Here is a 288,358-nt window from a genome sequence, read left to right on the forward strand (position 1 = left end):
TATTCAGTCCTCCTTCGGAAGTTGAACAAATGTGTGGGAAAATGATTATGAAGAGGCTACTTCAAAAAGAACCTGTTTCCTCTCAGCATTTATCTTGGGCTTCCTGTGACCCAGTCTTCAAGTTACTTTTATCAACGTTATCAGAACATCACTTTGTCTTACCCAAACACGTTTATGGCTCTGACTAAAGAATATGACAGATCAGACATTCTTCTACACCTGCTCCCCTCCCCTACCCCTTTTGAGAGGGCTGGGGAAATTTTAGTTTTTAATCAAAGACTTTATTTCTCCAGTTTTACAAAGGAATTTAACTGGGACTTTACAACTGAATAAAATATTTCTCAGAGTTGATACCAATCTTCACAAGAGGATATTGCCTAACCCAACCTACCAGAGTCATTACAGAAATATTATGTTTGCCTTGATTTCTACTCCGTCATGAGTTATGGCACTCAGTCACCAGGTGCCTTCTGTATTTACTGTGGACCCATGCTGTGCTGAGTAGAAGGTCCTTGCAAAGCTCATGACCATGTAAGTGGAGAATGACAGTGCAGCATGTTGAGGGCTGTAGTGAAGGAGAGTGGATGGTGAGCTACCAGGCACAGCATTCCTCCCTAGCAGCTGACACGGTGTTAGAGACCGAACGCTGAACTAGGAAGAAGTTGACATGAAGGATGGATTAGAAGAGAAACACTAGAGAGCTGAGGAGAGGACGTCTGAGTGCTCGGGGCAAAGACAGCTAACTAGGAGGTTTTAGTACTCCACCTGGGAATGAGCTCCAATTGAACTGATGACTTGAAACAGGAAATCGGCTCCGAGACTAGAGAAAGTGCTTGCCTTGCCCTCATTGGAAAGTGGTAGGAACTGCGAGGCTCACCTTGTATGCTGGGAGGCCAGGCCATGAGAAAGCTGTACCTTGCACTCTGCCCTGAAATTCCCCGTTCTCAGATGATTTGGGAGAAGCCGATCAAGATGATGTGCAGAGGAGGGTGGGAAACCTGGACAGGGCACTGGCTAATAGCAACAAGAGAGCCCCTGGGGCATTTTTATCAGAGACCAGCATTTCTAACTTGCCCAAGAATGTTTCAATGAAAGACATTCAGCCACAGATTTGAGCAAAATGTTTTTTTCTTTCATTTGTTTATTCAATAAGTATTTATTACCTACAAATACCAGTTAGAGATAGAATATATTCATAGGTAAAAGGTGGAAGTAGCTGATAGCAGGGAGGGAGGGGATCAGCCTTTGCTCTCAGTGTCACACATTCCATGCACAGATAAAAGGCACGTCGTCCTATGAAGCAGGTATGGGCTGTAACTAAGTTTCCTAAGTGAATGTGCTTAAGCGACAAGCATCTCAACTTTCACTTAATCCTGAAGTTTCTTCGCTCATTCTTCTTATGTATGTCCTCCTTGATTCATGTTCTCTCACTCCCTTGGTAAACTCCAGGGCTTACTGTTGGGTATTTCTGTCCGTGGCAGACCTGCCTGGAGCCTGCATATGTCCCTTCTGTGGCCTGTTCTAAATCTTTCTTCCGATTGCCTTTCCTTTTACCATTCTGGCCTCATACACAAACTATAACCCACAAGTCATATCCTGTGGCAGACTACAGCTCACATTAGCCATTGAATGCAAATGAGTCTCAATCAAAGAAGAAAGGAAATTAAAATTTTCATTGTGGCCTTAGAAGGCTCCATGACTCTTAGTTACTTGTTGCCCTTGGCATGCTGGTATTTTATGTGGGCAGGGTGAAACTGGCTGTGGTCAGGGTGAGACTTTAAGCTTTTGATTTGTTCCCTTATTTTGAAAGGGTTAAAAAGATGTTGCATGTTTTGGTATAATTTTAGTACTAGTATTAATTTTTGTCATATGTGTGTGAGCAAGAATGAAAAGAGAATGCTCATTCACTGTTACTAGATCCATATTCTTGCAGAGAACGTGTCTTTAAAAGGCAAATTTCAATGACTTGACACTTGTTTTTCTCCTTTAATTTTTTAAAATAACAGCTTTACTGAGATATGTCACATACTATAAAATTCATCCTTTTAAGTATATAATTCAGTGGTTTTTAGTATTTTCACAGAGTTGTACAACCATTATTGACTATCTCATATCAAAACATTTTCCTTGCTCCCAAAAGAAACCCTATGTCTATTAGCAGTCACTCCCTCTTCCTTCATCCCCGCAGCCCCTAGCAACCAATATTCTACGTTTTGCCTCTATGGATTTGCCTCTTCTGGGCATTTCATATAAATAGAGTCATACCGTATGTGACCTTTGTGTCTGGCTTCCTTGATTTAGCATAGTGTTCCCAAGGTTCATCCATACTGTAGCATGTGTCAGTACTTTTCTTATTATTGCCAAATAATATTTCATTGTATGGCTATAGCACGTTTTGTTTATCCATTCACCAGTTGATTGACATCTGGGTTGTCTCTACTTTTTTGCTATAAGTGAATAATGCTGCTATGAACATTTGTGTAGAGGTTTTTGTGCGGACATATGTTTTCAGTTCTCTTGGTGTAGATACCTAGGATTAGAATTACTGAATCATATAGTAACTATGTTTAATCTTTTGAGGAACTACCCCACTGTTTTCCAAAGTGGCTACCATTTTCCAATCATACCAGCAATGTATGACAGTTCTAGTTTTTCCACATCTTCACCAACGTTTGTTATTGTCTGTCTTTTTAATTTTAGTACTTTAACTTTTAAAAACATTTTATCACTTATGCACATGGTCACACTCACAGACTTTAAATAGAAAGCCAAAAATCTCCTGCCCTGCTTTCACTGTTTCTTATTCCAAGTCCCATTCCCAACAGTCCACCCTCCCTATTTTGTTTTTAGTTTTTCTGGTGGTTACCATTATAATTCCAAAGATTTCTTGATTTACTTACTATTGGTTTTACTTTATTGTTTTTTTCACTTTTTATTATAAAAACTTTCAAACACGTGTAAAAGCAGAGTAGTGTAATCAACCGTCATGTACCCATCCCCAACTACAACATTCATCAGTTCATGACCACCTTGCCAACTATTTTTTTAATCAACTTTAGGTATTTTGTATTGATTTCCTCATTGAAAAGTGAGAGTTTACCTTATTTATACTGCCCCTTCCAAATTTTTTATAGTAAGTTATTTTTAGATCTTCTGTTACGTTTCCAAGTTTGAATAAATACTTAAGTCTCTTGTTCCATCAACCTTAGACAGTGTTGGTGCCCCACCTCTCTATCTTTCCTTTTGCTTTCACCTCTCAGTCATTTTGAACTATTCCTTTTCTGTTGTCAGTTTGATAGCATTTAGTCTGTTCTGTAACCATAATTAAGTCTTCCATGCTTTGTCTATTGGTTGGTTCGAAGCTTGAGAATCAAAAGAATTTACATTATTAGGACATTAAATATTGTTCACTGCAGTGCCAGGTAGTGTGCTAGAATTATTTCCCCACCGTGGACTCAATATAGCAACCCTTGTGCCAATGGGAAAAGAATGTTCTAAGCATCCAGTTGACACTTTTTAAATTCAGAATTACTTGATAGTCAGTGGGACTTATAGACCCACTCTGCAAGCTCTTTTAATTATCATTTACATCTTGTGTGGCCTTGTATTCTTTAATCATTTCATGCATTATGTCCCCAATGAGAGAGGGAACTCCTTGAGAGGGAAGTGGTCTCTCCTTTTTAATTCCCACACCAGTTTTAGTCTCTCAGTAAATTAAATTGGTTTCCCCAAAAGTTGGCAAGTAAATATAGTCTATGCCATTAAAATGACATCATGCTGTCAGATTCTGCATATACTTTATTTTATGATGAGTTATAAATAGATAAATATTTTTAAAATAAGTCTATTAAAAACTCATAAATTAAAATATTCAGCTTCAACACTTTGAGTATTTCTCCTTCATAATCGTCTTTAGCGTTTCCAAGAAGTCTTTCAACGTACTCTTCTTGGCTTCATTCACAGAACAGGTCTACAAAAGAAAAATTTCATTAGTTTTCATTGCTAAGTATTTGAGTCTTGCTCATGCCTGTCTACCTGGGTCAAGCCTATGCTGCCACTTGCCACCTGAGCAATGATCAAACCAGGGCCTCCAGTCTGGCTTGACTCTGCCACTAGGCCAACAGGGTTTGCCTGTTTTTGGTGCATGCTACTTAAACTCCTAGAAATGGCCACTGTACCATCACTAACTGTCTGCCTTCAGGGTGTGGCCATCCCTGGAGAGGTGTGTCACAGCTAGGTTCTGCTCAGGGACATAACATGAAGGTGGAGGCTCAGACCTGCCTGCTGCCATCTTGAGCCCGTGCCATCTGGACTGCTGAGAGAGAGATTCAGTCCCCCCGCCCATTAACCAGAAACATCATAGTTTGGCAGCCCTTCAGGTGGAAAGGATTCCTGGTACCTACCACCAGGCCACTGCTTCAGTTTGAATCTCAGCTCTACCAAATTATTAATTGCATTGCTTAGGACAAACTACTTCGTTTATAAAAGCTTCAGTTTCCTCCTTTGTAAAAGGGGAACAATAGCGCCTACTTCCTAAGATAATTAAGAGGCTCAAAAGAGACAATGAGGGCTTCCCTGGTGGTGCAGTGGTTGAGAGTCCGCCTGCCGATGCAGGGGACACGGGTTCGTGCCCCGGTCCAGGAAGATCCCACGTGCCGCGGAGCGGCCGGGCCCGTGAGCCATGGCCGCTTAGCCTGCGCGTCCGGAGCCTGTGCTCCGCAACAGGAGAGGCCACAGCAGTGAGAGGCCCGCGTACCGCAAAAAAAAAAAAAAAAAAAAAAGACAATAAGTGTAGTGTCATCTCCCTGTTTTATTACCTTGTAAATGAGGCAGCAGGGAGGGGATGAATGTCTCTAATTCCTCTACTTGGCATTAGATAACATCCACTCTTGGCTCTGCCTCTTTCCTACCATCAGTTCTCCCCTCTTACTGGGTCATTCCCACTGGTATACTGACATGCTCCATATAGACCTCACCTTAAAAGAACTTCCTTCATGCCATACCTGCCCTTCAGCTATTGTTCTATTTCTCTGCGACGTTATAGAAAAGCACCTCGAAGGAGTTTTTATACTCAGTGCCCCTTTCTTTTCACTCCTCCCCAGCCCCATTCTCTATGGAATCCACTCTAGTCAGGCTTTCATTCCCGAATCTCCATTTATATCAGCATCACCGGTAACCTCCCTCATGACAAATCCAGTGGCCATTCTCAGTGTTCATCGTTCTTGACCTGTTAGTACATTTGACACAGTTGATCACTCCCTTCTTCTTAAAAGAGTTTCTTCACTTGCATTCTGGGGTGTCACACATTCTTTGACTTCTCCTACTTCACTGGCTACTTCTCAGTCTCTTTTGCTGGACCCACCTCTTCCTGACCTCTATATGTTAGAGTGCCTCTGGGCTCAGTCCTTGGATTTTGTTCTTTCTTTATGTGCCTTTTTTTATTGGCCCTGCTTTTTTTTTTTTTTTTTTTTTGGCTGCGTTGGGGCTATGTTGGTTCTTCATTGCTACACGTGGGCTTTCTCTAGTTGCGGTGAGCAGGGGCTACTCTTCCTCGCGGTGCGCGGGCTTCTCGTTGCCATGTCTTCTCTCATTGCGGAGCACGGGCTCTAGACGTGTAGGTTTTAGTAGTTGTGGCTCGCGGGCTCTAGGCGTGTGGGTTTTAGTAGTTGTGGCTCACGGGCTCTAGAGTGCAGGCTCAGTAGTTGTGGCACACAGGCTTAGTTGCTCCGTGGCATGTGGGATCTTCCCAGACCAGAGGGCTCAAACCCATGTCCCTTGCATTGGCAGGCAGATTCCCAACCACTGCGCCACCAGAGAAGTCCAGGCCTGTGGCTTTAAACAACATCTTTCTAAGAACTCTTCACTTAATATCACAAGTTCTGACATCTCCCTTAAGCTTCAGACTTTTTCAACAGTCTTATCAACATCTTCACTTGACTATTAAGTAGGTACCTCAGACTTACTATGTATAAAATTCAACTCCTGACCTTAAGCTCAGCCTCCAGCCCTGATCACCCCCAGTCTTCCATATCTGATAACAACACCAACCATTCCCCAAGGGGCCCAGGCTAGGAATCAGGAGGCCACGTTTTACTCTTTCCCTCACCCCCACAATAGATGTGTCAGCAAGTCCTTCTGGCTCTATTTTTGGTTAATATCCCAAATCTAACAATGTCTGCCGCTTCCACCCTGTCACACCCGCCATCATCTGCAGGCTGGAATACTGTGGTAGCCTCTCAACAGGCCATCTTGCTTCTATGCTTACCCCTACTCAGTCTATTTACTGCACAGTAGCCAGAATGATCATTTTAAAAATTACATAAATCAGATCGTGGTCTCTGCCTTGCTTAAAACCCTGTGGGAGTTTCCCACCATGCTTGGGGCAGAATCCATAGGCCCTGTGTGATCTCCTATTAGAATCCTCCTCCCTCACTCTGATCCCGGCCCTCCTATTAATCTTTGAACACATGAAGCTCATTTCTACCTTAGGGCCTTTGCACAGCTGTTCCCTCTGCCTGGAATGTTCCTTCCAAATCTGTAACATGGCCGGCTCTGTCACTTAATTCAAATATCTGCTCAGATGATGTCACCAACTACTAAGTCAGCCCTCTCCCTCATGGCCTCTGTATGTTCTTTATTCCTGTATTTTTCTTCATGGCACTTATCACTACTGGAATCATATTATATGTTTGTTTGCTTTTCTCACTCACCCATTACAACATTCTGTAAGAGCAAGAACTGTATCCCCAGTGCCTAGAACAGTACCTGTAAGCAACACTCACAGAGCCTCAACAAATATTTGTCGAATGAATGAATGGGTTGATTAACCAAGGGTACTACTATTCATAAGGAGAAATATCTTAGAAGTAAGGCTGCCATCCATTGGAAGGCAAGCTGTTGGCATAATGCAGCTTACCATGTTTGCCATGCTGCTGAGGTTCCTGTGAAGTCCACTCAGGGGTTTGTTGAAGCACTTGTGGTATCTGTAGATATGCCGAAGCACAGTCCCGGCCCTGCAGAAAGTTTCCTTCTCAGTTGTGTTCTAGAAAGAGAAATTCCACAGATAGCCACTGCTAGCTTGATTTTGAACATTGGAGAGAGATGTTTCCTTCTGATTTCTTCTTTCCAGAAGGACAAGTGGAGAAGGTGAATTTGCTCAACGGTGGATCAGGTATTCAAGTATTCCTGCCATGTGAATAGAGGCTGCTCGTCACAGTAAACAACCTCTTCCAGTTACTTGCAAATGCAGCAGCCTTTTCCTGAAACCTCCCAATTCTTTTCCCTTGGAGGGTTTTGCTGAAGGGGTACCTGAATCAAGTCACTCAACTAAGTAAATGGGAGAGTGGGGATTTGCATGCGGGGCCATCTGTCTACAACCCATGTCTGTTTCTTTATCCCATGCAAGCTCTTCTTTCTGTGGATGCAGTTGTATGTACATCAGCTTGTAATCAGAGTCTGCTCTGTCTTATTCCTGTAATTTATAGTTTTTGAATTCAGGTTCCCTGGAAATCCCACATGTTTGTTGAGTAAATGAATGCCCACCCTTTGACCTGGACAGTGCCACTTTGGCCAGCACTCTCCATTTAACTCTCCCCATGGGAAGTAGCAGTGTGAGGAGATAAGACATGTCCCCACACAGCTAGAGGTGAGTGCCAGGATCAGAGCTAGGTGTCCCAGGAGTGTGGCCTGGGGAGATGAGGGGAAGCTTCTGAGAAAGGGTGCTGGGCCTTGGACAGAGTTTCTGTTAGGGGCTTCTAGCCTTGAATGTGCAGGGTCAGAACCTCCTTGGAATGCTGGCAGCCCTGGTGAGTCTGGCCACATGGCTCTTCCTGGGGACCTTTGAGCCTCAGAAGAGGGCTTGTACAAGTGCGGAACCAGCTCTTTTTGAGAACCTGGGAGAGGGAATGTGTCTCGGCCTGGTCAGGCCTGGTGTGTCCTCTCTCTCTCCACTGAAGAACAAAGGCCCGGAGCCTGGAGGGTGTCTTAGCTTGAGCCCAATCCAGCTCAGATAAACCTGTCTCCAGCCTCTGCCAGGACCTGCTCTTGTTCCTTGCCACTCAAAATGTGGCCCATGAAGCAGCAGCGTGGGCGTCACCTGGGAACTTGTTAGAAATGCAGAATCTCAGACCTCCCTCTGGACCCACTGAGTCACAATGTGCATTAACAGGATCTCCAGGGGATTTATGTGAAAAGCACTGTCCAAGCAGCTTTTTAGGTTCTTCCGTATTTTTTCTGATTACCAAACTTTTTACTATAAAAGTAATATACAGGGGGCTTCCCTGGTGGCGCAGTGGTTGACAGTCCGCTTGCCGATGCAGGGAGACACGGGTTCGAGCCTGTTCAAGCCTGTGCTCCGCAACGGGAGAGGCCACAACAGTGAGAGGCCCGTGTACCGCAAAAAAAAAAAAAAAAAAAAGTAATATACATTCAACAAAAGTGAATTCACTCATTATCCCATTAGCCAGAGAGAACTACTGTTAAGATTTTGCTAACTATCTCTCCAGATTTTTTTAATACTTTTTTTTTTGCAATAGGGACCAACTATTGATACTCTTTTATAACCTTTTTACACTTAACATATAGCACTAGCAATTTCTTAAATCATTCAGTAATATTTAAGAACATGTGATTGAGAGCTGTGTAGGAACCTAGGGCATATTTGTGCCATAGTTGATCAATCCCCTATCACTGCAGTTTTTTGCTTCTGTAAATAAAGTGGCAGCAAGTCATCTGTATAAATCTTTGTGTTCATCTCTTATTTCTTTAGGCTAACTTCTAGGAGTGCAGTTCATATTTTAGGGTTTTTCCAGGAAGATCTTGACCCAGACTGAAGCGCCAGAATCCTAGACTACGAAAGCTTCCCCTTTCTGCTGTGGAGCTTGATGGCCCATGGGCAGGGCCTTTGGAAGGACATGTATGTACTTAATGAAGTACATGTCCTTCCAAAGGGCATATACTCTGGCTGGAAATTTAAGAGCAGCACCAGTATCTCTGGGCTCTGGGAGTCAAGAAACCTCCCATAAATCACCATACCTCTGGGGGCTTTGTGGGTGAGCAGAGGTAGCGAGGCCAAGGAGAAGGCAGACACTAGCTGAGTATGCAGATGGAGGCAGACGCCTATGTTGCTGGAGAGAGAACAATGAGGTTCAAGAATGCCAAAAAGAGAAGAGATCCTTTGCTTATTTTTCCATCAAAATCTGATGAGCCTTTTCTAAAACGTTGGCTAGGAGCTTAGAAATTATACTGTCTCAGTTTTGAGTATGTAGCCATTTAAGGTAGGAAAGCACCCTCTAAAGATATTTTTCAGGGACTTCCCTGGTGGTCCAGTGGTTAAGACTTCGCCTTCCTGTGCAGGGGGTGCGGGTTCGATCCGTGGTTGGGGAGCTAAGATCCCACATGCCTTGCAGCCAAAGAACCAAAACATAAAACAGAAGCCATATTGTAACAAATTCAATAAAGACTTTAAAAATGGTCCACATGAAAAAATCTTTAAAAATAACTAAATAAAGATATTTTTCAAAAGACTTTCTAAAGGTGATTAGGATAAGTATAGAAAAGAGTTTGAATCAAATGGAAAACTTTTAAAAGAAGGAATTCTAAAGGTCTTTAACTAGTTTTAGTTAAAGACCTTAATGTTTTAGTTCCACTGGCATTGCGGCAACAGGATGACACTCTGACCGCCCACTTTTTCGACTGCTTGTCCAGCTTTCGCTGCCTGAGTGTGTCTTGCTTAGGGCACACTTTGAGGAGCCATGCGGACCCTGTAGTTCAGAACTGCTCAGGAAGGAGGCTCAAAAGGGAGGCCTGGTCTCCTGCCAGAAAGAAGCGCACCCCTCATAGGAATACAGAAGTGGTGGCACACCATTTGGGAGACTTCGGTGCAGGGATTCTGCTAGAGTTCTGATGGGTCTTGACTAGCTTCATTTAAGGACATACAGATCCATCCTATACGTATTGTATTCATTATCTCCACTTATTCCCAAATTTAGTCAGCGAATGTGATGTATGAAAAAAATCCTCTACTTTCACTTTTAAAAAAAGATTTGAGGGTTGGCATAGAGCTCTCTGAAAAATTATGGACTTTTGCTCCCTTTGGTAGTAGGAAATAGCTCCAACTAATGGTCCACCCAAGAAGTCCTTCCTAGGCCAGCCAGCTTGCTTGCTTTCCACCTTTCTCTTCCTCAGACCACCTAACTTCAGAGACACTCGGGAGGCATTGCATGTGGAACCCAGGATTTAGATCAGCACATTCTTCCAGCATTTGCCAAGAGCAGGATGCCACCCAATTTGGGCAAAATGGAACTCTTGATCCCCAAAAGCACTAAAATGAATGTGCTGGATTTTGGAAAGATGATGTTCTTGAGAACACAAAGAAGTAACTTTTCCTCCCACATAGCATCTTTGTGGGTTTTGAAAATAACAACCTTTCTTTGTTCTGAAGTATCTTAATAGATAAGTAAGCAGTGCTGAGTCTTTGAGGAAAAGAGAAGAATGGAAAAATGAGCTTGTTAATCCAGGAGGAATAGAAGCAGTTCGGGAAAAGGCATGAGATAGGTAAGAGTGAAGGAAGGCAGCGGGGACTGGCCTGTACCTTGGCGGGGGTGAGGACTGGCTGGGTCTTCTAGAGCAGCCCAGAGTGGGGTCGCACTGGGCTCGCAGCCATGGAGGGTTTGATCATTTCCTAACGCTGGCCTCTTTCTTAGAATGGTTGCTTCTCTACAACCAGTTTTTACCTTTAATCAAGAGTTATATCATACAGTAACATTTTCCACTAACTCAAGAGTTGGATTCCAGCCAACTTTCAAAATTGCTTTCAAATCTTCACATGTAGAAACTGAGGCACAAAGAGGTGTGGAGACTTACCAAAGGCCACATAGTTAGTTAATGGCAGAACTGGGGCTAAAGCCACAGACTGTCTCGCTTCCAAACCCTCGGCACTTCTGCTGGGGCCCTGCCCTTGGCTTTGTCAGCACCCTCCCAGCAGTGCAGCCAACCTCTGGAGAGCCCAGAGCACAGCTCAGTGGACTCTTGGCTATTTTATTTCTATATATATACAATATTAATATATGAGATATATAAAGTATTAATACATTATATATATACATAATATATAAATTTATATATATATATATAAAATCTCCAAGTTCTTCCAACCTGCTGATGGACAGATACAGTCTGATATGGGATGAGATTCTGAAGGATAAAATTATATAATATGTATTATATAATATTATGTATTATACGTTTATATTATATACTATTATATAATTACATTACAGTATTATATATCATTGTATATCAGACTCCTGGAATAATCTTTAATGAAGTGAGATAGTCCAGATAAAGGCCCGAAGACCAGCTTTGCTCACGAGCAGGACAGGCCTGCCCTGTGGCCTGGGTGCTGGGATGTGGCCCTACCCAACCCATAGGGCTTCACTCCTGGCCAAGTCTAGTACGTGTGGAAAGCAGGTGGTTAGGAGACCACTGGTAAATTGAAGCTTTGGGTTTTTCATTCTCAGTCGTGTGTTTCCATGAAAACAGGAACTGATGTGCAGAAAGCTATTGATATGGCTGTAGTCATGTGTTTGTCAGAGAAAAATGCACTATCAGCTGTCAAATCTATCTCCTCCCACTGCAGATCGGGGGTGTGGGGGTGAGATGCAGCAGGAGGAGGAAAGGTGAGATGCTCTGGTAGGAGCAGCCGGAGGCAGGGATATGTCGGCCCCTGTCCAGCAGGATGGTTCTGGACAGGCCAGAGGGGAGTTGGCAGGACAGAGCAAGATGAGGGTCTCTGGACAGCCATGCCCGGAGCCGGTGGGCTGTTAGATGACCAGGCTGCGGAAGAGGAGGGGCTCTGGCGATACCTTTTCTGTTGCCATAGGAAGTCTCTTAGACAAAATGAAAGCTCTCTCAACGTGTAATCTCAATATCTGTTTTTGTGAGAGTATTTGGCTTTTCAGAAATATATAGGCCAGAAAAATTCTCTCCTTCAACAGCATTTATTGAGTGCCTCCTATATTCCAGGTACTCGACCTGGGTTGGGTAAAATCCTAACGAGCTTTTCCTGGACTGGGATCTGAATTATGACTACAAAACCCAAGCTTTCTATTAAACATCTTCTAAATCAAGTGAAACCAGAAACACCAAAATGTATTTGAGAGTAAAGGTCAGAATTCTCAGTCTTTGAAAACGTTTCACCCATTATAGTTAATTTGGGCCTGTTCCCTTTATGTTAAAAAAAATTTCTCGTTCGAACACTTGTGGATGGCTCTCCTCACCAAGTCACCCATCTGCCAAAGCAGACCCGGGACAGCTCTTACCTTTGTGGTGGCAAAGACGTCTTCTACAGGCAGCTCCATGCACAAGTTCTTGGCCCAGGCAGGAACGAGAGAGCAAGAGACAGAGTTACCTCCAACTGCACAGGGTAAGCCTTGCTGAGCAGCTCTGACTCCCTCAAACTGAGAAAACTTCCTGTGGTCCCTCAGGTGAAAAAAGTGCCAGGAGAAAAGTCTCTACACTGCTCCCCATCCTATCACCAACCACCAACTACCAACTCTCTAGAAGCTGTTATGTTCTTTTCACAGTCTAAGAAATATGCACAGCATCACCAGAACATCTGGAGAGATGGTACCAGATAGCTTACCTTTCTTGCTGTGAGGATGTTCAGCGTTTTGATGATCTCTTGTAAGGTAATATCACACTTGTGTCCATGGATGAAGTTGCTGGTACATGCCAGTAAGCAGACTAGCATTGGGATCAGTTGGGAGGTGAGACCCATTAATAGATCTCTGTTTGCACTGACAATGTGAGACAATCAGTTTACCGGGAGAAGCTAACAATGCAGTTCTGACAAAGATATCTCTATATATAGATTTAAAATTGCTGAAACTGAGGGAAAATAAGTTTACATTGGAAATTTTCATTACACCAGGTTGTCAGTCATGTGGGACCAATCAGCGCCTCTCTTCCAGGAGAAAAAATGCCCCACAAAAACAGGTAAAATGTTCCTGTGAAATCAGACCAGTAGGAAAATGAAACCTTTTTTTAAAAATTGACTACAAAGTATCAGCATAGGAAATTACACCATAATTTGCTCTTTAGGTTAGTCTTATCAGCTTGGGGTTGCTGCTGGCTTTTTGCTCTGCATAGAAGGAGGAGGCCACAGGTGTCCGAATTTGTTTCAGTGCAGCCCTCCTGGGGAAAGATAGAGTAATATCAAGAAAGTTTGACTTGATTAGTATTTCAACCTGGCTTCTTCCAAGTATGGGTGGCATCTGGGAAACTCTCCTTTTGTGGAAAAGCTGATCTGGGGTTCTTTCTCTGGGTAGAAGGAAAGTAATAGGCACAGATTCTCTCCTGTCCTAGCACTCAGGCATGCTGTTCTTCCAAATTTAGGATTTTGGCCAAGGACTTGTAATATGAGGTGGGGCTTAGTTAGGGTCACATCAGGTCCATAGGTCTTTAACAATAAGGAGGCTCTAGGCAAAGTATGCCTATCCTGAGTTTTCAGGAATGACCACTTTGAGGGACTTCCCCTGGCGGTCCAGTGGTTAAGACTCAGCACTTCCACTGCAGGGGGCAAGGGTTCGATCCCTGGTCAGGGAACTATGATCCCACGTGCTGTGTGGCAAAATAAATAAATAAAAGATAAAAGTAATTTAAAAAAAAAGGAATGACCACTTTGAAAATGGAATTTAAATACAACCTCAGCTAATTAGGGAAAAAGAGCCGTAATTTCACAGATTTACCAATCAGTTGTCCTGATCAAGGTGCCACCACTTGCCCTTGTGCTTCAGTCTAATCTCTATGGACCTGGTGACGCGCTGCACGCCCCCATTGTTCACTCAGATGCCTGCGCCCCAGAACGCGACTGCTTATTCCTCCCTGAGCCTCTCCTTCTCTTTCCTCTCCACTTCCCTTCTCTTGGTTTCTGACCTTCCTCTCCCTACTGATTTCCTCTGGAAGGTCACACAGAAAAGATGACTGCTAAGGTCGTTCCTGCGTTTTGGCTCTTATTGCAGTGATTTGTACTCCGTGAAAGAAAGGATCTGGATAGTTGTATCAAAAAGGTCCTTGGGGGCTTCCCTGGTGGCGCAGTGGTTGAGAGTCCGCTACAGTCACCATGCTGTATGTTACATCCCCTGTTCTTATTTACAACTGGAAGTTTGTACCTTTTGACTGCCTTCATCCAGTTCCCCCTCCTTCCACCCCCCACCTTTGGTAACTGCAAATCTGATCCCTTTTTCTATGAGTTTTGTTTTTTTAGATTCATATGTGAGATTATACAGTATTTGTCTATCTGAGTTTTCACTTCAGGTTCTACGTTGTCACAAATGGCAGGATTTCCTTTTTTATGGCTGAATAATATTCCATTGCACATATACCACAAGTTTTTTATCCATTTATCCATGATGGACACTTAGGATGTTTCCATGTCTTGGCTATGTAAATAATGCTGCTATGAACATGGGAGTGCAGATATCTCTTTGAGTTAGTGGTTTTGTTTCCTTTGGGTATATTCCTGGAAGTGAAATTGCTGGTTTGTATGGTAGTTCTATCTTTTAATTTTTTGAGGAAGCTCCATAACTGTTTTCCACAGTGGCTGCACCAATTTACATTCCCACCAACAGTGCATGAGGGTTCCCTTTTCTCCACATCCTTGCCAACATTCTTGTCTTTTTGATGATAGTTATTCTAACAGGTGTGCGGTGATATCTCATTGTGGTTTTGATTTCCATTTCCCTGATGATTAGTGATGTTGAGTACTTTTTCACGAATTTGTTGGCCATTTGTATATCGTCTTTGGAAAAATGTCTATACAAGTTCTTTGCCCATTTTAAAATTGGATTATTTGTGGTTTTTGCTAGGGTAAGTTTTTTCTTTGCTATGCAAATGGGGGGGAATTAATAAGAAAGGGCAGCCTTCCTTCCAGGATAACTAGAGACTTCAAATCCCTATTAACTATTACTTGGAGTAAAATGGTGCATAGTCCTTTTTTAAGGAAATGTTCAAGTTAAAACGGGAGTAGCCTTGCAAGTGCAGGCACATGGGACAAGAGTCTGGAGTGCAGAGCACACCTCTCAAAGCCTTGAGGTTTGAGGTGGAGCTGGAGAGGAGGAGAGGTCAGCAGAATCCCAGCATGCGTGGGAGGCAGTAGAAAAGCTATCTACGTGTTGAACAGTTGTTTTTTGAGCCTTTGCTGAGGGCCAAAGCCTGGGCTTGGGGTTCTGGGGCAAAGATGTGAGTCAGAAAAGGAATATAATTTGGGATCCATAGCTCAGAAGCAGAATACAACTTCTTTTTTGCTTTGTTTCAATGGTTGGATGAGGCCAGGGAAAAAAGGATAAACTCTCCAGACTGTCAGGAGTGACCAGAAGGTCCCCACCCTTCCTGCAGGGCAACATCATGGCAGCTGTGCATGTGGCTGGGTGTTCAGAGGCCAGGAAGGTGGGGGCCTGCGTGTCAGGGACGGCAGCCAGCACCCAGCCACATGAGGACAGAGGTGAAGGAGCTTCTCCCAGCCTGCGGGAGTCACGGGCTAGGATGGCGAAGCAGGTGGGGCGGCACTAAAGCGCAGAGGGAAGTTGAAGACTGCTGGGCCCTGGCTGGGTCAGTCAGAGACTCCCTGAGCCCTGCTTCTCTTCTGTCAGCTGAGCCAGACAACACCCAGCAGAGCCCTTTCCGACTCCTCGGCTTCTTCATGAAAAAAGTAATACTCCTCCAAGGGAGTGATACTTAGCAGAGATTGGAATAGGTCGGGGACTGGCAGCGGGGGGGGTCAGTGCTAGGGCAGGGGGGCAGCAGTGGGAGGCCTAAAGGGGGGAGCTCCCCGAGGAACCAAAGAAAGCCAGTGGGCCTGGGAAGGGAACCAGTTAGAACACTGCGGCCGTCCTGTGAAGGAGGGAGCTGGTGTGGAAGGTAAGGCGGTCAGTGCTGTGGGTCTAATGTTACTTAGCAGCAGTAGAGGGACCTGGAGTCAGTGGGACCTGGCGGTTCTGAATCCCAGCTCTGCCACTTACTTTCTTGGTGACTGGGAAAAGGGTGACCCTGTCCAGGCTTCTGTGTCAAATTAGGCTAATAATAGGGGTTGGGAAGATGATCGGAGGTAATACATATAAAGTGTTTGGTGTGCCTGCCATGTAGGAAGCCCATAAATGCCAACTGTCATTATCACCATTATCATTGTTATCATCATCATCATTATTATTAATAGCACTTAGAATTGGCTGAATATGGGGGTGAGGAAGAGGACCCCAGGTTTGTGGCTTGGGGAACCGCCGCCATTCACAGAGATGGCTTTTAAGGAGGGAAGGAGGTTGGTGGGGGTGGAGCATGAACTGAGGCGCCTGCAGCTCTGAGCTGAGGAGGGTCTGTGTTGTAGACAGAGGACGAGGGGAAGCCAAGGGAACAGTGTGGTCCTGGATGGGAGGGCGAGGGAAGAGAGGGAACAGGAAATGACTGCGGCACCGGAAACACAGAAGGAAGGAGAGGAGGCAGGCAGCCAGGAGCCTGAGAGGGAGCCCAGGCGTGAGCCTCCGAGGACAAGTGAGTGGTCAGCAGCGTCACATGTTCCTCGGGGTTCGGCGAGGTAGGGGCAGAAGGGCTTCTGCTGGATTTAGTGATGGGAGAAAGTCGGCGACATCACTGAGGTGGCTTCTGGTGCGCAGCAGGCTCACGAAATGGGAACAGTGGTGTAGATGCATTTCGGAAGGCCAGCTATGTTGGGGTGCTAGTTGCGAGCGGTGGGGGACCACACACGATCAATAGTTATTTTTTAAATGGGACGTTCTTGAGCACAGGCTTCCTCAGCTCTGTAAATGGCAGCTCCATCCTTCAGGGTGCTCACACCATGGTGCAAACCTCCCGTGCCCCACAGCCTATCTGCCGCCAGAGCCTCTGCCTTCAGACTGCAGCCCTGCTCGGAAGCAGGGCAGATGGGGCAGAGATGAGTTGCTAACTGTTGAAGTTGGGCAATGGATACCTGGGAGTTACTAAGACTTATATGGGTAGAAAAATTAAATATATGTTTAGTATTTATATTTATGTATTATATAACATACATATATTTACAATGATTATATATCATATATAATGTTGATGTATACAAATAAGTGTATATTATGTAGATGACCCAGATATCTCCTGAATCTGACCACATCCCACCCTCCACTGCCACATCCACTGTCATTTCCCACCTGGGTTTCCACAGGAGCCTCCTGACTAGTCATTCCGCCCCATCCTTTTGTCCACAGTCTGCTCTTCACACAGCAGCCAGTGTCGCTCCATCACACCTAGAGCTGGAGCAAAGCCCAGTCCTGCCCGTCCTCTGCTCAGCCACACGAGTGCTTGCTATTGCTAAGACTTTGACACTCGCTGTCCCCTCTTCCTGGACGTTTCCCTCTGTTGTGTGAACAGCTTTCTCCCTGCTCCTCCCATTTCATCCAGGTCTTGGTTCTATCCTGTCTCACCAGGGGGGCTTCTCTGACCTCCTGTCACAACATGGCAGCAGCCTCTACCTGCCCCCGACTGCTCCGTTGCCCTCTGCAGCGCTCACCGCCCCCTGCACACCCTGCGTTCTCTTGTTTGTGCATCCTGTCCCCCCACTAGAAGTAATCTTGTTTTTTTCACCATGTGTCCCCAACACCTAGAACAGTGTCTGGCACCTAATAAAGGCCTCAGGAGATCCTTGTTGTATGAATGCATGGAGCTCCATTTCACAGAGGGGCAGCTGAGACTCTGCCTGAGTCACAACAGGGGAAGTCAAGGGGACAGCTGGGACTTGAAGCCAGGGTGGTTTGGACCCTGAAGTCCTTGCCCCAAGCCCCTGTAGAAGGCAGGGAGAATAGGATTCTGGGCATAGATGCAGGGAGGACCGCCGACACGGAGACGAGGGGACAAGGGAAGGAGGGAGCTGAGAAAGGCACGGCTGTGGACTCAGGCTTTGCCAAGCAGATGGTAAAGTAGCTTCTTATCCTGGAAGAGAGGGAAGCCGGCTGAGGAGTCTGCAGGAGCTGGACTATCTATCCATAGATGGACAGCTGTCCATCTATCCGCAGGGCATCCATGTCTCTTCAGCTTCAGAGCTGGGCTGGCGGCCCACCCTCTCCCATCTCCTCCCGCTCTGATCCCCCTGTCCCCACCTCCAGGCAGGTCAGGCAAGGTGAAGACCCCCAAGAATGGAACGTCTTCTTCTCTCTTCAGAAACACAGGATCTGATTGGCCCAAGGAGGTCCAACCCATGAGAGGAATAGTACAGGACCTCCTGTGTCCCAGGCCCCTACAAAGGCCCACCTCCTCTCCTGAGACAGCTGATCCCAGGGAGCAGTTAGACCTGAGATGAGGGGTCCTGGGCTTGTGCCTCCCAGGTGCGCTGCTGGCCCTTCCCAACCCCAGTCTTGATCAGCTCCCTCCTGCCTCACGGACCAGGCGTCAATTCCATGTTCTGTTGCTTTATTTTTTTAAATTAAATTTGTCTTTGTCCCCCAGTGGGAAATGAATGTATGCTCATTATTAGAAAATGTGGGAAGACAGTGATTAGAAGAAAGAGAAGACAATGAATGAGAAACTGCTTTTCTAGTGAGATGACTCCTTCTGGCCTTGGCCCCTCTGGTCCACCAGAGGCCATCAGCTTGGGTCTATAGAGGTTGCCACAGCCAGCTCGGGCCTTCCCACCTTTGTGGGTTTCAGGAAGAGCCTTGGGCCCCACGCTTGTCCAAGTGATGCAGAGAGCGGAGCTGACGAGAGTTGCTATATTTAATTATGGCGTCTGCGTCACTTGCGACCACACAGCAGCATCTGCCCAGGCAGCACGTGGGCTGGGGGTGTTTCTGAACGATGCTTTGAGAGAATCACTTTCCACAAGAGAAGGCACTCAGGAGGGGAAGGGAGAGAGTGCAACAGAAAGTGAGGTCGTAAGTAGAAAACCGCTTCTGGGATTTCAAATGGCTTCGTCATGGGGCCCTCCCTTGCTGCTGAGAAATCAGTTGATCTGGGAAAGTTTGTTGCAAACCCTGTGCTCTGTTGCTTTTGGGTGGAGCCGAGAAATGAGTGAAGATAATGAGGCTTTGTGACTTTTATTTTTCAGAGTAGGAGTGGGCAACATGTGTGGGAGGGGTGATACAGCTACCAGTTCTGACACCGGCTTGGACCTCTGGAAAGGCTGGGTGCCTGGCCTGTGTGTCCCAGGCCAGGCTGCCCCGTCTGGACATGGTCAGCTTAGACTCGTCTGGGTCTTCTAAGACTCCCTTAGAGGGGAGTCAGCTCAAGGGAGGAGCAGGATTTGAGTTTGTTCAAACTGACCAGCTAAATTAAGATCATAAGCAGAAGGCACTGCCCCATTGATCGTAACGAAAAAGCGATAAGCTGATGCATTCGATAAACCCCAGCCTTCAAGCTGCTCGGTCACAAGGAAACAAGATGCAGGCCCTTGTCCTCCTGGGTCCTGAGCAGTTCAGACGACCAGCCTCAGAGAAACCCCTGAGGTGACCTGGAGTGTTTTCTGACACCTCATCTGAGCGGCAAACAGAGGTGTTTGGCGCCAAGTTCACTGGAAACCTGAGTGTGTGTCTCACTTCTCACTTGAGCCCCAGCCCCTCTTTCGGTGAAACCTCCTAGGCCTGGGGTTCCCGGTGTGCCAAGGGGCTCCCCACCCTGGGCCCCATGACCAGCATCTCCCTCCCACTCACCAAGCCTTCTGTTTCTTCCTGACGCCCCTTCTCCCTGGGCCCTGTTTGGGGTTTGCCTTGTGCATGAAAGAAGCGAGACCACATGGCTAGAGAAAACTTCCAGCATATACCCGGAGGGTCAGTCCCCAGGTGGTGATGTTCCCAGCCACAAGAGCTGACACATACCTTTTTTTTCCTCTCTCTTCCTTATCATTCCTGACTGGCCCCCTTTCCCAATGCCGGCAACAGCGGCTTGGTTCTGTGGCTCTGTGAGGTCTGTCATCCCTGGAAGGCCCCCAGCCCCCTCCGGCTCACTGCACACGCCCTCGTGACCACAGGCTCCTCTCTGGGGACAGTCTCGGGTGAGGCGGAGGTGCAGGCAAGGAGCTGCGGGTGGCTGAGGATGTGGTGCGCTGCAGACCCCTAGTGGTGGGGTCCAGGTGGCACTGTCGGCACTGTGCCCCTAGCAGCAGGGCCCTCCTGACTATGGCTTGGGAAATCCTAAGGGGTCCTCGCCCACGCCAACCTCAATTCCAGTCTTTGCTCTTGAGAGATTCACAGGGAATTTCACTGGAAGCCTTTCCATCTTCCTTTTGGACAGACAGGCCAATGCCCTGCTTGGGCAGAGAGAACATGGGTCAAAGGTGATGTTACCAGAGAAGGGATAGCTAAGTTTTGTGTTAAAGAAGAAGAAAAATCAATCTTCCATAAATATTCTTCTGACCTTAAAATCCTCGAATCTCTGGATGGAGGAGGATAGCGGAGATCTCACTCCTACCCTCACCCCTGACATTTGAGCTACCCACCCTCCCAGGGTAGAGCACCCTTTTCCAGACCCCACTGTTTAAAGACTTCTTTCTGCTGCTAAACTTTGAGTGCATGTGGTGTCTTGGTCACCACTAGCCCAGGCAGCTGGTGCACTGCAGGCCTCAGGCAGTCCTCAGCAAATGTAGTGGGACTTCACAGGTTCTGAGACCGTCACTTCCCACGCTGGACAGCGCATGGGACACTCAGTTCCTGTGCCTCCTCCCAGGTCTTCCCTCCCTGGGCTGAGCATCCCCAGATCCCTGCACATTTGACTGTGGCTTCTTCCCTCACATCTGCCTGGGTGGAAATGAGGGGTTCACTCCATTTGAGAGTGGTCCCTGGAGCAGTCTGCTGCAGTCATCTGCACCCTGGACAGGTCCTGCCATGGCCTCTGCTGCCTGAATCACACACGGCATGAGCTCTCACTGCTCCTGAGTGGCTGCCTCCACTGACTTGTGAGCATTACTATAGATGTTCCCACAGGGCTCTGGGCTCCCCCAGGGAGGGTGCCTGCCTCCCACTCAGCATTTGAGGCTGGTCTCTGATGACCCGCCACCCATTGCAGGAGGCATCCTGTCCTTCCGAATATTCACAGTGTAAACCGTGGCTGATGGGTGTGCCCATTAGCTGCGGCTTGCTGAGGCACGTGCTGGCCTTGACTGAAGGAGAAGCAAAAACACCTGCTTGGAAAGGAGCAGTCTGATCAGGGCCCTGTGACCTTGGCTCTCTACCCCAGTCACTCCACGGTCCAGGGGCCACAAGTCATTGGTGCGTCTTTGTTCACAGAGGTGGTGAGTGTGCACTCTCTTGTGATGAGAGGTGTCCAGACATTGAATGGGCTGTACCTAGAGAGCGAGTAGTGAGCTCCCCGTCAGGGGAGGTGCCCACACAGGCTGGTGACAGTATTACAAAGGTCGTGCATTCAGGCCAGATAGCATTTGGACAGAGGGAGGCAAGGTAGTTAAGTGTGTGAGCTTTGGAGTTGGAGTGAGTTTGGGGTTCAAATCCTGGCTTTGCTCCATACCAGCTGTGGGACCTTGGGCAAGCCACCTTCTCTTCCCTGAGCTTCATATGGGCGACACCAGCAGGTGTGTGGGTGGTGCCAGACACAGGCTGGCCACTCATCCAGGGCTGTGGTCATGAGACCACTTCTGAGGTCTCTACCTGCTCCAGACACCTCCCTTGAACCCCGACACCCTGGCCCATGCTTCTTCCACCTCCCTGCAGGTGGTGGTGGGGAACTCCTCCTGGCCAGGTACCCTCTCCCCAGGCACTGGCTTGCTTTTTTTCAGCCCAGGTCTTGTACTTCACTCCCCCTCCGCTCCATCCTAGGCCCCCCTCCGACTGCTCTGCCTCCCAAACACTCCTCAGAGTCTTCGGAACACAGGCCCGCGCCCAAAGGCCAACATAAAAGGCAAACACCATCAGGTCTCTTGTCACCATCTTTATTTCTGGCTTCCAGCTTGACAAAGTCAATGAAACAACTTATCCAATGACCCCTCCCCACAATCCACACCATATGCAGTGTTCTAGGCTGCTTTCCTATATATTATTAACTCTTTGATAACATATTTTAATACTTAACTTTAAATACAAGGAAAAACAATAAATTACTCGGCTGAGGGCTGACTGCTGGCCGTCAGACAAGAGTGGCTACTCTGGCCCTCTGACCTATACCCTGCCTCGGCCCCGGGACCCCAGTGAGGTAGCAGAAGTTTGCATACAGTACTTATTGCCAGGGATTCCTAATGCTCGCTGCTTTAGTGCTGGAGCCCCAAGTCTCCAGGCCCTTGGCTCCAAGTTCTGGCAGTAACAGTCCCTCCCTATCCCCAGTACAGAGAAAAACACTTGTTTAAATAACACACAATAATAAATAAGGCCAAGAAGAAATGTGCCTGGGCTGCTCTCTGCCTCAGTTGCCCCGGTGTAAAGCAGGTAGCTCTTCCACTGGCTGTCTGACGAGGGTGGCACCCATTGTAACGCTAGTTTGTTCTGAGGAGGGGGAGATCAAGTGGGGCAATGTCCATCCTTGTCCACCCAGCTCGGAGCCCCAGATGGAGGAGGCCCACCAGCCTGAGCCCTGGGCACCAAGGCACAGGGCAGGTGGGATTGGCTGGGCTCAAGGCAGGCAGCACAGGCTCAGGTCTAAGCTAAGGAAACCTTACCCCCCTCCCTAACCCTCCTCCAGTCTCCCCAAGAAATTTCTGACATCTGAAAGAAAAATAAATCTGCAACTTAGATGGTCAGGGTCTGCCTCTGCAAATAATAATGCTAGCTCTTCATGCTTCAGCTGAATTTTCCGTAGTGAAAAATGATCCTTGAATGTTTGAGCAGGTCTTTTAAGAAGTGGGCCACTTCAATTTTGGTGTCTCGGATGTGCTCGCTGGAAACCTGCTGCAGGGCAAAGAGGCCAGCATGTTAGTGGAACGCCAGAACCAGGACGATCAGCATCTACCAGGGGCTTTCCAGGGACCGGCTGGTTCAATCCCCACAAAAGCCCCCATGAGGTGAGTACTGTTATTACCCACATTTTACAGATGTGGAACTGAAGCTCAGGTAGGAGTCAGGAGCCCTCAGGCCACGACTTGGAAATCCCAAAGGCACGTCCCTGCTTCCACAGTGGGCCCACCCCTTTGTGGACACATGCCTCAGATGCTCAGCCAGCTTCCCCTGAAGCTCCCAGGGTGAGCCCAGGCCTGGCAGAAGTGGGTGCAGGGTCGGGGTGGGCAGGGGGGCCTTACCCCAGCTGAGGGCTTGTGAAGACAGAGTGCGCTCAGCATCCTCTGGGTCCTTTGGATGGCACTGCAGTTGGAGACGTTGATCAGGGCTTCCAGGGCTGAACAGTACTGTGGGGACGAAAACGCCGGGGGGTCAGGCAGCACATTCAGTGAGTTTGCAGGAGGGAGGGGGCTGGGAGGCCTGGTGGAGGTGGGTCTGGGTGGTGGGGAGCCCAGATGATGAGGGGTGGAGATTGGCTCTTGAAGCCTGCCTGGAACCGCCAGCCGTGTGAGCAAGGTTCAGAAAAGACAGGCAGAGGGCTGCAGCCTCAGCCACCTCCCCCCAGTGCCCAGGGGTCCTCACCATGTTGGCTGTCAGGTTGACACTCCACACCATGCTGCCATTGCACAGGGGTGCCTGAGGGAGCGGAGAACAGTGAGCTGAGTGCTGGCAGGGTCCCAGACCTGCCCAGCCAGCCCAGGCCAAGTCCCCACAGGCATCCCCATATAGCAGGGGCAGGCCTGGGACCTTCAGTGTTCCTGAGCTTCAGTTCCTGCTCTGCACAGCAGGGGAGACCCATTGTACAGGGTCTTGGAGCTGAGAGAGAAAAACTGAGTAACACAGCCAGTAAGGGACAAGCCTTGTGCAAAGCTTGCCATAGCCAGGGCAGGAGGACAGATGACACAGGCCAGTCAGTCAGGGGCCTGCAGGGAAGGTCCAGGGCAGTGTCGGGTGAGGGAGGGGGTGACCAGGCCAATCAGATGGGAGGCCGTGTGGGTCTAGTGTGTAAACAGCCCACCTTCTGAATTGGGGATACCGCAGTTCGGAGCATGGGCCCTCTGGTGTCGTCCAATACTGGTTTAATCTGACTTTCGTCAGTTAACCTCACTGACATTTAGTAAAATGGGGTATCGTACCTGTCTCTTAAGGTGGTTGGCAGCGATGAAATGAGATGTAAAGCCCCGGCAGTGGGCCTGGTACATTATTAGTGCTCAGAAAGTGTGGGCCGTCACCACTGGGGAGAGGAGCTGCCTCTACTGATGGATTCTTCCATAAGGATGGGCTTAACTAAGATGCTGTGAATAACGGCCCCATTATCACATTCAGAGCCAATGGGCAAATGCCAAATAGTTCTAGGAGGGTGCCAGCCCTTCTCTGGTCTCCTCTGTTCAGAAACGGCTGAGTAGGAGCTGGCTATGGCAGGCAGGGCCAGGCCAGGGGGGCAGGTCATCTCTGGGGGCTCTGCCACATTCCTTCTTGGGTCCGCCCATATTACTGCATCCCACACCCCAACCTGGCTCCCCTCCCCCATGGCCAGGCTCATCTCCTAGTCCTTGGGGCTTCTTCCTGACCTACAGGCATCTTAGGACCAGGCCCAGGCTTCATGGCCCAGTCCATGACCAGTACCCTTCCTGAGAGTCCCCCACCCCTGCACCCCCCAGAGCTGGGACCTTGGCCAGCAGGCACTCACCTTCTGGTTCTGGGTGATATTGACCAGCTCTTCAATGAGCTCCTTGAGGGCTGTAGAGGGAGGCACAGGGCCCAGGGAGGCGAGGCCACCAAAGCAGGTGAGAGCAATGACCACAGTCAACCAGAGTGCCATGGAGCCTAGAGCCACAGGAAGCGTGAGAAGCAGACGCATAGGCTGGCCTAAGCTGAGTATCTTGTGGCCTTGGCCTCTTGTGGCAGCTTTTATAGGCCCAAGTGGTGATGCCTCACACCCTGGTCTCCGCTTTGTTGGACACTATCTACAAACCACATCTTTACTCATCTTGATTTTACTTTGTGGAAAATCCAGCGTCACATAAAGGAAAGAATTTGATTTCTTGTAGACTTATTACTGAGAGGGTTCTGGGGCAGTTTCCAAGATCTGGATGAGCTTACTGGTGGGGTAGGTGAGAGGGCCCTGAGGGCAGCCTGGTGTCAACCGTGCCAGCTGGAAATCCAGCACTTTTGCCCATTGTCCACCCTAGGTGCCCACCCAGCTCCTGTCCTCAGATCCCTTTAGGTCACCAGAAATGCTGGGCAGACAGTGCTGTGACCACAGTCTATCAGATGTGGGAATCTGGGGGTTTTATTTTTTTCAGTGAACTGGTCTGTTACATTACCAAAACAATACTTGCTCTGGGTACAAAATTCAAACAGGATAAAAGGAGAAGAGTGAAGTTCACTTCTTTTGGCCCACCTGATTCCCTGTTGGCCCCGCTGTGGGAAGGATCATGGAAGTGCAGATTCCCAGGTCTCTATTGAAAGATCCAGTCAGACTCAGGGATCCTCCTGGGATCTTTCCTTTGAGAAGTTGTCTCAGCATGCGCAGCCTGGACACTGGGTGCCCCACCCAGCCTTCAGTGTGGGTCCGTCCTGCTGGGAGACCCTCAGTGGGTGGGGCCGGCAAGAGGTGGACCCAGCCTTAGCCCTGGAGACTAACTGTTCCCACTGCCACTTGAGACCTGGGGCGACCACCTCTGCCCTCCGAGGCCTCAAGTTTCCCTTGCAGATTGAAGGCTGTGGAGTGTGACTCCTGGGCCTGCCCCCACTCCAGGGTCCCCTGTGGGCAGCCCACCCCCTGCAGGGACACTGGCATGTAGCCATTTCCCAGCTTTTCCAGAAGTCCTCCAGAAACCCATGCAACTGAGGCCACAGTATTTGCCTCTTGGGTGCTGATGTCAAGTCTCCCTCACCCACTTCCTCCCCTAAGCCAGTGCCTCCCCCTCTCGGCCCTCTCTGTCTGCTCAGGCTACCTCTCTGTCCAATGACAATGGGGCTCAGCCTCCTCACAAGGGTCCTCCAAGGGACGCTGGGGCTGTCGCCCCTGCTTAGAGGCCTCCCGGCCTTGCCCACCCTCTCCTCTCACTGGTAACGTGATTCCCACCCTCTCTTCTCTCCCAGCCCCAAGTTTCCCAGCACAATTGCAGGCCCTAACGCTTGGAAGCTGGGCCCTGCCCCTCGTGGCTCCCCAGTGCCTGGAGCGCTGCCGCCTGCTTCTGTGACCTCAGTTTCCTTATCTGCAGAGTAGGGTCAGTAGCATCTCCCGTGGGGGTCCCTGTGTTGGTGGAAGGAGTGGGGAACCACCGTGGGCTGCGTCAAGATGAGTGGAACGCCCCCCTCCCCCTCTAGGACCAGCAAAACCAAGCGGGGAGCGGTGGGCAGGTGCGCCCCCGCGCGTGGGAGAAGGCCCAAGGTTGTGGCGATGCCCTGGAGATAGGCGCCGCCTTATGTAATGGGAGATGAGGCTGATAAACGGGATCCGCGCAGGCCAGGCTCACTCCGTGGCCGAAGGCTTCGGCCGGGGAGGAAGGAAGGAAGGGAGGGAGGCAGGGAGGGAGGGAGGGAGGGGTAGGAGGGGTAGGAGTGCAGACCCGCTTCTCGGAGAAGCGCCCACGCCCGCCCCCGGCCTGGGTCTGTGTGGGTCAGAGGCCGGGCGAGGGAGCTGCAAGGGCGGGAGCGAGCGGTCCGAGCGCCCGGCAGGGCCAGGGCGCCTGTGCGCACAAGCGAGGGGATGTCGCGTTCATCCCCCGGGCCCGGGGATCCTGCGGCGACACGGCAGAGCTGCCCACCCCTCTTCCTGCGCTGTGCTCTGGACACCCGCTCTGGCCCTCAGCCCCGAACGAGCCCCCGCTGGCTAGTCAGCTGGACCATGATGCTTTTTTTTTTTTTTTTTTCATCGAGGCTTGGTTCACATCCCGGATCATTGCAATCAACACAACTACAAAAGTGCTGCTCCGGGCACTTGACACACGTGGCTTGCATCTCTCCACCAGCCACGGCGTTGGGCCGCCCCATCCAGGTCTTGCAGGTGCAGAACCGGGCGCTCGGGGCGTATAGGAGCCTGCCCCGATGCGAGGCCAGGGAAGGGCGGGCTCGCGGGCCTCACCGCCTGGGTCTCAGCACAGATTGGACAGCTGGGGTTGGGACCGCCCTTCATTGGGGCCAGCCCGCCCTGAGCGAAGTTTTGGAAAACTTCCTTTTCCAATACTTTTCCGACTTTGGCTCTCCGTTGGAAAGAAGAGATACTCAATCAGTAGGAGTGTCAGGCGAGTTGTTTTAATAATGTAAAATTCCTAAGTAAATTTTCATTTTTATGAAAGTTATACGTGCATGTAATTTTTAAAAAATCAAATAATTCGAGGAGGTTTATTAAGAAAAACATCACTTTTGAGAATTCCTCCATCGGTCTTCACATCTCGTGAGTGAGGCACTGACTGCCCTACTTCGTTCCCTACAGTCTTTTTCGACATGTTTGCATAGCAAGCAGCCTTGGAAGAGACAGCATCTTCCTCTGAAGAAAAAAGGCAGGCAGACTTACTGTCCATTATTAGCAATTCAGGCTGTCTCAGCTCAGGCTTCTTCTCCTGTACTTACACTGTGTGTACAGGTACCATCTGGCTCTCTTGGCACCACTCTGTGAGAACTGGGGTTCAGGGAACCAAATAAAAGATACTACTACTAGTGCTGTGTCTAACAATCTGTTCTTTGTCTCTGGTGCAGGAGTCTTGTGTCTTCTGCCAGCCTCCATGAAACTGTGGCAAGCTGACTGGTTAGCATGCAAGTGGGATAAAATCTCAGAGCCTTCAGTTGTTGACAAGCAGCTCCCCACCTCTACCCCCTTGGCCTCTTCTCCAGAGGAACCACGACCTTAACTGCTTCTTTTGGTATTTACCTCTTCCATGTTTCTGGATTTCTCGATTTTCAAATGTAGGCAGTATCTGTGGTTTACGATGAATATTTAATTCTTCTCCTCCTTGCTGTCCTTCTTCCACTGCATCTTTCCTTTTTTCTCATTCTACCAATATGCGTAGATCATAATTTGGGTTGGCCAAAAGCTTTGTTTACTGTTTACATAATTATGCTAATATATTCTCAGCTGAAACATATAGTTAACTAAGATTAATTTTCCCTCAAAACTTTTTTTCCTAATAATTGTCTTATTTTTTCCATTTGCTTAATTTTTCTATGTTCCTCTGTGATTTAATCCTAAATTCTCAGCCACTTACATAAATCTCCTTTTAACAGATTTGGGTAAATCAGTTATTTTCACAATTTCATCTTCCCAAGAAAATCTCCCCTGGAGCCTGTTGACCTGCTCGGACATGGACAGCTGCCATCTGACAACTTCTGTACAGCTGTCGTGCTGAGGACTCCTGTCATCCGGCCATGGGAATTCCCTTCTCCTCTTTCCTATGTGGCTCTCCTATTCCTTGCATCCCAGGTCTTCCTCTTTCTTGTGGGGAACACATCCAAATAAACACAGAATTTCAGGCAGGAAATAATTTTCCTTCAGAATTTTGAATACCTGTGCTATTGCCTCCTATCTTCCAGTATCTCCTATCTTCAGAAGTCCAAAGGCATTTTGTATCCAGATCTTTTCTAACTCTCTGGAAAACTGTAGGAAAATTTCTTGGTTCCCATGCCCCAAATTTTACAGTGATGTTTCTTGGTGTAGCTTTGTTTTCATCTATGATGCCAGACACAGTGGGCTCTTTCAAACAAACATGTCACTAAGTTCTGGGAAATTTTCTTTCTTTAAAAAAATTTTTTATTGAAATATAGCTGATTTACCACATTGTGTTAGTTTCAGATGTACAGCAAAGTGATTTGGTTGTATATGTAATCTTAAAAAAAATTCTTTTCCATTATAAGTTATTTAAAGATATTGAATATAGTTCCCTGTGCTCTACAGTAAATCCTTGTTGTTTATCTAATTTATATATGGTAGTGTGTATCTGTTAATTCCATACTCCTAATTTATCCCTCTCCCTCCTTTCCCTTTGGTAACCATAAGTTTGTTTTCTATGTGAGTCTGTTCCTGTTTTGTAAATAAGTTAATTTGTACTGTTTTTTAGATTCCACATTTAAGTGATGTCATAATATTTGTCTTTCTCTGACTTACTTCACTTAGTATGATAATCTCTAGGTCCATCCATGTTCTGCAAATGGCATTATTTCATCCTTTTTTATGGCTGAGTAGTATTCCATTGTATATATACACCACATCTTCTTTATCCATTCATCTGTCCATGGACATTTCAGTTGCTTCCATGTCTTAGCTATTGTAAATGGTGCTGCTATGAACATTGGGGTGCATGTATCTTTTCAAATTAGCTTTCGTCTTTTCTGGATATATGCCGAGGATTGGGATTGCTGGATCATATGATAACTCTATTTTTAGTTTTCCATAGTGGCTGTGCCAGTTTACATTCCCATCAGCAGTGTAGGAGGGTTCCCTTTTCTCCACACCCTCCCCAGCATTTATTTTATTTATTTATTTATTTATTTATTTTTTCCCAGCATTTATTATTTGTAGACTTTGATGATGGCCATTCTGATTAAAAAAAAATTTAAACCTCTGTTATTATTTTATTTAAAAAATTATTGTAAAGCCATTCCTTTTTTAAAAAAATAGATTTATTTTTAGAGTCATAGCAAAATTGAGTAGAAAGTACAGAGAGTTTCCATATACTCCCTAACGCCACATATACATAATCAACCTCCCCCAACAGAGTGGTGCAATTGATGAGCCTACAGGAACACATCAGTATCACCCAGAGTCCATAGTTTACCTTAGGATTCATTCTTTGTGTTGTACATTCTATGGTTTTTAACAAATGTGTAATGTCATATATCCATTGCCATATATATATATATATATGTGTGTGTGTATATGTGTATATATATATATATATATATATATATATATATATATATAGAGAGAGAGAGAGAGAGAGAGAGAGAGAGAGAGAGTAGTTCCATTGCAGTAAAAAATCCTCTGTGCTCCACCTATTATTCACCCTATCTTCACTCCTAACCTGTGGCTACCACTGATCTTTCTACTTTTTCAATAGTTGTGCCTTTTCCAGAATCATATAGTTGGAATCATACATTATGTAACCTTTTCAGATTGGCTTTTTTCACTTAGTAATATGCATTTATGTTTCTTCCATGTCTTTTCATGGCTTGACAGCTCATTTCTTTTTAGCATGGAATAATATCCTGTTGTCTGGGTGTACCAAGTTTATTTATCCACTTATCTACAGAAGGATATCTTGGTTGCATCAAGTTTTGGCAGTTATGAGTAAAACTGCTATAGACATCCATGTGCAAATTTTTGTGTGGACGTAAGTTTTCAATTTGCATAAGTACCAAAGGATGCAAACACTGGATCATATGGTAAGAGTATGTTTAATTTTGTAGGAAACTGTCAAAGTGTCTTCCAAAGTGACTGTACCATTTTGCATTCCCACCGGCAGTGAATGAGAGTTCCTGTTGCTTCACATCTTCGTGAGAATTTGGTGTTTTCAGTGTTTTGGATTTTGACCAAATGGGTATGTAATGATATCTCACTGTTGTTTTAATTTACATTTTCCTGATGATATGGTGTGGAGTAGCTTTTCATATGCTTACTTGCCGTCTGTGTATTTTCTTGGGTGAGGTGTCTGTTAAGGTCATTGACCTCTTTTTAAAATTGGGCTGTTCAGGCTTCCCTGGTGGCGCAGTGGTTGAGAGTCCGCCTGCCGATGCAGGGGACATGGGTTCGTGCCCCGGTCTGGGAAGATCCCACATGCCGCGGAGCGGCTGGGCCCGTGAGCCATGGCCGCTGAGCCTGCGCATCCGGAGCCTGTGCTCCACAACGGGAGAGGCCACAACAGTGAGAGGCCTGCGTATCGCAAAAAAAAAAAAATTGGGCTGTTCATTTGCTTATTGTTGAGTTTTAAGTATATATTGGATGACAGTCCTTTATCTGATGTCTTTTACAGATATTTTCTCCCAGTCTCTGGCTTGTCTTCATTCTCTTGAGAGTATTTTTTGCAAAGAAGAAATTTTTTATTTTAATGAAATCCAGTTTATCAATTATTTGTTTCATGGATCATGCCTCTGCATGCCTCTGGTGTTGCATGTAAAAAGTCATCACCAAACCCAAAGTCATCGACATTTTCTCCTATTCTATCTTCTAGAAGTTTTATAGGTTTGTGTTTTACATTCAGGTCTGTGATTCATATATATATATATATAAAATTTTATTTTTTATTTATTTTTTAAAATTTTATTTATTTTTGGTTGCGTTGGATCTTCGTTGCTGTGCGGGCTTTCTCTAGTTGCGGAGAGCGGGGGCTACTCTTGTTGTGGAGCACGGGCCCTAGGCGCATGGGCTTCAGTAGTTGTGGCACGTGGGCTCAGTAGTTGTGGCTCATGGGCTCTAGAGCACAGGCTCAGTAGTTGTGGTGCACAGGCTTAGTTGCTCCGCCGTGGCATGTGGGATCTTCCCAGACCAGGGATTGAACCCATGTCCCCTGCGTTGGCAGGCAGATTCTTAACCACTGTGCCACCAGGGAAGCCCTATTTATTTATTTTTTGCCAGCGGGTGTCCAGTTCCTGCGTTTTTTGTTGAAAAGATTATCTTTGTTCCGTTGTATTCCCTTTGCTCCTCTGCCAAAGATCAGTTGACTATATTTATATGGGTCTATTTATGGGCTCTGTGTTCTATTCCATTGATCTATTTGTCTATTCTTTTACTAATACCACACTGTCCTGATTATTGTAGCCTTATAATAAGTCCTGATGTTGGGTAGTGTCAGTCCACCAACTTTGTTCTTCTCCTTCAATATTTTGGATCTTTTGCCTCTCCATATAAACTTTATAATCTTGTTAATATCTTCAAAATAACTTGTTGGAATATTGATTGGGATTGCTTGAATCCATAGACCAAGTTGGGAAGAACTGACATGTTGACAGTATTGATTCTTCCTATCCATGAACGTGGATTATCTCTCCGTTTACTTAGTTCTTTGATTTCTCTCATCAGAATTTTGTAGTTTTCCTCATATAGATCTCATATGTATTTTGTTAGATTTATACCTAAGTATTTCATTTTGGGGGTACTACTGTAAACAGTATTTCAAATTCCACTTGTTCATTGCTGGTATATAGGAAAGTGATCAACTTTTGTGTATGAAACTTATATCCTGCAACCCTGGTATAATCACTTATTAGTTTCAGGAGTTTCTGTTGATCCTTTTGGATTTTATACTTAGGCTCTCATGTCATCAACAAGGTTTTCTTTCTTTCTTCCTAATCTGTATTCTTTTTATTTCCTTTTCTTTTCTTGTTGCATTAGCTAGGACTTCTAGTATGACATTGAAAAGCAGTGGTGATTGGAGATATCCTTGCCTTGTTTCTGATCTTCGTGGGAAAGCTTCAAGTTTCTCACCATGATGTATGATGTTAACTATAGGTTTTTGTAGATATTCTTTATCAAACTGAGGAAGTTTCCCTCTATTCTTAGTTTACTGAGAGGTTTTATCATGAATGGGTGATGGATTTTATAAAATGCTTTTTGTGTATCTATTAATATGATCATGTGATTCTTCTTCTTTAGCCTGTTGATGTGATGGATTATATTAATTGATTTTTGAATATGAAGCAGCCTGGCATATCTGGGATAAATCCCACTAGGTGGTGCTGTATAATTCTTTGGCTACATTTTTGCGTTCAGTTTGCTAATATTTTGTTGAGGATTTTTGCATTTTATCACAGATATTGATCGGTACTTTTTTTTCTTGTAATATCTTTGTCTGTTTTGTTATTAGGGTAATGCTGGCCTCATAGGATGAGTTAGGAAGTATTTTCTCTAGTTCCATGTTCTGGAAGATATTGTAGAGAATTTATTTAATTTCTTTCTTAAACATTTTGTCGAATTCCCCATGAATTCTGGGCCTGGTGCTTTCTATTTTGGAAGGTTATTAAGTATTATTCAATTTCTTTGATAGATATAGGCCTATTCAGATTGCCTGTTTCTTCTTGTGTGAGTTTTGGCAGATTGTATCTTTCAAGGAATTGGTCCATTTTCATCTAGGTTATCAAATGTGTGGCCATAGGGTTGTTCGGATTTTAGTATATGTGCTGCGAAAGCGAGCACTGTAGGGTTGTTCATATTGTTCCTTTATTATCCTTTTAATGTCCATAGGATCTATAGTGATGTCGCTCTTTCATTTATGTTATTAGTAATTTGAGTCCTCTCTTTTTCCTTAGTTCACCTGGCTAGAGGCTTATTGATTTTATTGATCTTTTCAAAGAACCAGCTTTTGATTTTGTTGATTTTCTCTATTGATTTCCTGTTTTCAATTTCATAGATTTCTGTTCTAATTCTTATTATTTCTTTTCTTCTGCTTACTTTGGATTTAATTTGCTCTTCTTTTTCTATTTTCCTAAGGTAGAAGCTTAGATGATTGATTTTAGATCTTTCTTCTTTTCTACTGTATGTTTTTATTGCTATAAATATTCTTCTAAGCACTGCTTTCACTACATCCCACAAAATTTGATGTTATGTTTTCATATCCATTTAGTTCAAAATATTGTTCAATTTCTCCTGAGATTTCTTCTTTAACCCATAAGTTATTTAGACATATTTTGTTTAATCTCCATATAGTTGGGGGGGGCGTGTTCCAGCTTTCTTTCTGTTATTGATTTCTAGTTTAATTTCCTTGTGGTATGACAGCAGGCATTGGTGTCTTGGTGTTCTTGGTGAACTTTTTGTGCGAGCTTGAGAAGAATATACATTCTGCTGTTGTTGGATGAAGTAGTCTATAGATATTTATTATATCCAGTTGATTGATGGTACTGTTGAATTCAACTATGTCCTTACTGAAGTTCTGCTTGCTGAATCTTTCCATTTCTGATAGAGGGGTGTTGAAGTCTCCTAGCTATAATACTGGATTCATCTATTTCTTTGTGCAGTTCTATCAGTTTTTGCCCCATGCATTTTGATCCTCTGTTGTAAGAGGCAAACGCATTAAGGATGGATATGTCTTCTTGGAGAATTGACTCTTTTATCATTATGTAATGCCTCTTTTTATCCCTGATAACTTTCCCTGGTCTGAAGTCTGCTCTGTCTGAAATTAACACATTATTAGTATTAATATCGCTACTCCTGCTTTCTTTTGGTTACTGTTATCATAGTATATCTTTCTCCATCGATTTTCTTTTATTCTATATGTCTTTATATTTAAAGTAGATTAATACTTAGGTTTGTTTCTTGACCTACTCTGAAATAATCGGTGCATTTAGGCCATTGATGTTCAAAAGCATTATTGATATAGTTGAATTAATGTCTACCATAATTGTTACTGTTTTCTATGTGTTCCTTGTTCTTTGTTGCTATTTTTGCCTTTCACTTTTTTTCTGCCTTTTGTGGTTTTAATTATTTTACATGCTTCAGTTGTCTCTCCTTTATTAATACATTAGTTATACTTTTTAACTTTTTTTAGTGATTGCCCTAGAGTTGGCAGTATGTATTTACAATTAATCCAAGTTCATTTTCAAATAACACTATACCACTTCATGGGTAGTGTGAGAACCTTATGATAACAAAATAATCCTGATTCCTCTCTTCCGTCTCATTTCATTGTTGTCATTCATTTCACTTATACATAAGCATATATGTTTATATATGTGTGCAGTCATCCCTCAGTATCCACAGGGGATTGGTTCTAGGACCCTCTGCAGATACAAAAATTCACAGATGCTGAAGTCCCTTACAGTCGGCCCTCTGTATCCATGGGTGCAAAACTCGTGGATATGGAGGACCAACTGTGTGTGTGTGTGTGTGTGTGTGTGTGTGTATTGATATTTATTTATTTATATAAAAGCATATATAATCAAATACATTGTTGCCATTATTATTTTGAACAAATTATTATGAGATCAATTATGAATAAGAAAAAATAAATGTTTTTTATTTTACCTTCACTTATTCCTTCTTTCTTTATGCAGGTCTGAGTTTTATCATTTTTCTTCTCCCTAAAGATTTCTTTTGTCATTTCTTACAAGTTCAGTCTACTAGCAATAGATTCCCTTAATTTTTACTTGAGTAAGTCTTCATTTCTCCTTCAGTTCTGAAGGATAATTTTGCAGGGTACAGAATTTTAGGTTGGTGGTGTGTTGTTTTTTTTTTCTCTTAGCATTTAAAATATTTCACTCCACTCTTTGCTTGCATGATTTCTGAAGAGAAACAAGTGTAATTGTTACCTTTATTCTTCTATAGGTAAGGCATCCCTCCCCCACCCCCACCCCTAGCTTCTTTTAGAGTTTTTTAAAATTGAAATATAGTTGATTTACAATGTTGTGTTAATTACTGCTGTACAGCAAAGTGACTCAGTTATACATATACATATTCTTTTCCATTATGGTTTATCACAGGATACTTTAGATTCTACATATAAGTGATATCATATGGTATTTGTCTTTCTCTTTCTGACTTACTTCACTTACTATGATCATCTCTAGTTGTATCCATGTTGCTGAAAATGGCATTATTTCATTCTTTTTTATGGCTTAGTAGTATTCCATTGTATATATGTACCACATCTTCTTTATCCTTTCATCTGTGAATGGACATTTAGGTTGTTTCCATGTCTTGGTTTCTATGAATAAATAGAGTTTTTTATCTTTGACTTTCTGTAGTTTGAAAATGATATGCCTACGTGTATTTGGAGAGAGGGGTTGGGGGTGGGGCATTTATCCTGCTCAGTGTACTCTGAGCTTCCTGGATCTGTGGTTTGGTGTCTGACGTTAATATGGGGGATTTTTCCATCATTATTGTTTCAAATATTTCTTCTTTTCCTTCTCTTTTTCTTCTTCTGGAATTCTGATTATACTTATGTTACTCCTTTAGTAGTTGTCCCATAGTTATTGGATATTTTGTTCTTTTTTTCTCGCTCTCTTTTACTCTCTTTGCTTTTTTCAATTTTGGTGGTTTCTAATGAGATATCCTCAAGTTCAGAGATTCTTTTCTCAGCTGCGTCCAGTCTACTAATAAGCAAAACAAAGACATTTTCCTCATTGTTTTTGATCTCTAGCATTTTTTTTTTTGGTTCATTCTTATAATTTCCTTTTCTCTGCTTACATTGCCCATCCATTCTTGCATCTTGTCTGTTTTATCCATTAAAGCCTTTAGCATCTTACAGTTGTTTAAATTCCTGGTCTGATAATCCCAACGTCCCTGCCATGTCTGAGTCTGGTTCTCTTGCTTGCTCTGTCTCTTCCAACTGTGCTTTTTGCCTTTTAGTATGTCATAATTTTTTCTTGATAGTCAGATATAATGTATTGGGTAAAAAGAACTGCTGTAAATATGCCTTTATTAATGTGATGGTAAATTGTGTATGTTGGGGGCATAGTTTTCTGTAGTCCTATGAGTAGTAGGTCTTAGTCTTTTAGTGAGCCTGTCCCTCTGGACTATGAACTTCACACATGCCTCTAAGTCCCCTCACCCTTCAGTGGGACAGAATGGCTAGAGCCAGCTGGAGCTGGGTGTTTCTCTTCTCTTAGGCCAGTCAGGCTCTGACAAAACTCCAGCAGATTAGGCTTTAGTTAAATAGTTTCTCCTGGGCTTCCCTGGTGGTGCAGTGGTTAAGAATCCGCCTGCCGATGCAGGAGACACGGGTTCGAGCCCTGGCCCGGGAAGATCCCACATGCCGCGGAGCAACTAAGCCCGTGCACCACAGTTACTGAGGCCATGTGCCACAACTACTGAAGCCCACGCGCCTAGAGCCCAGTGCTCTGCACCAGGACAAGCCACCACAATGAGAAGTCTGCGCACCGCAATGAAGAGTAGCCCCTGCTCGCCACAACTAGAGAAAGCCCATGCACAGCAACAAAGACCCAACGCAGACAAAAATAAAAAAATAAATAAATAAAATAGTTTCTCCTGAGGGCAGACTTGTTAAGCAGAATAGAATGCTCTGGCATGTTTCAAAATATTTCATTTCCCTTCCCCCTGCCTGAAGCATGAGGTGACTTTTCTCTGACATTCACTGTGAGGATCTGGTGAGATCCTGGAGGCAAAACTCACAAAAGTGTGCCCCCCATGACTGGGTCCCCTGGAGTTTTTATCTCTCAGACTTGATCATGCTGAGCCTCCAGCAACGCATCAGTTGCAGTTCAAGTTTCCCTACCACAACACTGGTTCCTGCAGAGTAATTTTATTTTTACTTCCAATTTTGAATAGGTATTCCATTCACGTGGCTCAAAAATCAAAATGAAATATATGAAAAAAATTCAGTGAAATGCCTCAACACCCTCCCCCCAAATAACTATTTTTTATTAATTTTTTGGTTTATCCTGAGTTTATATAAATATAAGCAACTGTGAATATATGGTCTTATTTTTATCTTGTTTCTACACATGAGGTAGCATCCTATATACATTTTGCACCTTGCTTTTTCTCACTTTTTATAAGAAGATATTTCTATATTCACACTTAGATTGGGATATTTTTTTAATGTTTTATGACTTTTTCCTCTATTCTATCTCTTCCCTCTTATTGGAACTACCATTTTTTGGATTATATACCTCATAGACTAGTGCTCTAATTTTATCTTTTTCTCTTATTTTTTATTCAAAAATTTTCTCTTCTCTGGGATATTTCCATAACATTAGCTTCCATCCCAAGGGTGTTACACTTTTCTCTGAATACGCATGTGTCTAATTGCATCAAGTTCTTATTTCATTGTTGGATATCTTTTCTTAGCAATCTGAAATTTTTACTGATATTTGGTATTTTTTAAAAGTTTCCTTCTCCATACATAGTCTCTATTTCCTCCATGTTTTTTCTTTTAAATTTATTTTGATCTTTTTCTTTCATGTTATGGACTTTCCTTGGATATCATGTGATCCGGGATTCCCTGATCATATTTTAAGAGTGGAAGACTAACAGTAGATTGAAAGCCTTGAGTGTGAGTGTGTGTGTGTGTGTGTGTGTGTGTGTGTGTGGTGTTCACTAGAGGGCCGTTGGCTTGTTGTTTCATTGGGGGACTTCCCATACGAGCTTCTTTAGGTCATTTTGTGGCAGGTGGAGCAACTTCCCCAGAATAGAATCGCCATGTCTCCAGCCTGGCTAACAGCATTTTGGCAGCCAAGGGTGCATAGAGGGCTGGGCATGGGGGTCCCAGCATTTGTTAATTATTCACTTAGTGCCCTGAGTTTAGCACAGCTAGGCCCCTCTCAACTGTGCCTAGTGTTTCTTGGTCTAGATACCCTCTCCAGAGAAAAAAATACTTCCATCTTCTGCTGGAGTGGGGTCACTCATCTTTGAGGAGTGGAAATGGGGATTTAACTGCTCCTTAAACCAAGTTCCAACTTATTTTAACCACTCCCCATCCAGAGGTACCTGGTCTTCTGCCTGTTCCTGAGCATTTGAGGAATCTATACATCAGAATAGGTCTCACCTTCTCTATGGCTGGCTTAGGATTCAGTTTTGGGGGGTCATCCAAGTAGTCTGTCTGCTGTCAGCCTGCTTTCTACCCTTCAAACTGCTGTTGCTATTGTTCCTTTCTCCCATTTTGGTGAGTTTAAACCTTTTAAAGATTCAGTTACTCTCATATTACCAGGTTATCAGGTGGGAGTTTGTGTGTTCATTCCCTTGTTTTTACTTGGAATATGTGTTTTTAATGTAGAGAATTTATTAAAGAGACAAGCAGTGAGAAGGAAACACTAACCTTGCACCTCTTTGACCTGACACCGATAACACCTCAGTATCTATTAACAGTCCTTTTTTTATGTATGTTACAAAAATGGGATTATATTCTACACAACTTTTACCATCTTTTTTTTTCACTCAACATATATGAAGAGCATTCTCCAATATCAATATTTTGCGTTTTAAAAAATACACAAAAATGTTGTGTAAAATGCAGATGTGCAAAGAAAAACCCCCATAATCTCAGCATCCAGATAATACTCATTGTAATATCTTAGTATCTGGCACTCTAGTAGGTGTATGTATATATGATAAGTACTTCATTCCTAAACTAAAAATGAAATCTTTGCCTTTGTAAATATTCAACCTACTGTGAAAGACATGTTTCATGCAAATAATTCACACAACAATCTGTGTGTGTGTATATCATATTGTATACAATAACCATAGTGCAATTATAAAAATCAGAAAAATTAAATGGGTTTACTAGTATCAGGTAAACTACAGACCTTATTCTATTTTTATTAATTAATTAATTAATTTTATTCTTGGATGTGTTGGGTCTTAGTTGCAGTGCGTGGGCTCTTCATTGCAGTGCGTGGGCTTCTCTCTAATTGTGGCTTGCAGGTTTTCTCTCTCTAGTTGTGGCATGCGGGCTCCAGACTGTGTGGCCTCTCTGGTTGAGGCACATGGGCTCAGTAGTTGTGGCATGTGGGCTTAGTTGCCCTGCAGCATGTGGGATCTTAGTTCCCTGACCAGGGATCAAACCCACATCCCCTGCATTGGAAGGTGGACTCTTTAGAGTCCCCAGATCTTATTCTGATTTCAACAGTGTTTCCACTAATGTCCTTTTCCTGTTCCAAGATCTAACTCAGGAATCCACATTGCATTTAGTTATTAGTTCTCCTTAGTCTTCTGCAGTCTGTAACAGTTCTTTAGTTTTTCTTGTCCTTCATAACCTATGACACTTTTCAGTATTGATCAGTTATGCTGTCAAATGTTCCTCAATTCCAATCTTGATGTTTTCTCATAACTGAAATGAAGTTAAAAATTTTTTGGCAAGAATATCACAGAAATGAAATTGTGTCCTCAGTGCATATCACAGGATTCATGATACCAGTATATCTTATTTTGGTGATGTTGACCTTTGTCACTTGGTTAAACTGGTTTCTGCAAAGTTTCTCCACTATAAAGTTACTTTCTCTTTTTAGTTAATAAATATATTGATAGTTTGAGACTATATAAATTCTGTTCCTTTTCAAATTTGTGCCCACTAATATTAGCACCCATCAGTGGATCTTGTCTGAAATAATTTTTACTGTGGTATTTGCCTAATGGTGATTTTTCTATTTGCCTCTTCTACATTTGTCATTTGTAATTCTACTATAAAGAAGAGCTCTTCCTTATCCCTCTTTCATTTATCTAATTAAGTACTTGTTTATATCAGTATGACCTCATGACTTCAGTTCTTTTGGATATGGACCCTGAAATGGAATTGCTGGATCACATGGTAATTCTATTTTTAATTTTTGGGGAACTGTCATAGTGGCTACACCATTTTACACTTCCACAAACAGTGCCCAAGTGTTTCAGTTTCTCCACATCTTCATCAACACATTTTCTATTTTTTTGATAGCCATCCTAACATATGTGAAGTGATACCTAATCATGGCTTTGCTTAGCATTTGGACATCTTTTTATGTGCTTATTGGCCATTTTTATATTCTCTGGGCTGTTATAGCACATATTACTCTTGGTACTTATTTCTGTCTTAACTGATTTGGGCTGCTGTTAAAAAATATACCATAGACGGGTATTTTTAATACTAAAGGGTGACTTAAACAAGAAGAACTTATTTCTCAAAGTTCTGGAGGCTGGGAAGTCCAAGATCAAGGCACTGGCAGATTTAGTGTATGGTGAGGGCCAGCTTTCTGGTTCAGAGATGGCCATCCTTTTGCTGTATCCCCACACGGTAGAAGGGGCAAGGGAAGCACTCTGGGGTCTTTTTTATAAGGGCGCTAATCCCATTCACTAGGGCTCCACCCTAATGACCTAATAATCTTCCAAAGGCACCACCTCCAAATACCATCATATTGGTGATTAAGTTTCAAATATGAATTTGGGGGGATACAAATATTCATTCTGTAGTAGGAAGGTTAGGTTATTGATTTGAGATCAGTTTTCTTTTTTAAATGGAGGCATTTACAGCTGTAAACCTCCCTCCAAGCACTATTTTCATTGCATCCCATAAGTTTTGGGTGTTGCGTTTTCATTTTTATTTATCTCAAAATCTTTTGTCTTTTCCCTTGCAATTTCTTCTTTGACCTATTAGTTATTTAATAGTGTATCTTTTAATTTCCACATATTTGTGACTTTCCCAAATGCTTTATGTTACTGATTTCTAATCTCACTCCATTGTGGTAGGAGAACATATTTTTTACAATTCCAATCTTTTCAAATTTTTTGAGACTTGTTTTATGGCATAACATATGGTCTGTTCTGGGGAATGTTCCATGTCACTTGAGAAGAATGTGTATCTTGCTTTTGTACATGAAGTGTACTACAGGTGTCTGTTAGGTTTAGTTGGTTTATAGTTTTGTTCAAGTCTTCTACTTCCTTGTTGATCTTCTATGTATTCTGTCCATTATTGAAAGTGGGGTGATGAAGTCTCCAACTATTACTGTTGAAATGGTCTACTTCTTCCTTTAATTCTGTCAGTTTTTCTTCATATATTTTGCATTCGGATATCTATTGTTAGGTGCACATATGTTTATAATTGTTATATCTTCCTGATGGATTGACTTTTCATCATTATAGAATGCCCTTCTCTGTCTTTAGTAACAGTTTTTGTCTTAAAATCTATTTTGCCTGATATAGTACAGCCACTCCAGCACTTTTGAGTACTGTTTGTGTGGAATTTCTTTTTCTGTCCTTTTATTTTCCACCTATTTGTGTCTTTGTATCTAAAGCATGTCTTTTATAGACAACATACAGTTGGACGTTTTTTTGGAAAAACTCATTCTCCTAACCTTTGCTTTCTGATTGGCATCTTTAGTCCATTTACATTTAGTGTAATGACTGATAATATAGGATTTATGTCTGCCATTTTGCTGTTTTTTTAAATTGCTATTTGTTTTCTGTCTGTCTCATGCCTTTATTGTTTTTCTTAGTCTTCCTTTACTCCTTTCTTTTGTGTTAGGTAGATAATTTTGAGTATACCATTTAAGTTTCTTTGTTTCTTCTACTATAGGTTTTTTGAATTATTTCCTTTGTGGTTGCCCTGGAGATTACAAGTTAGCATTTTAGCTTAGATGAATATCAACTTAATTTCTGTTTCAAAAGCTTCTATGTAGCCCAGTCTCCCCCTCCCCCATACTATTATTGTCATATAAATTATATCTTTATTCATTATAAGCCCATCAACAGTGTTTAAATTAATTCTTAATGCAGTTATCTTTTAAATCAGATAGGAAAACTGAATTATAAACCAAAATACATTTATACTTTTATATTACCTGTGTATTTACCTTTACTGGAGCTGTTTTACATGTGGATTTAAGTCTAGTTTTATTTCATTTCAGCCTGAAGGATTCTTTTAGCATTGTAGGGCAAGTCTGATGGAGACAAATTATCTTAGTTTTTATTTATCTGAAAATATCTTATTTTCTTTTGTTTTTGAAGGATAGTTTTACTGGATATAGAATTCTTGGTTACAGTCAGCCCTTTTAGTATGTCATCCCAGTATGACTTCTGGTTTCCACTGTTTCTAAGGAGAAGTCAACTGTTAATTTTATTGAGGCTTTTTCACTGCTTTGTCTTGCTCCTTCCAAAATTCTTTTGTTTTTTGACAGTTTGGCTAGGATGCATCTAAGTGCCAATCTCTTGAGGGTTTTTTTTTTTTTTTTGAGGTATAACTGGCGTATAACATTATTATTAGTTTCAGGTGTAAAACGTAATTCAAAAACTGTATATATTGCAAAATGATTACCACAATAAGTCTAGTTACATCACCATACATAGTTACAATTTTTTTTCTTGTGATGAGAACTTTTTAAGATCTAGTCTCTTAACAACTTTCAAATATGCAAGTATAGTGGCTATGCTGTACCTTATATCCTCATGACTTATTTATTTTACAACTGGAATTTATTTTTTCATTTTAACATCTTTATTGGAGTATAATTGCTTTACAATGGTATGTTAGTTTCAGCTTCACAACAAAATGAATCAGTTATATATATACATATGTTCCCATATCTCTTCCCGCTTGCGTCTCCCTCCCTCCCACCCTCCCTATCCCACCCCTCCAGGTGGTCACAAAGCACCGAGCTGATCTCCCTGTGCTATGCGGCTGCTTCCCACTAGCTATCTACCTTACGTTTGGTAGTGTATATATGTCCATGCCTCTCTCTCGCTTTGTCACAGTTTACCCTTCCCCCTCCCCATATCCTCAAGTCCATTCTCTAGTAAGTCTGTGTCCTTATTCCTGTTTCACCCCTAGGTTCTTCATGACATTTTTTTTCTTAAATTCCATATATATGTGTTAGCATACGGTATTTGTCTCTCTCTTTCTGACTTCACTCTGTATGACAGACTCTAAGTCTATCCACCTCATTACAAATAGCTCAATTTCGTTTCTTTTTATGGCTGAGTAATATTCCATTGTATATATGTGCCACATCTTCTTTATCCATTCATCCGATGATGGACACTTAGGTTGTTTCCATCTCCGGGCTATTGTAAATAGAGCTGCAATGAACATTTTGGTACTTGATTCTTTTTGAATTATGGTTTTCTCAGGGTATATGCCTAGTAGTGGGATTGCTGGGTCATATGGTAGTTCTATTTGTAGTTTTTTAAGGAACCTCCATACTGTTCTCCACAGTGGCTGTATCAATTTACATTCCCACCAACAGTGTAAGAGGGTTCCCTTTTCTCCACACCCTCTCCAACATTTATTGTTTCTAGATTTTTTGATGATGTCCATTCTGACTTGTGTGAGATGATATCTCATTGTAGTTTTTTACAACTGGAATTTTTAATCTTAGGATCTCCTTCACCCATTTCACACACACACACACACACACACCCCATCCTCCACCTCTACCAACCTGAAATCAGTTCTCTTCATCTATGAGCTGTTTTTTTGTTTGTATTTTAGGTTCCACATGTAAGTGAGATCATACAGTATTTGTCTTTCTCTGTTTATTTCACTTAGCATAATGCCCTCAAGGTCCATCCATGTCATTGCAGTGGCAAGATTTCCTTCCTTTATGGCTGAATTATACACGTGTGCACACAGCGACCCCCCCCCCCGCATTTTCTTTATTCACCTATCTGTTGATGAAGATTTAGGTGGTTTCCCTGTCCTGGCTATTATAAATGATGCTGCGGTGAACAATGGGGTACATATATCTTTTCAAGTTAGTGTTTTTGTTTTCTCCACATGAATACCCAGGAGTGGAATTGCTGGATCATATGGTAATCCTTTTTTTAATTTTTAAAGGAACCTCCATACTGTTTTCCATAGTGGCTGTACCAATTTACATTCCCACCAACAGTACACAAGCGTTCCCTTTTCTCTATATCCTTGCCAACACTTGTTATTTCTTGTCTTTTTGATAACACTCATTCTAACAGGTATGAAGTGATATTTCATTGTGGTTTTGATTTGCATGTCCCTGATGACTAGTGATGCTGGGCACTTTTTCATGTACCTGTTGGCCATCTAAATGTCTTCTTTGGAACAATGTCTTTTCAGATTACCTGTCCATTTTTAAAATCAGATTGTTGTTTTTTTGCTATTGAGTTGTATGAGTTCTTTATATATTTTGGATATTAACTCCTGATCAGATATATGATTTGCAAATATTTTCTCCCATTTGGTAGGTTTCCTTTTCTTTGTGTTAATGGTTTCCTTTGCTGTGCAGAAGCTTTTTTGATGTGGCCCCAGTTGTTGAGTTTTGCTTTTGTTGCCTTCATTTTTGGTGTCAAATCCAAAACCTCGTTGCCAAGACTGATGTCAAGGAATTAACCACCTATGTTTTCTTCTAGGACTTTTTTGGCTTCAGGTCTTATGTTCAAGTCTTTCATCCATTTTGAGTTAATTTTTGTGTACGGTGTAAGATAGTGGTCCAGTTTCAGTTTTCTGAATGTGGCTGTACAGTTTTCCCAACACCATTTATTGAAGAGACTGTCCTTTCCCCATTGTATATTCTTGGCTCCTTTGTCATAAAATTGACCATATATGTGTGGGTTTATTTCTTGGCTCTCTATTCTGTTCCATTGATTAATGTATCTGTTATTTTTTTGTTTGTTTTTTGGCTTTTTTTTGGAGGGGGGGCCACACCACATGGCATGTGAGAGCCTAGCTCCCGACCAGGGATCAAACCCACATCCCCTGTATTGGAAGTGCAGAGTCTTAACCACTGGACCACCAGGGAAGTCCCATGATGTGTCTGTTTTCTTGTCAATACCATACTGCTGTTTTGATTACTATAGCTTTGTAATACAGTTTGAGATTAGGGACCATGATGCTTCCATGATGCTTTGTGGTTCCATACAGATTTTAGGATTGTTAGTTCTATTGCTATGAAAAATGCCATTGGAATTTTGATAGGGATTGCATTGAATCTGTAGGTTGCTTTGGGAAGTATTATTATTATTATTTATTTATTTTTGGCTGTGTTGGGTCTTCATTGCTGCATGTGGGCTTTCTCTAGGTGTGCAGGCTTCAGTAGTTGTGGTTCGCAGGCTCCAGAGTGCAGGCTTAATAGTTGTGATACATGGGCTTAGTTGCTCCACGGCATGCGGGATCCTCCCGGACCAGGGCTCGAACCCGTGTCCCCTGCATTGGCAGGTGGATTCTTAACCACTGCGCCACCAGGGAAGTATTTTAACAATATTAATTCTTCCAATCCATGAACATGGAATATTGTTCCATTTACTTGTGTCATCTTCAATTTTCTTTCATCAATGTCTTGTAGTTTTCAGATTAAAGGTCTTTCATCTCCTTGGTTAAATTTATTCCTAGGTATTTTATGCTTTCTTATTGCAATTGTAAATTAGATTGTTTTCTTAATTCCTCTTTCTGATAGTTCATTATTAGTATATAAAAATGGAACAGATTTTTATATATTGCTTTTGTATTCTGCAACTTTACTGATTTATTAGTTCTAACAGGTTTTTTTTTTAATGATGTTTAGGGTGTTCTATTATTATAATATCATGTTATCTTCAAATAATGACAGTTTTACTTCTTCCTATTTGGACTTCCAATACTATGTTGAATAAAAGTGGCAAGAATGGTCACCCTTGTTTTGTGCCTGATCTTAGGGGGAAAGCTTTCAGCTTTTCACTGATGAGTATGACGTTAGCTGTTGGGTCTTTGAGTTTATTCTGTTGGGTAGGCCGAAAGGTTCATTTGGGTTTTTCAGTTTGTTCAGTTTCTTGGATATGACAATTAACATTTATCATAAAATTTCAGAACTTTTTGGCCACTAGTTCTTCAAATGTTCTTTCTGCCCCTTTCTCTTTGCTCCTTCTGGGATTCCTGTTAAGTTTGGTGGGCTTGGTATGTTAGTATGCTTGACAGTGTCTCAGGTCTCTGACTTTCTGTTCATTTTTCTTTATTCTTTTTCTTTCTGTTCCTCAGACTGGATAATCTTAATTGAGCGGTTTTCAAGTTCACTGATTCTTCTGTCATTTTAAATCTGCCGTTTAGCTCCTCTAGTGAATTTTTATTTCAGTTATTGTATTTTTGAACTCTATATTTCTATTTGGTTCTTTTAAAAATAATTTCTACTTCCTTAATGGTAGTCTCCATTTGGTGAGATGTCATTCTCATACTTTAATTCTTTAGACATGATTTTCTTTAGTTCCTTGAACATATTTATAAAAGCTGATTTAAAGTCTTTATCTGGGCTTCCTCAGGGACAGTTTCTGTTGACTGCTTTTTTTTTTTTTTCTGTTTATGGGCCATATATTCCTGTTTCTTTGCATGCCTTATAATTTCTTGTTGGAAATTGGACATTTAAAGTAATATGTGTTGGGCTTCCCTGGTGGCACAGTGGTTGAGAGTCCACCTGCCGATGCAGGGGACACGGGTTCGTGCCCTGGTCTGGGAAGATCCCACATGCCGCGGAGCGGCTGGGTCTGTGAGCCATGGCCGCTGAGCCTGCGCGTCCGGAGCCTGTGCTCTGCAACGGGAGAGGCCACAACAGTGAGAGGCCCGCATACTGCAAAAAAAAAAAAGGTAATATGTGTAAACTCTGAAAATCAGATTACCCTCTCCCCAGGGTTTGTAATTGTTGCTTTGTTTAGTGACTTTCCTGGGCCAATTTTGTAAAGCTGTATTCTTTCTCATATGTGGTCACTGAAGTCTCAGCTTAGTGGTATATTGATGATTGGACAGAGATTTCTTTTAATGCCTTGAACTAATAAATTTCCAAGCTTTTGTTGAAGAGCTTTGTCTGTGTGAGAGACAGTTTGTTCAGTCATGTTAATGCTGCAGAAAGCAATTTACAACTGGGCCTTTGCCTTTACTTCTTGCATAAGTAGTTTCAAGGTCAGCCAGAGGTCAGTGCTTAGGGCCTTCTCAGGTCTTCCCTGAGTATGCACAAAGCTCTGACACACACACAAACTTCTGGACTCCTAGGAACATGTTCAAGCTTGTCAAAGCTGCCATGGACATCTGCTTCCCCTATGTTTCTCTTTAAGTTTCTTGGTTACTCTCTTGTTGGCCTCAGTTAGTAATGCTGCCTTGGGCAGCTGCAATATTAACTAATCATCACTGATTGCCTACAACAGGTAGGGCTGTTTGCACAGTGAGCTGGAGTCAGGTTGAATACAGACCAGCCATGAGGATGGAGATTTTCAGCGAGCTGCCAGCCAGGTCAAACAGTGGCAGTTCTGTGGCGCTGAAGATTTTGGGGAACTCCACATCCATTCTGCTCTCTCCGGTGGTTGCTGCTTTCACAGGTACTGTAGTTATGGTGCTTTTGGTCTTCAAAGCTACAACAAAGACAGGGCGAGGGGAATGGGTTTAGGGGAGGTTAAAATGCAATTGGCTTTTCTTCCCGAGATTCAGCTGTTTTTTTTGAACAAGCAATCCTTGGCTTGTTGCAAGCCTTTAGTTAATTTCCTAAGTTCTGCAAAAGTGTATTTTGACAGTTTTTGCCATTGTTTTCATTGGTTTTATGGAGATTTTTGGTGGACCTTACTCTTCCCTTATTCCCTATCTTCTTCCCACTTTTTCCCTTCCCTTACATCCGTAAAGGAAGTAGAACACCTTTACATACTAAAACCATAAATTTACACTGATATTTGGATTCAGTCCAACACTACAGGGTTCTTTTTATAGCCTTTCCCCTTTCTTGATATACAAACATCTTTCTCTAACAGTGAGAAACTCAGTTATTATCTACAATATATGTATGGATTTGATTTTACTATGTAAAGTGGTTTCAGAACTACTAACCCAAACCCCTGTGAGAAACACATTTGATTTACTTTTAAAAAGATGACTGACTGCTGGGTTGAGAACAAATTGTGAGGGGCAGGACCAAATTAGTGAGAGCAGTTAGGTGGTTACTCAGATTATTTATGTTAGAGATGATGATGGCTTGGACCAAAGCAGTGGTGGTTTAGATGGTGAGGCATGGTCAGATTCTGGATATAATATTAAAGTTAAATCCATAGTATTAAGCTGATGGCTTGAATGTGGGATATGAGATAAACAGAAAAATGAAGGAGATGTCAAGACTTTTTCCTGAGCAATTGGAAGAATGGAGTTATCATTCTTCCAAAGCTATGGGAGGTGCAGGTTCTGGGCCAAAGTTTCTGGGTCATTTTAAGTATCAGATGTCTATTAGATATTCAAGTGCAACTAGATATCCAGTAAGGCAGCTGAATATGAGTTTAAATGAGTTTGGACTGGAGACACATTTGAGGAGTCAGCACCTACAAGACTGTTAAAGGAGCTGTCAGTGCTCTCCCTCTGTCCCAAAGCTGCTGCTGTTATCTATACCTCTGTCAAAAGGCTTTTTCTTACCCTTTTCTTTTCTTGTTTTAAAAACTGTGGAAGGCAGCTCTGTGGAAGATGCACACAGAAAGCCAGTAGCTAACATGCCCTGGAATAGCCCTCAGTTAGTGACTCTTGGGACTTGGTATATATTGATAAATACCCCAGCTCTCTTGCTTCTCGGGTGGGATAATTTTGAGGCATACGTTTTGCCAAATTTCCCACGTTCCCTGTGGGATTAAACTCCGAATTGCCTACTACAGTAGCTGGTTTAAGAACACACTATTCATTGGCTGCTTTCTCTTCATTATAATTCCCCATTTCCTACTGTTTACTTTTGCTTGAATCACTGTTTCAGGTTTTGATTCTGGGAGAACTCAAACTAAGGTAATAATTTTTTTGTACTCTTATTATTTTTTAATAGATTTATTTATTTATTTATATTTTTTGGCTGCGTTGGGTCTTCGTTACTGCACGCAGGCTTTCTCTAGTTGTGGCAAGCAGGGGCTACTCTTCGTTGCAGTGCACGGGCTTCTCATTGCACTGGCTTCTCTTGTTGTGGAGCACAGGCTTTAGGTGCGTGGGCTTCAGTAATTGTGGCTTGTGGGCTCTAGAGCACAGGCTCAGTAGTTGTGACATATGGGCTTAGTTGCTCCCTGGCATGTGGGATATTCCTGGACCAGGGCTCGAACCCGTGTCCCCTGCACTAGCAGGTATATCCTTCACCACTGTGCCACCAGGGGAGTCCCAAGATAATTTAAAGTTGTGAGACTGGATGAGGTCACCAAGTAAGTAAGTGTGAGAAGAAAACAGTACAGATGCAGACTGGGCACTAAAGCAGGGCAACAACAAAAGGTCAGGGAAATATGGAACCAGCAAAGGAAACTGCATGTGCAGGGAGAAGGCAGAGTCCTATTTAGCCAGGGTTGGAGACTGTGAGAAAAGTTTGAGGACAGAAGAGGGACAAGACAGTTGAGGGTCTATGCAAGACAGTGATATAAGGATGGACCATGGAATTTAAGCTGTAAAAGGAGAGAAGTACAGGCATGAGGGAAGTGAAGAACTGAAAAAGTGGTAGAATCAATGGATTGACATTCTGGAGGGCTCAAAGAATTGCTGGAGCTGGAGACCCCAGGAGTGAACTGTAAAGATACGAGAGGTTGTTGGAGTGAGATACTTAAAATGGAGATATGGAGGGTTGCAGTTATTGTTGTTAAAGAACTGGAATCTAGAGTAAGACTATGGAGCGTCTCCTCGCTGGAGGAAAGAGCAAGGATCTGAGAGGCCAGGAGGGTTGTATTAGATCATCATTTGGATTCTGAAATCACCGATGATTATGAAATTAGTATTAGGAGAATAATTCTCAACTGGGAGCTAAAATTGTCAATGAATAAGCAGGAGTGACCAGGCTGGGGGCTAAAGATAATTGCAACAAGAAAGAGTAAACTGATGATATGAGGCTTTTCTTGAATATACACATAGCACATTTATGTGCCAGGCAGTTTTAAAAGTCACTTAATAAACTCAAAATGGAATAAAGACCTAAATGTAAGGCCAGACACTGTAAAACTCTTAGAGGAAAACATAGGCAGAACACTCTATGACATAAATCACAGCAAGATCCTTTTTGTGACCCACCTCCTAGAGAAATGGAAATAAAAACAAAAATAAATGGGACCTAATGAAATTTCAAAGCTTTTGCACAGCAAAGGAAACCATAAACCAGATGAAAAGACAACCCTCAGAATGGGAGAAAAGGTCTGCAAACGAAGCAACTGACAAAGGATTAATCTCTAAAATTTACAAGCAGCTCATGCAGCTCAATATCAAAAAAAAAAAACCCAATCCAAAAATGGGCAGAAGATCTAAACAGACATTTCTCCAAAGAAGATATACAGATTGTCAACAAACACATGAAAGGATGCTCAACATCACGAATCATTAGAGAAATGCAAATCAAAACTACAATGAGGTATCACCTCACACTAGTCAGAATGGCCATCATCAAAAAATCTACAAACATTAAATGCTGGAGAGGGTGTGGAGAAAGGGAACCCTCTTGCACTGTTGGTGGGAATGTAAACTGATACAGCCACTATGGAGAACTAAAAATAGAACTACCATATGACCCAGCAATCCCTCTACTGGGCATATAACCTAGAAAACCATAATCCAAAAAGTCATGTACCACAATGTTCATTACAGCACTATTCACAATGGCCAGGACATGGAAGCAACCTAATTGTCCATCAACAGATGAATGGATAAAGAAGATGTGGCACATATATACAATGGAATATTACTCAGCCATAAAAAGGAACGAAATTGAGTTTACAATGTAGTGAGGTGGGTGGACCTAGAGTCTGTCATACAGAGTGAAGTAAGTCAGAAAGAGAAAAATACCGTATGCTAACACATACATATGGAATCTAAAAAAAACCCAAAAATGGTTCTGAGGAACCTAGGGACAGGACAAGAATAAAGACACAGACGTAGAGAATGGACCTGAGGACATGGGGAGGGGTAAGGGTAAGGGTAAGCTGAGACCAAGTGAGAGAGTGGCACTGACATATATACACTACCAAACGTAAAATAGCTAGCTAGTGGGAATCAGCCGCATAGCACAGGGAGATCATCTCCATGCTTTGTGACTACCTAGAGGGGTGTTATAGGGAGGGTGGGAGGGAGCCGCAAGAGGGAGGGGATATGGGGATATATGTATATGTATAGCCGATTCACTTTGTTATACAGCAGCAACTAACACAACAATGTAAAGCGATTATACTCAAATAAAGATGTAAAAAAAAAAAGTCATTTAATCCTCATAACAATGCTACAAGATAGGCGCCGTTTTAGATGCTTTTACAGATAGGGAAACAGGAGCAAGAGGATAAATGACTTGCCCAAGGTCCCAAAGCTAGTAAATGGTGGTGCTAGAATTTAAGTGGAAATAGTGGTGCTAGAATTTAAGTCTGTGAGTCTGGCTCATATTCTTTACCTCCATACTGTGATGCCTATTCATCTCAAGTGTATGTGTGGGGTTAATGGAGGATGATGTAGAAGCAGCAATGAAAAGCTTAAAAATGGCACTAACACCACCTCCAAGCCCACTGATACAAGGGAAATGGGAGAGAAAGCCACTCTCAAAAGGGCTGTGAGGGAAGTCACATCGTCAGGGGAAACCAGACTTGAAATTGGGAAGTCTGTTTTAATTTGTAAATAACTTTGTTTCATTTGCCTATATTTATCTTGTATTGCCTTGTCATTTCTTGTTGCAATGGCTAGAGCTTTCAAAAGTATGTTGATAGAAGCTACCTGTTTTCTTTATTTAATGGAAAATATTTCATCTTTTGCTATTAAGATGACTGTTAATTTTTAATTCATGACAACACTAAAAATATTTTTATTCTTTGCAAAAGTATGAGTTTACTAAAGCTAGGAGATGTTGAATTTTATCAAATAATGGTCAGTGTTAAGTGTCTATCAGAATTTTTCCCCTTTGGCTTTATTATGGTGATGATTTGTAAACAGTTATCTTCTGAAATATTCTTGCATTCCTGGGATAAAGACACCTTGGTTATTATGTATGTTTAATAGATGAGTGGAATTGATTTGTTCTTAATTTATGAATTCCTGGATGTGTCCTCTGAGTGAGATTGGTCTGCTGTTTTTTTCTCATGGTACCTTTGTTGATATCATGCTAGTTTGGCTAATAATGGTGATTTTAGTTTTTCAAAGCTAATTAGGATGACTGAACATTGTCAGTCAGTGGACAAGAAGCAGATGGCTGGAGTGGTGGCTCTGCTGCTTGGCCCTTTCATCCATGGATTGGGTAAGGGTCTGGATCAGACTTTCTCAACCAGCATTCTTTCTGTGAACCACAGAACATAAAAAATGATAAGTAACCTTTTTTCAATTGTCTCAAGGATAGTAGTAACTCGTATATTACATACACAGAAATTGATTATATATACAGTGGATAGTGTGTTAGTTTTCTATTGCTGCTGTAAAAAATAAGCACAAACTCAGCAGCTTAAAACAAGTATTATTCTCTTATGTAATTCTGAAGGCTAAAAGTCTGAAAATCAGTATACTGGGCTAAAAGTCAAGGTGTCAGCAGGGCTGGTTCCTTTTGGAGGCTCTGCGGGACGAGTCTGTTGCTTCGCCTTTTTCAGCTTCTAGTGGTCGCCACGTGGTTCTTGGCTCCTAGTGATTGTGCCACATGACCGACTGACTGACTCTAAAAGTCTAATTCGAAAGTGCATCACTTGGTAGCATTCTATGTGGAATGCTTGTGAAAGGCTTCAAGTTGTCAGCTGGCAATTCCAGGGAAAGGGTATGATTAGGCTCTTATTAGAAACAACATCTGGAATGAAAATGAGGCCTGCTTTTCCAGGCCTGCTTGGACCCCACGGGGAGCCAGTTTTGACTTTGAGCGAGCTCTGCTTTCCTTCCACACCAGCGTTGCATACTTGGAGAGCAATCGGGATTCATGGTAAGGCCAAACTGATAAATAGCATAGACATATGGGAAAGTTACAGACTCCTTCATGAATGCAGGTCAGGCCCCAAGTGAAGAGAGGCCTTGCTCTTGGGCAGAGCTTTCCAAACGTGGATGTGCACAGTGGGGAACTTGCTCCCTCTAGAAAGAGCCCAGGTTTGGATGACTACCTAGTAGGGATATGTGGGGAGGGAAGACAGTGGGTATTGGGTTAGATAATTAAGGTTCTTTTCAAACCCTGAAGCCCCCATTCGACTACTTCAAATTTTAGTTGGGGAAACTGAGGCCCTGAGAGGGAGAGGTCACTTACCCAGATTTATAAAGTTAAGAGCAGAGCCAAATATTAATATTCGGTCATTTCTGTCATCTTCAGATATTAATACTGATAACACAGTTTTTTAAACCATATCCAAAGAAATAAATTTACAGGTAACACTTAATGCTGACTTTTTAAATGCCCAAGCCATAAAGTATCCAGGCAGAGAACTGCTTCTCACTAATGCTTTGAGAAGTGAAAGGCGAGTAAGAAGCTTCAGGTCCCATAGACTCCTTCATCAGTGCTAGGAAGGGAAGCAGGGAAGCTGAGTCCAACTGTGCTGCTGTTGAGCCCCACAGGCCTGTCAGAGGCTGCCTGGAGGGGGATGAAGTTCAGGGAATCAGTCCAAATTCCATGTGAAAAAATTTTAATGATTTTTGAACCTCTCAGACAGACATTAAAAACCCTAGACACAAGGCTTATTTGAAAGAACGTATTTTCATATTGACTCAATACCAGAAATAAGCAGTTGGCTGAGGACCCATGTTTCTAAGGCATATAAATCTTGAATGTTTTTAATGAACATTAGATCCTAGGGAACTAATACTGCATTTCACGATCTCTGAGCACTGATCAATGTTCTTCTTGATCCTGTAGAATTTCTCCACATATTCAGAACGCCCTAAGAGCTCCACAAAATCTTCATCATGAGTGATCACCAGAAGCTGGAAGTTACGCTGCTGTGAGCGACTTTTTATTATCCTGAAACAATATATTTATAACATTTTATTACTAAAGAACATACATGACCCTTCCTTTTATTTGAAAAAAGCACTGAGAACCTTGTCAGACACATAAATGTATGCTGTGTGTGATGACCAGGTTTTTCCTGTGCTGTGTGAGTATCAGGGAGGGCCTCTGACAGCCCTGCAGGAAGTGGCGGGGGGAAAGGGGGTGTGGATCCAGGCCTTCAGCCCAGCCAGGTAGCAGTCCCATCTCCTCTCCAGACAGTGGGGATGCATGACTCTTCACTCAGGTCTGGCTTAGAGACTGGTGAGAATACATGATCTAGTTTATTCTTAAAGCAGGTGGAAATGTTTAATTGAGTTTTCCTTAGTATCTGTGCTGCTCAACTTTTGGGGTCTGATTATTCCTTTGCCTGGGGTTTTCTTGACCTGATACTAGTTTTCTCTGGAAGAAAATTACATTAAAAAAAAAAAAAAGACAAAGACTACAGGCAAGGGGAATAACACTGTGAGCCCCACTGCCTTCTTAGGAGCTGGGTCTACTTAGAATTCTGCCACCACCAGTCACTGGATGCATCACTGGTATGACACACAGGGGGCCTGAGTGGGTGTACTGAGAACATTTTTGCTCGTTATCTATGTGCTGAGGTAATTAGTTACGCATCTGAGACTTGAAAGACTTTTTCTTTTACCTAACCACTTATTTATCCCTTGCCTGGAGCTGGATGCACTTAGGTTTCAAAAGCACCAGCCCTTACTTGTTGGTCACACGGGACTACTGAGAGATGGCTGGAGAAAGGTGGCTCTGTGGCTGCTCAAGTCTCCTTCTGGTTCCATCCCTGCTATCACACAGGAAATGTTTTCTCTGCTAGAAGGAGTCTGTCTGGAGCAAGAAGTACCCCAAATAGCTTCTCTACCTCACAGAAAGTGCCTTTCCTCTGCCAGCACAGCCCATAAGCAAGGGCTGCCTATCCCTAGAGCGTGCACCCACCACAGGTGAACTATGGTAAAAAGTGTATGCAGTTTTACCCCCTGGATTCTACTTCACCACTAATACACTTTTTGAGTAAGCACTGTCATTCCTCATAGATGCTGACACACGTGAGAAGCTGGGGAAATAGTCTAAAACCCACTGTCACTACTGTTACCACCTAGAAAGGCTTTAGCAGGGAATGCTAACTCCTGTACAGGACATGTGGGCCCCTCTGGTGGGTTTACAGGAAAACCAAACCAAGCCAGGAGACCCTCACCATGGGTTTCCCTATGAACACTCTTGGGGAGATGCAGGATGTGTCTGGGGTGGCTGTTCACCATGTAGTTCTTTTTTTAAGCATCTGAAGAATTACGATCCAGGTAAAGCCTAAGGTCTGGCAAAACCAGTTTCCTCAAGGAAGACACATCTGCAGAGGATTTGCATCATAGAATTCTCTTAACCTTACTTTAAAAACTATCATAACTTGGCCCCAAATTTGAGGTACTTACTCAACCAGAGCATGTGCAAGAGATTCAATGTTTTCTCGGTCAAGATTTGTCGTTGGCTCATCCAAAGCAAGGATGCCACAGTTTAAGCAGAATGTTTCAGCCAGGGCTAGGCGAATGATGAGTGAGGCTAATACCTGGAACAAAAGCACCAGAGCTTAGCTGCACTGCACATTTTTCTCATTCACCTTAGAAAAGCAGGCAGACCTGGCATAATGTCTTTAGAAGGGAAAGGTGGGGCAATGTCACAGGATCACTGACCTTAGGTAAATCACTGCTCTTTTGTTTGGGAGAGCCTGGCACTGTGACCAAGGTGAACTATCTTTGCATTATCTCATCCTATCATTTGCAATGAAATACAATGCTAAAAGCAGTGCTGACCCTGCACAAACACCTCACATCAGCTACAACAAAACTTCAAATTACAGACTTGAATCAGAAATGCATTAACATTTATCTGTAACTAGTAATTTTAATAATGCTATAAGATTAACAACCTTAAAAATTCATGACCTGGCTATTTTCCTGATAATGAGATTTGTTAGAAAACTTAGACATAATACATTTTCCAGAGCCTCACAGACACCTTTTCTCTCAGAGACATCTTTAAATCTCTATGTTCTGTGAGATCTATGGCTCCCAAAGAGGCACCACTGCTCTAACCCACACTTAAATGTTCATGTGTATGATTCTGAGGGGGAGCGGGAAAGGAAGGGAGGGGGAAAAGTACCAGGAGTACAGAAGTATGGTTTTATTTAAGCTTGACTGTAGGAAATCCAAGCAACCCAAACTATGAGGCACTTTTGTGGTTAACAGAAGCCTAATACTAAACTAGGCCACTGCTGAAGCCATCTGAGGGTACAAGGGACAAAGAATTAAGAGTGAAGAACTAGTTTAGGAAGTATTCACTACTTTCTGTGTGAGATGTAATGCCCCCTCCACCACCCACCCCAATTTGTGAGTGAAGGAGCATCAGTGAGTGAGTTAGTGATTTTAGAGCACTTTATAGCTTTGCTCTGACGCTGGCCCTTTGGGGATGGGCACTTCTGCTGCCACCTGCACCACCACCCACTCAGAGTGGGATATGACTGGAGCTCCTGGCCCACCTCTACCAAACCATTTGTCTATTCTGTCACCCAAAACCAGGGAAGCAATTACTGCTAATTAATTTTTATAATTTGGAGTAGCTATAGGAAATCTGCTTTTGTTCAGAAAGTATTTTTAATCCAAACGGACATGTTTCAAACCATTTTCTCATTCATAATTACCACAAAAAATCATCAATGCAAGCAGGGGATACTGCCTGTAGATCACAAATTTGTCATTTTTGCAGACTATGATTAAGATAATAATCTGCAGATGCCTTATAAGTTGGTATCAGCTGTCCGGGTTGATGACAAAATGCATACATGCATAGAGTGTCTTTAAGCAAAAATTGCAAACCTTTTATGAAAGTAACTCTGATAATGTGAGCATCCGTTTCTGGAACTATAAAATTTTGTTAAGAATGTCAGGGGTCCAGAGATGTTATCAAGTATAATGTTCTGCTTCTAATCTGAAAGGAGGAAGCTCAAAAACCTTTAACATCTTTTTACAAACCAGTGCACAGTGAAAGAACCCAGCCTTGTACCCTAAGGATGCAGGTCCCACTTTCCCAACTCTTTGAAGCTTTATTCCTCTGTGCTCTACATATCCAACACCCAGGCTATCCTCCCAGAGCTTCCTGTAGAGCTAGATGGTCTGGCCCAGCACTGAGTCCCTGTGTATGTGGTGGTGGGGACAGAGGCACCTGTGGGTATTAAAGCCTTTGACCCTGGCAGACCCTTCTTTTAGATGGTCCTCAGGCCCAAAGGCTAGGCTGGGAGTGGTGGTGAGGACTCAGTCCTATGATGAGGCTACCTTCTCAACTAGACTCTCACTTATTGTAATGCCTCCTCTGGCTCAATCTAGGATCTGGTTTGCTAATACTGTATGTCACTGATTCTAAAACATACCCTTCCCCCACGCTTTGACTTCTCTGAAATGAGGATGCATCTTACAATTACAATTGAATTTTTTCTTTCTTGGTGTCACATAAAATAGTGGTGTGTCTATAACTGATAACCCAGTAAGCTTATTCTCATAAGGAGTGCTGTGGAACAATGAATGGTTTTCAACTTCTTGGTTTACATTTAGGCTATCCTGTGAGACTGTTTCAGGCCCCTCTTCTATAAACCTACTTTACATAATGTTGCAGGAAATGCTGGTTAGAATTGAGAGAGTGTAATGAGAGTGACCGAGGTGATTCACTTTACATGGCAGCAAGGAGTGCTGTAAGGAGCTTCCTACCATTCAAGGGCAACTTTGGGTGCTTCCACTGCACTGACAATGATTCCTCTTTTTCAATTCTCTGTGTACAGGTGGTTCCCTAGGCTCTTGAGATACCTGCCTTTTGTCCGGCACTGCATCGTCCTCGCATATCCAAGGGCGTGTCTCCCTTTAGCATCACCACTCGGTAGTTGTAATTCCGCCTTTTATCAGAAGCTGATACATTTTCATCGGCATCAGATCGAATTTCTATGTATTCAATATCTGACACAGAAAGAAGAAGATTTTAGGGGAACCTACACTCTGCAGCCTTTTGTCACTTGCAAACCTTATCAAAGTAAGTTACAAGCAACATGCGAGGCTGACATTACCAGAGGAAAACACTGGCTGGTTTGGAAACTTTTTCTCTGGTGATGAAGATTCCTGGCCAGAAGCAACCAGATGCCCCAACCCTCAGTCTCAGAGGTGACTTTTTCTTAGTTCCCCTATTAAGAGTTTCCTCCTGATGGTTTTCTTCTTATCACATTTTGGCTTATCCCTATCTGCACTTCGACAGAACCTATTACGTCATTAACTAAATATAATGTGCACCATGGCCAAATCTGTAAGTCCTGTCAGGCTTTGGAATAGAAAACTTTGCATTTTTTTTCTTGCTAAGAATTCTAAGATAAGAATTCTTAGAAAATCGGAAAGAGATGTTCAGAGAGGGGCCCAGAGGTAATACTGGCATGATGAGCAGTCTTATGAGGCAAGAGCTGGATATAGGGCTTTAGAAAGAGCATTCATGATACACCATGTTAATTACCTTGTCCACGATAGGTACTTCGCCAAAGGTCACGAATAATTTTGTTGATTTCTTCCATTTTCATACTGTGAAATTTCATTATTGCTCTGGAAAAAGCCATTGATACTTTAAAGATAACATATTATAACAATAAATTTAACAGTATATATTAAAAATATGCAATGTATAATAATGTATATAATAAGTAATATCATGAGATAAATTCCCCAATATTCTCAATGATAAAAGTGGAATATAGTAAGAGCTGGAAAAAATAAACAGAACCAAAACCTTGCTATTGGCTAGTATGGCAAACTCTCAGGCATATATAATTCCAGCACTCTGGAGTCCTTATCCTTCTCCATTTTCACTCTCTATGATATGACAAACACTCCCTTAAATGCTCAAATACTGTGAAAACTTCTGAAACAATTTTTTAGGAGACATTTCTTAGGCTTAATGGAAGGACTGTTTCCACTGATACCAACTGGTTATAGGAAGCTCTGCTGAACAGATGACAGTGAGTTAAAGAGGGGACAGGAGGTGTACAGGGTCCCTTAGTCTATGGGAAAATAGGTGAATCTCTCTCTGGAATTGCTGCCCTTTTTCTCTTCTATTATTATTAAGGTTGACCAAAGTCAACCTCTTAAGCTGCTTTTATTTCTCAGATCTGTGAGCTTTTTACCAACCAGAAGTGTTGGTTCGGAGAGGGTGATAAAGAGGCTTAAGCTGAGCTGAGCCTCAAAACTTTTATTTTCCCTTCCTAGTTGAAGATTCAGAAACCCTAACTCCAAATATGTGCATTAACTTTCTTTGACCGTGGCACCCCTCTACCCCCAAAACACTCTTAAAATACTAGTAGTTTCGAAACACTAAAAAGAAGAAAAGAAATGTCTGTAAAAACAAAAGTAGCCTGTCAAAATCTAACACTGTTCTTACTAGAGTCACCTTTAGTCAAAAAGCCCTTAGGTTATTTGGAAGTGGGTTTATGAATTAATAAATGTTGCACCAGTCACAAAAAGGCAAACATCACTGCTATTACCATACAAAGGATGTGAGGCGGACATACTTCCATTTACAAGTCTCTTATCTGATATATACAAAAAAAGAAACTGAACGTAATGCTACTGCCTCTGCAGAATCATTTCATGATCTTCCGGTTTACCAGCAAGAGAAAGAAATGACTCAACATAAATACATTTTAAATATCAGATGAAAGGACTGTGAAGTAATAAAAACCAGAAAAAACCATATTCCGCTTGCTGATGAGAATGCAACAAGTCTCCATTTTCTATTTTATACATCTATCTCAGTCTCAGATTTTATACTTCTGTCAAAAAGACAGAGACACAACTTCTAAGTATTTGTTTAAAAAAGAAAAAAAACCTCAGAGAATGTTCTTGAGACCAATCACGTAATGCTTAGGTTTATACATTATGATCTTGATTTTTCAAATGACTTTTCAAAAATGTCATCTTTCCATTCAAGTTAAAAATCTTCCATAATCAACATAAATAAGCACTCCCAATGTGGAGAACAAGCTCCAGGTGGGGCACAGATGTCCCAGGTGCACACACATAGCCTACACCACAGCTCCCTGGTACAACAGAGGTGGTGCATCCTCGCCCATGGGTAGGTCTGCTGAGAGACAACAATGCAGGAAAAAGCTCTAGTCCTTAGAGGGATCCAGACTCACCAACAATCATGGGAGACACAGTGGATGCCCACTACTGTTGGCTGGACCATTCACTTATCTTTGTATCTTATCTCTCTGCTAATATGGAGCTTACAACCCCACTGTGCAATGATTACAGTAACTACATTAATCTACTTGAAGGAATAACAATGTAAGTGGCTACTAGTGATGAGCATTTACCTTATGTAAGGTACAATTATGCTAAATAATCATATTTTATCTCATTTAATCCTTACTACAATACTGAGAGTTAGATTTGGTTATCTCCATTTTACCATTAAGAAAATTGAGATTCTCTAACAATGAATTTTCTAAAAAAGAAATAAATCAATCCCGTTTAAAACAGCATCAAAAACAATAAAGTACTTAGGAATAAATTTAAGGAGGTGAAAGATGTCTACTATGAAAACTACAAGACCCTGATTAAAGAAATGAAGGCAGAAATAAATGGAAAGGCAGGAATTCCCTGGCACTCCAGTGGTTAGGACTCTCTGCTTTCACTGCTGAGGGCATGGGTTTGATCCCTGGCCAGGGAACTAAGATCCTACAAGACACGCAGCAGGACCAAAAAATAAAAAAATTTAAAAAAGGAAAGGTATCTCATGTTCATGGATTGGAAGAATTAATATTGTTAAAATGTCAAAACTACCCAAAGCCATCTATAGATACAATGCAATCCATATCAAGATTCCAATGGCATTTCTTACAGAAATAGAAAAAAACACTCCTAAAACTCATATGGAACCATGAAAGACCCCAAATAGCCAAACAAACACTGAGAAAGAACAACAAAGCAGGAGGTAGCACACTTCCTGATTCCAAGCTATACTATAAAGCTATAGTAATTAAAATAGTATGGTACTCCCACACACCTATGGACAATTAATCTATGACAAAGGAGGCAAGAACATACAATGGAGAAAAGACAGTCTCTTCAATAAGTGGTGCTGGGAAAACTGGACAGCTACATGTAAAAGAATGAAATTAGAACATTCTCTAACACCATATACAAAAATAAGCTCAAAATGGATTAAAGGCCTAAATGTAAGACCAGATACTATAAAACTTCTAGAGGAAAAACACAGGCAGAACACTCTCTGAAATAAATCACAGGGTTTCCCTGGTGGCGCAGGGGTTAAGAATCTGCCTGCCAGTGCAGGGGATATGGGTTCAATCCCTGGTCCGGGAAGATCCCACATGCCGTGGAGCAACTAAGCCCATGCACCACAACTACTGAGCCTGCGCTCTAGAGCCTGCTAGCCACAACTACTGAGCCCAAGTGCCACGACTACTGAAGCCCATGTGCCTACAGCCCATGCTCTGCAACGAGAGAAGCCACCGCAATGAGAAGCCCGTGCACTGCAATGAAGAGTAGCCCCCGCTCCCCGCAACTAGAGAAAGCGTGCGCACAGCAACAAAGACCCAACACAGCCAAAAATAAATAATAAATAAAAACTAAAAAAAAAAAAAATCACAGCAATACCTTTTTGGATTCATCTCTTAGAGTAATGAAAATAAAAATAAACAAATGGCACCTAATTAAACTTACGAGCTTTTGCACGCAAAAGAAACAATAAAACAAAAAGACAACCCACAGAATGGGAGAAAATACTTACAAATGAAGCGACCAACAAGGGATTAATCTCCAAAATATACACACAGCTCATACAGTTCTGTATCAGAAAAACAAACAACCCAATCAAAAAATGGGTGGAAGATCTAAATAGACATTTCTCCAAAGAAGACATATAGATGACCAAAACGCAACAGCCAAGATGCTCAAGGTCATTAATTATTAGAGAAATGCAAATCAATACTATGATGTATCACACCTCACACTGGTCAGAATGGCTATCATCAAAGTCTACAAATAATAAATGCAGGAGAGGGTGTGGAGAAAAGGGAACCCTCCTACACTGTTGGTGGGAATGTAAATTGGTACAACCATTATGGAGAACAGTATGGAAGTTCCTTAAAAAACTAAAAACAGAACTACCATATGATCCAGCAATCCCACTCCTGAGCATATATCTGGAGAAAAACATAATTTGAAAAGATACATGCACCCCAATGTTTGCTGCAGCACTATTTATTGACAAAGGAATGGATAAAGATGATGTGGTACATATATACAATGGAACATTATTCAGCCATAAAAAAGAATGAAATAATGCCATTTGCAGCAACACAGACCTAGAGATTTTCATACCAAGTGAAGTAAGCCAAAGAATGACAAATATCATATGATATCACTTATATGTGGAATCTGAAAAAACAAAAAACAGATTAAAATGAACTTATTTATAAAACAGAGAAAGACCCACAGATGTAGAAAACAAACTTACGGTTACCAAAGGGGAAGGGGGGAGGGGAGGGATAAATTAGGATGACGGGATTAACATATACACACTGCTATATGTAATATAGCTAACCACAACGACCTACTGTATAGCACAGGGAGCTATACTCAATATTTTTGTAATAACCTATAAGGAAAAAGAATCTGTAGGGGCTTCCCTGGTGGCACAGTGGTTAAGAATCCGCCTGCCAATGCAGGGGTCACGGGTTTGAGCCCTGGTCTGGGAAGATCCTACATGCCGCAGAGCAACTAGGCCCATGTGCCACAACTGCTAAGCCTGCGCTCTAGAGCCCGCGAGTCACAACTACTGAGCCCATGTGCCACAACTGCTGAAGCTTGCGTGCCTAGAGCCCATGCTCCACAACAAGAGAAGCCACCAAAATGAGGAGCCTGCGCACCGCAACGAGGAGTGGCCCCCGCTTGCTGCAACTAGAGGAAGCCTGCACACAGCAACAAAGACCCAGTGCAGCCAAAAATAAATAAATTCATATATATATATATATATATATATATAAAAAGAATCTGTAGAAGAATATATATATGTATAACTGAATCACTGTGCTGTACACCTGAAACTAACGCAACATTGTAAATCAACTATATTTCAATATAAAAAAAAAGACTTACAAAAAACCCCAGTATGGTACTGGCATAAAAACAGACAAACAGACCAAGAGAACACAATCGTCAGCCCAGAAATTAACCCAAGCACATATGGTAAACTAATATTTGACAAGGGAGCCAAAAATACTCAATAGAGAAAGGACAGTCTCTTCAATGATGGTGTTGGGAAAATTGGATATTCACATGTAAAAGAATGAAACTTGATCCCTATTTTACACCACTCACAAAAATAAACTCTAAATGGATCAAAGCCTTAAATGTAAAACCTGAAACTGTGAAACTCCTAGAAGAAAGCTCCTTGACATGGGTCTTGGTAATGATTCTTTGGGAATCACACCTTAACGCACAAGCAACAAAAAATAAACAAGTGGGACTACATCAAACTAAAAAGTTTTTGCACAGCAAAAGAAACCAACAACAAAGTGAAAAGACAACCTACAGAATGGGAAAAAATATTTGAAAACCATGTATTCGATAAGGGGTTAATATCCAAAACCCATAAAGAACCCATAAAACTTGAAAACAAACAAAAAATCCAATTTAAAAATGGGCAAAAGACCTGAATAGACATTTTTCCAAAGAAGTTATACGAATGGCCAACAGGTACATGAAAAAAGATGCTCATAGTCATTAGGGAAATGTAGATTAAAACCACAATGAGGGACTTCCCTGGTGGTCCAATGGAAAGAATCCGCCTTACAATGCAGGGGACGCAGGTTCGATTCCTGGTCAGGGAACTAAGATCCCACATGCTGCGGGGCAACTAAGCCCATGCGCCACAACTAGAGAGAGAAAACCCACACGCCACAGTGAAGAGCCATTGTGCTGCAACAGAAGATCCTGCGTGGTGCAACTAAGACCTGATGCAACCAAAATAAAATAAAATAAATAAATAAAAAATCTTAAAAAAACCAAAACACAATGAGATATCACCTCACACCTCTTAGAACAGCCATCACCAATAAGAGATAACAAATGACGGCATGGGTATGGAGAAAGGGAAACCCTTGTGCACTGTTGGTGGGATGGACTGTAAATTGGTACAGCCACTGTGGAAAACAGTATAGAGGTTCCTAAAAAAATTAAAACTAGAACTACCATATGCTCTAGCAATTCCACTTCTGGGAATATATCCAAAGGAAATGAAAACACTATCTCGAAAAGTTATCTGCACCCCTGTGCTCATAGCAGCATTGTTTACAATAGCTAAGACACGGAAACAATCTAAGTGTCCATTGTTGGATGAATGGATAAAGAAGATGTGAAATATATACCTGTATGTATCTATATCTATATATATCTATATCTATAACATATCTCTATATACAGACATACACATACATACATACAATGGAATATCATTCAGCCATAAAAAACAAGGAAGTCCTACCATTGGGGACAACGTGGATGGACCTTGAAGGCATTATGTTAAAAGAAGTAAGTCAGACAGAAAAAGACAAGATCTCACTTATATGTGGAATTTAAAAATAAAACAGGGACTTCCCTGGTGGCACAGTTGTTAAGAATCCGCCTGCCAATGCAGGGGACATGGGTTCAATCCCTGATCCAGGAAGATCCCACATGCCACAGAGCAACTCCTGTGCACCACAACTATATATTGTAGCATTGTCTGTAGCAGCAAGCATTTAAAGGCTTCCTAATATGTCTATCAGTGGTTAAATAAAGTAGGTAATATCCATTTTATAGAATATTATGCAGCCATTAAAAACAATGAGTGATTTACATATAAGAACATGATTTTCATCACATGGTAAAGTGGAAAAAAAAACAACACCTACAGTGTGATACTATTCACACAAAACAAAAAAGATTTGTGTGTACATACATGCAAAAGCACTGTGAAGGAAATGAAAGTATGTCACCAATGTAATACTACTTAAGTGCTGAATAAATGTTAGACATTGTCAAGGAAATGAACCGAGGCCCCAGCTTGAACCATGTTCTGTGATTTGCAGAATAATGGAGTAGAGGAAGCATAAATATCTGTAATACAAGGCTGAATGGGTTAAGTGGCACAAAATATTATGGCGTACAAAGGAAGGAAAAAATTACATGTTTGGGAAGGGCTCTATCAAGGTAACATTCAAAGGACGAGAAACAGCATAGTAAAATGCAAGGTGTCTTAAAGCAACAAAATTATTCAGTTTGGTTAGAATATAGTGAGTAGTGAGAGATGAAATGGTGAAGGCCAGGTGTGGAAGTCTTTCCTAAAATTAGAAGAGAATAGCTACCACCACCTTTAAGAAAATTAACCTGGTAGAAGTTTAACAGGGGTGGGAGGGATAATGAGATGGGGGAAGTTACCACAGTAATAAAGGTAAGAGTTAAGGAAGGCTTGACTTAGGCATGGGCTGTGGAAGAAAAGCAGCTCTGAAACAGAACTGCAGGAACCACTGTGGGAGCTGACTGCTGACTGAACTATACAGACGCAAAGATTAACCTAACACACTTTTTAGCACTTGGACTTTACAGGTAACTAACATTTAAGAATGACCTTGAAGGTCCATGACCTCTAGTAAACTATCATTCTGCTGAGGCAAAGATAAATTTCCTGGGCTGGAAACTACTGTAGGTAAGTGGTCATCTGGCTGGTTGCATCAGCACCACCATGTGCCTGGAGTGTGCATGTCATTCAGTTAAATGCATATAGTACTAACTCATATTAAGTGTATGTTTTGTGAAAACTGATCCCCAAAATAAAATGAAAAGGTCTAAGATCTAAGAAAATAGTGATTTATAAATCAATCTTATATTTAAATATTCTTAAGAATCTGAAATTTTTCCTTGAAAATTTCAGTAACAATCTGTTGCATTTTATGAGGACAAATGATGGTTTTAGTGGTATTTATAATTTTGGTGATCCATGAAAGTCTTAGGATGTGATCCTCACAAATGACAAAGGCCTAATATATTTACTGTTTTAAGGGAGGCACAATGAGGCCAAAAGAGAGAAAGACAAATACTAGTGAAACTATTCTATATGATACTATAAGGGTAGCCACATGTCATTAAACATTTGTCTAAACCCATAGAATGTACACCACCATGAGTGAACCCTAATGTGAACTACAGATTTTGGTGAGTATGATGTGTGAATGTACATTGTTCAAATATACCACTCTGGTAAGGGATGTTGATAGTGGGGTAGGCTGTGGTTGGGGTGGGGGGAGGCAGAGATATATGGGAAATCTCTGTACTTTCTGCTCAATTTTGCTGTGAATCTAACACTGCTCCAAAAAATAGTCTATTTAAAAAAGACAGAAAGGGGTATGCACTAGTGTAGTATGTAGAGCTGTTTTCATCCATGCCCCTCCTTCCTTCTTCACACAGACACCTCCTTTGAATGCCAAGCTAACTATATACTATCCTTCAGCACCTCTTTGCACTATGGCTTCTGCCCCAGCAATTTCTAGATGACTTTCCTTTGTGTTCTAAGCTAACTGCCTCCACACTTGGACCTGTAATGAAAAGCTTCTGCAAGCCTCGGAGTTATCTACTTTCTAAGTACACATGGGTTCTAGCTTGATGTCACAAATGAAGCATATTAGGCATCCCTAGGACAGTAGTTCAGGGTTTTTGCTGCTGCCCTGCTCTGAGGTCATTTTTAAAATCATCTCAAGACTTAGTCATTACCAGAGAACTGAATGCCTGAAAAAGAGTCATTAGACCAAATGTCATTAGGTCATTAGTCATTAGGTAGACCAAAATCTCACCTGCCAGGAAAAGACCCTTCCAGCTCTTATATCTTTCGTATTTTAGCCATCTCCAGGACTCAAACTACTGAGGAAGGTTAGTTACCATTTTGCAAAATTTGAACTGGATTTCCTCATGTCTCACTCTATTTCAGTAAATAAAATAATAATTAGAAGGGCCAAATATATGTGTGCCTTCCTAATAAAAAAAATTCATAAGTAGGATAAAAACAAATAAGTTCATGAAGATTATCCAAGCTGGACAAAAGCAGTAGAGAAGATTATACTTACGAAAGACATTTGCCAACAGTATTATCCTCATCTTTGTATATAAAATTGTACCAAACTATGAGATATACAGGTTGCCAAAAAATTGGCTAAGATCAATTTTGACTGAATACTCTTCCTTACTGTAGTTACCACCGTGAGAATTTCCTATCTCCCTACATTTAGGTCAGCAGAAGCCCTCTAGTATAAAGGAAGTGATATGATGAGTATCACATTCTACTGAGTATCACGTTCCAAACTAATAGTGGTTTTTATTACTTAGCACAATTTAAAATCCCTAACTTGCCAAACTTAAGTTGCACATTTAAAAGAAAAATGTCCTCTTTTTCTGGATAAAACCTTTAAGACTATTAAAACGAATTTCCTGAAACACTTAAAACTGTTGAATTGCTGTATTTCCTTTAGCCAAACTCCCAAATATCAGCTTTTAAAATTCAGGCAATGGGTCACCCACTATTAACACAGTGCTTGATAAATATTTGGTTAAGAAAACCTGCGAGTGTGAAATGCCACCAGCTATCACTTGGTTTTGTAATCTACTTATTTGATGCTACAGGGGCTCCTGATGTGAAACTGTACTGTATCCAAGACAAGAATTAGAATGGTGGCCATGAGGTGAGTCCTGGTTAAAGGCCTCACCCCCAAGCTCTGCTTGAGTGTAGAAGCCAGACTCTGAAAAGACTCAAAGAGAGTTGGCTGCCTTGGACGCAAAACTTACATGTTTCCACTGAGTCTCAGAAGAAATATGACTTAATGTGCAACATTCCACATTTGGGGGAAAATGACAGTGGAACACTTTGGGGATAGGGCAGAACAGTGTACTTTGATATATTCCAAAATCACTTAATTTTAATTGATGTCTTCTTTTAAGGGGGTGGATAAGGGATAATAAATTCTAAATAATGGATGTTTTCCTCCTTCTTATCTAGTGTGTCTCTGACCATTGGCAATGCTTATAATCAGTGATTGTTTTAGATGATTACTAATAACAGATGGTAATCAGCTTTTCTTGAAAATGCACTGCTAATTTCCTGTGTTACCTTAAACAGACAGATGAATGCAACAATTACAATGATATGCTTCTTCTAAGAGGTGAAATAATATGGGAAATTTTGGACCTTACTTTCTTCTAGGTGAGAAGGCAAATGTAAGGCTCACAGTATAAACCTTAAGAAGATTTGCAAGCATAAGCCCACAAACACTCAATTTTGGAGAAATCGGTACCACTTCTTTTCTTCTCATTTAGAAGAACGCATCTGATAACCAGATAACAGAACTCAGTAAACAGCCTGACTTTGTTCCTTAGGCAAGCCTAAATCGCTGGAAAGCACCACTGTACCTCCCCACCCCCACAAGCTCCTGGCTGGCCCCATCAAGCTCCCTCACATGCCCTCACTCCGCTCAGTGTGATGCCTCTATGATTGAGGCACTTTTCTCTACTGAAATGCCCTTCCTTCATTATTCATGGCCCAGGTCAAGTACAGACTATGCAGCACCTACCATGGTCTCCTCTATTGAACAGTTACCACTTTGCAGGAGGGACAGGGTATGATATTTCTGTCTTCCTAGAGTCCGCCAAGAGAAGACAGAACAGGGGTTTTTGAATGAACAGGTGCCTTATTGAGGGAATTCCTCTTGTTCCTGCTGTCAATGGCTCTCAGGGTCTGTAGGGATAGCAGGAGGGCTCCTAGGTATAGTTTTCTATTTAGTTAACACATGAAACCCCAGGTCTGCAGGTCAGTGTACTAAGAGGAAGAGCTACCTTGTAGCAGAATATGTGCACATAAAATTTAAGACAAAACCAACCTACATAATACCTAACTTGGCCCCTCTTGTCCCCTCTAGTTAGCACTCCATTTTTCTGCTCCTCTTCACAGCAGAATTTTTTAAAGAATTATCTATACTCACTGTCTCCATTTCTTACCACCCATTCTCTCCTCATCCAACTCTAAGGCTTCAGTTCCAACCATGCCACTGAGATTGCTCCCCAAAGTGATGAACACCCTCCATTTTATCAATTTCAGGGGTCACTTCTTAGTCCTTCATCTCATTTGACCTCTCAATAGCATTAGACTCCTGAAATACTTTCTGTACTTGGTTTTCAAGCTACCACGCCTTTAAAATTTTTCTTCTACTTCATCAGCTACTTTTTCACTGCATTTGTAAACATCGTGAGTTTTGGGACCCTTCCCATCTCTATCCACAGTTATTCCCTATGTAACCTCATTCCATGGCTTTAAATACTACAGATATGATGATAATTCCTAAATTTACACATTTCCCCTGAACTCTAGACTCCAGGTTATACATCCAACTGCCTGCTTGACATCTCTACTTAGAAGTCTACAGGCACCTCAAACTTAAAGTGTCCAAAACAGAACTCTAGATTTTCCCCTCCCCAACCTTGCCCATTTTAGGGAATGGGAATTTGCTTTCCCAACATCCTACTGGTCAAGAAAACACATGTAGGATCAATTCTTCTTTCTTTTGCTTTTCCTCCCCTACATTCAATTCAGAAGCAAGGCCTGTCAACTCTATCTGCAAAACAAAAATGGAGTCCATCTACTTTTCTCCATTTCCACTGCTACCATCCTACACCAGTCCACCACTCTCTCCTGGGTGCCCCTATAATGCATTCTCCACACGGCAACAAGTGTGATTTCTTCAAACTATGAATCAGATTACGTTACCTCCCTGCTTCAAACCATCCAGTGACTTCCTATCACACTTAGAATAAAATCAAACTGTTAACCAAGGCTGCAAGGCATGGCATACTCTGGGAACCATCTTCCTCTGACCTTATTCCCCTGCTCACTATACTCCAGCCACGCTTGCCTTCTTCCTATTCCTTGAACACCTCATGTTTGTACTGGTCTTAGGGCCTCTGCATCAGCTACTCTCTCCATCTGGAATGCTTGCATCTCAGCTTTGTGCATATCTTGCTTCCTCTCATCAATCAGGTCCTAGCTTAAATGTCACATTCTCAGAAAGATTCTGCTTTAGAAAAGGCCTAAAGTAGCCCCTCAGTTATTCCCATCACCATAGTTAATTTTCACTGTTTATGGATTTATTTCTTAATTTTCTGTTTCTTCATCCCTGTATACTTAGTATACAGTATCTAGAACAGTAGAAAACATGTAAGCGCTCAAATCTTAATTGAACAAAATCCTAATACATATGACAATATATATTATGCACATACACACTTTGCTAAGGAGGTATAAAATATATAAAAATAAGTTGACTATTGTGGCTCTAAACCAGGAAGTGTGAGTTAATTAACAGTTAGGAAAACTTTCTATATAAATATTGGTATTAGTTTTTTAAAGGTTAAAAAAGGGTTGGGGGGACCATGGTAGCAGCACAGCAGAGTGGGAATATAAAGGCCTTAGTTCTGAGATCTAATTTATCTCAACCATTTAGCTGGGTAATCTTGGACAGTCGTCTTAATCTCTCTGATGAATACTTGCCCTTTACAGGTAGATGCCCAAATTCAATTAGATTATGGCTAACACATATTAAGTAATGAATTAATATTAGCATCTCCTCTGCAGAGCCCCCGCCACTGAGAAATTTAGTCTTTAAAGCATGTTTAAATAGAAACAACAGAAACCTACGTTTTCTTGGTCAAGTTCCTTAGTGCTCTTAAGAAATAGAGAATTTAACAATATACATTAAAGAATGTAACACTGGGACTTCCCTGGTGGCACAGTGGTTAAAACTCTGCACTCCCAAAGCAGGGACCCTGGGTTCGATCCCTGGTCAGGGAACTAGATCCCACATGCATGCCGTAACTAAGGGTCTGCATGCCACAACTAAGGAGCCTGCCTGCTGCAACTAAGACCCAGCGCAACCAAATGAATAAATAAAAAATGTAACATGACAAAGAAAGCTGGACTAAATGGCCTGTAAATTTCCCTTTTAATTCTGACTCTATACTGAATGCTATAATGGACTTAAAAAAAAAGGGGGCTTCCCTGGTGGCGCAGTGGTTGAGAGTCCGCCTGCCAATGCAGGGGACGTGGGTTCGTTCCTCGGTCCAGGAAGATCCCACATGCCGCGGAGTGGCTGGGCCCGTGAGCCATGGCCGCTGAGCCTGCGCGTCCGGAGCCTGTGCTCCGCAACGGGAGAGGCCACAACAGTGAGAGGCCCGCGTACCGCAAAAAATAAATAAATAAATAAAAGGTTTCCATTTCATAGATAAGGAAACTGAAGCTCAGGGTATTTAAATAATTTGCTAAAGGTCAACAGTCAGATTCAGATTCAGGTAGTCTCTAGAGACAATACTTTTATCCATGGATTATAGATTTTTCAGGATTCAAGATGATGAAATTTATCAACTTTTACACAAACATTTCTTGCTGTTTAAAACTCAGTTCAATTTTTTCATCAAAAACAAGTCATCCTATTCTGTACAGTAGATTTTTACTGATAAAAATCAGTTTTGATTTTTGTCTCTTCAAATAAACTTGCCAGTAAGGACTGGGTTTCCTATTGCTTAGTGCTCAACAAATGTTTGGTAAGTTTACCGCACACATAGCATCAGTTGGTAAAGAACTCAAGAAGTAAAAAGCCTTCTAAAGGCATATATACCTATAGCTGGAAAGACTAAAAGGAATTATGGAATTTTTTTAAAAAAAAGACAAATGTTATGTATGAATAGTCTACCAGGCAAGGAATTTTTTTTGGCCGTGGCACAGCATATGGGATCTTCATTCCCCAACCAGCGATCGAACCCAAGCCGCCTGCAGTGGAAGCGCCAAGTCTTAGCCACTGGACCACCAGGGAAGTCCAGGAGGCGAGGATTCTTTAGTAATGTCTTGCTTATGCTCTTATTTCAAAACATTAAATTTCAACAATTTAAACCGTTGGATCTAAAAATCTAGGAGAGATTTCAATATTTGAAGAGGTTTAAAAAGTTTCCGGGCTTCCCTGGTGGCACAGTGGTTGAGAGTCCACCTACCGATGCAGGGGACACGGGTTCGTGCCCCGGTCTGGGAAGATCCCACATGCCGCGGAGCAGCTGGGCCCGTGAGCCATGGCCACTGAGCCTGCGCGTCCGGAGCCTGTGCTCTGCAACGGGAGAGGCCACAACAGTGAGAGGCTCGCGTACCGCAAAAAAAAAAAAAAAAAAAGTTTCCACTTGGTACAGACATACATACCTATGAGCCTTTCTGGACCCAAGGAGCACTGTAATGTTAACTTATTCACTCACAGTGAAAGACGACAAAAGATGTGTCCCTCCAAAAGTCATTGTAGAAGTCGAACTTAATCCAACAAAAATCTTATTAGTATTTATTTTTGAAAATAACATAACTGGCTCAGTTCCAATTTTCACTTATCTTAAAAGACTATGTACGTTCCAAAATTTGTATTGCCAGAGTTATAGCTAGGTGATTCTGGGGCCACCTTTGCTATCATCATTAACTAAAAGAATCCTCATACTGAAAAGTGGGTCTTCCTGTCCTCCTAAGCCTTGTGGTCTGAATGCCACTGCTGAGGCTGGTCTGTTCACTATGCTCTTTCCAGAGGAAGCCTTAAAAGAGAAGAGACCCTGTCTGTGTACTTCTCTTAGCACTAAAGAGGATATTTTCTTTTTTAGAAAACAACAACAGATAAAATCTAAGGTGACTGATAATTCTCCTGCTACTAATACCTAGAAATGCTAGACAGGTTTATAACAAAATTTATTTTACATTATAGCTGAGTTTACAAGAAAGAAAGGCAAATCCCTACATGGTGGAAACAAAGATGGAACTAAAAACCAGAACGGTCAATGTGTGATATGATACCGCAGGTGAATTTAGTTATTATTTTCATAACCCAGAGTTTCAGTATTATAACCCAGGACAGAAGATGAGGCATAGGACCCAACTTAGGCAGAAAGAAGTGACTCCCAACATAAAGGCTGAGACTCTTGAACAGCAACCTTCAATAAAACAGTGGAAAATTAATAATTTGTGAGTTCAAAGTACTGGGCAAATGCCTTACATGGATTTAAGGTCCTCTGTTATACCACCAGTGTAGTTCAGGAACTCCCAAATTGAAAAATTAACATAAAAACTAGACTTAGGCCAGTGTTATCCCAGAGTGCCCAGCAGATGCCCTTCTGTGTGGAAGGACATCCACATAAAAAGGTCACAAGGGCACTTCATAGGAAAAAAAAAAAGCACTACTCAAGATGAGCTTACAATTAAACACTACATGAAACCCAAGAAATACCTCACTAGGGCTAGAATCAGCACACAAAATAGTAGAAAGAGACTCCTAAAAATGCGAAATAAAAAAATGACAATGTGGGGACTTCCCTGGTGGTTAAGAATCCACCTGCCAATGCAAGGGAAATGGGTTCTACCCCTGGTCCGGGAAGATCCCACATGCTGCAGAGCAGCTAAGCCTGTGCACCACAACTACTGAGCCTGCACTCTAGAGCCAGCATGCTGCAACTACTGAAGCCCACATGCCTAGAGCCTGTGCTCTGCAACAAGAGAAGCCACTGGCATGAGAAGCCCGCACACCACAACAAAGAGTAACCCCCGCTCAATGCAACTAGAGAAAGCCCTCATGCAGCAACAAAGACCCAACACCCCCCCAAAAAAATAATTTTTAAAAAATGACAATGTGAAAGAATATGAAATATGTATACTTAAAATGAGTAAAGACATACAAGAAGGAATCAAAACACTAAGGAAAAAATACATTATGAAAAAAAGAAAAATTTCTGAAAATGAATAAAATAGAACTTATAGGGCTTCCCTGGTGGCGCAGTGGTTGAGAGTCTGCCTGCCGATGCAGGGGACACGGGTTTGTGCCCCGGTCCGGGAAGATCCCACATGCCACCAAGCGGCTGCGCCTGTGAGCCATGGCCGCTGAGCCTGCACATCCGGAGCCTGTTGCTCCGCAACGGGAGAGGCCACAACAGTGAGAGGCCCGTGTACTGCAAAAAAAAAAAAAAAATAGAACTTATAGAATTGAATAATATCTTGAAATGAAAAGTAAATTTAGAAAGGACAACTCAATAGGCAGTATAAGCAGCAGCTAAAGAATCTGTGCACTGGAAGGTATTTATGAGGAAGTTACCCAGTGTATTACCAGTACATTCAAGAGGGGTTAAGCAATATGGAAGGAAGAGAATGAGAAGGTTTATTTATGTCTAATGAGAAATGAAGGAGAGGATAATAGTAAGAAATGGGGCAAGGATAATGAAGAGATAATATATGAGAATTTTCCAAAATTAATGAAAGGTATCAACCCTCAAATCAATAGGCATAATTTCTGAATAGAACTAAAACTAAACCTACATCTAGACACACTCTAAAAAAAATGCAGAATACTGTAGACAAGGGAAAAATCTTAGAACCAGAGAAAAAAGGCAGATTACCTCCAAAGGAATAATTAGAATGATTTCTCAACAGCAACCATGGAGGTCAGGAAAAAATGGAATATTTTCAAAGTACTCAAAGATTAAAAACACCCTTTCAATCTAGAACCTATGCTCAGCTAAACTATCAAGACTGAGAGCAAAGACTTTTCAGAGAATGGAAGAGAATTTACTACTAACAATCCTTCACTGAAAAAAATTATTAAAGGATGTACTTCAAAAAAATAAAATTAAAGAGAGTAACTGAAGCTAAAGAAGGAAGGAGTGGGATTCATAAGAAATTGGTAAACATATGTGGGCTTATCCAAATAAGCACTGACTATGAAACCATAACATTAATTATTACTAATTTGAGATGATATAAAAACAAGGTAAAATGAAAATACCAGACAATAGAAACACAGCAGATAGGAGAAATTAATTAACATTCAAGAAGAAGATAAACCAAATCATATCAGAGACATGGTTCTTAAACTTTGATGTGCATCATAGTCACCTGGAAGGCCTGTTAAAACACAGCCTGTTGAGCCTTGTCCCTAACATTTCTGAACTAACAGGTCTGGAGTAGAAAGTGAGAATTTTCATTTCTAACAAGTTCCAAAGTGATGCTGATAATGTTGCTCCAGGACCCCTTTGGGAATCAATACATTTGATTTTTTTTAGGTTGAATATGCATGTTAAAAAATTAAAGGTAAACACCCAAATAACTAAAGTATAATATATCATTTACAACCCAAAGAAGGGAAAAAGGAGGAATAAAGAAAAATCAATCAATCCCATAGAAGTCAGGAAAGTAGAAAAAAAATAGAAATAAATATAACTAAGTAATCAATCTCAATGAAATGAACGGACTAAATTCACTAGTTAAAAGACAAAAGATGGGGGCTTCCCTGGTGGCTCAGTGGTTGAGAGCCCACCTGCCGATGCAGGGGACGTGGGTTCGTGCCCCGGTCCGGGAAGATCCCGCATGCCACGGAGCGGCTGGGCCCATGGGCCATGGCCGCTGAGCCTGCGCGTCCGGAGCCTGTGCTCTGCAACGGGAGAGGCCACAACAGTGAGAGGCCCATGTACTGCCAAAAAAAAAAAAAAAGACAAAAGATGGACAGACAATAAAAAACAAAATTTTGCTACATGCTGAATATACTGTAAAGTTGTAGCAATTACAATAGTCTTGGTAATGGCACAGAGATAGACAAAGTGACCAATGAAACAGAATATAAAACCAAGAACCGACCCATGCACACATGGAATTCTGACATGACAGAAGTCACACTGCAGATCATTAGAAAAGGATTAGATTTCTCAATAAACAGAGCCAGGACAACTGGTATCCATAAGGGAAAAAATGAAATTGGATTCCTACCTCATACTGTACATAAAATTCAATTTAGAATTAAATACTTAAATGTATTTGAATGTGAAAATCAAAACTTTAAAACTTTTAGAAGAAAATATAGGAATAGGGAAGGATTTCTTAAGACACAAAAGAGCTATCCATAAAAGACTGGTAAATATAACTATCTTACAATCAAATCTGTTTATTAAAAGACACTATAAGAAAGTGAAAAGATAAACAAAAAACTTGAGAAGATACTTATAACACATTATAACTGAAAAAGAATTAAAATTCAGAAGAGCTAAAAGAACACATGCAAATCAGTAAGACTACCAATAATACATTAAAAATGGGTACAGGGACCTCCCTGGTGGCACAGTGGTTAAGAATCTGCCTGCCAATGCAGGGAACACGGACTTGATCCCTGGTCCGGCTTCCACATGCTGTAGAGCAACTAACCCCATGCACCACAACTACTGAGCCTGCACTCTAGAGCCCGCAAGCCACAACTACTGAGCTTGTGCACCACAACTACTGAAGCCCGCACACCCTAGAGCCTGTGTGCCACAAGTACTGAAGCCCGTGTGCCTAGAGTCCATGCTCTGAAATAAGAAAAACAACCACAATGAGAAGCCCGTGCACCGCAACGAAGAGTAGCCCCCGCTCTCCACAACTAGAGAAAGCCCGCGGGCAGCAACATAGCCAAAAATTAAATTAAAAAAAAATGGGTACACAGTACAAACATTTCAAAGAAGAAACATGATCAAACATAAAGAGATGTTCAGCATCATTAGAAGTTGGGACTGCAAATGAAGACCACAATGATTTACCATTTAAAACCCATTAGACTGGGGGAGCTTCAAGATGGTGGAAGAGTAAGACGTGGAGATCACCTTCCTCCCCACAAATACATAAGAAATACGTCTACATGTGGAACAACTCCTACAGAACACGTACTGAACACTGGCAGAAGACCTCAGACCTCCCAAAAGGCAAGAAACTCCCCACGTACCTGGGTAGGGCAAAAGAAAAAAGAAAAAACAGAGACAAAAGAATAGGGACGGGACCTGCACCAGTGGGAGGGAGCTGTGAAGGAGGAAAGGTTTCCACATACTAGGAAGCCCCTTTGCAGGTGGAGACTGCGGGTGGCAGAGGGGGGAGGCTTCGGAGCCATGGAGGACAGCACAGCAACAGGGGTGTGCTGGGCAAAGCGGAGAGATTTCCTCACAGAGGAACGGGGACAACCAGCACTCACCAGCCGAAGAGGCTTGTCTGCTCACCCGCCGGGGCGGGCGGGGGCTGGGAGCTGAGGCTCGGGCTTTGGAGGTCGGATTCCAGGGAGAGGACTGGGGTTGGCGGTGTGAACACAGCCTGAAGGGGGCTAGTGTGCCACAGCTAGCCGGGAGGGAGTCTGGGGAAAAACCTGGAGCTGCCGAAAAGGCAAGAGACATTTTCTTGCCTCTTTGTTTCCTGGTGCACGAGGAGAGGGGATTAAGAGCCCCGCTTAAAGGAGCTCCAGAGACAGGCGCGAGCCACGGCTATCAGCGCAGACCCCAGAGATGGGCATGAGACACTAAGGCTGCTGCTGCAGCCACCAACAAGCCTGTGTGCGAGCACAGGTCACTCTCCACACCTCCCCTCCCGGGAGCCTGTGCAGCCCGCCACTGCCAAGGTCCTGAGATCAGGGACAACTTCCCCGGGAGAACGCACAGCACCTTAGATTGTTGTAACGTCACGCCGGCCTCTGCCGCCACAGGCCCGCCCCGCATTCCATACCCCTCCCTCCCCCCAGCCTGAGTGAACCAGAGCCCCCGAATCAGCTGCTCCTTTAACCCCGTCCTGTCTGAGCAAAAAACAGATGCCCTCAGGCAACCTACACACAGAGGCGGGTACAAATCTAAAGCTGAATCCCAGGAGCTGTACGAACAAAGAAGAGAAACGAAAATTTCTCCCAGCAGCTTCAGGAGCAGCGGATTAAATCTCCACAATCAACTTGATGTACCCTGCATCTGTGGAATACTGGAATAAACAACGAATCATCCCAAATTGAGGGGGTGGACTTTGGGAGCACCAATATATATATTTTTTCCCTTTTTCTCTTTTTGTGAGTGTGTATGTGTCTGCTTCTGTGTGTGGTCTTGTCTGTATAGCTTTGCTTTTACCATTTGTCCTAGGGTTCTGTCTATCCGTTTTTTTGTTTTTTTTTTAGTATAGTTTTTAGCACTTGTTATCATTGGTGGATTTGTTTGGTTTGGTTGCTCTCTTCTTTCTTTCTTTTTTTTCTCCCTTTTATTCTGACCCGTGTGGATGACAGGCTCTTGGTGCTTCAGCCAGGCATCAGGGCTGTGCCTCTGAGGTGGGAGAGCCAAGTTCAGGACACTGATCCACAAGAGATCTCCCAGCTCCACGTAATATCAAATGGCGAAAATCTCCCAGAGATCTCCATCTCAACACCAAGACCCAGCTCCACTCAATGACCAGCAAGCTACAGTGCTGGACACCCTATGACAAACAACTAGCAAGACAGGAACACAACCCCATCCATTAGCAGAGAGGCTGCCTAAAATCATCATAAGGCCACAGACACCCCAAAACACACCACCAGACGTGGACCTGCCCACCAGAAAGACAAGATCCAGCCTCATCCACCAGAACACAGGCACTAGTCCCCTCCACCAGGAAACCTACACAACCCACTGAAACAACTTTAGCCACTGGGGACAGACACCAAAAACAACGGGAACTACGAACCTGCAGCCTGCAAAAAGAAGACCCCAAACGTTGTAACTTAAGCAAAATGAGAAGACAGAGAAACACACAGCAGATGAAGGAGCAAGGTAAAAACCCACCAGACCAAACAAATGAAGAGGAAATAGGCAGTCTACCTGAATAAGAATTCAGAGTAATTATAGTAAAGATGATCCAAAATCTTGGTAACAGAATGGAGAAAATACAAGAAACGTTTAACAAGGACCTAGAAAAACTAAACAGCAAACAAACAATGATGAACAACACAATAAATGAAATTTAAAATTCTCTAGAAGGAATCAATAGCAGAATAACTGAGGCAGAAGAACAGATAAGTGACCTGGAAGATAAAATAGTGGAAATAACTACTGCAGAGCAGAATAAAGAAAAAAGAATGAAAAGAATTGAGGACAGTTTCAGAGACCTCTAGGAAAACATTACGTGCACCAACATTCGAATTATAGGGGTCCCAGAAGAAGAAGAGAGAAAGAAAGGGACTGAGAAAATATTTGAAAGGATTATAGTTGAAAACTTTCCTAATATGGGAAAGCAAATAGTCAAGTCCAGGAAGCACAGAGTCCCATACAGGATAAATCGAAGGAGAAACACACCAAGATACATATTAATCAAACTATCAAAAATTAAATACAAAGAAAATATATTAAAAGCAGCAAGGGAAAAACAACAAGTAACACACAACGGAATCCCCGTAAGGTTAACAGCTGATCTTTCAGCAGAAACTCTGTAAACCAGAAGGGAGTGGCAGGACATATTTAAAGTGATAAAGGAGAAAAACCTACAACCAAGATTACTCTACCCAGCAAGGATCTCATTCAGATTTGACGGAGAAATTAAAACGTTTACAGACAAGTAAAAGCTAAGAGAAGCCAGCACAACCAAACCAGCTTTACAACAACTGCTAAAGGAACTTCTCTAGGCAGGAAACACAAGAGAAGGAAAAGACCTACAATAACAAACCCAAAACAAGTAAGAAAATGGTAATAGGAACATACATATTGATAATTACCTTAAATGTAAATGGATTAAAGGCTCCAACCAAAAGACATAGACTGGCTGAATGGATACAAAAACAAGACCCGTATATATGCTGTCGACAAGAGACCCACCTCGGACCTAGGGACATATACAGACTGAAAGTGAGGGGATGGAAAAAGATATTCTATGCAAACGGAAATCAAAAGAAAGTTGGAGTAGCAATTCTCATATCAGACAAAATAGACTTTAAAACAAAGACTATTACAAGAGACAAAGAAGGACACTACATAATGATCAAGGGATCGATCCAAGAAGAAGATATAACAATTGTTAATATTTATGCACCCAACATAGGAGCACCTGAATACGTAAGGCAAATACTAACAGCCATAAAAGGGCAAATTGACAATAAGACAATTATAGTATGGACGTTAACACCCCACTTTCACCAATGGACAGATCATCCAAAATGAAAATAAATAAGGAAACACAGCTTTAAATGATACATTAAACAAGATGGACTTAATTGATATTAATCGGACATTCCATCCAAAAACAACAGAATACACATTCTTCTCAAGTGCTCATGGAACATTCTCCAGGATAGATCATATCTTGGGTCACAAATCAAGCCTTGGTAAATTTAAGAAAACTGAAATTGTATCAAGTATCTTCCGCCCACAACGCTATAAGACTAGATATCAATTACAGGAAAAAATCTGTAAAAAATACCAACACATGGAGGCTAAACAATACACTACTTAATAACCAAGAGATCACTCAGGAAATCAAAGAGAAAATCAAAAAATACCTAGAAACAAATGACAATGAACACATGACGACCCAAAACCTATGGGTTGCAGCAAAAGCAGCTCTAAGAGGGAAGTTTATAGCCGTACAATCCTACCTTAAGAAACAAGAAACATCTCAAATAAACAACCTAACCTTACACCTAAAGCAATCAGAGAAAGAAGAACAAAAAACCCCCAAAGTTAGTAGAAGGAAAGAAATCATAAAGATCAGATCAGAAATAAATGAAAAAGAAATGAAGGAAACAATAGCAGAGATCAATAAACCTAAAACCTGGTTCTTTGAGAAGATAAACAAAATTGATAAACCATTAGCCAGACTCATCAAGAAAAAAAGGGAGAAGACTCAAATCAATAGAATTAGAAATGAAAAAGGAGAAGTAACAACTAACACTGCAGAAATACAAAGGATGATGAGAAATTACTACAAGCAACTCTATGCCAATAAAATGGACAACCTGGAGGAAATGGACAAATTCTTAGAAATGCACAACCTTCCAAGACTGAATCAGGAAGAAATAGAAAGTATGAACAGACCAATCACAAGCACTGAACTGAAACTGTGATTACACATCTTCCAACAAACAAAAGCCCAGGACCAGATGGCTTCACAGACAAATTCTATCAAACATTTAGAGAAGAGCTAACACCTATCCTTCTCAAACTCTTCCAAAATATAGCGGAGGGAGGAACATTCCCAAACTCATTCTACAAGGCCACCATCACCCTGATAGCAAAACCAGACAAAGATGTCACAAAGAAAGAAAACTACAGGCCAATATCACTGATGAACGTAGATGCAAAAATCCTCAATAAAATACTAGCAAACAGAATCCAGCAGCACGTTAAAAGGATCACACACCATGATCAAGTGGGGTTTATCCCAGGAACGCAAGGGTTCTTCAATATACACAAATGAATCAATGTTAACAAACTGAAGGAGAAAAACCATATGATCATCTCAATAGATGCAGAGAAAGCTTTCGACAAAATTCAACACCCATTTATGACAAAAACCCTCCAGAAAATAGGCATAGAGGGAACTTTCCTCAACATAATAGAGGCCATATATGACAAACCCACAGCCAACATCGTGCTCAATGGTGAAAAACTGAAACCATTTCTACTAAGATCAGGAACAAGACAAGGTTGCCTACTCTCACCACTATTATTCAACATAGTTTTGGAAGTTTTAGCCACAGCAATCAGAGAAGAAAAAGAAATAAAAGGAATCCAAATCAGAAAAGAAGAAGTAAAGCTGTCACTGTTTGCAGATGACATGGTACTATACATAGAGAATCCTAAAGATGCTACCAGAAAACTACTAGAGCTAATCAATGAATCTGGTGAAGCAGCATGATACAAAATCAACGCACAGAAATCTCTTGCATTCCTATACACTAATGATGAAAAATCTGAAAGTGAAATTAAGAAAACACTCCCATTTACCAATGCACAAAAAGAATAAAATATCTAGGAATAAACCTACCTAAGGAGACAAAAGAGCTATATGCATAAAATTATAAGACACTGATGAAAGAAATTAAAGATGATAAAAATAGATGGAGAGGGCTTCCCTGGTGGCACAGTGGTTAAGAGTCTGCCTGCCGATGCAGGGGACACGGGTTCGTGTCCCGGTCTGGGAAGATCCCACATGTCGCGGAGCGGTTGGGCCTGTGAGCCATGGCTACTGAGCCTGCGCGTCCAGAGCCTGTGCTCCGCAACGGGAGAGACCATAACAGTGAGAGGCCTGTGTACCGCAAAAAAAAAAAAAAAAAGATGGAGAGATATACTATGTTCTTGGATTGGAAGAATCAACACTGTGAAAATGACTATACTACCCAAAGTAATCTACAGATTCAATGCAATTCCCAGCAAACCACCACTGGCATTTTTCACAGAAGTAGAACAAAAAATTTCACAATTTGTATGGAAACACTAAAAAACCCGAATAGCCAAAGTAATCTTGAGAAAGAAAAACAGAGCTGGAGGAATCAGGCTCCCTGACTTCAGACTACACTACAAAGCTACAGCAATCAAGACAGTATGCTACTGGCACAGAAACAAATACAGATCAATGGAACAGGATAGAAAGCTCAGAGATAAACGCACGCACATATGGTCACCTTATCTTTGATAAAGGAGGCAAGAATATACAGCGGAGTAAAGTCAGCCTCTTCAATAAGTGGTGCTGGGAAAACTGGACAGCTTCATGTAAAAGAATGAAATTAGAACCCTCCCTAACACCATACACAAAAAATAAACTCAAAATGGATTAAAGACCTAAATGTAAGGCTAGATACTATCAAACTCTTAAAGGAAAACACAGGCAGAACACTCTATGACATAAATCACAGCAAGATCCTTCTTGATCCACCTCCTAGAGAAATAAAAATAAAAACAAAAATAAACAAATGGGACGTAATGAAAGTTAAAAGGTTTTGCACAGCAAAAGAAACCATAAACAAGAAGAAAAGACAACCCTGAGAATAGGAGAAAATATCTGCAAATGAAGCAACTGACAAATGATTAATCTCCAAAATTTACAAGCAGCTCATGCAGCTCAATATCAAAAAAACAAACAACCCAATCCAAAAGTGGGCAGGAGACCTAAATAGACATTTTTCCAAAGAAGATATACAGATTGCCAACAAACACATGAAAAAATGGTCAACATCATAAATCATTAGAGAAAAGCGAATCAAAACTACCATGAGATATCATCTCACACCAGTCAGAATGGCCATCCTCAAAAAATCTACAAACAATAAATGCTGGAGAGAGTGTGGAGAAAAAGGAACCCTCTTGCACTGTTGGTGGGAATGTAAATTGATACAGCCACTATGGCGAACACTATGGAGGTTCCTTAAAAATCTAAAAATGGAACTACCATACGACCCAGCAATCCCACTACTGGGCATATACCCTGAGAAAACCATAATTCAAAAAGAGCCATGTACCAAAATGTTCACTGCAGCTCTATTTACAATAGCCAGGACATGGAAGCAACTTAAGTGTCCATCAACAGATGAATGGATAAAGCAGATGTGGCACATATATACAATGGAATATTACTCAGCCATAAAAAGAAACGAAATTGAGTTATTTGTAGTGAGGTGGATGGACCCAGAGTCTGTCATACAGAGTGAAGTCAGAAAGAGAAAAACAAATACCATATGCTAACACATATATATGGAATCTAAAAAAAAAAGAAAAGAAAAAAATGGTCATGAAGAACCTAGGGGCAAGATGGGAGTAAAGACACAGACCTACTAGAGAATGGACTTGAGGATACGGGGAAGGGGAAGGGTAAGCTGGGACAAAGTGAGAGAGTGGCATGGACGTATATACACTACCAAATGTAAAATTGATAGCTAGTGGGAAGCAGCCGCATAGCACAGGGAGATCAGCTCGGTGCTTTGTGACCACCTAGAGGGGTGGGATAGGGGGGTGCAAGGGAGGGAGACGCAAGAGGGAAGAGATATGGGGACATATGTATATGTATAACTGGTTCACTTTGTTATAAAGCAGAAACTAACACACCATTGTAAAGCAATTATACTCCAATAGAGATTTTTGTTTGTTTGTTTTTGCGGTATGTGGGCCTCTCACTGTTGTGGCCTCTCCCGTTGCGGAGCACAGGCTCCGGACGCGCAGGCTCAGCGGCCATGGCTCACGGGCCCAGCCGCTCCACAGCACGTGGGATCTTCCCGGACTGGGGCACGAACCTGTGTCCCCTGCATCGGCAGGCGGACTCTCAACCACTGCGCCACCAGGGAAGCCCTCCAATAAAGATGTTTAAACAAATAAAATAAAAATAAAACCCACAAGATTTGCAAAAATTAAGAATCGACAAAATCAATGTCAAAGAATGCATCAACGAGAACCCTTATATTCCACTTGTGGTATAAATTAGTGAAATCACTTCGGAAAACAATATAACATTATTTTGTAAAATTGAGCATACCCTGCAACCCAGCAATTTTACTCCCACATGTACTCTAGAGAATCTCTCACACCTTTGCTCTGGAAGACATGACAAGAATGCTCCTAGAAGCAAGGGTTATATCAGTAAAGAGCTGGAAACAACCCAAATATCCACCTACCCAAAAATGGATATATTATGGTATATTTCCACAAAAGAATTCTGTACATCAGTGAAAATGCATATACCACAGCTATAAGCAACTTAAGTAAATAAAAGCAAAATAAAGTAAAACAAGCAAAAAAGCAAATTCTAGAAGCATTCACAGAGTATGATATCATTTTTTTAAAAAAGCTCAAAACATGATACATATGATAAAATTATTTTTAAAAAGCAGAGAGCAGGGCTTCCCTAGTGGCACAGTGGTTGAGAGTCTGCCTGCCGATGCAGGGAACACGGGTTCATGCCCCGGTCCAGGAAGATCCCACATGCTGTGGAGCAGCTGGGACCGGGAGCCATGGCCGCTGAGCCTGCGCATCCGGAGCCTGTGCTCTGCAACGGGAGAGGCCACAACAGTGAGAGGCCCGCATACCGCAAAAAAAAAAAAACCAAAAAAACACAGAGAGCAAAAATCTGTGTCAGTGGTTACAAAGAGTGAGGATGACAAATGGTTGAGATAAGGAGGAGCATCTATGTGGATGGCAGTTAGTGATAATGGTAGAGTTCTTGGATTGTGTATGGGGGTGGTGGGATCATGAGTGCACCTTAACATTAATATGCTTTATAACTTTACTTCATAATTCAAGTAAGCATGTGTGTATGTGTACACACATATACACATATATTTTTCCATTCTGTGGTAGGTATGAAATACATTAAAAAAGTTAAAAAGGGTGAAAGTAAGACTAAATTATGCTAGTTGATACTGATTGCAATGGGAACCAAATCCCCAGTCCAATACTTACTGGTCAAGGGTCTTATAATAAATGTCCAGATCCTTGTTCACAAGCTCTGTTGTTCTCATAACAATCATCATTTCCCTATACTTTTCCTCGGCATCCCGAAACTGAGGGTCTCGAAGTTCTTTCTTAAAACGAATAATTTCTTCCTCATAACCTTCCTGTCGCCCTATTGCCGAACCGAGATTTCTTTTTATATTTTCTATTTTTTCTTCCAACGTCTGATGTTCACTAGGAGGGAAAACGACAAATGAGGACCATTTTTAGATTTTAGCAGCCTAAAGCGGAAAAGACAGATTTCTTCAGATAGATAAATATCATTTATCATTCTCCTTAGCGATCAGCATATGAAAAGTCTCTCCTTGCTTTTTCTTTAAGGTTTCAGTACTAAGGAAAACTTTCTTCTTTCCAAATCTCTGAAGCATCCAGGTTTTTAAACAGCTGATTTCTGTGTGCTCAATAAAGTACTCTCATAACATGTGAACACTGAAAAAGTTCCTGACGTTTACACACTAACCTAAGAAAAGTACTCTTGGTGATTAATATTACAAATTCACAAACTTCTCATTGTGAACTAAGAATGCTCAGTTACCAACTCTGAAAAGTTACTGAGCAACAGGTATCATCAGTTCGTTCACAGTATGTCAGACAAAAGAAAATTTTATCTCAAACAATTTATGCAGTAATATTACTAAAAGTTTGTATTTCTCTATTAAAACAAAATTTCTCTTGCATAAGTATAAAAAAGCATCAATAAAGAGAGGGGATATATGTATACGTATAGCTGATTCACTTTGCTGTACAGTAGAAACTAACAACATTGTAAAGCAACTATACTCCAATAAAAATTAAAAAAAAAAAAAGAAAAGAAAAACATGGAGAGGAGTTCCAAAAAACAAAGCATCAATACTGACAAAAAGGTAAAATACTTGGGCTTCCCTGGTGGCGCAGTGGTTGAGAGTCCGCCTGCCGATGTAGGGGACATGGGTTCGTGCCCTGGTCTGGGAGGATCCCACATGCCGCGGAGCGGCTGGGCCCGTGAGCCATGGCCACTGAGCCTGCGCGTCCAGAGCCTGTGCTCTGCAACGGGAGAGGCCACAGCAGTGAGAGGCCCGCGTACCGAAAAAAAAAAAAAAAAAAAAAAGTAAAATACTTAAACTTTTTTGATAACTTGGTAGATAATACAGATTTTTACGTATGCTTTAAAAATCTTCATTTATTTAACAATTACTTATTAGGCATCCTCTTATTTGCCAGGCACTTCTCTCAAGATTATGAACATCCTTATAGAACTGGCCTGATTATCTGTTTCGTTGACATTTCTGTTGTGTCCTGGTTGAAAAAACGTTTGAAAAAGAGAAGTTATGCTTAGTAGTCTGAATGAATGTAAAAAGCACTGTTATGTACTAATTACAGAAGGAATTATAAAAATATCTGTTTTTGATCTTTAGTAGCAAGGAATAAACTGTTTCATTTAAAAGCTTGTCCTATAAGCTTCACTTTTTTTTTTCAACTTGGCACCAAGAACACCAACATTACAGTGTTAAAGAGCTGAGGCTTGGAAGCTAGGATATCTGGTCACATTCCTGGCTTTCATTCTAATTTTCTATGATCTTTTTTTCTGGGTCTCAGTGTCCTAATGCATAAAAAACAAACAGGCTGAAAGATGAAGAGCTCTTCTAGTTGTTAAGTCTGATCTCCTTGATTTATGAAAGTTATTTAAAATAGCTAAACCAAGAGAACTTACAATAACATAGGAGTAACTATTTGTTAGGTTTTAATAACTAAATTAAATTTCAATTTATTATATCCTTTAGAATAACTTAAGCATTCTTTGATTCAGATTTCTTTGTGAAATCACAAGAAAAATGAAAAATCTACAAGGAATGGCTGAATGAATGAGTATATCCAACCAGCTGAGGTGGTTCCAAAAAATCTATTTGGCTAGCACAACCTTTTACACCAGTCTAGTGCCTTAGCATCAACCAGCTTCTTACAGAATTCCTAAGGCAACTGTGAGGCAGAGAAAGCAAGAATAAAATATTTTCTGCTGTAGCAGGAAGATAGCAACTACAGTAAGTACCAATAAAACCAGATGAAAGAAGAATTCTATTAATCGCAAAAATGATGCTCTGGTTTGCACATAATTACACCTGGGACCATGTAGAATGGGTCACCAATATCAAATTGCTTTGGCAATAACTCCATTAAGAGTTAAGCATTAAGCTCTGACCCAGGCAGGGTCCAGAGGACATATATTCTTTATGCCATAATCTTGTGAAGCAGGCTCGCAAAAGTCTGGGAACTTGGTCTTTTTAATACTGGCCATCACTGCATAGTCATAGTGTGACTATAAATTCTATATTACTACTTCAGCTTGTAAAGCCATGAAATACATTTGTAAAAAAAGTGCCCATCTTCCTTTAAGTCTGAAAGGACATTTTGGCTACAGGCTTACATTCTTTTTCAAAAACATGTATTGAATATTTTTCACATTTCAATAATAAAGACCTTTATTTAAACTAAAGATTATTTTTTAAAACACACTTTTTCATTTGTAAAACCTGCATTTGACCCATTTCCTTCAAATGTTGTTTTCTTTCTTCTTCAACTTCTTTTAGTTCTTCATTCCTTTTTCTTAAAGTAAGGTTATCCTGTAGCCACCTTTCTTGTATCTAAATGTAAATATTAAATTCGTTAATAAAAATAATCAAGTTACCAACATGTGATTCATAGCAGGCAACTGGTGACAGGTAGTGCTAATTCTGCCTTAGAATCACGTGTATCTCAGCAGAGGGAGAAGAAGCCAGTGTAAAGGAATCTCCAGGCCTGGAGGAATCTGGATGGCCCATATACACACAAAACAGACATTAAAATGATGAGATAAAATGATATAACTGGATTTTTAATATTTTATACCTATGCCCCATTGGATCATCTTGCATAAGAACCTCACAATGGAGCCTAGTGATCTAAAAGATAAAAAGAGAGCAAGACTACTACCAAAGTCTCCCCAACTTTTTTTCCCCTAGTTGTATTTGTCTACTAACGTGTGCCAAGACCATTATATACTGTTAAGTATGTCAGATAAGATTTTTACCTTCAAGCTGACAATCATACAAGGCAGTAAGAAGTTTCACAAAAACAGTAAGTCTATATACTTGATGACACTTTTCTGGCCACTGAATTGCACTGAAAAATTTAAATTTAGCTGTTCTTGTTGAGTAGTTTTGTCCTTAAAAAGCAACCACTAAATCATCTGGCAGCGGCAGCAGCACCAACACAATTATTTCAGTACTTTTCCTGGTGATTAAAATGGACTATGTTGTCAAGAGACAAACAGGAAACAATTTATAAGTTGACTCTTTGGAACTTAGGGAAAAAAAATTTCCTGCAGAATATGGTGGTTTGGCCCATAGAAGCCTGAACAGAAAAAATTCATCCTAAGTTTGGAGTCAAGCCTTCTCAAAGACCCTTCTACAGCAACCCTTGTAGTTGAGATAAACTCAGTGATGTGGGAAGTAGGAGGCAGGGGCAGATCTTTGGTTACACTTTGTTGCCAACAGTACTGACACAGGAGTCACCAGGGAAAAAGGATTTGGGAGGTGGGAGAGAAGAAGGGAAGCCAAGGACTTCTCTCATATGCTTAATGTTCACATCCAACCCTGCCCATCTATGAATCACTATTTTGAGGGTTTTTTTGTTTTTTTAACTGTCATTAAGGTTCCTTTCAGATTTCCTGGAACTAATAATATAAATATATACGTATCTATTAAAGGCATCATTATAAGCAGTTAGAGATGACTAAAATGATATGGTTGTAAATGTCCTTTTGTTGCCAAGGCAACCTAATGTGCCACCGCAGCTGCTATGACTCTCCAAGATTCTCCCATGGGGAACTATGCTTATACATTTTCCTTATTAGGAACAAAAGAATGTGGCACTGCTCGCTTTCATCTAACATTATATAACAATGGAATTTGCTTTCATGAATACCTGAAAGGACTATTTAAAGGGCTATCACATTTTTAGGTGAGACTGATTTTTTGCATGAAATAATGTTCCTGGTCTGTTATCCTGCATGGTCACCAGAAAGCTAGGGATTTCCTTCTTTTAGGTCAGCTTCTAATTGCTTTTTCATTCTGAAAGACAGTATATAGCACAGTAGTTAAAGAGCATAAGCTTTGAAGTCAGATATACCTAAGCTCAAATCTCAGCATTACAACTTTCAAATAGGATGACTTTGGACAAATTAGTTTAAATTCTCTGAGCCTTTTAAAGATTAAAATAGTTAGTGTATGTAAAAAGTACTAAGTATAGTGCCTGGCTCAATAATTGCTAGTGAAATACCTTTTGGGTCAAATCTGTCCTTACACTTTAAGCAGTAAAAATTCCAGTTACAGTCTTCAAAATAGAAAATAGGAGAGAAAGAAGAGATAAAGTATCAGAGAAAACCAGATGCAGGTATACTACACCAAAACGGTTTTCCTATTATACTAGCAATTTGACAATGTAGGGTCAAGTTCTACCTCTGTTACTCACTACTTTTGTGACCTTGGGCAATTTAGGTCAACTCCAGTTCCCTTCATCTGAAAAATGAGGGAGGAAGATTATTAAACTTCCAAATTTTAAAATTCTGTGGAGTAAATTTAATAGGGCTTAAGTGCATAAATAAGCTGTTACGCTCCTCAACTCTTAAGATAGTAACCTGAATCACTCAGCTCAGAGAGCAGTTAATGCATGCAGCTGGCCACTTAAAGGAACCATAAAAGTTAGCTGCTTTCTAGTCACCTGTGATAGAGTAATATGCTGAATAAACCCCATTCCAAAATCCACCAAAAGTCTGGTTGGGGAAAATGCCATTTATAGAGAATTTCCTGAAAGCCATGCGGTGCTCTGACTCAGTGATTGATAGTTAAGGGGATACATCAGAACCTCTGAGGAACTTTAACAAAATATACATGCATATGTGTATGCCCATGCCCCAGAGGTTCCCATTTATTGGTCTGGAATGGAGAAAGAGATGTGTATTTTCAATAACCCAGGTGATTTTTTTTTTAAGTTTGAGATGTAATTCATATACCATAAAATTCACCAATTTAAAGTGTACAATTCAGTGGTTTCAGTATATTCACAAGGTTCTCATTCCAGCACACTTTATCACCCCAAATAGAAACTCCATACCCATTAGCAGTCACTCTCTATTCCCTTTTCTTTCCTTCCCCCCAACCCCCAGCAACACTCCTCTGCTTTCTGTCTCTATGGATTTGCCTATTCTGTACATTTCATATAAATGGAATCATATAATATGGTCTTTTGTGATTGACTTCATTTAGCATAATGTTTTCAAGGTCTGTCCATGTTGCAGCATCTATCAATATTTCATTCCTTTTAATGGCTGAGTAATATTCCATGATGGTTAATTTTATGTGTCAACTTGACACCACAGGGTGCCAAGGCATTTGGTCAAACATTATTCTGAGTGTCTTTGACAGTGTTTCTGGATGAGATTAACATTTATATTGGTAGACTGAATAAGTAAAGCAGACTGCCATTCCTAATGTGGGTGGGCCTCATCCAGTCAACTAAAGATGTGAACAGAACAAAAAAGGCTGAATAAGGGGTAACTCATCCTGCCTGACTGTATGAGGTGGGACAGTGGTTTTTTCCTGCCTTCATATTTAAACTGAAACCTCAGCTCTTCTTGGATCTAGAGCCTATTAGCTCTCCCAGTTCTCAGGCTTCAGACTCAAACTGGAACTACACCATCAAGCTCTCCTGAGCCTCCAGCTTGCCAACCACATATCTTGGGACATCTCAGCCTCCACAATCACTTGAGTTAATTCCTTATAATAAATTTCTTTATCTATATCTATATCTTTATCTGTATCTATAGTTATCGATCTCTTACTGGCTTTACTTCTCTGGAGATCCCTGACAAATACATATGAATATACCAAATTTTATTCATCTGTTCATCAGCTGATAACCATTTGGGCTGTTTTCCATATTTTGACTGTCATTAATAATGCTGCTATAAACATTCTTGTACAAGTCTTTATGTAAACATATATTTTACGTTTTCTTGGTTATTATACACTTAGGAGTGGGAAAAACCCAGGTGATCTTGATGGGTGCCTATAGCTAACTTTTGCTCTCCAAACACTCTAACATTTATTTTAGGCTCCAATCACACCACCTTCTACAGTCATCAAGGGATGATAAAGGTGCTGAAACACACTGTAAAAACAAACAAACAAAAACAACCATGAAGTTTGTTGAAGACCTGCTTTTTATTAATCTATATAGTGTCTTCCTTTCCATGAATGCCTATGGAGACATTTTTCTCTGGTCTCAGTCCAGAGAACTGGTTTGTTTTTAGCTTTGAGACAATGTGAAACTTAATTAATTATGACTTTCTCTCTTCGTGTGACTACTAAAATCTTTAGCAAGCATATCAGATTTCATGGCCTACGTTTTATATACTTACTACTCTCCTGGTTTCATTGCCTTCTTCTTGTCCTTATTTCCACATTGTCTCACTTTCTCATCAATTTAAAATGTTATTTAGCATTGCTCTATGTATATAACTTAGTAAACGATTTCTAGAACACGGTAGGTTATAAAAGTAAACTAATATAGTCAGATCCACTAAATTTAAACCTTCAACTTGAAAAGGCTCACAGACTGGTGTATCTTAATTATCTCTCTCTATTTGTATGGACATTACTGATTTATAGATTGTGATTTTAAATAGAAAACCCACAAGCTAGTGATAACTAAGTATTTTGTTATATATACTTCATACATTTATATAGCATTTACTAGATGGCAGAGATTTGATTTACCTTTGACTGATATTCATATATTTGACATTCCTGGCACTATGGCCAGAGATTCTGCAGAAAACGGGTATGACTAATCTTCAAAGAGATTTTAACCATTATTTATAACCAAGTGATTAAAGCTTTCAAGTAGCAAATTTTATTCAAAACAGCAGGAACAGAGAAGCGGTGTAGTTTTTAAAGGCATTAACTATCATGCTTATATAAGGCATGCTGAAAATTATTTTCTTAATGTGATTTTAATTATACTGCGGAAATTAATTTCCTTAATCAAGAAAGTAAATGATAAAGGAATCAACTGAAAAACAACTTAGTATATATATATTTTACTTACAGACAACTTTTAAGAATGATACCTAGAAATGAGATTGAGAATTGGCAGAAGGGGAAGGAGACTTTAATTTTATGCTTTTATGTTTAAACTTTTACCAGGTAAGTCTTTTACTGAAAATAAAAATTAAAAAAGGAAAGAAGAAAAGACAATGTTATTAGAATTGCTTTTCTCAGGGAACCCTCCTACAATGTTGGTGGGAATGTAAGTTGGTACAGCCACTGTGGAAAACAGAATGGAGGCTCCTCAGAGAACTAAAAACAGAATTACCATATGATCCAGCAACCTCACTCCTGGGCATATATCCAGACAAAATTATAATTCAAAAAGATACGTGCACCCCTACATTCATATCAGCACTATTCACAATAGCCAAGACATGGAAACAACCTAATGTCCATCAACAGATGAATAAAGATGTGTTACATATATACAAGGGAACTCAGCCATAAAAAAAACAAAATAATGCCATTTGCAGCAACATGGATGCAACTAGAGATTATCATACTATGTAAGTCAGAAAGATAAATAACCATAGGATATCATTAATATGTGGAATCGGGCTTCCCTGGTGGCGCAGTGATTGAGAGTCCGCCTGCTGATGCAGGGGACGCGGGTTCGTGCCCTGGTCCGGGAAGATCCCATATGCCGTGGAGCGGCTGGGCCCGTGAGCCATGGCCTCTGAGCCTGCGCTTCCGGAGCCTGTGCTCCACAACAGGAGAGGCCACAACAGTGAGAGGCCTGCGTACCGCAAAAAAAAAAAAAAAAAAATATGTGGAATCTAAAATGTGACACAAATGAACCTACCTATAAAACAGAATCAGGGATATAGAGAAGAGACTATGGTGGCCAAGGGGGAGGAGGGTGGGAGAGGGTTGGACTGGGAGTTTGGGATTAGCATACACAAAAACTGGTATATATATAGAATGGATAAACAACAAGGTCCTACTGTATAGCACACGGAAATATAATCAATATCCTGTGATAAACCATAATGGAAAAGAATATGAAAAAGAATATATATATGTAACTGAGTCACTCTGCTGTACAGCAGTAACTGACACAACACTGTAATTCAACTATACTTTAATAAATAAATTAAAAAAAAGAATACAATCAGGTAAAAATGTTATAATGAGAAGAATCACAACAGCTTGAGTTATACTAAATGACTTTTTATTATTTCATTTTACAAATGAAAATATGTCTCTTTTTATACTGCCAAAGGAAAATTTTGTGACTCAGTAACATAAAAAAGAAACATACTTTTTATATAAACATATACACATAAAAAAAAAAGAATTGCTTTTCTCTACTGTTTGCATTTCTACTCAATGCAAGTATTGAAAATAAATGTAAAAAGTAAAAAAGAAAGATAAGAATGTTACTGGTATAAGTGCCACCATAAATCATTAGCAAAAAAAGGACCTACCTTCTGTGTATCAATATCTTGTCTCATGATTCCCATTTCCTTATTAATCTTTTCTTTGTGTTTCTCACATTCACTTAGTTGAGCTATTACTTTATTAAGTTCAGTTTCTTTTTGCTACAAAAATGAAAATTTCTTAAGCACAAGAAATAAAAATATAAACAATCATTTTAAATTATATTCAATTAAGTAGTTTTAAATTACCTTCTTATAGTCATCTTTTCCATCTTGAATATAATTCTCAATGTCTTTCATATAACCATGAATATTTTTAACCTTCTCTTTGATATCATTTATCTGTGGAAAAATATTTATTAAAAATATACTAGTTCAGACTAGGGCATTTAAGAAGATTTATTTCCAAGGAATATCTTTTATTAAGATAACAAAAACTTAATAGGAGAGTACAGTGAAATACTGGCTTGGAAGTTAGAAGCCCTGAGTTCCAGTTTCCATCACCAGCAGATTTTATCTGAAATCAAATTTTATGATCTCCCTTTATTACTATGGGATTAGATTAAAAGGTCTCAATTCTCAACTTCTATTTTAGATCAAGAAGCAAAATAATTTACATTTAATCATTCTAAAAAATTTTGAATGTTAAGATTATGTCACAAATATGAAAATACTATTTCATCATGTTTTTAATTTCATGTGAAATACTAGTGTCCAACATGGTGCTCTGAATAATAATTTTAACATATATTTTTGATAACTAAATATATACATGAAATCTTACTTTATCCTGTGCTATTTTGTTGCTTGTGTTTTTTTTGTTGATTAGTTCTTCTTTCTCCTGCTGGAACTTTTCCAATGTTGTTTCCAAAGGGCTTACCTGCTCTTTAGCATCCTAAGGGATATAAAAAAATATAAGGTCTTATATAACATTCCATTATCTTATTTCAGGTGTCACACTTCATAATAAAATCACTTTCTATGTACCAGGCTTTACAAGTCAATTCATTTGCTCCTTCCAACAACCCTATGAGGAAGGTACCATTATTTTCCTGCTATATTTCAGATGAGCACAGAGATGATTTATCCAGGGTCCCAAAAGCCAGTAAATGAAGGAGCCAGGATTCAAATCTCATCCAGCTCCAGAGTCTTTCTCTCATCCAGCTCCAGAGTCTTTCTTTTAACCACTACGCTATACTGCGTCAGCCACTGACTTGATTCTTTTTTTTTTTTTTTCTTTCATATAATTTTATTTTCTCCCTTCAATCATTATAATATGATACCCGAATTTTGTCTTAACTGGAGGATCTGTAAACACAGGCTTATCCAGCACACTTATAGGCAAGGCAAATGCTGCTTCTTGAAATGGTCCCACCATGGACCCTCTGGTCATCCAACCCAAGTCGCCCCCTTGCCTGGCTTTATCTTCACTATATTGTGTGGCCACTTCATTGAATTTCATTCCAGACTTTAACTTTTCCATGGCTTCCAAGATTTTTCCATGTTTTTCACACAGAATGTGTCTGACCTTTACTGCATTGCCACCACCTTTGGGACCCTGAGCCTTCTTGTCAGAACTATCACTCCCAGAGGCTGCTTTTCCTTTCCCCGCTTTCCCAGATACGCATTTTCCTTTTGGAGGCATCTCCGAAATTCGCCGTTGAGCTCTCAACTGCTTCGGTTACCGCACAAAGCCCCTTCAGTCACTGACTTGATTCTTAATCTACACCACGTACTCCCAATTATATGAGCATGTGGCTTCAGGTATAAATTTTCCTGAGTTTGTAGGGGCCCATATCAGCTCTGTGTGACTGAAAAATAGGAAAGCTCTTTCAGTCCAGGTCTTTCTTTTACAGATGGAAATATGATCATAAAAGAACTTTTTTTTTCAATTATTCTTCCATTTTCTGTTACAACTGATGAATCATAATACACAGAGCACTAAGTACGATTCCAAACACAAAACTAGGTGATCAAGTTTGTAAACCAAAAATTGAGTTAACAAGCCATACCTTGCCTTCAGCACAGACACAGCCAAATTATAAAGTTTATCTGCTTTTAGCTGCATGGGTAGTGGGATTTCTCATGACTTCTGCTTTTTAAAGTATTCACTCTCATTCTAAAATGGTATGCTATACACAAAACCATCAGTTTTATTCCAGAATATATCATCTTAATAAAAAAAAGTTTTTGTATGCATGTACTGCCAATACATTTTAAAAGGCCCAAATTTTAACAAAAGATTAGACAAGTTCATCAGACAAGAGATCATAAATTATTTGGGCCGAAAAAGAATCTTAAAAAAAAAATATGGGGCTTCCCTGGTGGCTCAGTGGTTGAGAGTCCGCCTGACGATGCAGGGGACACGGGTTCGTGCCCCGGTCCGGGAAGATCCCACGTGCCGCGGAGCGGCTGGGCCCATGAGCCATGGCCGCTGAGCCTGCGCGTCCGGAGCCTGTGCTCCGCCATGGGAGAGGCCACAACAGTGAGAGGCCCGCGTACCGCAAAAAAAAAAAAAAAAAAAATATGGCTCAACATTCTGCTTGCAGGTTTCTACAGTGAGTGTGTGTGTGTGTGTGTGTGTGTGTGTGTGTGTGTGTGTGTGTAGATATATAGCTTTTTTTAAGGGAATGGAGTATGGTCTAGTCCACTTTTCCATGGTTGTGTAGGAACTACAATGTCCTTTCCTAGCAAAACAAGAAGTGCAAGGTCTGCATTTCCACCAACTCAATGCAAAGCCCCAAGAGCTTCCTGCAAAGTAAAGCCGGCACAGAGGATCCAATCAATGTCTGCAGCAGGAAAAATTAATGGTGCAAGAAAGGAGGGACTTGATGATGGATGGCTGGTAGGTGGTTCAAATTCTAGAAGTGGCCCTGCAGCTTCAGAACAGACATTTTCTCTGGTCTCAGGCCTGTGTACCCTGACCCAGATCTTTAACCAATATGAAACTGGATGACAAGGACTCAGTTTGCTCAGAAGTCTGATTGAGTGCATCCTCCTTACCTGCTAAAAGTCTGGGTGAAATTTCTACACCAAAGGTGCAATGTAGTTGATTAGAAGTTTCAACTGAGGCTAGAGTGACAGAACTGCTCTCATTTATTGACTCCTTGGACTTGGGGACACCTTCCTTATCAGTACTAACAGGTCATCACCTAGACCCCCGAAGTTAATATTTTCTACATCTTCTACTCTAGTGTCAGCTGAAGTGTCTGTTAATTCTTCCATCTTCACTGATACAGATATGGCCTGATGAAAGGAGACTTGTTCACTCTGGGTAGCTATAAGATGCTCATTTTGGGTCCATCCTTCAGAAAGGTCCTTAATACCTGTTTGGCCCTCAGTTACTGTCTTTGATTGACAGAAAACTTCTTCAGATGTGTTTTCTGAAGCTGGTTAACTACTAATGACAAAAAGTTCATGAAGTTCCTTCAAGGCTGCTGTTACAGATGAGCAAGATTCCTCTGCTGACTCTACAGAGGGCTGACAACTGCCACAGAGACTTAAGAGAAGGGGCAATTCCCATATTTCTTACTTGTTCCAGACATTTCAACATTACTTTCTGGAAGGTGTAAATCCTGAGTGGAAATGGAATTTTAAAGGAAGGGTTACATTTTGATGTTTCTACTTCCATCAAGGGATTATCCAAGGTGAGATAAGATGCACCGATGTTCCTGACATTGGTATTCTGACTGCCTGCTGAATTAATAAGCACAGCAACTAGGGACTGTTCAACTATATCTACTTCCATAAGTGTTTCTGAATTTGAGCAGCCAAAGCATCCTGAAGGTAGAATATTTTTCTCTGTACCCAAAAGGTCCACAGTCTGCTGTAGCCTGTCTCAATCATAAAGGAACTTTTGATCTTAAGCTTAGTTTGCTGAGGCCAAGTAGATATTTTATGGTAATTAAGCATACTAGTACATTGACGTTGGTGTGCCCACACTTATTTTGGAAGGAAAGGGGTTTTCAAATAACAAACTATTTTACTAATCAGAAGTCCACATTATTTGGCCTTATAACATCTCTACAGAATAAGTATACGATAACCACTGTTCAAAACCATGATCCTCAAGCACTTTAAGATCCTGAAATACCTAATGAATTCATAAAGGTAGAAAAAATTATTTATTATTATTATTATTTTTTTTTTTCTCACCATTGTGGCCTCTCCCATTGCAGAGCACAGGCTCCGGACGCACAGGCTCAGCAGCCATGCAGAGGCCCAGCCGCTCCGCGGCATGTGCGATCCTCCCGGACCAGGGCACGAACCCGTGTCCCCTGCATCGGCAGGTGGACTCTCAACAACTGCACCACCAGGGAAGCCCCTAGTATTATTTCAATGTAGGAATATTTTGTATTAGGAAGTGGTTTGGTGCGGTGGGAAGTCAAATGTCTTACATATCAGAAGACCTACCAGAAAATTAACCCTGCCTCCTACTAACTGTATGAATTTGGGCAAGTCATGGGATATCTGTTAAGTCTCAATTTCTTTTCCTATAAAAAGGAGATTTAGTCACATTTATCAAAATGATACACTGAATACAAAATGAGACACTGAACGGTTTAATGTCAAAGTGCTTTATAAGCAATGAAAAATACAAATGTAAGGTAGTACATTTTATACCATACTCTAAGCCTCTGTTATTTTGTAATCCAAAACTACTTAAGAAACATTTACAGTAATTAGTAACAGATTCTAATCAGATTCTAACCAGATTTAATTGGTTGGGTCTTAGATTTGATAAATCTAGATGAGGGATGCCAAATGGGTTCCATTCCATGTGTCAACTCAGTCCCTCCTCAGTGTAGTGGGAAGTATTCCGAGACTACATCTGGATTTAAAAAGAAAAAGTGCTATGCCTGAGAGGCAGTGTCTGTCAGGGATATAGGATCTGTAGGTAAGACAAACCTCCCATACAAGTAGGAATCCTTATATGGAGTTAGCCAGCCACCACCAGACCACCTCCAGTAACAGGAAGTTCACTACTTAACCAGGCAGCCAGTTCTTCCTTATTATGGTCAATAAATCTTCTTCCAGAAATTTTTACCTATTAGTAGAAGTTCTATATACCATTTTCACTTGATCCTCACAATAACCATAGTTCTGGCCATTGCCCCAATAAAGAGAATTTCACATATTTGAACTGATTTTTAAAACTAATATGCATGAATGTTTTTACCTTTATTTCTCTGTATAAGGACTGAACTTCAGTGGATAATTCCACAGTCTGCTCCTCCAGTTGCTGACGACGTTGTAAATTAGTGGATATCTGAAGTTTCTCTGATTTAAGTTCATTTGTTGTACTTTTTAGGTGCTGAATTTGTTCCTGCTGGTCCTGTATAAGCTTACGATTCAATTCAATCTTACTGGAAACTGCATGAAAACATATTGATACAGTGATTAATGTAAGGGTATAGGAAATACTATAAGCAGCCTCATTCCAGTTTTATAGGTCTCTGTGGCATTCCCAAAGGCTGAGTTTCTGTGGGTCCCACCTACTCCAATAAAAATGCCACAAGAACCTGTCCAGCTCCCAAACCTGCTTGCTGTCCCCTCCTGAATGGGGCAGATATGACTGAGAAAGAGTACAGCTCATTTGTTACTCATCATTCAAAATCTGTTCTGGGGTTTCCCTGGTGCGCAGTAGCTGAGAGTCCTCCTGCCGATGCAGGGGACACGGGTTCATGCCCCAGTCCGGGAAGATCCCACATGCTACGGAGCGGCTGGGCCCGTGAGCCATGGCCGCTGAGCCTGCGCGTCCGGAGCCTGTGCTCCGCAGCAGGAGAGGCCACAACAGTGAGAGGCCCGCGTACCACAAAAAAAAAAAAAAAAAAAAAAAAAATCTGTTCTGCAAAGAAAGGAAACAGAGGAGAAGTGATGCCTTTGAGAAAAGGAACTGCATATACCATGGACTGGAAGAAAGGCTGTTCTTTGTCCACATAATAGTTATAAAATTTATGATAAAAAGCATATGTTGGGAATGTTGAAGTCTTTATAAGGAAACAGTCTCTATTACCTGTATCTAATTTGTGTTGCTTTTCTTGTTTTTCCTGGTTTACTTGTTGAACAGTTCTATCCAAATCTAGTCCTTGGAGTTTAGCTGCTTGTTGTGCAATTTTTCTTTCAACATCCTTAAGTTCCATCTTAAGAATAAATCAAAGTTATTTCCTTTAAGAAACTTATGCCATTATCATTATTCAAAATCTTTAAGAATTAACTGCTTTTACTTTTTAAAATCTAATTTGTAACTGCTCTCAGATATAATTTTAACAAATTTTCAAGGATAAAAATAAAATTAATTTTTATGATGAAATTAATTTAAATGATGTAAACAAAAGGAAGCAGACTAAAAATGAAAAATAAACAAGACTACTTCTTAATTCTCAGAACTTAAGGATAATAAAATCTAAACTCAGGAATATAAATAAGCTAAGCAGTTACTCCCTGAGACTACCTGAAATTCAGGATAGGGAACTCTAAACACAATCTGTACCAGAATACTAGCTACTATCTTTAACACTCACATTTCATATTCAAACCACCATGAAACTAGTTTTATTCTGCCTTAAACTGCAGTAAACTTACCTGGAACCTCTCCATAATTGTAACATCTGTCAGACACACTTTAGCACTTTCTTCCTCAGGTATAATTGTACCCAAAAGTGTTTCCTGTTCTTCTATGTCATTCTTTAGGCGCTGTATGTCTCTGTTCACATTCTGCAGTTTGTTTCTTAATTCTGGTATTTCCTTCTCCTTCAAATCAATTATGCTTTGCCTTCACAGAACATACACAATTAAAAATAAGCAATCTAATGTTTTCTCATAATGATATTGAGGTTATGTATTTTTGGCAAGAGTACCACAGAAGTGATGTTGTATCCTTCTTAGGGCAACACATCAGTGGGTACATGATGTCAGTATGTTACTCTTATTTAAGAAGGTGTAGGCCAGATTTACCCATTGTAAAGTTACTATTTTTCTCTATGTAATCAATAAGTATCATAGGAGAAATACATTGAAGAAAATGTAAATAGCCTATTTCTCCTCAAACCTCTGTCCACTGATTTTATAAATAGTACCTATTGACAGATCTTGATACCAGTAATTTTTACCATATTGTTTGCCAAACTGAAAGATATTTTACAAATTACCTGACCATACTCATCATAAGTGTCAAGACCATGAAAGACAAAGAAAGACTGTCAAAGACAAAGAAGAACTATGGTAGACTACAAGAGCCTAAGGAGAAATAACAAGTATATGCAATGTGGGACTCCTGAGTTGGATCCTGAAATAGACAAAGGATATTAAATAGAAAGACTGCTAAAATTCAAATATGGCTTGTAGTTTAATTAATAGAATTATACCAAAGTTAATTTCTCGACTTTGATAACCATATTATGGTTACATAAACTGTGAACATCAGGAGAAGCTGGGTGAAGAGTATATGTGAATTCTCTGTACTATTTTTGTAAATTTTCTGTAAGTCTAAAATTATTTCAAAATAAAAAAGTTTAAAAACTGATGGCAGGACAGAAGGAAGGAAGGAAAGAAAATAGGAAAGAAGGAAACCACTCAGTCAAATGCTACATGGGTTTATGGTACAAAAGCTGTTAAACCCACTTTACTGCTGCTACTCTAGCTAATGAATTACCATCCCTATGGCAGGTACTGGCCCCTTACCTATTTTTGTTGATACCTCTGAAACAATAAAACTTGTAGTAATCTTTAAACCAAAAAGCTATTAAGCTTATTTCAGAAAAATCCCAAATTCTTAAAATCAAATTAGTATAATAAATTCAATTGGTTTCTAATGGGAGCCTTATAATAAACCAGAAACTCAAGGATTAGCTCTCAGATATTGTTATTACTTAATGATTTTTTTAAAGTCCATACTATGACCAAGAAATGCCAACCTGAATTGATCTGAGTGACAGAGACCTGTAATTTTTTTATACCAGAGCAATGAAAAAATTCCCTGAATAAATATGAACATATTCAGATTATGAATAATTCATGCCCACATTACTTCCCAGTGTTATAGACCAGAAGTTGGTCTTAAGTTATGTACCCAGTACCTAGAAAGTGACAAAGCTATGATAGCCTAATGACAGTCAAGCATTCACTTGACTGGGACATTTTTGCAGAGAACTATAGGCATCCATTCAATTTTAACCCCATTTTTACATTTTCACACACACACAAAAACCCCTTATTGATGTGGTCCAGGTTTTGGTGCCTTCTTTTCTGATGATTACCTAAGACGCTAAAATAAGTACTCTAAGAAACAGTAAAGATATTTCCTGAGAGAATGGTTACTGAGCTCTAGTAGGGTTTTCTCTTTTGTTTTTTAAATTTTTCAGAAACTCAATTTTGTGACAGCATTCTTTTTCCAAGGGAATTTTATGTAAAAGGGACCAACCAACACAGATACAGTACTGAAAAAAACCTGTGGGAAAAATATGGAGTTTTTATTTAAATGAGGTGTTATAAAAAATGAACCCAAGTCAGTACTAATAAACATGATAAATAGGTACATTTTCAGCTGAAATTTCATTCATGATGGTATGGGATATGCTGGAAGGGACACGCTATCACTTCCGTTGTACTTTATTGGTTACACAGACCAATCCTGGAACATGAGAGAAGACTAATACAAGAGTGTGAATACTAGGAGGCAGGGATCATTGGGGACCATCTTAGAGGCTGGCTACCACAAAGCGCATCTTCTTGCATCTTCCCTTCCTTCTCTTCCTTAAACTCCTTTTCAGTTTTCCAGGACAACATACCCTCCGGGTTTTTTTGTTTCCAGAGTTTGTCTCACTTTCATCCAATGTATTAACATTAGATTAATTTTCCTAAAACACATCTTTCATTAAATCTCTTAGGATGGCTCCCCATCACCTAATAGAGCTATAACTAGGTCTGAACATAATTGTAGCTCTATCTCCCCTACTTATGTGAATCAATCACTACAAATAAGTTCTCAAACTCCAGATAATGTTTCTACTGCAGCACAGGTCTTACTCTCCTACTCTTTACACACACCCTCTCCCCTTTCCTCCTCTTAAATAAGTCAAACCACCCTCCCTATGCTTTACATCCCTCTTCCTACCCTGTTCTCAAAATCCTATTCTGATTCTGTAGTCCACTGGCTTCTCTCTTCCTAATTAATACATTTGTTTGAACCAATTAAGTACTTTATTAAGCCCAGCTTTCTATGTCTAATTCTGAGAGCTTTGCTCCTTACATAGACCATCAGCTCCATGAAGGTCATGTCTTACTGGTCTCTGTGACCATCTTTGTGCTCTGGGAGACACCAAGGCAATCATCACATACTTTCTGACTTGATTTTATTTATAAATAGAAAATCATCTGAACTTCTTACACAAGCAAGGGAAAAATAAATAATAGAAATCATCTATGATTCATTCTTTCTGGAAGTGAGAAAAACATAAAAGTATAGTTTAAAATTTGTCTCTTGAGGGGAGCTTTCCGGTACTTTAATTCTTTGCTGGGTTTAGAAAGAGACACATAGTTATAAAATCTATCAAAATTTCTGCCCTCAAGCCAAGTCTCAGGAATGAAACAAACATACACAAATTAAGGATTATATCTACCCTGTGACTAGTTTAAGAAACAAGCTTAGCTTGAAACAAAATAATTCTTTCTTATCACATAAATAACATGAGATGAGCATACTGGCTTAGAATCCTGACTTTAACCTTTATTCATTCAACTCTTGCTTACTGAATACCTACCATATGTTAGACAGTGGAATAGGTACCTCTTACAGTGCTGCTGTACAGGTACAGTAATAGTAAATCCCTATTCTCACCTCATGGGCACTAGTCCCAGCATTTCATCACGCCGCTTTTCTTTTTTCTTTAGCTCTGATTCTGTTGACTTGAGCTTATCTGGAGCAAGCCTCAGCTTAGACTGCAAATCATTGATGACTTCTTGTAATTCAGCTTCTGTCTGAAAAACTCTCTGACAGACAGGGCAACACGACTGGTCTTCATCCGTTAGCTGAGTAATGAATTGGGAGTAAACGGCCGTAGCTCCAGCCAGCATGGCTATTTAAAAAAATATATATATACTCCCAGTGAAAAGAATACAAAATACAGTTTTGTCAACATGGTTATATCCTTTTCTGTAAATACATAATTATTCTTCTTGCTTTATAAACACACAATGAAAGAAATCAAAATTCTGATATTTAAATCTTCCCAATGGCACAATACATTCAGATTTGTAGAAATTATTTTCTGGTAACACACAAGTATAAAACTTTTAAAGCTTGTTATGTGCCAGAAACTATAATCTCATTTACTCCTCCCTAACACCCTACACGTGGTAGGCAATTATTAATGAATCTGAAGTACAGAAAGGTTTCGATAACTTGCCCAAAGTCACACAGCAAGTAGGTTGTAGAACCAGAACTGAAATTTAAGCCAACGAGCTCCAGAACCAAGTTTTAAAATCTCCCATCCTTAACAGTTACCTGTGAACGAAAATTCCAAAACATCAAAATGCCTTTTCTAATATAAAGTAGGTAACCTACCTCGTTGTTTTGAGGATTTTTCAATTTCTTCTTTAAGCCTGTCTAAGTCACTTTCAAAATCCTGGCTACCACAAACATCAAACAGTTTGTCTTCATAGCTGGACAACTTCTCTTCCTTCCTTTTTAGCTCATTATTTATATGATTTTTATTTTGCTCAGCTGAAGCCAGTTCCTTGCTAAAATAAGAACATATATGGATTACAATTTTAAAACATGAGAAATGAAAAGTGTGAGAAGGTAGATACAAGACAAACTCTGCCAGAAAATATTACAAAGGTCTGCTGTGACCAAGCACTTTTTTTTTAGAAGTCATGGCAACAGTCTACTACTGCCTGAATCTACCCTCTAGCACATGGACTCACCCTGGTCATATGCCTGCTCCCAGAAAAATGTGTACAGATAAAACCCTGCTTGGTTTTGCAGGGGTTCATGGTCTTAGATCTTGGGTTAAGAGCCTCAGCAAGGAGAATATGCTTGCCAGATCTGGAGGGAAGAAAAAAAAAGGAGAACATTCCCCTAACTCTGTGTGGACCCTTTCACAACTGTACTACCGTTCCCTCCTGTAAAAACTTTTCCTTTGTTCCCTCCTTGTTGCTGTCACCTACTTACAACCTGGTCATTCACTGCCTCTCATTCATTAAAGACTTTGCTCACTGGTACAATTTATTTCCACTCCAACTCTTAAATATAATCCTAGCCAGCCTCCATGCCCACACAGATCAGGGGTTTTCAATTTACAGGTTCTGATGCATTACGCAAGTCATATAATCAATTCAATGCATTGTATTCAGCATATTTTGAAAAATTAAGCATAATATGTAGAATATATTGGAGTAGATTGTGTGTGGTTAGGATAGGTACTATTTTAAGAAATTTGTTTCAGATAAATCTGTGTGAGTGCACATGTGCCTCATCTTGATACTTCCCATTGTGAGTCACAGTAAAAATTTGGAAAAAAAATAACATGTAGATGATTCTCTCACCATCCTAGTCATTGAGCATTGCTCATTAAGATCACTATCTGAGCAGCACCAAACACCGTTGAACCCCTCCTTGAAAGACTATTTTCTCAAGGCAACCCAGACATCACTCCTGTCTTGTTCTCATCCTGGCTCCTGGGGCACTGACTTCGCTTGCTCCTCTTCCTTTGCTTGCCAACAGTTTAAATGTTGGTGTTTTCCAGGAGTCTAACTACAATTTTTTCTCTTCTCTTTGAATAACTCCTTCAAGTTGACATGACCTACTGACTCCAATTATCGCTTACAAAGCAACAACTTCCAGTCTTCTGAACTTCAAACTCCAGTATTCTATTCCCTAACAGACATTTCCACGAGAAACACAAATTTAACATGGTCAAATCCACTATCTTCCTCAAAAATATGTGTGGAATTTTTGACCCTCTTATCCAAGTAACACTCAAGGTAATATTTGAAAAAATGGATCACTTTTTTAAACTGTGGGAAAAACATAAAATTTAACATCTTAACCATTTTTAACTGTACAGCACAGTAGTGTTAACTATATGCACATTGTTGTGCAACAGGTCTCTAAAACGTTTTCATCTTGCAAAACTTAAACTCTATACCCACTGAAAAACTAGCCCCCCTCCGCCCCCGCCCCCTGGCTACTCTGAACCTCCATTCTACATACTTTCTAAGAGTTCGACATCTTTGGATACTTCACATAAGTGAAACTAAGCAGTACTCGTCTTTTTGTGCCTAGCTTACTTCGCTTTAATATCCTCAAGCATAATATCCTCAAGGTTCATCAAGTCATAGCATATGAGAGGACTTCCTTCTTTTTCAAAGATAAATAATATTCCATTATACATACACCAGTTTTTCTTTATCCATTCATCCATCATTTAGGTTGCTTCCACCTCTTGGCTATTGTGAATAATGCTGCAGTGAACATGGATTAGCAAATATCTCTTTGAGATCATGTTTTCAATTCGTTTGAATATATACTCAGAAGTGGAATTCCTGGATCATCTAGTTATTCTTTTCCTAATTTTTTGAAGAACCTCCACAGGTTTTCTACAGTAACTGCACCATTTTACACTCCCATTAATAGTGCAGAGGGTTCCAATTTCTCAACATCCTCACCAACACTTGTTATTTTGGTTTTTTTTCAACTTCTTATTTTATCTTTTAATTGAAGTATAGTTGATTTACAATGTTGTGTCAGTTTCAGGTATAAAGCAAAGTGATTCAGTTATATTATTCTTTTTCAGATTCTTTTCCATTATAGCTTATTATAACACACTACTATATTTTCTGTTTTTTTGGATAATGGTCATCCTAAGTGGTGTGAAGTGGTATCACTGTGGTTTTGATTTGCATTTCCTTGATGACTAGCATCATCTTGAGCATCTTTTCATATGCTGTTGACCATCTGTATATATTCTTTGGAGAAATGTCTATTCAAGTCCTCTGCCCGTTTATTTTTTAAAATATTTATTTATTTGGTTGTGCCAGGTCTTAGTTGCAGTAGGCGGACTCCCTAGCTGTGGCATGTGAACTCTTAGTTGTGGGATCTAGTTCCCTGAGCAGGGATCGAACCCGGGCCCCCTGCGTTGGGAGCTCGGAGTCCCAACCACTGCACCACCAGGGAAGTCCCTCTGCCCACTTTTTTAATCCGGGTATTTATTTTTTTATTATTAAGTTGTATGAGTTCTTTACATATTCTGGATACTAACCCCTTATCAGATATATAATTTGCAAATGTTTTCTCCCATTCTGTTGATTGCCTTTTCCCTGTTGATCGTTCCCTTTGCTGTGCAGCAGTTTTTAAGTATGATATAGTCCCATTTGTCTATTTTTGCTTCTGCTGCCTGTGCTTTTGGTGTCATATCCAAGAAATCATTGCCAATTTCAATACAATGAAACTTTTCCTCTATGTTATCTTCTAGGAGTTTTATAGTTTCAGGTCTCACTTTTTATAAAGGAATATTTTAATCCTCTCACTTAGTTCTGCAAACTTTCAAGGAAAAAGAAGCTCAACTCACTATCTGTTACCATTTTACTTAATTTGTAAAATATGGGAAAATCAAAGTCAATTAATAAGACATACCACTTCGTGACAATAAATGATTTCAAAACAATTAAAAGTGAAAGCATGAAATAAGAGACTTCTACTACATCTTCAAATGTTGTAACTACTTACTTCAATTTGGCAAGTCTGTTCCTGGTCTGATTAATTTCTTTTGATTTACTATGAAGCCAGTCTTCAAGCTGTTTTTTGTTGGGAAAATATCCTAACAATGAAGTTAATTCATCACTGTGCCTAGATTTTATTTTTCTGATTTGTTCATCTTTGTCAGCCTATAGGAAAAAAAATCGTTTAAAAATAAAGCTCAATATCTCCACATTATATAAAGAACAAAAATAAATTTTAGATTGATTACAGTTCTAAGCTTAAAAAATAAAACTACAAAAATGCAAGAAGAAAATATAAAATTTCTTCTTTTTTTTAAAAAATTTTGGCCATGCCTCACTGCTTGAGGAATATCTCAGCGCCCCGACCAGAGACTGAACCTGGGCCATGGCAGTGAAAGCACCAAATCCTAACCACTAGACCACCAAGGAACTCCTGAAAATTTCTTAAACTCTTAACGTGAGGATGGACTTTCTAAGCCATTAGAGAAAAGAATAACAAGTCTGATGATATAAAAATTAAAACTTCTGTATGGTATACGATAAAAATTAACAGCAATGTACACGTGTGTGTTTGTGTGTATACACTTCTATATTATTATTTCTTTGTAATTAGAAAACAGTTTTTAAACTTGAAAACTTTATATTAAGTTCACTTAACCCCTAAAGTAAAAAGCCAATATCAACTAAATACTTCACAGTGTAACGATTATGAATGTAAGATAAGCTATACTAAATACCAGAAAGTATAATTAGAACAAAAAGAAAGGTCATACTTTGTCTTTGGTCAGCATCTCCATCTGGGTACGTGTTGCTGTATGATGATTTAACTGCTCCATCTCCTGGTCCAATTTACGCAGGGTCCTGTCTAGATCTGCTTTCTCATTTTGAAGGCTTATTACTTCTGTTTTTAGACTTTCTACATTGCTGTTTTTCTCAGCTTTGCTTAGCTCACGTTCCTTAATAATTCAAATAAATGAACAGGTTTATATGTGTTGTGTTAAAATAATGACAAAGTGTATTAGAAATCAGCTACTCCTCAGGATGGTCAAAATATTACTGTTTGATTTTATCCAACAACAGGAAAAGCAGAAGTAATAAAATTTTTAAGAAAGATCTTATAAAGTTACCTTACTATTTTATAACAGTAGAGACTTAGTAAATAAATCTGGAAGAGTCAAACAGGAGGGAAAAGTGAAAATTAGTGCAAAATTAAGAAAAATATGCTTAAGTATACAGTTTAGTGACTCTTCAATCAATAACTAAGCATTTATCAAGTACCCATGTAACTCACTACATTGCCTGGCATATAGAAACTAAAAATCGTGTGATATGGTCCCTGAACAGTATCTCCCCATCACAACAGGACAATATCGTGCTAAACTGACAAAAATGTATGCTAGATGTTAAGTTTGGGAGTAAATAGAAATGTTTAAATTATCAAGATGGGACCTGAAAGTGGCATTTGCCAAGCTTTAGGATGCTTATTTTGGTAATGGAGGTGTGAAGGAAGGGAAGAGATTAGAAACAAAGAAGAAATTCTGGAAATTCACGAAAGGAAGAGGTGGGCTAAGAAAGTTTCTACCACAGAAGAAGTGATAACACAGCAATAATCATATAAAATCTGTAGTGTGTGGAACCTAGAGGGAAAATACTTTTTTTTTAAACTTAGGTAAGTGGTTCTCAACCAAGGTACTCATAAGAATCACCCAGTTCTGACTTGAACACATTTCTATGCCCCACTCTTAGAGATTTTTATTTGGAAGGTTTAAGGTCTAAGCATAAGTTTTTTATTTTAAGTTTCCTTAGATGATTCTAATTTTCAATCCACCAGGTTCCAGGAGCAGAGTTGGGTCATTAAGATATTCAGATAAATTCATTTTACGTGAGATTGATAGACAAGGTTGACATTTTTATTAAAATGCCATAATCTCAGGATTAGCAAAAGATAAAATACTTCTAAATATCTTACACCTTAAAATTATTAGATTGCTCAAATAGTATCTTACAGCTTTTGTGAGCTCCTGGTCCAGTTCAAGAATTCTGTCTGAAGATCCTTCCAACTGCTGTAATTCATACTTCACATTTTTCAGCTCATTCTGCTTCTTAGTTAGGATTTCTGATTTTAGCTCTATTATTCTTCCCAGTCCAGTTTTCTTATCCCTTATCTCATCTATCTGTTTTTGTTTCAGAGTCTCTTTTTCTGCAAAGTCATTCTAAATACATAATGAGAAGCATGAGCATTAACAATTTTTTCACTAAAAACTTCATTAAGAAAAAGTTTCTTTGATGCAAAAGTAACACATGCACTCTGAGGAAAATATAGAAAAGCATAAAAAATATAATGATCATAACCCAGAGATAATCATTATTAACTTCGAGCAAACTTTTTCTTTACAATTAGCTTTGAAATTTTACTTAAAATCAAATAAAAAACATAGGTCTATATATTCTTTGTACTTTTATACTTATAAACTTTAAAAAATTTGCTTCCATAAAGGTTTTATTCTACCTCATAGCAAATTTTATCCTAACACTAATCCAAAAATATGACAAACTAAGGTCAATCCAAAAATTAAAACAATTCAACTAGACAATCTGATACAAACAAAAGAAAATAACAGTATTTACCATCAGTTGCCTGGCGGTTTCTGCTTCCTTTTCTTGCCTCTCTCTCACAAGTTTGTGAAAATTTTTTATCTGTCTCTCACTGAATGGTCCATGCTCAAAGCCATCCAATTCTAGCTGTGTTGCCAAAGACTGAATTAATGAATCTCTAGCTCGCATATGTTCTTGATGACGATCTGCTTGTAGCTGTAGACGACCTTTAAAAAACACAATCATAGTAATTCTTTTATCAGATATTTTAAAAAATAAAAGAGCAAGATCTCTTACATCCTTTGCTCAGTTTCCCCAAATGGTAACTATTGTATTGAGATGCAGTAAGAAATACATATTTGGTTTTTGTCCTTGGCTCCTGGTACAGAGCTCCAAAAACACTTAAAATTTCTCAGTGATAGGGGTGACAGGAGTATCTTTTGTTATTCATTAAAAGTCCCTTTCAACTGTACCTGAGTTTATTCTAATGAGGTGACTCCTGGAGAATGGGACCTGGTCGTCAGAGGAATCAGCTCTGTGATTAGAGAGTAGGAAGTTTCAGTACCCACCCCTCCCATTTCTGGTGAGGGGCTGAAGTCTGAGTTCAATCACCAATGGCCAATGACTTAATTAATCATGTCTACATGATTACTTCCATAAAAACCCTAAGCAATGGCATTCAAAGAGCTTCCATGAATACGACATGGAGGTGCTAAGTCGCGCATGTGGAGAAGGCATGAAAGCTCAGTGTCCCTCCCCCATACCTTACCCTATGCATCTCTTCCATCTGGGTGTTCCTGAGCTATATCCTTAATAAACTGGTAATAGTAAGTGCTTCCCTGAGTTCTAGGAGCTGTTATAGAAAATTACTGAACCTGAGAGAAGGGTTGTGGGAACCCCTGATTTACAGCCAGTGGTCAGAAGTACAGGTGCCAGACAACCTGGGACTTGGGATTGGCAGCTGGAGTGGAGTGGGAGACAGTCTCATGAGACTGAGCCCTTAATCTGTGGGGTCTATGCTAACTCCGGACAGGGAGTGTCAGAACTGAATTAAATTACAGGACACTTAGTTGGTGTTCACTGAGAATTGGAGAATTGTTTGGTGTGGGAAAACCCACACACCTGGCGTCAGAACTGTTGTTGAGTAAAAAAACTGTGTTTTCTTTTAGTAATTTGCAAAATTATAGTATATCACAACCAGGATACTGACACTGATACAATCCATCAATCTTATTCTTATTTCCCCAGTTTTACTCATATCTGTGTGTGTATTAAGTTCTACATAATTTTATCAACTGTGTTGGTTCTTATATCCACCATGACAGCCAAGATACTGAACAGTTCCAATACCATAAGAACCCCTCTCGGTTTTTTTAAAACCATAACCACATTAACCTTCCTCCTGCTTTTCCTCCTACTGGGTAACCCTGGCCACCACTAATCTGTTCTACATTTCTAAAATTTTGGCATTTCAAAATGTCATATAAAGTGGAAACATACTATATATAATCTTTTGAGACTTTTCACTCAGCATAATTCCCTGGAGATTTGTCATTAATGTAGAAAATGTGTGATATTATAATAGGGAAAAAGACCAAGTAAACACTGTCTCTTACCCTGTTCAACAAGTAGTTCTGATTTTTCTTCATTGAGAAGCCTAGATTCTTTATTTAATTTTTCCAGTTCACGCTGACATTCTACCAGTCTCCTTTCTTTCTCCCTAACTGTTCTCTGGTGATTGTGATATAAATCATTTAGCTGCTCATCAGACCCTTGAAAAACCTGTGTAGAACCAAAATAAAGAGCTTTAATGTATAACAAGGTATCAGTCTAAGGTACAAAATATGAACCAAAGCTTATTCAATATCCTTCTTTTTAACATAAACATGGAAGTAACATAAACATCAAGATTTGTATGTTTGTTTCAAAATATGACTGTCAAAATGGAATCAAATGAGGTTCATTATAATAATCTCAAAATTCTGAAGTAAAACAAAATTCTACCACCACAAACCTTTTCCATTTTCTGTTCCAGTTCACTATTATCTTTTTCCATTTGCTTCTTTCGGCTATCCAAAGCTTTAATTTCATTGTCGAGTCTCATTATTTTAGAGAGATTTTGTTCAATTTCTTTTAGACGATTCTGAAAATAAACAAATACCCTACATAAACAGAATTCACTATAGTTTATACTGCAAATAACTGAAGATAAATAACATGTCCCAGGACCAGGCACTTAGTAAAAGTGATCTCATTTAATGGTAACACTGCTATAAAGGGAGCACTGAGAAACTGAGGATCAGAGACATTAAGTAATTTGTCCAACTCCTTACAGATAGTAAAGAAAAGCAGGAATTTAACTCCCTTCTAACTCCAAAGCCCATCCCCTGCCTTCAACAGCTCCCACAAAAGTCATTCATTCATTGGGTACTTGGAGCCACATTATGTAAAGTACCACATTTTAAGAACTTAATCCTTGGAACTTCCCTGGTGGCACAGTGGCTAAGAATCCGCCTGCCAATGCAGGGGACATGGGTTCAAGTCCTGGTCCGGAAAGATCCCACGTGTCATGGAGCAACTAAGCCCATGTGCCACAACTACTGAGCCTGTGCTCTAAAGCCCGTGAGTCACAACTGCTGAGCCCACGTGCCTGGAGCCTGTGCTCCCCAACAGGAGAGGCCACCACAATGAGAAGTGCGCGCACTGCAACACAGAGTAGCCCCCGCTTGCCGTAACTAGAGAAAGCCTATGAGCAGCAATGAAGACCCAACACAGCCAAAAATTAAAAAAAACAGAACTTAATCCTTAAAAGGTTAACTATTTGATTTATTTAAAAAGAATTAGAACTACTGAGTGGACTGGAAACTCATGGTGCATCACAAGTGAAATGTGACAAATGATCTCGGTGGCCTGCTTCCAGGGACAGCTGGTTGCCTCATCTCCTAGGAATATGAGTGACCTGGCTCAGAGTCTTCCCTCCTTGGATACTCTTCTGGTGTTTGCCTCTAGGCTGACCAACTCCTCTTCTAAGACATTTTTAGAACCTAATTTTTAAACTAATACATTATTACAGATATCCATTGTAGGCTTTCACAGCTGCACCAAAATGCATCCTCAACTTCAATGTCATTTGATAAATTATACTAATACCATATCTTATGATTTGTATATTAATAGGTAACACGTTATCACCACAGAAACTTTACTTTGTTCACCAATGCTTCCTCAGCACATGTAACAAGTGTTCAGTATGTTAGCTGAAAGAGAGATTTGAAAAAAAAATTTTTACCAATAATAACAGTCCTAGCTATCATTGATCAAATGTCTGCTATACTGCAGACATTGTACTAGGTGCTGCCATACATTCCCTCTAATCATTATGACACTACAGGCAAACTTCAGAGATATACTGGGTTCAGTTCCAGACCACTGCAATAAAGTGATTATTGCAATAAAGCAAGTCACACAATTTTTTGGCTTCACAGTGCATATAAAAGTTGTTTACACTATACTGTAGAAGTGTGCAATAGTATTATGTCTTAAAAAAAGTGTTCATATGTTGATCTCTTCCCATGAATCACAAATGTTCTTAATGGCATCTAGAATGGTGAATCCTTTCCAGAAAGTTTTCAATTTACCCAGATCCATCACTGGAATTACTATCTATGGCAGCTATAGCCTTACGAAATGTATTTCTTAAAAAGATTTAAAAGTCAAAATGACTTCTTGATCCATGGGCTGCAGAATGGATGCTGTGTTAGCAGACATGAAAACATGAATCTCATTGTACATCTCCATGAGCACTCTTGGGTGACCAGATGCATGGCCGATGAGCAGTAATATGTGGGGGAGAAAGAAAATCCTTTTTTTTTTCTGAGCAGCAGATCTCAACAGTGGGTCTAAAATATTCAATAAACCATGTTGTAAACAGAGATGCTGCCATCCAGATTGCTCCATTTACAGAGCACAGGCACAGTAGACTTAGCATAATTCTTAAGGGCCCTGAAGATTTTCGGAATGGTCAATGAGCACTGTATGGGAGATGAGACTGGGAGGCAGGATGGTATAACAATTAAGACTACAGGCTCTGGGAGCTGGAATGATTGGACATCTCTATGTAAAGAAGTAAATCTCCATAGAGCTGATTCACTTTGCTGCACAGCAGAAACTAACACAACATTGTAAAGCAACTATACTCTAATAAAAACTAACTTAAAAAAAAACAGAAGTAAATCTCAACCTTACCTCATACCATATTCAAAGTTAACCTGAAATAGAACATATACTTAAATATAACAACTCAGACTAGAAAACTTCAAGAAGAAAATCTTTGTGACCTTGGGTCAGGCAAAGATTTCCTAGATAGGAAACAAAAAGCAAAAACTGTAAGAGAAAATTTGGATATACTGGACTTCATCAAAATTAAAAACTCCTGCCCTTTGAAAGCAGTTAAGAAGAAAAAAAAAATTTGCAAAACACATACCCAATTAGGGCTTATATCCAGAATAATTAAAGAACTCTCACAGCTTCAATAGTAAGACCAAAAACAAAAAATACACACAAAAAAAACCTATTGAAAACAGGCAAAAGATATGCATAGACACTTTACCGAAAACGATATTCAAATGGCAAATAAGCACATAAAAAGATGCTCAACGTTGATTAACATTAGGAAAATGCAAATTAAAACTATAATGAAAAAAGAAAAGCTGCTCAGAGATTCTATCACACATCTATTTTAATGGCTAAAATAAAAAGCTGGTAATACTAAGTGCTGACAAGGACGAAGTGCAACTGCACTCTTGTACATTGTTGTGGGACTACCAAATGTGCCACTTTGAAAAATAGTTTGGCAGCTCTTAAGGTAAAACATACACTTAACACACAACCTAGCAATCCCACTCCTAGGGAGTTACCCAAGAGAGATGAAAACATATCTCCAAACAAAGACCTGTACACAGAAGTTTATAGCAGTTTTATTTGTAATAGCTAAAAGCTGATAACAACCTGAAGTCCAACAACAAAGGAATGGATGAACAAACTGTAATATATCCTTACAATGGAATACCCTCAGCAATAAAAAGGAATGAACTACTCGTACATGCAACCACATAAATTTAAAAGCATTATGCTAAGAAGTCAGACACAAAAAGCTATATAATGTATGACTCCACTGATGTCGCATTCATTGGAAAAGGCAAAACTATACTGACAGAAAACAAATCAGGGATTACCAAGGTCTGGAAATGGAGGTAGGGGACCGACTACAAATAGACTTGAGAGAACTATTTGGGGTGGAAATGTTCTATATCTTGACTGTACTGATAGTAATGCTACTGTATGCATTTGTCCAAACTCATCAAATCATATACTTTCAAAAGGGTGGATTTTACTAAATGCAAATTATATTTCAATAAATCTGACTAAAGAAAAAAAAAGTATCAGTTTAGGAATCAGAGAAGCCTGGAATCAAATCCTGGCTTTACCCCTTACTTCCAACGTGAATACCTGTGCCTCACTTTTCTCATCTATGAAACTTCACGGGGTTACTGTGGGGCTCACATAATACATTTTAGAGCACTTTGATCAGCAACTGGGCATACAGTAGGCCCTCAATGAACGGGACCATTCACATTACTTGTGAAAAAAATTCTGTGTTCACAAAATATCTTTGAACAATGTAACAAAGAGAACTGGATTCATTCTTAAGAGCAATAAATATTAACACCTCTGTTATGGTACCCTACTTCTCAGAAACTACTCGGTTTCTACCAATGTTTTCACTGTATTGTAGAAGCATTAACATTATCTTGGAGGTTCCCTGATGGTGCAGCGGTTAAGAATCCACCTGCCAATGCAGGGGACATGGGTTCAATCCCTGGTCCGGGAAGATCCCACTTGCCATGGAGCAACTAAGCCCATGCACCACAACTACTGAGCCTTCACTCTAGAGCCCGCAAGCCACAACTACTGAAGCCCACGTGCCACAACTACTGAAGCCCGCGCACCAAGAGCCCATGCTCCGCAGTAAGAGAAGCCATCGCAATGAGAAGCCCACAGGCCACAACAAAGAGTAGCCCCTGCTCGCTGCAACTAGAGAAAGCCTGTGTGCAGCAACAAAGACCCAAAGCAGCCAAAAATAAATAAATAAAATAAATTAAAAAAAAAAAAACAAAAAACATTATCTTGGTTTAGATCTTTTGTGACATCTCTAGCTGCTTCATTCCTTAAATCCAGCCAGTAACTAGATACTGGGGATTCCTTCTTTGACATCTGTGTTTTGGCTCGAACCCCAGAGCACAAAACACAGGCTCTATCCCCAGAGCACACAACCTAGTAAAAGAAGCTAAAACAAATAGAAAGACAACAAAAAATATAGCAGCAGAGTGTTCAAAGCTTAGGTGTGTGAAATAAGACAAAAGAATCAGGCACTTGGGCTATAAGGTGCACAAGGATCATGAAATTATGTGTGGAAGAATAAATAAGAGGGCCAGAGGGTGGTTTTGAACTTGAAAACAAATTTCTCAAGCCATTTCCATTGAGGGAAAGAAAGGAAAACAGGGCTAAGTGGGCCAAGGTCAGGATAGGATGTGGTGGTATGGGAATAAAGTAGTTTATGAGAGCGTTCGTGAAAATGTAGGAAATCTGTAAAAATGGGAAAGCATGAATTATAGTGCAGTACCGAAATGGAGCTGTCTTCTGGATGGCTGCTGGGAAGATGATCTGATTCAAGCTTTATGCTGAGTTCTATGAAGGGAAAAATCCTTTTAACTCAGAGCTAAAAAAAAAAAAGGACTTTGGAAATCATCCACTTAATAAATATTTACTGAACCACCTGCTAAGTGTCAGGCACCAGGCTAGGCTCTAAAGATACAGAGAGTAAGATTAAACCCTTGGACTAGCCAAAATTAAATACAAATAAAGAAATGAACAAACACCTCAACGTTTGCTACAGCCTTGTTTAGAATCCTGGCACTGCTCAATAAATACCAGGTATTATCACTTAGCTCTACTCTGACATTATTTCCTATACAAATGCTCCATTTCAGCTATGAGGATTTCCTTGATACTGTTCAAAGACAGCCTGCATTTTGCTGTCACCGTATCTGTAATCACCAATCTACTTAAGGTCAACAAAATGGTACCCCAAATTCAGTCCTATGAAATCCTCTCTGGCCACCTCAGACTTTCTCTTCTTTCCTCCTCAAAGCTCTCACAGCTCTTGCCTTTTTCTGCCTTATATGTGCTTGTCATCTTTCCAACCAGGCTGCTCCTGAAGAAAATAAAATGTGTTCCAATATCTTGGTAACTACCACAGTACCTACACACAGTTATTAGAACAACTACTTCTAAAATATAACATACTTTTTCTCACTCTTATGTCTATTGCACTAAATTCTAAACCCATTAGGCTCTTCATAATCTGACTGCAAATCCTAACTCCCACTCCTTTTACCTTGATTTACTTAACCCAGGCTCTTCCTCACAGTCCTGTTTTAATAAGCTGGTATTTGTGAATATGTACATATATACATGTGCATGTTTGTATACACACATATAGTGTATTTTTGCAAGAAAACCCACTTGATCATAAGACATATCTGGGAGGTCAGACATGAGGAGTAGGAAGAGCCTCTCTTACTTTTCAACTAATATTCTTCCATATTTTTTTCATTGTGAGCACATATTAGTTTTAAAAGAAAAAAATGCAAAATAAAAACAAACATACAGGGACTTCCCTGGTGGCAGAGTGGATAAGACTCTGAGCTCCCAATGCAGGGGGACCGGGTTCAATCCCTGGTCGGGGAACTAGATTCCACATGCACGCCGCAACTAAGAGTTCACATGCCACAACTAAGGAGCCCTGGAGCTGCAACTAAGGAGCTGGCAAGCCACAATTAAGAAGCCTGCCCACTGCAGCTAAGACCTGGCGTAACCAAATAAATAAACAAATTTTAAAAAAAGATTACAAAAAACAAAACAAACATATAAAATAGCTTCTAGTCTGTCAATTTGATTTTTCCCCATCTTTATGGCCCAGATCAGCTTCTCCCTTGAAGGTCTTGTGATAGTTTTCCATTCCAGGCTATCACTTTCCAGGTCTTTTATTTTCCTTACACCTATCATGCCATGAATTCATAGGGAATGGGTTCCAACAGTTCAGGCTCTTTTCTATTGGTTCTCACAAAGTGTGCTTCTCTGGGTGGAGAAGGCTGGCACTTCAGCTAAACCTAAGTACCTTTCTGCTTGGCTTCCTTCTTTTTCTGATCATTTTCCTTCAGACTGCTTCAGGAAGCTATCTTGGCTCTTAGAGTGCTTAATATGCTTGACACGCACACTAATTCTCTTGGCAAGAATCTTGCCCTTAACTTGCTTATTTACAACAATGCCAAAAGCATGCTGGGTAGCACTGTAGACTCTTCCAGTTTTGCCATGGTAACATTTGTGGGGCATTCCTTTTTTTTTTTTTTTTTTTTTGCGGTACGCGGGCCTCTCACTGTTGTGGCCTCTCCCGTTGTGGAGCACAGGCTCCAGACACGCAGGCTCAGCGGCCATGGCTCACGGCCCAGCTGCTCTGCGGCATGTGGGACCTTCCCGGACCGGGGCACGAACCCGTATCCCCTGAATCGGCAGGCAGACTCTCAACCACTGTGCCACCAGGGAAGCCCAGGGCATTCCTTTTTGAACAGTGCCCATTCCCTCGATATCTACAATATCACTTTTGTAGATCTGCATGTATGTGGCCAAAGGAACACCTCCATGTTTCCTAAAAGGCCTAAAGAACATATAGCAGGTGCCCCTCCTCTTTCCCTTTGTGTTGGTCATGTTGGTGAATTACTGGAAGATGGCAGTTTCATCCCAAAGGCCAGGCCATCACTTTAAAAATCACTTTATTGAGATGGAACTCACCTACCATACAATTCACCCATTTAAAGTGTACAATTCAACATATTTTAGTATATTCAGAGTTGTGCAACCATCCCCCATGACATTTTCACTTCCAGAAAAGAAACTCTGTGCCCTTAAGCAGTCACTATTTATTCGTCTCTACCCACTACCCTAGGCAACTGCTAGTCTATTTTCTGTCTCTATAGATTTGCCTATTCTGGACATTTCAAATAAATGGAATGGCATCATACAATTATGTAGTCTTTTATGATTGGCTTCTTTCAATTAACATGTTTTCAAGGTTCTTGCCTACTGTAGCTTGTATCAGAACTTCATACTTTTATTAAAGCTGAATAATATTCCATGTATGGATATGTCACATTTTATTGATCAGTTAATGGATATCTGAATTGTTTCCATTTTTTGGCTATTATGAATAATGCTGTTATGAACTTTCCTATATAAGTTTTTGTATAGATGTACATTTTAATTGCTCTTGGGTATAAGGAGTAAAATGGCCAGGTCATATGGTAACTCTACGTTTAACATTTTCTTTTAATTTATTTATTATTTTAATTTATTTTTGGCTGTGTTGGGTCTTCGCTGCTGCATGTGGGCTTTCTCTAGTTGCGGGGAGCAGGGGTTACCCTTCGTTGCAGCATGCAGGCTTCTCATTGCAGTGGCTTCTCTTGCTGTGGAGCACAGGCTCCACGTGCGCGGGCTTCAGTAGCTGTAGCATGCGGGCTCAGTAGTTGTGGCGCATGGGCTTAGCTGCTCCACCATGTGGGATCTTCCCAGACCAGGGCTCAAACCCATGTCCCCTGCATTAGCAGGTGGATTCTTAACCACTGCACCACCAGAGAAGTCCCTATGTTTAACATTTTGAGGAACTGCTGAACTATTTTCCAAAGTGGTTGCCCCATTTAACATTCCCACCATCATGTATGAAGGTTCCAATTTCTCCACATCCTTTTCAATAATTATTACCTATCTTTTTGACTTTTAGCCATTCTAGTGGGTGTGAAGTAATAGCTCATTGTGATTCTGATTTGCATCTCCCTGATGAATAATGACGTCAAGCTTCTTTTCATGTGCTTATTGGATACACACATATATTCCCTGGAGAAATATCTATTCAGAGCCTTTGTGCATTTTCAAATTGTGTTACTTTTTTTTACTGGGTTCTTCATATAACCCAGATAGACGTTCCTTATCACATATGTGACTTGCAAATATATTCTCCCATTCTATGGGTTGTGTTTTTGCTTTCTTGATGGTAGAGTTTGTAGAACAAAACGTTTTTCTTTTGATGAAGTCCAATTTACCCATTTTTTCTTTTCTTTTCTCACTTGTGCCACAGTCACCATCTTTTAGCTCTTAAAGATCCTATGTTCTAAACCAGCAGCCCCCAACCTTTTTGGCACCAGGGACCGGTTTCGTGGAAAACAATTTTTCCACAGGCTGGGGCAGGGTTGGCGGAGTGATGGTTCAGGCAGTAATGAGAGCAATGGGGAGGAGCAAATGAAGCTTGCTCGCTTATCCGCCACTCACCTCCTGCTGTGCAGCCTGGTTCCTAAAAGGCCACGGGCCGGTACTGGTCTATGGCCCAGGGGTTGGGAACTTCTGTTCTAAATTATATCATTCACATAGCTCTTCACTTTATTTCTTTGTAATCCTAACTATCTTTTAAAATATATTCCTTATTTCTCCAGCTAGACTATAAGATCATTAAAAGCAACGTCTAAGTCTTTGGCTTCCTTATTCCCAAGAGCACCTAGCACAGTGCTATGCACAAAACAATAAATATTCATTAAAAGATGCATTCATGGGCTTCCCTGGTGGTGCAGTGGTTGAGAGTCCGCCTGCCGATGCAGGGGACACGGGTTCGTGCCCCGGTCCGGGAAGATCCCACATGCCGCAGAGCGGCTGGGCCTATGAGCCACGGCCGCTGAGCCTGCACGTCCGGAGCCTGTGCTCCGCAACGGGAGAGGCCACAACAATGAGAGGCCCATGTACCGCAAAAAAAAAAAAGATGCATTCATGTCAATGGGCACTGGGACAGAAAATCAAAGTTTTTCCGTATTACAATTCCAAGATCTATACCAGCATTTATAGGTGAGTTTTAAAAAGCTAAATCAATAATTAAATTTTTTTTTCTTAAATCTCCCATTATCTGTAAATTTAAAAAGCCATTTTTAAGAATACTCTTAATTAGACTAGGAATACCTTAAGGGGCAAGGACACTATTGTAGTTCTCCTTGTACCTATAGCCCCAAGCATAGTATACCCTGGCACACAGGAAACACTTAATAAATGCTTGTGAGAATAAATGGGATTTCTTTAAGATCTTACTTATAAACCACAGAATTTAGAAAGCTAACTCATTTGCAAATATATCAACACGTTATGCACCCATTTCAAATTTTGTGTAATGTCAAGAACATCCTGCAAATTATAAAAATTCCCTAGAAAGACCTGTCAATTAAAAAAAAAAAAAAGACAGGTCTCTTAAGGAGACCTGTCTCCTTAAGAATACAGAACTGTAAGGTTGAGCCATTACACTGATATTTAAAAATTAGTCATCTAGGGCTTCCCTGGTGGCACAGTAGTTGAGAGTCCGCCTGCCAATGCAGGGGACACGGGTTTGTGCCCGGTCTGGGAAGATCCCACATGCCGCGGAGCAGCTGGGCCCGTGAGCCATGGCCGTTGAGCCTGCGCGTCCGGAGCCTGTGCTCCACAATGGGAGAGGCCACAACAGTGAGAGGCCTGCGTACCGCAAAAAAAAAAAAAATTAGTGATCTACATTACTAATTTAATATGATGCTACAAATTTGTTTACCCTCAAAACCAAGCTCTTTGGGCAACTTAAATACAGACGTAAGACATGAACCATAACATTATATAGTCTCTGATAATTTTTTCAAGAAATATACACACCATTCAAATGCACAGAAAAATAATGCTTTTCGGGTGAGAGATACCACGGTAAATGGTAACCTTCTCCTCAGCATACAAGAAACCAAATTACCTTCAATGGATCAAGTTCATTCTCATAGGATTTGACAATTTCCTTTGACGATGTTAACTGCGCTTCCTTACGAGTAATCTGATCGCGAATATCACAAGCTTTTTCCTTATTTTGCTTCAGATATTTTAGTTCTGTTTGACATTCTTTTACTTTCTGACCTTGTGTCTGACGTACCTGCCGAAGTGTTTCCAAGGCTTTAATGTACCTTTGAAGATATTAAATAAAAATCAAATTTCTGGCTAAGCAAATTATAGTATATTCAAACAATGGACTATAATGCAGTCATTAAGATTACATTTACAAAGAGTTTTTAATAACTTAGAAAATGCTTATGACATAATAGTAAGTACAAATGTTATATATATACTGTCAAGCAGGTAAATAAAGATGCAAAGAAAGAAAACTGAAAGGAAATATGCTGACTGGTTGCCACTGGATAAGAGGTAGTAACTGCTGACTTTCTTGCTTTACAATATCTTTCTGTTTAAAAAAAAGAAGCATCTAAATTGCAACTCTGGCTCAATAACTTAATGGACTACAAAATCTAATTAAAGGTTACAAACCTTGTTGCGGAAAAAATCTCATCAAATTTTTGCTTCAAAGCCTTTCCTTCACTTAAAGGCCAATTAGACTCTTCTTGGTGACAGAAAATGACATTATTTAGCACAGATTTGGAAACCCCAAGAGAACTTATCATCTCTCGGTCAATTTCTGCACACTTGGAGCTGAGACTGACCTTTTCGCCATGCCTATAGAAAACGAAAATCAAGAACTTATGTAAAATATTCTGTTACTTAGTCAATCTTTCATGCTGTACTTTCAAAAAACACAAAAACAAATGGCCCCTCATCCACTCCCTGTGGATAGCTTTCTCATATTAAAAGGTATAACTCTTGGGCATCTCTGGTGGCGCAGTGGTTGAGAGTCCGCCTGCCGATGCAGGGGACATGGGTTCGTGACCCAGTCCAGGAAGATCCCACATGCCACGGAGTAGCTGGGCCCGTGAGCCATGGCCGCTGAGCCTGAGCGTTCAGAGCCTGTGCTCCGCAACGGGAGAGGCCACAACAGTGAGAGGCCCGCGTACCGCAAAAAAAACCCAAAAAACAAAAAAAAACATGATGATACATAACAGACAGGCAAAGGTACTTGAAAACATCTAAAGACTGCACAGTTTATTTTTTATTTTTAAAGTCACCAATTTATTCTGTAAGGTCAGTAAAACCTCATTGCTGAAAAATAGGTATATATTTAAACAGGAGGAAAAGAAAGATCAATTAAACTTACCACAATGATTCAGAATAAAATCTTAGGAAAGCAGCAATATATTTGGACTTTTTTCATGAAATAAATTTTTGATAGTATAAAAAATGAGTTGTATATACATGAAATGTACATTACTAAAACTTTAAAAATATTTGCCTTATATGTAATATTTTATTATTTTTATTTTATGGTAAATAAGTTCTCAAAGTATAAATTATATTAATTTAGAAGAAAGATAATTTTTGCCAATTACTTTTGTATTGTTTTCTTTTTGACTGTACACCTTAGATAAGGGATTGTTCAGTAAAAGACACACAGTAAAAAGAGTATAAAGGCAAACCTTAGTGATGCCCATCCAAGCAAATCCAAGGAAGATTCTTAATCAACAGACCTAAGTTCTACGGTCACATTGACAAAGCAATCAAACAGAGAGAACTGCCTCAGGGTCTTTTAAATAAGTTCCCTACTTCATTATACCCAGGGCCAGAAGCATCCCTGCTTTTGGATTCCAAGAGATCTCTCAGCATCTTTCATCAGAAGGCTAAACTGACCATTTTCTTTCATATCTTCTGTCCAGTATCTGTTAACAACTAGATTAGGTGAGTGGATGCAGTGTCTGTCTTTACTGTCATTTTATATGTATTCTGAAAATATTACACTGAATGTACTAAGAATGTTTTGTAGGGGGACAGAATGGACAAAGATAGACCAGGAGATTAAGACATTAGACCAGGGAAAGACGATGGTAGCTTGAACAAGAATGGTTCTCATAGAGATGGAGAGAAACAGAATGAAGAGCCAGTTAGGCGAAATCCATAGGACTTGGTAAAGAACTGAATATAGATGCCAAGGAAGCTGTCAAGACAGACTTAGGTTCGTGTCACTGGATGGATGGGGGTGTCATTCACTGAGATAAGGAGGTCTATTTTGTATAGCAATAGCATTATCCTAATTAATACAGAGGTTATTTGTGACCTTAGTTGGAGCTGTTTCAGTACAAGAATGGGGCTAGAGTAGGAGTCAGGAGGAAGTCAAGAAATGGAGACAGTGAGTATCAACAACTCTTTTGAAAAAATTGCCTGTAAAGGGGAAGATGGAGACAGACCGTAACTGGAGTGAAATGAAATCTGAGGTCATGGGAGAGACCTGAGTATGTTTAAAAGCCAGAGAAAAGAATCCACTTGAGAAGCCAGTAGCTAGTACAGTGTATCTAGCACATAACAAGTGTGACACATTATTGATTAAATAAAGAAATTATTTAATTAGTTTAACAAATGAATAAATGAAAGGAAGGGATAAGATGATAAGTAATTTGCTCAACAAGGATAAAGCCATGAATTCAGGGCAGCCTACCTAATTCCAATATCCATACCCATTACAATATGATACCTGCCCTTAACAGAATGACAACAGTTGAAAGGCACCTGTCTGCTTATCTCATCCTTCCCTATAGACATGATTACTAGCACTTTTCATTCATTCAATCTATATTTGGGTGATTATGCGCCTTCAATTCAGCAACTGTCCATAAATTACTCAAAGGAGTGGAGCATTATCACTAAATCTTTAATGGGATCATTCTGTTTAACTGATAAATAGTATCAAATAAAAAATTAGATGTTGATAGTGGACAAGGCTGCGCAGGTGTAGAGTCAAGGTGGATCTCTACTTTCTGCTCAGTTGTGCTGAGAAACTAAAACAGCTCTAAAGATAAAGTCCATTAAAAAGTTAATATGGGCTTCCCTGGTGGCGCAGTGGTTAAGAATCCGCCTGCCAATGCAGGGGACACGGGTTTGAGCCCTGGTCTGGGAAGATCCCACATGCTGCAGAGCAACTAAGCCCGTGCGCCACAACTACTGAGCCTGCACTCTAGAGCCCGTGAGGCACAACTACTGAAGCCCGCGCGTCATGCTCCGCAACAGGAGAAGCCACCGTGATGAGAAGCCCACGTACCACAACGAAGAGTAGCCCCCGCTCGCCGCAACTAGAGAAAGCCCGCACGCAGCAACCAAGAGCCAATGCAGCCAAAAATAAATTAAAAAAAAAAAAAAAAAAAGTTAATAAGCTTCCGTAAAATAAACTTAAAGTAGTAGGAAAAAACCATAGTTTTATAGACCTAAAGACAAAAAAATGAACAGATAATTCAAATATATAATAAACACCTACTTTGTTCTAGTAATGACTCCTTCCAGGGTTTTAAATTCTGTCTTTTTGCTTTTCTGAGTACAAACCATAGATCTCTGCACAGCTACAAGTTCTCCATTGACATCACGAAACTGCAGACGAATCTGTGCTCTAACATCTGTTTCTTGAGCAACCTTTGAAGGTAAAGAGAGAAAAATTATGCTACCTTAGTACGTATCAGAACATTAGTTCTGAAGAAAATATATAGGCAATCTTACTCATCAAAAATGAAAAAAAGAAAAGAAAACCGAAATAAATGAGATTACATATCATTCAAAATACAGAAGGACACTGAAGAGCCAAAGCAATCTTGAGAAAGAAAAACAGAGCTGGAGGAATCAGGCTCCCTGACTTCAGACTACGCTATAAAGCTATAGAAATCAAAGCAGTATGGTACTGGCACAAAGACAGACTTACAGACCACAGGATAGAAAGACCAAAAATAAACCCACACACCTATGGTCAATTAATCTACGAAAAAGAAGGCAAGAATATACAGTGGAAAAAAGTGTCTTTAATAAGTGGTGCTGTGAAAACTGGTAAGCCACATCTAAAAGAATGAGTTTAGAACATTCTCTAACACCATACACAAAAATAAACTCAAAATGGATCAAAGACCTAAATGTAAGACTGGATACTATAGAACTCTTAGAGAAAAACATAAGCAGAACACTCTTTGACATAAATCACAGCAATATCTTTTTGCATCTGCCTCCTAGAGTAATGGAAATAAAAACAAAAATAAACAAATGGGACCTAATAAAACTTCAAGCTTTTGCACAGCAAAGGAAACCATAAACGAAGGAAAAGACAACCCACAGAACTGGAGAAAATATCTGCAAATGATGTGACTGACAAGGGATTAATCTCCAAAATATACAAACAGCTCAACAGCTCAATATCAACAAACAACCCAATCAAAAAATGGGCAGAAAAATCTAACTAGACACTTCTCCAAAGAAGACACACAGAGGAGTGATCAAGATGGTGGAGTAGTAGGACATGAAGCTCCCCTTCTCCCAATAAATACATCAAAAATACATCTACACGTGGAATGATTCTCACAGAATATCTACTGTAAGTTGGCAGAAGACCTCAGACTGTTGAAACGGCAAGAAAATCTCCAGTAAGCAGGTAGGAAAAAAGAAAAAAAAAGCGAGAAAGGAATTGGGATGGGACCTGTGCCCCTAGGAGGGAGCTGTGAAAGAGGAAAGGTTCCTGCACCCTGGGAACTCCCTCACCAGTGGGGAGATTGGCTAGGAAAGAAGGGGAGTTTCTGAGCCTCATAAGTGAACGCAGCACTGGGTTTGTGGCAGCCAGAGCAAAGGGAGAACTACACAGATGGTCAGTGCTGCCACCCTGCACTCCCTAGCCTGAGACACTCTTCCACCAGTGCGGGCAGGGGCTGGGTGCTGGAACTCTGGCTTTGGAGATCAGAACCAAAGACAGGACTAGGGTTGGCTGTGTGGAAACAGCCTGCAGGGGGACTGGAATCCAGTGTAAGCACAACTGAGGGTGTACTAAGAGGAAGCCTGGGCCACCTTAGAGGCCAGTTGCCATTGTTTTGGGGGTGCATGAGAGGTGAGGCAGGACTCTGATTGTAGCCTTTTTCCCTGTACATGTGGTCTCAGAGGGCAGGACACTGCCTGCACGGGCTCCAGGAGTGGTCTCCTGGCCCCGCTGCCTCCCTCCCAGAACTCAGGAGTGGTCGCGATCCACTGCCACTACCCGTCCAGATGCCAGGAGTGGTCGCAAGCCCCCACTGCCTCCACCCCAGACCCCACTGCCTCCACCCCAAACCCCAGGAGGGGTCACAAGCCTCGCTGCCTCCCTCCTGGACCCCAGGAGTGGTCCTGAGGCCCTGCCGCTGCCTGCCTGGACTCCAAGAGTGGTCACAAGCCACCTCGATTCCCATCATATGCTCTTAGGGAGCTCCTGAGCCGCCACCACAAACCTGAGGACCAGGCACGAGCTGTCACATCTGCACGCCCGCTATCAAGGAAATAACAACAAGCACGTGCTGAGGAAAGAGGTGACAGGCATCCATACTAAAAAGAGCCCTTGCACCAAATATATTAAACTCACACAAGCTACAGAGGAACACCTCCATGTATAAATAGCCTTCCACAACCACAGTATATAATTGTTTCTCCTAAACTCACAAAGTAAGAGAAATATAAATAAAATGAAGAAGCACAGCAACCACTCCTAAAGACCAAGAGAATTCCCCTGAAAGAACAAACAATGAAACACACCTCTTCTAATAGACACCAGTTTCAAAAAGGAGATAATGAAAATACTAAAAGAATTAAGAAAGACTATTGATGGAAATGTAGAATACTGTAAAAAAGAACAAGAAGCTATAAAGAAGAACCAAGAAAAATTAGAAAACTCATTTGCAGAGACAAAAGCTGAGCTAAAAGCAATGAATAGCAGAATGAACAATGCAGAAGAACAAATAACTGACCTGGAAGATAGAATAACAGAAACCACCCAATCAGGACAGCAGACAGAAAGCCAGATCAAAAAAAAAAAGAAAGCAACATAAGAGACCTATGGGATAATATAAAGCGTTCCAATCTACACATAACAGGGATCCCAGAAGGAGAAAGAGAAAAGTGGATCAAAAATATATTTGAAGAAATTATGGCTGAAAACTTCCCAAACCTAAAGAAGGAAACAGATATGCAGGTTCAGGAAGCACAGAGGGTTCCAAACAAGATAAACCCAAACAGACCTACATCAAGACATATCATAATAAAAACGGCAAAATTTAAAGACAAAGAGAGGATTCTAAAGGCAGCAAAAGAAAAACAAAGAGTTAATTACAAGTGGACTCCATAAGGCTATCAGCAGATTTCTCTACAGAAACACTGCAGGCCAAAAGGGAGGGGCAAGACATATTCAAAGTCCTGAAAGGGAAAAACGTGCAACCTAGGATACTCTACCCAGCAAGATTATCATTTAGAACAGAAGGAGGGCTTCCCTGGTGGCACAGTGGTTAAGAATCGCCTGCCAATGCAGGGGACATGGGTTTGAGCTCCGGTCTGGGAAGATCCCACAGGCGGTAGATCAACCAAGCCCATGCACCACAACTACTGAGCCTGCACTCTAGACCTCGAAAGCCACAACTACTGAAGCCCGCGTGCCTAGAGCCCATGCTCCACAACAAGAAGCCACCACAACGAGAAGCCTGTACACTGCAACGAAGAACAGCCCTCCATCACCACAACTAGAGAAAGCCTGTGTGCAGCAACGAACACCCAACACAGCCAAAAATAAAAATAAATAAATTAAAAAAGAATAGCGAGGTGAAGAATTTCTCAGAAAAGCAAAAACTAAAGAATACAGCAATACTAAACCTATCCTAAAGGAAATATTGAAAGGTCTTCTCTAAATAAAAAAGAAGAATCTACAGGAAAGAGAAAATCACAATTAGAAAGCAAATCACTTAAATAAGCCAGTACACAGATTAAAAAAAAAAAATCAAAATATTTCTGTGAAAGTGATGATAACCACAATGAAGAGCAAAAGAATGATCATGAAGATGTAAAAGAGGACACCAATATCATAATATGAGGATAAGAGTAAGAAAATGTAGATTTTTTTTCCTACTATGTGTTTGAGCTTATATGACTACCAGTCTAAGGGAAATATTGGGTTGACCAAAAGGTTCATTCGTTTTTTTCTGTAAGATGGCTCTAGTAGCACTTAGCTCTCTCTTTAACTTCATTCAAAACAATTTTGTTAGATTGTATGTGACAGTTGTCATATCAGCGTGCATTTAAAAAAAGACTTCTCAAAATTGGTGAATTTTTGTGTAGCCATTTAATATTGAAGATGGAAGGAAAAAAGCAACACTTTCGGTATACTGTGCTTTATTATTTCAAGAAAGGTAAAAACTCAACCAAAATGCAAAAAGAGATTTGTGCAGCGTATGGAGAAGGTGCTGTGACTGACTGAACGTGTCAAAAGTGGTTTACGAAGTTTTGTGCTGGAGATTTCTCACTGGACGATGCTCCACGGTCGGGCAGACCAAGTTGATAAGAATCAAATCAAAAAATTAATTGAGAACAATCAACATTATACCATGCGGGAGACAGCTGACATACTCAAAATATCCAAATCAAGCACTGAAAATCATCTGCACCAGCTTGGTTATGTGAATTGCTTTGATGTTTGGGTTCCACATAAGTTAAGTGAAAAAAACCTTCTTGACTGTATTTCTGCATGTGATTCTCTACTTAAACTTAATGAAAACATTCTAGTTTTAAAACAAATTGTGACAGGCAATGAAAAGTGGATACTGTACAATAGTGTGGAACAGAAGAGATCATGGGGCAAGTGAAATCAACCACCACCAACCACACCAAAGGCCAGTCTTCATCCAAAGAAGGTGATGTTGTAAATATGGTAGGACTGGAAGGGAGTCCTCTATTATGAGCTCCTTCCAGAAAACCAAACAATTCCAACAAGTACTGCTCCCAGTTAGACCAACTGAAAGCACTCAATGAAAACCGTCCAGAATTAGTCAACAGAAAACATATAATCTTCCATCAGGATAACACAAGACTGCATGTTTCTCTGACGACCAGGCAAAAACTGTTACAGCTTGGCTGGGAAGTTCTGATTCATCCACTGTATTCACCAGGCATTGCACCTTCAGATTTCCATTTATTTCGGTCTTTACAAAATTCTCTTAATGGAAAATATTTCAATTCCCTGGAAGACTGTAAAAGGCACCCGGAACAGTTCTTTGCTCAAAAAGATAAAAAGTTGGGCTTCCCTGATGGCGCAGTGGTTGAGAGTCCACCTGCCGATGCAGGGGACATGGGTTCGTGCCCTGGTCCGGGAAGATCCCACATGCCACGGAGCGGCTAGGCCCGTAAGCCACAGCTGCTGAGCCTGTGCGTCCGGAGCCTGTGCTCTGCAGTGGGAGAGGCCACAGCAGTGAGAGGCCTGTGTATCACAAAAAAAAAAAAGATAAAAAGTTTTGGGAAGATGGAATTATGAAGTTGCCTGAAAAATGGCACTAGGTAGTGGAACAAAAGGTTGAATACGTTGTTCAATAACGTTCTTGTGAAAATGAAAAATGTGTCTTTTATTTTCACTTAAAAACCAAAGGCACTTTTTGGCCAACCCAACAGATATAGGAAGGGGTTAACATACTCGAAAAAGAAGGTAAGCACAAATCAAAAACATATAATAGATTCCCAAAAATGAAAAAGAAGAGAACATAAGTATAATACAAAAGAAAACCATTGAACTACAAAAGAAAAAACAGAAATGGACAAAGAAGAAATACAAAATCAACAGGAAAACAAGGTTTAAAATGGCAATAAATACATACATAAATGTCAATGGACTAAATGCTCCAATCAAACAACACAGAGTAGCAGACTGGATAGAAAAACAAGAGCCTACAATACACTGCCTATAACAGACCCACCCTATGGCAAAGGACACACACGGATTGAAAGTGAGGGGATAGAAAAAGATATTTCATCCTAACAGAAATGACAAGAAACCAGGGGTCACAATACTTATATCAGACAAAACAACTTTAAAACAAAAGCCATAAAGAAAGATATAAAAAAAAAAAAAAAGAAAGATAAAGAAGGATACTATATAATGATAAAAGGAAGAATACATGAAGAGTATTTTACACTCGTCAACATACACACACCTAATATAGGAGCATGCAAATACAGAAAATAACTACTACGAGACACAAAGGGAGAAACTGACAGGACTACAATAATAGTAAGACTTTAACACCCCACTCAAATCAACAGACAGATCTTGCAGGCAGAGAATCAATAAGGCAACAGAAATCCTAAATAATACAGTAAAACAGACATAACTGATATTTGGACATTACATCCAAAAAAACCCAGAATATACATTCTTTTCAAGCACACATGGAACATTCTCTAGGACTGACCACATACTCTGGCACAAAACAAGCCTCAACAAATTTAAGAGTACAGAAATTATCTCAAGCATCTTTTCTGACCACAACAGCATGGAACTAGAAATTAACCACAGAAAAAGAAAGAGAAGAAAACAATTATATGGAGACTAAACAACATGCTACTAAAAAACCAATGGGTTAACAATGAAATCAAAGAGGAAACTAAAAAATACCTTGAGACAAAAGACAATGAAAACACAACCATACAAAAACTATGGGATGCAGCAAAAGCAATTCTTAGAGGGAAGTTCATAGCAATATATTCCTTCCTCAAAAAAAACAAGAAAAATCTCAAATAAACAACATGAACCTACCACTTAAAAAAATAAGAAAAAGAAGAACAAACAAAACCTTAAGTTGGCAGAAGGAAGGAAATAATAAAGATCAGAGAGAAAATAAATAAAATAGAGATCTAAAACACAATAGAAAAAAAATCAAGAAAACCAAGAGCTGGTTCTTTGAAACGATAAATAAGATTGACAAACCTCTGGCCAGGCTCACCAAGAAGAAAAGAGAGAGAACCCAAATAAACAAAGTAAGAAATGAAAAAGGAAACATAACAGCTGATACCACAGAAATTCAAAAAACCATAGGGAGTACTATGAACAATTATATGCCAACAAATTCAACAACCTAGAAGAAATGGACAAGTTTCTAGAAACATACAGTCCACCAAAACTGAATCCAGAAGAAATAGATCATTTGAACAGACCGATCACTAGAAGTGAAATAGAATGTGTAATTTAAAAACTCCCTACAAACAAAAGTCCAGGACCAGATGTCTTCACAAGAGAATTCCACCAAACATACAAAGAACTTATACTGATCCTTCTTTAACTCTTCCAAAAAATGGGAAAAGGGAACACTCCCAAAGACATTCTATGAAGTGACCATCACCCTGATACCAAAACCAAAGACAACACCAAAAAAGAAAATTACAGGCCAATATCTTTGGTGAATAGAGATACAAAAATTCTCAACAAAATATTAGCAAACCAAATCCAACAACACATAAAAAGATCATACACCACAATCAAGTGGGATATATCCCAAGTTCCTAAGGTTGGTTCAACATACACAAATCAATCAATGTGATACACCACATAAACAAAAGAAAAGACAAAAAACACGTCATCTCAATAGATGCAGACAAAGCACTTGACAAAATTCAACATCCATTCATGACAAAAAGTCTTACCAAAGTGGGTACACAGGGAACATAATAAAAACTATTTATGACAAACCCACAGCCAATATAATACTCAACAGTGAAAAGCTGAAAGCCTTCATGCTAAAATCTGGAACAAGACAAGGATACCCAGATGACTTACCTGGTGGTCCAGTGGCTAAGACTCTGCACTCCCTATGTAGGGGACCCAGGTTCAATCCCTGGTCAGGGAACAAGATCCCACATGCCACAACTAAGAGTTTGCATGCTGCAACTAAAGATCCTGCATGCTGCAACGAAGATCCCGAGTGCCGCAACGAAGATCCCGAGTGCCACAACTAAGACCCGGTGCAGCCAAATAAAAAATAAATAAATGACAAGGATGCCCATTCTCATCTCTTTTATTCAACATAGTATTGGAAGTCCTAACCACAGCAATCAGACAAGAAAAAGAAATAAAAGGTATCCAAACTGGAAGGGAAGAGGTAAAACTGTCATTATATGCAGATGATAATATATATAGAAAACCTTAAAGACTCCACACAAAACCTGCTAGAACTGATAAATTCAGCCAGGTAGCAGGATACAAGATTAACATACAGAAATCGGCTGCATTTCTTTACATCAACAATGAAATATCAAAAAAGGAATGTAAAAAAACAATACCTTTTAAAATTGTAACCCTGGGACTTCCCTGGTGGCTCAGTGGTTAAGAATCCACCTGCCAACGCAGGGAACACGGGTTTGATCCCTGGTCTGGGAAGATCCCACATGCCGCAGAGCAACTAAGCCCATGCGCCACAACTACTGAGCCTGTGCTCTAGAACCCGCGAGCCACAACTACTGAGCCCACATGCTGCAACTACTGAAATCCGTGCGCCTACGGCTCCTGCTCTGCAACAAGAGAAGCCACTGCAATGAGAAGCCCGCACACTGCAACGAAGAGTAGGCCCCTCTCACTGCAACTAGAGAAAGCTGGAACACAGCAACGAAGACCCAATGCAGCCAAAAATGAATGAATAAATAAATAAATTTAAAAAATAATAATAAAATAAAATCGGAACCCCAAAAATAAAATACTTAGGAATAAACCTCACCAAGGAGGTGAAAGACTTATACATTGAGAACTATAAAACATTAATTATAGGAAACTGAAGATTATTCAAAGAAATGAAAGATATCCCAGGCTCTTGAATTGGAAGAATTATTACTGTTAAAATGGCCATACTACCCAAAGCAATCTACAGATTTAATGCAATCCCTATCAAATTACCCATAATATTTTTCACAGAACTAGAACAAATAATCCTAAAATTCATATGGAACCATAAAAGACCCAGAATTGCCAAAGCAATGCTGAAGAAAAAGAACAAAATAGGAGGCATAACCCTTCCAGATATCAGACAATACTACAAAGCTACAGTAAGCAAAACAGCATGGTATTTGCACCAAAACACATATATGGATCAATGGAACAGAATAGAGAGTTCAAAAATAAACCCACACACCTACGGTCAATTAATCTTTGACAAAGGAGACAAGAATATACAATGGGAAAAAGACAGTCTCTTCAGCAAGTGGTGGGAAAGCTGGACAACCATATGTAAATCAATGAAGTTAGAACACACCTTCTCACCATACACAAAAATAAACTCAAAACAGCTTAAAGACTTAACATAAGACACGATACCATAAAACTCCTAGAAGAAAACACAGGCAAAACATTCTCTGACATAAATTGTAACAATGTTTTCTTAGGTCAATCTCCCAAGGTAATAGAAATAAAAACAAAAATAAACAAACGGGACCTAATCAAACTTACAAGCTTTTGCACAGCAAAGGAAACCATAAACAAAATGAAAAGACAACCTACAGAATGGGAGAAAATATTTGCAAACAATGCAACTGACAAGGGCTTTTTTTCCAAAATATACAAATGGCTCATACATCTCAACAACAGAAAAAAAAAACCAATCCAAAAATGAGCAGAAGACCTAAATAGACATTTCTTCAAAGAAGAAATACAGATGGTCAATAGGCACATGAAAAGATGCTCAACACTGCTAATTATTAAAGAAATGCAAATCAAAACTACAATGAGGTACCACCTCACACCAGTCAAAATGGCCATCATTAAAAAGTCTACAAATAACAAATCCTGGAGAGGGTGTGGAGAAAAGGGAATCCTCCTACACTGTTGGTGGAAATATAAGTTGGTGCAGCCACTGTGGAAAACAGTATGGAGGTTCCTCAGAAAACTAAAAATAGAATTACCATATGATCCAGCAATCCCACTCCTGGGCATATATACAGACAAAATTATAATTCAAAAACATATACATATGCCAATGTTCACAGCAGCAATATCCACAATAGCCAAGACATGAAAACAACTTAAATGTCCATTGACAGATGAATGGATAAAGAAGATGTAGTACATATATATACAATGGAATACTACTCTGCCATTAAAAAGAATGAAATAATGCCATTTGCAGCAATATGGATGCAACTAGAGATTATCATACTAAGTGAAGTAAGTCAGAAAGAGAAAGACAAATACCATATGATATCACTTACATTTGGAATCTAAAATATGATACAGGGACTTCCCTGTTAGCACAGTGGTTAAGAATCCGCCTGCCAATGCAGGGGACACCGGTTCAATCCCTGGTCCGGGAAGATCCCACATGCCACAGAGCACCTAAGCCCGTGTGCCACAACTACTGAGCCTGCGTTCTAGAGCCCGTGAGCCACACTACTGAGCCTGCATGACACACCTTCTGAAAGCCATACACCCAGAGCCCATGCTCCACAACAAGAGAAGATACTGCAATGAGAAGCCCATGCACCACAACAAAGAGTAACCCCCGCTCCTGCAACTAGAGAAAGCCTGCGCACAGCAACTAAGACCCAACGCAGCCAAAAATAAAAATTATATTAAATTAATTTTTAAAAGTAATAATAAAAAATAAAATATAATACAAATGAACCTATCTATGAAATAGAAACAGAATCATGGACATGAGAACAGACTGGTGGTTGCCAAGGGGGAGGGGGTTGGAGGAGGGATGGAGTGGGAGGTTGGGGTTTGCAGATGTAAGCTTTAATATATAGAATGGATAAACAACAAGGCCCTACTGTATAGCACAGAGAACTACATACAATATCCTATGATAAACCATAATGGAAAAGAATATTAAAAAAAGAATGTGTGTGTATATATATATATATATGTATAACTGAATCACCTTGCTGTACAGCAGTTAACACAACACTGTAAATCAACTATACTTCAATGAAAAAACAAAGACATACAGATGGCCATCAGGCACATGCAAAGATGCCCATCATCACTAATTATTAGAGAAATGAAAATCAAAACTACAATGAGGTATCATCTCACACTGGTCAGAATAGCTATCATCAAGAAGTCTAGAAACAATAAATGCTAAATAGGGTGTGGAGAAAAGGAAACCCTCCTACACTGTTGGTGGGATCGTTAAATTGGTACAGCCACTATGAAGAACAGTATGGAGCTTCCTTAAAAAAACTAAAAATAGAGCTACCATATGATCCAGCAATCCCACTCTTGGGCATATATCTGGAGAAAACCATGATTCGAAAGGATACATGCACTCCAAAATTCACTGCAGCACTATTTACAATATCCAAGACATGGAAGCAATGTAAATGTCCATCCACAGATGAATGGATAAAGAAGATGTGGTAATATATATATACAGTGGAATATCAGCCATAAAAAAGAACAAAATAATGCCATTTGCAGCAACATGAATGGACCTAGAGATTATCATACTAAGTGAAGTCAGACAGAGAAAGAAAAATATCATATGATATCACTTATATATGAATGTAAAAATCTTATAAATGTAAAAAATCTTATTTATAAAACAGAAACAGACTCACAGACTTCAAAAACAAACTTATAGTTACCAATGGGGAAAGGTGGGGGGGGAGGGATAAATTATGAGGTTGGGATTAACAGATACACAGTACTATATATGAAATAGATAATCAGCAAGGACCTACTGTACATCACAGGGAACTCTACTCAGTAATCTGTAATAACCTACATGGGAAAAAAATCTGAAAACAATAGACATATGTATAAATGAATCACCTTGCTGTACACCTGAAACTAATACAACACTGTAAATCAACTATATTCCAATATAAAGTAAAAAAAATTTTTTAAGTAAATTTAAAAAATACACAAGGAGGAAAAGAATACTGTTTGATTTACTAGAACTGTATTATCTACCTCCATTATTCAGCATCATTAGGAGATCAGCTATGTGGATTTTTCAAATAAATGAATGTTATCCTTTTACATACCAAAAGTATTTTTAAAACATTTTAAAAAACAATCACAAGCTTACAGAAAAGTAGAAACACAGTATACACCATGACTTTTCATCCAAACCACTTGAGAATAAGTTGCTGATCTGATATCCCAACACTGATATTTCCTATAAAACATGGGCATTTTCAACCATAAAAATCAGGAAATTGAGTGATATATTATTACCATATGGCCCTCAGATCCCATTCAATTTTGCCAATTCTTCCAATATGTCCTTTACAACACTAGGATCCAGTTCAGAATTACACATAGTATTACACATTTTTCAAATCACACATTGTTGTCGTGTCTCTTTAGTTTCTTTCAGTCTGGAACAGTTCCTCAGATTTTCTCTTTCATGACTGGTAATTTTTAAAATTACCAAATGTTATTTTATAGAAGGTCTCCCAAAATTTGGATTTGCCTAATATTTCTTCAGGACTAGAATCAGATTATGCATCTTTGCAGCAATATTACAGAAGTGATGATATGTTCCTTACATTGCATCTTATCGGATGGGCACGATTTCAATTTAGTTCATTACTGAGGATGTTACCTTCAATCTTCTGGTAAAGGTGGTATCTACCAGGAGATATTCCCGGCAGAATATTATTTTTTCTACTTTGCTGTTAATAAATATTTGGGAAAGAGATACACTGAGACTGTGTAAATGTCTCATAACCTCATCAAGCTTTTCCTCCATTAGTTTTAACATCTCTATTAATGTTTCTTAAATGAATGAATGATTACTGTGATAGCTATCAAAGAGTAATTTTCTAATTCCATTATTCCTCCTACATTTATTAGTTAAGATTCTACTATAAGGAAGGGCTTTGTCCTCCATACCCGCCCCAACCACTGCCTTGTTTTTCATTTTTTAAATATCACTATGGACTCATGCATTCCTCTCTTGGGCTCTAATTCCCAACCAGGTTTTTGTGGATGCCCTCCTCTCTCAGCCTCATCTACTGGTTTTTGTGGGGCTTTAAAAATAAATTTATTTATTTATTTTTGGCTGCGTTGGGTCTTTGTTGCTGCGCACAAGCTTTCTCTAGTTGTGGCGAGTGGGGGCTACTCTTTGTTGTGGTGCACAGGCTTCTCATTGCGGTTATCTTCTTTTGTTGAGGAGCACGGGCTCTAGGCACGTGGGCTTCAGTAGTTGTGGCACGCAGGCTCAGCAGTTGTGGTTCGCGGGCTTAGTTGCTCCACAGCATACGGGATCTTCCTGGACCATGGCTCGAACCTGTGTCCTCTGCATTGGCAGGCGGATTCTTAACCGCTGCGCCACCAGGGAAGTCCCTCATCTACTGGCTTTTGGACCTCCATCATGGTGTATTATCTTTATATATTGCTGACTTTGATTTGCTAATATTTTGTTATTGATTTTTGCATGCATGACAGTTACCCATCTGTAGTTTTCTTGTAATGTCTTTGGTTTTTGGTAACACAGTAATACTATCTTCATAAAATGAGTTGGGACATAGTTCTCTTTTCTGAAAAAGTTTATGTAGACTTACTTTTTTTATGTAGACTTACTTTTCTGAAAAAGTTTATGTAGACTTACTTCACTCTGTTTGACAGACTCTAGGTCAGAAAGAGAAAGACAAATACCATATGCTAACACATATATATGGAATTTAAGGAAAAAAATGTCATGAAGAACCTAGGGGTAAGACGGGAATAAAGACACAGACCTACTAGAGAATGGACCTGAGGATACGGGGAGGGGGAAGGGTAAGCTGTGACAAAGTGAGAGAGTGGCATGGACATATATACACTACCAAACGTAAAACAGATAGCTAGTGGGAAGCAGCCACACAGCACAGGGAGATCAGCTCAGCGCTTTGTGACCACCTAGAGGGGTGGGATAGGGAGGGTGGGTGGGAGGTAGACGCAAGAGGGAAGAGGTATGGGAACATATGTATAACTGATTCACTTTGTTATAAAGCAGAAATTAACACACCATTGTAAAGCAATTATACTCCAATAAAGATGTAAAAAAAACAAGTTTATGTAGAACTGACTATTTCCTCCTAAAATGTTTTGTACAACTCACCAGTAAAATCATCACAACCTGAAGTCCTTGTTAAGTTTTTAACTACAAATCAATTTCTTTTGTAGGCATATTTCTTCTTGAGTAAGCTTTGGTAACATGTTCTTAAAAGAATTTGTCCATTTCATCTAAGTTACTGAATTTATTGGCATAAACCTGCTAGCAGTATTCCCTTATTACCTACATAATGTCTGTAGGATCCGCAGTGATGTTGCCTCTTTCATTCCTAATATTGCTAATTTATGGCTTTTTTATCACTTTGCTTAGAGGCTTATTCATTTTATTGATCTTTTTTTTCTTAAAAGAACCATCTTCTGGTTTCACTGGTTTTCTCTGTCTCTGTATTCTATATCACTGATTTTTGCTCTTATCTTTAATTTCCCTCCTTTACTTATTTTGAATTTAATTAGCTCTTCTTTTTCAGGTTTCTTAAGATAGAAGCTCAGGTAATTAATTCTAGACATTTTTCTTTTCTAATATAAACATTTTATTATATAAATTTCTAAGCATTAGTTAGCTGCATTCCACAAATTTTTTGTATGATATGCTTTAATTTAAAGTATTTTTGAATTTCCTTCATGATCCCTTTTTTGATCCATGGGTTATTTAGAAATGTACTGCCTGGGCTTCCCTGGTGGCGCAGTGGTTGAGAGTCCGCCTGCCGATGCAGGGGACACGGGTTCGTGCCCCGGTCCGGGAAGATCCCACATGCCGCAGAGCGGCTGGGCCCGTGAGCCATGGCTGCTGAGCCTGCGCGTCCGGAGCCTGTGCTCCGCAACAGGAGAGGCCACAACAGTGAGAGGCCCGCATACCGCAAAAAAAAAAAAAAGACATGTACTGCCTAATTTTCAAATATCTGGGGATTTTCTGTTATTGATTTCTAGTTTAACTCTGTTGTGGTCAGAAAACACATTCTGTATGACTTCAACGCTTTAAAATTTGTTTTCACTTGTTTTATGGTTCAGAATATTTGTGAATGCTTTACAGTGGATGAAAATAATGTGTATTCTGCTGTTCACTAGTAGAATGTCCTATAAACATCAATTAGGCTAATTTGATTAATAGTATTAAAGTTTTCCACGTCCTTCTGATATTTTGTCTACTCTTTCTGTTTCTTTACCAAGAGAGGTATTGAGATCTCCAACTATAATTGCAGATTTGTCTGTTTCTCCGTTAGTTCCATAGATTTTTTTGCCTCTTCCATATCAAAGCTCTACATTTAGAGTTGTTAAATCCTTTTGGTGAATTGACTGCTTTATCATCATAAAATGTCACTTTTTACGTCAATGTTACTAGTTCTGAAGTATACTGTCTGATATTAATATAGCCAGTTCAGTTTTCTTTTTATTAGCTGGCATATTCTAGTATGCTATCTAAAGGATTTTCCATCCTTTTACTTTTAACCTATCTGTATTATTATATTTAAAAACACTGTTATTCCCTCTAAAAAATAATACAAATGAACATATATGCAAAACAGACTCACAGATACCGAAAACAAATTTGTGGTTACCAAAGTGGAGGGGAGAGGGACAAATTAGAGGTATAGGATTAACAGATACAAGCTACTACATATAAAATAGATAAACAACAAGAATACACTGTATAGCACAAGGAACTTTACCCATTTTCTTGTAAAAACCTATAATGGAGTATAATCTGCAAAAATACTGAATCACTATGCTGTACATCTGGAACTAACACAATACTGTAAATCAACTATACTTCAATCAAAAAAAAAAAGAAAACCCCATTGGTATTCCTTTTGCTTTATTTAGGTCTTTTTGTTATATCTTCTATTCCATTCATTAAACTTAATGTTTTCCTTTCCATCTGTTTGCATATTTATACGTTTTGTAATTTGTTTTAAGATCGTCTGCTAATTCTGTCATCTCTTTCATTTTCTATTTATTTCTATATTTCATTTTCTCCTGGTTCTGGGTTCCTTGCATGCCTGGGAACTTCTGATTGTGAATTTTACAATGTTGAATGAATAATTTTGTTTTACTCCTTTAATGAGTGTTTAATTTGGTTCAGGCATGCAGCTAAGTTTCTTGAGGCCTGATCCTTTTTTTGGATGCACCATGCAGCATGCGGAACTTCCCCTCCCAGGGATCGAACCAGGGCCCCCTGCAGTGGAAGCACAGTCTTTTAACCACTGGACCTCTGGGGAAGTCCAATATTTAATCGTGGATATTGTTTCTTTATTTGGCTGAGCTGTGCAGCTTGCAGTATCTTAGTTTCCTGACCAGGGATTGGTCCTGAACCTGTGCCCTCAGCAGTGAAAGCGCGGAGTCCTAACCAATGGATTACCAGGGAATTCCTTAGAGGCTTAGTCCTTTTGAACGTTTGTTTTTAAGGTCTGTAAGGGGGCATCTGCAGCAACCTTTACTCTAGGACTAATTTCATAACACTTCCCCTCAGCCTCAAGAACCTCCTTTAACATTTCTTATGGTACAGATCTGCTGGTAACTAATACCTCTACCTTTTTTTTTTCCCCAATCAGAAAATGTTCTCCATTTCATCTTCAATTTTTGAAGGATATTTTTGTTGTATATAGAAATTTAGATTGATTTTTATTCCCCAGCACTTTAAAGATGTTGTCTCACTATCTCATGGCTTGGAAGTTTTTCATGAGAAGTCAGAAATCATTATTTTTCCCCTCTGCATAATGTGTTACTTTTTCCTCAGTTTGCTTTTAAGAATTCACCTCTGGTTTTCAGCAAGTTTAGTGTAAAATGCAATATAAGTGTGTTTATGCTACCTGTTATGTGTTCAGCTTCTTGGGTCTTTTTTATAGTTTTGTTTCTCTGTTGGGATCTTTTCCCATATTATGGCCAATTTCCTTTAAATTCTTGAACTTATGTGTCATAGCTTTTAAAATCCTTGTCTGCTAATTCCAAAATTTGTCATCTCTGGATATGTTTCTATTCACTTTTTCCTCTCAGTTATGGATTAATTTGTTTCTTCATATATACACTAATTTTTTATTATATCCTGGACATTGTAGATGCTACAGTGTGAGTTTGGATTGTGCTGACTTCCTTTAAAAAGTGTTGAGTTTTGTTCTAGAAGGCAGTTAATTTATTGGCTACTCAGCTTGATTCTGTCAAAGCTTGTTTTAGGATTTGTTAGGATGGCCTTTCTGAGGCCTCAACAGAATACTAAGGAGCTCCACAAGCTCCTCCTACTCTGGCATATCATGACTCAAATGTCTCCCAGCATTGTGTAAACTCTAGAATCTCCATTCAGTTCACAATCCCACTCCTCTACTCCAGTAGTTGTTCACTGCTAGTCCTCACTGAATCTCGTTCTGGAACACATGCAGCTTAGTATTTGGCCAAAAGCTCATGGGTTCCTTGTACAGATTCCTGGTGCCCCATCTCTGCACAAAAACCCCACCCCTGTACCCTGCCTCACAATTCACAACCACCTCAGCAAACCCAAACTTCTTTCTTTGTTTCATCTGCCTAGTGACTACGGTTCTCTGTTGGGTTCTAACTCTATGCACTGAAGTTTGCAAAATATCCCTATGCAGAAAACTAGAACAAATGTGTAGTCACCGCATATATTTCTCTTTTCTAAAAAATCACAGCCCTGCACCATCTGTTGCCCAATGCCGGAAAAGAGTGGATTCAAATATTTTTTCCAGTTTTATAGTTGTTCATCTTGGGAGCACAAGTATGATACTCACTACTCTATTGCAACCAAAATCACAAGCCCTGGATTCAGCCTTTTTTTTAAATCATAAATAACTTTTGTTGGACTTTTCATGACTTTTGGGCATAAATTTAACTTTTATATTAATTCATCAAATTGTTTAACACATATTTATTAGGCACTTTGTAGCTTTCATTTGTTGTTTTGGTTCAAAAATGACAGTTTTGGGCTTCCCTGGTGGCGCAGTGGTTGGGAGTCCGCCTGCCGACGCAGGGGACGTGGGTTCGTGCCCTGGTCCGGGAAGATCCCACATGCCGAGGAGCGGCTGGGCCCATGAGCCATGGCCGCTGAGCCTGCGCGTCCGGACTGATGTAGCCGCAAGTTTGAAAGAAGTAAAGGAGAAAAGTGGGAAGCTAGGCAAATGGAGCAACATGGAAATCAAAGTTCCTAAGAAGACAGAAACAACTGAACATAGGTAAGAAAAATTATTGAGGAGAACCAGAAAAATTCAGGCGTTGGTTTAAGGCAAGGTAAACAATATTAGGTTCAGGGTCAAATTAAAACAGGGAAAAGGAAAGACAAGAGAAGCTGAAGATATAAGAGGGTGAGAGGAATTGAAATAATGAGAAGAACATAGCATATAGGGAAAACTGAGGGGATGTGGACAATTCAGATAAGGGGAATGGCTTCATCCACAGTAGGAGGTGTGAGTGACTCAAGAGAGAAGAGTTGATGAGCAAGTGTGGGTGGGAGCTCAGAACTGGGAAATGAGAGCAGCCAAAAAGTGGGTAGTAAGTGAAGAGAGCTAAACCACCATGGCCAGAAGAACCACAGAGAGGACATAAGCAGACAGCTGAGTAAAATAGCTCTAGAAATATGAAAGCATTTGGGAAGAGGTGAGTGATAGATGGGATTGGCAGAGATTCTAGAGCATCAATCAACATGGAAACATCCAGAAAATACATACATACATATGTAAAAAAACAAGAACAATAGCCAACACTCTCCTTGATCCTGCAAACCTTTTCAGCTATTGCCCTATCTCTCTTTCCACTTATAGCAAAATTCACAAGACAATTCTATGTGTTTCACTTCCTCACCTCCTGTTTTCTCAGATTACTAAAACTGGTTTTGTCAAGATCACCAATGGCCTTCCCATAGTCAAACCTGCTTCTTACTTGAGCTATCGACATTTCTTTTTTTAATTTTTATTGGAGTAGAGTTGATTTACAATGTTTATTAGTTTCTGCTATACAGCAAAGTGAATCAGCTATATGTATACATATATCCCCTCTTTTTTGGATTTCCTTCCCACTTAGGTCACAAAAGAGTACTGAGTAGATTTCCCTGTGCTATACAGTAGGTTCTCATTAATTATGTATTTTGAGCTACCGACATATTTGACACAGTTGATGACTCCTCCTTCTTATAACACTTTATTCTTTTCTAAGACACTATTCTCTGTTTTCCTTACTTTACTAGTTGTTCTTTTAGCATCTTTTGCTGGGTCCTCCTCCTCTTTCTTATTTCTAAATGCTAATGTGCTCTAGGCTTAGGTCTTGGATCTCTTCTCTATATTCACTTCCTATGTGATCCCATCAGGCTTTAAGACTAACTACATACATATATAACTGTATGCATCACTGATTCCTAATTTTCTTTCTTTAACTCAAACCTCTCCCCTGGTCATACTTCTACTTACCTACTGGACACCTCCTTTGGATATCTAACAAACATCCCCAATTTACATGGGTTTTCTTTTCTTTTTCTTTTTGACTGCGCCATGCAGCTTGTGGGATCTTAGTTCCCCAACCAGGGACTGAACCTGGGCCCCCAACAGTGAAAGCGCCGAGTCCTAACCAATGGACCGCCAGGGAATTCCCATCCCAATTTACATGTTTAAACTAGAGCCACCCAAATCTCCTTTTCCAGTGTTTCCTCATTACACTATTTTTCTACTTGCTCAAGTCAAAAAACTTGGGAGTTCTGCTTTATGCTTCTATTTTTCTCATACATCACTACCCAAATCATTAGCTAATCTGCTGGTTCTACCTTTAAAATACAGCCCAAATCCAAGCATTTCTCATACTTTCTACCATTACCACTTAATCTAACCACCAACATTTCTCACCTGGATTACCACAAAATCCCCTTTGTTAGTCTTCACCCTTCTACCCTTGCCACCTACAGACGGTCTTCTCTCAGCAGCTAGACTGATCACTTTAAAATACAGATCATGCCCTCTTCTTGCTTAAAATCTTCCAATAGATTCCTATTTAAATTAGAACCCAAGGTCCTACCAGATCTAGACCCTTCAACTACTCTAACTTAATTTTCTCCCAGTCTTCCCCTACCATTTTGCTCCTTCTTGTGATTCCTTGAACACACCAAACATGCTCCTACCTCAAGGACTTTGCACTTAGTATTAACACTGACTGGAATATTCTCCCCTCAGATTTTGAGTGACTCACTCCCTGTTGAATGAATGAATAAATATTTAAAGATAATTTGTTGCTATGTAAAAAAGAGAACTTCAAGAATGAGACAGGAGGTTCTCTCTAAATAAATCCACTTCTTACTATCAAAGAAAAAAAAAAAAGAATGAAGCAGGAGGGACTTTCCCAGGGGTCCAGTGGTTAAGACTCTGTGCTTCCACTGAAGGGGGGGATGGGTTTGATCCCTGGTTAGGCAGCTAAGATCCCACATGCCACGTGGCACGGCCAAAAAAAAAAAAAGAATGAGGCAGGAAAAACAAGTTTGGAGACTACCAGAATAATTCAAAGGGAAAAGTGTGGTGGCTTGGACCAGGAAAGCAGCAGAGATGGAATGAAGGGACATATTCTGGACATATTTTAGAAGAGTAGGTAAGAATTGCTTATGAATTACAAACAGGATGAGATAAAGGAATCACTCAAAGGATGGCACACAGGGTTTTGCATGAGCAAACGTGGATGATGATATCATTTATTAAACTGGAGAGTACTAAGGCAGTAACAGGCTTGAGAATGTGAAAGGGATGGGGGAACAGGGAACCAAGAGTTCTATTTTGAATGTGTTAAATTTGAGATGCCCATTAAATAATCAAACAGCTGGACATATATATCTAGAGCATAGGAAAGAAGTTAGGGCTATATATATAAATTTGGGATTCATCATCATAGAACTGTTAGCGGAACCGTTGACCAAAACTGTCCGCCCTGGCCAGGCCCTATAGTAACCACGTGCATGAGTTATCTTACAACAGGAGGTCCTGGTAAGGAAGGCAGAACTAACAAGCTACCACCAACCGGAAGAATTCGGGAAAGGTCAAAAGGAGAGAGAAGACGCCAGTCCATATGCCCTACCAACCTCCCACAACCCTTCTCGCTGGCATCCATCTTGGCTGAGCAATGTGTGCACCACCAGGAAGGACCCTGAGTTAGAATGATTGGCCAGAGACAACGCGGAAACTAACCCGATTACCATAAAACCCAAGACTGCGAGCCACGCGGCTGAGCAGTTCTCCTGGGTTCCCTTACCCTGCTGCTCTCCACCCGGGTGCCCCTTGCCAATAAAGTCTCTTGCTCTGTCAGCATGTGTGTCTCCTCAGGCAATTCATTTCCAAGTGTTAGACAAGAGCAATATAACCAATACTTAAAGCTGTGAGAGTGAATGAGATCACCCAAGAAGAGCCAGGCAAAAGTAGACTCATCAAAGAAGACTAAAGTATGGCCAGTGAAAAAGGAGGTATGAGATCATGGTGTCATGAAAGCCAAGAGAGCAATGTTTTTTAAAAAGGGGGAAACCAACTATATCAAATCTGCAAAGAAGTTATTGAGAATTAGAAAACAACTGTTTTATCTGGCAGTATGGAGATTACTGGTGACCTTACAAGAGCAGTTTTAGTGAGGGAAAAAAAGGAGAAAAATCTAAACAGAGTGGGCTGAGGAGGAACGGGGAAGCAATAAAGTGAAAACAATCAGTACACACAACTCTTGTGAATTTTGCTATAAACTAGAACAAAGTAGTAGCCAGAGGTTGATCTGCAGTAAAGGGAGAGTTTGTCTGTTTGTAGACTGGAGCTACCAGACCATGTTTATATGTTGATCTAAATGATCCCCTAAAGAGGGAGAAACTGCTAATGCAGGAGCAAGGACAACTGAAAAGCAAAATGCTTGACTTGGCAAAAGGGACTGATTTGATCCAGCCTCCGAGAGGACTTAATTGACTTTAAGATAAAACAATAAACAATTTAAAGGTCTCCTCTTATAATTATTATTTTTAGGCAATGAAATAGCTTTATATCATATGTTAACCAAAAAAAGAGACATGTATGATGACCAATAGCTCCTGTTATTTATGTGTTAATACCACATCAAAGGTTACAACCTACTTAGATAAAACTAAACAACTAGCTACCTGGCTACAAGTCTCCCCAAAGCGCCAGGTCCAGAATGGGTTTCAGGCTTATTCTCCTGAAAAGAAATGAGATCTATTAATGGCAGGTTGTCCAACTAACTAAGTGCGTTACACCCACATCAAATCACACTGGGCTAATAGAAGCAAACATCAAAAATATATATGACCACGCCAAATGGCTCCATTCCTTTGGACAGGGTAACCCAAGCACTGATTATATCTGGACCAAGATCAAAATTGTTACCAAATGTAACCTGGTTCTTACTCCTTAGGCCACTGGTTACAATAGTGCTTTTACTGGTTTTTGGCCCCTGCCTTTTTAATCTGCTTGTTAAGTTTGTCTCTTCCAGATTACAATAGTTTCACATCAAGATAATGGTGATGCAGAGATTCTGGCCATTCCTCGGAACAGATCCTGCTGGAATAACAACAGAAGTCACCCTGGGCCCCTTAATGAGACAGGGTGAGAGCTCCGTGAACCCAACTAGGTAGGGTCTATGAACCACATGCTAGCCTGAAGAAGCTACGGAAGACAGACTTTGCCCTACATCCTCCCAAAAAAGATTTCTTGGGGCTCATGTCTCGCAGGGGGGATTTGAGGCAGGAGATAGATGGGCCCCAGGCTGAGCAGCTGGAGTTTGTCCCCTGTGGACAGATACTCCAAGATGAATAGCAAGGAGCAAGGAGGAGCTGAGCTCTGCCCAGATAAAAGATAAAGAGACCACATGTTCCTCATTCTGGAGGTCAAGGAGATCTTCCCAACTACAGGTGCGCAAAAAGGCTCCTCGGGGCGCCAAAAAGGGAAGGAGCACCACGCCATAGTAGGTGATGTCAACCTACCCATAGGCCTCTTCGCTAGAATCCATCTTGGCTAAGAGACGCGTGTGCACACAGGGGAGGACCCTGAGTTAAACCAATACAGGCTCAGGGCCAGAAAAAGCAAGATGACTGGCCAGAGGAAACCCAGAAGAAATATCCCATATAAGTGACTGAAACTACCACAAGGGCGCAACTCTCTCCCTGAGCCCGCCCATGTGAGTCTATTCACATGTACTCCTTTTCCTCCTAATAAACACTTTACTTGTTTCACTACTTTCCATGTCTTTGTGGAAATTCATTTCTACCAAGCCAATGGACCAGGGCCTTGTCACTGCCCACTGGCCCTGGTGGTCTAGTGGCTAGTATTTGGCACTTTCACTGCCACGACCTGATTTCAATCCCTGGCCAGGGAACCGAAATCCTCTTCAAGCCACTGCAAGCCAAGGCCACCTGAGATCACTTTCATAATCACAGAGTTATCTTTAGTCACATAAACGTGGAAACAACTTAAAAGACTATCAACAGTGGGTCAGCTAAATAAATTAGAGAATATAAACTCAATGAAATACTATTTAGTAATTAAAAATAATGAAACAAAGGTGTATATATATTTTAACATAACCACAGTATATCACTAAATAAATATTTGATGTGTATTGATACAATGGAAAAATAAAATTCTATTGATGTATTAAAATATTTACATGAGCATATTTATATACACACACAGATATGTTTTTAAAAACACAGAAAAGAGCCTGGAGGAAGCACACAACAAACTCTTGGCAGGCGGGGTAATGAAAGAGGCACATGACCCCACTATATACATAAACAAGAAAAACCTATTCAGGGAGAGGGATAAATTAGGAGTTTGGGATTAACAGATACATACTACTATATATAAAATAGATCAGCAACAGGGATTTACTATATAACAGGGGGAACAATATTCAGTACCTTATAATAACCTATGATGGAATAATCTGGAAAAAAAAATATGTATATAACTGAATCACTTTGCTGTATACCTGAAACTAACACAATATTGTAAATCAACTATACTTCAATAAAAAAAAAAAAGAAAGAAAAACCTACAGGCCAAAATGCATATAGAAAAGCCTATGTCCTATACACACACTAAGAGTTTAAACACCATAATTCACAGGACTTCCCTGGTGGCGCAGTGGTTAAGAAACCGCCTGCTTATGCAGGGGACACGGGTTTGAGCCTTCGTCTGGGAAGATCCCATATGCCACAGAGCAACTAAACTCAGGCACCACAACTACTGAGCCTGTGCTCTAGAGCCCGAGAACCACAACTACTGAAGCCTCAGTGCCTAGAGCCTGTGCTCCACAACAAGAGAAGCCACCGCAGTGAGAAGCCGGCACATCGCAATGAAGAGTAGCCCCCGCTCGCTGCAACTAGAGAAAGCCCGTGTGCAGCAACGAAGACCCAACACAGCCATAAATAAATAAATTTATTTTAGAAAAATAAATACCATTCAAACACTCATACACCAAGACTTTCATCATGGTACATTTTAATGAAAAACTAAAAGCAATCTAAATGTAAGAAAATGATGCAATTATTAAAAATGTTCATAAAAGGTTTTATGTTTTAAGTAGGAAATACTTCACACATACAAAGAAGTAAAAAGATTAAAACACCCATGTATCAAATACCCAGATTAATATAGTTTTTTTAAATAACATTGGACTTTATTATAATGTTAGGTGGAAAAACACCTCAGAATACAAAATTAGAGTATGACTTCAGCTATATAAGACTGTATGTGAAGGAGAAGAAATACATGAAAATGTCAACAATGGCTATCACTGGGCACTAAGACTGTATGTGGGTGACTTTCATACCTCTTCATACTTTTCCACTGCCAAATTTTCTACAATGAGCTATCATCACTTTCATAATTATAAAAATTTTATTTTAGGGACTTCCCTGGTGGTCCAGTGGTAGAGAATCTGCCTTTCAATGCAGAGGACCCAGGTTCGATCCCTGGTCGGGGAACTAAAATCCCACATGCTGTGGGGCAGCAAAGCCCAGGCACCTCAACTAGAGAGCCTGCAGGCCACAAACTACAGAGCCCACGCGCCACAACTAGAGAGAAAACCCACATGCCACAACTACAGAGAAGTCCATGCGCCACAACTACAGAGAAGCCCATGCACCACAACTAAGACCTGACGCAGCCAAAAATTAAAAAAAAATTTTTTTTTACTTTAAAAGTACAAAGTTTTACTAGCACCATTACCTTGGGATCATGAACGAATGTATTTCCTTTGGTTCCAGGAGGAAAATCTCCAGTACAAATATATTTTAGACATTCAATGATGGTCTAAAGAAATAGAAAATTATATTATTTAGGTATTAGAGAACTGCAGAATTTAATCATAAAACATTAACTCATTATAAAATATTATTACCATAGAGACTATAAAAGATATGATCAGATAAAATTTGACATTATAAAACCTGTCATATAAATATGATTAAGTGTTAAAGAATAATTGCTATAACTTCATAGAAAAGCTACATACTTAACGAGGTATACTGAAATAAAGAATTATTATTTGAGGGAAAATTTCTCTATTTCTAATTAAAACCCTTTAAGTCAAGTTTTTAATAACAATGGCGAAAGTAAAACATGGTCACCATAGTTGACAACACTATATTGTATAAATGAAATTTAATGAGAGTGTAACTTAGATGTTCTCACCAAAAAAAGTTAAATACATGTTAATTAACTAGATGGGGGAATCCTTTTACAATATACATCTGTGTCAAATCACCATGATGTATACTTTAAATAGCCTACAAATTATATGTCATTATACTCCAATAAAGCTAAAATTCTTTTAAAAGTCGAAACTAAACAAATGGCTAATATCTACAAAGGCCTTACTATGTGCCAGGTATTGTACTAACCACTTTCACATACATTAAGCTTTTAATTCTCACATCAATCCTAGGCTGTAGAAACTATTTTTTTAAATAAATTTATTTTTTTATTTATTCTTGGCTGTGTTGGGTCTTTGCTGTGCACAGGCGGGGTAAGCGGGGGCTACCCTTCGGGGCCGTGCACAGGCTTCTCATTGCAGTGGCTTCTCTTGTTGTGGAGCACCGGCTCCAGGCGCGCGGGCTCCAGAGCGCAGGCTCAGTAGTTGTGGCGCATGGGCTTAGTTGCTCCACAGCATGTGGGATCCTCCCGGACCAGGGCTCAAACCCGTGTCCCCTGCACTGGCAGGCAGATTCTTAACCACTGCGCCACCAGGGAAGTCCCACGTAGAAACTATTTTTTAACCTCCATTTTACAGAGAAGAAAACTAAGGCATGGAGCATTTAGGTCACTTTTGCCCAGTCACACAGCTAATAAATGGTGAAGGAAAAAATCTGTATCAAAGCAGCTAGGGCTCATAAACACTAAACATACTAGTCTCTCTACCAGTAGAGCACTTAATACAATGCTAGGTACATAAAAAGCATTCAATAAATAATATTTCTACATAAATAAAAGCAGACAAGAGTCTGGCATTCAACTCTCAACACTAAACCTTATGTCTTTTTCTATGCTTTTCACTTCATTTACTCCTCTCCCTGTTACAATGACACCACCTTGCTTTTTCTCAAAGCACCCTTTCAGACCAGAGAGCCTCTTGGCTGTACTTTTTTCATAATTGCATACCATTCCCGGTCCAACTCAAATTTCTAAATATTTCCAGTACTGGAGCACAGTATATAAGCTGCGCTCCAATCTTTTATTCTGACTAGGTAAGAGTATCCTAACAACAAAATACTGTCCCAATTTAACCAAGCCCCAACACGTTTCATTTTAAAATTATGTCATTTACTTATCATTTATCATCTTAGTTGGGATAGACAGTCTTCTTAAAGTCATATATTTATCATATTTTATAACTTTTAAAGAAATCCTGTACGGGGACGACTACCAGGAAGTGAATGCTATGCCATGTGAGTAAGGAACGATAAAACATGAATGCAGACAAAAAGGCTTCCTGTGGGACTGTGAGCTCGCTGAGCCCGGACGGAGGTAGCTCCCGGTCTCTTAGGATTCTGATGGAAACCTTGTCCACCGGACATGACTGAACACAGGAGTCTGGTCGGTTCCTGAGGTCGCAGTGGCCTGAAGGCCACAAGCCACACCAAGCCACGCCCCTGGGCCGGGAAGTCAGCCGGAGACCCAGGTACACCCTGGGGCCCCAGGAGCTGAGTCATATGGACTCCCCTCATCCTAATCAAGAGTTCCGAACTCTGCAGATATTTTACTCCAGATTTCTAACACGTGGCGACCCGTAAACTGAAGGCGGCTACTTAGGACTTACCGTTTTCCCCGCCCCATTGGGTCCAACCAAAATTGTGAGGGGACTGAAGAATGTGATAATTTGTTTATCTTTATCCTCTATTCCAAAACTCCGCACGCCCAGAATGCTCATCTTTTCGATCCGGGACATGTTTGCAAATGTTTCTTTTCTCAACAGCAGGGGTCTAGAGCCCAGGGCTCACTTTAGCAGTGAGGCCCGAGCAGAGCAAGAGCGGGTCTTAAGGACTCGCGCGTCCCAGGGTCGGGAGGCTCCAGGTGAAAGCGAAAGCTCGGGCTGGAACCGTTCCTCCCACACCGGCTTTCTTCCCTGCTGGAAGGCGAGAGTGGGGGTGGGGGCCAGCCCGGGGCTGCCCGCGGGAGACGCAGAACACAAGCCCGAGGACCCCGCGACCGCGGTCACTCACAGACTCCCGCCTCCGCGGCGCCGCGGGTCACGTGGGGCGCTACGGCCTGCGCGCTTTTACGCCGCAGGCCCGGGGCACGCCGGGAAGTCAGAGGCCCGCTGTGCGCGCGCAGCTCTGGGTTCCGGGAACCTTACCGCGCAAGAAGGTTGAGTGCAAGGTCATCTAGAAAGCGGATTCCGGCTCCTTGCTGGCGGCGGGGGCGGGGCGGGACAGCACTGACAGGCACTAACTCTAAGAGAAGACAAAGACTTGTGATGGACAGCGATTCTCAAAGTGTGATCGCGGGACTCCTGGAGCGGAGGGGAGTGCGGTGTTCGCTCCTGTCAAAACTTTTTCTAACGATACTAAGACGTTATTCGCCTTTGCGCTCTCAGTCGCTCCCTAATGTACTGAGTTTTCTAGTAATTACGTGACGTGCGGGACACCATCGCAATGATGGCTAATGGAATGTGTGCTTGTATATTCTTGTGCTTTTAAAAATATTTCAAATTTAGTTTCTACTTGAGTAAATATTAGTAGTTATAACTCACGGAAAAGCCCTTTGGGATCCTCAGAGAGGGATTTAATACCAAAAGTTTGTGAACTGCCGTTGTAGACCAAAAGCCAAAAAGCTATTATAAGACTATAAAATGTTATGAAAATATGTGAAGTAAATCCACTGCTATAAGTACCACCCCAAGATACGAATAGACACCTTTAAGAGATTCTGTTATGCAAGATGAATAATAAGAGATCTGTACACCATCGTGCCTATATTTAACAATAATGTATACTTAAAAATTTGCCAATACGGTAGACCTTGTGTTAACTGTTCTTATTACAATAAATAAATAAATAAATTAATAAAATAGAAAATAAAAATAAGGAAGGTGAGAAGAAACTTTTGGAGGTGATGGATATACCAATGGCATTGAATGTATGTCTCCTGCTTAATATGAAGTAGCCAAAATTACCTCTTATGCAGCTGGATTAAAAAAAAAAAGTTTAACTTGAGTCTTTAGCACCTTTAGATTAAGCTTCCAGTTTACAGGAAGTATTAAGCTAATAATATCACAAGGATGGAAAAGACAAATCTGGAAGGTGGTATGTGCTACAAAACACTGGCCCAGACTTTCAGATTACTGTTACTAGAACAAGAACTTTTGTAGATTCTAAAAGGATGGTTGAGAATTAAAAGAGATTTGAGTTTCATGTTACCAAGATGCAGCACATGATCCTGGATTGGATCCTGCTTAGGACATAGAGATGTGAAGGGAATTTCGGGTATATGTGGGGAAATTTGAATGTAGACTGGAGATTAAATGCTAAAAAAAACCCCGTTGTTTTCATTATATTGGATGTGATGATATTTTGCTATATGAAAAAGATCCTTTTTTGAGATGCATATAGAACTGTTAACGATAGAGTGTCATGCTTTCTATAATTTACTTTTAAAATACTTGAGAAAAACTGAGTTGAAGGAAAAAATGGACATTACAAGGTGCCAGATTCCATTACAAAAATTTTCAACTTTGTAACAGTAGGAAACTATAAAACTAAGATAACAACTCTAGGAGGGGCGGGTGGAAAGATTTGCAATAAAAATGATTAATCTTTAAAATAAAAAGAACTAAAAATGCGAATCAGTCAAGTTCCCAGTTCTCAGTAAACTACTACTGAAAAATGTTTAGTTTCACTTATATCATAATTAATGAAATGGAAAATAAAATACCATGAGATACTATCTTATACCTATTAGTGAATCTCTTTATCCTTATAATACTTTCTGACATAAATTGTCTTTTTCTGGTGTTTATATTGGTACATCAGCTTTCTTTTGATTAGTATTTGTCTAGTATGTCTTTCTACCCCTTGATTTTTAAACCTCTTAATGTCATTTTGCATGAAGTGAACTGTTATTCCTGATAAATTTGGATGTATTTCTCATATCTTTTTTTGTGCCTTTTCCCGCTTTTTCTCCTTTCCAGGTTTCTGGATTGATTGATTTTCATTATTCTCTTGTTTTATTCTACCGGTTTTGAAGTTGCATATTCTATTTTGATTCTTTTAGTCATTATTCTTGAATTTTTCACGTGCCTATTTTGAAATCTGAGGTTAATACATTTGGTATCCTTTTAAACAGTACAAGAACCATAAAATGCACCGAATCTGATCACTCCTTGCATCTTAATCTTCCACATTATCATTGTTTAGTATTTTTGTTCCATGTTGTCTTGAAATCCTGAGTTACTTTTTAAAACCAGCATTATTTATTTATGTTTACCAACGTATTTATCAAGCTTTTTTACTACTACTGCTTCTTGTATCACACCTTCCTTTGTCGTTCATTTCACTCATTACATTAGCAGAACTATTAAACCCTAGTGCTAAAGAATCTTGAGGGAAAGAAATCTATCCCACAGTGCTAATATCAGGATTAAATAAAGTTATTTTTGTGAAAGTGCTTTATAAATGGTAAAACACTGTAAAAATATGAGATTTATTTTTTGTGCATTGAATATTTTTAGAGGGTTAATCTGGTAAAATGTAACAAAGCTATTAAAATGATCACACAAGTTCCTCAGCATAAAGAAAATTTTTTTTTTTTTTTTTTTGCGGTACGCTGACCTCTCACTGTTGTGGTCTCTCCCGTTGCGGAGCACAGGCTCCGGACGCGCAGGCTCAGCAGCCATGGCTCACGGGCCCAGCCGCTCCACGGCATGTGGGGTCTTCCTGGACCGGGGCACGAACCCGTGTCCCCTGCATCAGCAGGCGGACTCTCAACCACTGCACCATCAGGGAAGCCCGGAAATATTTTTTAAATTATACAGAGAGCTTTTTAGTAGCATTGTTTGTAATTGTGGAATACTAGCAACAACCCAAATGGTGAAGTAAACTGTGGTACATCAATTTCATCTAATAGCAGGTAACCATTAAAATAATAAGTAGTTACATGAAAGAGAAATATTAACAACAAAAAAGATAAACAAAATTGCACATATTCATTGATTACAACTCTGTAAAGCTGTCTTAGTAAAGATTGGAAGAGGTCAACAAAAACCTAATATAGTAGTTGCTATGCCGAGGGGAAGAAGTTCCGTGTTTATTTTCCTATGATGTTATTTATCAATTAAAAACTTATTTAAAAGATATACTTGGGGCTTCCCTGGTGGTGCGGTGGTTGAGAGTCTGCCTGCCGATTCAGGGGACGCGGGTTTGTGCCCCGGTCCGGGAAGATCCCACATGCCGCGGAGCAGCTAGGCCCGTGAGCCATGGCCGCTGAGCCTGCGCGTCCGGAGCCTGCGCGTCCGGAGCCTGTGCTCCGCAACGGGAGAGGCCACAACAGTGAGAGGCCCGCGTACCGCAAAAAAAAGAAAAAAAAAAAAAAAGATATACTTGGAGATTGAAAGGATGGAGGTTAGAATAAGGTCAAGAAAAAGAAAGAGACGCTATCATTTTACATTTAGTCACTGCAAAAAAAAATTGTGGCATCATGCCCTGTTAATTGATTAGAATCAGTTCATAGAAAAGTCATTTGACCTTAATGACTACACAGTTAGTAAAAAAACACAGGTATCAGTTTTTAAAAACATGTTGCCAATTTGGAAGCCACTAATAGAGACAAAGGTTTTAGGGCAAAAGGATGAACGTTGCCTACTAATACAACTTTTCAACACCAAAGTGCTTTTTCTAAACTATACAATTACTAGTAATTCTTAAAAATTCTCAATACTGTTTGCTAATTTCTTTCTATTCTCCTAAAATAATGTGGGTTTTTTAAAATACCATGGTAGTTCACATTGGTTTGTTCTCTATAGATGAGCTGACAGCTTTGCTCTTTTTTTTTTCCAGCCAAAGTTGTTTCTATTATCAGGCTCCTGGCCCCAGGGAATAGACTCCTTCAGTTTCCACAGTATTCACATTAATGTGTTCAACTAATACAACCAAGTTCCTGCTTATTCATTCAGTTATTTATTCAATAAACATTAATTGAGTGTGTACAATAGGCTGGTCATTGAGGGTAAAGAGATCAATTAAATAAAACCCTTATTCTCAAGGAGCTCACAGTCTAGTGAAGTAAAAAGGTCCCAAGTGCATGACACTTACAGGATACAAAGTCTTTTTACATAATAATAATATAAATAATTATAAACTTTTTTCAATTTGCAAGGTCATTTTTAATCAACTTTTATTTTCATTTAGCTTTAGATTTGCAGAAACGTTGAAAGAATATTATAGAGATTTCCTGTGTACCCTGCACCCAGTTTCCTCTGTTGTTCATATAACTATGGTACATTTGTCACAATTGGGTAACCAACATTGGCACATTACTAGACTCCACAGTTTTTAGGGGGTTTTCTTAGTTTTTACCTACTTAGTTTTAGGGGGTTTCCTATCTGGGATGTCATCCAGCATACTACATCGCATTTAGTCATCATGTCATCTTAGATTCCTCTGGGCTGTGACAGTTTCTCAGACTTTACTTGTTTTTGATGACCTTGACAGTTTTACAGAGTACTTTTCAGGTATTTTGTCCTTCAATTTGGGTATGTGTAATATTTTTCTCATGGTTAGACAGAGGTTATAAGTTTTGGGGAGGAAGACCGCAGAGATGAAATGCCATTCTCATTACATCATGTTAAGGGAACATGCTTCTAACATGAGTTATCACTGTTGATGTTGACCTTGATCACCTGGCTGAGGTTTGTCGGGTTTCTCCATTACAAAGTTACTCCTCTCATAATCCCCCTTCCAGACTGCACACTTTAAAATGAATTGTATTCCACAGTTACTTTAAGTGTATCCCACACTTAAAGAGAATTATGCTTCATTTCCTTGAGGCTACAATATCTACAAAAATTACTTGGAATTCTGCAAGTAATTCTGCAAGTAATCTCCTGCAAGTAGGAGATTAAAATTATTAACTTTTGTTTGCAGGTTAACATTAATAAACCTCTTTCAAATACGTTATTTTATGGTCCCTGCTCAGAGAGTTTGCAATCAGGTTAGGGAGATCAGACTAATAGAGGAATAGTTATTGACTTATGAAAACATTGTAAGAAATGTAATTTTGTACACTCATGTTCATAATGGCATTATCCACAATAGCCAATAGATGGAAGCAACCCAAATGTCCATTGATAAATAAACGGATAAACAAAATGTGGTATATGCATACAATGGAAGATTATTCCACCTTAAAAGGGAAGGGGAGTTCCCCGGTGGCCTAGTGGTTAGGATTCCAGGCTTTCACTGGCGTGGCCCAGGTTCAATCCCTGGTCAGGGAATTGAGATCCCCCATAAGCCTTGTGGTGAGGCCAAAAAAAAAAAAAAAAAGGAAGGAAACTCTGCCACATGCTACAAGATGGATGAACGTTGAGGACACTATCCTACGTGAAATAAGCCAGTCAGTAAATGACAAATACTATATGATTCTACTTATCTGAGTTACCTAGAATAATCAAATTCATAGAGACAGAAAGTAGAAGCGTGGTTGCCAGGGGCTGGGAGGGAGGGGGAAAACGGAGAGTTGTTTAATGGGTACAGAGCTTTGCAAGATAAAAAGCGTTCTGGAGATGGATTGTACAACATTATGAACATACTCAACACTACTGAACTGTATACTTAAAAATGGTTAAGATGTTATGTTTTATGTTACATGTATTTTACCACAATTAAAACATTTTTGAAGATACATAATTTTGAATAGGAGGATTTTAAAATAACTTGCCCTCCAATAGGGACCCACAGTTATACTATAGATCAGAGACTGCAAAATAGCACCCTCTATGGTTCTTACAACTATGAATTGCCAACATTTAAAAATGAGGAGATTATACATAATAATCAGGATTTCTGGCTTCTTTGAAAAATTGGATGATTTGGCAACATAAGTCCAAGGGTGTCACATGGCAACAGTCAGCTGGAGCTGACCAGTACTTGCCACCTGGAGACAGGTCACTCTGCTGCAGTTTTCTGCAGCCCCACCATCTGTGCTGTTGTCACACCTTGCCCATCTCACTCATTTTCATAGCCAGCATGACTCCCTAAAAATAGTGAGTCGTTGGTGAGTTTTCTCCTGCTTAGTGAACACTAGTACAGTGGTGTCTCAATCCTCCACCACCTAGATTCCCTGTTTAACCCTATAACAGAGAGAAGTTTAAAACTCAGAACTTCACGTATTTAAGATACTAAAATAACAAGTCACTTGGCAGTTCCTCTGAAACCTTCATCTAAGCCCACACTTCCTCTGTGTAGCCCAAAGGAGTTGAGGAGAACCAGAACAAACTCTCTCTATCTGGGGAGAGAAGGCTCTGCCAGAATTCAGCTTTGATTTTGAAAGCATCATTTTAAGAGCACCTTGATCCAGTCTATTGTGATTCCTACCTCACTCCTGCAGCAAGCCACGGTCACTCCTGCAGTCTCAAGGAAAAGGTCTTTCAAGTGTTCAAACCAGGCATGTCTAACCAAGAGTCCAAAACTTTAGCACAAACAAAACCAGACATGGTACAGGAAGGCTGCCACTAAAGTCCCATACTACTTTTATCCCACCTGTGCAGAGCTGTGACTACCCCCATGTAAAAGGCTTGACAGGACTTCCCTGGTGGTCCAGTGGTAAAGAATCTGCCTTACAATGCAGGAGACGTGAGTTCAATCCCTGGTCAGGGAACTAAGATCCCACATGCCACGGGGCAACTAAGCCCGCGCGACACAACTACTGAGCCCGCGTGCCTCAACTAGAGCCCGGGCACCATAACTACAGCGCCCACGCGCCATGGAGCCTGTGTGCCACAATTAGAGAAGAGAAAACCTACACGCCACAGAAGTCCGCGCTGCAAGGAAAGATCCCGCATGCCTCAACAAAGATCCTGCATGCCGCAACTAAGACCCAACGCAGCCTAAAATAAATAAATAATAAATAAATCTTTAAAAAATAAAATAAAAGGCTTGTCTACCTCCTAGATGCCTCTACTTCACATACAGAACTACATCCAGCTTTGGAAAAGGATTCTAGGTAACAATTCATATTTGGTACAATCTGTGCTAGATAGTCAAGGTAGTCCTAAAGCCAGGCTTCCAGGCCACCAACACAGAACCACTTTGGGATGCTCACTGAAACTCTCCATTATAAGCAATGGCTTACACTTCCATTATGTGTGCTAAGGCCAGGGAAGAAGGAAGTGTGTGGTCTAGAAGGAGGCCTCATTTGCTCCCTTCTGGGGTTAGAGGTCAGAGCCTAAGGTACACAAAGGCTGATTCCCCTGATCACACCTATTCATACATGGCCCACCCAGGGTGTGAAAGGACACTCCCACCCTTGTGGGATGTGAAGGAGAGGCCATGCCCATATGTTATGTGGCTGTGACGGATGTTTTTTGGTTGCCTTCCTAGCATCTAGGTCCCTCTTACTACTACCTAGTACCCCAAATTTCTCAGGTATGAAGTTTGGGTGGGATGAAGCCCATCTCCAGCTCCAGGGAGAATCAATTAGTATATCTCATACCCCTGGCCACAGTTCAAGGGTGAACATGGGATCAAGGGTGAACAAGGCTAAATTCTTGGACTTTTAATTGAGCAATCAGAAAAACACAATTTGCTTTCTCCTGAGGCTCATGAACAGGGTACATATAGATTCAGGAGGTTGGACATCATCTTGGGTCCACAATGACCCAAGAATGGGTCACTGCCTGAGAATGAAGACAATGGTCACTGAGGTAAGCAACATAAAGGAGCCTCGACCCTGGATCATTTGGTTGTATGAGCTAACAAATCCCCCATTTGGCTTCAACCAGTTTGGGTTAGGTTTTTGATCACTGGCAACAGAAAGGACCCCAGTGAACACAACTTGAGACCCCAGTGAACACAACTTGACCCAGCTAGGTTTTGATGGTCTCTGCTCTAATCACCATCTTCAATCACCAGTATTTTCAATTCCTTTTAAGACAGATCAACCTGGCTACAACTGCATTAGGGTTTACTTGACGTGAAAAGAAATTCTCAATATTTACATATTTTAGCATAAAATTCTATTTAGTGGCTTACATTATACTTCTTTTTACACAAATCTTTTAAAAGGAAATTCAATCTTCTGATTTTAAGAAATGCAAGTGTGGGGCAATGATGTATCCACCTAAGGATTTTCTTTTGTAATAGAAAATGTTTTTAAAGGTGAAAAATAGGGATTTTTATTATTATTAAAAGATAAAAGTAAAATTATTTTTTAAGGTACAGGCATTGGAAACAGTTTCACTATATGCCATTATTAAGCATTCTCTATCTGATTGTTAGAAATTATTCATTTCCTCAAAGAGAGAGAATAAATTGGTTGGGGATGAAATCTTGTACTATGCACTTTCTTTGCCAAGGCAAACGCTCAACATTTCAGAGCCATGAGAATGCTTCTGCATTTGAGTTTGCTGGCTCTTGGAGCTGTCTACATTTGTGTCATTGCTGTAGAAAGTCCCATGAATAGACTGGTGGCAGAGACCTTGACACTGCTCTCCACTCATCAAACTCTGCTGATAGGTGACGGGGTAATTTTCTTTTTGATTCCTACAGTCTTTAAAATATATAGGTAATCATTTGTGGTGGCTAATTTTTAAAGATCTGTCACTAATCATGAAATTATGAGAGTGTTAGTACTATATAATTGATAACCATATTACTAACAAGAATTTTACTAAAAGTTATGAATGCTAGCGTGCTTTAAACATGAATGTATTTTCTTTCCTTTTCAGAACTTGATGATTTTACTAAAAGTTATGAATGCTAGAGTGCTTTAAACATGAATGTATTTTCTTTCCTTTTCAGAACTTGATGATTCCTACTCCCGAACATACAAATGTAAGTTAAATCAAGATTTGATAAATGATTGAGTGAATAAGTAAATTTCATATTTTAAGCTATAAAGCATTAGTTATCACTGGAATGATTTAATTTTCTCCATTTTGTTTTTGTGTGTGTGGATGCAAATGTATGTACTTATAAATATTAGGAATAACTTTACAAGTAGAATTCATTAAACAAGTGGATCAGGCCCTTTGGTGATGTTGTCAGTTCTCCATCTCAAAGAGCCTCATGTAAGGCACTCTTTTTTTTTTTTTTTTAGGTATTTAATGTCTTTTTCTTTGCTATATGCTTTTTAAAATTTATTTACTTTTTAAATTGAAGTATAGGTGATTTACAATGTTGTGTTAGTTTCAGGTATACAGCAAAGTGATTCAGTTTTATATATATATTATTTTTCAGATTCTTTTCCCATATAGATTATTATAAAATATTGAGTAGAGTTCCCTGTGCTATACAGTAGGTCCTTGTTGTTTATCTAGTTTATATATAGTAGTGTGTATATGCTACTCTCAAATTCCTAATTTATCCCCCCCGCCACCTTTCCCCTTTGGTAACCATAAGTTTGTTTTCTATGTCTGTGAGTCTGTTTCTGCTTTGGAAATTAATTCCTTTGTATCATTTTTTAAGATTCCACATATAAGTGATATCATATGGTATTTGTCTTTCTCTTTCTGACTTCCCTTAGTATGATAATTCTAGGTCCATCCATGTTGCTGCAAATGGCATTATTTCATTTTTTTTATGGCTGAGTAGTATTCCATTGTATATATGTACCACATCTTCTTTATCCATTCATTTGTCGATGGACATTTTGGTTACTTCCATGTCTTGGCTATTGTAAATAGTGCTTCTTTCCAGAAGAATTCCATACTGGGTGAGAGGGGCCTCCTAGTCTCCATTCAACTCTATCTATGGCTTTCCTCTCACTCTCATGTCTTTCTGAAAGTTTAGCAAGTTAGGTGTATATTTTTAAAATTATGGTCAGTAGACATTAAAATATACAATGAATGCCCTATATTAATATATGTGTCATTTCCACATATTTAAATTATTATGACCATATAATGGAATTGTATACATTTGGAGTATGTCATGGTTGTATTAAAATGTAAAATATATGATTTCATTAGTCTAAATAGAATAAAATTACCAGCTAGAACTAAAAAAGGAAACTCATGGGAGCTCAATCAGTATTGTAGTTGCATTATACTTCCTAAACATTTTAATTTCGGTTAAGGAGTTAATTTATATCATTTGTAAAACTCCTCAGTAGTTATATAAACTTTATCTACTTTTGGAAATTATAGCTCAGTGTGAAGTGGTTTGCCACTTGGAAAAGGAACAAGTAAAATATTCTTTGGAGAAGAGAACTCATGTAAACAACACAACTAACTTCTGGAACTAAATTTTTATACCTTGTTTTGATTATTTATAGTTTTTAAATCTTCCTCATTTAGCACGAACTATGCATTAAAGAAGTCTTTCAGGGAATAGACACACTGAAGAATCAAACTGCACAAGGGGATGCCGTGGAAAAACTATTCCAAAACTTGTTTTTAATAAAAGAATACATAATAGACCTCCAAAGAGTAAGTTAAAAACATTTAGTGGAAACTTAAGTATATTTGTCTGGCTCTGCCTATGTTTACAAGAATTGACAGTTTCCTACAATACTTACTGTCTACTCTTTTCACAGAAGAAGTGTGGAGGAGAAAGATGGAGAGTAAAACAATTCCTAGACTACCTGCAAACTTTTCTTAAGGTGATAAACACCGAGTGGACAACGGAAAGTTGAGACCAACCTGTCTCACTGTAGCGAAAGATTCTGGAGGAGAAGAAGGATGTTTTACTGCAACAAGGATGAGGGCCAGCCAAGGGTGGGGCCTTAATATTCAGTGTAATGAAACTTCAGAGGCAAAGTAAATATTTCAGGCATACTGCTACCTCACACAGACAGAAAGTATAAAAACAAAATATTTGAGCTGTATTTCAGATATCAGAATCATTGAAGTATTTTCCATCAGTTTGCTCTAAGCAAAATAGATATATACTTTTATCTATCTTATTTAACATAACATTCTGTAAAATGTCTGTTAACTTAATATTATTTATGAAATAATTGAGAACTTGGAAAATTAATATTTATTTCACCTTAGGCTATGTTCCAATAAAACAAAAATAGACAACTCTGGTTCAATTTGTTGCTGGTCTTTGTCTGACTTCTGAAGTGAGCACAGTCTGTGTGAGAACACACCAGGTTTGGAGAGCATTCCCATCTTCCAGGTGGCAGAAGTCGCAGGTTGCTAGGCATACCATGGGTGGATGAGATCTAGCAGGACTTAGTGGGGAAGGGGGTAGCAGGGACATGGGCAGGGGCTGGGGCCTGGTTTCCTCTCCATGGTATACCCAGAGCCTAGGTTGGTGCAGGTAAAATGGGAGGTGGTGAATGAATGATTATAAGGGCCTTCCAGAACTGGCCAGAGAATTAAAATGAGTTTCACGGCTTCCCCTGGGGAGGAGAGCAGTGTAGGAATCTGTATCTAGGTCTCTTCCCAGCCTATGAGAAGAATGTGACAGGCCAATCCCACTGCCAGTTTGGGGAAGAAACGCTCCTTGTGGAGCCCAGAGCACTGTGACCTGGGGGTTCTTCACCTCACCTGACTTTGTGCCATAACAATGGTCAGAGAAGCACTGGTAGGCAGTTATATTGGGGAGGCTGGGTTCTAGAGGTGCCCACCATCTGTATTCCCAGGGGCAGAGCAGCATTAGGCAGAATAACACTCCAATCTGCCTGTTTATGACTATCAGTACCATAATTCGAAGTTCCTCTACTTGAGTAAATCTCTTAAGGATTCAGAAAATACGTTCTTTAAGATATATTTTAAAACTGAGACCTGGAGGAGAGGCCCAGTAACAATATTCAGCTATGCCATTAATTCCTTCCTTCGCTTACTGATCACAGGCCCTACTGCATGCTGGGAGACAGTTGTGGCCATGTGCTACAGGGCCTTACAGATGGTGCCATTACCCTGGGCATTGTCTGCATAGATTGCATGTGTTGCGCTTGACTGCTTGTGTGAAGCAACTGCTCTCCTACTGTTTCTGGGTGTGGGAGAGGGGCCAGGGCAGTCAGACACAGATTCCCAGGTGGGAGAATGCAAGTCCTTTTGTGCAAGAAGACATATTTCCCTTCCAGCACAAACACAGGCATGGTAGTCAGCACTCTGCTGTGGCTTAGGCTCCCAACTTGTGCACCCACCAAGCCCCAAGAGCTGGGGATGAGATGATGAAGAGGTGTCAGCACAGTACTACACTGACTGTTCTCGAAACTGACAGCAAACCAGAAACTCAATTTGAGAAGAGACTGAATGTCAATTTAATTCAATTCAGCAAATATTTATTGAGCTCCCATATGTTCCAGGACTGTTCTAGGGACTAAGATTCATCAGTGAATAAAAAAGACAAAATTCCCTGCCCTTGTAAACTTATATTCTCTCTCAAAAAAGGTCATTTTCTAGTCAAAATACGGAAGCAACTTAAGTGTCCATCAACAGATGAATGGATAAAGAAGATGTGGTGTATATATTGATATATATGTACAATGGAATACTACTCAGCCATAAAAAAGAATGAAATTTTGCCATTTGTAACATGGATGGACCTGGAGGGTATTAGGCTTAGTGAAATAAGTCAGACAGAGAAAGACAAATACTGTATGTTATCACTTATATGTGGAATCTAAAAAGTTAAACAAACAAGTGAATGTAACAAAAAAGAAACAGACTCACAGATATAGAGAACAAACAGTGGGGAGGGGAAGGGGGGTAATATGGGGATAGGGAATTAAGAGGCACAAACTACTATGTATAAAATAAGTAAGCTACAAGGATATATTGTACAGCACAGGGAAAACAGTCAATATTTTATAATTACTATAAATGGAGTATAATCTATTATACTCCATAATAGAATTTTGAAAAATTTGGAATCACTATGTTGTACACCTGAAATTAATACTGTAAATCAACTATAACTTCATTAAAATAAAAGTAAAATTAATTTGGCAGGAAAAAAAAAGTCATTTTCCCACTTTTTTATCAAGGTCCAATATAGTTATTGTGGATTTAAGGCTGGAATATCCTAAAGTCCCACTAATGAACTCTTACCAATCTACCATCTCAGAGAAGCCGAACACAAACAGGGCTGTATGAAACTAACCAAAATGGGACTTCTTAGACCCACCAACGATTTTTAAGGCAGAAACAATGATTATCCAGCTGATTCTACTTTCCCTGTAAAAGCAATGCCAACCAGATGGTCCCTGGACAGAAAGAGTGGGCTTCTTACAAGTTATATCAACTGCTCCCTCACCTAGCCTGACTAATGTGGGGCTCCAGAACCTAGGGCATCAAAGGAGAGGGATTTGGCAGGCTCCAGGTTACAGGAAAGCTTTCATGAATCTTGCTTTTCCTCTCAAAGCTTATCCCAATAAAAGAGCATCTATTTGTGCTCTTAGTGATGACGCTGTTATTGCCCAGTGGGAGGAGCCAGAGTGAAACATTAGGCTGGGTTTTGGAGGGCCACAGAGGAACCTTTCCAGAGAACACCTCAACACAATGCATCTAAAACCAAAGTCCCTCTTTGTAATCCATCCTCATCCCCTCAAACCTGCTGCTGCTGGTCCTCCTTGTCCTTCTTTCTCCTCTTCCTTTGAGGTTCCCTATTTGGCTAACATAACCATGACTACCTTCCCATCACCTTTCTGGAAGACTCCCTGACTTTTACCCTCTGTGCCCTTCCATCCACCATTCAGCCTCTGAAATGTCTCTCCAATTCCCCCTCTCCATCCCCACTGCCTCAGTTGAGGCCCTTGCCTCTCACCTAGACTCAAGCCATCACCAGCTCCCTACTTTAGGCTCTCCTCATGACTGTCAAGTCAGGGCTTTTGATAAAATACACTCACGGCTATATGTCACTTCTGGGCATAAAAACCTCTGGCTCTCAGGTCCATCTCCTTCACAGGTCATACCTTTGTCCCCTCCAAGCCCTGCCATTCAGAAATACGGGCATCTCTCACTAAACATTGCTGGCAAGAAAATGCTAACCAGGAGCCTCATTCTCATTATTTAAATGGGAAAATTTTTCATGCATTACATCTCAATCCAAAATCCTCAACCAATTTTCCAAGCATAAAACACAAAACACAGTAAAATTCCTGTGTATAAGCAACAAGCTAACATGTTAGGTTGTAAAATATTTTTAAATTTATATTTCTGTATTTCTTTATTTAATAAATTGTGGTAAAATAAGGATGTAAAATATTTAAAACTGTACTTCCTGATCACTAAACCATTAATATGCCCTCTTTATCCATATAACATGCTACATGTCCCTTTAGTTGACATTCAAAGCCTTTCCAATTGTCTTCTGTGAACTTTGATATGCTACCAATATATTTGGAATAAACCTAAAGGCTTTCTCTGTTGAGCTCCCTCCCTCATCACTTTGTTTAAAAATGCATTGAGTTTGGGGGACATATATCTTATATTTTCCCTATGTAAGTATTGGTAGAAAAGGATTGTATTGATAGGCATATATGTTTTTTTTTTCTTTTTCTATTAGTTCTTTATTACAGATCTTTTTTTAAAAATATTTATTTATTTATTCATTTTGGCTGTGTTGGGTCTTAGTTGCGGCACGTGGGATCTTTCCCTGTGTTGCACGGGCTTCTCTCTAGTTTTGGCATGCGAGCTCCAGAGCATGTGGACTCTGTAGCTGCGGCCCGCAGGCTCTCTAGTTGTGGTGTGTGGGCTCTGTAGTTGCCCCGTGGCATGTGGGATCTCAGTTCTCCGACCTGGGATCAAACCTGAGTCCCCTGCCTTGGAAGGCAGATTCTTAACCACTGGACCACCAGGGAAGTCCTGAAAGGCCTATATGTTCTATGAAGAAATGTTCTACGTGGAAAACTGGGGAGAAGTTCTGTAGGGTATGCTAGCTCTTATTCTTCCCAGAATACCCAGGAGTTTTTATACCTCTGTGCCTTTGCCCACACTGTCTCCGTACATCTGTCTTTTCCCACGTGGGGAACATGCAATTGCCCTTTGGATGTTTTCATCCATCCCTCTATCTTGGCTCTCACAGTCTGGCTCCAATACTACCTCCTCTTTTGATTCTCTCCCTGGCTATTACTCCCAGCAGTATTAGGTGTCCTGCATTACTCTGGACATTCCTCTGTCAGAGCTCTTGTTTTTATATTGTAATATTTTCAGATCCACCTTATACAACTCTGAATATATATCAGTCAGAATCATCTACATGATGCTATAGTAATAAATCACCTCTGAATCCCAGCAGAAGGACACAACAAAAGTTTCTTAATCACACTATGGGTGTGGTCTGGGCAGCCCTGCAGAGCAGCTGTCCTCCACGTGTTGGCTCAGTGTTCCAGGATGCTTCCATCCCATGGTACTGCCCTATCAGTAATTGCTGTTGCCATTCCCCTGGAGAATCACACCTCAGTTCTTAAAAACATCCACTTAAATCACATTGGTTAGATCAAGTCACAGTGCCATGAGTAACTTCGAGGGGTGGGGGGAAATACAATTCTTTCATGTGCTCAGAAAGACAGGAGAATCAGACATATTAAAGAGTAACACTAATATCTAACACAATAGACCCTCAACAGATGTTCGCAATGTTCCAATGTTTTGTCAAGGGAGGGAACCAAACTACCGTCTACTGACCGTTTACTGTGGTTAGGACTTCCTTAGACATTTTATATCACTATCTCAATTAATTCTCATCACAAGCCAATGTGAGATAAAATTATTCTTTTTTTATGATATGGAATCAAAGGCTCAGAGAGTTTAAATTATTGGCCAAGGTTACACAGCTAATAAGTGATACAGCTGGGATTCAAACCCTGGTATGTCTCATTCCAACCCTCCCATAATTTCTTTTTTTTTTTTTTCTCCCTTAATTTCTGAGGAAGTCATATTCTCTTGGCCTTAAGAAATCAGTGAAGTAGAAAAGAAGGCTGATCAACTTATTTACTCCTTTAAAAGCCCTGTCTCTAAGTTCAGTCACATTCTGAGGTACCAGGCATTAGGGCTTCAACATACAAATTTTGGAGAATACAATTCAGTCCATAATACACTTTAAAAAGAAACATTTTCCTCTAGCATCTGGGATGATACGGAGGCTTACCTCCACAAGGAGCAGACAGATCCCATGTTCCCTCCATTTTAGGAACCCACAGAAGTTAGAAACAGCAGGCTGTACATCTGAAAAACAAAGTGCTGACACATGTGTGGAAAAACCAACTCGGGAGGCCCCAGGGTTTTTCTGATGTAGTGCATCATGGACATTCCCACAAAGTAGCTTCTGTGAGGGCCTCTCAGGCAGGTCAGGCGAACCTCATGGCACCCTGGTATGTGCGCAGCCCCAGAGCCAGAAGCTGCACTCCCCTGTGGGCCCAAGTCCTGGTGAGTATTTCTCACTGAGAAAGTTCCCTATTATAGGTGACCCTAAACAAAGTCCAAGGCAAATGCCAGACGGCTTCCCTTCCTTCTACTCTGCAATCCATTCTCAGTGCCACTTAGGAAACAGAGCTGAGCAGCCATTCCTCAGGATCCCCAACACCCATAGGAAGAAGCCGTAGGAGATACTGAGGATAAAATGAGAACATCTCACATGCATCTAATCAGAGTTCCAGAAAGAGCAAAGAGAATGGGGAAGAGGAAATATATGAGGAGACAATGGCTGAGAATTTTCCACTGTTGATGAAAACACCAATCCATGGCTTCAGGACATCTAGTGAATCAAGCAGGATAAATGAAAAGAAATCAATACCTAGATACATATAGTAAAAGCCTAAAACACCAAGGGGGAAAAAAAAACTTAAGAGCAGCCAGAGAGAAAAGATAGATTGCCTACAAAGAATTTATAATTAGAGTGAGAGCTATTTTCTCAACAGCAAAAAATTAAAGCCCAGAAACAGCACAGTGTTATATTCAAAATGCTAGAAAAAACTGTTAATCTAGAATTCTACGATCAGTGAAAATTTCCTTCAAAAATAAGGATGAACTAAAAACATTTTTTTTAAATTGAGTTTACTTTTTAGGGCAGTTTTAGGTTCATAGCAAAATTGAACAGAAAGTACAGATTTCCCATATACTCTCTGACCCTACACATGCACAGCCTCCACCACTATCCACATTTCCCACCAGAGTGGTACAGTTTTTATGATCTATGAACCTATACAGCTTATCATTATCACCCGAAGTTTACATTAGGCTTCACTCTTGGTGTATGTTTTACAACTTTTGGCAAATGTATAATAACATGCATCTGCCATTATGGTGTCATACAGAATACTTTCACTGTCCTAAAAATCTCCTGGCTCCACCTTTTCATCCCTCCCTCCCTCCTAAGCCCTGGAAATCACTAATATTGTTACCGTTTCCATAGTTTTACATTTTCCAAATGTCATATGGTTGGAATCATACAGTATGTACCCTCTCCAGATTGGCTCCTTTCACTTAGTAATATGCATTTAAGGTTCCTCCATGTCTTTTCATAGTTTGATAGTTCATTTCTTTTTAGTGCTGAATAATATTCCATTATCTGGATGTACCACAATTATTTATCCATTCATCTAGTGAAAAACATCTTGGTTGTTTCTAAGTTTTGGCAATTATAAATAAAGCTGCTGTAAATATTTGTGTGCAGGATTTTGTGTCGATATACATTTTCAACTCATTTATGTAAATACCAAGGAGCATGATTGTTGGACTGTATTAGTTTTTATTAGAAAATGCCAAACTGTCTTCCAAAGTGGCTGTACTGGGGGCAGGGGGAATTGGATGAAGGTAATCAAAAGGTACAAACTTCTAGTTTTTAGATAAATAAGTACTAGGGGTGTAATGTATAACATGATAAATATAATTAACACTGCTGTACATTATGTATGAAAGTTGTTAAGAGAGTAGACCCTAAGAGTTCTCACGCCAAGGGAAAAATTTTTTTCCTATTTCTTTAATTTTGTATCTACGTGAGATGATGGATTTCACTAAACTTATTGTGATAATCATTTCATGGTGTATGTAAGTCAAACCATTATGCCGTACACCTTAAACTTATACAGTGCTGTATGTCAATTACACTCAGTAAAACTGGAAGAAAAACAAAATCAAAAACAAAGTCACTGTATCATTTTGCATTCCCACCAGCAATGAATGAGAGTTCCTGTTGCTCTACATCCTTCTAGCACTTGGTGTTTTGGAGTTTGGCCATCCTAAGAGATGTGTAGTGGTATCTTGTTATTTTAATTTGCAATTCCATAATGACATAAAATTTTGAGCATTTTTCATATGCTTATTTGCCATCTGTACCTCTTCTTTGGTGAGGTGTTATTCATGTCTTTTGCCCATTTTAAAATAGGCTAAAAACATTTTAAGAGGAATAAAAACTGGGATAAACCAATAAACTCTCACTAAAAGAACTTTGATAGATTGCACCTCTGCAAGGAGAAAAATCATCTCAGAAGGAAGGTCTGAAATGCAAGAAGGAATTACCCAGTTACTATTTTATACAGGATGATATTATTTTCCTCCAGAAATGATTTATTTCACTTTAGCATAAGGACAGGCCATCTTAATTTAGTCTGAGATGGGTGATAGAAAGCTGGGCTTTGGTTTTAACAGACGGGTTTATTTTGTTAGTTCTTATTCTGAGAGTATAAGTCTTCAGGGGTCCCAACTGAAAACCTGGCAGTATTTACAGGAAACCCACCTACCTGGTGGGCACTGAACTTCCATTTTTGTTCCATCTTACCCATGAGACCGCCTAAAACTCTGCTTTATCCACAGTCCAGTCCCTCAGCCACAGCTTTTCTGTCAGCTTCTCTGTGGCTCAGCTCCTCAACCTCTAGAAAAATGCTTACTGGTCAGTAAATGCCTCAAGGCAAAAGCTGTGCCATGTCAGGCTCACTTCTAAGTTTCCTTCTCTCTAGGACCTTAGTATCTTAAGTCTTCACTGCCTTGTTAGCTCTCTGATTTTTAAAATAGATTTAAAAATCTATTTAAAAACAGCTTTCTTAATTGTTCTTAGCCAGAGGGCTAGTTTGTGCAAGCTGGTCTAAGTCTGAGGGATGGCTGTACATTGAACAGCATGTTGATTGATTATCCACCTTTCTTGCCTCTAGGAGCAACTTAAGGTAACAGCCATCACTATAAATCCCTAAGCGTCAAAGATCAAGGCAGCCTGGTTGCCACTATAGCCTTGCTGCCAATTGTAGTAATTATGCCCACCTTTTCTCTGATGATTAAGTGCCCCCAACCTGGCCACTGCCATTCTAGGGATCCCATCATGCCCATGGATATTAGGGAGTCAATGGAAGCGTCCCCCACCTTCAACCCAGCTTACAGAGAACATCCACTACCAAGCTATGCAATGATGCCTGTTTCTCCTCACTAGTGCATCCCTTGCTGTGTTACTGAAGGAGTGTTCTCTGTACCCTCTAGGGAACGTAGTCAGAGCTTCAACACCACAGAAAGGAAGTTCTGGCACCTCCATTTCATATTCTGTAGGCCTTCATCAGGGTCAGGTTTCAAAGAGCCATTCCAGCAAACTGTCAAGATTAGCTCTAGGTGTTCTTGCCAAAACATTAAATCCTGAGTCAGTAAGTAGCCCCCATGTCAATGAATTCAAACCTACTCAACACTTATGTTCTTCTAGACTAATAGCCTCAGGTCCACTATGCTCTAGATTCTGACAGTACATATTAGTGAGCTCCTGCAGGCCTTTCACTTCCTTGCCAAGACTGTATGTCAGTTTTAAAGCTATTGCCTCTCAGCTTCAAACCTACTTTCTATACTCTGCTGGAACTGGGGTTCTGCAAACCAATTTCTCCTTTGCCAGCTCTTTCTCTGTTAGAATCTGTCAATAGCAGAAGCTAGACTAGGAGGCTGAGGGAAGAAGGGACTTGCTCCTTTCTGTTTGCTTCCTATTCCTTATTTTTGTTTCCTACTTCCGCCTTTAATATTCATATTCCTAACCCTAAGGTTAACCCTGGCAGCAACAGTTTGTTCCAGTAGCAGCAACTGATTACAGTTGGCAGTTTTTCCCATATTCATAGAACCAGCCTCAGCACAACCTCATTTCCCTCTGGGACCGCAGCATCAGCCAGTCAGCACCCCCTCAGAGGTCTGGATCCCATTCCCATAAACCTATTTCCTGAGCTCAGAAATACTACCAACAGTGAGGCAGTGACCCCTTCTCAGAGGTCTGAGTTTCAGGCCCTCCAAGGTACTAGGTTTTAATATTGTTAACCCTTTCCCTTTGATCCCCAGCCATACAGGTGGTAATTGCTTCCCACAGTTGCTAGCTTCATAAAATACCTTATTGTTCCCTTTTTATTTTATTTATTTACTTATTTTTGGCTGTGCTGGGTCTTCGCTGCTGTGTGCGGGCTTTCTCTAGTTGCAGCGAGCAGGGGCTACTCTTCATTGTGGTGCACGGGCTTCTCCTTGCGGTGGCTTCTCTTGTTGCGGAGCACGGGCTCTAGGCGCACAGGCTTCAGTAGTTGCAGCACTCAGGCTCAGTAGTTGTGGCGCATGGGCTTAGTTGCTCCGCAGCATGTGGGATCTTCCTGGAACCGGGCTCAAACCCGTGTCCCCTGCATTGGCAGGTGGATTCTTAACCACTGAGCCACCGGGGAAGCCCTCCCTGTTCCCTTTTTTAAAAAATGTTTTCTTATTGTGGTAAAAGTCACATAATATAAAACATACTATTTTAACCATATTTAACTGTACGGTTCAGTGGCACTAAGTACATTCACATTGTTGTGCAACTCTCACCATCATCCATCTCCCAAATTTTTCACCTTCCTAAACTGAAACTCTGTCCCCTTTAAACACTAACTCCCCATTCCCCCTCCCCACTCCCCTCCCCTGGCATCTACCAATGTACTTTCTGACTCTATGAATTTGACTATTCTAGGTACTTCATATAAGTGGAATCAAACAGTATTTGTCTGCACTTATTAATGTGTATTGGAATGCATTTTAAGGTTAACTTAATATATGTCCTACAAACAGATTGTACCTTCTCTTTTTTTGTCCCTGTGCTATACAGTAGTCACTCACCAGCCAACTACTTCATACACAGTAGCGTACATATGTCAATCCCAATCTCCCAATCCATTCCACCCCCCACCCCTTTGGTGTCCATACATTTGTTCTGGACTTCTGTGTCTCTATTTCTGCTTTGCAAATAGGTTCATCTGTACCATTTTTCTAAATTCCACATATATGCGTTAATATACGATATTTGTTTTTCTCTTTCTGACTTATCTCACTCTGTATGACAGTCTCTAGGTCCATCCACATCTCTGCGCATGCACAATTTTGTTCCTTTTTATGGCTGAGTAATATTCCATTGTATATATGTACCACATCTTCTTTATCCATTCCTCTGTTGCTGGACATTTAGGTTGCTTCCATGTCCTGGCTATTGTAAATAGTGCTGCAATAGTTTTTTAAGGAACCTCCATACTGTTCTCCATAGTGGCTGTATCAATTTACATTCCCACCAATGGTGTGAGAGTGTTCCCTTTTCTCCACACCCTCTTCAGCATTTATTGTTTGTAGATTTTTTGATGATGGCCATTCTGACCAGTGTGAGGTGGTACCTCATTGTAGTTTTTTTTTTTTAATAAATTTATTTATTTATTTATTTTTTGGCTGCTTTGGGTCTTTGTTGCTGCACGCCAGCTTTCTCTAGTTGTGGTGAGCGGGGGCTGCTCTTTGTTGCAGTGCACAGGCTTCTCATTGTGGTGGCTTCTCTTGTTGCAGAGCACAGGCTCTAGGCGCATGGGCTTCAGTAGTTGTGGCACGCGGGCTCAGTAGTTGTGGCTCGTGGGCTCTAGAGCGCAGGATCAGTAGTTGTGGCGCAAGGGCTTGGTTGCTCTGCAGCATGTGGGATCTTCCTGGCCCAGGGCTCAAACCCGTGTCCCCTGCATTGGCAGGTGGATTCTTAACCACTGAGCCACCAGGGAAGCCCACCTCATTGTAGTTTTGATTTCCATTTCTCTAATAATTAGTGATGTTGAGCATCTTTTCATGTGCCTCTTGGCCATCTGCATATCTTCTTTGGAGAAAAGTCTATCTAGGTCTTCCACCCATTTTTTGATTGGGTTGTTTGGTTTTTTTTTGATATTGAGCTTCATGAGCTGTTTGTATATTTTGGAGATTAATCCATTGTCAGTTGCTTCATTTGCAAATATTTTCTCCCATTCTGACGGTTGTCTTTTTGTCTTTTTTATGGTTTCCTTTGTTGTGCAAAAGCTTTTAAGTTTCATTAGGTCCCATTTGTTTATTTTTGTTTTTATTTTCATTAATCTAGGAGGTGGGTCACAAAAGATCTTACTGTGATTTATGTCAAAGAGTGTTCTTCCTATGTTTTCCTCTAAGAGTTTTATCATAACCAGCCTTACACTTAGGTTTTTAATCCATTTTGAGTTTATTTTTGTGTATAGTGTGGGAGTGTTCTAATTTCATTCTTTTACATGTAGCTGTCCAGTTTTCCCAGCACCACTTATTGAAGAGAAAACCATAATTCCAAAAGATACATGTACCCAATGATCACTGCAGCACTATTTACAATAGCCAGGACAGGGAAGCAACCTAAATGTCCATCAACAGATGAATGGATAAAGAAGACATGGTACATATATTGTTCCCTTTTTGCTTTTCTTGTTTTCAAATGCCTGCTTAACAGTTATTTATATTCAATTCCCTCTATTAAAGTAACTGGTATAGTTTCTGTCTCCTGACTGGGCCCTAATTGAAACAGGCTATCTGAGATCTGACTCTGATTCTTAGCTCGGAGGCAGTGAGGGATGTTGAGGGAGGGTCACAAGGAGAACAAATGTCATCATGTGAAGCATATGTTTCAGGAGAAATAATTATTCTGTCTCCAAGCAAGGAGAAGCTACTCTACTCTGGTAATGGGGAAAGGGCTGCTTATGCCAGTTAAGGAAGCCTCAGAAAAACTGGGGCTTTCAAGAGTCTCAGGTTTTCCCACCCAAAATTTCCTATCGCAGGTCTCATGGTCTTACTCTTTCCCTATAAGAGCCCCAACTTTGATAAAGAAGAATGTCAAAGGTACACAACTATTCTCCCTTGAAGTGCTACAAAGACCTGCAAATAATCAGACCCTGAGCCTAATTTTCAGCTCAGTCTGCCTTATGGCTGTAGGAGATAAGGGTCTGCTATAAAGTTGCCATATACATATCCTAGTATTTGGAGCATATCTTAAAGTGGAATTAGAGTGCCCTGAGCCTATCATTCTCATTTGGTAAGGTCTCCAGTGCTGTCAGAAGAGTCAGTGTATTCTGCAATCCATATATAATAATTAACATGGTTCCCATAAATCCCAGCCACTGTAACTGCCATTGCCTTGTTCTCCATCTGCCCTTCACCCAAATTAACCAAAGTTTAAAGCTTAAGACATCTGAAAGCCACTGCATGGCAGAAGTTATTGCCAGGACTTCCCTGGTGGTCCAGTGGTTAGGACTCTGCGCTTCCACTGCATGGGGCACAGGTTCGATCCCTGATTGGGAACTAAGATCCTGCAAGCCGCGCAGAGCCACCAAAAATAAATAAATAATAAATAAATAAATAAATGCCAACCTACTTATTCTCAGCAGTAGGTTCCTCTTATTTTAGAGAGGTGAGCGATCCAACTCCAAAATTTCATTCCAAGGGTTCATTACACCTGATACTGATTGTCACAGCCCAGGTCTCCTCATAAAGCAGAGCCTGAGGCAAGGATTGAAACACTGACACTTTATTTGGGAGTTACAGTAAGTCCCCTACATACGAACCTTCAAGTTGTGAACTTTCAAAGATGCAACTGTGCCCCTGTATGCTGTTGTACTGTACTGCTGTACTTTTCAAGGTACTGGACTGTAAGATTAAAAATGTTTTATTTTTTGTGTGTGTTTGTTTGTTATTTATTATTTGTGTGAAAAGTATTATAAACCTGTTACAGTACAGTACTGTATAGTCGATTGTGTTAGTTGGGTACCTAAGCTAAATTTATTGGACTTACGATCAAATTGGACTTACAAACGTGCTCTTGGAATGGAACTCATTCGTATGTAAGGGACTTACTGTATAAGCCCAGGTTGGTGAGGCTGAGGAAAAGGGGGAAGTGAGGGGAGAAGAAGTGAAGCAATGTGATGTGGTACACTGGCCACAACGTCACACCGAGGCAGGAAGAAGCATAGCAAGTCTCAGCAGGTATGTTTGCTTGTCTCATGGAATTGCTGCAGAAATGCTGAAAGGAGAAAGTATACCTTAGAACAGTGCAGAGAAAGGGCAAAGGAGAGAGGAATTAATATGCCAGACTCCCTTTTCTCTCCCATACCCCATTTTTCAAGGTTTACTCCACAGGAGCTTACCCTGAACTTCCAAACCACATCACCCAGTCATCAGCAGCCACATAAGAAGCCAGACCTCATTCCACACGGTGTGGCATTTCATCTACGTCTGCAAGTGAAGGGGAGAAGCTCTGAGAAGGCACACAAACATGTGTCCAGTACAAACAGGAATTCCTAAAACTGACGTAAGAAGGCAAAGAAAATCGGAAGGGTTCTATAACCGTTAAAGAAATTCAATCAATCATTTAAAATCTTCCCACAAAGAATACACAAAGGCCGGATAGTTCTATAGGTAAGTCTCCACAAACTTTCAAGTCATATGTAACTCCAAACATACATAAACATTTCCAGAGAATAAAATTGAATATTTTACAATTCATGTTATGAAGCTAATATATATTATAATAAAATCAGAAGGGGATTGTATAAGAGTAGAAAATTATGATCCCATACTCACTCATGAACATGGATGCAAAACCTGTGAACAAATGTTATTAATTCAAATCCAGCATGTATAAAAAGATATTACATAATAAACTAACTTGAGTTTATTCCAGGAATTCAAGATTCAATATTAGAAAATCTATTAATATAATTTACTATATTAACCAATTAAAGAGATAAATCACATTATATCAATGCAAAAAAAATTACTGAAATTTAAAATCCATTTATTATAACTACTTTTAGCAAAGCTGAAATAGAAAGGAACTTCTTTAAGCTGATAAGCTTACAGCAAATACTGTGCTCATGGTGTTATGTAAAAGCATTCCTCTGAAAGCAAGGACAATGCAAGAATGCCTGCAGGACCACTGTATGTGCCCTGCACAATCCCAGGGAGCACCATTTACATCATAACCATTGCAGATTTGAATATGTATCATGAGGATTTCCTACCAGACAGGAGTAAAGTATCTTGAGGAAGAGGCTTTTTCTTCCAGTTTGCACAAAGGCAAGTGGTGGCCCTGGATAACGTTAACTCCATTTCTGTTAAAAACTGTGACTGATGGTCCTGGACTTTGCAATAAGATTTTATAAGTAGTACTAATAAATATGAGGATTGTAACAGAAGACACAAAACTCATACATACATACACATATGTACATATATACATTTATATGTATGTATATGTGCAAAAGATACAATATGACAAAAATAAAACCCAAAAGAAGATAAAGTCAGTCCAATGATTATAAGGAATAAGACTTCAGCAAATTGCTGGATCAATATACAAAGTCAATTATATTATTACACATCACCAACAAATAGAAATGCAAGTTTAAAGAAGATATCACCTATAATACTTACAAAAATATAAGGTGCCAAAAAATAAATCTAACAAAATATGAGAGAAAATTTAAAACTTTACTGAAAGACATTTTAAAAGGACCTTAACAAATGAAGAGACCTACTATGTTTATGCATATGAAAACTCAATACCATAATTTGGAACTTAATCTAAAAATTAAATGCAACTTCTATCAAAATCCCAACAGTTTTTTTCATGGTACTTAGTTGATTCTAAAATGTCCATGAAAGAATGAGAGTCTAAGAACAGCCACTGCAATCCTAAAGAGGGAGATCACAGAGAGAGAACTTGCCCCACTAGACACCAGGCTTTAATAGCTATGTCAGTCTGATACTGACATGGGGTAGAGCAGTGGTTCTCAACAGAGGGCGATTTTTCCCCCAGGGAACATTTGGCAACTTTTGGTTGTTACAGCTGGAGAGGACAGAGGGGATGCTACCATCATCTAGTGGGTAAAGGCCAGGATGCTACTAAACATCCTACACTACACAGGTCAGCTCCCACAACAAAGAATTATCACATTCAAACACCAATAGTGCCAAGGTTGTGAAATCCTGGGGAGAGAGGTAGACCAACAAATAACTAACAAAAAATACGACCTTGGGGTGGGCATATCCAGCAGGAAACAGCTGGAACACTCATGTTAGGCAACTTGAGGAGAGTTTACTTAATAAAGGGACCATTATAAAAGTGAGAACAGGGTGTAGGAAAACCATGAGGGAAAATGCAGTCCCCTGGGGCTAATCACAGGAGCTGTAACAGAAGAGGGAATAGTTACTGAAACTCTGAGCTCCAGAGGGCTGTGTGGAGAGGGCCACTGGTAGAAGCTGGGACACTCAGTCAAGGGACACAGCCAGCATGCAGCAACCTTGCAAGGAGAGAGCTGGGAGGACACATATCCTGACTTGACTGAGCTCCCAGCCAAACCCAATGGGGAGCCCGTCAGCAAAGAAGTCATTAACGTAGTCCACACAGGTCTCTGCCTCCCAAGTCTTGGGAAAGGTTAAAGAAGGGGTGGAAGAGGGTCTGAAGGAGCAAACAGAAGCTCTCCAGCGCCAACAGGATTTCGTAAATAAACTCCCAAAGTACAGATTATTAAGGAGAAGATGGATAGTCAACATTCCTCAAATTTACCATAAGCAGAGTGAAAAGACAAGCCACAATCTAGGACAAATATTTGTATCGTGTATAAAAGACAAAGGATTAGTTTCCAGAACATGCAACAAAGTCCTCATAATCAATAAGAAAAAGATAAATAACCCACTAGGAAAAAATAGGTAAATGACATGAATAAGCATTTCTCAGAACAGGAAACACAGATGGCCAATAAACATATAAAGAGATGTTCAAAAAAAAAAGAGATGTTCAACCTTGTTAGTAGTCAGGGAAATGCAAAATTAAACCACAATGAGATAACATTTCACACCCACCAGACTGACAAAAATGAAAAAGTCAGATATTACAAGTCTTGCCCAGGATGTGAAGTAAAAGGAATTCTTACATGTTGTAAAGTATAAGTGTAAGCAGGACAGTAAACTGGTACTTCTGAAATGTAGTACCTAGTAAAATGGAAGATGCATGTACTCTTTGACCCAGAATTTCAATCTACTGTGTATTCTAAAGAAATTCTTGCATGTGTACATCAGGAGCTATAAGCAAGTATGTTCATAACAGCACTGGGTTTTTTTAAATAAATCTTTTTATTTTAGAATAATTTTAGATTTATAAAAAAATTGTGAGGAGAGTACAGAGTACTCCACACCCAATTTCCCCTCTTATTAACATCTTATATAAGAAATGTACATTTGTCACATTGATGAACTAATACTGATATGTTATTATTAATTAAAGTCTATACCTTATTCAGATTTCCTTATTATTTGTCTAATGTCCTTTTTGAATTGTTTTTAATTGCTAAAATTGGGGGAAAAACATAAACGTCCATCAGTAGATAAATAAGTTGTCATTTATTCATTCACCAGATTACAGTAAATACAGTAAATGAACGTATAGCTACATGGTTCAACATGGATGAATCTGAAAACACTTTGTTGAGCAATAAAAGTCAGTTTTAAATATATCCAACGTGATCCCATTTATGAAAATGTCAAAAGTCAGCAAAATACAATCATATATAATTTGAGGATATTTACATATGTGATAAAACTATAAAGAACAGCAAAGAAATAATTAACCAAAAAATCAAGACAGTGGTTACCTCTGGTGGGGATGGAGTTGGACGCTATGGAAGAGACATCTTCACGGGGATAGGGTGGTGGGCACATGGGTTTTTATTTTGTTAAGCTTTAAACTGTCCATGTACATTTTATTTTATTTTGTATGTATGATACATTTCATAATAATAATTCTAAAGCTCTTACCCCCTTGCTCTTTTTTTTCCCCCTAAAGCATATTTTCCACACAGTCCTCATCCTCCAGAATTCTGGCTTAAGGGAAAAGATGATGCGTTAGTGTCAGAGGAAACAGGAACCCCAGCCCGCTATGCCCAAACCAAAGAAATGTGATTATGTCTCTTATCATCCTTTCAAATCCCACCACACATCATGGTGCTTCCTGTTTCTCAGAAGCTGAAAAAGGTGCTGACATAATGTAATGAGTGGAAGCAAGGCTGTTTATACAGATCCACCCAGAACCCTGGGTATCACCCCAGTGGACAGGCTGGACTCTCAGCTGTGGTCAGGTGCAAAGGCCAAACTCAGGCCCCTAGTTGGGGAATGACCCCAAGTTTGAAGATTCATGGAGCAGGTGACTCTCGCTGTATGAGTGAGCAAGGCCACATCATCTGCCCTCAAAGAAGCCTTGCACCACAGTGAAGGCACTGCTGGGCTCTGGGCTTGGACTCCAGCTGGGGCCTGGGGATGTCTGCCACCACCTGTGCCCTCAATTCCTCCACATCCCTCCCTCCCTTGTCTGGGCACGTGGTTGTTTATCCATCACCCAGAAAACACTCACCGAGCACCTGTGATGTGCCACTGTTCTCAGTACTGGTGACATGGCAAGGTGCAGGACACAGGCCTGCTCTAGCAGCATTACAGCATTACACCAGCAGACAGATCAGACAATAGGCGAATGAAACAACTATAAACTGTGGTAAGTGCTATCCAGGAAAAACAGACAAAGGTGGAGGAAAATAACCCCATGCCAAGGTATAAGTATGAAAGTCAGGGTACCCAAGTTCAAATTCTACTGCCTATTCTCTGGGTAAGTTAACTAACCTTTCTAGGCCTCAGTTTCCCTTTCTATAAATTGGAAGTGATAAACAAAGTTACTGTATAGAGTTGACTGAACATTTATTCTTTCAAAAAATATTTGCTGAGCACCTCTATGTGCCAGGCACAAAGGATTAGTAGTGAAGATGACAGCAAGGCCTTGCCCACAAGGTGCTTACAAGGTGTAGTGGAGGAAGTCACTGGATAAGCAAAGGCCACTTCAGGTGGTGATAAGGGCTAGGTACCGATATGACAGAGGGAGATCAGGGAGGTGCTGGGGAGCAAGGGCCACCTTACATGTCAGGGAAGGCCTCTGTGCTAATGGTAAAAAGGAGCCAGCTCTGGGGAAGTCTGGGGGAAGAGACTGCCAAACAGAAGGACTACCAAGTGTGAAAGTCCTGAAGTGGTGTGAACTTGGTGCGGTTGAGGAGTAGCAGGAAGACAGAGGCGGCTGGAGCACATTAGTTCAGGGTCAGGAGACAAGGCTGGGGAGGGAAGGGAGGGCCCATGCAGGCCATGAGAAGACTTGGCATTTCTTCTACTATGGGAACTCACTGAATGTTTAAAGCAGAGGAGGGACATTACCTGACATGTTCTTAAAGATCTCTTGCATCTGTGTGGAAACAGATGAGTGTACTAACGTTTAATAAAGAAAACAAGTTAGGAGGCTATTGCTCTAGTGTTGGTGGCTTGAACTTGGGTCTGCGTGGGATACAGGATGAACAGTGTGGGATGGGCTGGAGGAGGCAGAATCCCATCATGCAGGGCTTGTAGTGGGACCACTCCCTGCAGCTTCTTCCCTGTCCTTGGGATCCATATCTGAACGCCACTTTCTGTTGGAAAAGCCCTCCCCCTCTTTGAATTCCACCCTCTCTGTAGGTAGTAGGCCTCCCTGGACCTAGGGTCCCTGCCTCCTTTCTCCCCACCTGCTGCCTCATAGTCCTGGATCCCTCTCGTGTAACTCAGATGAATGCTAGGCTCACCCAGCCTCTGAAACCTGGATGAGCAGGCTCCAACTCCCATCTGCCCACATGCAGCATTTGCCAAGTTGGCCGCATGTCCCAGGGGCTTGTGTTCGCATGACCATCACTGGGTTCCTCCTCCTGCTGTTTATCCAGATACTCTACGAGTGCTGCTCCTAGAATGCAGCCCTTTCCACTGTATCCTGTTCACACAGCAAAGCTGACCAGCCACCCAGATCTCTATGACAGAAGCAATCTCAAACTGAACACTAGTGTTCCTGGTCTTTGAAGGTGTGTAGTGGATTTTCCTCTTCTCCATCCCCTTTTTCATGTCCCTCATCTCCAACTTTGTGCCATCTTGCCAGCTCCCCATCCCTTCTCATCCAATTCCAGTTCATTTCTAATACAGAGCAATTTCCTAGCCCTTTTGGGACCTCAGCTCCTATTTTCCAGGGACCCACGATCTCAGCTTCCCAGCTCCCTCAACTGTCTGACCCAGGTATTTCCCCAAGAATTCCTGCTAACACTGGATACTGTGACTGGCTGCAAGGCTGCCATTGAAGCCCCGGCACATATAGTGGTCCTAAGAGTTTAAGGTGCTTAAGACATATCAGAAAACAAATGAAACCTGTCTGACACAGAAGCCTAGGCTGAAGGAAGCCAAGCTCTGTTTACACAGTTTTCAGGTGCGTTCACATGCCCCAACACCGCCCTCTGGTGGCTGACAGATGTTAATTCTAAAACCCACTGTTCGCACCTCTGAGACCAAGCCCCAGCCTTCCCCACCTTGATGCCCAATGGCTTATTCCTCAGGTGTAGACAGAGCCACGTCCTTGGACCGAGTTCTGTCTTCTGCAAAGGAGCCATTAGATTTCTGGGGGCCTGCCCAGTTGAGTCTCAGCAGTGGTCTGAATCCAGTCTAGGAAAGAGGTCAGGTGGGACCCTGAGCTTGAATGGCCTAAGGGATCTAGAGATCACCACCCATCTTTGGTCTCAAGTCCTTCTCTTGACCACTTCACATCTCACAGCTTTTTGATCTCAACCCTAAACACTGCCCCAATGGGCAGCAAGAACAAATCCAGGGGACAAGGGCGACTCTGGCCAATGGTTAGAACCATATGCACTGACAATGAAAATTGTGTCCAAGCATCACTTTTTCTCTCCTCATCCCTCAGGCTCATATCAGTGTTAGCTCCATCAGAGGAAGGGGCCTGCCTTACTCATCCCTCAGATGCTAGCACAGTGCTGGCAATCCACAAATTTCAGACAGCAGAGTGAACGGATGCACGGATGAATGCATGTAATGAATGTGGCTCATTTGCCCCCTCCTGCCTTCTCATCCTGCCTCTAGAATGCAGTGCGCTGTGGCTCTTAATAGCTTTTCACTTAACTACCTCGCCTACTCTCCCATCTCCAGCTCTCAAGTGACAATTTTTCTGGTTCCCCTCTGGCCTTGGTCTCCAAGATCCGCGCTTGTTGTCAGAACACTGGGCTAGGTGTGTCAGGAATCCCAGCTCTGCCATCAATGAGCTCCTGGAGGTTCTCATCGCCCCATCCATAGCCAAAATGGGGCACTCCCAGCCCTAGGAAGTAAGTGGAATGAGAAGGTACCCAACCTTACTTAGGACTGTGATGTCCTAACCCAGAGCTGCCGTTGTCTCTTTCAGCAACAAAAGTGTTGCAGGCATCATGTAAAAATATACATACATTCACAAATGTACAAGACAAAAGCCTCCCAGAAGTACCCTCCATTAGTTGGGGATATGTTGTTACTTTATAGCCTCAGTGTCTTTCACTTTGCCAGGAGGGCACTTTAATTATCCATCTTTCATACATGGGGAAAGTAAGGATTAGAGAGGCCAAGTAACTTGCTCAAAGTCACACAGCTTGTGAATGGTAGGTTGGGATACAGAACGAGGACAAAAGATAAGTGCTGGGAGAGCATTCTGAAAAGAGAAAGTTTTCTCAAGTGCTCAGCTTTACCATCAGCTGGCCGTGTGTTTTCTGTCACTCAGGCTGTGGATGCAAAGGTTAAACAGTGTTAGCAGTAGTCAGCTACAGGAGGATTTCTAAGTTGGGTGGGGATTGGGGTGGGTGGGGGTGTGCTCCAGCTTTGGGCTCCCACACTTTCTGTTCCTGTAACTCTGGGTTACAAAACTCAATTTCCTTGTCACCAGATCCATAGGAGAAACTGAACTTCGTTAAAGTGTACAATTTAATGTTTGGAATCTGTATGCACCTGTGAAACCATCAGCACAATCAAGATAGCGAACGGATCAATCAACCCCAAAAGTTTCATTGTACCACTTAGCAATCCCTTCCTCTACTCTTTTTGTGCCTACCCTCCCCTAGGCAATCATGGATCTGTTTTCTGTCACTATAGTTTGCATCTCCTAGAATTTTATAAAAATAGGATCATCCTCAGCCTGATTTCTTTGACTCAGCAGAATTATTTTGGGATTTATCCATATTGTAGTATATATCAATACAGTTGACCCTTGAACAACATGGGTATGAACTGCAATGTCCAGTTAAATGTCCAGTTAAATGAAGATTTTAAAAAATAAATACATATATGTGCTGTAAACGTATTTTATTTTCCTTATTGTTTTCTTAATAACATTTTCTTTTCTCTAGCTTACTTATTTCTAAGAATACAGTATATAATACATATAGAAAATATGTATTGGGGAATTCTCTGGCAGTCCAATGTTAAGACACTGTGCATCCACTTCAGGGGGCACGGGTTCAATCCCCGGTCAGGGAACTAGGATTCTGCAAGCCACGGGGTGCGGCCAAACCAAAAAAAAAGTGTGTGTGTGTGTGTGTGTGTGTGTGTTAATCGACTGTTTATGTTACCTGTTAAGGCTTCCAGTCAACAGTAGGATATTAGTAGTCAAGTTTTGGGGCAGTCAAAAGTTATATTCGGATTTTGACTGTATAGGGGAATCGGCATCCCTAACCCTTGCGTTGTTCAACTGTAGTTTATTCCTTGTTTGATTTATTTTTAAATTAACATACAGTTTTTTTAAAAAACTTTTTTGTGTGAACAGTTCTATGAAATTTAACATGGGTATATTTGAGTAACCAACACCACAGAATCAGAATACAGAACAAAAAAATCCTTGATGCTATCTCCAACTCTTCTGCCCCTAACCTCTGGGAACTAATGATCTGATCTCCATCAACATAGTTTTGTCTTTTCGAGGATGTCACATTAATGGAATCAGGCAGCACATAGCTTTTTGAGATCAGCTTCTTTTACTCAGCATGATGACTAAGAAATTCACCCAAATCGTGTGTTCATTTCTCTCTCTTCTTTCTCCCTTCTTCCCTCCTTCTTCCTTCCCTTCCTTCCTTCCTTCCTTCCTTCCTCCTTTCCTTCCTTTTTTTTTTTTGAAGAGTAGTATTTCATTGAATGGATGCATGAGTTTATCCATTCACTTGTTGCATATTTGAGTTGCTTCCAGTATTTCACAATTATAAATAGAGCTGCTATAAACATTTGTGTACAGGTATTTGTGTGAACACACATCTTCATTTATCTAGGATAAACACCTAAAAGTAGGATCGCTGCATGATATAATAAATGAATGATTAACTTCATAAGAAACTGCCAAATTGTTTTCTAAAGTGGCTACATCATTTTGTATTTCCATCTGCAACGTATGAGAATTCCAGTTGCTCCACCTCCTCACCAACACTTGGTCTTGCCAATATTTTTTATTTTAACCATTCTAATAGATGTGTAGTGATAGCTCATCATAGTTTTAATTTGCATTTACCTATTAACGATGCTGAAACAGTTTCATTTGATGTTATTGATATATTATTGCTTAAGTCTGCCACTTCATTTTTTTGTTCATTTTCTGTTTGTTCTCTCATTTCTTTATTTTCTTGTTTCTGCCTTTTGAGTTCTTTATATATTTTAGATATGTCTTATCCAATATAGGATTTCAAATATTTTCAAATCTATGGCTTAACTTTTCATTTTCTTGATGATGTCTTTTGAAAATCAAAAGTTTTACATTTTGAAGTCTAACTTGTCAATTTTTCATTTATGGGTTGTGCTTTTGGTATTGTAGCTCAGAAATCTTTGCTTAATCCAAGGTCACAAAGATATTCTCCTACATTTACTTCTAAACATTTTATAACTTTAGTTCTTACAATTATGTCTGTGATCCATTTTGAGTTAATTTTTGAGTGTTATATGAGGTTATTATGTAACTTCTTCTTCGTGCACATAGATATTCAATTGTCCTAGCACCATTTGTTGAAAATACAATTGAATTGTCCTGGCACCTTTATTAAAAATGAATTGACTATAAGTGTAAGGGTTTGTTTTAGTACTCTCAATTCTGTTCCAAATATATATATGTATAAATTTGGATACACATATATACTTATCTTTTGTCAATACAACACTATTTTGATTACAGTAGCGTTATAGTAAGTTTTAAAATTTTTAATTATTTTTCATTGAGTTATATTTGAAACACAAGATTGTGTCAGTTTAAGGTGTGCAATATATTGGTTTGATACATTTATATTGCAATATAATTGTCATAGGAGCAGTTATTGTTTTGATGCTATTGTGAATAAGATAGTTTTATTTCTTTCTCAGATGGTCTCATTGTTAGTGTGTAGAAAAGCAACTGATTTTTTTTTTAATTAAAAAAAATATTTATTTATTTTGGCTGTGCCAAGTCTTAATTGTGGCCCCCAAAATCTTCGTTGTGGCATGCGGGATCTTTAGTTGCAGCATGCGGACTTCTTAGTTGCAGCATGCGGACTACTTAGTTGAGGCATGCAAACTCTTAGTTGCATGCATGTGGATCTAGTTCCCCGACCAGGGATCAAACCCAGGCCCCCTGCACTTGGAGCACAGAGTCTTACCCACTGGACCACTAGGGAAGTTCCAGAAAAGCAACTTCTGTATTGATTTTATTTCCCGCAACTTTACTAAATTCATTGATTAGATCCAATAATTTTTTTAAGTTGAGTCTTGGGGATTTTCAATATATAAGATCATATAATCAGCAAATACAATAATCTTACTTCTTCCTTTCCAGTTTGGATGCCTTTTATTTCTTTGTTTTGCCCAACTGCTCTAGTTAGTACTTAGAGTACTATGTTGAATAAGAGTGGTGAGAGTGGGCCCGCTTATCTTGTTCCTTATCTTAAAGGAAAAGCTTTCCATTTTTCTCCATTAATTATAATGTTAGCTGTGGGTTTGTTGTATATGGCCTTTATTACATTGAGGTGTGTCCCTTCTATTCCCAGTCTATTGAGGGTTTTTATCCTGAAGGGATGTTGCAGTTTGTCAAATGCCTTTTCTGCATCTATTGAGATGATCATATGATTCTTTCTTTCATTCTATTAATGTGGTATATCACATTTATTGATTTACATTTGTTGAACAATCCTTGTATCCCAGGGATAAATCCTACTTGGCCATGGTATATAATCTTTCTAATAAGTTCTTCAACTCAGTTTGCTAATGTTTTGTTGAGAATTTTTGCATCTATGGTCACCAGGGATATTCGTTTATAATTTTCTTTTCTTGTAGTATGCTTACCTGGCTTTGGTATCAGGGTAATTCTGGCCTCATAGAATGAGTTTGGGAGTGTTCCCTCCCCTTCCATTTTTGAGAAGAGTTGGGGAAGGATTGGCATTAATTCTTCTTTAGATGTCTGGTAGAATTCTCCTGTGAAGCCATCTTGCCCTCAAGTTTTCTGTATTGGGAGGTTTTTGATTACTGGTTCAACTTCCTTATTTATTATTGGTCTGTTCAGACTTGCTATTTCTTCCTGGTCAGTCTTGCTAGGTCGTATGATTCTAAGAAATTATTCCTTTCTTCTAGGTTATCTAATTTATTGGTGTATAACTGTTCATAGTAGTCTCTTATGATCTTATGTGTTTCTGTAGTGTCAGTTATTATCTCTCCTCTTTCATTTTTTGAGTCTTTTCTCTTTTTCCTACTAGTCTCAATAAAGATTTGTCAATTGTTTATCTTTTTAAAAAAGCAGCTCTTAATTTCATTGATCTTTACTATTGTTTTTCTGGTCTATATTTCAATTTTTTCTACTCTGATCTTCATTATTTCCTTCCTTCTGCTAACTTTGGGCTTAATTTGTTCTTCTTTTTCTAGTTCCTTGAGGTAAAAAGCTGGGTTTTTATTTGCAATCTTTCTAATTTCTTAATGTAAGCATTTATCACTATAAACTTCCCTCTCAGAACTGCTTTTGCAGTGTTCCATAGGTTTTGGTAAGTTGTGTTTCTATTTTCATTCGTTCTGAGATATTCTTTGATTTCTCTTTTGATTTCTTCTCTGACCCATTGGTTGTTCAGGAATGAGCTGTTTAGTTTCCACAATTTGTAGAGTCTCCAGCTTTCCTCATGTTGCTGATTTCTAGTTTCATACCACTGTGATCAAAAAGATACTTGGTATGATTTCAATCTTCTTAAATTTGCTAAGACTTGTTTTATGTCCTACCATATGATCTTTCCTTGAGAATGTTCCATGTGTACTGGAAAAGATAGGTCAAAACAAACAACCACAATTCCTTGAGAACAGGGCCCATTCTGCTCCCTCTGGTACTGAGAACCTAAACTGGGAATTCAGGCTGTTATCTTCAAGGCTCTCACCAAGCTGGGGAGAGGGGAATGGGTAAGTTAAAACACCACAAAATTCTCCTACCAAGATTCAGCGTTTTGTTTTGTTTTTCTTGATTAAGCATTTCTCTGGTTGCTGTAATATTTTGATAAGTATCCAGAGTTCCAATAACGTTGATTCTGACAGTTTTTGCCAGTTTCTCTGCTGCTTTTGTGTAGAGATAGGCTTTTGGAATTCCCTACTCCTCCATTTTTGCTGACATTACTCCTAGACCATTTACACTTAATGTAATTACTGATATGGTTGGATTTATGTCTAGGGATTTTATTATTTGTTTTCTGTTTTCTCTTCCCTTTATCCTGAGTATATTTGGATTGTTTGAACATTTTTTTTTTAGCATTCCATTTAAATGCGTGTGTTGTGTTTGTAATTACCTCTTTTTTTTAGTGATTGCTCTAGGGATTACAATACAATACACATATTTCCTTTTCAGGTCTGCTTAGAATAGACATTTTACCATTTTAAACAGAATGTAAAAACTTACCATCATGTAGGTTCCTTTATTCTCCCCTCCTTCTGTTGTAGTTTTAATATATTACATATACATACATTGAAAACACCATCAGAAAATATTATAATTTTTGTTTTGAACATAAAACATTTTTTAAAGAACTCAAGAGCAAAAGAGTAGAATGTTAAATTAACCCAGATTTTACCATTCTGTTGTTCTTCCTTCATTCCTGATACTCCAAGTTAACTTCTGGTATCATTTCCCTTCTGTCTGAAGACATTTTTTTGGAAATTATTTTAGAACAGGTCTTCTGTCAAGGAATTCTCTTAGATTTCCTTCATCTGAAAATGTTTTTATTTCACCTTTACTCCTGAAGGGTATTTTTACTGGATACAGAATTGTATCCAATTCTGGGTTGATAGTTCTTTTCCTCTTGTACTTTAAAGATGTGATCCACTTCCTTCTGGTTTCCACAATACAATTTTTTTTTTCTGGCAGATATAAATAAAGTGAAATATGCACATATATATTAAAATATATACATCTTTTAATATAGTCACATAACATAAATACATGTAATATATAATGAAATATATAGTGAAATACACACATACAGGTGTGTATGTGTGTGTGTTTATGTATCTTCAGTTTTCAACAGTTTCATTATGATACATATAGGCATGAATTTCTTTGGTTTATCCTGTTTGGGGCTTGCTGAGATTTTGAATCTGTAGGTTTATGTCCTTTGTCAAATTTGGGAAGTTTTCAGTCATTATGTCTTCAAATTTTTTGTCTTCACTGCACTCTTTCTCCTCTCTTTATGGAACTCCAATGACATGAATGTTAGACTTTCTGGTACTGTCTTTGAGGCTCTATTCATTTCTTTAAAAAATCTTTTTCTTACTGTTACTCAGATTGGATAATTTGTACTGGCCTATCTTCAAGTTTACTTACTTACTGACTCCTCTGTCATCTCTGTTCTGCTCTTGAGCTTATCTAGTGAGTATTTGATTTTGGCTCTTATATTTTTAAGTTCTAAAATTTTAGTTTCTCTATCTTTTATTTATTTGTTAAGACTTTCTATCTTTCCATTTATTTCAAGAGTGTTAGCCTTTACCTTTTAGAGCATTTTCATTATAGCACTTTAAAATCTTTGTCATTTAATTTCAGTATCTCACCGTTGGCCTTTTTTGATCATATTTTACCATGAAAGTTGAGATTTTCCTGGATCTTTGTATGCCAAATAATTTTGTTTTGAATACTGGACATTTGAATTTTATGAGACTCTGGATCCTGTTTGAATACTATGGAGAATGTTGACATTTATATTTTAGCAGGCAATTGACTCTATTGGGCTCAGGCCACAAATTCTGACCAGCCTACTGTGGATTGTGGTTTCAATGTTAGTTCCATTTTCAAAGCCTTTTCAGCGCTGTTTAGATCTGTCCTGTATGTGCACCCTCCAGTGGTCAGTGTGAGAACAGACAGTGGTTTATTCTTTTTTTTTTTTTTAAACATCTTTATTGGGGTATAATTGCTTTACAATGGTGTGTTAGTTTCTGCTTTATAACAAAGTGAATCAGCTATACATATACATATGTTCCCATATGTCTTCCCTCTTGCGTCTCCCTCCCTCCCACTCTCCCCATCCCACCCTTCCAGGCTGTCACAAAGCACCGAGCTAATATCCCTGTGCCTTGCGGCTGCTTCCCCCCAGCTATCTACCTTACTACGTTTGTTAGTGTGTATATATATTCTTTAGTTTAGTTCTGAAGTCTTTGGTGTGCTGCTTAGGATCAAATCCATGCATGCTCATCTTGGGGGTGAGCCCAGGTGTTCATAAACAACTTTATGGAGTCAGTTTCTTGAGTGCTGCCTTCTCCACAATCTCTTTGGTACTTTTAGGTTCTCTGGGGCTCCTCTTTTTGGTTCTCTAGCCAAAAACCTGGAGTTTCAATTACTTTGCTTTGTTGCGTACGTCCTGCATCCAGGGCTAAGTGGTAATAGGATGGAGAAAGAGAAAGAGAGCAAATGAAAGAGGAGAGCAGTTAGATTTGTCCCGATCTCTTGATACACCTCCAATCAGAACAAAGGTTTCTCTCCCTCAGAATTTTAGGCGCCTGAAAGCCTCAGACTGCAGCAGGAATGTTAGGGGGCTGGGGCATGAGAGAATGGAGAAAAAAATTTAAAGGGGTATTTCCTCACTCTCTCTGAGCATTAGGAGTTCCTTTCCCATTCTTCAAACCAGAACTAGAAGGGTTCTCCTAGAGTTTTCACTGTCTGTGGTCCAGTTACCCACTTTCAGGTTTCAGGATGCTTTGAGTCTGGCCCAGGGAATACTGGAGGGAAAATGGAAAACTCACCCCTAGTCCAATGGTACTCCAAATTCTGCTTTTCTTCCCCAATTCACCTGCTATTATTTACTCTTGAAAGTCTTCCATGCATCTTGTCTAGGTTTTAATGTTGCATTCACTGGGAGAGACAGGGAGGAGGATATTTACTCTATGTTACCTAGTTCACTCCTTTTTACTGCCAAGTGGTATTCCACTGTATAAATACGCTACAATCTATTTATCCATTCTCTTATTAATGGTCATTTTTGTTGTTTCCAGTTTCTGTCTTTTACAAATTAAGCAGCAATAAACATTCATGTACAAGTCTTTGCGTGAACACATACTTTCGTTTATTTTGCATACATACCTAGGAATGGAAAGCCTAGATTATATGGTAGGTGTATATTTAACTTTCTAGGAAAATGCCAAAATGTTTTCCAAAGTAGTTGTATCATTTTACATTCTGTCAGCAGCTGAGGAGCATTCCAGCTGCTCCATATCATTACACAATACTTGGTGTAGTCTTTTTCATTTAGCCTTCTTAGTGGATGTGTAGTGGTATTTCATTGTGGTTTCAGTTTGCATGTCCTTAATGACTACTGATGTTGAGCATCTTTTCATGTGCTTATCTGCCATATGCATATCTTCTTTGGTGAAATACCCATTCAAATCTTCTGGCCATTAAAAAATGTGTTGTCTTCTTATAATTGAGCTTTAAGCCTTCTTTATATATTCTATATACAAGTCAATTTATCAGACATATGATTTGCAAATATTTTCTCTCATTCTTCAGCTCTGTTTGGCTTCCCCTCCATACTCTACCTGGATCCACTCCCTGTTATTTCCATTGATACTACCACCACCCTGGTTCATCTCTCCTGGATCATCCTCCTACTCTGGCCTCCCCATGGTCTTCTTGCTTCCACACTTGCAGAAAGACTTGGACTAGACCACAGTCCAATCGGCAAACAGCAGCTAGTGAGCATTTAAAAATGCACACTGAATCATTTCACCTCCATACATAACATCATACAAAGGCTCTCCATTCCCTTGGCATACGCTCAAGCCCCAAATGCCCCACATTACCTGACCAATGCCTATCTTACTGGCCGCACCTTCTATCATTCTCCCCCGCTTGGCTGCCATGCTGCAGTCACAAGAATCTTTTTCCTTAAACACACTGAGTTTGTTCTCTTCCCAAGACCTTTGCACTAGCTATTCCTTCTGCCTGGAGTGCTCTTCACTGTTTTGCACACTGCTGCCCCTTCTGTCATTTAGAAAGTTAAAATATCATCCCTTTAGACAGATATTCTTTTTTTTTTTTTAAACAGATATTCTTTGAACACAAAATCTAAAGTTGCTGCTTCCATACTGTCTATGACATCATGCTATTTTATTTCTCTGCAGAAGTTATCACAGTATGACACTCTCCTTGTTGTTTGTTGCCTGCCTTCACTAGAATATGAGTTTCATGGCAGCAGGGACTTCATCTTATTCATTTCTATATCCCTAGTGTCTAGAACCATGCCTGGCACATAGCATAGGCTCAATAAACTCTTGTTGAATGTCTGTGCCCATAGCACCTACCTCTGTGCCTGTCACCTGGCTAGAGAGTAAATGTTTGTTGTCTGAATTTGTCAAGTAATCCATCCCCGTGGCACCAATGATCAAAAGTATCCCTGGGCTAGAAGAGGGAGAGAAAAGACACATGTGCAGGAAAAGGACAAGAGAAAAATTGCAGAGAAGCTTGAGAGAAGATCAATTCCTCTAGAAGTGTTTTGGGAGCTTTGTGACAGAGTTGTCATGTCCCTGGCTCTGGTGTGGGCTCCCACCCAAGGGACAGTCCTACTTTGGTTGCTAGGGCTGTTAGGCCCACACAGAATGCACATGAGGTAATGGTGTACTTCGTAGGCACAGCCCAGAAGGCCTTCCCAAGGCTTGCTTGTTAAAGGAAATTAGACCCTTTTGACCTAATCCAATGTTCACTCTGATCCTGTGCTTCCGGGGGGCTGCAAGTTGATTTTCCCATCCCACAATCCTCAGCACGGTGGGCCAGCCCTCCCACGAACGGGTGATAGCTCACTGCTCCCAGGGCCCTCACCCTCTCTTGGGCCATGTGGCACCAGGCCTGCTGGCCGAGCTGGCACCCAGGGAGCGTACGCAGTTTTAGCACACAGCATCCGTTTCTTCTCTTCAAGGATCCTCCTGTAGGCCTCATCTCTCCCTGAGAGCCTGGTAGTTGAGTGCTCTGAGGAGTCTCTGTGAGGAGCTTACATTGTCCTGCTGCATCAAGATGGCTGCTAAGGTCACACCTGGGCCACGGTGAGGAACTGCTCTCCTGAGCACAAGGCCCTCTCTAGGGCCTGTCTCAAAGAGAACAGCAGACACCTACACTGTTTTGGCCTGGGAAACAAGTTTACTAGGGGTCAAGACTGCTGCCTGGGCTCCAAGGAGACAGGTGAGGCCTCACTGTAACCAACAGTCACGATGTAAACAAACTCCCAGAAGCCTCTTATCTGAGGTGGGGACTCCAGATGCCAGGGCTATGGGAGAGCACGACTTGTCGGGGAAAGCCACCTTCTTTTTTAGTGGCAGAAACTTCTGGGAAGTGGCTGCCCAGGGTGTGGCCCTGTTTGTGGACTTTATGGCTCAGAGATAGGGGGACTGAGGTGGCACATGTGGGGTTCTCTCGCTCCTCTGTCCGCTGGGCATCTCACTGCATGTCAAATTGGCCCCTGTGTCCGAGGCACTGGCCTGGGGCTCAGGAGGAGAATGAGTCAGATAAGGTTTGAATCTGAGAAGCCAGGCAGCTGCTCATGGGCTCTCTGATTCTTGTTCTCTGACATGTCCCTGTCTCCATTCTCAGCCTGGATTGGACAGTTGGGGTAGGAATTCTGTCTGGGGATGACTCTTCTTTTTAGAATGCCTAAGGCACTGTCCCCTCACAAGCCTATCCCTTGGCCCTTAGTCCCAGGGCAAATCCCTCTAGGGACCAGGGGGGTTGCTCTGGGAGAAACTGATGGGGCTCCTGAGCCCACCTGAGGAGATGTGTGCTCTGTCTAGGATGCAGGCCTTCTTGGGCCATGACACCAGGGGAGAGGACAGGGTCCTCTTTCTCTCGCCTCCCCCAGCAGTCACCTTAGTAAACCCCAACTCTCCCTTTTCTTGGAGTCTGCTAAAGGTTACAGACCAGGAAGCAGGTGCTTTGTTTACCAGGTGGCACCCGCCTATCTACCTTAGCCAAAGTCCATCCTCAATCCCTGCTCCCACCCTTTGAGCCAGTATTGTCCATGCACGCTTTTCTCTTCCCTAGACCCTGAGGAGGGTGCTATCCAGCAGGGGGCACTGCTGCCACAGGGTCAGAGCTTCCAGAGGGCTGGGGCTTGGGAGCAGAACTGCTAATCCTCTAGCAGGTGGACATGGGGGTGGACTCTGGACCTGCTGGATAGCAGAGGGATGATGAATTGATAGACACACCCCATCCAGCAGTGAGGCGTCCTCATCCGGCCTTCCTTACCTGCTGTACCCAGACGCAGTGTCCAAAGGGCAGGGCCGAGCAGTGCTGGTATGTTGTTTCTGGTTCTGGCTGTGATCACCAGCGACCTGGGCATTCCTGGGGCAAACTGTGAGTTTTGACCTCCTGCCCTACTCTTTAGCTCAATGCCCTCAGTTCCCCAGACTCACAACCTAAGACCGAAGCAAAGGCCCCTTAGGCAGAGTGGGGGTTTCCCTACACTTCTCCCAGAATGGGGAACCTAGGGAAGGACTGAGAAGGATCTTGCTCCAACCCATCTCACATCCTGACCATCCACGGATCCTGCTCTCAACCAGGCCCACTTCTCTCTATCCCCTATGGCCAGAGCCCTAAGCCACAGGGAGCTACCTGAGCTGCCTCCTATCCAGTGTGCAGCAGGGTACCAGACTAGGGCGATGCAAGCAGGGGCCTATGGTACAACATTTAAGGAGGCACTCACTCTCATGGTCATGCAAGAACAGAGGTGCATGAGTTTTCTAAAGCACAGGTCAGACTCCCTGTTACCCTCACAGGGCCTGGCCTAGAGTTTACTTCAACAAACATCTGATGACAGACCTTGGTTCTCCAGAAGGAGAGAAACCATGGCTCTCACCCCACAGAGCCCTGTCTGCCGGGATCAAGTCCATACTCCTGAGGAGCATTCAAGCTTCTTCACAGTGTGGCCCCTGTTGGCTGGTCCAGCCTTAGTCCCTAAAGCAGCCATACAAGGCCACACCACAGTGTAGGATCTGTCCTGTACTTCTGAGCCTCCAGGCTTTTGCTTGGGCTGCTCCTACATCCTAAACACCCTCTCCCACTGCTGACTCATCATCCTTCAAGGCCCTGCTGAATGCCAGCTCCTCAGAGTGGCTATCTGCGACACCGGCTGAGATAAATTGCTCCTGTCCCCACACCCCAGCATTGCTGCTCCTTCACCTCACACTCCAGGTAGGACAGACACCTGTCATCCTATGATCGAGTACACTTACTAAGTGCCTACTGTTTGCACGGGTTGTGCTGGGTGCCAGGGAAATGGCTCTGAGTGTAATAACCACATCTCTTGTCCTTGGAGAGTTCACATCCAGCTTAGCGGTGGGGACCGTGCCTACTCACTTCTAAGTCCCCCTGCATGGCTGGTGAAGGCACAGGCCTGAGCAACATTCTGTGACCATCAGAATGACCCCTAAGTCCTCAGCCTTCTGGAGTTACCACTCCACTAAAAACAAAGTAATACATGTATGCTCCAGCCCATGAGGCTGTGGGAAGCCTTCTCCAATGTTCTTGAGGGTTCTCGAGGAAGGGAGATTAGCTTTTGTTTCCTGGGGGTGGCCAGTCACCTGAAGCCTCCTGGCTCAGAGCTCCTTCTCCCAGCAAACCCTGGTCCATTTTGCCCCCCAGTATGGACCCAGTCCACTGAAATACTCCCAGAGCAGCATTTCACATTGGCTATCTGACATGGTGACATGCTCATTATAGTCTCTCACTTGCCAAACTGGAGGGCAGACAGTCATGCTCTCTCTGGACTAGCCAGGCAGGTGGGTCTCTGCTGACCTTTCATCCCTCCTCCCAGTCAGTCAGTCAGCCAACAGATACTTCCTGAGGACTTACTCATGCAGAGAAAGGACTGGAACCTCTCACACCTGGCTGAGGTTCTATCTAAATTGAGGCCCTTTGTGGACCTACCTTCCAGGAGAGGAAGAGAGACCCTACCTGATGTTAACAGCTCCTTCCCCTTGTTAAGTGGTTGGCTGGCCCTTGTCACTAGACTCCCAGTCCCCCTGCAGGACCAGGAGAGGACACACATGTGAACAGGGCGATGGGAAAGAGAGCAAAGATCCTCTTGGAAGGAAAGAACCAGACAGAAATGACAACAGTGCTACTCAGGGAAGCCATGTCCCTCCCTTCCTCCCTCCCTTTGGGGGCATCCATGAGTTTCTGTGAAAACTGTCTGTTGCCAAGACCATCTCAGGGAAAACGTGCATGCTGCTGAGACAATCTGAAACCATCGTCCATCTATCCATCCCCATCCATGCCACACTGGTTCATAGGGCACCTGCTGTGCTCAGCCAAGGCTGGATCTGGAGGCTACAGCAGTGAACAGGACAGAACACCCACTGGACCAACCCCTTCTTCTCTTGCCTCTTGCCCTGCTTTCCTTCTATGAATGTTCCTATAACTCAGTACTTGCTGAGTCCAAGCTACAAAAACATATTCCTGTTGATATTTTCTAGCTTAAGCTACATCTACTGTTTCTAAAATATGACCTCAAATGGAGCCCAACACAGACACTCTGAAGATCAGGTCCTCCACCAAGTCCAATTTATGGGCTAGGATCAGGGTTGGGTTCTCTGCCTCAAAGATACTATTTGGACTAGGCAGAGGAACAGCATCAGTGGGTCCAGACTTGAGCCCAGGAGAAGGAGAGGACAAGACCCTATTTGGTCTGGGACTGCTGCCATGGTCCCTGGACCCCTTAGGGGCGCCCCCTCACTGTCTTAAGCCTTATTTCCAGGGCAGCCCCTGGAGTCGGGATTCCCAGGCTGAGTCACCAGGGTCACCAGGGTCACCAGGGGCTGTGCTCATAGCACATGCTCCACTCTTGCAGCATTTGGAGTTTCCCTGGCCCCCTTCCAGGCCAACCACCCAGATCCTGAGCCTGGACCAGAGGAAATCAATGCTGGACTGGACAAGGAATGCTTAAGGGTCTGTCTGCCCCTCCACTGGCTAACTGGCTGCCTCCAGAGTGGCCACCACTGCTAGCTGCCCCACCCTCAGCTCCTCTGGACTGAGGGAGCTCTACTTGTTCGATGTTTCTTTCCAAGAGCCATGTTCTTCAGGCTGTAAGTAAGGAGATCCCTACGTAGGAGCTGAAAAGCAAGAATTTGGGAAATATGGGCTTGCAGGCAGCCCTGCTCACCTTAACAGCAGCTATTACTGTGGTCTGAAGAGGTCAGGGAGGGTAGGGTGCTGGACTTTGCCTCACCATCCCAAACTCCCAGCCTCCCTGGCTCAGATCCAGGCCCAACCCACAATCATCCCTGGCCTGAGCTGCAAGCCCTGGGGAGGGAAGGAAGTGGCCGACCCCACAGCCAGCATTCCTCTGTGATGACGCCAGTCTGCTCACTGCCCAACCACCCCATCTGGAGGGCAGTTCTCAGGGAGCCACAGGGGACTCCCTCCCAAAGAGGCTAAGGCCTCTCTTACAGAGGGGGGCCTCCTTTGGCTGGGGGAATCAGCATGACCTGACTGGGCTAGGGGCCAAGAAGAGATGGTCCCAGAGGTCCCCTGGGAGCAGGTCAGAAGGCCACAAGACCCACCCTAAACACCTCTAACTCACTCCATTTCTTCACTCATTCAATAAGCACTCACTGAGACCCTCCTTGTGTTAGCCCCATTCGAGGCCCGAAGGACCCAGCAGGCTGGACTAGGCAGGCAGGCCCGCATCTCAAGGGGCTCCAAGACAGGAGGAATCCCCCAACAAATAAAATACACAAAAAGGATAAGTTCAGCAATGGTAAGAGCTATGAAGACAATAAATCAGGATGTGACCGCGACAGCGAGTGGTACAATTGGGGACCTCAGCCATTGGAGGGTGGCCTCCACATTCCTCAGACACTTCTTCCTGCCCACAGTGCCCTCCTCCCATGCAAGTATAGCTCCCTCATCCGCACCCCACCACGCCCCCTTCTGAAGGAACGCCACCCGGGAGGGGGCTGGGGGCAGGTGCATTCAGGTGGGGCTTTTCCGAGGCCGGTTTTCCCCCGCTCCCGCTGGAACTTCCAGACGGCCACGGACCCGCGACACTGGACGCCCGCCCGTCGCCCTCCTCCTCCCCCATCCGCAGCCTGCGAACCTCTGCGCTCCCGGCTTGGTTCCCGGAAACTCCTCGATTTCCCTGTCGCCTCGGCGTTTGCAAGAAACCGAAACCCAGGCCCCGCCCCCCGCGCCGGCTGGGGGCTGAGGGACTGGGGTCTGGGGCCTGTGTGAGGGGCCGCATCCGAACTGGGCGGCCGGAGCGGCCCTTCCCCCACCGGCAGGGCCGAGGCGGAGGTGGGGAGCCCTCTGAGTGCCTGGGCTCGGCTCGGCGCCCACCCCCCGCGGGCATCGTCCCCAGCGGCCCAGCACCACCCGCGCCTCCCACAGGAAAGCTGCAAGTCTAACCCGATCGCTCTGGCTGCATCGGATGGCGGAGTGCCCAGCGAGGGAGGGGACGCAGTGCGGCCTCCCCTGCAGCAATGTAGAGGTGGGCGCCATTTCTGTGCGCCTACTGTGTGTCCGCCAAACCAGGGAAGGGGCGGAGGGGCATTTACAAAGAGCTCTGCACCCCGAGTGTGGCTAGCTTCATCTTGTGAGGGCGGGTACAGAGAAGTTTAGCAACTTGCCCGAGGTCACAAAGTCTGTAGCTGTAGAGCTAGCTGCAAACCTGTGGCCCGCAGCCAGAGGCTGGGCAGAGAAGGAGGAGGAAGTGCTCCGGCAGGCTGCCGGCAGGTGAGCCGCCTGGCACGGGCGGGGCACCAGCTGGGGAGGGGGAGGGGCGGTCCCAGGCAGCCACCCAGGCCGCAGGAGTGGAGGCTTTGCTTTCTCCCTCCCTCCCTCCCTTTCCAGGAAGCCGGCCAGCCCGGAGCCGGCTGCTCACCCCAGTTCACCCCCAACCGGGGCCGAGCAGGAATGTGGAAGTTGGCCGGAAGGGCTTGGGCCCCCTCCCCTCCAAACACACACCCATTTCAAGCCCGGTCAGCGCGAGCGTGGGTCACCTGGCGGTGAAGGGGACTCGTGATCGGGACTCGATTACCCAGGTTTAAGTAGGGGTGCTGCTGCCCCCATAAAGGCCAAGAAGCCTGCCAAGGACGCTGGCCGTGGTGCAAGACCCATTTGCGTGGGGCAGGAGGGTGCTGCTCCCATCCAGCCCCACTCCGGGTCGCGGCCGCCGGGCCTGGCCACAGAGCCTCAACCCCGCCTCGGGGCCCCTTGGGGCGGATGGAGGGCCGAGGCCTCTTTCCTCCCAACGCAGTGTTTATAAGAAATGAAACTGCACAGGGCATCAGCGGCAGCCCACACTGACACCCCGCTCCCCCACCGGGGTTCCGAACAGCCCAGAGCGCTGGAGCAATTCTCGGCCCACTCTTACATCGCAGGACCCCTAGTGCTTTCCCAGCCAGCTGCAGCCTCCCACTCTGCGTTTAGGATTCTTATAACAGCACAATGTTTATTCTGCTGTGTCATACACCATTTTTGCCGGAGCTGCGAGAGGGGAGGGGCTAGTCTCGTGCCCTAGCACATCCCCAGGGCCAAACCTGTAGTTGACCCAGAGCAGGAATGCCATTCATATTTGTTGAATGAATTAAGAAACGACTTTCTTTATCTGTAATTAGGCTCCTTTCAGCCAGGGTGATGACGCCTAGATTCTATCTTCAAGCTTTTTTTGCTTTCAGATTATTTTATGCCTGACTTTGTGTTCTGCACTTGATAGTTTAGGACTGCCTGCCTTCCAGGTTGCTGTGAAAATAGAGGATGGCTGGGAGGGACTTTTAGCATCTAAGAGAGCCCTCCCTCTGGACCTGGGAGGTGGAACGCCTGCTGGCGTTCATCTGCTTTGGGGACTGTGGCCTCTTCTCTGGGTAGCAGGAGCCACAGGGGCCCAGGGCTGCCCTAGTCTCAAAACCCTAGTTAAAACCTTGCTGGGTGCTGTACTTCAGGACTAACTGGAACCCACCCAGGGGGTGAACACTGTGTTCTGAGACCCTGAGAGAGGGGGCTAGGGACATGATTTGTTCCACCGAGGAAGGTTTCCATAAAGGTGATCTTGCCCCCAGCAGCCTGATTCTGCCAGCCCAGAAAACCCCAGAGCCTAATACAGAGAAACTGCAATAAATTTACCCTCATTGAGTGATAGTATAGAGGTGAGGTATCCTTTGAGTGAGACCCTGCTCCAGAGCTAACCCCCAGCTAACTCCAGCTGCAGTGTGAGGGACCCTCTCAGGTCTCTTGCAGAAAAATGCAGACTTTGGGACTTCCCTGGTGGTCCAGTGGTTAAGACTCTGCACTTCCACTGCAGGGGGCACAGTTCGATCCCTGGTCAAGGAACTAAGATCCCGCATGCTGTGTGGCATGCCCAAAAAAAAAAAAAAGCAGCAGACTTTGTTCCCCAGAAGGTCACCACCCAGAAGGTGATAAGTGGAGAAAAGAACACGTGAAAGTTAAGGGCTAGGGGGTTTTGAGGAGGGGAAGGATTTCTGGTTGGCTGCTTTGGAGGTGCTTCTTAGAAGACCAGGCATTTGCTCCGGGCCTTAAAACAGAGACTGAAATTGAAATACGGCGGGGGGAATGAGAGGGGGAGAACTAAGACTGAGAGAGCAAGGGGGAATGGCAGGTGAGGTGAGTGTTGCTAAGTATCCTAGGAAGTCAGGGATGAGGAGCAAATGGAAGAAGCAAAGACAGGGGAAAAACACAAAGTGTGTTCAGAGAATGGAAATACAGTGAAAGGTTCATGCTTTACTGTGAACACATGTCCTTTGACTAACATTTTACAGTTTAGAAAGGAGTTTGATAGTCTATCTAATTTCATCTTTGTAACAATTAGGACAGATGTGCAGAGAGTACCTCTATTTTACAGAAGAGAAAACTGAGACCCAGAGAGGGACAGTAACCTGCCTAAGGTCACACAGCAAATGGCAAAGCACAAGAACACAGTTTTCAGACTCAAATCCTGTGTTCTCTTTCCACCGCATGAGACTCCTAGACTCTCTTTCCACCGCCCTGTAGTTACTGCCAAGGGTAGGGGAGTTGTGGGAAAGAAGGTTGGGATGGGACCCTTGGGACCAGAGTTAGCAGTGAATTGAATGTGGGGCTAAGGAGTCTGAGGGAACCACAAGGCTCCTGTGTGGACCTGAATGCTAGGGAGATCATCAAAGTTAGGGAGATAAACCTAGTGCAGAGGTGCCTGGAGGGGCAGGCCTGACAGGGAGGGAGTCTTAAGGGGAGGCTGTGGCAACAATAGTCTGAACCTGAAGTGTGAAAGCAGGACTTGATTCAGGCAAGGACGACCAGAAGACCAGGTGAGGCAAAGAGGGGAGGAGGATGGCAAAGACTTCACCAGAGAGGGAGCTGGAATTAGGAAGAGAGAAAGCTGCTGGGTCAGTGTGGAAGGGGGAGGTCAAAAGTTCTGCTTGCTTGTGTGTGAATCTGTGGATAAGGTTGTAGGGGAACACCCAGAAGGCAGCCAGAGTTTGGGTTTGGAGGTCACCTGCCCAGAGGGGATGACTGGAATTACAGAAGATGAGTATTTTGAGTCAGAGAGGGGAAAGGGCCAGCCCTGAATTACTAAGAGAAACCTGAAAAGAACAAGATATATTCTGTCCAGCTTCCCAAGGAATGTGTGATACATCTTAGAATGGGATTCATCAAGAACAGTTACAATAAAAATTTGAGATACTTAAACAGGGGTTAGCTTTATTTCACTGATTTGGAGTATAGCACCCCCAATCATCATAAGCAGATTCTTATAGACTTCAAGATTACATAAGAATCCCTAAAGTTAAAAGTAAAAAAAAAAAAAAAAGGCAAAGAACACTTCAAAAATGTAAATGACAATTTCACTGGTAAATACTAACACTGGGGAATTTCTCCTTAGCAAAAAATTATGATGTGCGTAAAGATTTAGCTACACAGTGCTGTTTGTATTATGAAAAAATGGAAATAACCTAAATGTCCTACAATAGGGGATTAATTGGGTAAATTTTTATTTATCCTTATGATAGAATAATATGTACCCATTACAAATGATATTGCAGAAGTACATTTCATGACACAGAAAGATGCACATTATAGATATATATACAGATGGTTATGAACTAAAATAAAGTTCTTGTTTTAAAGCACTTTTTACACTCTCTTGTTGCCTTCACAGGGTCAATTCCTCAGACCACATGAAATGCAAACTTCATTTCCCTAATCTCACTCTGAATTCTCCAGTGGCTATGTCAGGTTCTTAGGGGTAGGACAAGCACCCATTTGATGCACAGAGAACAGACTTCGCAACTAAGGAGCCACTTGTTTTCTACTCTTCTTGCTCAGAAGGTCTTGGTTTCTGTAGTGCATTCCCACTCCCTTCTGTCACTTAAAGCACCCCAACCCTTCTCCCCCCTTCCAGGGCCTCAGCACCTTCCATTTTGCTTAACACCCAGCTAGGCTCATTCCTCACAGTTTTCCTGCCTTTCTGCCTCTCCTGGCTCCTGCACCCATCAGTATCTGGGAGACAGCTCTGACCCATCCCTGTTGGTTTCCTGGGAACCAAGCTTGGTCTTAGTCACAGCATCAGATTCTGGTGCACCATTATTGGATTGACCCATCCATTTCCTCTGTGGGAAGGAAGCTCTAGTGTGACTGACAGGTGGAATGCTACATCAATGTGTCTGTTTATAGCCTGCAACATTGCAACTGGGTGCCACTATGGAGGGAGAGCTGGGGTGACAGGAGTGACACAACCAACCCGGCCTGGAAGAGTGATTTACCTCTGAATCAGCAGCTTGATGGGGTTGAAGGAAGAAGCCTGCTGTGCCAGAGTTCTAGATAGAAAAATGAACACTCAGCCCAGCGTCTAGAAGTACAAGTAGGTCAAGGTCTAGTTGTAAGCCCAAGAGTTAAATAGCTTCCATTCCCAAGGGGCCTGGGACCTGGGCTCCCCACTCCTTTGGCTAGACCCAAGACCTTGGTCAGACCTAAGCAATTCCCCCATGTTGCCCAGAATGTCTCTGGGCCAAGCTCTGAGGGCCCAGAGATGACACTAATGCTGCCACCGAGGGGCTCCCATGCAAGGGCCACAGGAGACTGTGGAGGTGGCCTAAGGCAAGAGTGCTAGGAGGAGCCAAGGTTAGCTCACACCCACCTCAACTCAGCAGTCCTGGCTTCTCTGAAACCCTTCTCCCTTTGTGGGGCAGTCCCTAGGGTGTAGAAGGAGAAGCAGAAGGGGCCTCTCCCTGGTCACTATTAGACTCTGGGCAGGGACCTCGCAAACCACGCATCATCTGCTGTCCAAGTAGGGCAAGATGCTTTACAGACATCATCTCTCTGTCACTGTAAACCAGCAAGGTAGGGCTATCGTTATTTTGTAGTTGAGGAAACAGGTCCCTAGTCCATTGGCAGGCTGCGCTAGCAGCGGCCAAGCTGGGATTTCCTCTTGTCCTGGCAGCCCCAAGCAGGGAAGGCTTTCCTTTACTTCTCCAGAGAAGGTGAATGACCTGGAGGTGGGTCATCCCTCAAAAAGGGGGCAGTTTGAGAGTCAAAATCCTCCCTTCTTCTTTTTTTTTTTTTTTTTGCGGTACGCGGGCCTCTCACTGTTGTGGCCTCTCCCGTTGCGAAGTACAGGCTCCGGACGCGCAGGCTCAACGGCCATGGCTCACGGGCCCAACCGCTCCGCGGCATGTGGGATCTTCCCGCACCGGGGCACGAACCCGTGTCCCCGGCATCGGCAGGCGGACTCTCAACCACTGCGCCACCAGGGAAGCCCAACCCTCCATTCTAGACACCCCATTAACGGGCTTGAGGAAGCAGGTTGGTTTTCCGGGGATTCAGTCCTGGCGTCCACTCTGAAGAAAGCGCAGGTGCCCGGGTGACCCCCTCACCGGGGCTGGGGAGATAGGTGTCCCCATCCCCAGGAAAGGAAGGCAAGGAGATGGACAGAGGAGCTAGCAGGCTGGGGGAGTGCGGAGTGAGGTGAGTAACTATGGGCCAGGGGCGTTTGACTTTCCAGGACAGCTTTCTCCTGGTCGAGCTGGTATGGGGGTGGAGTGGGAGCCGGCGGGGCGGGCCCGCGTTCGCCCCGGGGCGGCGGCGCCAGGCCGGAGGGGGTGGGGAGGGGCAGCCGCCCTGTACTTCCCCTTCGCCGCTAGCGCTACAACAGCCTGATTTCCCCGAAATGATGAGGCGGCGCTGGCCAATGGGCGCCCTCGCGGCTCTTTAGGAGGCGGGGCCCGGCCTGGGCTGGGGGAATCCCGCTAAGTGTTTAGATTTCTCGCCGGCGCCGCTACCCCGGCAGAGCGCGCCACTCCTTCGTCGAGGCAGGACGTGCGCCCTAGCCGGGCGGAGCAGAGGCCAGCGGGAGCCGAGCCAAGCCGAGGCCAGCCGTGCCCAGCGGCTCCGCGACCCAGGCATCCTCTGCCTTCTTCCCGCTCCCACCAAGAATCGCGCTCCCCGCGCCCGCTTAGCAGCCCTCGCCGCGCCGGGACCCTCGGGCGCCGCCGCTGAAAAGCGCTTGAAGCCGAGGTGAGCCCGCCTTCGACGCAAGGGGCACCGGTGGCGTCGAACAAAAGCGTGTGGGGCATCAGGAAGTGGGGGACGAAAACCCCAGCCGGGAGAGTGGCGGGCTCGCGGCGTGGCCTGGGCCCCCGCGCGGACTCGGGAAGGCGCTGAAGGAGCGGCAAGCAGCTGCGCGGGGAGGGCGGGCCGCGGCGTGGACCGCCCACCCGGCCGAGGTTGCCCGACCCCGGCCGCTGCCGCAGCTCTGTGTGCGCGAAGCCGCTGGCGGCCTCTGGGTGGCCCTGTGTGTTGGTTGCGCGCATCCACGAGCAGTGCGTGGGACTCGAGTGTATGTCGGCGCGTGGGCGCCCTTTGCTCCCGGCGCCGGCTTTCGGCGGTCCCAGCTCGCGCCCAGGCCCCAGGTTTCAGGCTGTCTATGCAGGTGGCGGGGCCTGGGGCTTGCTGCCCTGGATGGTTGGAGGACCTCCCGGGACCGCGGGAAGAGGCGCCACAGGTGTTCCTTGGGCCACTTCGCCCGAGGAGGGGAACCAGGCCGGAAGGGTTGGCGTCCGGGCCTCTACACTGTGACTGTCAGGGAGGCGTAGAATAGATTTGGGCGGGGGGGGGGTGGTGGTGTCCAGGATGTAGGGTGACTGCTTGTCCATTAGGGAAGGTGCACATCTAGTGGCAACAACTCAAGCAGGAAAATCTCTTGGCATCAAGAAAAGAAGCCCCTTGCTTCCCAAAGGATTTGAATTTTGGGAGAAAAGTTCTGGTATTTAGATATCTCTGTGTTTTGTCTCTTTTCCTGAACATAAATCTTGAAACACACATGCATGCCTGTCTCCTCCCAAGACTGCCTAGGAGGGGGTGAGGGAAGAAGCATTTTGCTCAAGATGCTGAAAAGATTTGGAGGGCGGTTTTATTCCAGAGAAAGCCCCCTTCCCCATGATTGTAGTACTTGGTATCTGGACGAGGGTAGGGGAGGGTAATTGAATGACCTGGGGTGGGGCAGGGTAGTGCCTAGGGGCTGCTCAACAGACTCCAAACAGGAGCCTTCTGTCTTCTCTTTACAGCCAACATGCCCATCACTCGGATGCGCATGAGACCCTGGCTAGAGATGCAGATTAATTCCAACCAAATCCCAGGGCTGATCTGGATTAATAAAGTGAGTGTTACTCTTTGGGTTTTTCTGCCACTATTTTAACCCATGTTCTTTAGGGGACCAAAGCTTCAGGTGCAGCTCAAAAAGGGAAGTGATAGGGAGCAGGCAGATGTATTTCCTAGTGGATCCTGCAGGGAGTGTACAAGACCCAGCCAGGGCCCCACTGGCTGACTTCTGCCTGCCTCCCTGGGCATCCACCTGAAGGCACTGACAGTTTTCCAGCAGCAGGATTCTCCCAGCATCTGCAGGGCCAAAGTTCTGGTCTCTCCTGAGGGAGACCTCTACAAGCACACACAACATTCTAGAGGGCTCCAGTCAGGCAGATAGGAGACAGAAAAGTGGGCACTGCTGGTAGGAAGGTGACTGGCTCAGCAGGTGACCCAAGAATTAACCTTGCACCAGTTGTCCAGACCCAAGAGGCCTCTTGCTGGTGGTGCACAAAGGACAACATAGACCCTGCAGACTTAGCAGTAATAATAGTATTTATAATAACAACTAATGCTTACTGTACACTTACTATGAGTGAGCATGGCACGTTATGTTACTTACATTGTGTCATTTAATCCTCAGCATAGCCCTGTGAGGTAGATTCTATTAATATCTCCATTTTCAGATAAGGAAACTGAGGCACTGAGAAGTAGATGATGAGATCACACAAAAAGGGATAAAGTCAAGATGTGAACCTGAGCAGTCTGACTCAAAAATCCATACTGTTAACCACCAGTAATGATAACAGTGAGACCTTAGCTTTTATATTTGTTACTGTGTTTTTTTCATTTCACGGAAGAGAAAACAGTGAGGGACAAAGAGGTATAGTGACAATGCCAGGGTCACACAGGTAGTCATCATCCAAGTCTGGCCCTGGGCTCCCACAGGTATATGGCCAGGACCCCCTGTGTAGGAGCCAGTGGTCGCAGTTGTCCTGAGCAGCCCCATCTAATGAACTGACTTCTCACTTCCATGTTGGTGCTGACAAGTCTGAGAGAAGCATCCCAGGGTACTCTGTATGGGTCCTAGCACATCTGTAATAGGCAGAAGGAGGTCTTTGCTGAGCTGATGATGCCCTAGCTCACCAGAACCCAGAGCCCCTTCTGAAAGATCTAGTGATGGAGTAGCCTGTTTAATCCATTCTCAGGATGGGTCAACCCAAGCCAGATGTCAGGGTGAAAAGGGGAAGTCAGCCTTTTCCCAGATCTGGGGGGCTGGGCAGATTCAGGCCAAAAGCCTGTGGTCTCTGAGCTGACACTGTCTTACATGTATGTGTGCTTGTGTGCTGTATAGGAGAAGATGATCTTCCAGATCCCATGGAAGCACGCTGCCAAGCATGGCTGGGACATCAATAAGGATGCCTGTCTGTTTCGGAGCTGGGCCATTCACACAGGTGTGTGCCCTGGACTCCAGCTTTAAGAGGGGCAGGGAGGAGATAAGGGGAGGCACTTCTCTTAACACAGAGGCTCTTCACTGGGGTCTCTGAGCTCCCTGAGATGTTGTACAGAATTCGGGGGTGGGCAGGGAGCAGACCTGTGTTTTTGGGGAGAGGGTTCATCATTTCAGCACGTTCACAAAGGAATTTATGAAGCCAAAATCTTAGAAAGTGTGGCTTCTTCATGGAGTTTGTGGCTAGATTAAAGTTCTCCCTGGCAAAAGCAGTTGTGAGCACGGACACTGAAAGAGATCCAGGCCTTCCTTTTTCTTGATGTTGACCAATAGTCCTGGGTCCAAGGCTCCTCTGGTTGGCAGCCTCTTTTTTATCCTTCAGGGATGGGGCTCTTGGCCCATCTCGGACCAGTCAGCCCACCTATCAGTAAATATTCTTTGATGCCTACTCTGTGTCCATTCCCATGTTTGGAACTATCAGGTAAGCCCCAGTCCCTGCCGTCTGGCTGCTGACAGCCAAAGGGAGACTGGGCATGATCTGTGACAAAGATAGCACTTTGGGGCTTGGGCTCTCTAGTGCTTCTGGCTAGGCCCTTTGCTGAGGCTTGCTGGATGTATTTGAGCCAAGTCTGGGCATTTGAGAAGCCCAGGGCCTGCACAAGTGTCACCCAGGAATACCTGCTGGTTTGACCATTGTGGATCTCTGACAGCATGAGAGCTCAGGGGTACTCTTGTCTTTCTCCTCCCAAGCCAGGGCACAGCTGAGGATCCCCACCTATAGTCCTGATGATACTCTTCACTTTCCTGCCCACTAGGCCGATACAAAGTAGGGGAAAAGGAGCCGGATCCCAAGACATGGAAGGCCAACTTTCGCTGTGCCATGAACTCCCTGCCAGATATCGAGGAGGTGAAGGACCAGAGCAGGAACAAGGGCAGTTCAGCTGTGCGGGTGTACCGGATGCTCCCACCCCTCACCAAGAACCAGAGGAAAGGTATCCAAGGGCTCTGGGTCCTAGGAAAGCCCTCAGGGAGAGAGGGAAGGAGGAAGGAAGTCAGCTGGGGCTGGCATGCCTGCCTGTACCAAGGTTGACAGCCTATCTGCCCCACAGAGAGAAAGTCCAAGTCCAGCCGAGATGCTAAGAGCAAGGCCAAGAAAAAGGTGAGTATGATCCTAAGCAGCTAGCCTTTGGTCACCTGAGAGTCAAGGGTGGGCAGTAGAAGGAGTGCCCCAGCAAGCCTGGGCCTAAGCTTCTTTCTCCTTCTACAGTCATGTGGGGAATCCAGCCCCGATACCTTCTCTGATGGACTCAGCAGCTCCACCCTGCCTGATGACCACAGCAGCTACACAACTCAGGGCTACATGGGGCAGGACTTGGACGTTGAACGGGCCCTTACTCCAGGTAAGGTGGGCCGGGTCTGGCAGGGGACCACATAGGTTGGTGGGATGGCTCTTTCTCTTGGGTCTAGGGGGCACCATGCTTGTAGATGGTGACCTGTTGGAGCAGGCTGTGCGTTTGGGGGGGGGGGGTGCTGGGTGTCCTGGCAAACTAAGAAAGCACACAGCTCTGACCCTCAGTTTCTGTTGTCCTGAAGCACTGTCACCGTGTGCCGTCAGTAGCACCCTCCCCGACTGGCGCATTCCAGTGGAAATTGTGCCAGACAGCACCAGTGACCTGTACAACTTTCAGGTGTCGCCCATGCCCTCCACCTCTGAAGGTTCGTGCCTCCGGGGCCTGGCCTGCCTGCCTGACTGTTGGGATCCAAGGAGGGGTTTCCTGAGGGAGTAAAGATGGTCAGAACTCCACCCGGCACTGAGCTGACTGGTGGGCTGGAGAGAAGAGGGAAGAGGTGGGAAGAGGTGTGGCTTCAGGGTTCAAGAGGCTGAGTCACAAGGACAGTGTTCTGTTCTGGAATCTTCATGGAAGGCAGATATCCACTGGGAGGCCAGCGTGTGTGTGCGCATGTGTGAAGGGGTAGGGGGACTTGGTGTGGCTGGCACTGCAGGGTGAGCCTGGCTGACTGACCTCAGCCAACCTCTCTGCTGTTCCCCATCCACAGCTGCAACAGATGAGGATGAGGAAGGGAAATTAACTGAGGACATCATGAAGGTAAAGCCCCTTCCTTCCTTCTTCAGTGCTCTTTTGAGGTGGCTACTTCTCAGTGAGGGGAGAGAACCAGTGAGAGCTTCCAAGTTGGAGGGTAGGCAGTTGCTGCTGTGACCTGTCTGCTTGCACGGTCCTACAAGTGTCACATCCATGTGGCTGGGGACCACTGACCTCTTTGGCTGGTGGGAAAGACACTGTGTAAGTGGGGGCAGGAGGGAGGCTGGGTTTCTGACATGCTGTCCTAGGGCCTCAGATAGCTCTGAGTCAGCCACCATCAGTGCCGGGTCCCTGGCCCGTGTCCTCCGCCCTAACATGCCCCAGTCCTGTTAGTTTGGGAAATGCACATCAGGTTTCAGTAATCAGCCTTTGGGATCTGTAATATGATGGCTTTTCTTTTTTTAAGCAAATTATTCTCCAGGTTTTTTTCTGCTTCAGTTTTTAAAATAAATGTTAAAAAGTTTTTGAAGTAGCTGTACCCAGGCTCTGTTCCATCAGCACAGAAAATGGAGACATGGGCATAGTTCCTTATCTCTACCTGAAATTTCTAGGCATCTTTTCTTGACTTAATATGTGAACCATTGCTTTAAGCCACACTCCCGGTTGGTATGTCCTTACCCAGTTGAGAGGGAAGTCTTGGAGATTCTATGCCAGAAGGTAGATGTGGGAGTGTCAGCCCAGGGCAGACCCTCACCTCCCAGGCCCCTATCCTAACTGCACTCCACGTCTATATCCATTTGAGAATGTGAAAAGGGCCAAGGATGTGATCCTGGCTGGCAAGTGCTGGCTCATTGAAGGCAGGACCAGAGGGTGAGTCTGTACTGGAAGTGAGCCGATGGCTTCTTATTTATCTGTCCCCAGCTCTTGGAGCAGTCAGGGTGGCAGCAGACAAGCGTGGATGGGAAGGGGTACCTGCTCAATGAACCTGGGGCCCAGCCCACCTCTGTCTATGGAGACTTCAGCTGCAAAGAGGAGCCAGAAGTTGACAGCCCTGGGGGTAAGAAGACCCTGGATCCATATGGTTTCTCGAAGAAGGGAAAACCAAGTAGCGGGTGGGGAAGGCTTAGGGGCAGGGCCAGAGAGCAGCAGGGGTAAAGCATCCTTGTTAAATTCATCTGGGTACAGACAGCTTGCAAATTGGCTGCTCCTTCCAGGCCCTCAGGTTTGCCTAAGATTGAGGTTGCCATGGGGCGGACAGCAGAGGCTGCTGTATCTGTGGCCTTCACGGATAGGGCTGGAGGGTGGGGGGGAGAACACACCTGCTTCCCCACCCCCAATCCTCACACAACCTTCTTCACATCTTCTAGGGTATATTGGGCTGATATCTTCAGATCTGAAGAACATGGACACCAGCTGGCTGGACAGCCTGCTGCCCCCAGTCAGGCTGCCCTCCATCCAGGCCATTCCTTGTGCACCATAGGTGGGCCCCTGGCCCCCTTTTACTTCTCTAGGCAAGCAGGACCTGGCATCATGGCGGCTGTGGTGCAGAGAAGCAGGAATCCTGTGTGGCCCCTTGATACGATAAAGTGTAACCCCACTGCTGACCAGGGATGGGGCTTTCCTCCTTGGGACAGTGGCCTCTGGGGGTCCAGCAGGCCAGGGTCTGGGCTTATCTTGTGGGGTAAAGCTGGCCCTGCCTCCTGGGAAGATGGCATTCTGAGACTGGTGTGTCAGGTGGAGGTCTCAGACAGGAGTCAGCCTCCAGCTTTTCCTTCTGAGCCCAGCTGCCTGGAGAGGGTCTTGCTGTCACTGAGCTGGCCCAAGGGAACAGACCAGTGACCTCAGAAAGCACAGCACCAACTCCAGGGCTGGCTCTGCACTAAGAGACAATTGCACTAAGTGAATCCTGTTCCCAAAGAACCACCTCCCTTCCTAGCTGAGCCCTGGGGACTGTTCCAAAGCCAGTGAAATGTGAAGGAAGAATGGGGTCCTGTGGGGACAGTGCCCCCTCTGCCTCAGAGGAGCTCTGCCCTGCTCCCTGCTTAGGCTGGGGGGATTGTGAAAAAACCTGGCACTTTTTCTTGTGGACCTTGCCACATTTCTGATCAGAGGTGTACACTAACGCTTCCCCCAAGCTCTTGGCCTTTGCGTTTATTTATACTGTGCCTTGCTCTGCACCCACCTGCCCCCTCAGGCAGGCCCCAGCAGCCCCCAGCAGGCCCAGGGAGGCAAGTGTGAGTGTGACTTTTAAAATTGGAAACATCATTGACCACTAAGTCATGTGTGACCACACATGTACATGTGTGTAAATATGTACATTTGTCTTTTTATAAAATGTTAATTGTTTATAAGTGGTGTGGCCTTTTACTTAGACATAAATTATAGATGATTTTACTTTTTGTAGACACATTCTGATGGACTCATTGTTGGCATCCTGCCTGAGCTTGCCTTTGGGGTGAGCGGTGATGTGCACCTATTGTGAAATCCTTTCAATTATGTTCATGGAGAAGGTGGCAGGAGAAGGGACAGTCATGGCACAGGCATATGCTCATGTAAATAGAGTCACTTGCCCATGGCTTTATAGCCAGAGCTATGAGTTGAACTTGGGCTCCTGGGGCCTGGGGAGTGTTAGGTTTTGAGTTCTTCTGAGGAATGTGCCGTAGACTCAAATGTCCTGCTAAATTCAAATGCAGGTGTACTCAGGTGCTACTCCAAAAAGTTAACAGTTGGCACAGCATGATCACTGGCAATCAGAACAGACACCAGCCCCCAAAAGGTTCCCGCGACCTACTGTGCCGCCAAGCAGTACTTGCTGTCCATTTGCTGCAGTGACAGGAATGTTCTCTCTCTGCAGTGTTCACTGCAGTAGGCAGCAGCATACCTACATGTGCTAACCGAACACTTGAAATGTGGCCAGTGCAATGGAGGAACTGGATTTTTTAATTTTTTTTTTTTTTTTTTTTTGTCTGCGCCACGAGGTATGCGGGATCTTAAGTCTCCTGATCAGGAATGGAACCTGTGCCCCCCTGCAGTGGGAGTGTGGAGTTCTAACCACTGGACCACCAGGGAAGTCCCTGGAATTTTATTTATTAAAATTTTAAAAGCCATATGTGGCCAGTGGCTACCATATTGGACGGTACACGTCGATATTGGATTGGGAGCAGATTTGAGGGGGAGGGCCTGGGGTGGTTGGAGGACACTGGGGACAGGGGCTTGAGGCTAATTTACCTGACTGTTCAAAAGTATTTTACTATTTTGACAGCCAATAATAACTGGTGCTGAATACCAGCCTGCAGTGTGCTGTGAAACAGCTCCATGCACAAATGTGTTTGTTAGGAAAACTGTGGCTGACCTTACATGAAGCAGGCTTCCTTCTTCCACATCTTTTCAGGGTTCTGGCTGGGCTAATAGAGATTCACAGCATCTCTGTGAAGGGATATCTTTGATCAGAACAGTGTTTCTGAAAACCACAGTTGGGAATCACTGATATATTGGCAATGAAGGGTCTCAGATAAGAACCAAGTCACAGTGTCTGAGAGGCAGAGATCTGGAAGTAGGCTTTTCTCATTTCCCTCCACAGTCTGGCCCTGGGGCTAAACAGCACCCAAAGCAGTAGGCAGGCTGGCCAAGGGGAGCTAGCAGGCATCACTAGCATCGTCTAGGGAATGAGGCCATGGCAGTGAAGGGGTCACTCAGGGAAACCAAGCCGTGTGGACACATCTTCCATATTCTTGGTCCCAGAAACCCCCTTGTAGGGCCTAGCCATCTGGAAGGAGTGTGGGAGAGAGAAGGCTGAGTGAGAAAATAATGAAAAAAGTGGGAAATGGGCAAAGTTCAGTCAGACTTTCTCTGCAAAGCTTGGGAAGTATTGTTCCCTGAATGGCAGGTGGCCCTCCTGCTGGGTAGACATTCTGTTTGTGGATACCTGGATAGACCAGTCTCAAGCACTGTCCATCAGAAGATCCACCTGGATTTTTCAAGAGTTAGCATCATCTGAGGGCCAAAGGGGAGGGGATAAGATGACTATTCCCAGCTCTTGCAGGGCCCCGCCCTTACTGAGGAAAATAGGCTGGGGAGGCTAGCCTCCTATGGCTTCTAACTGGGGGCTTGGCAAGGTCTTCTAGTGCATGGCTTTTTCAGCTAAGGATGGTTGGGAGTGGTGTGAAGCCAGGTAGAGTAGACCCAGGAGGGGTGGGGAGGAAGGGATGCAGCCCAGAGCAAACAGCGGGGACTGCTTCTGACTTCTCTCGTCCTTTGACGTATTCCCTGACAGAGTAGGCAGTGGATATGTTGAAGTCCCAGGCAGGTGTGGAAATCTCTCAAGTTCTAATATGCAAAGTTCATCACTTGTAAGTTACCAAAATGGGAGAGGAATTCCATCAGTGAGGTCCTAATCTCTAGAGCCAAGATGGAGTCCTGGTCTCTAACTCTTCTTACCCTAGGCATCCAAAACAATTGGAACCAACTCCTTGGAATGTCCAGGGAGGGACCCCCAAAACCTACCCCTCCCCATCACAAGGGAGCTGAATCCTAAGGACCAGACATGAAGGAGTAGTGTGGGATGGAGCCAGATTTTCCAGGATGGTGAGCTGTCTCACCACACCCCACCATGGACCTCAGCCCATGCCTGACAAGAGTAACGGTAAAGTCCAAATGCTCACCTAAGGATGGCAGCTGATACTAACTCATTAGCCAAACAGTGCCTGAAATGGAGCAACATCAGTATAATCTGTGTCAGATTTGGGCATAATAAACTCATTCGAAGAATCTGCCAATGCTTTTGTGGCTCACTCCCAAGAATTTCAGTTTAAGTGCTAATGGTAGAAGCTCTTGGCTGAGGGACCAGGAGTTCATCGAAAGACCTGTTTCGCTGGGGTTGTGATAACATCATTGTCATGAAGGACCACTTTACAATGGGGTAAACCGGCAACGTGGGGCTCAGGCACACCAGCTAGAACTCCTGCCCTGCCAAGTCTATAGATGTTCAAGGGCATTTCTGGTTAGTAATAGGAGTTCCCTTGCCTTACTCCAAAGGTGTCACTTTAATTGGGCTGTTACTCATTCAGCTTACTTGGCAATAGGAAGGAAGCTAGAGGCTAATATGCTAGCTTCCCATACAAAGGCTCATGGTGGCAGAAGACCTTTAGGGAAGACATGCAAACCATCCCTTCTTGATATATCAGTATTCAGCATCTCTCAGCGCACTGTGTGCAAGATAAGCGCATCCTCAGATCTCTCTGCAAGTCTTGGGTGGGGACTGCCAAAGACAGAACTGAAGTCTTGGGCCTGGTTGGAGGTGAAGTCCTTTCCTCTGCAAGTGACTTCCCCAGGCTGGTGGGGCCGGGTCATACCCAGGCTGTCATTCTCTGGGACCATTAGGTCTTCTTTCACATGATTTGCACACATCCAAAAATCCTTGTACAGGATTCCTCAGCAGCCCTGTTGGAGCACCCAGGAAGCTTTTGTCTGTCAGACGTAATGCCCTTTCTTAATCTGGGCACAGCTAACCCCCCCATCATGAGAATGTTTGAAATTCATCAGAACTCTGCACTAACCTTTCCCCACTTGTGCCAGCAGTCACGGGGGCAGAGGCTTGGAGGGTGAATGAGGAGCTCATGTACTTCCTTTTCCAGGAGTCAAAGTACTGGGCAGAATAAGACTTGTCTTTGTCAGCCAGGGCTCACTTGTGAGTCCAAGTCTAAGGCAGCACAAGGGCATAGCTGGTTGGCTACATGGTTTTCCTAGCTCCAGGCAGCTCCCAAGAGACCCATTTCTGCTGACTTCCTAGGGGTGGGGAGTTGTAGAAGAACCCCCCACTTCTGCAGGCTCAATGGTGAGGCAGGCGTATGGAGTCTGTGTTGGGTTTAATTTCAATTGGGGAGATACTGGAGGCAATGAGGCAAGGACATGGGGGCTGAGTACAAGGGGAGAGACAGACATTCACCCACCACACCATCCCTCATCCAGCTTCACGAGCTCAGAAAGGAGCAGAACTGAAAAGGACCTCACAGTCCAGCTGGATAAAGACAACACAGCCTTGAGTGCTCACTTTGCATCAGGCACTGTGCCAAGCACCCTGTAGGCACCATGGCACTGGCACCCCACCACAGCCCCTGTTCACAGACACGGAAACCAAAGCTCAACCAGCACAAGGTGCTTGTCCAGGATGATTCAGTTAATCAGTATGGGGCCTGGATTCCAACCCACATCTGTGCCCGGAACCCAGGCTGTTTCCAAGATGTCAGGTTGCCCACAGAGGAGGAAACTGAGGCCTGGGGAAGAAGTCTGGAAGAGCTTGCCTGGGGCAGCTAGCACCTCATGCCGAAAAAGCATTTGGGGACACAGAGGGAAGGTAGCAAAAGCTGCAGCTGCTCTGGACACTGTGTGGGACCCCTCCCTTCAGCTCCCTGCCCTCACCCCAGGCAACATGGCTCGGGCGGCTACAGGCCCCAGGGCCCCGGTGAGGTGAGTTTTGACTTGATCCTAAAGGGAGGCAATGCAAATGCCCTAGAGGCCACCTGCAGTTCGCTGGGTGGGGCCCCCAGGGGGCGGAACACAGACAGGCCGGTAACTTGGCTTCAATGTAGGGGGCACCTCAGCCACACATGTCCGTTTGTGAACCAGCTCCCGGCTCCAGGGGACTCTGGCCTGTTAGGCTTTATCTCAGCTCTAGGGATCAAAAAGGACTTTTTCAGCTGCGTTTCTGTCTGAGCAAGGCAACGGGGTCTCTCTCGTTCTGCTTTAAATCAGACCCTTTGTTGAGTCCTGGGATTCTCAGAGATCTGGACTCTGGGTAACTGTATGAGCCAAGCCCATCAGGGGTGCATGCTAACTCACAGCCACAAGGCTGGAGCCACCCTCTGCCTGTTTTGAGTCTAATCCTGGCTTCCTGGTCCCTGAGAAAACCCAGCGCCCCTGGCAGCTGGCTGGTTGCTGCCTTACATCAGGTGGGCTCTCAGACTCACTGGCAGGTTTCCTTCAGGGAAGGCCTCCCCCACCCTCCAGACTCTGCTGAGAGGAAGCAAGGGTGGCTCTCACTTTCATTCCCGGCCATATGCCTTGGATTGGCCTGGGTCCTTCTACGTCTCTGCCATCCCTTTTTCCTTACCATCCAGGTGGATACGGGGTGTCTGGCTCTACTATCAACTTCTCCCTCACGCTGCCCATCCTGAATCTGCCGGGATTAGGGCAGGTGCAGTGAGTTCTTCCACAGCAGTTAAAAATATTCAGCCACACCTTTGCTCAGACAGGTGAAGGGGTACGCTAGGGATCATAGTTCAGGAGCAAAGTAAGCAGCCCAGGCCACATAAGCCCTGGGGTGGGGGTAGGGGGAATCGTGTGCCAGGTTTCTCTGAGAAAGCTGACTTCATGGAACGAGCAAGTTGTTCGGTTGTGTGGAGCTGGTGTTTAGGGATCTGGGGTGAACAGGGAGGGAGGGAGTCATTAGGGCAGAATAGCAATTACTTTCCTTAAAACTGAGAAAAAGTCAAGTCCTTTCACGTTGCCCATATGACCACGATGGTGAACTGGGGTGAGGGCTGCTGCCCTTGCCTGTGGGAGGTGAAGGGTGGTTGCCTCTGCTGGGGACTCAGGGCTCCCCTTCCGGTGCTCCTTCTGGGCTTGCCAGGGTGAGGGCTGAGCTCCCAGGTGTGTGGGGTGGGGTGTGGCAGAGAAGGGCCTGAAGGGTGTCCAGACTTCTAAGACTCAGAACAGCGTCTGAGAACAGTTCATCACCACCCTTCTGTCGTGCACTGGCAAGCAGCCAGAGTTCTCCTCCTAGGAGACCATCTGCCCCCACTTTGGGGGCCTGCCTCAGGACACTCGGGAGGACCCCAGTTTCGGTCTCTGGCCAGACTGAGACACATGCAATGCAGTCCTGGGGCCCTCCCGTATCTGACTGCTCACACAGGCAAAACCTCACCAGCCAGTGCCTGTCCCCTTCCTGTCTGCTACTCCCCACATGCCCAACCTCTCCAACCAGACTGGAAGCTCCTCAGAGGCAAGCAGCTCATCTCCTCCACATTCTCAGAGAAGGAGATCCTGCTCAGGCAGGATTGGCACTTGAGAACATCTCTTGCAAAATGCTGGGTCAGCAAAGCCCTGCAGTTAGCATCTGCTCACCTTCTCTACCCACTGTCCACCTGGCTTTTCTGAGTCCTCCTTTGGCGGACAATCCAGGCTGGACTCTGGGGTGCAGGGAGAAGGCTGAGAGACAGGGAAGGCACAGAGTGGTAACTAGCTCTGACCCTGCAGTAGAGCCTTGGGCAGAATGGGCCATGACCAACCAGCCCAGAACAAGAGCCACTGTGTCCCACGACATGCAGCACAACCCATCTGTGTCCCTCAGCAGGACTGCTGGAGATGGAAGTCTGAGTCATTAATTACTTTCTTTTATTAAAAATGTACACAAGTAAAAGGAACATGGTTTAATTGTACAGAGTAAGAAATACAGATGAGTAAATAGAAACATTAATTAAAGCCACCTGCAATACACCACCCAAAAGTAATCATGCTATTAAATGTTTAGAAATCGGGTACAAACACAATTCTTCACCCCCCTGTGCATATATTTAGGAGCTCTGTCCCATGCAGATACAGGCATGGGTCCAGGAACACTGCAAGCAGAGACCTATACTTCCCCGGCACTCGCTTGGGGCCCTTCCCCAGCCCCCAGATCTCTCTGCTCCCAGATACCGTGCAGAGGTTGGCATCCAAGAGTCCAAAGGGCTAGCCATCCAGGCTGACAAGGTAATCTATAGTAGATTAGGAGGGGCAAAGGGCCTTGGAGGCAGGATACCAACTGTCCCAGTTTGCTCAGGACAGATGAGTTTCCTGGGATGTGGGAATTTTCATTGCTAGAACTGAGAGAGTCCTGGGCAAACTGGGGTGAGTTGGTCCCCTACTTGGAGGACCAAAGGCCTTGTCCAGCCCCTCCTTCTCTGCACTGCCCACTGGCCCTCCTACTGGGTCTTATATCCCTGGGGACCTCAGCAGGCAGCTCAGGGACAGAGGCTCTGCAGGGCCCAGTGCTTCCACAGGCTCCCACAAAGTTCCAGCCTGAGGCCCAGGAAAGGAGTGGGGAAAGGGAATGAGTAAAGGCAGACAGGCAGTCATACTGAGGAAAGGGGCCAGGTGACCTCTGGCTGTCAAGGGCAGCCAGGGATGCTGAGGTGGAGGGGCTTCAGTATCTGGCTGCCTGCCCCTCCAGGCCTGGAGCTTCCCTTAGAATTCAGTGCCTTAGTTCTCAGAGGCCCCAGTCCTTGGAAGCCCTACGGTCTTTGGGTGGGAGGTGCTCAGCCCCCAGGGCTTCCCAGAGCCCTGCTGCATCCAGCCTTGCATCCCCCCTCCTCCATGTCCACACGTGCTGGCGCTTCCTGCCTAGCCCATCTCCACCCAAGACTGGGCGCAGAGCATGGGAAAAGAGGAATCCAGGACAGGTTGAGCTGAGTGAGGAGCAGAACAGGTGGGAGGGGACCTAGGCATAAAGGACCTCTCCTAATAAGGGTGGGCACATCCTGACTGTGGTCTGGCCCGGCCTGCTTTCTATGCCTGAGAATGGAGCCCTTGGAGAACCCAGAGGAGTAGGCAGAATAATGGTCCATGGTGGCATAAAGATGTCCACATCCTAATGCATGGAATCTGTGACATGGCAATGGCGAATGAGGTTGCTAATTAGCTCACTTTAAAATCAAGAGATTATTCTGGATTATCTGGATGGGTCCAATGTAATCGCAAGGGTCCTTAAATGAAGAAGGAGACAGAAGAGTCAGAATCAGGGAGGCAGCATTATGTGAAAGACTTGACCAGCCATTGCTGGCTTTGAAGATGGAGGAAAGGGCTACAAGGCAAGGAATGCAGGTGGTCTCTAAAAGCTAGCATGGGCGAAGAAGCAGATTCTCTACTGAGTCCCCAGAAGGGAACGCAGCCTGCTGACACCTTGAGTTTAATTCAGTTAAGACCCATTTTGGACTTCTGACCTAGAGAACTGTAAGATGATAAATTTGTGTTGTTTTAAGCCTCTTAATTTATGAGAATTTGTTATAGCAGCAATACTGGGATACCACCTGAAGGATGTAACTGCTCAGAATCCCCTGGTTAGAGTCAGTCTCACAGAGTCCCACAGTCGCTCTGTGAAAGAGCCGACTCTGTCCTGGGAGACACTGTGACTCTGGAGCCCTGCGCAGGGAATGGGCCTCCGTGACTTGGGTGGGTCAAGAAGGATGCCGAAGAATAGTGCCTCTGCTGGATGTGCCTACAGGAAACAGCTGCCTCCTTGAACCTATTCCCCAAAGCTCCAGAGGTTCTGGCTCTGAGCTGTCCAGGAAGAGCTGCCCTGAGGTCAGGCTACCCAGCACATCCAGCCAGAGCCGGCAGGACTTGCCTTAGGACTCCCAGGGTGGCATTCTGTGTCCTTTCCACACACCCATAATGCTCAAAGCTCTCTGTCTTTGGCCTCACTAAGGGAATTCAGTTTGGCTTAGGAAAACCTAGGACTAGAGAGAAAAAGGTTTAGAGGAAAAAAATCACTAAAGTGGATGTCAGCCAGATCTTCATAAAATCCCTGCTTTGCCACTTACTAGCTGTGTGGCCTCAAATAAGGCACTAAACCACTTGGAGCCTGCTTCTTCATCCAGAAAAGGTGTAACAGCTTTTGTCTTACCTGCCTCACAGTGTGTGTGAGTCTCGGGTCAGATAGTGCATGAGAAAATGCTGTGCTACACAGACTGAGATGCTGTTGTTATTAATGAGCAATAACGATCACAGCCCCACAGACTTCTGCATGGAGTGGATGATCATACATCCTGTGTCAGGGAAGGAAGGGTAAGTGCAGACTCATCAACTCTGCCTTGCCCACAGGCAGGAGGCTGCACCCTGGCCAGGAGAGGAGAGAAGGGTTTGTCTTTCTCTGAGCCACTGCTTCAGAGCTCAGACCGGACGTGAGACAGAGCCACCCTGCAGCCCGCAGGATGTCCTCCCAACCACCCGCAGACTGGGGCTTTGCACCTTTTCTTTCCCCTAAGAAAAAAATTTTTCTAGAGTTTCTTTTGCATAAAAAACAGTCCCTCCTTCTCATAAAATACTCACGATTTTACAGGGAAAAGGTGGAACATGAAACTATACACAATACAATTCCAATCAAATGAATATATAATATATAATTTTATATGTGGGATACCTACTGGAAGAAATGCATCAGAATACTAATGGTGGTAGCTTTGGTAGGACTATAGGTGATTAAATTTTCTTCTTTATATTTGTATAACTTAAAAATGCTCTACAATGACCTATAAGTACTTTTATATTTAGAAAAAATTATATATATATATATATATATATATGTGAAAAATGCCAGGGACTTCCTTTTGTGGAACCATAAACTGGGCCAGAAGAGTCATTTGAGCTGGGTTCTGCACAGGCAGGAGTCCTGACCCTGGCCCTTGCTGCAGGATCTCGGAGACTCAACTACTTTCCCTCCCTGGCCTCTGCTGGCCCGGTGAGACTGGATGCTGGACAAGATGCTCTCTAGGATTCTCTGCAGCTCAATAATTAAAGTATTCGTCTTAGTCTCATCCATCCCTGCTCCATGCTCAGCTTCCAGTAGCTTCTCCTCACCACCTCCCTCACCAGCCTCATTTCTCCCAGACCAGCCCTGGGAGTCGCTAGCTCCTGGCACTTGCCTGCATCACAGTCTGTACTTCTCAGAGCCCTGCCCTTCCTTGAAGAACAAAGCCTGGCCAAATCCTATGCAGCCTGCTGGCCTGCAGTGAACCCTGCTTCCCTCTAACTTGTACATAACAATAGCTATCGTTTATTGACTGTTAACTTCAGGTCGCACAGCAAAAGTGGTCTCATTTAATCCTAGGCCACCAGCAGCTGCAGAGACTAAAATTTGAATGGCACCCCCCTGGAGTTGTGCAGTGTAGTGACCTTATTTGATCCTCTTTTGCCTCTGAGGGATGTATTGTTATTCTCATTTCACTGTCAAGATAACTGAGGCTCAGAGAGGTCAAGCCAACTCACCCATGGTCACACAGTGGGTTTCTGGCAGAGCTAGGACTTGATCTCTAGAGATTTCAAGTCCAGTGTTTTTTCACTCCCACAGTGGTATCTTTCTCAACAACTCCCACATTCCAGCACTGGAAGGCAGAGAGGATATATTCTGAGCTGAACACACAGAGAGCACCCAGTGAATGTCTGAATATCTGGTGGTGGTGGTGTGGATCATAATGAGTTCAACCATTCAATCAACAAGTCTTCCCAGAGTGTCTGGGAGCTCTGGGGGCAGGGACAAGCCTATTCTGTTCACTGTTATATTCCAGCACCTAGCAGTGCCTGACATACAGTATATGCTCAATAAATGACACTGAATTCATGACTGTTCATTCAAATAAAGAAAACAATAAAGTAAATAATAGGAGCTAATACCTATGGAGTGCTTACTTCTAGCCAGCTCTCAGGGAGTCTCCAGGAGAGTTGAGGAGAAATACAACACTGTGACAAGGACTACAGCTTGGGGTTTTACATCAAAAAAGTGTCTACATAAAGCCCATGAGAACACCAAAGAAAGAAAGAAAGGCGCTCAGCAGTGACCCTGAACCTTCCTACCATGTCAGAGGCCATGCCAGCAGCTGTCACCATCACAGCTTGAATACACTGACGGTCAAAGCACACAAACCCAAATTTGCCATCTGCCTCCATGGTTCTGCCTGTTCAGACCATGTCTGGATCCTCTTATTGCCTCTCCAGACTGGATAACCAGAATACTGGATCTATAAGACAAATGGTTGTGGAAACTGGTGATGTTTAGCTCGGAGAAGAAAAAGGAGGGTTATCTTTAACACCTGACAGGCTGCCATTGGGCCAGAGCCCTGGGCACCTCCTGAGGAAGTCTGCTGTAGCTGGCTGGGATGTCTGGAGATGGACCAGAGAAACAGGGTGTCTGGAGATGGACCAGAGAAGCAGGGTGTCTGGTAGGCTGCCTCTCTGGGACCTGATGAGGCCTTACTCTCTACAGCATATATTCTACACATTGGCTCACACACAAACATTTATTAACTGTCATTCATGGCCTACTCCAGGCTAGGGAAGTAAGGATGAATAAAACAAGCTTGCCAGCTTAGAAATGCCAGCACCCAAGGAGGCAGAGTCAGGAAGGCCTCATCCTGTAGCCTTAGACTCCTTATTGTGCATCCGAAAAGGCCCTGTCTCAGCCACTGCTGAAGGCCATTTTCTTTCAGTATTCTGAAGGGGTCAGTCATACAGCAGACAATCAACAAATACACACATCCCTGAAGAGGGGATCCTGGGATGGGAACTCCAGCTGAATTAACTCTCTATGGGGACCAAGCAGGCTGGGTCCCAGGTACGGTCTTGCATGTGTCCTTCTGCCCCTTCAGATCCCCTCAAGTCCAGCCAGGTCTTGACCATGGTGTGATCCGGTCCCTGTTTCCACAAGTACTGGTTCATCATCCCCCGCTGCAGTGATATGTCAAAGGATATCCTTCAATTCTAAATTGCATAATGGCTTTTATCTTCCATTCCTTCCAAGGCTCCTCACCTGCAGTAAAAGTTGTGGTTCAGCAAACAGTGTGGAAACTCCTGAATGCTGTTCCAGAAGTCTCATGTGGGGTAGAGCTCATTCTGCCGTCCTGTCCATTCACTGCACTGTTCAGTGCTGGAAATGACATGTACACTTTTTTTTTTTGCAAAACAATAATTATGCAGAAAAATGCACAAAGCATATGTTCAGTTTAATAAGTATAAAATAGAAAGCAAATATCTGTATAACCACCACCAGGTTAAGAGATAAAACAATGCCAACACCCTCAAAGACCCCTATGCCCCTCCTTATCACAACCCCAACCCTCCCCTGTGCTCATGACTAAATTGACTTTTTTTTTTTTTTTTTGGCTGCGTTGGGTCTTCACTGCTGCGCGCAGGCTTTCTCTAGTCGCAGAGGGCGGGGGTTACTCTTCGTTGTGGTGTGTGGGCTTCTCATTGTGGTGGCTTCTCTTGTTGCCGAGCACGGGCTTCAGTAATTGCAGCACGCGGGCTCAGTAGTTGTGGCACACGGGCTTAGTTGCTCTGCGGCATGTGGGATCTTCCTGGACCTTCCATTCCTTCCAAGGCTCCTCAGGGGACAAGGGCTTGAACCCGTGTCCCCTGCATTGGCAGGTGGATTCTTAACCACTGCGCTACCGGGGAAGTCCCCTAAATTGACTTTTGTGATAATAATTTCTGTGCTTTTTATAGTTTTACCTCCTCTGCATATATCCTTAAACAATACAGTTCAGTTTTGCCAGTTGTTAAACTTTTCATGAAAGGAATTATACTGTGTGTATTCTTCTGCAGTTTCATTTAACATTATGTTGATGAGAGTCACAGTACTCTGGCAGTATTGTTATCCAACGTTACAGTATTACAGGTCGCAGTAGTTCATTCATTTTCACTGCAGGAATACTGCACAATTTATTTGTGAATATTGTGGTGCACATGAGTGAGACTTTGGTTAGAGCAGATTCTGAGGAGTGGGGCTGCTGGGTGACAGGGTACATGTATTTTCATCTTTACCAGATCACTTACGTATTTTTTCAATTCTGAAAATGTTTCTCAGGGAAGCAGTGCTGTATCTGGGATAGAGGAAAAGAGGGATGCCTGCCCTTGCAGTCTGACTGGCCTACATTCGGTCCTCCAAACTTGTCCCCTCCAGCCCAGCCATCCTGTCCCCTCTGGCACTCCCAGGCTGGGGCCTCTCGCAGCAGGCTCCTCTCCAGCCTCCCTACTTCGGTGATGTAGTTGGGTGAGAGTGGGAGGAGGCTGAGAATGAGGAAGTGGAAAGCAAACATGAGGGCCACAGAGAAGTCCGGTCCACAAACCTCAATGTTTCAGCAGCACACTCCGTGCGAGAGGGACGTGCAGGATGCCTGTGGAACACACCTATCAGGCTCCAAGCCTACAGCTGCCAAGCTGTGCCGCTGGACAAGCCGCCGCTCTGCACTAGGTTCCTGCACGTAAGTCACTCCACATGATCCACACCCCAAACCCGTGAGGTAGGTGTTATCAATCCCATGCCACAGATGAAGACACTGAGACACACAGACACTGAGGAACTGGCAATACAGTACAACAGTTAATAGTGTAGGATGTGGATTTGTTTAAATTGGGTTTAAATTGTGGCTTCCCTACTTACTGGTGCAACACTGGGCCGGTTACCTTCTTTAGCCTCAGTTTCCTCATCTGTAAAATGTGGCTAATTCACTTACAGGGTTATTGAGAGAGTTAAAAGAGATAACGTGTAGAAGGAGCTTAGCAGAGTGCCTGGCACAAAGGAGGAATGAACAGAACTATGAAATAGGAACTATGGAGTTCCAAGGTTGACAGCTAGGACAAGGTGGGAGTGGTAGGGAACAACTCATCTTGGCAAGCTGGGAGCAGGCCATCAAGCTGACGCTGCAGATCGGTGCTGTGTGAAGACTCAGTGGAGTGCTGGCCTGGTCGACTCTGAAACGTGGGCACCCAGGCAGTCCTGCCACCCTCGCACCTTTGCCCAGAGCTCTCTACCTATCTGTGGCTGCCTCAAAGGGCAGTGATTCCTGACAGGGAGCAGCTGGATCCCTGCACATGAGGAAGCTTCAGCCCAGCTTCAGCGCCGGCCCGCAGAGGCCGCATTGGCTGGCAGCAGCAGTGGCAGCCAATGGGCAGCGAAGCCTGTTGCTAAGGTCACTGGTGAACCTTATTTGGCGACATCGGGCTGACCCTGCATTCACCTCTGAGAACTCTGGGAAACGCCAACCACAGATGTGAAGTGAACGTCTCAAAACCACAACTGCACTTCCTTTGAGAAAAGATTCGGCTCTCCTCTTCTGCCTGCCTCTCTCGGGCTGGATGCCTTTTGTACGGTGGCTTGCAACCTCAAGAGAGAAGAGGCTTGGCGGGGAGTCGGCTACACACCCGTCCTGGGCAGGCCTCTCCCGCCCCTGGGAGAGGGCAGGGGCTACTGCACAGGCGGTCCCAGGACCCACCAAGGACCTGAAAGGCTTCTGTTCTCTCCCCAGCAGCTGGCCCAAGCCTCCCTGCACACACCCTCAAGTGTTCCTGGACCCACTTCCGGTAGCCTTGGGAAGCTGCTGATATGAGGAAGACCCATGGCACGCAGGGAGGAAGTGGGCCTTGCCCAGGCCCTTAACATTTGCACCGGCCACACTGTTTCAGTGCAGCCTACAGTTCAAACGGTTGGCGGTTTCAGTTTTTCACCTTCCTTTGGTGCATCTTCTAGCTTAACATTAAGTAAGTAAAACTGTTGCCCCACCCCAGACAAATGTGGGAGGGAAGCTGTGCCTTCAATATTTACAAAATAATACTCCCCTCTTTCCTCATATTCGTACAGCACCTTCGAGTCTGGGAACTGTGCTCATATCTGCCATCTTGTTGGATCCTCACAAGCCTTGCTAAGGTAATCATAGCTTAACAATGACTGAGCCCTCACCAGGTGTCAGGAACATGAATTAGCTCATAGAATCCACTATAATTGTTCCCACTTGACAGAAGAGAAAAATGAGGCAAAGACAGATTCAGTAATTGACACAAGGTCAATTACTAGTCTGTAAAGGCAGAGCTGAGATTTTATCCCAGATAGCCCAATTCCAAAGTCTGCCCTATTATCTTCTGTTATATTGCCCCTCAAGGCATATACACAAGAACAAATCCTATTTATGGATGAGAAAGTGAGGCTGAGAAGAATAAAAGGTGTGGGGCCTGACATGAGGGCTGCTTCCCATGTCCACATCTCCTCCCGGAGGACCATTCACTGGCATCCTTCTTCTGCCCCCCTCTTTTTTTTAATCACTCACACCTCCCCCTCTTCCCCGCACCCAGCCCCAGCCTGTCTCCTCCTGACCCACAGGCTAAAAGTGGCCTTTCTTGGGACTTCCCTGGCGGTCCAGTGGTTACGACTCTGCGCTTCCACTGCAGGGAGCGCAGGTTCGATTCCTGGTCGGGGAACTAAGATCCTGCATGTCGTGTGGCCAAAAATAAAAAAATAAGAATAAAAAATATTATAAAGTGGCCTTTCTTTTCTGGGTAGCCCAGGGAGACAGGTGTCCTGGCCTCCTGGGAAGAGGCTATGTGAGCCCATCTGTCAGGTAAGGGGGGCAAAGCCAGGGCCATGGAGGGTGAGTGACAGAAGAACGCCACACCTCCCACCTCCTCCTGCTAAGCCTTTGCCTGTACACATGGAGCAGTTAAAGCATTCCATGGGCAAGGGTCTGGGGACTGCAGGCAGCAGAGCTGGGGCGTCTATCTGTCCACCGCATCCTCAGCTAAAGGCACTCTGAGGGCCTGGGGTGGGGTCTGGACACTGAGATATGCCAGTGCGTATCCCTTGCTGGAGTGCTGTCTTTCTACTGGGCATTTCAGGCTGCCCTCACTCATGGAACATACATTTTTTTGTGCCCCTACCAAGAGTCAGGCACTATTCAAAGCATCAAAGATACAGCAGTAAATAACACAGACCATGTTTCAGGTCTTGAGGAGTTTAGTTCCAGTGAGGGACACAGACGTGAGGCAAATAATTACACGAATAGCTGGAAAACACAGCGTGCTTTGAGAGGATACCCCTTCAGGGTACCAACCAAAGAAGGAGTGTGTGGGATTGGGGGCTGGGGAAGCCAGGATGGTGTGGAGTTAGCAGGTAGGGACAGTTCTTGGCCCCTATCCCACTGCCCTCCTCTCCCCCGCATTCCTGTCCGTTCAGGAAATCTGCTTCCATGAAAGCTGCTCTGCTAAGTATCTTCAAAGTTGCCTCAAGCGGTGCTTACGCGGCAGCTGCTTTTAGTGTTTGTGCCTGGGTGAGCACAAACTCAGGTGTGTGTGGTGTAGGAGACCAGAGGGGAGGGCAGATTAGCGTGTTTGATCTTTGATCCTCAGCTAAACTCAAGCACCTCCATTCCTCATCAAAGTCCTACGTGTGCATGTGGGAGAGCCCCAGAGGGGCAAGGTGGGTGAAGGTAGCCAGCGGAGCACGAAGCTGCTGGGATGAAACGCTGGTATGAAACGTTCAATTCTGAGAAGTGTTTTCAGAATTAAACGTTTTCAGATTAACCGAGAGCCAGAGCCCTTCCTAAAGTACCTTTGAAAATAGCTATTCAGCATAAAGCGTGAAATTAGCTTTTGCTGGAGAGGAAGCCCTTCAGGGCTGACGGCAGCCAGCCACCCTTGGGGAAGTGGGTGCAGCGCTGTGGCCATCCTTGCTGGCACTGCCCGCCTTGCAGGCTGCCGTCGCAACCCTGCATCAGTGTGCCCACTGCTAGGCTCCTTAAGGAACACCTTGCTGCCTTCACTAAACATGCTTCTCTCCCCTCTTCTGCTTCTTTCTCCCTCAGGGACTCTCCCTGTGGAAAAAAAACCCCAGCTCTTTGGGTTGTGAGGCTGTGATTTCCAGTTTCATTTTCCAGTTTCCATTTAGAAGCTGTTCTGCCAGCTCTCCACTCATCATGCCCCAGGGCACCAGAGGAGCTGAGGGGCAAGAAAAAAGTGTTCCAGCCAGTACCCTGCTCCCTGGGGCTCACAGAGGGTGGGGACCGGCTGAACCCCAGGTAGGGGAGGTTGTTAAAATGCAGATTCCTGGCTCCCCAGTCTCTGAGGTGGTAGATTTGGGCCCTTTGATTCTGATGTGGCCTGTGGACCCCACTAGGACTCACAGCCTCAGTGACCATCAAAACAGCCAGAGCACAGCTGAGCACAGCCCAATCACTCCCCAAGGCTCTTCCCACAAGTGCTTGTGAAACTTTGTTCCCTCTTCCCTGCCTGGTGTTGAACACATTTCAGATGTCAGCTCTTTGGGGCTGGAGGTCTGCAGGAAGCCCAGGTCATGGTCCTCACACAACCCCCTCTCTTCCTCACACTCCAAATTTCCCTTTAAGATGCTAATTTGTAATACGCATTAATAGAAACAAAAGAAAGAAAAATTCTATTAAGAGCCCTTATGTCCTTTTGCTCTGTCCCTGCTAATTCCAAAAAGGATTTAAGGACATTTACATCTGTATTTTCCCCTGTGTGTGTGTGAGAGAGAGACTGACTGTGTGTGGGGTGGGTCTTCCGATGCACCCTTACCCTGGTTTGACCTTGGAGCAGGTGGTCAGGTCCCCAAGCCTGGCAGATGTAGACCTTTGTAATCTCTAGGGCAAATTTGTTCTTCAGTGTTTCTAGTATCACTTTTTGATCAATCATTAATCAAAGTTGCAGTAAAAAGATAATCTTCTCAGGGCTGGGCTATAAAGGTTCTGGTTAAAACCTTAAATAAACCCTTCCGTGGAGGCCTCAGAGGCAAGAGAGAAGGGTCTCACGTCTGTGGCTGGATTTGGAAACAAATGAAGGCTGGGCACAGACATGAACTTTAGTCACCTGAGTGGCTGTGGCCTCTTGCTTCACCTCTCACTGCCAATGAAGCTGGCTATGCCCTGGCTCCTGGACCAGGTGGCAAAGCTGGGGAAGGAGTTTGCCCAAATGTGTGGTAACAAATGTAGGGGCCTGGGGGCACTTCTACAAGGCGTGACAGCTGTGGCATGGCCCTGGGGCCAGGCCTGATGGCAGCCTCCTCAGCCCACAGAACCCATGTGGTGGAGGGCACCCTCATCTCTGATAGCTTGGCTCATTCCTGCTGACTCACTGCTGTGCAAGGCAGAGTGGTGCCTGAGGTAAAGAGGGAGGCCCACTTCTCAAGGGAAGAAGAGAGGAAGAGGCTGCTCCTCCCAGAGCCCAGCAGGGGTAGAGCCTATGGGGCCTTCACTCTTCTCCAAGCTCCCTCAGAGTGGAGAGGGTAGATCTGCTCATCAGGGCATGAGGCCACAGGCTCTTGACTGGCTGCAGAAGCTGAATCTAGGAGTAAGAATCAACAGGGATAATGTGAGGTCCAGCACCAGGTCCAAAAAGTAAGGACACCAAGGCAGGGCATGGGGACCTGGGCCAAGGGCAGCCTTGACCAACAGGCTTAGGGTTTTAGCTGTCAGTAACCTTTGCAGGAACCACAACAACTGCGTCATCCAAGGGAGCTGACATGCTCAGATGGACGTATCTAAGATGTGCAGTACCTGAGAAAGTGGGAGGGGCACTCACTGTTCTCTCCAACCCCTTCCAACATATTACTGAGCCTGCTCTGTACCATATTTTCAGACATATGGAGGGAATGGGCATTTTCAGAGCAGTGTAACCCTAGAGGTACAGGGCAGTGAAATTAGGTGTGAGAAATTGTTCAAAGGATTGATGTCCAGAACAGGGATAGCCTTCTTTTGAATGGCTGGAAGGAAGGAAGCAGTATCAATGGGAACAGTCGAGAGATAGACGTAAGGAGACTTTCTGTAGGTCCAGTGTGGTCTCCAAAGATAGATACACACAGACACACAGACACACACACTTTTGTTTTAAGAGAGAGAGAACAAGAAGGGAATGGAAGACACATACTGAAATTTTAACAGCGGGCTTTTTCTAGCTGGTAAGATTATGAAATGATTTGAATTTTTCCCTTTTGTGCTTATCAATAGTTTCTAAAATGTCTGTAATATACACAAATTACTTTTTTATGGCAAAATATACATAAAATTTAACATTTTAATCATTTTTAAGTGTGCAATTCAATGGTATTAAGTACACATACATTGTGGTTCAGCCATCAGTACCATCCAGCCCCAGAATTTTTTCATCATCCTCAACATAAACTCCAAACCCAGTAAACTAATTCGTCATTCTCTCTTTCTGCCAGTGGTTGGCAACCACCCTTCTCCTTTCCGTCTCTATGAATTTGACTATTCTAGGTACCTCATATAACTGGAATCGTACAATATTTGCCCTTTTGTGTCTGGCTTATTTCACTTCTTAGCATAATGGTTTTCAAGGTTCATCCATGTTGTAGCATGTGGCAGAAGTTCATTCTTTTTTAAGGCTGAATAATATTCCATTGTGTGTGTATACCACATTTTGCTTATCCATTCATCTGTCAATGGACACTTGACACTTGGATTGTTTCCACCTTTTGGCTATCGTGAATAATGCTGATATGAATATGGGTATACAAATATCTCTTTGAGACACTGCTTTCAGTTCTTTTGGATATATAGCCAGAGGTAGAAGTGCTGGATTATATTGTAAGTTTATTTTTAATTTTTTGAGGAACTGCCATGCTGTTTTCCACAGTGGCTGTACCATTTTACACTCTTACCAGCAGGGCACAGGGGTTCTAATTTCTCCACATCTTCACCAACACTTGTTATTTTTTTTTTTCTCTTTTTATTAATAATCGCCATTCTAAAGGGTGCGAAGTGGTATCTCACTGTGGATTTTTTTTCTTCTTTTAAATTTATTTTTGGCTGCATTGGGTCTTCGTTGCTGTGCGCGGGCTTTCTCTAGCTACAGTGAGCAAGGCTACTCTTTATTGCGGTGCGCGGGCTTCTCATTGCAGTGGCTTCTCTTGTTGCAGAGCTCAGGCTCTAGGTGCATAGGCTTCAGTAGTTGTGGCACGCGGGCTCAGTAGTAGTGGCTCACGGGCTCTAGAGCACAGGCTCAGTAGTTGTGGCACACGGGCTTAGTTGCTCTACAGCATGTGGTATCTTCCCAGAACAGGGCTTGAACCTGTGTCCCCTGCCTTGGCAGGTGGATTCTTAACCACTGCGCCACCAGGGAAGCCCCTCTAGTGGTTTTGATTTGCATTTCCCTAATCCAAACTACTTATTTTTTAAATACAATTTTGCCTGAATCAAATCCTTTGTCCTTTATTTCTTGATAATATGGACCTTTTCCTCCTTTTTTGTACTTTATCTTTGCACTGTTTTTTAAAAATTGTTGTAAAATACATGTAACGTAAAATTTACATTCATAACCATTTATAAATGTAAAGTTCAGTATTGTTAAGTAAATGCACACGGTTGTGACCAAACCCAAATTACTTTTATAATGATAAGAAGAAAGAAAAGGCTATTAAAACAGAGGAAGAAGAAAGATGTGGATTCTCAGGCCCTGGAGATGTTCACACACTTTGGCTCAGTCTTGGCAGGGACCTGCATTCATCTACTGAGCACCTCCAATGCACTGGGCTCTGTGCCAGGCAGGGGGCTCCAAGGTGAGCGTGGTCTGGTCTCTGCCCTCGGATTTCAACCTCTGTGGGAAATAGTTATACCCAAGGCTGCTGTGGGCCCAGCGGGCCACACTGTCTACAGGTGCAGCATGGGGAAGGCAGCACAGATGAGGTGGCATGTGAGCTGAGCCCCAAAAGACGAGCAGACATTTGCAGGTGCGTGAGGGCAGAGAAGAGCTGGCCTGTGCTGTTGGGCTGTGGCAGCCCCTACATAAACACTTGTTAATGATGTACGTCTGTCTTCCCTACTCGATTATAAGCTTCATGAGAGCACGGCCAGCTAGTCTTTTTCACTGTTGAACCCTGCTATGCCCAGCACAGACAGGGGTAAAATGAATACTTGCTGAATAAATGAGCAGGTGAGGAGAAGGAAGAGGAGAGAGGAGATGTCTCCTTCCAGAATCTTGGCCATGAAAGGCAGATAGCATGGCTGTACTCCATGGGGAAGGGGCTGGAGGGAAGCATTACAGGGATGATGGAGACGGGAGCATGCCAAACACTGCAACTGCACTACAGGAGCCAGGGGAGAAGGAGAGTTTGAAGACCAAGTATGAGAGAACTGAAGGGCTTGACTGCTGGGTAGGGGGCTGAGTGAAAGGGGAGAGGCAGGGGTGCAGGGTCAGTGGGACGAGAGGGGTCTCTCTTTTTAAGAAACTCGTATGGCCAATATGAAAAAAACAGGAAATGCCAGTCGTTGACAAGGACTGAAGCAACTAGAACTCTCATACACGGCCAGGAGAGTGTTCTTCCAGGCTGCAGACAGCACACTGGTTGCTGGTTGGTTCAAGCTACCATTTGGGCCAATCAAGGGAACCCCAACGTCTGCACTTGGACTATCAGACATGAAGCGCTCTGTGTCCAGAGCAATTTCCGAGATGGGCCTGAATCCAGGGGACATGGAACAACCAAGAGCCCGGAGTTGGCTCTGTGCTCACCAGAGTCCAAAATGTCAACTGTGCCCACGTGCCTCCTTGTGCCTCATCTCACGTCAGGCAGCTGGCAGGACTTCAGTCAGCAGAAGGTGGACTCTGCTCTTTTCAAGGAGCACATGGTGCGGGCCCTGGGCACTCTGGTGAACTCCATCAGGGTGTGCAAAACCCCTCTGCTTGAGAGGCCTCTATGCACACCCAGTCAGGCACCAGCATCCTAGCCCCTGCTGGTAGTCCAACTTGCCTACCAGATGAGTGGCACATGTGCCAACACGGACCCCGTACAGGGCAGTGCTGCTTGACACCTGCATAGGTCCAGTCTGAGGGAAGGATTCTGTGTGTGGTTCGTATTTTTACTGCACCTCCCTTTCCAATTTGGAGGATGTTATCACTGAGTTACCAAATGCCACTTAACCCACTGTGGGGGGAGCACAGAGAAGCACCCAGCAGCCCTGGGATGAGGCTGCAGTCCAGAAGAGGGAATGAGATGAGCACAGATGATGCAATGAGGACTCAATAGAAGGCAAAGTGTAATCAGGAGCCACATCGTGTGCTCTCACTCTTAAGTGCTGCAGGAGTTCAGAGGAGTAAGGGGTCAAGTAGGGGTAGGGTGACCAAGGAAGGTCCTGGAGCAGAGGAAGAGGAGGCCATTACAGGTGAGGGAGACAACAACTGGAACCTTTATGGAAACCCACAGAACTCAAGGGCTAGCCAGGCCTGGACTCATGTGGGACAGGCTCACAGGCCACTCTTTGAACCAGGAGACAGGCCACAGACAGCAGGCCTCCCTCAGCCCCACCCAGGTCCCTGGAACACATGCTCCACTGTCCTCAGCCTGACCACAATGCCACACGAGCTGGGTCCCACTCATGCTGGCCTGGAAACTGGGAAGTACCTGGCATTGGGCCCCTCCACTTCCTCCACATGATTGCCTGGAGCTCCAGGGTGACCAGCAAGGGGTCGTTTTTGTGGTCAGGAAATGCCTGTGGCAGCTGGGGACACCACAGGCCCTCTCTGAACTCTTCTGAAGTGGAGACCACATTCCCAAAGATTCTCAACTGCCTAAACTCTAGCTCCAATCTCTTGCTTCTTTCTGGTAGGCTCATCTTGGCACGGCGGGTGACAGTTATCTTTCTCCAGGTCCATTAGGTCCCTTCAGATCCAAAATACTCTAAGCTCAAAGACAGGACACTGAGAAACAGAACAGCAGGTGCTAAGTTGTGGTATTGCTCGATGGTTTTTAACCTTGGCTGCACACTACAGCCACCTAAGGGACTTCTTAAAAGTACTCAAGTCCAAGCCCCTCAACAGGCACTGTGCAAAGAGAAGACTAATGGCTAACAAACATGTGAAAAGGCGCTCAACTGTATTAGTCATTAGGGAAATGCAAATTAAAACCACACTGTGATATCATCACACACCCACCAGAATGGCTAAAGTGAAAAAGTTAGAAAATACCAATTGTTGGCAAAGATGTGAAGCAACCAGAGCTCTCATACATCCCTGAGGGAGTATAAATTGGTACAGTCATTTTGGAAAATTATTTGGCATAAGGTACTAAAGCCGAACATACTGATTTTCATACCTGCCCAACAATTCCATGTCCAAGTATGGACTTAACAGAAATACAAGGAAACATGCTCTAAGACACCAATGAATGCTCACAGCAGCAGTAGTCATAATAACCCTAAATTGCCAACAACAACCCAGATACCCAAATATAGATAAATGGAGGAATATCTACATGGTGGAATACCCTATAGCAATGAGAATAAACTAACTACTACAATATTAACTAACTAAACTAACTAACAACTACAAGCAACAGCTTTGATGAATCTTACAAACACAATGCGGATCGGAAGAAGCCAGAATATATTCTGTATGATTCCATTTATATAATATAAAGCTTGAAAACAAGCAAAACTAATTTATACCATTAGAAATGAGAATGGTGGTTACCCTTTGGGGCACCAGGGGATGCAGGTAACGTTGCTTCTTGATTTGGAAGCAAATTACTCAGGGTAAATTCACTTTGTCAAAATTTACCAAGATTTACACTTGTGGTTTGTGCTTTTCTCTTTTTCTTCTTCTTCTTTTTGCATGTGTATTATCTTTCAATAAAGACTTAAATAAATTTTTAAAAAACCCAGATCAATTCAGTCAGTATCTTTGGGGTGAGAGTGAGGCCCAGGCATCAGTATTTTTTAATATTCTAGACGACTGTAATGTGCAGCCAGGATGGAAAGCCACTGGTTTAATTTCTTGCGAAAAGCAGGCCCATTCAAAGGCCGTAAATGGTCCTGACAAAAGGTACTTCCAGCTTGGTGGGGTGAGATACTGGGATGGGAAGAGGTCCGACTTTGTTGATGTGATGAAGCCTCCTGCATGGGCAGAGGAAGTATTGAAGCGTGCTGTTGTAATGTGTTTCTTCCCTGTCAGTGTCTGTTGAAACCTGGTTGCATCATCTTGTAATGGTATGTAATGGGAATGAAGTGGGCCCTGGTCCCACCTCAGGCAAGGCGGGGTGTGTAGGTCCCACTCAGGGTGTCTATGTTTGTGGGTAACAGCCAACTCTGGGCTCCAGATGATGCCCCAACTCCCTGGCCTCTGGGTCAAGATTAGGAACTTGCAACATCTGGCTGAGGACCTCGTCAGGCTTGGCTCAAGTGCCTGGTTTGAGAATTTTCCTTCCACTCCATGTGGTTAATGGCAGCCAACCTAGCAATGGCTGAATTCTTGGAAAGGACAAGACAGGACACTAAACAGGTGTTCTGCCCACTTGGGCCCCATCTACCCTCCCAGAAGTACATGGACCATGAACATTCTGCTATGGGAGGAGCAGTGCAGAGAGGCCTCAGAAGCCTCCCCCAGCCCTCCAGGGCCCTCCACTTTCCAGCCCTGGGCTGGCTCCTCTGGCCATGTTCCTGCATATCTGCCTTCCTGCACTGCGTTTACAGAGCAAGAATGAACAGGATGGGCCTCTTGCACCTCTGCTGGTCGGGATGCTGAGGGGCCTCGGTTGGGCTCACTTGGCTAAAGGACACAGAGTGGCCTGGGCTGAAAGAGAATAAGCTGAACTGAAAAAGGCTACATCACTTGAGGGTAGCCACACTAAAAACAAACAAACCTATCTCCAACTGCCCAGTCCCCACTCCTCAAATTAAAAAGAAAAATCATTAAAGGTAAAAGAATCATGAATAAGGAAGCCAGGGTATAAGAGTGTCTCTTCACCAAAGCTGCAGCTCTCGATTTCCCTGGCTTTGGGCTCCTCCCTGTGAAATAGAGGTAATGCCTCCCAGGCCTCTTCCTCCTGCCCAGGAGGGCTGAAGGTCCACAGTCTGCTGGAGTGGGTCAGGAAGGCTGGACCCTGAGGGCTGCCCTTGGCTGGGACCTTAGCCCCCATGTGCCACCTCACCTCCCGGTCTGTGAAATACCACAGTGGCAGCCCTTGCCACCTGGAGTGGCACTACCCCTTCCTGTCATCTTTAAGAAGCATTTATGATACATTTCCTTTTTGTGCTTCAGGAAATGAGTGGCCAGAAAGAGATCTTGATTCTACTTTTCCCCTAGAGGTACATGTGCTTCAGACGGGTGCACCAATTCAACAGAACGGAGAGCTGACAGGGTAGTAGGGTGAGGAAGTGAGAGAATCGAGTGTGTTTCAGCAGGAGAGTTGTGTAAGCTGATCTCAGAGGTGGCCGTCGGATGGCTCGGCTGCTGTGGGGCGTGAGATGTGATGCCGCTACAAGGCCGTGGGCCTCTCTGGTCTCCAGTTTATCCTCAGGCCAGTGGACAGACAAGCACATGGCACTCCCCAGAGCAAAACCATCAGAAAAGCTACTGACCTGGAAGCACAGAGGCCCAGCAGTTCCTAACTGAGGGACCTCTAATGTCACATTTGGGGAATCCCATCCACACACGGTCTGGATCTCCCCCAAACATCCACTTTACTGTAAGACCCAGCAAGGGTCTGTTATCCAGGAAGGTATTTAATCCTTTTCTGAAACTGTTGATATTTTCCAGCCTGTCATATAATTTTTGAAAGTCATTACAAATTCTCTCTCCAGGTTTCCTTCTATTTACATGTTTATTGTCCTTCTCAAAACATTCCAGTAAGTCACATTTCCCCGTATGGTGACGTCACTAATCCAGTACCCTCTACTATGTATTCTAGTTAACAGCTAGGAAGTGAATTTTCAAAAGCCCCAGTAGCCCAGAGATGTCACAGAGCTCACACACAGCATTCCGAGGAGGATCTCTCAGGGCTCACGCAGGGACCATTCTTGTTTTAGATGTAAATCAGAAGTTTCTGTATGGGCAGAGTCCCAGTAAGAAACAGATGCACATTGCACAGGTAACAAGGAGAACTTAAGGAAGGACTGTTTCCAAGGGGGTGAGCAGCATTAAGGAAACCGATAAGGGAAGGAGAAGCACCCTGGAGCCAGCAACACTGGGGAGTAATTACCACCGCCTGGAGGGAGGAAGAGGTGGGAGTGTTACTAGGACCCTGAGAGAGCTACAGGAGAGGGCTACTGGGAAGAGTGGTGGCTTTAGGGAGAAGAACACAGACCTGACCAGAGGCTTGGCGAGGGAGGGAGCTGGTGAGGGGGTTACGGATAAAGTATCCTAATGCACCCCAAAATCACTCTCTTATCTCCTGCAGGGTCTTCAATTGGCCAAACCCAACTGGCAGCATGAGGGCATGGAGACTGGTTGATGCAATCCACAAAGGTCAAACACTGGGAGTGTGGGAAAGGGTAGAAAATGGGTAGGGGCAGGCTGGTGGGGGGACACCCGGCATGGTCATCTAGTTTACTAGCCATTTAAAAGGAGTAAATTAGAAGTTTATGTGCTGTAATGTGGCACCCTCGCCACAAATAAATGGGACAAGAGGTAGTCAGAGACAGAGATGACCATGAAAAAAGGTTTAAGGAAGTTTAGCATAGTGATCTGAGTCCCCAACATGAAGGGGGACAGATAGCTCTACTCAGTGTAAACATGTATGTTCATAAAGATGATTCTAAATTATCAGCAAAACATTAAATGTGGTCACTGTACTACTTAACAGAGCTTCAACAGGGGAGAAGATTATGACACAATTTAGAGACACCATAAATCCATCCAAAAGAAGTGTAACAAGCTTTGGGTTAAACACGTCAGGCTATTCACACATCTCAATCTCCTTTCTCTCCTGAAGTGCTACTAAAATGCCAGTCAAAAAGTAAAATGGTATAAATCCTCAAGAGCAAACAGAATGGTAAAGAGACATCGGTGGATGAGAGATTGGCCCGCAGAGGGGTATACTGACAGGAGGCAAGCCACTTCCCCCTCAGAACCCTGGGGGAGCTAAGACCTTGGGGAGACCAGGTATTATGACAGTGGGGGTCAGGTACCGAGTAGGTGGGGTAAGGAACCAGGGCAAATGTTTGGAATCCTCCCAGATCCCACCCCATACTCTGTCCCACACACCAGAGACTGAAGACACTAAACAGGAGAGACCCTGGCAAGAGAGAAGGCAAATGACCACAAGGATGAAAACAGAGGGATGAGGGCAAAGTCTGAAGACTGAACAGTGGGACTCAATGTCCCCCCCTTTGCATACCCCACCCTGCCGCAGGCACATATCACCTTGTACCAGAGTACAGTGAGTTTAAAACATGGCTGCAATTTTTTTTGACACTTCTTCCATTGAGAGGTAGGTCTCTGTCTCCTTCCCCCAATCTGGGCGGGCTTGTGACTATAGTGGAAGTGATGCTATGTGACATCAAAAGCCAGGCCATAAAAGGCCATGCAGCTTGCATATTGCTGGCTGGAATATTCACACTGGAGTCCTGAGCTACCACACAAGAGGTCCAACTACCAGACTGTTGTTCTAGAGAGGCCGTGTATAGTCTCTCTGGTCTCCAGTCCCAGCTGCACCCCCTCTTCCAACTATCCCTGCCAAGTGAAGAACCAGCTTGGAAGCGGATCCTTCAGTCCCAGCTGGTTCCAACTTCCAGACATCTCAGCCTAGGCCCCAGACACTGTGGAGCAGAGAAGGAGCCATGCCTTTTCCCAATTCCTGACTTGAAGCACAACAAAATGGTTGTTGTTTATGTACTAAGTATTAGGGTGGTTTGTTATGCAGTAACAGTAACTGGAACAGGCAGTTAGAATGCTTCTCTTGAGAAGCCACATGGCTCTAGAGCAATGGTTCTCAACAAGGTGATTTTGCCCCCCAGGAGACATTTGGCAACGTTTATTGACATTTTTTGAACTCTGGGAAGGGGGTTACTATTGGCACCTGGTGGGCAGAGTTCAGTGATACTGCTAAACATTCTACACTGCACAAGAGCTTCTGACAACAAAGAATTATTTGGCTCCAAATGTCAACATGCCAAAGTTGAGAAAGCCAGCTCTAGAGAAAAGAGTCTGACATTCAGAGGCTTGTTAATGAAAAGACTAGCTAGCTTCCTATAGTGATGCCCCAGTTGATAAGTTTTCCCCAAATACAGTTTAATTCAGCTTTTCATTGCTTCATTCATAAATATCAATAGATTTTTTTTTTTTTTTTTTTTTGCGGTACGCAGTCTCTCACCACTGTGGCCTCTCCCGTTGCGGAGCACAGGCTCCGGACGCGCAGGCTCAGCAGCCATGGCTCACGGGCCCAGCCGCTCCGCGGCATGTGGGATCCTCCTGGACCGGGGCACGAACCCGTGTCCCCTGCATCGGCAGGTGAACTCTCAACCACTGCACCACCAGGGAAGCCCCACAATAGATATTTGAGGAAAGCTTCCAACAGGAAGGAGAGAGAGAAACCAAAAGAAGCCAGGTGGAAAAAAAGAATTTAGAGAATACAAGAATATTAAAACAAAACAAATAGACACATGAAAAATAAGTAATACCTTCAGAGAGATAAGCAGGAGACAGTATATCCATAAAACATGACTGTAATATTATGAAAAAGGAAAAATCAGAAACAAGAATGAGTACTTCTGTATTAAAAATATATAAGCCAAAAATATAAAAGCCAAAATTTTAAAAAATCAGTAGAAGGATTGCAAGATAAAGTCAAGGAAGGTGGGGTACCTCACCCTCTGAGACCAGAGGCACTGCCTGGGCCCCTTCTGTTCCACTGAGCCTAAGCCCCACCTCAAGCCTTTTCCAGGCCTGTGGGTCCTAAGCATAGACCGTGCCTACCACCCAAACCCTGCCTCTGCTTAGGCCCCATCCTCCACAGCCAAGGCCTTTTCCACCTTTTTTTTTTTGCTTCTACTCTTTTTTACTATTGTGGTTCTGATTTACTTCTCAGTTGTTGCTTAACCTATACTTTTATATTCTTTCTAACATATCTGTTTCCTAGTCTAATTTTATTTTTTACTCTTTGTTATTGTTCTCCTTTTATTTTTTGCCACCCTGCATGGCTTGTGGGATCTTGGTTCATGTGCTGGGGGTCAAGCCGGGGGTTGGGTCAAAGCTCCTGTGGTGGGAGCTCCAGTCCAAACCACTGGACTAACAGAGAACCTCAGACCCCAGGGAATATTCATCAGAGTGAGGTCTCCTGGAGGTCCTCATCTCAGCACCAAGGCCCAGCTCTGCCCAACAGCCTACAAACTCTAGTGTTGGAAGCCTCAGGCCAAACAACTGGTAAGACAGGAACACAATCCCACCCATTAAAAAAAAAAAAAAAAGAGAAAGCAAAAAATATGTCTCACACACACACACACACAAAATATGTCACAGATGAAGGAGCAAGGTAAAAACCTACAAGACCAAATAAATGAAGAGGAAATAGGCAATCTACCTGAAAAAGAATTCAGAGTAATGATAGTAAAGATGATCCAGAATCTCAGAAATAGAATGGAGGCACAGATTGAGAAAATACAAGAAATGTTTAATAAAGATCTAGAAGAACTAAAGAAGAAACAACAGAGACGAACAACACAATAACTGAAATGAAAAATACACTAGAAGGAATCAATAACAGAATGACTGAGGCAGAATAACGAATACGTGAGCTGGAAGACAAAATGGTGGAAATAACTGCCAAGGAGCAGAATAAAGAATGAAAAGAATTGAAGACAGTCTCAGAGACCTCTGGGACGACACTAAACACACGAATATTCAAATTATAGGGGTCCCAGAAGAAGAGAAAAAGAAAGGATCTGAGAAAATATTTGAAGAGATTATAGTGGAAAACTTCCCTAACATGGCAAAGGAAATAGGCCTGAGTCCAGGAAGCACAGAGAGTCCCATACAGGATAAACCCTAGGAGAAACACACTAAGATACATATTAATCAAACTAACAAAAATTAAATTCAAAGAAAAAATATTAAAAGCAGCAAGGAAAAAAACCAAAAAATAACATGAAAAGGAATCCCCATAAGGTTATCAGCTGATTTTTCAGCAGAAACTCTGCAGGCCAGAAGGGAGTGGCAGGATATACTTAAAGTGATCAAAGAGGAAAACCTATAACCAAGATGACTCTAACTAGTAAAGATCTCATTCAGATTCAATAGACAAATCAAAAGCTTTTCAGACAAGCAAAAGCTAAGAGAATTCAGGACCACCAAACCAGCTTTACAACAAATGCTAAAGAAACTTCTCTAGGCGGGAAACACAAGAGAAGAAAAAGACCCACAGAAACAAACTCAAAACAATTAAGAAAATGGTAATAGGAACATACATATTGATAATAACCTTGAATGTAAATGGATTAAATGCCCCAACCAAAAGACACAGACTGGCTGAATGGATACAAAAACAAGACCCATATATATGCTGTCTACAAGAGGCCCACTTCAGACCAAGGGACACATATAGGCTGAAAGTGAAAGGATGGAAAAAGATATCCCATGCAAATGGAAATCAAAAGAAAGCTGGAGTAGCAATACTCATATCAGATAAAATAGACTTTAAAATAAAGACTGTTACAAGGGATAAGGAAGGACACTACATAATGATCAAGGGATCAATCCAAGAAGATATAAAAATTATAAATGTTTATGAACCCAACATAGGAGTACCTCAATACATAAGGCAAATGCTAACAACCATGAAAGGGGAAATCGACTGTAACACAATAATAGTAGGGGACTTTAACACCCCATTTACATCGATGGACATAACATCCAAACAGAAAATAAATAAGGAAACACAAGCTTTAAATGACACAATAGATCAGATAGATTTAATTGATATTTATAGAACATTCCACCCAAAAGTAGCAGAATACACTTTCTTCTCAAGTGCACGTGGAACATTCTCCAGGATAGATCACATCTTGGGTCACAAATCAAGCCTTGGAAAATTTAAGAAAACTGAAATCGTATCAAGCATCTTTTCTGACCACAATGCTATGACATTGAAAATCAGTTACAGGAAAAAAACTGTAAAAAACACAAATACATGTAGGCTAAACAGTACGCTACTAAATGACCAAAAGGTCACTGAAGAAATCAAAAAAGAATAAAAAAATACATAGAAACAAATGACAATGAAAACACAATGACCCAAAACCTATGGGACGCAGCAAAAGCAGTTCTAAGAGGGAAGTTTATAGCAATTCAATCTCACCTCAAGAAACAAGAAAAATCTCAAATAAACAATCTAGCCCTACACCTAAAGCAACAAGAGAAAGAAGAACAAAGGAAACCCAAAGTCAGTAGAAGGAAAGAAATCATAAAGATCAGAGCAGAAATAAATAAAATAGAAACAAAGAAAACAATAGCAAAGATCAATAAAACTAAAAGCTGGTTCTTTCAACAGATAAACAAAATTGATAAACCCTTAGCCAGCCTCATCAAGAAAAAAAGGGAGGGACTTCCCTGCTGGTGCAGTGGTTAAGAATCCACCTGCCAATGCAGTGGACACAGGTTTGAGCCATGATCTGGGAAGATTCCACATGCTGCGGAGCAACTTAGCCGGTGCGCCACAACTACTGAGCCTGTGCTCTAGATCTTGTGAGCCACAACTACTGAACCCGAATGCCACAACTACTGAGGCACGTGTGCCCATACCCCGTGCTCTGCAACAAGAGAAGACACCCCAAAGAGAAGCTCGCTCACCACAATGAAGAGTAGCCCCTGCTCGCTGCAACGAGAGAAAGCCCACAGGCAGCAATGAAGACCCAATGCAGCCAAAAATAAATAAATAAATAAAGAAGAAGAAAAGGGGGAGGATGCAAATCAATAAAATTAGAAATAAAAAAGGAGAAATCACAACTGACACCGCAGAAATACAAAGGATTTTAAGAGACTACTACAAACAACTATATGCCAATAAAATGGACAGCCACAAAGAAATGGACAAATTCTTGGAAAGGTACAATTTTCCAAGACTGAACCAGGAAGAATTAGAAAATAGAAACAGACCTATCACAAGTAATGAAATTGAAACTGTAATTAAAAATCTTCCAACAAACAAAAGTCCAGGACCAGATGGCTTCACAGGCGAATTCTATCAAACATTTAGAGAAGAGCTAACACCAATCCTTCTCAAACTCTTCCAAAAAATTGCAGAGGGAGGAACCCTCCCAAATTCGTTCTACAAAGCCACCATCACCCTGACACCAAAACCAGAAAAAGATACCACAAAAAAAGAAAATTATAGACCAATATCACTGATGAACATAGATGTAAAAATCCTGAACAAAATACTAGCCAACAGAATCCAACAACATATTAAAAGGATCATACAAAAAAAAAAAAAAAAAAAAAAGGATCATACATCACAATCAAGTGGGATCTATCCCGGGGTGCAAGGATTCTTCAATGTATGCAAATAAATCAATACAATATACCATATTAACAAATTAAGGAGTCAAAATCATATGATCATCTCAACAGATGCAGAAAAAGCTTTTGACAAAATTCAACACCAATTTATGATAAAAAATACTCCACAAAATGGGCATAGAGGGAATCCACCTCAACATAATAAAGGCCATATACGTCAAACCCACAGCAAACATCATACTTCATTGTGAAACACTGAAAGTATTTCCACTAATATCAGGAACAAGACAAGGATGTCCACTCTTAGTCAACATAGTTTTAGAAGTCCTAGCCACGGCAATCAGAGAAGAAAAAGAAATAAAAGGTATACAAATTGGAAAAGAAGAAGTAAAACTGTCACTGTTTGAAGATGACATGATACTATACATAGAAAATCCTAAAGATGCCATGCCACCAGAAAACTACTAGAACTCACCAATGAATTTGGTAAGGTTGCAGGATACAAAATTAATGCACAGAAATCTCTGGCATTCGTATACACTAACAGTGAAAAATCAGAAAGAGAAATTAAGGAAACAATCCCATTTACCATGGCAACTAAAAGAATAAAATACCTAGGAATAAACCTACCTAAGGAGGAGAAAGACTTGTACTCAGAAAACTGTAAAATACTGATGAAAGAAATCAAAGATGACATAAACAGATGGAGAAAGATATCATGTTCTTGGACTGGAAGAATCAATATTGTGAAAATGACTATACTACCCAAAGCAATCTACAGATTCAATGCAATCCCTATCAAACTACCAATGGCATTCTTTACAGAATTAGAACAAAAAATTTTACAATTCGTATGGAAACACAAAAGACCCTAAATAGCCAAAGCAATCTTGAGAAAGAAAAATGGAGCTGGAGGAATCAGGCTCCCCAACTTCAAACTATACTATAAAGTTACAGTAATCAAGACAGTATTGTACTGGCACAAAAACAGAATTATAGATCAATGGTATAGGCTAGAAAGTCCAGAGATAAACCCACACACATAAGGCCACCTAATTTACAACAAAGGAGACAAGAACATACAATGGAGAAAAAACAGCCTCTTCAATAATGGTGCTGGGAAAACTGGACAGCTACATGTAAGAGAATGAAATTAGAACACTACCTAACACCATACACAAAAATAAACTCCAAATGGATTAAAGACCTAAATGTTAGACTAGGCACTATGAAACTCTTAGAGGAAAACATAGGAAAAACACTCTTTGACATAAACCACAGCAAGATCTTTTTTGACTCTCCTCCTAGAGTAATGAAAATTAAAACAAAAATAAACAAATGGGACCTAATGAAACTTAAAAGCTTTTGTACAGCAAAGGAAACCATAAACAAGATGAAAAGACAACCCTCAGAATGGGAGAAAATATTTGCAAATGAAACAACGGACAAAGGATTAATCTCCAAAATATATGAACAGCTCATGGAGCTCAATATCAAAAAAACAAACAACCCAATTAAAAAATGGATGGGGCTTCCCTGGTGGCACAGTGGTTGAGAGTCCACCTGCCGATGCAGGGCACACAGGTTCGTGCCCTGGTCCGGGAAGATCCCACATGCTGCAGAGCAGCTAGGCCCGTGAGCCATGGCCACTGAGCCTGCGCATCCGGAGCCTGTGCTCCGCAACGGGAGAGGCCACAACAGTGAGAGGCCCGCGAACAGCAAAAAAAAAAAAAAAAAAAAAAAAAATGGATGGAAGACCTAAATAGACATTTCACCAAAGAAGACATACAGATGGCCAAGAGGCACATGAAAAGATGCTCAGCATCACTAACTATTAGAGAAATGCAAATCAAAACTACAATGAGGTATCACCTCACACCAGTCAGAATGGCCATCATCAAAAAATCTACAAATAATAAATGCTGGAAAGCGTGTGGTGAAAAGGGAACCCTCCTGCACTGTTGGTGGGAATGTAAATTGATACAACCACTATGGAGAACAATATGGAGATTCCTTAAAAAACTAAAAATAGAAGTACCATATGACCCAGCAGTCCCACTACTGGGCATATACCCTGAGAAAACCATAATTCAAAGAGTCATGTACCCCAATGTTCACTGCAGCACTATTTACAATAGCCAGGACATGGAACCAACCTAAATGTCCATCGACAGATGAATGGATAAAGAAGATGTGGCACATATATACAATGGAGTATTACTCAGCCATAAAAGAAATGAAATTGAGTTATTTGTAGTGAGGTGGGTGGACCTAGAGTATGTCATACAGAGTGAAGTAAGTCAGAAAGAGAAAAAGAAATACCATATGCTAACACATATATATGGAATCTAAAAAGGAAAAAAAAAGTTACTGATGAACCTAGTGGCAAGGGCAGGAATAAAGACGTAGACATAGAGAATGGACTTGAGGACACAGGGTGGGGAGGGGGAAGCTGGGGCAAAGTGAGAGTAGCATCAACATACATACACTACCAAATGTAGAATAGATAGCTAGTGGGAAGCAGCAGCATAGCCCAGGGAGATTAGCTGGGTCTTTGCGAGGACCTAGAGGGGTGGGGTAGGGAGGGTGGGAGGGAGGCTCAAGAGGGAGGGGATATGGGGATACATGCATGCTTAAGGCTGATTCACTTGGTTGAACAACAGACGCTAACAGAGTATTGTGAAGCAATTATACTCCAACAAAGATGTATTAAAAAAAAAAAAAAAGACTGGCTTCCTTCCTATAGTGATGCCCCAGTTGATAAGTTTTCCCAAATACAGTTTAATTCAGCTTTTTATTGCTTCATTCATAAATATCAATAGATATTTTTGATGTTTGAGGAAAGCCTCCAACAGGAAGGAGAGAGAGAAAACAAACAAAAAGAAGCCAGGGGAAGAAAAGACAATTTAGAGAGAATACAAGAATATTAAAACAAAACTAATAGACACAGGAAAAATAAGTAATACCTTCGGAGAGAAAAGCGGCAGATGGTACATCCATAAAACAAGACTGTAATATTATGATAAAGGAAAAATCAGAAACAAGAATGAGTACTTGTATATTAAAAATATACAAGCCAAGGGCTTCCCTGAGAAGAGAAATATCAAGGCCAATAAACAATAAATTTTAAGATAGAAACTGAAGAGATTTGCTGAAGTATCTGAATTAAAATTTGGCACATCAGGGCTTCCCTGGTGGCGCAGTGGTTAAGAATCTGCCTGCCAATGCAGGGGACACGGGTTCAAGCCCTGGTCCGGGAAGATCCTACATGCCATGAAGCAACTAAGCCCCTGCACCACAACTACTGAGCCTGCGCTCTAGAGCCCGTGAGCCACAACTACTGAGCCTGTGCTCCAGAGCCTGTGCGCCACAACTACTGAAGCCCACGCACCTAGAGCCCATGCTCTGCAACAAGAGAAGCCACCGCAACGAAGAGTAGCCCCGCTCACTGCAACTAGAGAAAGCCCGCGAGCAGCAACAAAGACCCAATGCAGCCAAAAATAAATAAATAAAATAAATAAATTTATTAAAAAAATATATATATATACAAGCCAAAAATATAAAAGCCCAAATTAAAAAATGTCAATAGAAGGATTGGAAGATAAAGGCAAGGAAGTTTTTCCAGGAAAGTAGACCCAAAAGGCAAAGGGAGGGTAAATAAAAAAGAAAACATAAGAAAACTAGATGATTAACCCAGTAGGTTCAACAGATAAAACAGAGGGGAGAAAATTATCAAAGAATTAATATAATTTTTTTCCAGAACTCAAGGACGGACACATAACACACTACTTAGCACAGCAGCGAAGAATGTCTACGTTCACTATGTATTAAGTTAACCAAAAATCGCATTAGTCTTACTGGAAGGATGGAGGGAGGAGAACTAGAGGTGGTTTTGTAGGTGAGCTCAATTCTATCTACCACAGCAAGCCCACAGAGGTCTAAAATTGGTAAATCAAGAAATAACAACATAAACAGAAATAGAAACTAATAAAAGGGTTGAAAGGGGCTCCCTTTGAAGAGAGTGAGACAGAGAAAGGTCAAGAGGCGACTTTTATTATAAACCTCTCTATTTTATTTAAACCATATGCATGCATTATTTTGATAAATTTGGTAAAATAAAAATTAACTAAAAATGAGTCCAATAAAAAAAATTGCAGTGTGATGGAATTAAATTATTTGGAAAATTCACTTATATGGATAAGCCATGCCCCAAGAATGCTCAATAAACTGGCATAAGCAGCATACACCTCATCAATGTGGAAAAATGTTTCCTGATGTCACTGGCCAGCAGGCAGTTGGTGGGTGCAGGTGGGGATGCGAGATGGCACAGCAGCCCTTTGGTAGTCACAGGATCCCTTTCCCAACAGGTTGTATTTGCTTGGGAGATCCTGCCCTTGAGTATGGATCCTACCAGGATGCCAAAGATGGGAATTCACTAGGATTCCCTGCCTTTCCTCCTCTGGACACAGACAAGATGCTGGGTTTCTGAGAGTGGGTGAAGAGCTGAACCCAGGGCTGGAGCTACAGGGCCGCTCCCTGGAAATGCCGGAGTCAGGCTCTCTCACCAGTCAAAAGTGGCTGCACACCCTCATGGTCATCTGACGGGTCACCGTATCTCCTACCAGAAACTCCCCCAGGAGGGGCCAAAGTGGGGAACATGCTTGGGAGGCCTTGAGCCTGACCTCTGAGGTGCATCTCCTTGGGCACCAGCCCTCAGGCCTAATCATCCTTTTCCTTCTTTTCCTTCACCCACTGCCTATTCTCCCTCTCCACACACCCCCAACCCCTACCTCAGTCCTCAGGAGCTTTGCCCTGGGGGCTGCTCTGTTGGCTTGCCTGCAATTTTTTTTTTTTAACCTTTTCAATTGTTACTTCCTTTTTAAAAACTACATCATCATTATTTAAGTGTGGATGAAAAATGCCTCCTGCCATATCAGCAAGCAAAGGATGCTGCAGCCATCAAGCCATCAGCCACTAACAAGGCCCCCAACAGTGAGCGTGAGTGAACTCAGGAAGGGAAAGAAAGAATACTGCCCTTAGAGAGCTAAGGCGCATATCAAGGGAATGATTTCAGTGAGCACAGACTCTTGCATCTTCCCATACACAGAAAAGCACTGAATTCATTAACTTGAGATGTCTGGTTTTCTTTGATTAACAGTAATCTTTTGATGTTCCGACTACCTGGTCTTTGTTGCAAAACTCCTTCCTTTATATCCTGGCTCCTCCCTTACCTTACCCTCTTTGAAACAGTCCCTCAGAGCTATCTGAGAGGCTGCCTCCCGGGCTTGAAGTTCTCAGAAGGTCCACCGAATAAAATGTAATTCTCAATTTTTAGGCTGTGCATTTTTTTTCAGTCAACATAAGTAATATGTATTCCTTGTAGAAAAATTGTAAAATATTGAAAATCACCCATAATTCCAGCCAGCCAAATAAAACCAATATTTGTCTATGAATTTCCAGAATGTTTCCAGGCTTCCTCACAGGTACCCGGTAAAAATACTACTGGTCCACATCTCATCTGGGTACCCACTGCTGAGCACTCACCACATGCCAGACCCTGAGATGGGCCTTTAGAGGTGTTAATCCCACCAAATCCTCACAACTGTGTGAGGCAGGCATTATTATGCCCATTTTACAGGCAGGAAGCAGAGGCTAGGGAGATCATATCACTTGCCTGTGTCCTCATGTTGGTTAAGAGACAGATCTGGATTTCAACCCTCCAGGCTGAGTACAAAGCTACTTTCCTTGCATGTTTCTTTAAGATTTTTCCATTTTTCTTTTTCTTTCTGTTGGGCTGCACCTCACGGGCCTACAAGGCCTGCACTTGCCCAGCTTCAAGACCGAATAAAGAGCCTGGAGTCAGCGACAGAGACATCAATGATTTAATGGATAGGGGGACCTTACACGTGTGAAGCAAGGTCCTGGAGCGACACCCCACTGTGTGACGGTGGACAGGACAAGGCAGCAGTCTTCGCTCCCAGAGGGAAGGGGAGATTGCCAGTTATAGGGGGAACTGATGTCAGGTTACCAGGGAAACTAGCAGAGGGGCACGCTCCTCACCACCTCTTTGATAAGAATTATCAACTTGCCCGGGGCAAGTATGTAGGAAGGTCAGTCATGTGAGTACGGTAGGTGTAGGTGAAAGCAGGCACTGATTGAGCAGGGGATGTACAGAGAACAAGAGAATAGCCATCCTGAGTAGCCTGACCATACTCTTCCCTCCTTCCTTCCTTTCTTCCTTCCTTCCTTCCTCCCTCCCTCCCTCCCTTTCTCTCTCCCTCCCTCCCTCTCTCTCTTTCTTTTTCTTTTTCTTTCTCTCTTTCTCTTTCTTTCCTCCCTTCCTCCTTTCTTTCTAACTAAGCAATATATGCAAACATCTTTCTTGTCAATAAATATACACGTAGATCATCCTGCTGCATGACATGCCTGTGAGTGGATATGCTAGAGTTTAAATAACCAACTCCTTTTGCAGGGCTTTCTAATGTTTCCTTTTTATTCTATTATAAACAATGCAGTTATAAATATCTTTGTTCATACATTTCTGCAAAAATGTGGTTATTTTCGTAGGATAAATTCCAGAAGGTGGAATTGCTTGGACAAAGGCTAGACACATTTTTAAAAGCTGCCCCTTTTCCAATCACATCACCAGTACACATCATTGCATGTTCCCCCACATCCATTATTTACTGAGTATTTTCACTTTTTAAAATTTGGACTGTGATTTAACACAGAAACAGAGACCCCCTATGCTGGAAGCATCCTAGTGTATTCCTCTAGATTTAGAACCAAACCAACCTTGCTTAAAAAAAAAAAAAAAAAAAAAAAACCCAAACACTCTGCCAAGGCCTGCTCTGATTTCAGCAGGCAGGGCAGAACCTCCAGAAAGAGCAAGGAAGGGGAGAGGCCTGGAGGGAGGAAAGCAGAGGAGGAGGGCCAGGCTGTGGGCCCACAACTGACTGGCATGGGGGAGGTCGCCAGGTTTTCCCAAGGGAAGCACTGTCTTCCTGGGTCTGAAGACCTGACAGCCAGCTCTGATGATCCACTCCTCGATGCTGAGCTGTACCTCACTGTCCCTAGCACTCACCCTCTAATGCGAGTTCCCGGACCTTCACTTTATTCGGCTGCCAGTTGCCAACACATTCAGCACTCTGGGTCTTCCTTGAATACCTTTCAAGGCCTCTTAGGTTGGGAAGTTCTAAACTAGACACAGTCTTATTGTTCTTTTACCTTGATGTTGTTTTCCTTCAATAGGCTGCTAACTCTGGCATCTGGAGGGAAAAAGGAAAGTAAGCGATTGCGCAGAGCACTGAGGGGGAGCCTTGGGGCAAAGCCAACCTGAATGGAAGCTGAGTGATGAGTGCTCACCAGTGGCAAGTTCTTCACAAGCCACTGAAGTGTGAGTTGGCTGCATGCTGGCCAAGGCAGAAACAGGCCCCTGACGTCCACACAGGGGCCTTCTCCCGCTTGGGGCAGTTCCTTCTCACTTGGCTTGTTAATGCTCCTATGCTGGCAGAAACCCAATGCTCTTTCCCCTTGTCTCAAGGCCTTGTATAAACAGTAAATGGTTCTGTCATACATTTTTTTTTTTTTTGGCCGCACCATGCAGCATGTGGGATCTTAATTCCCCGACCAGGGATCGAACCTGTGCCCCCTACAGTGGAAGCGCAGAGTCTTAACCACTGGACCACCAGGGAAGTCCCTGTCATACATTTTTATTGATATGTCCATCCATCAAATATTTACTGAGTACCTACCACATGCCAGGCACTGTTCTTGGGCTCTGGGGATACAGTAGTAGACAAAACAGACAAAAAACCTGCCCTTGTGGAACTTGATGTCTATTGGGGGAGACCAACAACCCACCAACCAATCAACCAAATAAATTAATTAATTAAATAGTAGTCAGAAGAGTTAACTGCTCTGGAGGAAAATATTTGAATGCAGAAGCCGGATGATGGAGCATGTTTGGCGGGGAGATAAGGAACTCAATTTTGGACATGTTAAGTATAAGATGACTTTTAGACACTCAAGTGGAGAGGCCTGGAGGCAGGTGGATATATGAGTCTGGAGTTCAGGGGAGAGGTCCAGGCTGGAAATGAAGATTTGCGAGCGCTCAGCATGTAGCTCTTATAAAGCCATGATATTAGAGGAGATCACCAAGGGGGGGACTGTCAATAGAGAAGCTGCCCTCAGTCCATGAGGACTGAGCCCCCATTCAATTGCTCAGCAAAGGAGACTAAGAAGGAGTAGCAAGTACAATAGGAAGGAAACCAGGAGAAAGGGTTTCAAGGAGATGGAGCAGTTCACTGTGATAGGTCAAGTCATATGAGGACAGAGAGTTAATAACTGGATTTACTGTCTTGGAGTCATAGGTGATCTTGGCCAAGGGCAGATTCAGTAGAATGGCTGGGATGAGAACCCGACTGGAACAGGTTCAAAAGAGAGGAGCTCAAGTCGTGAGCTAGAGGACAGAGTGGGCTGGCAGCCGTAGGAGCTCCGGAAGCAAAGGGGAAAGGGACGATCAGATAAACTGCTTCTAGCTTCACTTCTCTCATTTATAAACTGTGAAGCACAAAGTTGGCACTTCCACAACACATGTAACCATCTGGCAGCTGTTTCTACCAAGCTGGACCAGCTCCCCTACGTTGCTGAGCTTCAACCAGTTCTGGCCCCAGGAGATAGTAATCAGCTTGTCTCTAGACTCCCAAGAAGTTATTCCCATTTTCTCAAGGTCACCAGTAGCCTTAGGATCAATGCCCACAACTTCAGAGGACTGCTGAACAGGCCTCATATAAACCAAGATCTCACTTGGGTCTCTTCTCCTGATGGGAAGTCAGAGGGAACAAGACAGGCTGGGTTCCTGCTCTCATGGAGTCTGCTTTCTGGTGAAGAAGAGGAATAATCACCTAGCAATAGATGAGCAGGCAGGTCACTGCAGACGTAGGTAAGTGCAATGAAGACAATAAAATGGGGTGAAAGAGGGAGAGAGAACGTGGGAGGGGCCTCCTTCAGCCAGGGTGTGTGGTCAGATGGCCTCTCTGGGAGATGACATTTCAGATGAGACCTGGAGGATGGTGCCCAGCTAATTCCCCTCAAGCTGTCCTCCATCCCACACTGCTCTTGAGCTTGCAAATCTCTCAAGGTAGGATAGGGCCTGGGGCCAGCTAAGTATAGGCCCAAAAAGAGATATTCTCTTCTCTCTCTAATATATATTGTGGGGATTTTCTCCATGATTAGAAAATACATGAATTTTTCACTGAAAGATTTGGAAAATATTGAAAACAGAAGTTACTTACAATTCCACTACCCAGAGACAGCTACTATTCACATTTGGTGTGCATCTTTCTAGACATATTTCTATGCACATATAGACAAATGTTTAAAAGATGGGATCACGTTGTACATTCTGTTTTGTGTACATTGTTTTAGTCATGAATTCTGACTAAATCTATTATAAGCATTCATCATATAATTTTCTTCTACATGATGATTTTTAATGGCTACATAGTATTTTACTGAAGGTATACTTTTACCATATTTTATTTAATTCCCAAACATTGGCCATTTAGATTGTTTCCAAGTGACTGCTACTATGAGTAAATACTATAATGAATAATCCTATATGTATCTTTTTTCTTTAGTCGGGGAGGCTTGCAAATCTCTGATTGTTTCCTTGGGTTAAAAGAAAATGTCACTGCCCAGTGGGAGTGCCACAGGTCTCAGGGCATCTAGAGGCAGCCTGAGGCTGAGGGCAGAGCTGGCCCATGAACCCAAGAGGCCCAGAGTTCACTCAGATGCCAGAGTCTGATTTAATCCTCTGACATACCCCAGTCCTGAGTTTTGCTCCCTGGAGGGCCTGAGGAGTAGGAAAACAATAGACCCTCCCAAAAGCCAAGTGAAATTCAAAGGGATTCCCCACCTGAGCCAGGAAGAGGGTGTCACTGTCTGACCTGAGCACAGACAGCTACCCCTATCCTCTCTTGAAATCCCCTTGGGGAAGCTCATCCCTCCATCCCTCCCTGGGGTAAATATCTGAGTGGTTAGGCAGTCAATATTTCTTTGGGGCAGGGATACTGGGGAGTGACTGTGAAATAGAGGGTTCTACAGAAATAGCAGCTCCTCTCTTATCCCTGATCCAGCCTTGCTCCTGAATCCTTGAATTCCCCAGAGGGGCTGGCAGGAACATTTTATGCCTCCCCATGTGAAGAATGTCCTCAGGGACAGTGAGTTCTGGGGTGAGTGGGAAAAGCACAAGCCCAGGAGGTCACTAGACCTGGGTTTGAATCCCAGCTCTGGCACATTCCAGCCTCACCTTGGGCAAGTGACTTTTCCTGTGGAATGCAAGCTCCATGAGGGAGGGACTTGCATATCTTTTGTTTACTGTTTTATCTGCAACATTTAGCACATAGTAGGTGCTCAGTAAATACTATGCCAGGTCAATGCATGAGCCTTTCTGAGCCTCTGTTTGCTTATCTGTAAAATGGGAATGAGAATACCTTCTCACAGGCTTGTTGTGAATTAAAAAATAAAACACCGGTAAAATACTTGACAGTGTCCGATATTCAAAGAAACACTAGAGGCCAAAGCCCTGGAGAGTTGCTTCCACCATGCCCTGACCCTGGCACTGACATGAAGCTCCGCAGTTTCCCCTTGTTAGAATTGTTTGCCTTTATTCTGCTCACTACTGCACCCCAAACATGCCTCTGGTGTGGTACACATCACACTGTGTGTGTGCTTTTCCAACTACCCCGTTAGACTTCAGGGCAGTTTAAGGACAAGAATTTTGTCTGTATCCTCTGGTCTCTGAACAACACTACAAAGTAAGCAAGGTCCTTATTCTCATTCTACAGATGAGGAAACTGAGGTTGGAGAAAGGTTAGGTGCCTTGCCCTAAACAAACAGGGAGTGGCAGAGCAAGATCTAAACCTGCTTCTGATTTTTGGGCCCCTACCCTCTTTTAGGTGACTCTCTTGCAAATAGGAGTGGGGGTGAGGAGGAAGCAAGCCAGTTACCATGTCCCCAAGGGAAAAGTCAGGCAGAACTCAGCCTGACTGAGGAATAAGTTCCTCGGGGAGTTGGAGAGTTGTCAGGGCACCAGCAGTCACCTGAGCCCCCTCTCATCTTCCTGTGGATCATCATGCATGTAACAGCTGCAACCCCCAGAGGCCTATGGTTTTGCTGCTCTGGGACAGGCTGATGCAAAGGTGGGGCCCCCAGGCACCATCTTTCAATGTAGAACCCAGCCAGCAAGGGGACTTAGGTTTCCTTAGCCCAGAGTTGATGGTCATAGACCCAGCAGCAGGGGTGGGAGCTGTAGGGCACCTGTTCAGGGCTGGCCTATCTTCAGCTATGGGGCAGGAAGAGTTCCGTATCAGACCACAAGCATCTTGATTTACTCATCTCTGTGACCCCAGGATCCTACTGAATGAGACCCCCAGCCTCCAACAATGGGGTGTAAGGGAGAGGAAGGAGCTAGACCTAAACCAGGCATGTGGAGGGAGTAAACAAGGGACCAGGTAGGAGGGTTTTTAATGACCAAGAATGACCTCTGTCTCTCCTCCCCCTTATTAAATTATACGTTTATGGAGGGCAGGTCTGTGGCTGATTCATCTGAGTCTCGACCACACCCAGTAGATTACTTCACAGAGAGATGGTATTCAGTAAGTGTAGTTTATTGGAGGTATAACTGGAAGCCAGTGTATAGGATGACAGATGGCATCTGCTCTATGTGCCTGGGTCATCCCAGAAAGGGCAGTCCTGCTAGTCCAGTGTCCTGACAAGAATGGCCCCAGGGAAGGGCAGGGACTCTTCATCTGGCCATTCACCGCATGTGCCTCCCTCCTCAAATCCCACCCAGGTGACTAATTCTCCTTTCCTTAGCCAAAGAAATACCATTTGGGGAAAATCTCCTGGCTCTCTGTGTCTCCCTGGCGATAGAAACAGACTGGGTGTGTGGTGTAACATCCTTGTCCTTGGGAATCTGGAGGGCTGTGGGCCATGCGAAAGAAATATTCAGAGCAATTATATCTTTATTGAAAGTAAAAGTGCTGCTTCTGTCTGAATGGTCAGATGGGCAGGTTCTTTTTCCACGTGCCATCCCCACAGCATGTATGTGTTGCATGGCTACAAATAATTCTGATGTTGCATATTTAAAATAATGCCTTTCTTCAATCCTTGTTTGTCCATCAGTGCAAACTGTATTGCCCTCTGCAGGTGTGCTGTATGCAGGGCTTGTCTCTATAAGGCCAAACTCAGTATGCATTTATCACCTGCACATCTGTTATAGCCTTAAGCCTCAGGCTGAGGGTACCTAGACCCTACACTGGGACATCCTGGAAACCAGATATTACACATGTCTAAACATGTGGCCCTAAATTAAGTCTATAGGATTAGGTCTAAATTTCTCAGCAGCCAAAGGCCTCCAGGCCATGGCCCACTCCACCTGCCCACACCCCCCTCCCATCTTGCACTTCACTTACCTAACAGTGTGGCTCAAGTGAGATGCAATTGCCTGGACCAGCCAGCTGTGACTTAAACCAGTGGGTCCCAAAGTGTGGTTCCCAGACCAGCAGCATCAGCATCAGCATCACCTGACACTTGCTAGAAATGCAAATTCTCAGGTCCCACCCTAGAGCTACTGAACCAGAATCTCTGGGTGGGGCGCTGCTGCTTGTGTTTTCACAGGTCCTCCAGATAATTCTGACACACACTAAAGTCTGAGAACCAACTGGTTATGCCATTCCCTAAGCCTGGGTTGCCCTTCTCAGGCCTTTCCTGCTTGTTGTCATTTCAACCACTTTTCAAAGTTCAGCTCAATATTATCCCTCTCAGGAAGCCCTCCTATCCCCTGAGCACCTGTGAATCTCTCTTTCTGAATCCCACAGCCCTTTTGCCATCCCCATCCCCATTAAGGTAAAAGGGATTCGTTTCTGCTTCTTTTTTTACTGTGTATTTTCTGCTTCATTTTACAGCAAGCTGTGAGCATTTGCTAACTGCCTCCCAGACTGATTTCACCCTAACGCACACATAAACATTACTCTGAAAAACACCTTCAGGAGTAAAGGCCACGTCTTACTTCACTCACTCTGTCAACAAACATCTATTGAGCACCTGCTATATGTGGCAGGGCTCCGGAGTTTCAGAAATAAAAGGTGTGGTCCTATCCTCCAGGAGAACAGGTTCATATAATATGTACTTTTTTGGTGTCCAGCTTCTTTTACTCAACATGTCTGAGATTCATCTGTGTTGCTATATGTCAGCATAGTTTGTTCTTTTTTAAATTGCTGTGGTGTATTCCATTGTATGGATATGATACAATTTATTTATCCATTCTGTTGTTGATGGGCATTTGGGCTGTTTCCAGTTGGGTCTACGATGAATAAGAACACTACAAGCATTGGTGGATATATGCACTCAGTCCTCTTGAGTATATACTTAGGAGTGGAATTGGTAGTTTATGGAATGGGTATAATCTCAGCTTTAGTAGATACTGCTAAACAGTTTTCCAAATTCCCAAACACTCAAATTTACACTCCTACCAGCAATATATGAGGATTTGCCAACATGTGGTTTCTCAATCTTTTAGGTCTTGGTCCTTTGGGGTGGATATGTAAGTGTTATAAGTGTTATAAGTTTTAATTTGCTTACTGGCTATTTAGATATCCACTTTAAAGATGTTCTTGTTCAAGACTTTTGCTGATTTTGCCTGTCTTTTTCTTATTGACCTATAGGAGTTCCTCATATACCCTGGATACAAGTCCTCTCTCGGGTATGTCACTGAAAGTATCAGTCTGTGGCTTACCTTTTCATCCTTTTAATGGTATCTTTTGATGAACAAAAGACCATGAAAGTTCAATTTCTCTATCTTTTCATCTATGACTAGTGCTTTTTGTATCTTGTTTAAGAAATCTTTATTTTAATGTCAAGAAATCCAGTGAACATAGAAATAAAAAAAAAAAACAACTAATATTTAAAAATACAGGGACTTCCCTGGCGGTCCAGTGGTTAAGACTTCACCTTTCAATGCAGGGGGTGCGGGTTTGATCCCTGGTCGGGGAACTAAGATCCCACATGCCTCGTGGCCAAAAAATCAAAACATAAAAACAGAAGCAATATTGTAACAAATTCAATAAAGCCTTTAAAATCAAAAAAATCTTTTAAAAATGCAATAAAAATAAAAAGCAGTAAGTGGGAGAAAGACTGCATCTGACCATGAGGGTGTGCCCACTTGAGTGTGACGTGCAAAGCCCGGGCTTTGCTCTATGACGTGATGTGGGTGACAGGTGAGCCTCCGATCGGTTCAACAAGCAGGTGTTGGTGCGCAGTTTGGATAGGGTGCTGTGCCAGGTCTGAGGATGGCTGTGAGGGGACAGGGGGACCCTGGCTGACTGGCTCAAGAGAAGGACCACCCCATTTCATGTGTGTTAACCTGGGTCTAGCTCCCCAAACCCTGGGGGCTCCCCCTAGTCCAGGCCCTGCTTCTCCTCCTCTGTACCAGAGCCTGCAAAGACAGCAGTGTTGACACTTGTCCAACTGGCTCAAGATGGGGAAATTCTCCCCTCCTTGAGTCACCACAAACAGAAGGAGCTTCACAGAACAAGCATGGGACTACAAATGATCGCTATGCTTGTTTCACTATGCTGCATCACTTCCAAAATCCCCTGTGAGGCTTTCAGATAAAGTCTAGGTCCAAAAACTTTCCCCATGTTTCCCCCAGTCTGAACAGAACAATACCCAGGGAATCACAAGCTGCCTCATAAAATTGACTTCCCCAAAGGAAATAAAAGAAATCTCAGACTCAGGGTTGTGGCAAGTATGCAGTCTAGAGTAACCAAGCCCCCGCCTCTTCTGCTGGGGGGTGGTGGCCGGCTGGTGGCCCCTGCCACCTTGCCAAGGGGACCCCGGCCCACCAGACAGACACAAGCTGCCTTCTGCCTCCTCCAGCAGAAAGGCAGCCCCAGCGTACCCGGGGCAGTTTTCTCCTTATCCAGCTTCATGGAGATATGCCGCACATGGTCTTGGGAGCTCAGAGATATAGTGCACAGGGTCCCCAGCATCGCTACCCATAGAAGCATACCTTCTCTCTGGGTCAGGGCAGTGACCACAGCCAGGTGACAGATATTTGTTTCTGATATGTTTGTACGACTGGTCTTGGGGAAAACCACAAAGTGGTCTGTAGCAGCACCCACGTTCCTTGTTTGTCCCGCTTCCCTACCCCTAACCACTACCTTTTCCCATTTACCATCCTCTTGTGGGAACTCAGAACTCCAGGGTAGGGTCAAAGGGGCCCTTGAAATCCACAAATGGTATACAAAATTCTGGATATTTGTGCGTTTTCCTGAGGAAAGAGTCCATCTGTTTCCTTAGATTCTGAAAGGGGTGAGTGACCTCAAAAATGCTAAGAACCACTGGACCAAACCCTCTATTTAAAATAAAGTTAATTTACACTAATGACTTATGCATCTTCAGCTAACTGCACTTCTAAAATAACACCTGGGGAAGGAGAATGCTTAACTGAAAACATCTCTCTAATGGCAAAATTGAAGTACAGCTGAAACCTGAGGTGGGGAGGATGACACTGAAGCAGGAGGCCTTCTTGCTAACCTTTCAGCCACTCCCACTGGTGCAGAAGGTCAGTTTGTCTGTCTATATGGCTTTTCGAAGTCTAATGGAGTAGAGATGGGAGTTGGTGACTAGGATGTGTCAGAAGAGACACAGGCATTTCTCAGATGAAGCCCAGCCCCTCAGGTTCAAGAAACCTTCAAGGCCACTGAGGCTGCTAAGACCTTAGAAAGAAGGGAAGATTCTCACTGTGACATAGGGGCCCAGGAACCCTGTTTCTACAATCATACCAGGCCTCAAATGGGAAGAGTGTGTCTGAAGCACATGCTCCCTCCCCAGAGTGCCAAGCCCCAGGAAAAGCTATGTCTGCTGCATCCCCACACGGCAGCCACACTGCAGAGGAACAATCTGAGGCCTCCTCCTCCCTCCCCCTGCACCGGGCTCTTCCTCCTCCATTTCATCAGTGAGCTTCATGACCAAGCCAGGGCAGTCAGGAGGAAGTGATTCTGCAAGCCTCCCAGGGACTCCCAGGGCTGGCTCGGGCATCACACTGTTAAGTAAGTGGGATTTTCTTCAGTGTTTTCAGAAACTGTTGTTTAAAAAAAAGATAACCATCCAAACTGTTTATGTAATTCTTGGGAAGTCTCAGCAGATATGGTTCCCTATTTACAACTGTGGCCAGGACTTAAAAAATAAAAGTAGAGGGGTTGTCAAAATTGGAGAGGCCGTCACATTAAAGTTCGGTGCTTTTATAACATCAGAACTGTCTCCCTGAAATGGAGACCAGAATCTGCCCAGAACTCAGGTTTTTAGGGGGTTTTAGCATGGCTATGCTGGAATTCATCTAAAAGCCTGGGAATATTCTATTCTCGTAGACATTCCATGCCCACCAGAGTCAGCATGGTCCCCTTCTCCGCCTCCACACACCTGCAGGGTCTGCTCTGTCTCTGGGTTGTCCTTCTTGGAGGTGGATGTCAGACCACTTGGTGCAACTCTCAGGGGTTCAGCTCTCTGGATCTGTACCAACCAAATCCATATGGTCCCTAAACCACAAACTCTGATTACGGGGGAATGCAAAGTTCCTGGGGGACAATCACAGCGTGAAGGTAATGATCTGGGTTTCTTTCTAGAATCACCCTGGGATCTCCATTACTCAGTGCTGGCAATCCAACTAGAACCCAGCTTTTGTAGGAAAACATCCTCTTTTTTTTTTTTTTTAAATTAGAAAGGCTCTTCTTCTTTGGGTTAAAGCAGTGGTTTGGATCACAGACTTTTCTGGTAAAAAAGAATCTGATGAGAGCTATGCCTCCACCAAATGCACAATTTAATATACCTGAGGGGAGAGGGTGGGTTCACAGCCCACAAAGATGAGCCTGTGGACACACAGATAAGAACCTCGGCCTTGAGCGGGCTTCTTGATAACACAAAGCCTCTGAGTATTCCTAACTACTGCCAAACAAGCACCAGCAGTTAAGGCCTCAGCTGAGAACGTCCCTGCTTCCACTTGCACTGAACACCATGGGAGAGAAGGCAGAGGCACAGGGCCCTCATGCCTTGATGAGAAAACCCTAGTGTTTCTCCTGAGGGCCCAACAGCTTGGAGAGGTTGAGGAGAGAAGGGAGCGTGTGGCCACCCCAGCCCTAATCTCCTTCAGCTGAGGGACAGTGGCCAAGGGACATCTGAAGGAGGGTGAAGAGTCTGGGTCAGCAGTTCTTCCTCTCTGTTCTCTCCACCCACCCTTATCCCCACCAAGCCCCGACGTCAGCCCTACTATGCCTACCCTGGAAACCCTCAGCCACTTCTCACAGGTCCCCTCCCAGGGAAGTTCTTTAACTGGTGGGCGTGGGAAAGAGGAAGAGGAAAAATATTTCTATCCCTCCCAATTCTCTCCACTCTATAAACACCCAGTTAGAAAATGACTGGATCTGACCTGGAGATCTCATGCCAGGTATCTTCATGGCTCTTCTTACACCCGTAAGGAGAATGACTGATGAAGAAATGCAAAATCCCAACACATAAAAATGTGTTTGAAAAAGGGAAGCCCCCCAAAAGTTCCCATCTGTTGAGGCAATAAAATGACTTAAAAAAAATTCTTTGGGGTCTTTCCAAATCATGGAGGAAAATATAAACAGAGAAAGACATGCTCTAGTCTTAAAACTCTGACTTGGTACCAAACTAGGTGAACCCTAACAACAGTAAACAACCTCTCCCCAGCACCCTTCAGCTCACTTTGCCTAGCCCAACATGAGGTCCTGGACAACTGAACAAACATTTATTGACCATTGAATGTGTGCTTCCTACCATTCCAGGAGTTGGAGCTCTGCAACCTCTAGGTGTTTTGAGAGGAGCAGGAAAACAGTTCAGTCAACATTTACTGTGTACCTACACTGTGCTAGGTTTTAAAGTTTGAAGGGACAAGAATCTGAGAAAAGAGCAGCTAAGAATAATTCAACCTGGGAAGTACTAATCTACACATAGCACCACAGGTGCAAGAAACAATTAATTCTGCATGGTGGGATCAGGGAAGGTGATCTAGAGAGGTGACATTTAAGTTGGGCTTTAAAAACATATTAGGATTTTGATGGGTACAGCTGGGAAGGAGTGGCATTCCAAGCAGAAAGAACTGAGTGAGCAAAGGTTACGATTGGGAGGGGTGGTATGGACAGTTGGTCATGTGGGGTACGGCATGTAGTCAGGCCAGTGGCGCCAGAGCATGGGGTCTGGGATCAGGGAAAGAGGAAATAAAAGGTAGGCTGCGGTTTATGATAGCCATGGATAAGGGCCATTCAGAGGACCAGCCTGCAGCTTCAGCATCTTCTATACTTACCATTTAAGTCAAGGCCCCACTGCCTCCTAGGAAGCTCCCAACCAGTGGCAGATTATGGCAGGGGTGGTAGGGCTTGTCCATTTCTGCTCAAAGTGGGACTCCTCTAATGGGCAATCTTTATGTTGAAGCTTCCCATTGAGCTGACTGAGATGTTCTCAAAGCTGTATCACAGTCAGAGGATCTTCCTACCCAATCCTCCTTCCTTCCCCCCTCTCCTTTCCCAGGAGGTAGACCTCCATTGCTGGATTGCCCTCGGAAGGCTGCCTTCTCCCTATCTACGCCTGCTCCCTTCCTTTTATCTTTCATAGGTATTACCCTCCAGCCCCCAAGTAAATCTCCTGCACTTCAAATTCCATCTTGGTGTCCTCTTCCCAGAGGACCCAAACTGACTGAGAAGGATCCTGGATGAATGCTCAGTGTCTGGGCTCTGTCTTGTTGGCAAGGAGGAGCCGTTGAGATCTTTTAAACAGGGGAAGCCATGATCAGATCTGAATTTTATAAACATTATCTAGCAACAGAGTAAGGAATGAACCAGTGGGGAGGGAAAATGGTGGCAAAAGGACCATTTAAAAGGACAGTGCATTTACTGGAACAAGATTTTGACAAGAAGAAACTGGCAGCATCTATAATTTTCTATGTATATACTCTTTAACTCAACAATCCCAATTTTAGAAATCTTACAGAAACGGTAGCACAAATGCATGAAAGTATAAGGATGAGGATGTTTACAGTAGCCTCATATATATTAGGATGACATCAGAAAACTCCATATTCATCTGTAGGAAGGAAGATAAAAAATGGTACATCCACACAATGGAATAATACCATACAGCCTTTAAAAAGAATGTAGCAGGTCTCTTTGTACTGTCTTAGAAAGATGTACACATTATATTGCTGTTTGTAAAAAGCTAGTTGCTGAACAAATATACTGCAAGATCCAGTTTTCACAAGCAAAATGGTGCATATACATATCTTCTACATGTGCTTGTATAAATAAGTCTAGAAGGAGATAACGTCAACTGTTGATAAAGGTTATTTCTTGGAGTGGAGGGCTTTTTTTACTTTTTATGTTTTTACAAAGTACTAGTAATAGAGAGATTCAGGCTTTTATTTTTATTTAGTTTGGTGTTTTTCTGTACTTACCAATTTTTAAGGTGATAAACATAGTTCATTCCTCTTAAAAGAAAACAAGATTTTAATTTAAAAAGCTCTATGTTCACCTGGAAAAAATATATAAAAATTCTTCATATTTCCTATTCAGAGAAAAATATAACAAAAAGCTCCTAGGATATTTGGGATGTCTGTCAATGGCCTGGTCTAAGTAAACAGGAATCAGAGATGACCTGGAATAGAGCTGAACACAGGGTGGCAAAGACAGAAGTTCCAGAAGAAGCCCAGAGTGCTATCCTGGGTAGTAGGTAGATCACCCATACAGGAGGGGTGAGTGGGGGAAGGAGAGGGAGACGGGATGTGTGCTGAGTGTGCTGGCCTGAGTGTGGAGGCTCAGGCCAGGCCAGGTGGTGTAAACGAGAAGTGATGCTGGCTCCTGTCCCACAGCTAGGAGAGTAGCTGGGGCTAGAAACTTATGACCTAAGAAAGAGTCAAAACTCACCAACAGCACTCACCAATGGGTGAAAATGCTAAATATAAACAGGGAAACTGTTAACAAAAAAAAAAAAAACCTAGAAAAAACACTGGTGAATGTTACCTGATCTGAATGGAGAAGGACTTTAAATACAAAAGCAAATAGCATTTTAAAAGTCTGTCAATATTACAACATTAAAAATAAACACCTATTCTTTAAAAACAGAACTCACAAACAAAATCAAAAGGCAAGCAAAAACTGGAAAAATATTCACAATATTTACAGAGAGGAAATATCCTTCAAAACAAAACAAAACAAAACACAGATCAGTAACGAAAAAAATGGTTCAGAAGAAAACAGAGTATTTTGTATTAATTACAATTTGGTTCAATTACATATAATGGAAAACAACAGTGGCTTAAACAAGATGGAATTTTATTTCTCTCTCACACATTAAAAAAAAAGAAAAAAAAGTTCACAGTCAGTTCAGGGTTGGTATAGTAACTCCAGGAGTCATTAGAGACTTAGGTTTCTTCCAGCTCATTCTGCCCCATCCATAGGGCACAGCTCTCATGGTCCATGTTGGTTGCTAGAGCTCTAGTCATTGTGCCCTCATTTAAGGAAGTAGGATGGAGAAAGGGAGGGTGGATAGAAGGGCACACCCCTCTCCTTTTAAGGAGACTTATTAGAAGTCCCACATGACCATTACATCTCATTGGCCAGAGATCAGTCACATGGCCATACATAGCTGCAAGGGAACCTGGGAAACATAGCCTTTCAGTTGGATGGCAAAGGGCTCAGCTAAAAATTGGGTTTATTACTAAGAAAGAGGGGGGAATGGATATTGGAAACAACTAGCAATTTCTAACATACATGTGAACAGAATTCTCAAAAGAAATACAAATGTAAAACTTTTTTAAAGGGTCAACTTTACTAATAAATAAATGTAAAGCAGCCTTCTTACAGGCTTCTCCTGCTAAGATCTTGAAGGGCTGGCCAGACAAGCCATCAAGATGACACTCAGAAACTGACAGTCTTAATAACAACCTCCATACAGCTGCCCACAGATAGAGTCCCAGGGTAAGGCCCTTCCACCTGCTGAGTGGCTCCTAGCCTTTCTCCCCAGAGTCTCCCTCCAACCCCAAGTGATGTCAGATTCTATAAACACTGGAAGGTGGAGAAAATTCTGCACCCAGGGATTCTCTAACTCAACTATGGCTACAATTAAATTTTAGGTGTTTTTGAAAGTTCCTTAAAAAGTAATATCCTCATGCAAACTGAATCAGCAGTTTCAGAACTAAAAAGAACCTCTGTTCCTTTGCTTGGAGTGTCACAAACCAAGCATGAAAACCGGCCACTAAACATCCATTAATAAGTTTTATCTCAGTGCCCCCTTTCCTCCAAAAACCAAGTAGTTAAATTTGTTCGTGTGGATGTTCAAATACTTGCACGCTCCCATATGTGTGCCTGCTTCAGGTGAATCTTATATTCTGATTCGGGAAATGTCTGCCTGGAGTGAGTTGGTCCTCCCATGGGATGACTCCTAGTGGGTAGGGAGGCCCAGAGAGCGGTCTGAGCTCATGAACCCCAGCATCCTTTCCTCAAGTCTTTGCCTGTTCCTGACTTGGCTCCTTAGGAATCTCTCTTAACTCTACAAGCTATTCTCTTTTTTTTTTTTTTTTTTTTTTTGCGGTACGCGGGCCTCTCACTGTCGTGGCCTCTCCCGTTGCAGAGCACAGGCTCCAGACGCGCAGGCTCAGCGGCCATGGCTCACGGGCCCAGCCGCTCCGCAGCATGTGGGATCCTCCCGGACCGGGGCATGAACCCGTGTCCCCCGCATCGGCAGGCGGACCCTCAACCACTGCGCCACCAGGGAAGCCTACAAGCTATTCTTGAGTGTCTGGTATAGGCTCCAGAGCAGAGCATTGTTGGCTATCTGTTCTGCTCCAGCATCCTTCTCACATGTGCTGACTCTTCCCCTCCAGGCCTTTGCACAAGCCACTCTCTCCGCCTGGAACATACACTCTGTATTGTTCACCTGGCTAACTTCACCTCATCCTCCAAGACCCCTCAGGTGTCACTGCCTCCAGGGAGCCTTACTGAACTTGTCTCCTCCGCTCAACACCCAAAGGGATTGGGAAGCCCTCTGTACGCTCCCACGAACCCTCTTTGTCTCACCACAGCACTACCACAGTCTTGGTTCCCTGGCCTAACTCTCCCAACAGACTGAAAACCTCTTGAGGGACCTTGACATATTCATGTTGGTTTTACCACAATTCAGCAGAGTGCCTGGCACGCAAAGGACACTCAATAAAGTTTTACTGAATGAATGTTTAGGGAATAATTCAGAAAATAGAAAAGAAGTGTCACAAATCCCAAAGCATCAAGTTAACCAAACTTGATGAACATATGTTCATCAAGAACATATGTTCTAGAACATTCTTCCTCTCCTCTTGTCACCCTGGCTCTCCTGCTCCAATAGCAGTCAGGACTGGTAACCTTATGACTGCTCACCTGCTCTTTCCTCGGTCTTCTTCTTTCTCAGGAATCCTCTTAAATGCCTCTTCCTCAGGGGCTATCTCTGACCACCTGATCCAAAGTAGTCATTCAGTTGCTTGATAACACATCAGTTATTTTAATTTGCTACACAGCACTCACTGTGTTGCCATTTTACTTATGTGTTTGTTTAACTATTTTCTATCTCCAGCACTAGACCGTAAGCTCCATGTGAGCAGGAACCTTGTCCACAGTTGTACGCCCAGCATCTGACGAAGTGTGTGCTATACAGTGGAGTGTTCATTAAATGTTTGTTAAATGAATGCATGCTACTGTTAACTGCATTCTGATTTAATTTGCTGTTTGCCTTCTCTCTTTGCTCTTGGTTTAGGTGCTCCAGAGAAACTGAGAAGGGTCTCCCTCATGGCATTGGAGGGTGAGAGGGGCACCTCAGTTCCCTTCCTAGGCCAAGGTGGGGTATGTTGCCTACCCACAGCTTCCTTGTGACCAGATGCTGAGGAATCTTGGCCCACGTATCTGCAGCCTCCAGATGCTGGAAATGCTCCTCCAGCTTTCTGGGAGAGCAGCTCCAGATGCCCATTGCCCAGACTGACAGAGGAATGTGCTCAGGGCTACTAGCTGGCTTGGCACCCATCAGGAAGCAAGTGTAGTGTCCAGCACACTGAGAACAGAAATCTTCCTTTTCCATATCGCCACCTTGAGAGTACACGTAGCTGCCTGGCTGGGTGCAGAAGCTGGCCCTGCCTCACGTGGCTTGGCAGCGTGGTTCTCTGGCTCTGCTTTAGAACAGCCTTGAGAAGCTGCGGCCTCTGCTCCTACAGAAATTGCTCTGCCAGCTCAGTGGAGGGCCAGGACTGGAGTCTCTCACCTCTCCCTGGCCCTTCCTTGAAGTCCTTTGGTTTACTGGAAATCATAAACTGTGAGAGACAGCCTTTATCACACTCTGAACAGTGCACTCTTAATGTTTAACGCCAGAGGCTGAAACGACCAGGGACACTGGCCTCCTGGTTACTCCCAGTGACTGATATTTGCACCTGGTAATTGAGGTCAGATTTGCTTCTCTTAAGTCACGTGGTTTGCTTCAAGGCAGGAAGACGTTGGGGCCACTTGTTGCAAAGGAACCAGGAGGTGATCACAGAAACGCTGCAAACCAGCTTTGGCAGCAAAGGCCATGCTTCCCAAGGAGCCAGCCCTGGGAGCATGGAGCTGAGCTGGTTAATGACCCACGTGGGGTCTAAACCCCAACATTTGACTCAGAGCAAGCTTAGGATACTTTTCTTCCCTCTAAGATAACTGCTAAATGGAGTCAACTTTGAATCCTTGCTGGAATAGAGTGGGACATTAATTAATTAACAAACTAATTAAACATACTGAATAGGCCACCCAGAAGATTCTGGTCACTTAAGGGTCTCCAAATCACAGTACAGGCCCCACCCTGTGCAGACACCCTAATCTTGCTCCAGGATTTGCTTGACCTCAGGTATTTATCTCCTGGTTGTCATGGAAGCAGCTCAGATAAACAGCAACAGAGCCAACCTGGCTTCTCTGCCAGCCTCGGGTCCTGCTGAGCGTGGTGATGCTCCCTGGTGGCCACTGGCGGTCCTGCCCTCTGGGCTGGACGCAGCCCTACACCAAGTCATGCCTGACGCCTCTTTCAGGTGGCCTCTTGAGGCACACAATAGGTGCTCAATAACTGCTTGTTGAATGAAGCATCCCCCAGGGTGTATCTTGGCTCTCAGGCTTCAAGGCTCCTTAGATAATCCTTCAGTGGCTGCTGTGGCTGCAGCAGATCCACCCAGGGACTGCAGGCCATCCTGAACATGGCCACTCATCTCCTCAAGTGACTCAGTTGGCCCACAGGCCACTTCCTCTGCTCCCAGAACCAGGTGTATACACACCTTTGAGGAAGGAGTCAGCTGTGGTCAGGCAACTCGGCTGGAGGGCAAACAGGGACGATGTCTGGCCAGAGTTGCACTGGATGCCACGCACCACAGTGAGAGTGGCAGAGGACCCCCCCACCTGCGTGCCAGTGGAATGTCACCCTCACTGTCTGCGTATCCACCTGAGGACAAGAGCACACTCTCAACAGAACAACCCTCGAGGATGGACAGCTGGCCTCAAGAGGACACTACAAGGGAACTAAGAGAGAAGCCACTGTCCCCACAGACCCTGAAATGGCTACCAAAGGAAGAGCCACAGTGTTCTCAGGAAAGTTTCTAAAGTGGGACAGATTCTCCCCTCTGTGACACACAGAAAGAGGGTTGGGGATAGACCAGATTACCTGATCTCTCAAGGCCACCAAAGTCAACCACTGCCCTGTTTAGGGAAGCAGTACAGGGCTGAGTGTGGACTGTGGAACTGGACCTGTGAAGCCCAGGTCTGCTGCATGAAAGCAGTGTAGCTTAGGCATCATCTAACCTCTGTTTCTTCATCTGGTCATTATGTGAATTAAAGAAGATAATATACATAAAACTTTTAGTATAAAACCCTCAATACATTTTCACTATATAACTATTTTTTCTTTCAAGAACACTGAACTAAACAGAAAAGAAACAGGGAAATGAATGGCGTGGCATTACACATCAGCAGAAACTTGATTACCCACCCCAGCTAACAGAAATGACTGCAAATAATAATACAGCAAAGACAGGTTTGAGCTTTCTGGCTCAGCCATTCTAGGCTCCTGAGTCATGGCAGATGCACAGCCTACATGAAGCTGAGCCACACGTGAAAGCTGTTTCCACCCACAGACTAGTGGAGCCTACTGATGTGCTTAATAAGAATGACAAGGATGATAAAAAATAGCTACCATGGGCCACGCACATGCTAAATAGTTCACACAGGTTATTTTATTTAATTCAAACTGCAAATCTGTGAGGTAGGTTGTTCTTGTTCCCATTTTACTGATGCAGAAACTGAGAGGTGAAGAAGCTGAATAATTTCCCAAGTACACCCCCCCACTCACCTGTGTACACACACAAAGAAGCAGAACTGGGATTCAAACCCAGGCCTAACTGACTGTGGACTTCTCCACTGTGCTATACCATCTGAAGCAAAATTCTAAGAGTTGTCCATACCCTGGGAAAACCCACTTGGGTACTCCTTAAGTCTACTTTTCTAGGAGCAAGGGCCACAACTGTGTATCTAAGACCAATGGGCGCAGTCCTCAGGTGACAGTGTGACTAGGGCAGATGGAAAGGGCATCTGCCACTCCTGACCCATAGGGCAAAAGTCAGGCTTCTTTTTCCAAAGGGTCTTAGGGAGACTCCTCCCACACCAGCTTGCTGCAGGAGTAAGGGCCCAGCTTTGCTCAGGGACAGAGAGTTCTAGAGTAACCACCTGCCATCTGCATGTCTGTACCTGTCCCCTCCCCACTCCATGTTCAGTCTCTGTTGCCCCGGGGAGGGGGCAGGGGGTGGTGCAGGGTCTGGCCAACACCAGGCAAGGGTGGGGAATGGGGAAGAGGAGCACTGGGAGCACACCAGCCCCAGCCCCACTCCGCCTCTTAGACAACAAAGAAGGAGGCTCCCTGCCTCTGCTACCATGGATGACCCTCCCTGAGGGGCTCTTAATGCCCAAGACTGATGGTCCTATGTGTTGAGGAAGCCCTGTCCCCCAATCCCCTACAATAGCCAGAACCAGCTGCCAAAGGATTAGACTCAGAACTGTTTCTGTATATTAACATTTTGTCCTGGAGACCAAAGTGAATCCTGGGGAGGGAACACTGGCCTGGGACTCCATGAGCCATGGTTCCTATTTCCAGCTTTGCCTCTAACTCTCCACATGACCTTAAGCAAGTCACTTGACCTCCCTGGTCTAGAGTTTCCTTCCTGTTAAATGGGAATGATTACATATAATCATCAATTGTGGCTGCCATTCACTGAGGTATTACTCTGAGCCAGGCCCTATGCTGGATGCATCATCACGTTCATCCCCAGAGTATCCTTTGAGGTAGGTACTATTTTCATTCCCATTTTCAGGAAACTGTGGAGGAACAGGAAAGTTAGGGGACATGCCCACAGTCACACAGTTAGTAAAGGTGGATCTGGCTCTCAGAACCATGTCTGTTTTTCTAAGCTTTTCACCACTGTGACATACAGAGTTACTTCATAAAGATCAAGGACAGTTGTAAAAAAGTTTGAAAGAAAAAAAAAGGGGGGGGGATGCAAAATACAAATATAAATCACAACCCCCTGGACATCACTTAAGGTATAATCCTAACCCCCTGAAGCACATTCTGTGGAATCTGTCCACAGAATCAGAAACCTCCAAAATGGGAAAGACCCTCAATTAGCCATTTTGTTTTTCTCTCTCCTTCCCTTTGAGCAAGAATGTCATGACTAGCCAAATTCTACGGGTGGCACCAGAAAGGTCAAGCGAGGGTGACCAACTTAGGCCCTCAGCTGGCAGGTTAGGAGGGAGACAGAACCAGGATTCCTGGCTCCTAGAAGAGGGGACAGTGATGATAAAAGGCCCATTTTTTGTCAAGGTGGAGCCCCTCCAGCCAGAATTTAAACATTTTAACATAATATTCAAGTACACCTTTTCTAACCCTAAAAACAAATTTTATTTCACTACAAAGCTGGTCAATATTGAGTTCTGAATGTAGTTGGTTCTCTCTCTCCTGGCAAAGCTCTATATCAGATAGGGCTCACAATTGCAGACAACAGAACAAATGGTGGTTAATACTGCCAGAAGAAGGTCTATACAGAAGTATACTGAGAGGTGCAGGATCTGCGAGGCCTGCAGATTTAGAGACCAACCAGCCAGGAACAATGCCTCAACCACACCTTAGAGCTGGGCCAAGAACAAAATCCTACCTTCTTACAGTGCCCTGCAAGGCCAGCCCCTCCTCCCACTCTTCTCCTGGCTCCCTGGTACACCCGCCTCCTTCCTGCTCTGCCAGCAATCCCAACTCAGGGCTATGAACTTGGTGTTTCCTCTTCCTGGAACACAGACAATCACATTGCTTGCTCCCTGGCTTCACTCAGATTTCTGCTCAAAGACCCCCTCCTTAGAGAAGTCTTCCTGGACTAGCCTGTCACTTTAACCCCTTTCCCTGCTTGACTCTTACTCATAGCACCTACTGCTCCCAGATACTCTATAAAGTATTGCCTGTCTCTGGAATCAGACTGCAAACTCCATGAGGGCAGGCTGCTTTGTTTGCTGCTCTAAGCCCACAGACTGATAACTTTTAGGTGCTTAACTATTTGCTGAATACTTTATAAAGGACTAAACAAAGGAATGAATGGAAAACTTCAATACAAACCAAATCTTCACGTTCTCCTGCCCGAGCTGGAGGATTAGGGTAGCAGCAAGAGTCAATTTGTGTTGCGGCTGCAGCTGTGCTGTCACCCTGCCCGGATCTCGATCTGCCCTGCAGCTCCCACTTTGGAGGGGAGACATGCCTGGGGACCTGTAGCTCCAAAACTCCCCTGACAATCTCTGCAGCTCTTGGAACTTGTCCAGACTGTTGCTGTGCAGACCATGAAGGCCTGGCTGGGTTCCTGCCCCTGCTTTCCCAGGGCCTCAGATAGGCTGGGAAGTGACTTACCCAAAGTCCCCTTTCTCCCCTAGATGAGTTCAGCCCAGGGAGTGACACTAACAAAAAAATGCAGTCATGTATAGATTCAGAGGGTCACATGAGGTTGGAGTTGCGGGAAGCCTTGGTGATCCAGAGACCAGCCTGTGCTCTGCAGATAACGCAGACCAGTGCAGAGGCAGGCGTGTGTGTGGACTCTGGGGTCTGGCAGATCCAACCTCCACCAGCCATGTGATTTTGGAGAATCTTTTGAAAAGACAGTATTTGAAAAACACTGCTTTCCTCAGGTGTAAAACGGAAATAAACGTCCCTACTTTATACAGTAAGCTTGTCCTCCTGTTCAAAAGTCTTCCCTTCCTATTCTTTATTATATTTAAAGTGAAACTCCTTGGCTTGACAGTCAAATCCCACCACCACCAAAATCCAGTCAACCCAGTGTACCGGGTATGGTCCCTCCAACCCCCTGTCAAACTGCTGCTCTGTCTCACATTTGTGTACCTGTAGCCTTCTTCTTCTCCTCTCCTACCTGAGCCTACCAAAGCCCAGGGGCAAGCTTCACCAAGTCTCCCCTGACATGGGCTTTTCTGGGCACTCACTTGTGTTAAGTATTGCATGTTAACAGATAGCAATAAAGTTTTGACTCTCCAACCAGAACGTGGGATCCTTGAGGGCACAAGGATCAAGAGATCTTGAGGGTCTCTTCTCTTATGATGTCCCCCCCAACGAGGCATTAAATAATACGTAAAATTCCTGCTGACTGACTTACCTGAAGTTAGAATTCAGTTAAAATGCTCCCAAATATGACCTCTATTACCCAAGGGAAGGAAAATAAAGATATAAAAATAAATTGGAGACAAATTCAAATCATTTCTATTTCTGCATACTTGGTGTGGAAAAAAAACCCACCTCTACCTCCAGCCCAGACTTGACAAGTAAAGGAACTCCCTGAAAACAATGCATAGAATAAATCACAAGTACTAGTCTCACTTAAAGACTTCAGGAAGGAAAACACAGTTAAACTGAAAACTGTTAACTGGTGTTTAAAAAAAAAACACAACAAACAGCCAGGAAATGTTTTTAGGACCATGTCTCTCAGAGTCCCTTAGGGGCTGATTCACCCTTCAACATATCCTTCCCAACACCTGCTTTTACTAAAAACCAACAGCCCAACACCAGAGCTTTGTGAGTCAGAAGCAGAGTGAAACTGGACACAGAAGCACTCAGCTATAAAGCACATCACCCACATAACAAGCAATAGCCACATAAGTATGACTGCCCAGTGCCCTGTGACCATGAGCGTAGGCCCTGGCGAAGCTGAACCAACATCACCCCAGACTCTCCTCCTGCCTTGTTCCTCTCTCTGATCCATGCCTCCACTTCCCCCACCCACTTGCTAAAGACATCTGGAAAAAGGTACTTGCACAACCCTCCACCCAAACGAATTCTACATTATTTCAAGTGAGACCTAAGAACCAATACATATTTCTTTCTTTTTTTTTTTTTTTGCGGTACGCGGGCCTCTCACTGTTGTGGCCTCTCCCGTTGCAGAGCACAGGCTCCAGATGTGCAGCTCGGCCATGGCTCACGGGTCCAGCTGCTCTGTGGCACGTGGGATCTTCCTGGACCAGGGCACGAACCCGTGTCCCCTGAATCGGCAGGCGGACTCTCAACCACTGCGCCACCAGGGAAGCCCTCTTGTGTTTTTTTAAGCAAGAATATTAAAAGAAAGAGCTTAGAAAACTCAAGTGATATGGAGAAGAATTAGATCTACTACCATTTGATTTTAACCTCATATTAGATAGATAATCTTTTTGAATGCAGTTCTACATCTACACATAGAAACTGTCCCTTTAAATTTCAAACACCAACTTAGTTCTCTTCCTTTCTCAGATTTTTAAAAACAGGACTTGGTCACTACAGCTTACAGAGTCATAAAACACAGTCCACACAAAACCTGTACACAAAAATGCTCATTGCAGCATTTTTCGTAATAGCTAAAACAGTGAAATAACACAAATGTCCATCAAATGATGAATGAATAAACAAAATGTGGTATTTCCATATAATGGAATATTATTTGGCAAAGAATAGGAATAGAGTACTGACACATGCTACAACATAGATGTACCTTGAAAACATCATGCTAAGTGCAAGAAGCTAGACACAAAAGGCCACATATTGTATGGTTCTATTTATATGATCCAGGATAGGCAAATCTATAGGGAAACAAAGTAAATTAGTGGTTGCCAGGGGCTGGGGAAATGGGGAGATTGGAGAGGTGATAATTTAGGGGTACAGTTTCTTTTCGGGGTAATGAAAATGTTCTAAATTGACTCTGGTGATGAATGCACAATCCTGTGAACAGCCTAAAAACCAGTGAATTGTACATTTTAAATGGAATTGCATGGTATAAGAAATATATCTCAATAAAGCTGTTTTAAAAAAAAGAGGACATGACCTAAATATAAGACATGACACCATAAAACTCCTAGAAGAGAACACAGGCAAAAGATTCTCTGACATAGATCGTACTGATGTTTTCATACGTCTCCCAAGGCAACAGAAATAAAAGCACAAATAAACAAATGGGACCTAATCAAACATAAGCTTTTGCACAGCAAGGAAACCATAAGCAAAACAAAAAGATGACCTATGGACTGGGAGAAAATATTCGCAAATGATGCGACCGACAAGAGCTTAATTTCCAAAATTTATAAACAGCTCATACAACTCAATAACAAAGAAAAATTAACAACACAATTGAAAACTGGGCAGAAAACCTAAATAGATATTTCTCCAAAGAAGACATACACATGACCAATAGGCACATGAAAAGATGCTGATCATCGCTAATTATTAGAGAAATGTAAATCAAAACTACCATGAGGTACCACCTCACACTGGTCAGAATGGCCATCATTAAAAAGTCTACAAATAACAAATGCTGAAGATGGGGGCGTAGAAAAGGGAACCCTCCTACACAGTTGGTGGGAATGTAAATTGGTGCAGCCACTATGGAAAACAGTATGGAGATTCCTCAAAAAACTAAAACAGAGTTGGCATATGATCCAGCAATCCCATTCCTTGGCATATGCCCAGACAAAACTATAATTCGAAAAATATATGCACCCATATATTCATAGCAGCACTATTCACAATAGCCAAGACATGGAAGCAACCTAAATGTCCATCAACAGATGAATGGATAAAGAACATGTAGTATGTATATTCAATGGAGTATTACTCAGCCATAAAGAATAAAATAATGCCACTTGCAACATGGATGGACCTAGAGATTATCATACTAAGTAAGTCAGAAAGAGAAAGACAAATACCATATAATATCACCCACATGTGGAATGTAAAATACGACACAGGGCTTCCGTGGTGGCACAGTGGTTAGGAATCCACCTGCCAATGCAGGGGACATGGGTTTGAGCCCTAGTCCAGGAAGATCCCACATGCCACAGAGCAACTAAGCCTGTGTGCCACAACTACTGATCCTACATTCTAGAACCCGTGAGCCACAACCACTGAGCCCATGTGCCACAACTACTGAAGCCCGCACACCTACAGCCCGTGCTCCGCAACAAGAGAAGCTACCACAATGAGAAACCCATACACCGCAATGAAGAGTAGCCCTGCTTGCCACAACTAGAGAAAACCTGCACGCAGCAATGAAGACCTAATGCAGCCAAAAATAAATTAATTAAAAATAAAATAAACCTTATTTAAAAAAATAAAATGAAGTACGACACAAATGAACATATCTACGAAACAGAAACAGATTCACAGTCATAGAAAACAGACTTGTGGTTGCCAAGGTGAAGGGGGGATGGGAGAGGGAACGATTGGGAGTTTGGGATTAGCAGATGCAAACTATTATATATAAAGTGTACTAACAACAAGGTCCTACTGTATAGCACAGGGAACTATATTCAATATCCTGTGATAAACCATAATGGAAAAGAATATATATATGTATAACTGAATACATTGCTGTACTTTGCTGTATAGCAGAAATTAACACAACATTTTAAATCAACTATACTTCAGTAAATTTTTTTTAAAAAGAGGACACGGGAAAAAATACCCCACAATCTCAAATTAGTGACTGTTGCTTGTGAGACTGACTATTGTATAAGTCTATTAGTTTGAAACATCCAGAGTTAATGCATCCTTGAGGCTATTTGTCCTGAGTGGCCTGAGAATCAGTGCCCCAAAGCAGTGCTCAGAAAGGTCCCACAGAACAAAGGACAGCTTTTCTTTCACTGACCGCAGTTTTAACTGTAATATTTTAAAACATTCAGGTATCAGCAGGTACTTATGAGTGACCTGGTTTATAAAACAGTTGATTTTGACAATTTAGACTTGGGTTGCCTCAGTTACTAGAACTAGGCTGAGACAGAGTTATGCTCAGGGAGTTTAGGGTTTGTCAGTGTCTTCATCCTCAAACAAGTCACTGAACCTCCTGGGTACAGAGAAGAGTTTTCAAATTTTTGAAATCAAACTTTTCCAATTTATGGAGGTTACAGGTTCTTCAAATGAACAATTAAACTACCTTGCGTCAAGTGGTACACATAATGATGCACATAAGGCAAACAGTAATAAAGGCAAATTTTACCAGTGTGTGCCAACAATTCAGGTTAAATAAAATAAGAAAGAAAAATAATACTGTGTAAAATTAGGATAGTAAATTTAGAGATGGGGGTTGTTTGGGAATTATAACGTGGTTTCCCATTAATTTCACTTTGTTCCTTTTTCAGTCTATAAGAACAAATATAATTCATCTTCTACCCATAGGTGGTCAGCCTAATTTTCTGATAAGAGGCAAGAGCTACAGAGACCTTGGGCTGCCCCTCTGGCTTGCTACATTTTAGCTCTGTGAGTAATCTAATCTCTGAGTCTTGGTTTCCATATTTGTAACAAAAGAATTATTTGACCAAGTTTTTGTGGAGATTGAATAAGATGTAAACTGTGGAGCATGGTGCCTAACGCACAGAGGCTTGTGGCAAAGCTGGCACAGGCTGGGTGAAGGTGGGGATCATCAAGTTCCTCGCAAAGAAAGACTTGCGACACTGAGGGAAGGTGTCAGAGAAACTTTGTCAGGCAGGGCCCTAAAGGGTTGCAGGTAAGGGAAGGACACCACCAAACCAAGAAGATGCTGATAATCAAGGAAGGCTTTTGCTAGACCCTTCGTTAGAATGCCAATAAGTGGTGTAGTTGCCCTTAGCGTTAAGGACAGAAAGTACCCTTATTCCCAAATATAAAACTTAGAATTAGTGTCTATTGAGGGTAAAGCTAACAAATAGGGTGGAAACAGAATATAAACAATCTCCACTCAAACTGCTCAGATTACAACACTAAATGGGGAGTCTTAGGATCAATAAACTAGAGCTGTGAAATTACCAGCTGTGGGATGAAAGGGAAGATCAGATGCAGAAGCCCTCCAAGAGGGCTGCAAAGTCATGGCAAGCAGACAGAAACCCTGGGCCTGCTGGGCCAGGGATGGCTCTCCAGCAGTACATGAACAGTCCACCCTATGAGCAACTGGAAGAAGGCCAATGAAGTCCACGCAAAGAACACCTCATATTTCTGGCTTACCACACACTTGTTGAATTAAAGGGACTGTCTGGGTGGGTACCACCTCCTAGGATGACAAAAGGGGACAGGCCCAAGGAGCAGAAGGGAAGGGACACCACACTCACACTGCAGAGGATGGCCCCCTTGCCCTGCATCCCCTCTGCAACATTCTAGTAATACTTCTGGTTTCACTGCTATTGTTTTTTTGTTTTTATAAACAAACTGTGAAAATCAACAAACTACCTCAACATCAAACGTGTGATTTGCACCAATTCTTACACACACACACACACAAAAACCAAATAATGTAGAACAAATAAGAGAAAAACTCTGGTCAACCTCTAAGCTCACCCATGGCTGGTGGCTGGCATTCTTGTCCTCAGAAGGAGGGAGTCCATTTTCTTGTTTCTCTGTGGCCTCACGATGGCCTGCAGTGCAGGGAAGTCCAGGGCCTGCTGCCATCTGCAGGCAAAACAGAAAAAACACAAGTTATGGCTCAAATCATCCACCTGAAGCCCCCAACCTGGGCCTGTCCCCAGGCAGCTGGAAGACCTGGGTCCTGTCCGGGTGTAAGAAACAGAACTCACTCAGTTCTGTGTTTGGGACCCCACCACAGAGTTGTGACAGACATAGTAAAAGTTCTAAATGATCAAGGGCTCAAGTATTTTTTTTTTTTAATAAATTTATTTATTTTTGGCTGCATTGGGTCTCTGTTGCTGCATGCTGGCTTTCTCTAGTTGCAGTAAGCAGGGGCTACTCTTCGTTGCGGAGCACAGGCTTCTCATTATGGCAGCTTCTCTTCCTACAGAGCACGGGCTCTAGAGTGCAGGGTCAGTAGTTGCGGCACATAGGCTTAGTCGCTCCGCAGCATGTGGGATCTTCCCAGACCAGGGCTCTAACCCGTGTCCCCTGCATTGGCAGGCGGATTCTCTACCACTGCGCCACCAGGGAAGTCCTCAAGTATTTCTTAACAACAGCAGCAAACCCTTACACATGTGCCAGACATTGCTCTGAATGACTTACATTTATTAACTCATTTAATCCTCATAGAAATAGGTGAGGGACTTCCCTGGTGGCACAGTGGATGACTCCTCGCTCCCAGTGCAGGGGGCCCGGGTTCAATCCCTGGTCAGGGAACTAGATCCCGTATGCATGCCACAACTAAGAGTTCATATGCCACAAATAAGGAGTTGGTGAGCCACAACTAAGGAGCCCTGGAGCCGCAACTAAGGACCCAGAAAGCTGCAACTAAGGAGCCCGCCTGCCTCAACTAAAACCCAGTGCAACCATAAATAAATAAATTTTTTTTAAAAAAACAGGTGAATGTTTTAGGAGGTCTCTGCCAATTTGCCTGATTATTGAGTTAGGCTGAATAATTAAAATGAAAACCTTCATAAAACCTGATTTCAAAGAAGAGTCAACTATGAAAACTCTGTGAGAGATTCTGAGCATCCTCCAGATCAGTCAGTCCTTGAATATTTATCAAGTGCCTGCTATGGACCAGACACTGCTCTAGAACCTGGGAATGGCGGCATAGACACAAAAGACAAAGTCCCTGCTCTCGCAGAGCTTCCATTCTGGTGGAGGGGGGCCACAACAGAAGAGGTGATAAATGTTGTACAGAAGAAAAAGCAGGGTAAAGGGGATAGAGAGTGATGACAATGCTGCTAATATTCATTCATTTATTCATTCGTTTCCAAGTGCTTATTAACCATCTACCACAAGTAGGCACTATGCTGGGATGCAATGATGGGCCAAAAATAGACATGGCCCCTGCCTGTAAGGGCTACTTACTCACACAGGAGAAGCATATGATCACCCAAATAAATGCAAAGATGTTAACTCATGGTAGCTGTGATAGCAGAATGGCACAGGTCCCAGTGAGAGCATCCTAGGAAGCTCAGAAGCCTGGGATGGAGTGGGAGGAGGACAAGCACCCTTGGTAAAAAGCAGACCATGTGCAAAGGCTGGATCACAGACAGCAAGCCAGAGGCAGAGTGGGGAGAGAGGAGGCAGATGGAGGTGAAGAAGGGATGTGGGCTCTTGCACAGCACTCCCAGCCACGAGATGTCCTTATCCTCTGAGAACTGGAGCACCACACAAGGGCCTTAGGCAGAGGAGTAAGATGGTTGGATGCCTGTGTTTTTAAAAGATTACACTATGTGGTAGGCTGAATAATGGCCCCCCCAAAGATGATGATGTCTGAATCCCTGGAAGCTATGAATATATCTCCTTACATGACAAAAAGGACATTGCAGATGTGATTAGGTTAAGGATCTCGAAATGGGCAGATTATCCAGGTGGGCCCAATGTAATCACAAGTGTCCTTATAAGAGGGACACAAAGAAAGATTCAACTACAGATGAGTGTCAGAGTGATGCAGTGTGAGAAAGACTTGTTAGTTTTAAAGGTGGAGGAAGGGTCCATGAGCCATGGAATGCAGGAAGCCTCCAGAAGCTGGAAAAGTCAGCAAAATGATTCTCCTCCAGAGTCTTCAGAAGGAAAAGGGCCCTTCTGAAACCTTCAGAGCTGTAAGATAATAAATTTGGATTGTTTCAAGCTACTAATTTTGTGTTCATTTGTTACAGCAAAAACAGGAGACTAATACACGCTGGTTTTTGTAAAACACAGGCTAGAGGTTATGGGAAGGGGAGGCAGGGACCAGCTGGAGGTCACTGTGTCATCCAGACAAGAGACGTGAAAGCTTGAACCACAGTGGTGGCAGTGAGGTGGAGAGGAGCTGAAGGACCCCAGGAGGGGAGGAGTCAGCCAGTCATGTTCCAGACATTATTGGAATGCAGCAGCAGGCCTTCTTTAGGCTCAGGACCTGCCTGGCTCACCCGGGGCAGCGCTTACCACCCTTTGTAGAAGGCGGAAGCTTGCACTAGGGCTGTAAGACCACCTCCAGATAGAGACACCATCTGCTCACTTAACAGGGACCTGCCAACCCCTTTCCCACAAAGGAGTCCAGGGATTTCCAGGAACACTCTAAGAACTAACACTCTCGGAATTTCGACTAGGAAAAAAGTAGCAATTGTTTCTGCCAAGCATTAGGCCTTGCAGTGAACCTTTTTTTCTTCCTAAGAGAGATTTTGTAATCCTGGAAAGGAGGCATCTAAATTTAAATATACCTATCTTCGGGCTTCCCTGGTGGCGCAGTGGTTGAGAGTCCGCCTGCCAGTGCGGGGGACACGGGTTCGTGCCCCGGTCTGGGAGGATCCCACATGCTGCAGAGCAGCTGGGCCCGTGAGCCATGGCCGCTGAGCCTGCGCATCCGGAGCCTGGGCTCCACAACGGGAGAGGCCACAGCAGTGAGAGGCCCGCGTACCGCAAAAATAAATATAAAAATAAAAATAGGGCTTCCCTGGTGGCGCAGTGGTTGAGAGTCCGCCTGCCGATGCAGGGGACACGGGTTCGTGCCCCGGTCCGGGAAGATCCCACATGCTGCGGAGTTGCTGGGCCCGTGAGCCATGGCTGCTGAGCCTGCGCGTCCGGAGCCTGTGCTCCGCAACGGGAGAGACCACAGCAGTGAGAGGCCCGCGTACCGCAAAAAAAAAAAATAATAAAAATAAAAATAAATAAATATACCTATCTTCAACCCAGGTGAAACAGAACCATGATTATATCTAACATGTAGAAATTTCACGGTCAGTAGCATAATGCAGAAGTTAAAGAAAGAGAATAAAGGAGAAACTAGGAGACCCTCTCTCAGCATTTCCTCCATTGCTATTTAATGATTCAGATCTACTGAAAAAGTGGGATCCTAATCTGGTCCAACCTAAAAGGGCTATTGAGAAGAAGAGGCAATAAAAATTATTTCAAAGGATTTTAGATATATTCTATTTTACTCCAAAAGTATAAATATATACCCACCAAGACAAATACCTTGGAGGATACTGAAGGGTGGCAAGAAAGTCTTGTCATCCTCCCATGGCTTTGCAGGAGACCACAGGGACCTAACTAGATTCTAGGAGCATATAAGGACCCAGGAGTGCTGGCAGATGGCAAAATACCAGGCAGTCCTGTTAAGGTTAGGACACATTAATTTAAAAATAGTTATATGTTTAAATTGTTTTTCTGTTGACAAAAGTGACATATGTTTATTAGTGGAAACCCCAAAAATTTCCTGTACTCCCAACAGTCCAGAGGTAACTTATCTGTAAATATTTCTTCCTATTTTTCACACACAAACACACAGGCATACACACATACACACTTTCTTTTTAACAACATTAGGATAGTGTGCATATTTTTCTTTTGCAACCAGCTTTGTTTTATCTAACAGTATATAATTTTTCCATGTCAGTAGATATACTTTAAAGAGTTGGCACTATTCTATCACTATTTTCCATGGTATCAAAATCACTTAACTAATCCCTTATTGTTAGACAACGGAGTGGTTTCTAACTTTATGATAACGGAAGTCATACTGGGAAGAACAGCCCCATATATAAGAACACCTCCCCATTTAAAATCTGTGTCTGAAGCTCAGATTATTTCTTAGGGTTGTGTTTCACACCTTTCAGTCATCCATACATCAATATTATTATTTTGCCATAATTAAATGCCATCTGTACTGTACTTAACATTTCTCTTTAAATCAACTCATTTTTGCCCTTAAATAAAAGTGTTTTAAAAGCAAACCTTATTTACTATTGTCAATGGAAAACCAGCATCAAATGTCATAAATGAAGGCAGTCACAATAAATAAATACAATGGAAAACACAGCAGTGTCACGAAAATACAGTTGATATTGCTATCCCTTTGCTCATCCTTTTATATCAAGTGGGAGATTAGGAAGGCTTAACAAGGTGTTAAAGACATATTAGCTCCAAGCTGAGATTTTTCTCCTCCCCTTGGTCAGAAGATTGGAAAGGAATTGACCAGAGGAATAACTTTGTTACCATGGGAGTCAGTGTTAGATGATGCTGCAAATGTATCCCACCTAGAATTACCCTCACCACCTGAAATAAGCCCAAAGGCAAACATGTTTTAGGATACATGTTGAAATCAGAATTACGGGGATAAAATGTATGGACACTTTAAAAAGGTTTTGATAAACTCCATCCAAGTTAGTTTTACCATAGTTTTACTATGAGAGTGCCCACTTTACTTCACCCTCAGATACTGTTATAAACAAAAATGTTAAAATGTTAAGCTATTTAGTGTAAGATATTCAGCAGCTGAATTTTCAAAGCTATTTTCATACTCCTCCAGCCAGTTTCTGACCCTGGGGAGGGCAATTATATGAACCTCAGCTAGTGGTAAATTTACACAAACTGATATTGCACTTGGTTTAACCAAGCTAAAGTAAACTCAGTAAAACATGAGGAAGTGACTTTAGCATTTGCAAATATTTTAGAATGCTTTTGTGCAGGCAAAGGTCAAATGAGGATCAGAATAGCATGGATTCCAAAGAATACTTTTGAGAAATAAGAGACCCAGAGAGGCATTACTCCTGAGACACAAATCACTAAAACTTTTCAGTAAGTCAATGAAAACTCTAAAATAAACATGTGTTTAAGCCTTCCTATCTTGGTGCAATGAGCAACTGCACAAATAGGTTACAGATTAATGCAACTGTTAAGACTTCTAAAATAGAAATATAAAAGCGTATTTTGAAGCATGAAGAGTTAATAACAATAGGAAGCTTCCAGATTATTTCAATAATTCTTAGGCAGACACACGTGTGTATGTGCCTGTGGGAGAGGAGGATTAAAAACATGCTAAAAAGTTTCTTATGTTTGAAATGAAGTTGGACATTCTGATTTTTAGCATTTATAGGAAAATATGTTTACCTATGCTTAGAACTTAATGAGGGCTCCTAATAGGATACAGAATTCCAAGTCACTAAATGAAATGAAGGAAGGAAGGAATGGGGACAAAGACACCTTGATGATTCCAGATGACGTCATAAGAAAAAAAAAGAATATATAAATAACAACTCAATAACAAAAGACAATCAAATTTTCCAAGTAGATCTGAATAGACATTATTCCAAAGAAGATATACAAATGGCTAATAAGCATATTAAAAGATGCTCAATATCATTAACCATCTGGGAAGTGCAAATTAAAACCACAATGAGCTAGAAATTTACACCTGTTAGGATGGCTATAATCAAAAATATAGACAAGTGTTGGTGAGGATGTAGACAATTGAAACACTCATGCATTGCTAGTGGAACTGTAAAATGTTGCAGCTACTTTGGAAGTTTAAACAAAGACATACCATATGATCCAGCAATTCCACTTCTAGGTATATACCCAAGAGATGTGAAAATATATGTTTACACAAAAATTTGTACATGAATGTTCATAGAAGCATTATTAGTAATAGCCAAAAAGCAGAAACAATCTAAGTGTCCCTCAACTGATGAATGGATAAACAAAATGTTTATCCACATGATAAATCCACATGATGGAATATACTGGGCAATAAAAAGGAACAAACTGGGGCTTCCCTGGTGGTGCAGTGGTTAAGAATCCGCCTGCCAATGCAGGGGACATGGGTTCAAGTCCTGCTCCAGGAAGATCCCACATGCCATGGAGCAACTAAGAGCATGCGCCACAACTACTAAGCCTATGCTCTAGAGACTGGGAGCCACAACTACTGAGCCTGCGTGCTACAACTACTGAAGCCCGCGTGCCTAGAGCCTGTGCTCTGCAACGAGACGCCACCGCAATGAGAAGCCCGCGCACCACAACGAAGAGTAGCCCCCACTCGCCACAACTAGAGAAAGCCCGCGTGCAGCAACGAAGACCCAATGCAGCCAAAAATTTTTTAAAAAAAGGAACAAACTACTGATACATGCTGTAGTGTGGATAAACCTCCAAAACATTATGCTAAGTGTATGAAGCCAGTCACAACAAACCACATATTGTTACAATCCCATTTATATGAAATGTCCAGAAATAGGCAATATATAGAGACTGAAAGTAGATTAGTGCTTGCCTAGGGCTGGGGAGGGGAATATTAAGGGATACTGGAGAATGACTGCTAATGGAGTAATAAAGATGTTCTAAAATTAGACTATGGTGATGGTTACACCCTCTAAATATACCACAAACCACTGAATTGTATCCTTTTAATGGGTGAATTTTATGGTATGTAAATTATATCTTTAAAAAGTTGTTAATAATAATAAAAAGGAGACCATAAATGAAGCTAACAGATAGGAGACCAGACTAAGGGAAGATTTACAACACTGACATTTCACGAAGGATTAACATTTTAGTGAGCATACCAATATATAAGGATCAAAATGAAAACCAGATAGAAAATATCAGAAACCTAGAAGAAGAGTAATGAGACAAATAGGCAATTCACAAATGGCAAAACAATATGATGAGATGCTCAATTAAAACAGAAATGGAGTACTGCTTAACCTACTAGTTTGACAAAAAATTACTAAATTAGATAATAATAAGTGCTGACAGACACTGGAAAAGGGACTCTTCATGGACTCCTGGTGGGAGGAAACTGATGAAGCCATTCAGCAGCACAAAGTAGCAGTTTTTAGTAAAAGACATCCTACAAGTATCCCAGAATTAGCAATCTCATACCTATCTATGGATCTATCTATCTCAGAGACATTCTTGCCGGAGAACACACAGAGACACTGGAAAGGATATCTGGTGCAGCACTGTTTGTGGAAGCAAGGAGTTGGAGGCCACTTAATGTCTATTTCCAGGGGACTAGTTAAGTACTTGCGGTGTACACTCTTGATAGAAAATTATGCAACAGCCAGGATTAATGAATCAGACTTACATATATCAATATGGTTCGACTTAAAAACATAATGCTGAGGGAAACAAAGAAACAGTATGAGATTTATAGCACAGCAGTATTTATTTAGATAAGTACAAAAAAAGCAAAACATGACATACATTTCAAAGATACACATTTTCTGAGAAGATATAAAGAAAGGTAGTTTGTAAAACAAACAAATATGTCACCATGGCTGCCTAAGTGTGTGTGCATGGGAAGGAGCGTGTTGAGAAATGGAGGATAAAAGGAAATAATGAAATGAAACAAAATGACAGACTCTAAATGGACCAAGGGTTATAGTGTGCCATGACTGAAGAGTATGAGCAATTCAATTTTGAAGGCCTGAGATCCTAAGGAAAATAAAATCCCATGCATTATTTTCTTGTGAAAAATGTAATAAAGTACATCACATGCTGGTGGCTAAACCAATGCATAATAAAGCCACGAGAAAAGAAGGTAGTAGGGAGGCTTGCACGGTCTTTAGCAGATTCATTCGGTTTTCAGGAACATGGAAGCAAGAACTTGGGGTGGTGAAAATGCTGTGGATGGTGTCTACTACAACCCTCTCCCTCTCCACCCGCAGACAGAAGAGAGGAAAGGGAGAGAACCATGCATTTCAGCTTAAATTTAGTTAACAGGAGAGAGAAGAGACATTAACGAATTCCAAAGAAAAGGAATAGCTCATTGAAAGTACATCACAAAATCAAAGAATCTGATTTTCTGGCTCATGATAAAGGTGGTATTTTCTAAAAGCAATAAATACTCACCACCACCCTGAAGGGGTGTACAGAGGGGGATCTCCATGTTTTAAAAATTAGGACCTTGATCTTTTGTCAAGGCTGTTTTCAAAGTTAAGGTTATTCAAGTGTTCTTTCAGTAATGGGCCTTATGATCAGATCCACGTGATTAGGCTGAGACAAAAGTTGAGTAAAAGGGGGGTGCTCTTGGTATTGCCTACAAAAACCATCATCACTCAAATGTAAGTCAAGTGCCTGCAGATTTAGTCACTTTACTCCTAACACTTAGGGTCTTCTCCCATCTACACAACTGGTCTTGGGGGCACCTTGCATATATATTTTCTCTTGCCAGGGAATGGGGGACACCCAAGGGCAGCGGCTGTCTCCATAGCCTTGAGGTGGAGCCCAATTTTGAGCTGGCGTGACCAAGGGCAAAGACCAGGGCATTCATCTTTCACCCTTCTGCTGGTGGACAGAGTGCACAGAAAGTGTCCTGTTTGGGATGGACTGAGTCCCCGAGTGCATCCACCCCTGACCATTTCTGCCAGCCCTGGGGTTGGGGCCCCTGCAGAGTCAGCCCCTGTTTTCACCAGGGCAGAGCCTTGGGGAGGGAGCGGCATCCTGGCCTAGTTACTCTCCATGCCTACGACCAAGAGAGATGAGCTGCAAGCCTGCCAGCTCAGGGAACACCTGAAAGGCACCCCAGGTGCGCCCAAGTACACCAGATCTGAAAAACGTAGCCAAACAAGCCAGGTATGGGGCTGCGTGCCCAAGCAGAGGAGTTTGATAGAGATAAGAAGGCGTAAATTATGAATTACTCCCTGCTGGGCTCAGGTGAGACATTCTGCTCAGCATTTTACATACATCCTCCCACTTTGATTTTTACAGAAACTCGGTGGAGGCGTGGGGTGGGGTGGGTGTCGGCCTTCTACAAAAAGAAAACGTGTGATGGGAGCGGTGGCCTGGCTAGCCCCCGCCCCACCTCGACCCCACGCAGCCAGATCCTTGGCGCGTTTGTCCAAGCCCCCAACCCCCCCCCCCCCCCCGCCACCCCGCCCTGGGCTTTCAGCCCTGCCTGGAGGATCAGAGCCACAAGAGCCCAGCGGTACCGCATCTCAGGCCCTCCCAGACCCGCCGCAGGAACCCCCGGCCAGGCCGGCCCTCGCCCAACGTCCGCCTGGCGTCCCGCCCGCGCGGTCCGCAAGGAGGAGCCCGCGAGGCGACCACGAAAGGGCTGCGCTTACCTCGCCGGGCGCGGGCTGTGGCCTCTGCTCGCTAGCCCCAGGCCCACCGACCCGCACCCTGCGCCCCTCGCCCCGACGGCTGATACGCCGGCTGTTGGACACCGCCACTTTCATTTTCCTCAACACTCTCGGCAGGAAAGCGAAAGCGAAAGTGAAAGCGGCCGAGAGGCGGGCTTGAGCCCGAGCGCGCGGTGAACGCGGAGCACGGGGCCGTCAGCCAGAGGCGGGGGCCCGGGCCTCGGGTCTGCACGCGGCCGTCCGGGCGGCGTTCGGCTGGAGCCACGTCCACCCGAGACACCGCTAGTCAGCCCGTTGCGCACGTCGCGGCCGCGCATTGCGCCCTCGCCCGGCTACGCGGTCCACGGCGCCTCAATCCCCCCGGGCTGCTTTCTCATCTGCCCTTCATTTAGCGCCCGCCGGGGCCTCGCAGCTGGAGGCGGGCCCGGGATCTGACTGCCGGCGGCGCTTCGTGGGCTTCTGGCCTGAGCAGGCGGGTGCTGGCCTGGGCGTTTGGGGGCAAGCCTCTGAGGGGTCCCGGTGGGAGGTGCTGAGGGAACTGCTGCAGGTTTCGTTCGCAGACCCCGGGGGTCCGGCGCTCCCCAGCCCAGGCATGCGCACTGGTCCCTCT

The 288,358-nt window shown here is 42.6% G+C and overlaps 6 protein-coding genes, 1 long non-coding RNA gene and 1 pseudogene across 9 annotated transcripts; 3 read left to right on the forward strand and 5 right to left on the reverse strand.

The window, feature by feature from the left end:
• Positions 1-3,780: 3,780 nt before the first annotated feature.
• IL4 (interleukin 4) lies at positions 3,781-12,843 on the reverse strand. Its single transcript, XM_032627214.1, has 4 exons — positions 12,644-12,843; positions 12,321-12,368; positions 6,917-7,042; positions 3,781-3,970 (listed from the first exon to the last, which is right to left on the reverse strand). Exons 1-4 carry the CDS (start codon positions 12,776-12,778, stop codon positions 3,878-3,880), a joined length of 402 nt encoding a protein of 133 aa, XP_032483105.1. The 5' UTR covers positions 12,779-12,843; the 3' UTR covers positions 3,781-3,877.
• A 9,631-nt stretch (positions 12,844-22,474) lies between these two features.
• IL13 (interleukin 13) lies at positions 22,475-24,832 on the reverse strand. Its single transcript, XM_032627896.1, has 4 exons — positions 24,661-24,832; positions 23,553-23,606; positions 23,213-23,317; positions 22,475-22,865 (listed from the first exon to the last, which is right to left on the reverse strand). The coding sequence occupies exons 1-4, from the start codon at positions 24,829-24,831 to the stop codon at positions 22,758-22,760; spliced, it is 438 nt and encodes a 145-aa protein (XP_032483787.1). The 5' UTR covers position 24,832; the 3' UTR covers positions 22,475-22,757.
• Positions 24,833-53,845: 29,013 nt separating this feature from the next.
• RAD50 (RAD50 double strand break repair protein) lies at positions 53,846-153,060 on the reverse strand. Of its 2 annotated transcripts, XM_032627516.1 has the most exons (25): positions 152,623-153,060; positions 150,534-150,617; positions 125,809-125,960; positions 122,943-123,128; positions 122,380-122,584; positions 112,477-112,605; positions 112,079-112,244; positions 110,496-110,689; positions 109,874-110,080; positions 108,641-108,823; positions 107,875-108,032; positions 104,710-104,885; positions 103,984-104,221; positions 100,731-100,920; positions 100,162-100,288; positions 99,325-99,518; positions 94,930-95,040; positions 94,395-94,487; positions 94,194-94,307; positions 88,133-88,260; positions 85,592-85,816; positions 58,773-58,858; positions 58,089-58,231; positions 55,664-55,797; positions 53,846-54,197 (listed from the first exon to the last, which is right to left on the reverse strand). In XM_032627516.1, the coding sequence occupies exons 1-25, from the start codon at positions 152,749-152,751 to the stop codon at positions 54,011-54,013; spliced, it is 3,939 nt and encodes a 1,312-aa protein (XP_032483407.1). In that variant the 5' UTR covers positions 152,752-153,060; the 3' UTR covers positions 53,846-54,010. The 2 variants fall into 2 exon arrangements, with proteins under 2 accessions (XP_032483407.1, XP_032483408.1); XM_032627517.1 differs by lacking the exon at positions 150,534-150,617 and having other exon boundaries at positions 53,850-54,197; positions 152,623-153,058.
• On the reverse strand, positions 95,387-95,842 carry LOC116751517 (peptidyl-prolyl cis-trans isomerase NIMA-interacting 4). The gene has a single exon (XM_032627518.1). The coding sequence runs from the start codon at positions 95,788-95,790 to the stop codon at positions 95,395-95,397; it is 396 nt and encodes a 131-aa protein (XP_032483409.1). The 5' UTR covers positions 95,791-95,842; the 3' UTR covers positions 95,387-95,394.
• LOC116751516 lies at positions 118,586-119,386 on the reverse strand (annotated as a pseudogene).
• Positions 153,061-161,362: 8,302 nt separating the features above from the next.
• Positions 161,363-163,774, forward strand: IL5 (interleukin 5). Its single transcript, XM_032627851.1, has 4 exons — positions 161,363-161,538; positions 161,816-161,848; positions 163,312-163,443; positions 163,551-163,774. The coding sequence occupies exons 1-4, from the start codon at positions 161,395-161,397 to the stop codon at positions 163,647-163,649; spliced, it is 408 nt and encodes a 135-aa protein (XP_032483742.1). The 5' UTR covers positions 161,363-161,394; the 3' UTR covers positions 163,650-163,774.
• A 41,891-nt stretch (positions 163,775-205,665) lies between these two features.
• IRF1 (interferon regulatory factor 1) lies at positions 205,666-214,607 on the forward strand. Its single transcript, XM_032629142.1, has 10 exons — positions 205,666-206,035; positions 207,085-207,176; positions 208,455-208,554; positions 209,366-209,542; positions 209,660-209,709; positions 209,818-209,950; positions 210,144-210,266; positions 210,609-210,658; positions 211,514-211,649; positions 211,960-214,607. Exons 2-10 carry the CDS (start codon positions 207,090-207,092, stop codon positions 212,070-212,072), a joined length of 969 nt encoding a protein of 322 aa, XP_032485033.1. The 5' UTR covers positions 205,666-206,035; positions 207,085-207,089; the 3' UTR covers positions 212,073-214,607.
• Positions 214,608-224,615: 10,008 nt separating this feature from the next.
• Positions 224,616-250,598, forward strand: LOC116752291. 2 transcript variants are annotated; one of them, XR_004349438.1, is made up of 4 exons: positions 224,616-226,879; positions 226,980-227,045; positions 238,311-238,404; positions 248,731-250,598. It is a non-coding gene; the product is annotated as an uncharacterized LOC116752291 (long non-coding RNA). The 2 variants fall into 2 exon arrangements; XR_004349437.1 differs by lacking the exon at positions 248,731-250,598 and having other exon boundaries at positions 238,311-240,260.
• Positions 250,599-288,358: the final 37,760 nt, after the last annotated feature.

Source organism: Phocoena sinus, chromosome 3 (assembly GCF_008692025.1).
Source record: "Phocoena sinus isolate mPhoSin1 chromosome 3, mPhoSin1.pri, whole genome shotgun sequence".
Lineage (NCBI taxonomy): Eukaryota > Metazoa > Chordata > Mammalia > Artiodactyla > Phocoenidae > Phocoena > Phocoena sinus.

Excerpts from the sequence above, each read along its gene's own strand:
- IL13 (XM_032627896.1), bottom strand. The coding sequence starts at position 24,831 with ATGCGTCTGCTTCTCACGCTTCCTGTGGCTCTAGGCTCCATGGCACTC. Across the intron at positions 23,607-24,660 it reads ATATCACCCAGAACCAGAAG|GCACCCCTGTGCAATGGCAG; the intron begins GTGAGTGCCTGC and ends CCGCTCCCTCAG. Across the intron at positions 22,866-23,212 it reads TTCACAAGCCCTCAGCTGGG|CAGGTTTCCAGCGAGCACAT; the intron begins GTAAGGCCCCCC and ends TTTGCCCTGCAG.
- IL4 (XM_032627214.1), bottom strand. The coding sequence starts at position 12,778 with ATGGGTCTCACCTCCCAACTGATCCCAATGCTAGTCTGCTTACTGGCA. Across the intron at positions 12,369-12,643 it reads ACATCCTCACAGCAAGAAAG|AACTTGTGCATGGAGCTGCC; the intron begins GTAAGCTATCTG and ends GCCTGGGCCAAG. Across the intron at positions 3,971-6,916 it reads TCAGCAGCATGGCAAACATG|ACCTGTTCTGTGAATGAAGC; the intron begins GTAAGCTGCATT and ends TTTCTTTTGTAG.
- RAD50 (XM_032627516.1), bottom strand. The coding sequence starts at position 152,751 with ATGTCCCGGATCGAAAAGATGAGCATTCTGGGCGTGCGGAGTTTTGGA. Across the intron at positions 110,081-110,495 it reads AAACCGCCAGGCAACTGATG|AATGACTTTGCAGAAAAAGA; the intron begins GTAAATACTGTT and ends TTATGTATTTAG. Across the intron at positions 58,859-85,591 it reads TATTATAAGACCCTTGACCA|AGCAATAATGAAATTTCACA; the intron begins GTAAGTATTGGA and ends GGCTTTTTCCAG.
- IRF1 (XM_032629142.1), top strand. The coding sequence starts at position 207,090 with ATGCCCATCACTCGGATGCGCATGAGACCCTGGCTAGAGATGCAGATT. Across the intron at positions 207,177-208,454 it reads GGCTGATCTGGATTAATAAA|GAGAAGATGATCTTCCAGAT; the intron begins GTGAGTGTTACT and ends TGTGCTGTATAG. Across the intron at positions 210,659-211,513 it reads TAACTGAGGACATCATGAAG|CTCTTGGAGCAGTCAGGGTG; the intron begins GTAAAGCCCCTT and ends ATCTGTCCCCAG.
- LOC116751517 (XM_032627518.1), bottom strand. The coding sequence starts at position 95,790 with ATGCCTCCAAAAGGAAAATGCGTATCTGGGAAAGCGGGGAAAGGAAAA.
- IL5 (XM_032627851.1), top strand. The coding sequence starts at position 161,395 with ATGAGAATGCTTCTGCATTTGAGTTTGCTGGCTCTTGGAGCTGTCTAC. Across the intron at positions 161,539-161,815 it reads CTCTGCTGATAGGTGACGGG|AACTTGATGATTCCTACTCC; the intron begins GTAATTTTCTTT and ends TTTCCTTTTCAG. Across the intron at positions 163,444-163,550 it reads ACATAATAGACCTCCAAAGA|AAGAAGTGTGGAGGAGAAAG; the intron begins GTAAGTTAAAAA and ends CTCTTTTCACAG.